General features: G+C 40.5%; 6 protein-coding genes across 12 annotated transcripts; 3 read left to right on the top strand and 3 right to left on the bottom strand.

Moving 5' to 3' along the window:
* The first annotated feature begins 9,598 nt into the window (after window positions 1-9,598).
* LOC116256545 (transcription factor BHLH089) lies at window positions 9,599-13,294 on the top strand. Of its 2 annotated transcripts, XM_031632938.2 has the most exons (7): window positions 9,599-9,994; window positions 10,253-10,737; window positions 11,216-11,428; window positions 11,869-11,934; window positions 12,067-12,135; window positions 12,253-12,324; window positions 12,878-13,294. In XM_031632938.2, the coding sequence occupies exons 2-7, from the start codon at window positions 10,342-10,344 to the stop codon at window positions 12,986-12,988; spliced, it is 927 nt and encodes a 308-aa protein (XP_031488798.1). In that variant the 5' UTR covers window positions 9,599-9,994; window positions 10,253-10,341; the 3' UTR covers window positions 12,989-13,294. The 2 variants fall into 2 exon arrangements, with proteins under 2 accessions (XP_031488798.1, XP_031488799.1); XM_031632939.2 differs by having other exon boundaries at window positions 9,599-10,737.
* Window positions 13,295-22,073: 8,779 nt separating this feature from the next.
* On the top strand, window positions 22,074-32,453 carry LOC116255791 (DEAD-box ATP-dependent RNA helicase 11-like). The gene is made up of 7 exons (XM_031631803.2): window positions 22,074-22,212; window positions 22,332-23,346; window positions 23,514-23,597; window positions 26,198-26,440; window positions 26,585-26,752; window positions 27,034-27,147; window positions 31,796-32,453. The coding sequence occupies exons 2-7, from the start codon at window positions 22,549-22,551 to the stop codon at window positions 32,306-32,308; spliced, it is 1,920 nt and encodes a 639-aa protein (XP_031487663.1). The 5' UTR covers window positions 22,074-22,212; window positions 22,332-22,548; the 3' UTR covers window positions 32,309-32,453.
* A 6,985-nt stretch (window positions 32,454-39,438) lies between these two features.
* LOC116256275 (carbon catabolite repressor protein 4 homolog 1-like) lies at window positions 39,439-49,438 on the top strand. Of its 2 annotated transcripts, XR_004173089.2 has the most exons (13): window positions 39,439-40,290; window positions 45,056-45,827; window positions 46,531-46,617; window positions 46,697-46,780; window positions 46,854-46,940; window positions 47,021-47,107; window positions 47,489-47,542; window positions 47,644-47,735; window positions 47,895-48,009; window positions 48,075-48,225; window positions 48,332-48,497; window positions 48,817-48,909; window positions 49,096-49,438. XR_004173089.2 is itself a non-coding variant. In XM_031632594.2 (12 exons), exons 1-11 carry the CDS (start codon window positions 40,133-40,135, stop codon window positions 48,475-48,477), a joined length of 1,833 nt encoding a protein of 610 aa, XP_031488454.1. In that variant the 5' UTR covers window positions 39,439-40,132; the 3' UTR covers window positions 48,478-48,497; window positions 48,817-49,050. The 2 variants fall into 2 exon arrangements, 1 of the variants encoding a protein (XP_031488454.1); XM_031632594.2 differs by lacking the exon at window positions 49,096-49,438 and having other exon boundaries at window positions 48,817-49,050.
* A 4,180-nt stretch (window positions 49,439-53,618) lies between these two features.
* LOC116255966 (uncharacterized) lies at window positions 53,619-134,017 on the bottom strand. 3 transcript variants are annotated; one of them, XM_031632061.2, is made up of 8 exons: window positions 133,537-134,006; window positions 124,161-124,880; window positions 104,561-104,656; window positions 104,379-104,462; window positions 76,918-77,152; window positions 76,627-76,787; window positions 54,248-54,497; window positions 53,619-54,142 (listed from the first exon to the last, which is right to left on the bottom strand). In XM_031632061.2, the coding sequence occupies exons 1-8, from the start codon at window positions 133,879-133,881 to the stop codon at window positions 54,120-54,122; spliced, it is 1,914 nt and encodes a 637-aa protein (XP_031487921.1). In that variant the 5' UTR covers window positions 133,882-134,006; the 3' UTR covers window positions 53,619-54,119. The 3 variants fall into 3 exon arrangements, 2 of the variants coding, with proteins under 2 accessions (XP_031487921.1, XP_031487920.1); XM_031632060.2 differs by having other exon boundaries at window positions 54,216-54,497; window positions 133,537-134,001; XR_007573511.1 differs by lacking the exon at window positions 53,619-54,142 and adding an exon at window positions 55,473-55,726 and having other exon boundaries at window positions 54,356-54,497; window positions 133,537-134,017.
* Window positions 134,018-154,499: 20,482 nt separating this feature from the next.
* On the bottom strand, window positions 154,500-250,465 carry LOC116255467 (uncharacterized). Of its 3 annotated transcripts, none has more exons than XM_031631296.2 (42): window positions 250,130-250,465; window positions 249,702-249,777; window positions 249,145-249,225; window positions 248,962-249,042; window positions 243,075-243,148; window positions 242,908-242,962; window positions 242,761-242,809; window positions 242,445-242,582; window positions 241,664-241,745; window positions 240,255-240,333; window positions 240,043-240,089; window positions 239,719-239,907; window positions 236,588-236,663; window positions 235,554-235,634; window positions 235,376-235,456; window positions 229,945-230,021; window positions 229,753-229,807; window positions 229,572-229,620; window positions 229,357-229,494; window positions 228,303-228,384; window positions 228,142-228,220; window positions 215,436-215,482; window positions 213,834-214,048; window positions 213,642-213,729; window positions 213,356-213,475; window positions 213,110-213,228; window positions 212,962-213,034; window positions 212,683-212,802; window positions 191,611-191,679; window positions 191,308-191,475; window positions 191,188-191,235; window positions 190,955-191,096; window positions 188,272-188,369; window positions 186,470-186,614; window positions 185,340-185,425; window positions 185,159-185,269; window positions 177,640-177,714; window positions 170,224-170,289; window positions 169,886-170,074; window positions 169,698-169,808; window positions 155,358-155,438; window positions 154,500-155,087 (listed from the first exon to the last, which is right to left on the bottom strand). In XM_031631296.2, exons 1-42 carry the CDS (start codon window positions 250,226-250,228, stop codon window positions 154,902-154,904), a joined length of 4,125 nt encoding a protein of 1,374 aa, XP_031487156.1. In that variant the 5' UTR covers window positions 250,229-250,465; the 3' UTR covers window positions 154,500-154,901. The 3 variants fall into 3 exon arrangements, with proteins under 3 accessions (XP_031487156.1, XP_049934362.1, XP_031487157.1); XM_050078405.1 differs by having other exon boundaries at window positions 250,138-250,465; XM_031631297.2 differs by lacking the exons at window positions 248,962-249,042; window positions 249,145-249,225; window positions 249,702-249,777; window positions 250,130-250,465 and having other exon boundaries at window positions 242,761-242,820; window positions 243,075-243,102.
* A 3,077-nt stretch (window positions 250,466-253,542) lies between these two features.
* Window positions 253,543-258,979, bottom strand: LOC116256016 (ras-related protein RABA4d). Its single transcript, XM_031632135.2, has 2 exons — window positions 258,358-258,979; window positions 253,543-254,193 (listed from the first exon to the last, which is right to left on the bottom strand). Exons 1-2 carry the CDS (start codon window positions 258,582-258,584, stop codon window positions 253,743-253,745), a joined length of 678 nt encoding a protein of 225 aa, XP_031487995.1. The 5' UTR covers window positions 258,585-258,979; the 3' UTR covers window positions 253,543-253,742.
* Between the last annotated feature and the right edge of the window lie 6,464 nt (window positions 258,980-265,443).

The raw sequence follows: 265,443 nt of genomic DNA, 5'->3' as shown, positions 1-265,443 counted from the left end.
TTCACAAAAACATTGACCAAATTTAAAATATTTAATAATATGTTTAAATAAACTTTAAACAAAGAAAAATTGAAATCATCAACACCACAGCCTACCTGTTCCTGTCCATGGTCAGGTTTACATAGGAAAGTTTAAGCTTAACAAGGGTTTCACATGGCCCACTTTCTTAAGTTTCATGAGGAGCATTGCTCCTCATGCTTTTGCTGAGAAATTTCATTTTGTATTCTCTCAAACCTTGCACCCGGACAAAGTGTTTCAACTTAATAGATATTTGTCAAGAACTAAACAAGAAGTCAAGATTTTGAAGCGGCATGTTGGACAGTTGGAGACCAACTTTGAGCCCAATTGAGTTCCTGCAGAATAATTTAGGTGACTTTTTCCAAGTTCTTTTGTCTGTTAAGAGCTCCAAGCACTTGGGCTGGCCTAGCTTAAAGACTTTCAAGTTGGAAGAAGTCAAAGGATTGTGTAAGAAAAAAATATTATGTTAATCAAAAGCATATGTTCTTAAGTCGTATCAAAAGCTCAAATGGTTTTCTTTTTAGTTGGTGAATCCTGCATTGAAACCATACATAAAAGTACACTGCCAATCTTAAATAGATGTGATTCGGGGGTCATATAAAAGGTTGAAAAACGAGTGGTGACTTGGTCTCCTCCATTCTCTTCTAGACGAAGGAAAGGGGAGAATCTGGTAAAGCTCTACTGTTGTTCTGCAATTTCAAGAGGTACGTTCAGATTTGAAGTTGCACAAAAAGAGGAAAACTAAAAGGGTGTTTGATAAGAAGAACATTGAGTTTTCTAGAATATATCTTATTGGAAGTATATATTCTTAAAATACATTGAGCAATTATGACTTTTTCCTTTTTCCAATTTAGCAGTTGAAAACTGAATATAATTCCTCCGTGTTTTATGGAGTAAGAACATATCGTTTTCTGGACGTGGCTCAGGAACATGTATTCTAAGAACATATTGTTCTTCTTATCAAATACCCTATAAACTTGACTAACCATTGGACATCACAAAGCCATTTGGGTCTAAGACTCCAATCCTTTTAAAGCAACAAACTAGAGGTTGTTCATAGATTTATGAGTCTTGGAATGTCGAGAGCCTCTTTAACTTTGTGAGTCCAATTTTCAAAGGGTCCATTTGAATACCTGGAACTTTACTGTCGAGGGGAAATAAAAGTTCAAATTGAGTGGAAAGTTCAACCACGAAACAAACATGCAACCAAACACACAGAACTTTTCCTGCAGATATGGAACTTTACTCTATCTAAATAGGTGGAACTTTATTCTTGTGGTTTTTTCCTTTTACCATTGAAGTGCATGCAACTTTTTTAATTTACGAAATAACCATTGTTAGAAACAAATGGTATTTAAGTTCCATGCATAAACAAACAAGATACTATAATATCCGAAACAGAAATTCTAAGAAATCAAACAAATGAGGGTATACGGAAAGTGAAATGAAATTCCACATTACCTTGCATTCTGATGCCCGGGCATTTAGGTCAAAGTATTCAATTATTATTTAGGAGACTATTTGGCATTAAGAATATAGTGTAAGTGTTACATAAACCTGCCCCAAAATTTGGGCAAATTGATGTAACACTTGAACAAGTACACTCACGTGATGTTCCCAATGCCAAACGGCCCCTAAAGGATAGAGCAGACAACAAGTTCTCATGAGCGCAAGACTAACTGCTTCACGCTTTTCTGAGATTTAGCTCCACATTTGGAGCCAAAGAGAAACTTTATTTTGATGGGTTCCTCAATTGTTCTTTTGAAAAAAAAAAAAAAAAAAAAAAAAAAAAAAAAAAAAAAACAATGCCACTGACCAACGTGCTAAGACAAGAAAAGAATAATACAGACAGGTGAAATTTTTGTGACTTCATCAAAGTTCCTTTCGCTCCTAAAAGCACTGTATTCTGGATGCATTTATTCTCTTTTTATTCTCAGTAGGTACAAAGCATATCTTCCACTAATCCTTTTCCTTCTCAAGAAAAAGGAGAGATGGTCAATGAGAGTTGTGAAAGTGTTGAGGTCAAGTCAAGATTATAAATCAAGTCCCTTCTTATCATCCGGTACAGTTCTTCCTCGTGGTACTGTTCAGGAAAGCATGGCGGTCAGTGATCATTAAGAATTTACTTCTCGTGGGCAGACTCATAAAATAATCAACAAGAGTTTATATTATATATATATATATATATATGAGAGAGAGAGAAAGAGAGAGAACAGAAAATCAGTTAAGTAATAGGGAAGCAATCTTTGCTTCCACGACGGGCTAGCAATTTATGAAGTTTCAAAAGGGATCAAGCTTGAGTAAGCAGTAAACAATTTGGTTCTCCTAGGGTTTCTTTCTCTATGCTTTCCTTGAAAACAACACAGGGTTAATGGTAGACATGCCATGAGTGAAAGTGCCTGCCATCCTGACGTGTGATAATATTGTTCATATTTTCATTTTTGTCTACATTCATTACTTTTTAGGAAAATGAGAGAAAGATCATATATATATATATATCCAATCAATTAGTCTATTTCAATCTCATACTTATTTATTTTTGTAAAAAGATTAAGAGGGGCATATAGATGACATCTTCATCTAACCAAATTTTCATCTTTTATGAAAAACCAAGTTCTTTAATGAGCCCTCCAAACTTCATTTATTTGTTTGGGTAACACAACCAAAACGTTGTTTTCTATAGATAGCTTGAGGGGATCAAGTTTTTCATTCTCTTTTACAAAATTCGAAGTTTTGTCAAAGTATGAGTAATGCCAATTTCTATAAAGGTATGCTTCACGTTTAGAACAACATAATAACTAATATTAACATCTGATAGGATAATATCAGCTTAAAAATTTCTAACTTTTGAGTACTAAAATTTTATAAAACATTACTTCCACTAATGAAAAGTTAATTTTTCATAATGTTTGCAATTTTTAGCTATTAAGATCACATCTATCCAAACGAGTTTACAGAAAAAAAAAACTAAAAAATCAGTTCATCCGGTTAAAATTAATGTTCATTGAGCCTACTCATTTCTATATATGCATGACAAACAAGTGGTTCGTTTGGACTGGACATTGAAAGCCAAAGGAAGCGAGTTTGCTTATTCAAAGTATGAGTAATGCCAATTTCAATATGAAATCTTCAAATAAGCTAATCTAATTCAGACAAGATTCATTGGAAGCACTTTTGATGATTTTCTCAATCAATGACCTTCAGTATCTACTGAAGAACCATTAAAAAAACAATGACAATTGCAAATTGATGAGTTCCTTCATTCAATCAATTCCAATTTCTTCGTTTCCATCAGAGCTTAGCTTGACGAGTTCCCTTTAAGAAAGCACTCGCAAAGCAAACAAAGCCATGAGCAAAGCGTAGGATTGTTTAGAATCACTCTGATGTACTATCACAAGAAGGAAACTCATATTGATGGACAATTTTCATTGATCAAACTAGAAGACACAGCTGCAATTCCACACATTATAAACCTAGCTACTGCTATTGGAGTGTACGCATTGGCAAATACGTATTGCCTTAGCCCTTCGTTGATATGAATATAGGCTTGATATAGGGTAGTTTTTCTTTTCTTTTTTTTTTACTTTTAAAATCAATTTAAGAAAATTTAAATTATTTTTATAATTTTTAAATTTTTAAAAATGGAATGTTATAAGCCCATACATAATTAATATGTATCAACCAATACACCCTACCAGTAAGCAAACCAATAATTTCTACATTGCCTATATATCATATAAGACCTTAGTAACAACTAAAATGAATTCGATTCAACGAGCTTGAGTAATCAATCTCTTTCTTTATCTTATACACACAAGAGTCGGATGAAACCACACGCCCCCTCTTTCCACTTTTTTCTTTGTATTTCTTATATATATATGTGTGTGTGTAAGGGATGAAAATCAGATCTCTTAAATTCAAGTTGAAAAGTGTTTGAAATGATAGATTCTAATGTGTTTATAAACACTAATTTAACATAAATCATGCTTAGTTCAAGTCATTTTTGTAAAAAAAAAAAAAAAGATTTTTATACTATCAAAATTTTGATGTTACAAGTGCCTTTCATGTTTTTTATTATTAAAAAATGTATTATTTAAGTAAGAAAACAATTGATTTAATATATATATTTTCCATCAAATCAGTCTTAAGATGATATCTATAAGGTTAGATTTCAATAAAAATATTTGAATAGTTAATTTTAATAGGCCTGGTTTTTACCAACTTTTTTATATATATGTATATGTTTAGAGTTACCAAGCTCACTAGGTCGTCGATCTTTTATGATGGATGGGTTGATAGAAAAACAAGAAGAAAAAGATGTAAACTAGTACTAGATGAAAGAGATGATAAAATACTATCACTTTTTTTTTATTATTTTTTTTTTGTCTACTGTCCATGACAATAGAGTATATGCTTTTATGGGTGCATTGGGCATTGGTTGACTTTATATATATATATATATATATGTGTGTGTGTGTGTGAAGTTAAAAACTGAAAATATGTTGTTAAGACAAGGTCGCCAAATCGCATTAGGGACAAATTTGTGGTGCTGCGCAGTAGTTGATGATACTTTTATTAGCAAAGTTTTTTTTTTTTTTTCTTTGGACATTAGTTTTCATTAAATTTTCAACTGTAAGCATTTAATAAAACTGAAATAGACAGAGAGAGAGGTGAGGCATATGGGCAGCCATGATTTGACTCCTATCATCATTATTCTTTAGTGAAGACAAGCCACGGCCTGCAACCAAGCAGAAGAAGAGATAGTTGAAACAAGCAATTAATTGACCAAAGAGGCTTCATATCCGAATGAAGGAAGCTATATGTCAATCAAAACGCACCAACATGGGTTGTCAAGATTTAAGGCATGATCGGGAAGGTAGAAGGGAAAGAGATGTTGGATCAGAGCAAAGATTGGGCAACTGAAATGCAGCAATCATGTCAATCAGGCAAAAAGGAAAAGAAGTTGGTTAAGAAATTGCCCATTTGGTGATGGGCAGCCATGAAAGGGAAAGAGGAAGATGATGATGACATTATCTGCAGGCTTGTGGACCATTGCTTTGCCTCTGGATTACCAGAGCAAGGCAGACAGAGAGCTTTGCCATGACAAGAAGTGTCTGCTCAAAATCGGTGCATTTCTCGACCTCATCTTCCCCAATAAACTCGGGGCCGATCTGAAGAATCTTGTGGTTCTGAAACACTGTTGGGCCGGGAGCTCCTGAACCACTAATGGTGTCAAGGCTTGGAAGGTAGTCCACGGAACCAGGCACCTCCCTCCCCCACCACAAGAAGTTTCAACCACACAGACAGTGACTCTTTTTGGGGTGAAATAGTCGAACTGGTTGTAATGTGAACTCATGTTGGCATATAAATCTCCTCCGCTGATACAATTTTCAAAGGAACGCCCGTAATGTCTCGAAACCTCACCAACAACAAAATATTATGTATTTCAGTGCTGACCGTTTGCCGGGAAGATCTTAACAAACATATTTTTATGACCATAGTAGATTAAACTATTTTGTAAATAGGACAGTTCAAATCTGAATGCTGGATTTTGCCGGATACCAGAGACGTGGCCTGTTTTTAAATCGTTAAATGGGTCTGGTAGGGGCTTCATGGCAAGTATGAGGGCCTGCGGGTTGCTGGAGAAGGGGCAGCATTGGCAATGTGAGGCAGGGTTGGAGCCAGGAGGAGGTGCGGTGGTGACTGCGACAACGAGTGCGGGCGGGGGCGGAGCCAAGGGAAGGCCACATCCACATGGGCCCTAACCTCACCCCAATTTTTAAAAAAAAAAAACATTAGTTATCCTACATGAAAATTTTGAAAGACAATATTTTCGCCTAAGTAGAAACTTTAATTCGACTCCCCTCATGAAAAATTTGTTGTCCACCCTGGGCACCGGAGCTGAGTGAAGTCGAGAGTTGTGATGGTGCAACCTACAGGCTGCTGTAGTAGGGCAGGAGTCTAGAGTAGGGAGGTGTGGTGGCGATAGAGAGGTGCGACAACAAGGGCACACGCTGGAGCTGGGAGGTGCAACGCCAAGGGCCTACGGCTGCCAGTCTGAGAGCTACGGGAGCAGGGCAGACAAGAGCTGGGACATCACGACGGCGAGGGCCGATGGGATCACCGGACTAGGGTGGTGACAGCAACAACATATTATTAACCGTAAAAGAATATTATAATTATATACAAAAATCAATAAAATATATATTAAAAATATTATCGGGCTGACTGGGCTGGCTAGGTGCCTTTTTTTTTTTTCGGGCCCGAATGGAGCTGGGTACCCGGCCCAACACCCAGCCTTATACTTGACCCATTTGAACCCGGCTAAAAGCCCAGCCTTATACCTAACCTATTGGTTACCAGGCCGAGTTGAACCTGATCATCCAAGCCTGGTTGGCACGATGCCTGCCTGGTTGGCACGATGGAGTACCCGGGCTCAATCCGGTGCCGTGTTCTAGTGTTTTGAGCAATAGACTTTAGTTTTAACATCTATCATTCAATAGCCTTGAAAAGTATATATATATATATATAAAAGAATTGAAATTAGTCGCAGCCCGATGTTACCATATGACCAAATATTTAAAACTGTGCCTACAAACACCATATAATACAATGAAAGTATTAGTAATGAATTACGGTATAGCAACAATTTATCTACATTTCTAAAAAAATAATTTTGCACATGAAACTTTTTTTGAAACATAAATTAAAGTTATTAGACTACTCATAGTCAGTATGAATACGTTACATCTTTACTTATTTCATATCCACGCACCCATGTGTGCAAGCACACGCTCGCCCACACACAGGAAAAGAGAGAGAGAGGTTTGTCGGTGCAGGAAAACGCATGAATAAGAAATGAATGCTCAAGTTGCAAAATTTTCATTTGACTCCTTATTAATTTGTTTGATATGGCTGTGGTTATTTTGTTCGATGGTACAAACCATTAAACGTGACTTAAAACTTTTAAGAATGTTTGCTAGTTGTTAAAATATGATTTACATATTGCTTATAGTTTTATCAGCTCATAATTTCTGATGTTTGCGACCAACGTGATACAATATCGTATTACAGTCTTGGTCAAATTAAATCGATTTTATTCTTAAAATGACATGTCTATGACTCTATATATTTGTAAGAGGATTTCAGAGCTGCCCTTATATTTACTTAAAAGCAAACTTGTAAATAACTTCTTAACTTAAAGATTAATGAAGCAACCTATCTCCTTCTTGGTAAAGATGCGAGATTAGTTAAACAAAAATGAATGTAAAATTGTTTGAGGAGAAAAAAAATACATGGTCCAAGAACGATTAACAAAACAAAAGTGACCTTTACTAAAGTCCCCTATGTTGACAAGCCAAATTAATTTACTAGTTCATAAAACATTATCTATGAGTCTGTCATTCAAGTAAAATTACATAAAGACAATATATATAAAAGCTTGATAACAAGTGTATATACGAAAATAAAGACTTGTATAGACCAATCCAAGGAGAGCAGAGGAGTATTTCATCTCGAATGAAAACCGAACCCTTTTTTTTTTTTTTTTTCTTTATCTCCAGAGTCCAAGGCTGCACCAGTGCAGTGCTTGGTATACATCAATTAATATAAAGGCTTCAACCACATAATAATAATAGAGGCACAACACGTATGGAAATCAAACTGATTGTGCCAACTTTCATTGGTACGTGTATATTATACATACACCTCCTATAAACTGCAATCATTTTAAAAATGAGTAGTAGGAAAATTAAATTTTGACAATTTTATAGTATTCAATTTAAGAAAAAAATAAATGTTCAAAATCTGCAGTGTTTTATTATGTATTCAACTCATAAAAAGAAGCTGACACTTGAAATAGTTGGAATGTATTGTAAGGGGGGAGAGTGAGAGAGAGAGAGAGCAGTGGGAACCGTGCCTTGAGAAGGGTTAAAACAGTGGCAACTTGCTAAAAGGGAGCGCAACCCTTTTGAATTGCTTGGCCTTTGCCCAAAACAAAAGGGAATCCTTTCCTTACTCTTCACTCAAGTGTCCACAAAATCGTACTAATATGTAATGTTAACAAAGTAAGTAATGTCAGGTGCGAGAATCCATGCACAAACACAAAGCATGAAGCCAAACGCCACTGCTTAAAAAAAGTGTCGTTTCTATAAAAATAGCAAGGGGGAGTAACTGACAAGAAAGTAACTTACACAAAAATAAATTCAATTCTTATATAGGTGTATGTGTTAAATCACTGAGTAGCAAGAAAGTTGTGGTTCAATGTTTAAGATGCTTTTATAAAATGACAAAAAAAAATTAATAATATATTCACATTTTGATTAATTTGAAATTTCGTCTTTTCTTGTCTAATAACTGGGAATTGATTGACATAATTGTCTGAATCAAAAGTTTATATTTGTGTGTTAGGTGTACTGTGTACATGTGCGCTCATAAAGGTTTTCAAATTATGTTATTGTTAGTAATGTTAACTCTTTCAAGTGATCTTGGATGAAAATATTAAGTTGATATGTGTTCAAGAGAGAAAGAATCTATTTCCTTTCCCCATAATATGTTTCTACTTTCATAAACACTTAATTTGTTAATTTTTTGTTGAGAACATTTTATATACAAACCTCTCATTGTCCTTACGACTCGCGGTTTAAGGCTGGTTAAGAAAGTTACACAGTATAAAATAATATATATATATATATATATATATATATATCCAATCCCGGCCATGACTTTGATTTTAAGAAACATCTTGAAACATAAAATGAGAGCCATTCATCTTTATGATTCACTTGATTATCTGATTTTTTTTTCTTTGGACTATAGAAACCTGACCACCCGGATGCTGTGGTTCATTAGTAATCCACTTTAAACCATCCGTTTACTGCACGCGATTAGATAGTCTTAGGGAAAAACCATAGATTCATGGAATCGACAAGATCTAGGGATCACGTCAGCCACATGGACCTGATCTGATTTGTTTAACATGCGTTTGAAGATTAAAAGGAAAAAAAGAAATCATCAATTCTCAAACAGCATGGATGGTAAGATGAACCAGCGACTTCCACAGAGAGATGGAAATACACTGCTCCATATATCTGTATTCATTTAATGCATTAAAAGAAAAAAAATAAGCTCACAGATACAATTTAAATGACATTAATGTCGCACATCAAATGGACATCTTCCTCATTCTTTTAGTTTTTTAATTTTAACCGCCTTTACGCTTGCGAATTGCGAGCCTTTAACTTTTTCCTATATTAAATCTTAGATTCTATGATCATTTAATACAACTAAATCTATCATTTAATAAACCTAAATGTACTAACGAGAAAATAAAATTTTTGACATATTTGTACGATTTCTTCATAATATTGGCGGCCTGAATTCATGGTGATAACTGATAAGAGAGTGAACTATGGTAGTTTTCTTTCACCATTATATCTTGCAATGGTTCTGATTAAATTTGCAAAAACACCAATTACGACTACAACTAGAACAGTCTAATTCTTCTAACATGTTGACATCTTCGATATTTCACATAAATCCTGACTTATAATAAGACGACGCAGAACTTTCTGTTCTCGAAAGCAAGTTGCAGGTGGTAGACGGGAAAAGAAGAGTCGGTTTCTCCGTTTCGGAAGCGGAGAAGCGTAGGTTCTCAGTACAGCTTTAGGAGGATTGAAGTACACGCATTGGAAGCGAGAAACGAGCTTCCCTGCCTGGGGGAAACTTCTAGTAACTCTGAACTTTGTGTCTTATCTGGACCCTTGTGCTTGTCTCACTCGCCTGTGTTCCTCTAACTGGAGGGGAGGACTGTGGGGAGAGAGTGTGTGCTTGATCTTGCCACATTCGCCAGAACTGAGAGTCATTTGCCTAGAAATCCCCACCAACTACTCTCTTTTGGATGACTCTGCTGCCCCTCACTCGTGGCCGCCGCGGTTGAGACGAAGAAGAAAGATCCACATCGCCCGGTCCCAGAGAGGTACGGGCCTCTGCCACAGACCGCCCCACCCAAGATTTCCCCCCTTCTAACGCCGACTCTCGTCCCATTCCCCCCCTCTTCACGCCACCTCTTTCTCCAGCTGCTTCTGAACACCACCACAAATCCGGCGACCCCAGATTCATATTTCTGTTCTTTGCTTCTGATGTAGAGTTGATCTAACGAAGCGATCCACAATGCGTTCTTAAGTTTTTGTGTTTTGTTCTCTCTTTTTGGTCCCCATCACATTTTAATTGGTAGGTGAAACGAACGCGCGTTGAGTTCAGAGAATGAAGAACGGATTCTGGGATTTTGGGTGTTTCTGAGCTTTTGGAGATTTGGGCAAGCGGATGGATCCTTCCTCCTTGCTTGCTCAAGCTCAGGCTTCGTTTGCGTCCAATGCGGCCGCCAATTCGTCGTCCCCATTTGGAAATCTGCAGGCAATGTGGTCGATTCCACACCTCAATGGCAGGGGAGGAATAGATATGAACAGCAACGGTCTGGCGTTTCTGCGGGGCGTAGAGGGCGATCAGCGGACGAGTAGTCAATTTGCGCAGGGTTTGAGTGTTCGGTTTGCAGAGCTGACGAGCAACCGTGACCCGTCTGTCGATGACTCGTCAGTGACGACAGAGCAGAGCGGCGGCGACGGTTCGCTTTGCAGGAGCAATGGCGAGAAAAAGAGAAGGGATGGAAATGAAGATGAATCGTCGAAGCTCGTTTCCAGCAGCTGCCCTGATCAAAAGATGGTTTGTCACCCTAAGTTCTCATTTTCTTCATTTTACTTGGTTTACGTGTTGTTATTGGGAATTGATTGGTTGTCAATCTAGTTGCACTAGTTAATTTGGTTTTATCTCTTTTTTACTATTGTGCTGTATGATCCGAATGCTACCATCTGCCTGAAAAAAAAAACTAGGAAAATTTTGGTGGTACTATTTTTCGGACCTGTATTGCTCTTTCTCAAATGGCGTTTGGATCGCCAGTTTATTCTGAAACCTTTTGGTCTACTGAACTTTGCTTTCTTAATTCTAAATGCAACTCCCCAGGGTTCAAACATGTTTTGTATCTCTCTCTATGTAGAAATCCGAGTCAATTGTTTGCATTCCACTTCATACTGCTCATTAGATCGTCTAGATCGAATTATATAATTATGGAACATGGTTTTGTATCTTTCAGCTAATATCTTTTCCTCATCCTTTTTGTCGTCTAATTTTATATCTGCTGCAGATTGAGTACAGCGGAAAGCGCTCAAAAGGGGCACGACAGGGAGATGAAAATGGTGATTTGAGAATTGAAGCTGAAACAGGACCTGCAGTAAATGGCAAGGAGACTGAACAAAGTGGTCAACCGGTTCAGCCAGCTGAGCCGCCAAAGCAGGATTATATCCATGTGAGAGCAAGAAGAGGACAAGCTACTGATAGCCATAGTTTGGCAGAAAGAGTAAGCATTTTTTTCCTTCATACTTCATTCCTGGAACCAAAAACTTAAGATCCCCTTCCTATGCTTGTGGATGCAAAGTTCTTGTCTCTATTAAACAGAAAATGGAACGGAAAAAACTGTGTGATGCCTAATTAATTGTTTAGTTAAGGTGCTGCATTTGCAAGTGCAGAACCATGGTTAAATACAATTTGCTTCTGTGCTGATTCTCCCAGCCAACATGTGCATTGACAGGGTCGTTTTGTGCAGAATCATGAATTTAATGGATTCTCTACAAGCTAGATCCCAAGCATGTAGAATTTACTGTTACTTGGTGCTTGATTCGGTTCTCATGGGATGTTGCGTTTACCACTGGCAGTAGATTGACATTGTATAACTGGCCTGTTTTATGTCAACTGAAAAGTTCTTTGAATGTGCTGAATAGAGTCTTCTCCTGTTTGTAGGCTAGGAGAGAAAAAATAAGTGAACGTATGAAGATTCTGCAGGATTTAGTCCCAGGATGTAATAAGGTGACAACCTATCTCAGTTTTTCTTTGTTCTATTGCTCATGTAGTTTTTCCTTGTTTCTATTTTATAATGCTTTATCTTCTAGGTTTTCAGCGAAGGGTTGGCAGTTTGGTAAATCATGGTTGCTTTTGTAGGTGATAGGCAAAGCTATGGTCCTTGATGAAATTATTAATTACATACAGTCATTGCAGCGCCAAGTTGAGGTATTGTGCCTTTGTAGTTTGTTCATCCATCCAACAGAAGCTTGGATATTACCTCTTTAATTTAGACTGAACTGCATCAAATGACCTTCCTTTTCCTTTTTTTTTTCTCATTTGCAGTTTTTGTCAATGAAGCTGGAAGCAGTCAATTCAAGGATGAACTCAAGCATTGAGGCATTTCCAGTAAAAGAAGTGAGCTGAAAGAATCTAAAATAGAGATTTACATATCACCTAGTGTTGTTATTTGCATTGAAGCAATTGTCGAATGAGCTGATCATTTGTTCTCTCCCTAGAACGTTTCTTTCCTGCATATTTCATTTGCCTGCCCTGGTCTTGCTTCTATTATGTTATCAAGACCTACTGCACCCTTGCTTTTTGTTCTGCCTCACTATAACAGGTTTTATAAACAGAAATGGTACTGCTACTAGGGTATCTGTTGGCTGCCATAAGACATATTTGAAGAAAATTCTGTTGTTCAATTATGATATAGGAATTCTAGTTTCTAGGGTCAGACCATACTGTAAAGCTAAATCAAATTTACCAATTGCAAGCCACACAATCAATGATCCCAGGGTTCTTGCATAGGATGTCTTTACAAGGAATTAACTTCATCATGCTTATCCTCTGTATCATCTTAAGAAAGAAATTATTTAGTGTTTGGATCTTAAGAAAACCCTCTGCATGATATGAAGTGTAAATAACGCAGGCATTTGATGAGCCACATACCTTTCATCTTGGTGTTCAGGCATTTGAGCCAGCTGGTGTTGCATTCAGCTTACAGCCAGATCGAGACTATAGCCCAGGATCTCCCCAAGAATGGCTCCACAAGCAGGTTGGTGGTGGATTTGAAAGATGATTGTGGTTATCCGGAACTGGGGAAAGGATGTCTCATGTCAATGTGAGCAAATTTTAGTTCCGATATTGTTTAGGCAATGTAGTTCAATCGTGATGCAGTATTCATAGTCTGTTGTGCTTCAGGTAGAAAAAGCTGTCTTTATGCGCACACTTAGCCTCAATCCTTCAGCCTGGAAGTTTTCTCTCTTTGTGTGTTAGAACTACTTAGAAATCCATTTTTATCCCCTGATATGATGTCAGTGTGGTGTTGCTTATTGTAATAAAAAGTTGAGTAGATAATGAACCAGTTAGAAAACTTGCAGGGTCACTGGATTTACTTTGACATTTTTAAAGAAAAGGATTGGAGGTATCTTGTTCCGTTGTGCACATGATGTGTTTCTTCTCTTGTTCAATCTTTTCTCTGGTAAGCTACGGGATTTTGAAGAAACTGCTCTCTCTGCGTTCTTAGTTTAAGAACTGTGTAACCATTGCTTACAGGGGATAATTTTATTTCAGATACTGGTCTAAGGAATATCTCATTTGTTATTGGCTTAAATATTAAACACATATGAAGGATAAAAGTTCAATGCACTTATCTTTTAGGCCATTATTATGATTACCGATGATGCACCAGCTTTATAAAGGGTTGAGGGTTATGACACACTACAGAATCTTATTGTTGTTGGAACTTGCTTGGGGCCGATGAATAAGATCTAGCTTGTAATTTCGACTGAGGTCACTGGTAGCAATGTAGCAAGCCTTTCCAAGCTGCCATTTTTTTGGGAACTCTGTACGTATGCTTTTTCTGTTGTTTTCCTTGTTTTTTGTGGTGGATGTTTCATAACCAACATATTGAAGATAAGAACTTGAGCCATATGCTTGTAGCATATTGAGTTTTCTTTGCATCATTCTGGTTGGGCCTGCCTGCGCTCTCTATTGGTGAGCATCTTGAATGGAATTTGGGCGTCCATACCTTCATTTGAGTCAATTATGCTCAGACCTGGTAATGCATCCTAGAAAGCGGGTGTGTGAATGTTTTGGATCCAGAAAATTGTAATTAGAGTATCATTTTCATGCTTATACCATAAGAACGGGGCAGCTGAAACACCAAGGTTCCATCCAGCTTCGTCTTCAGGTTCAGGTGGTTAACTTTTGAGCAGTACAATAGGCTTTATCTATTTCCCTCGTTAAGTTGGCCATACTGATTTGTAGTCAGCTATTTAACCTTGATGGATGTGTATTTTTCGCTTGATTATGTTATGAATATGCATGATCAGGGTGCAATAAGACAAGATTATCTTAATCATTGTAAAGTTTAAAAGTGGTGTAAAACTGCACTGCTTTCCACCATGTGCTCGTTCCCATATTAATTGATGCCATGAACTCCTGTTTCTCTTTATTTTTCTCGTGATACTTTCTTCTACTTATGTGTTTTCATGATTAAAACAAGAAAGTGGTGTTGTGAAAATCAGTCTGAACCGGCTGATCTATCAAACCAGTGGCAAACTGTTTCGATTCGTCTGCCAATATTCGGGTACCACGTGTCAATGCATTGTTTGTTCTTTGATTATTTTTTAAATATTTCAAAGTTTCCTCTTAGTAATTTTCTAACATATTTTTATCACCTTTTTTAACAAAATGTATACGGTATTACCTTTTTGCTGGTTCACACCAAATTCAACTAAATTGCTGAATCAATCAGCCGTTATCTTGGCTTATTAGGTTGAATTTCCAATTTTGGCCACATGCGGAGTAAGTATATACAGAGAAGTGAATGTGTGGGGGGCTATTTGGGACATTATGTAGTCTCAAGGGTTATAGCATAATAACTGGTAGGTTAGGGGCTTCGGAAAAGGCAAATTTTTAGTTAGATTTTCATAGGTTTCTGTGTCTTAAATGATGGAGTGTGATACCTAAATTATTAGGGACGGTGATGCACCTTAGGTAGGTAGGGGAATGAAGGAAAGGGGCTTTGGACTTTTTCCTTTTTCTGAGGCAGTAGGCTTGTTCGCCCATTCATGAGCGTTATCTACTCATGTCTCTCGGCATTCCCATCCATGTTGGAGTTGGAGATTTAAGAATGAACCAGACAACTTGGATTCCAGAGTTTGCTTTTCTGGAGAATGGTTCAAGGATCACTAAACGTGTTCCTTCTATTTCAACCACAGAAGGCATTTCGTAACTTCAGGCCCTAACATGCTTCCCTGCTGCAAGTACTTGAAAAGAAAAACAAAAGTTAACAGTACTTGAAAAGAAAAACAAAAAAAACAAAAGTTAACCGGATTGTGTTTCGATGTTCTAGATTCATTTTAGAACCTGAAAAAAGACATTGCGGTTGACAAAACATGAGAATTTGAACATCAGATCCCATCCATTTATGCGTGGGACATTTGATCGTGCTTCATTCAGAATCTGAACCAGTTTTCATCTACCATTTGATGAGAAAGGCTCAATACCAATTATCCAAGTGAGTGATGAGGTAGGGTTGAACACATTTTCTTTCCCACATATCAATAAGTGTCAAAGCTTATTCTGTTTCTGCATTGAGGACAAAGATTAGGTTTTTATGTTTATCTTATGTTGGAATACCGCCATGAATTGAATTGAGAGACTTAGTCGCTTGCCCAACATCATGAACTCCGTTGGTCTAATGCGTATGGTTTAGGCTTTGCAAAGGGGATGCAAGTACCCCCTTAAAGTTTAGAAGTTGAACAATTAGTGCCCCTTAACCATAATTTTCTTGCTCCGCCATTGTCGCCACTCCTTCATACATACCTTTTCACAAAAGACCATCGTAAACGGGAAACTCAAAGCCATCCTACTGCCACAAGCCACTGTTCTTTCTTTCTTAATACAGCAGTCTTTGGAAGCACATTTGTTTCCTGAAATAAAAATATCGAAACTAAATGGTGGATTAAGACCCAAAGAAAGTGTAGGGGGATGTGAAATGAAATCCACAATTTAAACAAGCGACAGTGTAGATCTCATGCCTGTTCAAAACAGATCCCACATCCACCCATGGATCTCAGTTCTGCGGTAAACAAGCATATAGCACACATTGGCTGGCAGATTAGGACTTGATTTATAAGGGACATCCTTCATATGATTCGTTTGACGAGAATAGAGAAATCTGATTGTATTTTCATTATTCAATATTTTTTTTTAAATTTTCAGAAAAAAAAATTGCATGCATGCATCAGAGTTGGGCAATCAAACTTTGATTGTGACACAATAAAGCTCACATCCTTACAACCATTATTGCTAAAAAATAAATAAATAAATAAATATGTCTTCATTATTCATACGCTAATAGTCATAATCCAGTTATTTCACATGTAAAACAAATAAAATTTTCTGGCTGACCAGCATGATTGTTATGCCTGTGGCGCCACTTCCTCTGAACGTGTAGAGCCGGTGAAGTGCTACTAAAGCAACGGCGTCAAATTCATTTGTGCCAATATTGAAGAAACTGGTCATATGGACGCCTTGTGTATGAAAAATTGTATATAAGGCTGTGCAACGACTAAAATAGCTCAGTTTAAATAAAAAAGAAACTTGTTAGAAGGATAAAAATTGGATGTATAAAAATTTTTTTGTTTAAAAAAAAAGTCTAAAATGTCCATTACCTTTATAAAAAAAAAAAAAAAAAATCAAAAATACCCAACCCACCTTTGCTGCATACTTCTTCTCTAATATCTGAATTTATTCTTAGTTTCAAAGCTGCTAGCTAGCAGGTGTTGTTATAGTGAAAAATGAGAAAGGAAAAGAAAACCGACCAAGTAACTAAAAGCATGCGAGCAGCATAGAATAGAATTGTATTGGTGTCAGATGAAATTTCCAGTTCGATTTATGTTTCTCGCTTGCTAAGAAAACCATCCTCCTGTCATTGAAAGAAAGATGAGGGCTGGCAAAACCAAATTTGGGCACTTTTGATTCCCCTCTAAAATGCCGATAAGATAAAATGGGAATGTATATCAAAATTGGGAGACAAGACGTCCCCCCCCCTCCACAATGTGGGGACTCCAAATTCTTTCGTCCACGAAAAGTTAAAAAGTCTTCCAGACAGATGCCTTCATTCTACGGCTGCCCGTGACTTTAAGTAAAAAAAGGCTGTGGATTAATCTCTCTTCTCTTCTTTATATGAACGTGTGAATGAATATATATTACACAATTGTATTGTGGGTGCACCTATACCCACTTAATAAAGTTTTTGGCTTTCTTCCAAAATATAATAGGTTTTCCTGTTGACCGAACTTTTACAATACATGATCCAAGTATTCGGATTGGCAGTGGAAAACAAGCATTAGATCATGACAATTTGAAACATTAATTTTTTGAAACTCCAAAAGTTCTTGGTCTGCATCGAACTAACTACGATTGTGCCGATGAAGGAGATCACGATTAACTTTACTTTTTCTTGCAAAAGTGAAATTAATTTTAACTTTTTCATCATCATGCCTTTCTTCTAGATTAAAAAACTCTCAAATGTAATTAGCTTAATGCTTTCATGCTCATGTTAAGTTCATGGATTCAGAAAAAATGAAAGTTCCTACAGATAGACCCATCTTCGGTCATGAATATGATATAGACTTGCGCTTGTCAACTCTCCATAATGAAGGAATCTGAAAGAATATTCATATGGGAATAAAGAGGCCTTAACTCCCATGGGTTTAAGAATATCCATGAGTATAAAAGAATGTCCATGCCTTCCCATGCTCTGGGGATCATGTGTTTTCAACTCTTGGAATCCTTGCAAAGCGCAGAGCGCCAGCAACAACTCTGTCCATAGATTCGGACATTTGACTCAAATTTAAAATTAGTTATTCAAAAAATTATAATACGCAGCCAAAAACAAATGAGTTGATAACAGAGGACCGCATGTCCACAAACAGGCGACCAACATTTAAAAAAAAATTAAAAAGAAAAAAAATCTATATATATATATATATATATGTGTGTGTGTGTGTGTGAGAGAGAGAGAGAGAGAGAGAGAGATTGAGAGATTTAACACCGTGGACGAATACATTTATGGTCCCTTTTTATGACCAATGGAATCTTAAAAGAAGGGAGATTATGAAGAAATAACTCACCTCCATGCCCATTACACATAAATTGACAGGGTTAGGAGTACTTGATTTTAAGATCTTCAACGTTTTTCCTCTTGGGCTTTAATTATATTTTAATGGGTTTCCCATTTTTCTTTTATGAAAAAACGTATATATGCGTCATGGTTGGGTAATTAAACTTTGATTATGAAAAACATAAATCAACGAAGATCACAACTATGCAACTATTTTTACTAAAAGATACATAAATATGTGTCAATTATTCATATGTAAATATGAGAGAAAAAAACATAAGTTAATATTTTCTAGTCAGCATGAATGTTATATGACCTCAGGAGTAGATAGTTTCTAAAAGATGAAAAAGGATAGCTTAGCATGTCAGTGTAAAGGAGGACAGTGTTTTATGAATCTTTAACCAGCTTTAGGATATATTTATGAAATAATAACAAATGGTCAATGTTGTCAAACAAATCAAGTCACTAAACCCAGGAGGGAGCTACAAAAGTTTCTAAATTTTGACATATGCTGAAATATCATTTTTCAAAATTTTTTTATATAGGATGAGTGAATTTTTCAAAAATTTACATTTAAATTTAAAAAAAAAAAATTGAGGTGAGGCAATGGCCCATGCGACCCCCCGAGCTCCTCCTCCGACTAAACCATTACCAACTTATTATGAAGACATAGTGACGGGATAAAATGTCTGACACCGATTCAAATGTCTTCGCTAGTTCCATTTCTGTAGGACTTATACTTCTATGCTAGATGGGTTTATACTTAGTTGACGTATGTATGACTCTCACAGAAACAGGAAAAAGTTTCTCCTCTGGAATTCAGTATACATGATAGTGTCAATGTAGCGGCTTGACTGACAAAAGCAAAGCACCATCAACAGGCGTCGGAGGGAGAAAAGGAGGTGACTTTTATAAATTCAACTAAATCGGGGACTTGAGATTTCTTTTCCTTCCCAGAAAGTTGTCTCAGTGACACTTGGCCCCATTCGATAAATGAAGGCTACGGCTGACCCCAAGAGTCAGGCAGATGGAAAGTGGGGAATTAAAGGATCAATTAGCCCACGTTTGCTTCACTATCCTGCATCATAGATCATCTCTGCCTTTATGTGACTCTTTTTTTTTTTTTTTTGGTTGGTGTTTAGAAAAAGGGTCCAAGAATGGGGCCGGTTCCACCTACAACAATGTCATGTGTGTTTATATGTATATATGCGCATGCATGCGCGTATATGTATATATGGGCGGAGGAAAGAATTTTTCATTATAGAGGTCGAACTATAATTTCAAATTTTTAATAGGATTTGAAACATAATGTTTCAACATGAGAGAAGCCAAGTCAAATTTGATTAGTTTCTGTCATGGATCCATTTTCTCACGTTTGCAACGATGTGAGAAAGTGGGGTGTATAGGAATCATTCTTCTTGGAGACTCATTCTCGAGGCCGTGGTGCCCATGCCAACAATCCCCTTTTCTATATGAAGACACATAAAAGATGACAAGATTAAAAAAAAAACTTTTATTATATTTAAGAGCTTGCTGGTCAGTTTAGCAAGCCGATGAAAGTCTAGTGATCAGTTCAATTCTATGTCAACTCGGTCTAGTGAAGTATTGATCTCCACTCCAGTACTTGGAGAATAGACCTGGCGGAGGTTACGGCGCCATCATTTTGTTCAGAATTCAAAGACATCATACGAAGAACGAAACAACTGTAGGGCCACCTAGCGCAAAAATTCAATTCATCAACTACATCTAATGCCGAATGCTCGTGAGTCCATGTGTAAAACCAAATCCATGAACAGTTGCTGCTTGCATGCAGGACTCAACGCCGGTCCTAAGCAAAGACACATGTGTGTGTGCTATGTCTCGACATACCTACAGTTGTTTGAAGGGTGCACCATTGCCATTAACCTACCTCCTCAAGGAATAGTGGAGTGTTGGGCCCTTCTCTTTTCCTTTCCACGCAATGGGTTGTTAACCTCTCTCTCTTTCTCTCTCTCTCTCTCCCTCTCTCACTAGAAAAAAAAAAAAAGAGAGAGAGAGAGTTTTGCATGTCTTGCTCTTGCTTGGGCCATGAGATGTCCTTCCAGCTCGTCGCCATCAATGAAATAAATTGTGTTATAACTATTTGAATGATAGCAATCATCTCTTTATTTGCTGATTTATGAAGACTGTTTGATTTAGACATAGTCGATTAAAAACTCATGCGTTGGTATTTTAATAGCGTCTGCCTTGCCTTTATGTTCATAATACAAATCAGAAAGAAAAGAAAGCCGTAAAAGTCTCTATCCGTGTTTTTGCTCATGGCGTGAAGATGGGGATCGGACAAGCTGGAGACATAATAATGTCAAGTAGCAGAACCATCCATCAGATGGAACAATTGAATTAGATTGGTTGGTATACCTTCTAGGCTAGCCAGTTCTTGATCATCTGAACTCTCTCATCAAATATCATATATGATGACATGAAAAGAAGTTATTTTTGTTAGCCCAATAGAAGCTCGCTCCATAAATACTGGTATGAGAGCATTTAGGCTCAGATGAAAACCAAATACAAGGATGACTTTACATGTACGTACGTACTTAGTGGATCTAAATCCAATTTCACCTGCATCCAGGAATACAAAACGGTAGCTAAATATCTTGGGTTGGGGGTTGCTTTTGATAACTTGTAACACGTTACAAATCCATGCTACACGTTAAAAACCACATACTCAAAGCTGACACGACCTGCTCCAATAACTCTCATTTGATTAATGAAAAGTTTCATATAGTCGGAAAAAAGTTCACCATTTTTTCTCCGCAACATAATAAATGCTAGCAAAGATGATGGGTGGAACAAACGGGCCTTAGTAAAACTTATCTCACCTTCTTAATTAAGAAAGCTGAAATCATCTATCTGACTTAATGGTCCGAATCGGGTCGCACCCGTTTCTTACTTGGCAAGACTTGTTTCCTTTGGTTGGTTGAATAACAACTCTTCAAATTTCTTACCGAAACAAGGGCAAGGGCAAGGGCAAGGGCAAGGGCGTTCATGGAAATCTAAGAGCACCTCCCCTTCTTACTTAGAATGTTCGAATAAAAACCTAAGGCCGAAACTTACTTGCTCAGCAAGTATTAAAAAACCAAATTTCACCTTTTGTCCCTTAAATAAAACAAATTAATGAATGCTATGCTTGACATTTCTTCTTTTTGCTTTATAATGTCTCTTGACCTTTCACCTTGCAAAAATGAAAATAAGTAGTTGCTTTTAGTAATACATTTTACTCCTCACGAACATATTATATTCCTCTACGCCGTTGCCACCAATGACAGTCGGATTTCATATTCAAATTTGTTGTTACTGTTCACGAAAAACAACAGAACCTGAGCGTCCCGTTCTTAATTAGAATATTCGATAAAAGTGAAAGTGAATGTAAAATCAAACAAAACGTTTGAGGGGAGCAACTGAACTGAGAAAAGAAAAAAAAGGGTTGCTGTGGTGAGAAGCCGGAACTTACTTGCCCAGCAAGTATTCAAAATTTCATATTTTGTCTCTTAAATTCTTAGGAATTGACCAAGTGCCACCTTTTTTGGCATTTGTATTTTTTGGACGAAAAGGTCTTTTGGACCTTACCCGCAAAATTCAAAAATGTCGATGATTTCAGGAATACATTTTACTCCTCAACAATATATATATATATATATATATATATTGCCCACTCTCCGATTTAGGGTTGCGTTATTATTGAATGGTATCGCATTCCCCCAAAGAACAAAACTAAGAGGGCGAGATTATAAAATTAAATGACAATTCTGAAATAATTGACAAGAGTCAAACTGTACTTTTCGAAAAATTCATAAAACTTTAGAATTTGATTGGCATGGTCTCCCCCCCCCCCGGCTACGTTATGCCCCTTCACTGCCTAACGTTTGGTGACTAATTTGAGAGTACGTGAGAAATGAACAAAAGGGAGGAATTTGTGAATACCAGCAAATACAGGCACGGGTTTGTCAATAGCTCAAAGTTTGAAAACGATAAAGAACGACCCAAGAAAAGCTGTACATTTGGTGGGGAAATTATAAAAGGAAAAGGAAGAAAAAAATTGTTCCTAACGCTTGGGTTCCTTCTAGGGTTCCTTCCGTCTTCTCGCGCTGAAGATGTCGGTCGGTCTTGAATGAACTGGGAAGCAGGTGTTGATTAGGGTTCTCATATTGCTTTGTTCTCCTTTTCTCTCTTTTTTCTGTTGCTGTTTGTTGATTGATTTGGGGTTTCCTCAACGGTGTGGGCATCGACGCTTTGTGTTCTGCAGAAGCTTGAGAAATTCCTGGCGCTCTGGGGTTGCTTTCTTTGTTCTTCCATCTCCGTTGGATTGCTTGACGTACTTGTGATTTTCTCGGAGCAAAGTTGGTTTTTATCGTGGACGCGGTTGGGGAATTCAGGGTTAGGGTTTTGTTGGAGCTGTTGAAGAAGAAAAGGTTGTTCGGGGGTTGGAGAAGGGGGAAAGGCGAGGAGTTGGTATTCCAATTATGCGAACATCTTGGGCGGATTCTGTGGCGAATTCGGCTGCTGAGAATGTAGCCGCCCCGCCTCCTGCCGCTGGTGCTGGTGCTTCTCGTGCTCCGACGCGCTCGTCGTACGTTCCTCCCCATCTGCGCGGCCGACAAGCTGCGGCTGATCCCGTTCCGGCGTCGAGTGACGCGTCTTCTGGGTATAGATCTGGTGGTGCTGTTGGTCCCGGTGGTGGTGGGGCTGGTGCTGGCGGGGGTTACGGTGGCACCTCTGGCAGCCGGTGGGGTGGACGCGATGCTGGGAGGCCGGGTTATGGTGGGTACGGCACCGGCGGTGGTGGCCGTGGTGGAGGTGGATGGAGCAGCAGGGGTGGTGGATGGGATAAGGGGAGAGAGCGAGAGGTGAATCCCTTCGAGAACGATGATGCCACCGAGCGCGCGTTCGCTGAGCAGGAGAACACCGGGATCAACTTTGATGCTTACGAGGATATACCGGTCGAAACGAGCGGCAAGGATGCTCCTCCTCCGGTGAATACTTTTGCAGATATTGACCTCGGAGATGCCCTCAATGAGAATATAAGGAGGTGCAGGTACGTGAGGCCGACGCCGGTGCAACGACATGCCATCCCAATTTTGCTCGGGGGACGAGACCTTATGGCATGTGCTCAAACGGGATCGGGGAAGACAGCTGCTTTCTGTTTCCCTATTATCAGCGGGATTATCAAGGGCCAACCCCCCCAGAGACCACCACGAGGTGCAAGGACGGTTTATCCCCTTGCGCTGATTCTATCTCCTACGAGAGAGCTATCCTGCCAGGTCTCTCTCTCTCTCTCTCTCTCTCTCTCTCTCGCGCGCGCGCGCCCGCACACACTCACGCACACAGACACAAAAAAGTATTCTGCCATCTTATACCTTCCACCTTTTACATCGATGCATATAATCATGTGCCTGAGAGATGGTTTTTTGTTGATCATGAAATGCAGATACACGAGGAAGCAAGAAAGTTCTCCTATCAGACAGGTGTCAGGGTTGTTGTTGCATATGGTGGAGCACCAATAAATCTCCAGGTATTCAGCTTTCCTTCTGTCTCTGTGTTCCTTTGCAAATCATCATGATAATGGATTGGCAGTTTAGGTGTTCCACAGCAACAATTTATTTGTGGTTTGTTTTTCTTTTCTGTCGCAAGTTCAGTTGAAAATAGTTCCGATCTTTATGCATATATCCTGTGTTCCTTAGTTAACTGGTGTTGTGTTGGAGATGCTGATCTTCTATCACATGATGCTTTTGCTTAAACTCGTTGTTGGTTGGATATTTTTGCTTTGGTGAAATAGGACGAACCATGGTGCTATAAGTAAGCATATCATAATATGTACTATTTCGTAGTAAGATTGGAAAAGGAAAAAATTAGGAAACAAGAGGAAAATAATTAATCTGCCTACTGTATGTAAGCATATTTATTTGGTGGCAAGGTAGACAAAAAGAAAAAAGATAATTTGGGATGATGTAAATGTATTGCATGTAAAAATTTCTCATTTGACTATTTCACTAAAGGGGCGTTAAGGTAACATAATCAGCGAAAACTACACACACATTATTTCGTTTACAGTTAAGTTTAAGCAGGAAGCGGAAATCTGGTTGTGAATAACTAATTGCATAACACATTTTGTTATAAGTACAGAAAGCAGCTGTAGTTATAGAAAGTGTTATAGCGTTTGCATCTAGCTGATATCAACTCTTTACTAACCTGGGTCAAAAGGTACTTACTGAAACATCTCTTTGCATGCTAATTACACATACTTACATACATATATACACACAGATGCAGTTAAACCAGTCTCAATTTGTGGCTGAGTTTCAACTCTTCTCCCCTACACTTAGGATCCATCAATCCTAGGGCAGGGAGGATGTGAAGGGGAAGAAAAGGAGAGGGGTTTTGAGGGTGGTGGGGGTGGGGAATGGGCAAGAGAGAAAAAGTGGGTTGAGAAAATGAGCAGTCATTTTATACATATCTTGCGGGCAGGGACTAGTTATCTCAAGACTAGGATACTAGTTGGACTGACTAGTCTCTACCGTCTAGTTTGACAACTATGAGTGGTACGAGTACACACTTGTGTCATTATATCCTATATATCCTGAGGGCTAAGACCTCTTTTTATCTGGAAAGATCAGCTTGTCCGCGCACTCATAACTTTATGTCCTAAAGGCTAAAATTGTGATGTTTACCATCCGTGCATATGAATCTGCTGAAAATTGCTGCTGCTTTTATTGAAAGAATATAGTGTATAATCCAAATGATTCATTCTGAAATGTTTTTTGACTAGTCAACTGATATTTACTAGATGTTGTGGCTTGGCTATTAAAAACCCATTGCCGTTATTCACAGAAGCTCCTTGCTTTATTTGGTTGTGCTTCATAATCTTGTCTCTTCATTTAAATTAGCACCAGGAAAGAAATTTTGCTCTTGGTTTCTGCATAGAAATCATGTTTCAGTTGGATCTTTATTTTGATTGGTGGACACCAGTGAAATGCTTTGAATGGCAATCCTTGTTGTGGGAGAACCTTTCAGTTGTTTATATCTTGTTTTTATTTTACTACTTATTAAAGGGGCGTCATTGTATTAGCATGAGTAAATTTATAACCTTTTTTAGAATGTCGACTTTTGTTAAACTTTGATGCTTTTTCAATAATTTGTTAGACATCAGCCGCGTTATATGTTATGTCATGTACAAGAAATTCTCAAAAGGATATCGGCATTTTAATGAAATTTGTTAACTAAATTAAACAACTTTGGAAATGAATTCTAATCTTTCTACATCTCTCCATCTCTTTTGATGTTGTGTTAGAGAACTAGTATACTAGCTATGATTAGGTGAACACATTATCTAAATATTAAGTGTTTATTATGGGAAAATTTTGGTAAAGTCTGATGCCAAGGCAGTTGCAGTTGGATTGTCTCCTTTATGTAGATAAATGTGACTTTTCATGTAAGTTGCATTTCATGTCCCAGACTCCCAGTTTGCTCTAAAAATTGTTAGAGATACTATTCCACTTAATTGTACTCTTTAAAAATTTAACAGTAAAAGTTTAAATTTAAGCTAAGTTATCAAAACAGGAAGGCAGACATGGGTTACTTGAGATTCTAAAAGGACTAATCAGGCCTAGTGAGTCTGGGTCAGTCCAAGCAAAAGCATATGCGTCCATCAAAAGAATGCACAAGTCAGGTATTAGTCAATAATTAAGCTAACTAACTGATAATCTGACTCTTGCTGCCTTGCTGGATTGGAACACAGGCAGCTGACTAGTTTGACTAACTAGTCAGGCTAATCGGCCAACAAATTGGGATTTTGGGATCTAAGAGTTCAAGCAGCTTTCCTTAAATCTTTATAACCTAAGTAGCATATTACTCTTCTTATATATGCTAGTGTGAAGATGTACTAGAACTATGTCATTCATTCAGTGAGATGCAAACTTATAAAAATAATTCTATTAATTCAGTTAAATTTTCAAAAATTTTGTTTCCTGAAAACCTTATGTTTTCTATTTGTCATTTTGTACTTTTTACCTTTAATCTTGTGCAGTCTAGTAGGTTATGGTTTGCCTTTTGGCTCGCTTTATTGAACTCAAAATGGCTGTTAGTATTTACCCATTTTCTCTGTCCCATTTTCAGCTGAGGGATCTGGAAAGGGGTGTTGATATTCTTGTTGCAACCCCAGGACGCTTGGTGGACTTGCTTGAGAGAGCAAGAGTTTCCTTACAAATGGTAAGGTACTTGGCACTTGATGAGGCTGATAGGATGCTGGATATGGGTTTTGAGCCTCAGATTAGGAAAATAGTTGAACAAATGGATATGCCACAGCGTGGTATAAGACAGACTATGTTATTTAGTGCCACATTCCCGAAGGAGATACAGGTACTGTAATGATTGCTTTCCATTTTTATCATCCCTGTTTTCTTTTGTTGTACTCATCCTATGTTTATGTATTTGTCACTCCTCTTTGAGTCCTATGTTTTAATTGGAAGATTTTACATGTTTTCGATATGGCTATGCATGCAGAGACTGGCTTCTGATTTCCTTTCAAACTATATTTTCCTGGCTGTGGGAAGGGTTGGTTCAAGCACTGATTTGATTGTTCAAAGGGTGGAATATGTTCTTGAGTCAGATAAAAGGAGCCACCTGATGGACCTCCTTCATGCCCAGAGAGATAATGGAACACATGGCAAGGTAATGTACTAATGTTGCTATCTTTGTAAATTGTATATGAGGGATATGTTTGGGAATGCTGGTCTCTTTGGTAGCCGGAATAGGTTTAATTTATAATAAGAATGTTCCCTGGAGGCGAGGTACTAACCTTAAGGTTTTATGCTGCCCAGTGAACAACAGTCTCTTGACTGGGGTGTGCTTTCTTGTTAACAATCCTATGCTGTAGCCAAGTTGGTTATACCTTTGAAGTCTTGTGCTTTGTCATTTAGTTAATAATTCTGGGTTTTTTACATGGACTGCAGCAAGCTCTTACGTTAGTTTTTGTGGAGACCAAGAAGGGTGCAGATTCATTGGAGCACTGGCTATGTATGAATGGATTTCCAGCCACAACGATTCATGGTGATAGAACACAGCAGGTATGTCGTAAAGTCTACCAGGTGTTCCAAAGATATGCTTGCAACGCAATTTCTGATCTTGGTTTCTTTGTAGGGCCGTTATTCTCATTTGCTTGTCAATTGTGCTAGGTTTATGGACTTTTTGCAAACTAGGTTATTTATGTTACAGTTTTTCTTTCTTCTTCTGGGTTCTGGCTGAGAAGTGAGAACTAGCAGATCATCCAAGTGAATGGAACTTCTGAAGATATGGCATAGTCACAAGATATCTCCAATATTTTGAAATGGTTGTTGTATATCACATTTTGAAGCCAGACAGTAATGTTTCTATCTCACAGTATTTTCAAAGTAGTTTAATATCTGGAGAGATTCCTGAGATTTCAGAAAATTTCCCTTTATGTCTTTTAGCATATGATTTGATCCTTTTTCATTTCTTTATTTGTTTTTAGTGTTGCAATAAAATACTACAAAATCTGTCACAGTTTGAAAATTTTTAAAATTTTCCCATTGTCTTCCTAAGAAAAGCCAATCTGAGAAAAGCTTACTAGAAGAAAGTTGTAGAGAAGTTGGTGAGATTGCTATTGTAACTATCCATTGTGTTCAGTCTTTTGGGTGGTTTGCAAACTGCAATATGGTGCATGTATTTGTCATTGTTCTACTTCACATTTATGGGTGTGTCGTAATTTCTAAATGCAACCTTTTATCAGTTTGCAATATTTAAGTTAATTTGGTCAGTATTAGCTTTAAAGCTGTTGAATTATTGTAGGTTGTACCATTTGTGCAAAGCTGCCATTAATAATGTTTAAGTACAATAAATTTCATCCCAAAAAGGGTGTGATTTTCCTGATACAGGACTCATGTTTTCTAGAAACTGCTGAATGAAGGCTTGGCGTCTGTGTGTGACAAGAGAGACAGAATTAAAGCAGCCATGGCTTTTTTGTGTTTAATTTAAGAATCTCCTGAAGTGCACAGTTTCCCTTTGCCCAATAGCATCTTAGACATTTGTGAGAGTGAAGACAGATTATAATGCAAGTGCAGGTTTTTGGGTGACATGGAGAACAAAAAACTAATATTGGCTTGTGAGGTTACGTCAGGCTCTTATGTGGAAGTTTCAAAAAATGTGAGGCCTGTATTAGAAAAAATGTAGTCCCTTTATGTAATTATGGGCAAAGAATAGGCCTGAAAAAGGAAATTTCCTTATAACCACCTAACGTCATGGCTGGTGGTCATAACATAACCGGAAGGTTTTGGTCCTCTGGGTGAGCAGGAGGACTGGAGGAGTATTTCATTCTACTGCCCGACTGAGAGCGGAAGTCCTCACCTTTACCCCCTTCACCCCAGGGCACCAGGCCTGCAGTGGCTTTACAAGTGCTTGCTCATTTCTCAGTGAGCTGTTTACATAACTGCATCATATTAGCCAAACAAGACTTAAGCCCTTTTGTTGAGAAAAGATAAGGAGCAACTCTCTGTGACCACAGTACCTATAGATAAGTTCATAACTTCATTGATGGAGAGCAAGTGTGGCTTGCAAAACTCGTCACGCTAATTATGCAATATGGCTATCCTAAATTATTGAATTTGGGCTATAGCTCTATCCCACAAACCCTCTTGTTCACCATGAAATATCCAAAAACTCAACCTGTCCGATAGATGGACCTTCTTTAAGAGCATGTTGTTCTAATGTTTTGAGGATGAGAAGGCTAGATCATAAAGTATTGTCGAGGAGAGGTTGATTATTGCATGCCAAGTTAATGAAAGTTAAATATCCTTTCTGTTAGTTTGAGATCTGAGCTATTTTTCTTGTTTAGACTCTTAGAATTTCCTTCAAAATCTCGTGCTTACAATTTTGGTTTTTATCACATCAACGTGCTGTTCTTAAATTGGTGTATGAAAATCATTATATTTTCTCTTTTTATTCTGTTTCTCTTTTTTTTTGGGCTGGGGTGGGTAGGCGGAGTTGGTAGGGGAGAATAGGGATGGCACCATTAGCAGGAATGTTTTCTTATATGCTTTGGACAATGAGTTTTTTTACGCATCTGCATTTAATTTTGTCATTTATGCACATGACATCACTGCGGAGCTTAATATCAAGATATGAAACGGCTATCTTATTGCTACATAGCGGAAAGGTTCATCTTTCTCTGGCCTTCTATGAGATGTAAGCGTTCTAGATTGATAGCTACTCCAGATACAACTTTCACATGTTTGAACTTGTCTGACCTTATTTTCATTCTCTTGGAAGGCACTTTGTTTTGTTTTGTTTTGGCTTTTTTTTTTTTGACTCGTTTTCTTTGCTGATCTTTCTTTTAACAAGAAAGTTTGTGTGGATTACATCGTTTTGATCATCCTCCAGGTCCTGGTTGATTTTTGTAACTTCTTTTTGTTGGTTTCCTCCTGGCCTGAAGGGTTCATGGGATCATTTTTGCTCTTGATAAACTTCGAACTGGATTCTCAAAATTTGTGAATTCTTGTAAATTATGGATTCAATCGAGCTGTGTTGTGTGGACTTTCTCTGGAAATTTGTGTATATTGGAAATGAGAAGTAGACATTTAAACACTACAAATGTACAGAGAGGGGTGCATATAAAGACCACTTAGATCAGGGACAAAAACCAGACCTCTTGAAATATATGATTGAAGTACCTTTTGAGCACTCTAACCATACATACATTCTTAAGAGTGATTTGGTGGGAAATATACATTAAGTCAATTGTTTTTGGCTTTAAATGTTCTTTTTTTATACAAATTTAATGGCTCTTATAACATCAAAATTTTTGATGATATCAATATTTTCATGAAGGCGACTTTAAACATGTTTTGTGCTAAAATTGTTTTTCGTAAATGTGATAGCATGTTCATATTTTGTTATAAACTTTAAACTATTCCTTTTAGCAAGAAATGAAGTTGTCTAGCTTTTGTCCTCTAACCTAAGCCCTCTAGATGCACCCCTTCTTCATATATATATATATATATATATATATATATATACATGTGTGTGTGTGTGTGTGTAGGTAGATAGGTACTTTAGTTGCTCTTGTTGAAGGCCTTAAATATAAGAAGTACGTAGTATAGAATAATAGAAGATATATTTACATATGTGTCAGGAGACTATTAATAGGTAGTGGAATATCCATTCTTCTTTCATTTTATTATCCAACCAAAAGGGGGTAGAGGTCTAGCACATCAATGTTCAGCAGCCTCTACTTTTTCTGGTTTCGTGGGGAGAAGGAAGCTTCCTTTTCTGTTAAATGAATTAAAAGAGGGAAAAAGAAAAGGAAAGAAGAAGTATGAAAGAAGGTTTATGTCAGTATCAGGGTCTAGAAGTGTTGGGTGTGAGCATGAACACATTGAGGTTGTTTGATAGAAAACACAGAAAACCGTGTTTAATGGGATGTGTTTTGTCAGGCTAATTTCTGTGGCCCCTTGTAAATCCATTTTTGGCATTTTAGCATGTTGCCTGAGCACCATGAAAGTAACTTCTCATGTTTTGCATGGAGTGTCGCTCAGGAACAGGAGAACTAGATGTTCCTATTCGATGCATTCTAGGATTGAGAATCATACAAGCTCTTTCTTGCTTTTAGAAGCATCCAGATGACATATAAAGTAAGTTTTGTATCTTTTCGTTATGAAAGCATAGTTGGTTCATGAAGTACTTCTTTGATATTTAGGCATGTTTTTCTTTGGTTCTAAGGAAATGTCCTTGTTCAATTTTACTGTCTCCAATTATAAAAATGAAAGTGCTTTCTTGAATTTTAATCCATAATTTGAGGACACGTTATCACATGTCTATCTCTACCCCTTTTTTTCCCTTTTCTTTTATTATCCATTTTGCCAATTGATTATGAGCTATATCACATTACATAACCAAAGGTCTGCGTAACTTGGCCAAGACAGGCAGCAACCTTTTTTGGCTGGGCTGTGCCAGCTAGGCACTCAAGTTAAAAAAATGTAATTTTTTTTCTGTTTTCCTTTTATCTTTCTTTTTATTCTTTTCGTTAATTTTTTTTCCCTTGTTAGTTCTTTTCCCTTTTTTTTTCCGCTCTTCTTGCTTTCCTTTCATTTACTGGTTTTGGCTTGTCTAGGTGTGCCACTTTCACGTGGTCCTTTATGAAGGTCCACTGCCTAAGCCCTTCTTATTGGTTTTGACTTCTGAATGCAATCAAACCTCCCTCTCTCTTCTCTCTCTTTTCCTACTAGTTTGGAGTATATAACATAATATTGCCTACTTTGAGTTTGGGCTCAGTATCCACTATCTTAGGCTATGCCATGCTTAGACACAAAAGTTCTGGTTTTGGAGTAGGAGGTCGTTATTAGAGGTGTCAAATGATAAGTGTCCTGGTATTTTTGATAATTTTTACATTATTTTGAATGCTAGAGGCAAAAAACATTTTCCCAAAAAAATTGTATGGTTATAAACTGATAATGTATAAGAGGTAAAGGATGGTGTTTGTGTGAAGAATTCATTGTAAAAAGTGCAGGAATTAACAAACCTTTTTTGTTTCCTCTGCTTGTCAAGATTATATTACTCTGTTATATCGGATTATTGAATATTTCTGTAAATTTTAACATATTATCAACTATTGCCCACTGATATATTGCTATTGAACTTTCTAAAGGATAAATCACTATATTGCCTTTGGGAATTGAGTTGTGGGTGCTTGTGGCATTGCAGGAAAGAGAATATGCGTTGAGATCCTTTAAGAGCGGTACCACTCCAATTTTGGTCGCCACAGATGTTGCTGCACGTGGGCTTGACATACCTCATGTGGCTCATGTGGTTAACTTTGATCTCCCAAATGATATTGATGACTATGTCCATCGCATTGGCCGTACTGGACGAGCAGGCAAAAGTGGCTTGGCAACTGCATTCTTCAATGATAACAATTCATCATTAGCAAGGTCGTTGGCTGAGCTGATGCAAGAAGCAAACCAGGAAGTTCCTGCTTGGCTTTTGCGATATGCATCTAGATCATCCTATGGTGGTGGTGGAAGGAACCGTCGTTCAGGAGGGGGTAGGTTTGGCGGTCGTGACTTCCGTCGGGATGGTGGCTCCTTTGCTAGAGGGGGAGGTGGTGGTTCTTCTGATTATTATGGTGGTGGTGGAAATGCTGGTGGTGCTTATGGGTCTTCTCATGCTTATGCTGGTGGATATGGTGGGCCTGGTGTTACCAGTGCATGGGATTAACTTGCTCCATGAGGGGCGGGTAAAATGGGTTTTGGCCGTGTTATTTAGCATCTGGGACTGATATGCCCCTCTAGGAGTCCTCTGTCTTCCTCTTTCCTTACGCACTTGATATTTATAATTTTGATAGGAATTCTCTTAGGATGAACGCTGCTCCTGCTTTTATTTTGTTCCCTTCTTCTTAACCCCTTCTTTCCTGTTCTCCCACCGTTGACATGATTGGGTTATTTGTTTTGGGGGGGGGGGGGGGGGGGGGGGGGGGGCGCCTACTGCTTTGTCATGGTGTGGGAGGCATGGAGCTGATGATCTGACAATTTTTCTTTTGTCTTCGCTTTGTGTAATTTTGGTTATTTGGGGTTGAGATGTAGAATATGCGGTGAGGTGGTGGCAATGATGATGTCACTGGGAACATGTTCGCATCTGCCTCTGTTTGAATGTTGGGGTATATATTATAGCATAAGGGATTGTTGAGGCATTCCATTCTGTGAGCTGTGGCTGCATTTCTTATGGAGAAATGGGTCCAAGTCCACTATTTATTCCCTCCCCCCCCTTTTTAGGGTCCATTACCTTCTCCATTCGTATCTTCGGTCTGCTTTTTTCTTCGCTGTTTATGGAGGTGAATCAAGGTACATCCAATTAGAAAAACCTGCGAACCGAAGTTGTTTGCTGGTTTAGTTTGATGCGTGTATGTTGACAATTGGCAGTTGCCCAAGAACACCATCCTGGAAATTTTCTTGCGCCTCATGGGGCTTGTTGTGTGAAAGCGTTTACCGTGTTTTCCTTTTTCAACATGTCCGTGAGCTCATGCGGTTTGGAACTGTAAAATGCTTCTCATACTTCTTAAATATCTTCGATGGCGTGCACCATTAACGTAGGCCTCGGTGTCCTTGTGCTGAACTTGTCATGTTGGGATTATTCATCTTCCGTGTTGATGATCCGTGGTTATTTGAGTCTAATTTATGAAAGACAACCTTTTGTTTGTCCATGTGTAAACGACGTTCCGTGAGATGCGTGATGGTTGCAGCACTTAGAAAAAAAGTGGAGGATCATGCTTCAGTTTGTGACTTGTGAGTTGAGTGGCAGGCGATGTCTTGGGAATGTGTTTAAGGTGTTGTCGATAATCAAACTCTCTTTGTTATGGCATTTTCTTTAGAATTTGAGTACGAGATTGACTTCTCCCGATCCTACAACTTCGCTCTCAGTTGGCTCTCAAATGACGTTGGCGTGGGTAAACTGGAGATCAACTTTTTTGATGGATTGACTTACTAATATTGTTTACCAAACCAAGCCAATGTGATCCTCAGGTTTCAAAGCAGCTCTGAATTCTTGTGGGGCTCTGAATCCGTGAGAGGGTATATCTCCCTGCCCAAGTCAGTCTGATTTTTTGTAACTGAGTTCATTGGTGATTTTTGTAACTGGGTTCAATGGTATGGTAATTTTTGTTGTTTAATGATATTTGTGCCCTTTATTGGTCTTCTGTGCAGTCGTCACTCGTCAATATTCAACCTTTTTCAAGCAGCATTGCAGACATTTTTAGAAAGAGTTTATCAGTGGTAGGCTGGGTGGCGGCTGATTTTGCCAAGTAAAACTTTTCCTATTTTTCCCCATGTTTGAATGAGGATTTTCTTCCCTGTATTCCCAGATTACGTTTTAGTTCTTTGGATCGCTCCTGCGCATCAGTTTTGAAGCCATCAACACAATCTTGATCCAAACCCGACTTATAGAACCTAATTCAACCCAAAGCATTTGGGTCGCCAATCTGGTCCATTTGCAGATTTGGTTTATCTCACAATGAGAACTTACTAAATGCAAATAAGTGTTTGTCTAATGGAACTTTGACGTTGACCCAACTATTATAATAACCTGATCCACTCCCAGGCTCGGACTCCTAGTTCGGCGGATCCTAACTCGCCCCCTAGCAGTTTCGGTTCCAACCCTGAAAATGCTAAGAATCAAGACAATAAGATGACCTCCCTTTATAAGTCGTTGAAGATCCCTCACAATTTTCAATACGAGACTAAACTTTTTAGGACGTTACAACTATCGAATATGATAGCATGTTCACATTGTCTTCAAATTTGTTGAAATTTACATAAACCCGCAAAAGCATAGGAGCACTTGTTCACATCCATTAAAATTTTCTTTGCATACATATCGATATTGACATGTTTACATGAAAATAGATTGTTAGAAACGCCCATCCTTGTCCTAAAACATGTCCAAGTAGAAAATACAATGATTTCATCAGCAAAGAAGTGAAAATACATTCAACATAACACTTTGATTTCTGCTCTTATATAATTATGTATATGTTGCTGACATAAACCAATCGTACCATACTCTCATTCATATTTGCCTAAACTATTTGTATAAGACACCTGTGCAGATCAATATGAATGTTTCTTTCACTTCTTTGATTGTGATGAAAGACCATTCTTATATGTCATGATAAAACAACTAGGGATTCAACTTCCTAGTCGGTGCCCATTATGTCAGAGTCACAGGGACTTGAAACATCTTTTGTTTGATTGTTCACTCTAGGTAATACCTGGGTCTTTATTTTCAGGAAATTTCATAAAAAAACCACTCATCACGCAATGTTGTTCAAGGGATCAAGAAATGGTGATTGACATCCTTCAAAAGGAGCTGGCTAAACAAATGTTGGAGCATTTTTTACCCCACAGTTATTTGGAAAGGTTGGATTCTAAAGAATGAAGCTCTTCACCGCAGGATGCTCTTACTATTGCAAAATTTAAACGGGTGGTGTGGAAAGCATGCGTAGAGTCACCCTAACGATTGACTTGAAGGACAATAAGAAGGAGATTCAGCTGTGGACTAACCATGACCTACTTGCTGAGCCTTGGCCCTGTTTTCAGCATGTCAACATTTGCATTCATCTCATATCTCTCAGCCATGGGAACAACATGAGAATTGGTTATGCTATAAGCCAAAACGAAGACATTTTGCCGGAATGAAATGTCTGTGGTGGATGTCATGACTACCTGTTTCTAGAACTCAAAGTGCTCAACCATGTTTTGATAAAAGTGGCGCTAACTGGTGTACCCTTGGGCATCACTACTAACTCTAAGACAATCAAAGGCAGGAATGGTCATTTGAGACAGTCCCTCACTTGGTGGATTCCTCCACAATTATCCATATATCTCAAAATGAGGTTCCGCTACGGGTTATTGAGTGGCTTTCGCTTTCGAGGCAGAGAGCTGTAGATTCTATTTCTTTTCTTGACTGACTAGCTTGTGGCTTGATTTTGTTTTTTGGCATGGCCTCAGACGTTGCTAATGATGCTTGTTTGTGGGTGGTTTCAGTAGAGAGTCAGCTCTTTATTTTGTTTACCTTTGTTTTGTACAACTCATTTTTTGTTAATAAAGGTTTGGGAGACCTCTCTTCCCGCAGGTTTGCATCAGAAGAGAAATACCACTTGAAAGTTCAATATAGGAAACAGACTTTCCAACAATCCGTTTTTCTTTTGGTTGTTCTTAGTGAAAAATGTCGGTTTGTGAATCAACAACTACTTATGTTGATCAGCAGTAAGCAACTCAGTTAATCCAGGCAGCATGTTATAGGGCCGGCAATCTTCAATTTCAAAGATCAATATTCTTTGATTTCTTGTTTAGTGGATTCCAAAAAAGTTCAACTTTAACTAGTTTTTGGCATATTAAAATGTTTATTAATTAATTTTTTAAATGGAAAATTTCCTTGGCCAATGCTCTACCGAAATACCATATTGTTTGAGAATCCGATATTGATAGTAATATCAACAATATTGTTGGACATGTACAGGCATTTGAAGACTGATTTAGCTCGATACTGATATTGACAAAATTGGTTGAAATGTATGGACATTTGAAAACAAGTACCAGTGAAGAATTTCATGCATTTGAGAAAAACAGGTAAATAATGAGAGAGAAAACTGGAATAAAGAAGAAAAAATAAAGGTAAGATTCCAGTATTCTTTTACTAATGCGTCTAGGACCTTCCGAGTAGAAAAAATGTGGATCTGGATCTATCTAAATCCAAAAAAAAAAAATCTGGATCCCTCTCTTTGGACCCTTGCGTTTTGAATATGAACTGAGGCTTAAACAAAAGAGAACCATAAAATACAAATATTCAAAACTTCAGTCTAAGCTCTAAATCAACTGAAAGGTTGCCCTTGAGATGAGATCCAACATCCATATTCCATTGGGATTGAATCATTTCTGCATTCTCTCTGCATTTGGATTTTGTTTTTCTCTCCACAAATTTTAGGCTTAGGCTTTCCTTCTACCTTGATCAAAACTAGAAAAAAAATCAATAATACGAGGCTTGTTACGGTACTGAAGAAAAATATGAGATCTAGTTCACATTCCTTGTATGCGCAGATAACTGATTGGATATTGCAGATTTGAATACGTATGTAACTATTCAAATGTAACTTAATTTGACTTGGAATCAAATTTGGATTCAAATATATACAGAACCACATCTGAATCTTTTACTAGTAAATGAATCCAAATGTCGATGAGAATCGGATAGTTATAGGGTCCAGTAAGAAGAACCCAATGTCTAATTACTAAGATTAAAAAAAAAAAAAAAAAACTGAATCTAACTGCTCGAGTTCATATTCTGATCCAATATTGAATTACATTTTGAAACACTGATATTTCTAGGGGCAGGCTCAGCAACAGGAGGCTCAATTGCCCCTGGATTTTTTGTTTTTCCTCTTTTCATTCAAGAACATATAAATATCCTTGAAAAACAATTGCTTTCCCTCATTGACCTTTTCAAAAAGATGGGTAAATGTTTAGCATAATCTTTTGCTGTTTTATCCATATTGCTTCCTATTTCAAATTAGAGTCTCCGCTCTTTCGAAGAGTTTCAAATCTTTAACTCAAGACGAGGATCCATTTTAAAGGCTGACATGAACTTTATCATGTTTTATTTGTTGAACAATTTTAGGATGTCTTTCGTATTTATTTACTGAAAAGGTCTTCGGTAGCTGACATTATCAATGGCGTCATCTCAGAGTAGAATTTGGTGGGATAAGCAATTGGCTTGATTGGGGCTGCAAGTGAAGTCAAGCCAACTCGACCTCGATTCAAACTCGTTTGGTTAAGCTCAGCTTGAGCTTGACTCATTTGTTAAATAAGTCGAACTCGAGCTTATAAATGAGTAGAGTTCGAGTGATATGAACTCGACTCAATTAAACTTGAGTAAGCAAGCTCGTTTAATCTTGGTTTTTTTTTTTTTTTTCATGAAATTTCTGAACTTAAAAAATGAAGGAAAGAAATAAGGTCAAATGGGGTGCTCTTAACTGGCCTTGCTCGTGATCTGATGATGCCCGTTACGTTTGAATTAGGGTTAGGACTTTTCCTTTAATGGATTAGGCCCTGCCTAAACTGAATCCATGATCTACAATAAAAGCCAACTTTCCTTGGAGGCTGTTTCATGTGATGAAACAGTGAAAAAGGCCTCCCTCCCTCCCTTTGAGTTGAGTTGAGTTGGGTACCCACTGATTCTTCTTATCCAGTGCTCATTTCAAATATCTTCGATTACAATGCGGGATCCGAGTCCAAATCTTCAAATAATCTTCATATGTATTGAAAACATCTAATAAATAAAGGGTAGGCAAATGGGCGGGGGCAGTCAGTCAAAAGAGCAAGTCATTGGGCCCAGTCGGTTCGGACCAGCCCATCATGTGTTGTTCTTGGTATACACCCACACACGTGTTAGCCACCAAGGAGACCCGATGCCCTCTTTGCTGGCAGCTGGGTCGGGCCCAGAAGGGCTTGAGTCCTCTTTCACATGACTCGGTTAGGCCCAGCCTGATATGTTCTTTGCATGTCATGCATTCTTTGTGACGTGAGACATGCTGGCGGAAAATCATGTTCATCTTTAGAACTATTTTAAGTTACGTAAGCTATGTTTTGTTGTATATCACATATGCACGTTCTAAATTATAGGCTAAGCTCTCTCCCTCTTAGATTGCATTGAACACCATGTAAGTGGATCCTTGTTTCTTGGACAAATCCAAATGTCAATTTTAATGACGAGATGTGAATTTAGTTTTCCATTCAAGATATTAGGCCTAACTACAATCAAATTCTAATATCATAAAATTGAAATGACTCAAATTAAGTATCGGTTTTTATTTATGTAAGTTTTCCTCATCATAGCATTCTTTGCATATGGAAATTCAAAAAAGAAAAAGAAAGAAACTATGCCCACATCTTTTCACAATCTAAAGAACTTCGCTACATGTTTCAAATGTTGTCGGAGGTTAGGTTAAACCACTTTTCATGAGTATATTAATTTCCACGGATAAACCATTTATACAACAACTAAACGAAAAATTGCATATAAAATAAATAAGTCGATCAATTATTATCAAACCGGTTTGCTCTGATTCGACCGATTCATGACGTTGTTGATCGTTATAATAAGCTTGAACTTGAATTGTTTTAAAGTTTTGCTTCGGTTTTTATTCATCATAGTATTTCATTCCTTTCATGTCTTGGAACGAAACGAAGCTTCTGTTATACTTTACCTTATGGTGCAAATCCCTTCCGTTGGGAGATGGAACTCCCTTCCGTCTTATTGTTTTATACCTCAAAGAATTCACTTGATCTTTACGGAATAAATATCAAAGAAGCGCAATCTTTTTATTTTTGCAAAATTGGAAACCTTCCTAAAGCAAAAAAAGAAGGTGCAATTTTGATTGAATGATCAAATGAATCAAAACGCCCAAACCGGTTCACGAATTTTGTGTTTGTTTCCAATTATTTGGACCATAACGCTTCACCGGTCCCTTTGACAGAAAGGGAAAAACTTGCAAGATAATCAAATCACAAGATCTTCTACATTAACCGTCAACATATCAGAATCTACCATTAATAACCCACCCCAATAATCGTACGTTATATGAGTAAAAATAACATAAACTATGTTCCAAAAAATTATTTTTATTGTTATTTTCTTTTATATACCTTCTCTCTCTCTCTCTCTTGTTCTCTCCCACTCTTTCTCTAACACACAATCTATCAAGAATTTATTTATTAAATATGGCAAGTGAGAGGGAAAGAGAAATGTAAATGAAAACATAGTCCTCGTTTGAGAAAGAACACGAGAGAAGGCTAAAAAAAAATTCAATCAGTAAGGAAAAGAAAAAGAAAGGAAAGAGGAGAAAGTTGAAAGGGCGAGGGTTTAACATCTCCGTGCGATCTGCCCTCGTCTCCTTCATAATTTGTTTGTCTGCCCTACCCTTCTCTTCTCTGTTCTCTCTTCCCTTCCTTCCCCTCCTCTGTCTCTGCTATTGGCCCGTTTCGATTATTCCCATCTTCCCGGCCATCGGCCACCGGACAATTTCTCATCCACCCACCGCTTGTTCTCCCTCAGGAAGAACAGAAACGCCCACGAGTCAAGAAAAGCTCTTTTAAGTCATTTGCTCTCTTCGTGGCTCAATCATCTCCATTACCGTAATCACCATCCCCTTCTTTACTCGTTCTGGCAAGAAACTGCCCTGCCCATTTAGGTATTAGGGCTGCCTGACCCTTTTCCGCTTTTGTCCCGTCGCCCTTTTTTCTTCTCAATCTTCTTGTTACTCCTCATCGTCCTCGTTAGCCGCGACTACGGATCAATCAAGGCTGGCGGATTCAGCCTCCGGCTGATGGCGGATCCGCCTGGTTTCCGCCCGGACTCCGCTTTCGCGTCCACCAGAGGAAGAATAAGCATTCGGAACAGAAGGGAGTGGCGCCTGCTTTCCGAAGGGAGAGGTAGAGGAGGAAGGCGACAAGTGGAAGAACAGGTATTTGGATCGTGGCTTGAGAAGGAACTATGCTGAGCGTGCTGCGTCTGCACCTTCCGTCCGACATCCCCATCGTTGGGTGCGAGCTCACCCCTTACGTCCTCTTGCGGCGCCCAGATAACTCGGTCACTAACGATGATGTCTCCGAATCCAATCCCCTTGATGGGTGCTTCGTCAGATATAAGTGGTTAGTTTGTCGTTCCAAGAACACTGCACCTTTCTCGGTTTGTGATAATCTCTTGCATCGATTTGACTTGTTTATAGTGGGCTTCCGAACTCTTTCTTGGAGAACGTAGCCGGTGGTTGAATCTGTTCGTTATTTCTGTTTTCTCTTTTTTCATTTGTTTGTCTTCTATATCATTTATTTAAAGTATTGGGCATTTCTTTTTGTAAAAGAATGATGGTAGAGGCAACCAAATGTTCCGTGGACTTGGTTATAAGCTCCGATTAAGATCTTCAAGCTGAAATGGGCTAAGGGTTCGAATGACTGGAGCGTGACTGTTGGCATCTGGTAGGCGTCCGCCTGCATTCGATTTGATAATCCAATAATAAAAAGGATAGGGACGGCAGAGATTGACGTTGCTTTTCGATTTATATGGTTGTGAGTCTCGAGTAATTGGAACCAAAGGTAGAATAATCTATATAATAAATTTCAACTCACCATATTTTGCAACTGTTGAGAGGTATACAATGGACTGACACATGGTTGATCTGTCAAATGTGGGGAGGAATCTCCACCCCCCCGTGTAGCTGCTTAGATGATTACGTTTTTCTCTTTCGACACTGTTGGGATTATATTCTACTCAGTGGAACGTGCTGTCAGATTCAGGGCTTATTGCTTAGATGATAATGGCTTTTGGTTGCTACTACTGGATTGGGATCTATATTCTTACGCAGTGCAACATAGTCTCAGAATAATGATGTCTTTGTGGGCATCACCTGTCTGATACTTGTTTTCTAAATTATCTGTACAATTGGTGTTAGTAAAGGAGGAGACAGGAAGTACAAGGGCTTCTCATATCGTGTTAACTATGTGATTGTAACAGGATTTTTAGGAAATTGTGAGCACAATTTTTTTTATCAGTACTTTCGCATCTCATGTGAGACACTTGTGAAGGCGTGAGAATCTCTCCCTGGTGGAATAATCAAATGTGTATTAGTGTTATATAGCTCTTAAGTTCTTAACTACTAGTTTGCTGAACATGGTAGATTAAATAGTGGAGATTCTTCTTCTTGCTTCACGTTTCTTCATCTGTGTGGTGATTGTCCAATGAAAGATTTGTTCCATACACGTTCCATGCTCTATGTTCCACAAACTTGTCATGTTGGATATATGTAGTTGCATCATAGTTTATAGTTTACACTTTATATGTATAAAATCTCCATTATTGTATGGAGTGGTGCATTATCTTATTATCAGCTCTTTCTTACTTTGAATATTTGTACACAGCATGATTTTATATCATTTTTTTTCTTCATTCAATTTAAAATGACAATGAAATGTTATGTTATTTTAGTGATTCCTATATTTGTCTGTTTTATTTATTGATTCTTATGAATGTCATAGTATGTGTATGTACTACCGATAGCACATTATGAATGTAGTTTTGCTTGTATTAGTTGCCAGATGAGATTGGTTAAAGAATCTAAAATTAACTATTATTCTGCAGATATGCCTATCACCTTAGCTTCTGTGTAAAAGTGTTCACTGGCCAGCATTCTGAAAAATTCATGTAAAAATTAGAAATTGCTGCTGTTCCTTTTGTAAAGTTAGTAGGTTGTCCAGGATAGCAAGTGAATTGTTGTTTGAGGATGTAAATGTCAAAATGAAGTCCTATCACTTATGCTTTGCTTTATTAGCTGGAATTTCTTGGGGGCAATGCGTGTTTTTTTTTCTTGTTTTGAAGCAAAATAGGGAGTTGGCAGTGAGTATTTGTCAGTGTTGAGTTAATGTGGTCTTTGTGCATGCCGTTAAATACCTCTCCCATATCCCCTCCATTCTTGTCATAGGATTCTCACTGTTCTTTTCACCACTGTTTTCCTTAATTTTTATGCTTTCTTTCTTGATCCATCATGCTGCTGTCCTCCATACATCACTATCCTGTTGCATACATTTTATTCTCATACCTTTCATTCTTCTTGGAACACCCACCTGAAGTAATATTTCCAAACTTCAGTACCCTTTAGATGAATAAATATAGATGAACTATTCCTAGTACATGGTATATGGTTCAGCAAGAAGGACATCCTTTTATATCCCAATGTTGGAAATTAGTCCATTAATTTAGAGAGAGATTTTTCTTGTTGGTGAAAGCAGGATATATGGTTCAGCAACTCACCCAATATAATTACTTGGTATATTTCACTAGAATGAAATAGGGATAGTTTCCCTACCTGTGGGTTGCTGTCTCTAGGGAGTAGCCATAGCTTGAAGTGGGTTATGGTTGATCAACTTGTGGGGAAATGTTAACTTTAAGCACTAAATCTTGTGTCAGAGATATGGGGATATTAAAAAAAAGATATACTATCACCTTAGCTTCTGTGTAAAAGTGTTCACTGGCCAGCATTCTGAAAAATTCATGTAAAAATTAGAAATTGCTGCTGTTCCTTTCGTAAAGTTAGTAGGTTGTCCAGGATAGCAAGTGAATTGTTGTTTGAGGATGTAAATGTCAAAATGAAGTCCTATCACTTATGCTTTGCTTTATTAGCTGGAATTTCTTGGGGGCAATGCGTGTTTTTTTTTCTTGTTTTGAAGCAAAATAGGGAGTTGGCAGTGAGTATTTGTCAGTGTTGAGTTAATGTGGTCTTTGTGCATGCCGTTAAATACCTCTCCCATATCCCCTCCATTCTTGTCATAGGATTCTCACTGTTCTTTTCACCACTGTTTTCCTTAATTTTTATGCTTTCTTTCTTGATCCATCATGCTGCTGTCCTCCATACATCACTATCCTGTTGCATACATTTTATTCTCATACCTTTCATTCTTCTTGGAATACCCACCTGAAGTAATATTTCCAAACTTCAGTACCCTTTAGATGAATAAATATAGATGAACTATTCCTAGTACATGGTATATGGTTCAGCAAGAAGGACATCCTTTTATATCCCAATGTTGGAAATTAGTCCATTAATTTAGAGAGAGATTTTTCTTGTTGGTGAAAGCAGGCTATATGGTTCAGCAACTCACCCAATATAATTACTTGGTATATTTCACTAGAATGAAATAGGGATAGTTTCCCTACCTGTGGGTTGCTGTCTCTAGGGAGTAGCCATAGCTTGAAGTGGGTTATGGTTGATCAACTTGTGGGGAAATGTTAACTTTAAGCACTAAATCTTGTGTCAGAGATATGGGGATATTAAAAAAAAGATATAAAAGAAAATTTCAAAAAAATTGCAACTCTTGAAAAAATATGGGAAATATCACATTTTCCGTTTTTCTTGTTTTCCTCTTTATTAACATTAATATCCTGAGGAAAACAACTTTGTCAAAAAGTAAAAGAAAAGAACCTCAGCTTGAATACTCGAGAATTATATTTGTGTCAATGCTAAAGTCCTTTTTCCTTTTCCCTAGTGAATCTGTTGAATGCTTTTGCATTGTAGCTTGAGGCATTTTGGGCATAAAAAATTTCTGTTGCTCATGATAATTTGCTTATATATATGTATCTATATGTGTGTGTGTCATAGGTCCTACGTGATTAGTACTGAACTGAACTGAACTGTAGCAAGAACGCTTAAATGGAATGCTAAACTGAACTGTCTAACATACATAAAAGATGATGTTGTCTTAGATAATAAAAATAAAAATAATGTTGGAAATTAAATAGAAACTTATGTACAGGTGGCCAATCAGAAAGTTTTTAAAAGGCACTTATGTTATCCATTATTTTGATAAAAGTGATGGCTTTAATGCCGTTTTGTAGTTGTTCCCCTGACTGCAGTCAACTTCAAGGTTTTGTGCCCATGAGATTTTACATGGCAGGGTGTATTAAGTTTGATGGAAATGTATAGTAGCACTTTCTTCATCCCAGTTAGGATGTATATTAACTATGCTTGATTTATCCCATAGCCACAAATATCGTTGTTGGGAAAATATCATCTAGGTTTTTCTTGGGTATTTTTTTGGTGAAGCTATTTTTCTCGAAAAAAACTCAAGAAAATCTCTGCAATTTTTTTTTTAAAAATAAAAAAATCACATGCCACACCTTGATGCATGCTGCTCTTCGATTAAATAATTAAATGATAGGACCACTTGGGAGTGAAGGGAAATCTACAAAGAAGATTAAAAGAAAAACCTAGAAAAAAATCAAACCTATTGCAGGTGGTTTCTATTTTAATTCCGATGCATACATAAAGTTTATATTTTGTGCATATTTTGGTACAATGGTGATTTATTTTTTTGTCAATTTATGAATTAAGATTTATAATTCATGAATGCATTGTTTATTTGTTTAAAATATTATCTTTTACACGTACAATGTGCACACGTTGCTTGGTCATGACACCAAGTTTTCTGGAATATGCTTCACATCCATGTTAAACAGATATACACAACAGAAATGTGTAAGGAATACATATGATACATATAGGTTAGGGATTTATTGGCTGACCAAGGCCTATGCCAACTAGTTGCTATTTTGATGATTCAAGTCCTTGACAGATGATTCAAATGTCGAGGTGAATAAGCTGGGGCTTTGAGTCTTGAGTAAAAAGTTTTGGAAACTTCTGTCTTGTCCATCCATTTTTCAATGTCTCTTTTTTCCCTTTTGTTTGGTTAAGCTTTAGATTGCCCGGAGTGTGGTTGGCAGTTTCATATGAATAGGTATTGTGACCCTACTGCTTTGCACAAACAAGCAACAAATGGTTTCATACTTTCATGTTTTCTGGTTTTCTTGCAAATTATGTTTATTATTTGCCAAGTGATGACACTTCCTCTTTTGTGGTTGATCCTGTAGGTATCGTATACATAGTGATAAAAGAGTTGCTATGTGTAGCGTACATCCTTCTGAACAAGCCACTTTGCAATGCATAGGATGTGTGAAGGCAAAAATACCAGTTGCAAGAAGTTATCATTGCACTGCAAAATGCTTTTCAGATGCATGGCAGCACCATCGTGCATTACACGAGCGTGCTGCAAGTGCTGTAAATGAAAATGGAGCTGAAGAGGATGATATGTTTGGGAGAATGGGTGGCAGTGGATCAGGAGTTGTTAATGCAGCTGGAGGATTGAATAGTTCAGGATCAATTACCAGCCAAAGCCCAAACCTGAATAATGGTTCTGCTCCTTCTTATCCTAACCCTGTTTCAGAAAGGAGTGGAGGTGAAACATGGTTTGAAGTTGGGCGATCTAGAACATACACACCAACTGCTGATGATATTGGCCATGTATTGAAGTTTGAGTGTGTGGTAGTTGATTTAGATACCAGAATACCTGTGGGGCCAGTCAGTACCCTTCTAACCTCACGTGTTATTCCAGCACCATGCCCTACTCCTCGCCGTTTGATTCCGGTAAATGGAGTTGATATTGTAGGGAACTTGGATGCTGATGGCCGAAGTGGATCTGCAGGTGCTTTCACTGTTCTGTCGTACAATATTCTATCAGATGCATATGCCACAAGTGAAACATACAGCTATTGTCCATCTTGGGCTCTTTCATGGCCATACAGGAAGCAGAATTTGCTACGGGAAATAATTGGGTATCATGCAGATATTCTTTGTCTTCAAGAGGTATTCTTGTGCTTTCAGTTCCTGAATTGTCTTATTTCTTGCACTCTAGTTGAAGCACTTTGTTGAACAGTATCTGTTGAGACTAGTCTTATGCAGCTATGCCTAAGTTGGTTCTTTTTTTCTTCTGTGGTTGTCTGTAACTGAGAATAATTTGCAGAACTTGGTTTGGCTCTGATACTGGATATGCTAGTCTACATTTGTCAATCTACTCTTTTGCACCATGCCGCACAGGTTCAGGGTGCAGGTGTGGTGAGTCCACACAAAAGACAAACATAACAATTATATATATGTGTAGGAAAGTTGGTAACCAGACCAGTATATGTGTGCCAGATTATATGGTTTAATAAAACGAGTTATACAATAAAACACTATAAAACAGTGCCAAAATTCTATGAAGTGTTGTGTAAATCAGTGTATAAAGGCTAAAATAGGTTCGCTGGCTAAGTAAATCTAAAATGAAGTAGATTAGATAGGTCAGAGTAGGGTACATGTTATTAATAAATTGCATTATGTAAGACAGATATTGTGTACACTACAACAGGCATTTTAAAGGCAGTTTCTAAAGCTACTGTGAGCTTGGGAGAGAGAGGTTGATCCTTAGGTTGCTGTAGATCTTTGTTTATTTTCTAATGGGTAGTTGTACCTTTTCTAATTGGTGTGGTTTTCAGCTGTCACATTTTGGACTTGCAATGTGCTTTTACAGGTTCAGAGTGATCACTTTGAGGATTTTTTCGCACCTGAACTTGAAAAACATGGCTATATAGCTGTCTATAAGAGAAAGACATCCGAGGTTGGATTTTACTCCATCGAACTCCGTGAAATCTTGTAGCAAGGATGAATTGTTTAATATGGTGTTCTATCAATCACAGGTTTTCAATGGTAATGGTCGAGTGATTGATGGTTGTGCAACCTTTTTTCGGAGGGATCGGTTTTCACTAGTCAAAAAATATGAGGTATGGATTTTGTTTATGTAATTTTTCAGTCTACCCTGCAAACTGCAGTTTGCATGAACCTGTATCTATGCAGGTTGAGTTCAACAAGGCTGCACAGTCTCTAACAGATGCTTTAGTTCCAAATGCCCAAAAGAAAACTGCTCTCAATCGGTTGCTTAAGGTGCTTTGTTGTCTGTTGCACTTGTTCATACTCATGCCTCTCTGATGATATCTTTCTGAAAACTTTTATGCATTTTCCAGGACAATGTTGCTTTAATTGTAGTTTTGGAGGCCAAGTTTAGTAGCCATGTAGTGGATACACCTGGAAAACGACAACTTCTGTGTGTGGTAAGAACTAAATGTGGAAACTCCATTTCTTTTATCTGGTTTTATTCTCTTGCTTTCCAGAAGATTGATGTTTATATTTCGGTGTTATACAGATGTTGTGACCTTACCTGGTCATTTTTCCCTCTTTTTGGATTGAGGCTGCCATTTGTTTTTCTCTGCTACTGAATTATCACATGTTTTTTGATAATCAATAGTTTACTGGGAGAGAGTCAGAGAGATTCCTGGCAGCCCTCCTCCTAAAATATCCACATTGTAGCACTTATTTTTCAACTGTTCAGTACTGAATTTCATTCTTGAATTTCTTGTTCGTTTTCCTAAAATATCCACATTGTAGCCCTCCTAAAGTTTTGGCTTTTCTTGTTAACTTAATCTGATCTGCAGGCAAACACACATGTCAATGTCCATCAAGATTTGAAGGATGTAAAGCTATGGCAGGTTGCTTATTTTTTTTTTTTAAAAAAAATTGTTGTTGGCATTCTGCTGTGTTTGAAAGCTGGTTACCATCACTATGAACTCTTTTCCTTACATACTTGCAGGTGCACACACTTCTAAAGGGACTGGAAAAAATTGCAGTTAGTGCAGATATTCCAATGCTAGTTTGTGGGGATTTCAATTCAACCCCTGGAAGGTTGTTTATATGCTCTTTGCGTTGTTACATTCTGATTTCTGCATATTTTTTGTATTGATTCTGTGTTGTTACATTCTGATTTCTGCATATTTTTTGTATTGATTCTATTATATTCCCTTATGCTTTATTCCTTTCCTTTGTTTTTGCTACTTGTAATAGTGCTCCACATGCACTTTTGGCGATGGGGAAGGTTGATCCCCTCCATCCAGATTTAGCTGTTGATCCTTTAGGAATCTTGCGCCCTCCCAGCAAGCTTACTCATCAGCTTCCGCTGGTAAGAAATCTTCCTGAAGGACCTGTTTGAATCTTGTACCATTTACAAGTGACAATGCATTACAGGTAAGTGCATACTCATCATTTGCAAGAATGATGGGTGTTGGTGGAAACTTGGAGAGCCAGAGAAGAAAAATGGACTCAGCAACAAATGAACCATTGTTCACAAATTGCACAAGAGATTTCCTTGGCACCCTTGACTATATTTTCTACACAGGTATTTTTTTCATACATGTACATTGATGTGCCTTGTTTCAGATATGCGTTCATTGCAAAAGTGTGCTATCCTTTGATGAATTCTAAGTTTATGCTTCGCATCACAGCGGACTCATTGACAGTGGAGTCATTATTGGAACTACTTGATGAGGAAAGCTTACGAAAAGACACTGCTTTGCCATCTCCAGAGTGGTCATCTGATCACATAGCCTTGCTGGCTGGTTTCCGCTGCATGCCTAGAATACGACGGTAGAGTATGGTATATGTTTCTAGGTAAGAGTGCATCTCCATTCCATTTATTGTGGAGTATAGAATTTATGTTTATTCCTCGTGTAAAACGCAAGCTGGCGGTCATGTTTTAAACACTGTTTTTCCTTGTAGAAGTGTGCAAGGGTTCTAAACTTTTGTTTAGAAAAGAGAGACTGATTTCTCACAAAGTTTGACCTTGTTTATAGATATGGTTGCCTGGAAGTCCCACGGTTCTGATTTGGATTTAGTTTAGCACATGTGCTTGAGCACCAATTCTTTAAAAAATTTTCCTTATTGATATGCAAATGTAAATTTATTTGTGGAAATCACTTTCTTATGTTAGGTCTTTATGGAGCAACCAGCAAACGTGTGAAGTACTTGCTTAAAAGAGAGGTACCTGATGAAGAGAACGTCCTGGGGATTGTACTGGGGGAAGGTAGCCCACGCCCTCATGTTTTACTTCACTATTCTTTATGCGAGGGTGTGCCTGTTCTTGCTGTATTATGCTACTTTTGTTTCATAGAAAATGTTAAATGCTTTATTTAGATTCAAGCAGTGTCATCTTGAGCAACTATAATTTGAGCTCCTTAATCATTGCCGTAAATTTTATTTTGTGGTGCAGTTTTTTGTACAAGGCGCAACACATATGATGAGCTTAATTTGAATAATTCTCATGGTTCAAATAGGCTTTTAAAAACATTTTGACTCGAATTTCCCCTATTTGCAATTTCCCTGGTGAGGAAGTCTGGATTTTGGGTTGGTATATGCATCGGGCCTCCTGGTTATATTCCAATGTGCCTGATTGCTTCACTTATACTTGTATAGCCAACTTTCTGAATTGAAAATAAAAAACTTGACACGTTCACGTGCCCCTCCTATCATAGGTTCTTCGGTTGTTGTTTTGACATTTTTCTTCCACTACTTGTAATTAACCATTTTCATGAAATTTTTTTACAGTATATTTATCTCGGACTGCACTGCCGTCTACAAGATCCCCTTCCTCATGGGAAGTCCCGATTGTTCTATTTTTATGTGTTTAAATAACGCAAGAAAAGTGGGATGATTCTGTTTCTTGCTCGGTCTAGAAGATCCTAAGAGATCACCAGTCCCGAATTGCAGGGCTCTTGCCAGGTTTAACTCAGTCCAATTTGGTCATCCTTTTAAAACGCCAACACAATGTGAAGGCTTCTACCGTGCCAATCATTTCCTTCTCAAAACACTAGAAGTGCGGCTAAATCGAGTTTTTTATAGAGCCACGTCCATAGGAAAAGGGTGATGGTTCTTGTCGAGCCCCTTGAATCATGAATGAACACATAAATAGATAACAAGTTCATGACGATCTGTTGGTAAGGTCTTCTTTTATAGCCATTAATGTTACTAACATTACGGGATCGGGATCCAAGAAGAACCTACTGTCAAAAAGACAGTTCATGACTTTCCTGCCATGATTGTCCATATCTCATGTTGGTTTACAATTCCTTCATCAACCTTATGGCATGAAGTAGTCCGACCTGTACCACATTATGTCAGTACATTGGTTTTTTTGACTTTCTTCGCCTAAGAATATTGGAAGTCAGAAAAGAGACGTGTGACATTGACGACCTAAGTTGTACTTTCGACATGTTAAATGATAAAAAAGATGGTAATAATGCAATCTAAGTGTATCATTTTTGTATCTCTTGACATGCATCTCAAATTAGATCTGCACTTGCCACGAGGTTTTTTTTTTTTTTTAATTAGAAACTACAGCTCACACCGATAGGAGTGTCAAATACTTTCTTCTGCCCCACATTATTTTCCAATTTTAGAAAAAGCCATTCTTTATAATGTTAGGACGAACTTGAGGTCCATACAGCAATTACCACTTTAGTAGTTCTGATATATTCTCCAATTATGCGTCACAACGGGGAAGAAAAAGAGGGCTGACTTCTGCTCAGCCTGCTGCTCAACAGCACAATGCCAAATGCGACTACCCCGGTGGTCTGAGTTCCATGTTTGATGGTGCGTGGTACTTTTTTTGGTACGATGGCACTAAAATTCCGCTGTGGAATAATACCATGCATTCAGATGCCCCCTAAGGTCTTCAATCATTTGCCTTTTTGTTTTTCTTTCCCTTCGTTTAACAAATTTTCAATTAGGGAAGGATACTAGAAATGAACTGTTTTAATGGCTGGTAAAGCAAAAAATCAAATATATGAAACATGAGTTTAAGAGGAGATTCTGACTTTAACGCTAAACAATATCATAAGCTTGAGGGCAATGAAATGAGAATAAATTGCTGAGAGTATCTCCTGCAGCACTAAAGCAGTCTGAGTGAAGAAATAAGCTATTGGTGTCCTATGTGATAGAACAGTATCTTTGCCGTCGAAGACAAAATTCTGCAGCTCCTTCGCCCTCTTTTCTTTAACTTGAGAAACGGCTCCTTCGCCCTCTATTCTGGGGCTCACACAAGGGCACATATCCTAGCAACTATGGGCCATATGTCCAGAATAACTTGGACATATCTATGTTTCCCCCACCCCTTGGGATGAATAGTAGGAGAATCTTAAACGTCCGAATGAACACTGACATATCTATGTTTCCCCCACCCCTAAGGCCCCATTTGGCAATAGTAGCACATTGTTGTTGTCCCATGAATTAGCTTCAAAAGGTGGGGTATATTCATGAAAGTGTCTTGTGAATTTGTGTCAATTTTTGGGGCAGTTTAATGAGGGGCAGTTTAATGAGACAGTAACAAAGCATTACCATTGCCAAACAGTCCCTAAGGTACAGGGCTGCCTTGGTACCTACATGTGGCGCTCTCATGCATATCAACTAACACGATACCACCCCATTTGCAACGAAAGGGGATTGACACCCATACCGCTTAAACTAGTGACTGGCTGACTACCAGCCGCTTGACCAAGCCAGTGCACACAGTCTCCTTGGGGTAAAAGTTGGATCTCTTCATGTTAAACTATTTGCCATTTCTTTCTAAGACAACAAGCTCTCTTCAGGAAGAAGCTATATAGCATAATTTCATCGATGTTTGTAGGAGAATTTAATTGACTCCAAGGATATCTCAAGAACTACACATGTTCTTGACAGCGTGTTTGCATGAGGGAAAAAAATTTCGGTTCAAGTTGAAGGTCCACACGAAGTACCAAAAAAATCAAACACGCAAAATGGTCCCAAAGACAATTTCATTTGCTGTTCTCAGTTTGTTCTCTTATATGTTCTCTTATACTGAGTGAGAGAAAACGCCGGACCCCAACGTTGTAGCTGATCTATTGCCAGCCCTATCCTCAATATACTTAGATTTTATATACACACAGTAAGAGAAATCAATATTTTAAACAGCCAACCAGATGCAGAGGCAAGTGTGGGCTACGTGTGGGCAATTGGCAACATGGACCCCAAAAAATTCTTATTTTTATATTGATATTTCTAAGCAAATTTCTCATTTACTTATTGGTTCCTCTTAAGAATTTAAAATTTTATACCTAGTGTCCCTTAGCCAAAATTTTCTGTCTCCACCCTCGCAGCCAATGTGATGTAGATGACTTGTAAACTTTAAATGTATTTTTAATTTTATTCCAACGCACTTTACATTTGGTGGCTCAGACTTCAAATTTATTTTCTTGTTATTCTACAATCTGGAATGAATGATCGAATTCGACACATTGTTAATATGCTCTAAAGAACAAAATTATAGTGTGCGAAATGTAATATACAAAAAACGTGAACATGTTCAGATAGGATTTGCTTTTTTAATATTATGGAGAAGAACAAATGGACAAATATAATGTAGAATATGCAAGTTGCAACCAATTGGTAGGCCGAATCAGTGAAAGGACAGATTAAAGAATATATGTGGAAGAATGATCTGATTCAAATTTGCCATAAAGTTTATCATTAGAAATTGAATAACAGATAAAGGAAATTGTTCTGAATGCTGTCCGGCAGCAACGGTTGATCGTTGCATGGTGAAAAGAAATTATTGATGCAGAAAATTGTATTAGGAAAATTTCATTTGAAGACCGTGCTTTTGTTCAAACCTCCAACAAGGACCTGCCCTTTTCTAAATTCGCTGGTATAAGTTTTTCAATTTTTCTTTGACAATGGGAAACCACCTCTAAGGATCAATCTACCTAATGAACCCGTTCAAGGTCAGCCACAGCTGTTCCATACTTTATAAGAACAACACCTTTAAAATGTTAATCTACGTTTATCTGAACAAATGTTTCAATGACAATTGGAGTTCAAAAATGGAAAGAAAGGCACCCAATAACCCTAGAACTCCATGTTCACTCATACACATTTACATTCATCATTCAAAATTAACCCAACTTAGAATGTGCGATACAGCACGTGCCACCACAATCCGAGCGCATTTATATGAACTTCAAAGATGAAAAAACTCATAAGACATATTAACCAAGACGCATGTTTCATGAGATTAAACATAATCACATGCACATTTCAAGGAATATCCACCAAGGCTCTCCTTCATATGGACTGCATGATCACACACCCACCCTTTACTCATTCATACCATAACATTTGGCACCACATTACGTGGCATATACATAAGAGCCCGTTGGTATCAACAAAACCAGTAACAGTTTGAAAATTGAACAAGGTTGAACATAGAAGCGCTGAATCAAGACCATAGTCATATCCACATGCCGTCTATTTCAGCTAACATACCAGGTTAGTTCATGAGTTCAATTCCATGAATTCACAGCTATTAGGATCTGCAATTAGCTCCTAAAACCTGCCACCAAAGAGCTTAAGAAATTAACAAATGTTTAATTTTAAAACAAGTTCGCTCAAGTTTAAAATATTGATAAGAATCAATATCCAAAAAATCCAACATTTGAACACAATAAGATAATTTATCAGAAACTACGACCTTAATCAACTTGATGTGGCTACAATATTGTGACCTATTGGCAACTTCATAAGCAAGCATTTGGAGGGTGGTCAAGTCAAGCACTGAGCCAGAGAGACTGCCTTGCCATGATGGCAGCTAGCTCAACTATTACGAGCCACCGACCAAGCAGAGAGAACTTTCATCTTCGCACAGCCACCACATCTCTGTATGAAGTTTCTCAGTAAAAGGACAGCAGGAACGTTAATGCAAACCCGTGTTTAACAAGTAGATGTAGAACCTTCTGGACATAAGATACCAAAGTAGTTCGTTTAAGTACAACTATTTCCTTGTCACAGGTGAATCTGTATCGTGGGGCTTGATTCCCACTATGTACAGGACGAATATTAATTTTCAAGTAGCATAATGACAATACCAACCCGTTATCCTCTATGGAGTTGGCGTACTCAAGGTTTGGGAAGATGCCGACTGAAAGAAAAGTAATTGATACAAAACGATGGTCAAACTCTGAACCACCAAATGGCAAGAGCAAAACTATTTTTGTGCCTTTTAGCCGGCAAGCTGTAAAAGTGCCAACCATGCTCACAAAAGGTGTCACGCAACACCATTGAAGCTTCCCGTTCTCGTTTGTGAAGAACATACAAGTTCATCTCCAGTTCTTCTTTCGCTACTTTGATCACTTGTACTAGCATGAGAGATTTGCGTGCAGTGAAGTTCAACTTGGAGTCAGCAAGTCTCCAAGAAATATTCAGGTTGAAATAGTCATCCATTGTTCAATAGCCATTCTCACCCGGAACTGCATGCAAACATAATTCAGCGTTCAGTATGAGAGCAACAACAGGGTTACTTCAATGTGCAAGTCATACAACCTTCACATCCAGGCAGGGGTCATTGTCCATACTCTTAACTTGACAGATCACACCAGCACTCCGTAGCTTTCCAATCCGATTAGTCACTCCAAGGCACCAAGGGTGAGTGAGGTTCACAATACACCAAATAGTTGCCACACGAAGCTCATCATTGTTGTCCTGCAAGAACCTAATCAAAACAGAAGGATTGCATCCCTCTGCTGCAGATGGAAGAAGGCGACGCATCACTTCGTCCTTGTGGAACTCACTGCCAGTGGCGACATTGCTTAGCACATACATTCCCTGATGGAAGACGAATATGATTAGTTTGAAAATGCTCCAGATCAAACTGCAAAAAAGCACAAAACAAAAACATACTTGCATCTCGTAGAATTTGATGCCACCGCAAGTGTAAAGATATCGTCATTAGAAAAATAAATAGAAGCATCCAGGAATAAAAAAGAAAATGAGGCATTCACTCTTCAATTTTTATAATGTCTTATTTATGACAAGTTCTCATGGAAACATCTAAAAAAAATGGGATTGAAGCTCAGGCAACCTTCAACTCCCGCACATTTATACAACATTTTAGGTACCTCTATAGTCTGAACCACGTTGGCTCTTGACATGGAAAAGTGCACATGCATCATTGCCACATCAGTTCAAATGTCGACTTGGCTTGAAATTAATGCACATTCAGATTTTCTTGTGGAGAAACATATGCATATGATCAAAGAAACATATGTTTAAAATAAAAAACCAAAATATAGTGCAATATATTGCACGATACATAAATGCATATTTCATGAGGCAATGTGCTTCAAAAGCATGGCATAAACAGATTTATATGTCAGATATAAGGTGAGGTATTCAATAGCCAATAACTAAGTACATAACATCACCAACTAAAAACAACTAATGAGAGAGAAAGCGAGAGAGGGAAAAAGAGGGGGGGGGGGGGAGGAGAGAGAAACTTTGCCATAAAATTCATTGGCAACAAAAGTTTTAAAAGAAAACTGTGACTTGCCTACTAGCCAGTAGTCCGATTATCACGACCTTTAGGGCCACCCTGATTAATGTATTGGCACTAGTTTGTATCTTGTTGGATTGGATCCGAACTTTAGATCTGACCTAGATAAAACAATGTACTATGCCACAGTGATATGGGGCATGTTTATATGGGTATCGATATGTTATTGATTTAGGTTGCAAATTATAAATGTCCATTAAATATTTCATAAGTCTGACAATAATGAAAGGTATTAGATCATGACTCACATTGGGAATTGTGACAGGTTGTGCTCCTGTTTCTGCATCTCGTTTTTCCTTGCTGACTAAATCTGGTGCCCTTTAATTAGACATGGTACCAAGGCAAGGTGAAAACTACATCTCGCTATTAACTCCGAAAAGTATCTCCATAGAGTTTTATCTTCTTCGAGCAAATAGATCCTTGCTTCTTCAAGCTTTCTCCCCAAAAGGTAATTTGTCCATATGTCCATGTGCAAAAGAGACTCTAGCAGCCAATTCTTCAACTGGATGCAGAGAATGCTTTCTTACATGGAGATTTGAAAAAATAAATTTACATAAAGCAATACAACATGAGTATGCAATCTGAAAAGAGTTGTTTATGATTTGAAATAAACCTCATGAACAACTTGCCGATGGATGATTCAATTGTCTCATTCTGTTAGACATTAAAAGTGGTCTTCGCAAGCAATATAAGGACCATTTGAAACCAGGGTTTGCCTCATTCAGCCATATACTTCCGCTCTATATCTGAAGGACTTTTTTTTTTGGCAGATTAGATCATGGATATCTCCTTTTTCAAAGATTTCATGTGCTTCCTTTCAGCAGTCTGATTTTATTGAAGGGTATACATGGGCAAGATACTTTACATTTTAAAAAATCATTTAACTCCTTGGAGATATTCACCACCCCCATCACATTGGTGATGCAAATAGAGAAGTGACGTTGAACAGAGGCATGAAACTTATGAAATAATTAGAAATTTCAGACTAATATTTCATGAACAAGATCCAAGTGCAACAAAAGTGACTATCAACAACGGACTGCCAAAAGTAGAACAAATAAGAGCAAGTCTCTGACATCAGAACTAATAAAGGTCTTGAAGTTCTTTATTGATAGAATTAAAAAAAAAAACTTGCATATTTTGACAATTTAAGCACTTTCAGCAATTGCCTCAACAGTCAAATTAGCCTTCGGAATTAATTCATCCAACACAAGTTTTACTACAACGACTAAGATGACCATGCCACAGGGTAGAACTATTACACTAAGAAAAATGGAAAACAGGTTCCAGTGTAGCTGGTAAGGGATGAAGAGATTTAGGACTCCCATGGAGCCTTGAAATATAACTCCAATAAGCTCTTTAAGACAGAACTCATGTGCACAAGTGGATCTTTCTTGAAGAAGTACTGTTTTCCTATTATTCCCCTTCAGGAAGCATTTACCTATTCGAAAATCTTTGACATGTCAACAAAAGAAAGAGTGAATTTGACATAGAAAAGTGTAATCATCAACAATCCTAGATAAAACTTTTTCCATTTTCTTTTTTGTACCAAGAGAATGAATGACATTTGTAAAATTGATAAAAGACTTCGTCATGGGAATACATGCACTTCCAATATGAGAGACAGTGGTGAGATCCATTTCATGTTGCTATAAAGTTCTTACTGAATCACTCGATTTGAGAGCTTACTAACATTACTTGAAAATCAGTAAGTTTACCATTCCAACAAATAAAATGAAATGAATTTAAATCTTTACAGTTTCAAAAATTTCATGTTTTTGGTACAAGATTTTTACTGATCAATGGCTTGCTGGATGCAGGCTTGCCAGTCAGAGAAGCTGACTAGGAAAGGCCATATAAGAGAGGATTTTTGCTGCACAAACCATTTAAAATTTCAACTCAAGGTTCTCGTAATCTTGTCAAAGATGTTAGACATAAACCTTTGGCACAACATAAATCTTGTCAAAACATAAATCTCGTAATCTAAATTTTTTATATACCCTATCCCAGAAAAACTTTGTAAAGAAAAAAATTGTATTCTTGGAGAATGGAAACACAACCTTTTGGAACAAGATCTTTTCCATTGCAAGCACCTTTTCATTTAGTACACTCAAAGACTGGTCCTAGTCATATCAAAGGGGGATTTCACTTATTATAACGTATTTATTGTTGATAGATTGTATGTTTCGGGTCCGGATCCATACCCGACCCGTCTTGTAGCCCGTGTTGGGCACTACTTAAGTCATGTAACCCTAATCCTTATGTGTTAATGATAATCTAAGGAGAGAGAGAGTCTGGCGGCTAGTGGGCACCAACTCCTCCTCATTCGTGGTTTTTTCTCCCTCGTGTTGAGGGTTTTCCACGTTACATCGTGATTGGTATTCCTCTTCCTCTCCTTGTTCGTATTTCTACATGGTATCAGAGCCGTGAAGTTCCGGCATTAACGTGTTGGAGGAGGCACCCCGCACTGTTTATCGTCCGACGGAGTCACTGCTCATCGCCGCCGTCCGACGCCAAGACGTCCGCCGTCTGCCGCCGTCCGCCCTCCCGTCGCCCGTCCGACTGCCGCCGTCCGCCCTTCCGCCGCTCGTCCTCCTGCGCTCGGCGAGCGCCTCCAAGCGCCGCCCACTGCTCTTGCACCGCCAAGGGCTTCTGCGTTGCTCTGCTCCCGCTGCCGCCAAGCGCCTCACGCTCCGCCCTTCTGCTGACGCCGCTGTCTTCCACGCTGCAGTTGCTCCCTGCCCTTGTTGCTCTCGTCGTTGTGTGGGTCTGTCATTATGGCAGCCTCTTCTTCCTTGTCGATGGTCAGTCAAACTGAAATCGAAACTGTGAGACATGGCCTATATCGACGGGAGCAACCCTGAACCAGCAAGAACAAGTGATGTGTGGCACACTTGGTTCCTTGAGGACAATCAAGTAAAAACGTGGATTGTCAACTCTGTCTCCGCTGAGATTCAACCTCTTATCCTTCGAAAGAAGACTGCACGGGACATGTGGGTGGTCCTTGAGCAAATGTATGGCCAGAAGAAGACGGCCATTCGCACTTATCAAGTAATGAAGACTGTTTATAACCTCCGCCAAGGGAACTCTTCTGTTGCAGAATACTATGGGGCCTTGAAAGCCAAGTGGGAAGAACTTGACTATCAATCTAATATTCCGTGGCACTGTCCCCAAGATCAGGCCCTTTACATTGCCCAGAAATGGGAAAACAGAGTGTTCCTCTTTTTAGCTGGCTTAAATGATGAGTTTGAAGGTGTTCGGAGCCAGATTTTGAATTCTGGAGAGGTGTCCAGTATTGAAGATGTATACTCGGTTGTTGAAGCAGAAGAACAGAGAAGGCTGGTCACCAATGAAAGCAAGAGGGATCTTGGTCTCTCTCATGAGAGATCAGCCCTTGTGAGCCGTGGACCTGGAGGCTTGGCTAGACCCCCTCGCCGATGCACACACTGCAAGAAGACGGGTCACACCATCGGTTATTGTTGGGATCTCTATCCAGACAAGAAAGGAAATAGAGGGAGGTCTTCTAGTGGGAAAACACCTGAGCCTGAGGCGCCCAAATCCAGTGGGGAAAAACTTTCTATTTCGGCTGATCAGCTTCGTGAACTGTTAGAATATGTTGTTGTGGGAACCGGGTCCATATCTGGACCCGGTTCTATGGGGCGCGGGTACCGAGGCGGGCTCGGTACCCTAGGCGGCTTCTCCTCTCTCCCTCTATATATTGTCCTTATGTGTAAGTGTTGAATTGTGTGGAATAACATTTTCTCTCTCCTAGGGTTGCGGTTGTGCACCTAGGTTAGAGCTTCTCCGTGGTTTTTCACCTCTCTTTGAGGTTTTCCACGTATATTGTGTGTTCCGTCTCTTTCTCTCCATCTTGGTGTGTGTTTCTACATGGTATCAGAGCCAACGCGTGAGAGATCGTTGGTGTGATCGTCGTGTTTCCGCCGGTTTTTTTTCCGCTGCTACTTCCTCCGTTTTTTTCTCTGCCGCTGCTGCGCCGCCGCCGTCCAGCGCTGCCAGCTGTGCCGCCACCGTCCAGCGTTGCCAGCGGCGCCACCATCGTCCGACGCGGTTGTTCTCTGCTGCGTTGCCGTTGTCCATCACTGACGTTGCCCACTTCAGCGCCGCCGCCGTCCCGCGCCACCGCTGCCCATCGCCGTCGCCGTCCATCGTTCCCAGCGTCGCCCAGGAACGTCGCTGCCTGCCTTCCGTTGCCGCTGCCTCATTCCCGTCGCCTCTGCCTAGTTCTCGCCGCTGTGCCTCTCGTTGCTGTGTGCGTGTTTGTGATGGCAGACGCGATGGGGACTCAAAAAGATGCTGTTCTTGACGTGGGCAGCGCCTCCAAGACTGAGAACGTGCCGATCCAGGTCACCTCCATCCGTCTGACCAAGGACAATTACCTATCTTGGTCTGCCGCTCTCGAGATTGGGATTACTAGCCGTGGGTGTCTCTCTTACATCACTGGCGACAAACCTGCGCCCATCAAATCTGATCCTCATTGGGCAACGTGGGCGTTGGAGGATAGCCAAGTGAAGGTATGGATTATCAGCTCAGTGTCCTCCGATATCCAGCCCCTCATTCTGCGGAAGCCGACCTATTTTGATATGTGGACTGTGCTTGCGAAGATGTATGGTCGCAAGAAGAGACATCTGCGTACCTATCAGATTAAACGCAGTATTTACTCCCTGACACAGGGTGATTTGTCTGTTGCTGCCTTCTATGCTGCCCTGAAGACCAAATGGGAGGAGCTAGATTATCATGTGACTGATGAGTGGAAGTGCGGTTCAGATCATTCCCTCTACTGGGAAAAGGAATGGATGGACCGTACGTTTTTGTTTCTGGGAGGCCTGCGGGATGAATTTGAGTCTATTCGTAGCCAAATTCTTAATGGTGATGAAATTCCGGGGATAGAGGAAGTATATGCCCGCGTTGAGTCTGAAGAACAACGTCGCCAGGTGATGCATCTTGACACCGGTCATGGCCCTTCTGCCTTTGTCAGCCGTGCCTCTGGGACTGGGCAGCGTCCTGCCCGGCATTGCACTCATTGCAACAAGTTGGGGCATTCGGTGGATTTCTGTTGGGATCTTCATCCCGAGAAGAGACTGGTCAGAGGTCGTCCTCCCTCTGGCAAGCGTAGCCCTTCTGTGTCTGATTCCAGTCAGAGCAATTCTTCTAGTGGTGCAAAGTCCAAGCTGTCCCCTGCTCAACTCAAGGAGCTACAGGCGTACATCAGCCGCCTATCTACTACCCCTGAGGAGTCCTCCACGTCTGAAGGGGCTCAGCTAGCCCAAGCCCTCGTTGCCTCGACTGATCAAGGTAACCCTTCTCTTGGTGATTGGATTGTTGATAGTGGAGCCACTCACCACATGACAGGGGACTCTAAACTCTTTCAAGAATATCAACTTTCCTCTGGCAAGCAACGCGTGTCTATGGCAGATGGGTCTTCTATCTCTGTGGCTGGGAAAGGGAGCTTGTCCCTGTTGAACAAATACCGTCTCCACAATGCCTTGCATGTTCCAAATATTCCTGTGAACCTACTCTCTGTCAGCAGTATTACTAAAGAATTAAACTGTAATCTAATTTTCTCTGCTGATCATTGTTCCCTGCAGGACTTGGTGACGGGTGTTGAAGTATGTTAGATGGGTCTCGGGACCGGGTCCGGATCCGTATCCGATCCAACTTGTAGCCCTTGTTGGGCATTATTTAAGTTGTGTAACCTTAATCCTTATTGTGTGAATGAAAGACAAAGGAGAGAGAGAGTCTGGCGGCTAGTGGGCACCGGCTCCTCCTCATTCGTGGTTTTTTTCCTCTTGTTGAGGGTTTTTCCACGTTACATCGTGATCGTTGTTTCTCTTCCTCTTCTTGTTCGTGTTTCTACATGGTATCAGAGCCGACGAGTTTGGGAAATTTTTAGGGTTTGTGAAGTTCCAACCCTAATATCTCTCACCGCTACCATCGCCACCACTGCAGTCACCGCCGCCGCTGCCGCTGCCACTACCGCCGCCTCCGCCGCCGCTGCTGCCACTGCCGCCACTGCCGCCGCCGCCACCGCCGCTGCCGCCGCCGCCGTTGCTGCAGCAGCCACCGCCGTTGCTGCAGCAGCCACCGCCGTTGCTGCAGCAGCCACCGCCGCTGCCGCCACCGTTGCTGCAGCAGCCACCGCCGCCGGTGTACCCAATACCACTGTCGCTGTTTCCGCCGCCGCCGGTGTCACTCTTTGCGCCATCGCCATCGCAGCCACTCTTGCGGCGTCGCTCTTGTGTTGTTGACCGTCGCCGTCACCGTTGTCCCTTGCGCCACTGCCTTTTGCGCCGTAGTCTTGCTTCCCGAAGAAGAAAGAAGATATGCGTGCTTAGGCGCTTCCTAAGCTTGCCTCCCCCTATTCATGTCACTTCCTAGGGGTCTTTTGCAAATCCGGTGAAGTGCATCCGCCTCTTACCTGCAATATATTGCTTGGTTGATCTTTGATTCCATCTTCTTGTTTCTGTTTGGCGCCCACCGTGCAAGAAGAGGTGGCTGGTCCGTGACTTGGTAGAGGACGTAAAGGAGGAGAGGAGCGTAACTTGAGGATTGCCTCAACGTTTGCCGGCGCTCCGACGATCGTTTCCCCCAATCGACATTCTGTTCACTCTTGGGGCTGATTGGGAATCCGGATATTACTACCCGTTGGTGCTCTCTGTTGTCATCGGTGCCTCTCTTGTTGCCTCCTGTTGGACTATCTGTGATTATGGCAGCTTCTTCATCTATAGACGTTATGGCGGATTGCCGTATGGGAGAGTGGATCATTGATAGTGGCGCTACTCACCACATGACCGGCGATCCTAAGGTCTTTCATGGGTATAAGCTTTCATCAGGAAAGGATCGTGTTTCCCTTGCCGATGGTTCATCTATCTCTGTGGCTGGAAAAGGGAGTCTCCCACTTTTGAACAAGTTCTTAGTCCACAATGCTCTACATGTTCCTCATATTCCCTTGAATCTCTTGTCGGTTAGCAAGATCACGAAGGAGTTAAATTGCGAACTTATATTTTCCGCTGATCGCTGTGTTATGCAGGACTTGGTGACAGGGAAGAGGATTGGGATTGGCCTAGCTTCTGACGGGCTCTATCGTTTACCTATGTGTGCTGCTCAGGCTCTCATGACGGCAGTCAGCCAAGCCACGAAGAATAGAGAGGACTCCCTTCAGTTGCTTCTACGGTGGCATGAGCGCCTTGGACACTTGCCTTTTGGCCTTCTTAGACAGTTGTTTCCTGATATATGTTCCAGGTTAGATATGACTATGGTGTCTTGTGATGTCTGTCACCTGGCCAAACATGTTAGGGCTTCGTACCCATTGTCTAGCCATCGGTCTAATGAGGTATTTGCCATGATTCATTCTGATGTGTGGGGGCCTGCAGGGATTCCTTCTTGTCATGGTTTTCAATATTTTATCACCTTTATAGATGATTATTCTCGTAACACTATTGTCTACTTGCTAAAAGACCGTAGTGAAGTTCCTACTGTCATAGAGACTTTCATTGCCTATGTGGAAACTCAATATGGAGCATCTGTTAAGACATTTCGATCTGACAATGCTCGAGAGTATATGTGCCAGTCTGTTGATAGCTTCTTTCGAAAAAAGGGAATTGTTCATGAGACTTCCTGTAGTTATACCCCTTCTCAAAATGGAGTTGCTGAACGAAAAAATCGTCAGTTATTGAATATGACTCGGGCTCTTCTTTTTCAACGTCATGTTCCAAAAAAGTATTGGGGGGATGCTGTGTTGACCAGTGCGTATCTTATAAACCGGTTGCCTAGTCGCGTGTTGAATGGGAAGACGCCTCACTCTCTGTTACCGGGGACTCGTGAACCTTTCTCTCTTCCACTCAGAGTTTTTGGTTGTGTTTGCTTTATTCACAACCATAGTCCTCACATTAAAAAGCTTGATCCAAGATCTATTAAGGGCATTTTTTTAGGGTATTCTCCCACTCAAAAAGGGTACAAGTGTCGAGACCCTTCCACTGGTCGGGCCTATGTTACCAAAGATGTCATTTTCCTTGAACATGTTTCCTATTTTGGTGAGAATCCTCTTCAGGGGGAGTACTCTATGTCACGGGAAGAGTATTCTCCGAGTCAGGAAATTCAGTTTACAGATTTTTTGGACTACAGGCGTGACTCCGTTGGTCCATCTAGTGAGGTGCATGAACAAGAGAAAAATGGTCCATCTAGTGAGGTGCATGAACAGGAGAAAAATGGAGAGTGTTCCACTGAGGCAGAAGAGAAGTGCAATCGTTTATTTGGGCAAGTTTACTCTAGGCGAAGAGTTTGTACAGATGAGATGACAGGTGGTGAGAATTCTACTCCCAATCCAATTAGTCCTTCCCTGGATGACCCAAGTCGTGCGCAGAAGCAACCTGTTGAAGAAGAGATTCAGACTGTTGCTGCTAGTGAAGAGCTTCCCATCGCCCTGCGAAAGGGTGTCAGGTCATGTACTCAACATCCTATTGGTAACTTTGTTTCATATTCTAGACTGAGCAAGGACTACAAATGCTTTGTATCTTCTCTTTCTTTGACTATGATTCCCAGGAATGTTGCTGAGGCTCAGAGTGATCCTAAGTGGACCTATGCTATGCAAGAAGAGATGGAAGCCTTGCGAAGAAACATGACATGGGAAGTTGTAAAGATTCCTGAGGCGGCTCACTTGGTTGGATCTAAGTGGGTCTACACCATCAAGTACAAACCAGATGGGAGTGTTGAAAAATACAAAGCTCGTCTTGTGGCCAAGGGGTTTAGTCAGAAATATGGGATTGATTATTTGGAGACCTTTGCTCCTGTTGCGAAGATGAAGACGGTCAGAGTCATTATCTCTTTAGCTGTGATGAAGGAGTGGAAGATGTACCAACTTGATGTCAAGAACGCATTTCTCAATGGAGACCTTGAAGAGGAAGTATATATGTGTATGCCTCCAGGATATGAGGAACCTGGAAAATGTTGCAAGCTAAGGAAGGCTTTATATGGGCTCAAGCAATCTCCTCGAGCATGGTTTGAATGACTCAGACTTGTCATGAGACAATGTGGATACCATCAAGGGAATGGAGATCATACACTTTTTGTGAAGAGAAATAAGCAAAACGTTACTACTCTGTTGGTATATGTTGATGATATGATTGTCACAGGTGATGATGAAGATGAAATAATGAAGTTAAAGAAACTGTTGGCGATCGAGTTTGATCTTAAGGACCTTGGTAAGTTGAAATACTTCCTTGGCATAGAAATTGCTAGGTCTGGGACTAGCCTTGTGCTAAATCAACGGAAGTACACTCTAGATTTGTTAAAGGAGACTGAGAAACTAGGGTGTAGACCAGCTTCTACTCCTCTAGATGCTGGCCATAAGCTAAGTCTGAGAGACGGGGAGCCACTCTGTGAAGAGGCAAAAAGAAGATATCAATGTCTTGTAGGAAAGTTAATTTACCTTACTCTCACTAGACCTGATATTACCTTTGCTGTGAATGTGATGAGCCAGTTCATGCATGCTCCCACGGATGCCCACTTGAAGGCTGTTAACAGGATCTTGTGCTACTTGAAGAGGAATCCTGGCAAAGGTCTCTTATATGTCAAGCAAGACACTCTTGGGATTGAAGGTTATTCAGATGCAGACTGGGCAGGTTGTATTGACACTAGGAGGTCCACCTCTGGCTATTGTATTTATTTGGGAGGGAATCTCATAGTGTGGAGAAGTAAAAGGCAAGATGTTTGTTCGCGTTCCAGTGCTGAAGCAGAATACAGAGCTGTTGCTATGGGAGTTTCTGAGCTTTTGTGGCTGAAAGTATTGTTGACTGATATTGGTATAAAAGTTGAAGAACCAATGAAGATGTATTGCGATAACAAGTCTGCAATTAACTTGGCCAACAACCCTGTGCTTCATGACAGAACAAAGCATGTTGAGATTGACCGACATTTCATTCGAGAGAGAATTGATGCTAAAGAACTTATACTTCCTTACATGAGATCTGAAGACCAAACGGCTGATGTTCTGACGAAGGCTTTATCTTCGACCTCATTTGAGAGAAATGTATCCAAGTTGGGCATGTTTGATATGTATGCCCAACTTGAGGGGGAGTGTTGAAGTATGTTAGATGGGTCTCGGGACCGGGTCCGGATCCGTATCCGATCCAACTTGTAGCCCTTGTTGGGCATTATTTAAGTTGTGTAACCCTAATCCTTATTGTGTGAATGAAAGACAAAGGAGAGAGAGAGTCTGGCGGCTAGTGGGCACCGGCTCCTCCTCATTCGTGGTTTTTTTCCTCTTGTTGAGGGTTTTTCCACGTTACATCGTGATCGTTGTTTCTCTTCCTCTTCTTGTTCGTGTTTCTACAGGGAAGAAGATTGGGATTGGTTCGGTTACTGACGGGCTCTACAGATTGCCGGTACAAGTTGCTTCAGCATTGATTTCTGCCACGAGTGGTCACTTGTCTGGTGTGAATGATAGATCTACTGTTCTGCGATGGCACGAGCGTCTTGGACATCTCCCATTTCAGTTAATAAAGAAGTTGTTTCCTCATTTGTTTGCTTCTGTTTCCATTGACTCCTTCGCTTGTGAAGTGTGTCAATTGGCTAAACATGTCAGGGCTTCGTACCCTATCTCATTGAATAAAACCACTCATCCGTTTGCCTTAGTTCATTCCGATGTTTGGGGTCCTTCTGGAGTACCCACGTGTGGTGGTTGTCACTATTTTTTGACGCTTATTGATGATTACTCTAGATGTACGTTCGTGTACTTATTGCGAGACCGTAGTCAGGTTCCAGCAGTTGTGAAAAACTTTGTTGCCTTTGTTGAGACTCAATTCCATACAACTGTTCAAGCTTTCCGTACGGATAATGCTAGGGAATATGTCTCTCAATCCCTTGATGATTTCTTGAAAGGCAAGGGTATTGTTCATGAAACCTCTTGTAGTTATACCCCTCCTCAGAATGGTATAGCTGAACGTAAAAATCGTCACCTTTTGAATGTTACCCGGGCCATTATGTTCCAACGCCATGTCCCGAAGCGGTATTGGGGTGATGCACTTCTCACTAGTGCACACCTCATTAACCGTATGCCTACTAGGGTGTTGGATGGTCAGTCTCCTTATTCTACCCTGTGGCCCACTCAGAATCTGTGGCCTCTTACTCCTCGTGTCTTTGGGTGCAGTTGTTTTGTGCATAATCATAGCCCTACTCTCAAAAAACTTGATCCCCGGTCTATTAAAGGAGTTTTCTTGGGGTACTCTTCCACTCAGAAGGGGTACAAATGTGTGGATCCCACTACTTCCAAAGTGTATGTTTCGAGGGATGTCACATTTCATGAACATGAGTCGTATTTTCCGGTGAATCCTCTTCAGGGGGAGTGTATTGGGCACAAAGGGGAAGAGTATTCCTCTAATCAGCTGATTCAGTTTATGGAGTTTTTGGACTACAAGGTTAGTCCCAGTGTGATTGACACGGTCATGGTCAGTAATGAGAAGGGCAGTTATATGGAAGGGGTCACGGTGGATGCTCAGCCCACTGTTGCCAGGGATCACTTGTTTGGCCAGGTTTATGTCAGAAAGGAGAAAGCTACAGTGGAAGATGTTGGTGATGAGGATAGAACCAATCCCAATCCCGTGATCTCCCTGGATGACCCAAGTCCATCGAATGGAGAGCTCCCCATTGCTTTGCGCAAAGGCACCAGGTCATGTACCTCTCACCCTATTCAGAGATTTGTTTCTTATGCTAAGCTCAGTACAAATTACAAATGTTTTATCACAACCTTATCCAAAGTTGTTATTCCCAGGTCGGTGGATGATGCTAAGGATGATCCCAAGTGGTTACATGCTATGACGGAGGAGATGGGTGCGTTAGCTAAGAACAAAACATGGGAAGTGGTTGATATCCCTAAAGGGACACACTTAGTTGGCTCTAAGTGGGTGTACAACGTGAATTATAAACCTGATGGCACTGTAGATCGATATAAAGCTCGTCTGGTTGCAAAGGGGTTCAGCCAGAAGTATGGGATTGACTATCTTGAGACCTTTGCCCCTGTTGCAAAGTTGAAGACCGTGAGGGTTATTCTTGCTCTTGCTGTGCACAGGAAGTGGCGCATGGACCAGCTTGATGTTAAAAATGCATTCTTGAACGGCCATCTGGAGGAAGAAGTCTATATGAGCATGCCTCCCGGGTATGTTCAAGAGGGAAAATGTTGTCACCTCAAGAAAGCTTTGTATGGCTTGAAGCAGTCGCCGAGAGCTTGGTTTGAGAGACTAAGGATCGTTATGAAGTCTACTGGGTACAAGCAAGGAAATGGAGATCATACCCTATTCATAAAGCAGAGAGATGGTCTGGTGAGTCTTCTCCTTGTCTACGTTGATGATATGATTGTCACTGGCAGTGATGAGGAAGAAAACAGGAAGATGAAGGAGAGATTAGCTAAAGAATTCGACCTCAAGGATCTGGGTAAACTGAGATACTTTCTGGGGATAGAGATTGCTCGATCAGAGACAGGGCTGGTTATGAATCAAATGAAGTATACTCTTGACTTACTAAAGGAGACAGGTAAACTTGGTTGTCGGCCCTATCTTACTCCTATGGAATCGGGGACTAAGATAAGTATCAAGACAAGCACTATTCTGGATGAGGAAGGAAAAGGGCGATATCAGAGGCTAGTAGGTAAGCTTATCTATCTTACTCTTACTCGCCCTGATATCACGTATGCGGTAAATGTGCTAAGTCAATTTATGCATGCTCCCACGGAGTGTCACTGGAAGAGTGCAGAAAGAGTGTTGGGATATCTAAAGAATGACCTAGGAAAAGGACTGCTGTATACTCGACAAGACAAACTTACTATTGAGGGCTACTCAGATGCAGATTGGGCAGGTTGCACTGACACAAGGAGGTCCACTACAGGGTATTGTATCTTTCTTGGAGGTAACCTAGTAGTCTGGAGAAGCAAGAGGCAAGAAGTGTGTTCGAGGTCTAGTGCTGAGGCTGAGTACAAGGCTGTTGCAATGGGAGTTACAGAGATGCTGTGGCTGAAGATCCTTTTGACTGATATTGGTGTGGAACTGGAAGATAAAATGAAGATGTACTGTGACAACAAGTCTGCGATTAATCTTGCCAATAATCCAGTTCTACATGACAGGACCAAACATGTGGAGATTGACCGTCACTTTATCCGGGAACGCATTGACTCAAAGGAGCTGATTCTGCCATATATGAAGTCTGAAGATCAAGTTGCAGACGTCCTAACTAAAGGGCTTTGTACTTCTTCATTCGAAAAAAATGTTAGCAAGCTTGGCATGTTTGACATGTATGCCAAGCTTGAGGGGGAGTGTTAGAATATGTTGTTGTGGGAACCGGGTCCATATCTGGACCCGGTTCTATGGGGCGCGGGTACCGAGGCGGGCTCGGTACCCTAGGCGGCTTCTCCTCTCTCCCTCTATATATTGTCCTTATGTGTAAGTGTTGAATTGTGTGGAATAACATTTTCTCTCTCCTAGGGTTGCGGTTGTGCACCTAGGTTAGAGCTTCTCCGTGGTTTTTCACCTCTCTTTGAGGTTTTCCACGTATATTGTGTGTTCCGTCTCTTTCTCTCCATCTTGGTGTGTGTTTCTACATGAACTAAGGGCTTATTTGGGCAGGATCGATGTCAACAAGATTGAGACCTCAGAGGAAACTACATCTAATCATGCTCTTGCAGTTATTGGCAATAAAGGTAACTCTTCTGGGGGAATGGATTGTCGATAGTGGTGCTACTCATCACATGACAGGTAATCCAAAATTGTTTCATGAGTATAAGTTGTCCTCGGGAAGGGAACGTGTTTCTCTTGCAGATGGTTCCTCTACCTGTGTGGCAGGCGAAGGCACTCTGTCCTTGTTGGACAAATTTCATGTGCAGGGCGCATTACATGTCCCCCAGTTTCCTTTAAATCTCTTGTTAGTCAGTAGACTTACAAAAGAATTGAATTGTGAACTTATTTTCTCTGCCGATCGCTGTGTTTTGCAGGACTTGGTGACAGGGAAGAAGATTGGGATTGGTTTAGCTTCTGATGGATTATATCGTCTTCCCATACATGTGGCTACTGCTCTGTTGATAGCGATCCGCAAGACAGATAAGAGAAGATTGTCTTCAGTCCTTTATGTACTGGCATGAACGTTTTGGGCATTTACCTTTTGGGATTTTGAAATATTTGTTTCCAGACTTGTGTTCCTCCTTTGATTTGTCTTCCATTTCTTGTAATGTTTGTCAGTTTGCCAAACATGTGAGGGCTTCGTACCCTCTTTCTACTAGTTGTGTTAATGAAGCTTTTTTCCTGATTCACTCTGATGTATGGGGACCTTCGGGAATTCATACCCGTCAAGGTTTTCAATATTTTATCACTTTCATTGATGATTTCTCTCGTGCTACATTTGTGTACTTGTTAAAAGACCGCAGTGAGGTTCCTCGTATCATCGAGACATTCATTCTTCTTGTGCATACCCAATATGGTGCGAATGTTAAAACTTTCCGGTCTGATAATGCCCGTGAATACATGTGTCAGTCTGTTGAGGAGTTTCTTAGACAAAGGGGGATTGTTCATGAGACATCTTGTAGTTACACCCCCCCTCAAAATGGGGTAGCTGAAAGGAAAAATCGTCAACTTCTTAATGTCACCAGGGCTCTTTTGTTTTAGAGAAACCTTCCTAAACACTATTGGGGTGATGCAGTTCTTACTAGTGCCTATCTTATTAACCGCATGCCCAGTCGTGTTTTGAATGGTAGGACTCCCCACTCGTTACTTCCTGGCAGTCGCCCACTGTTCCTACTTCCTCCTCGTGTTTTTGGTTGTGTATGTTTTATCCATGATCAAAGTCCAAATGTCAAGAAACTTGATCCTAGGTCTATCAAAGGTGTCTTTGTTGGATACTCTCCTACGCAAAAAGGATACAAATGTATTGATCCTATTACTGGTCGAGTTTATGTTACGAGGGATGTTACCTTCTTGGAACATACCTCTTACTTTGGTGAGAATCCTCTTCAGGGGGAGCAGTCTGTGGGCATGGAAGAGTATTCTCAGAGACAGGAACTTCTGTTTACAGATTTTTTGGACTACAAGAAAGCAGAATCGCTTACTACTGTTGATGTGCCTGAGAAGGAGGAAAGGTGTGACACTAGCATTGAGAAGGAAGGCCCTCGGTTGTTTGGACAGTTCTACTCTAGACGAGGTACTCGGACAGAGATGATGACTTGTGATGCTAGATCTACTTCCAATCCCAATGCCACTCCTTCCCTGGATGAACCAAGTCCTACCGTGGAGACTGTGGAGACTCATGATGAGGTTGAAAAGAAGAATGAAGATCTTCCCATTGCCCTGAGAAAGGGTGTCAGGTCATGTACTCAACACCCCATTGGTAATTTTGTATCTTATTCCAGACTTGGAAAAGATTACAAATGTTTTGTTTCTACTCTTTCTTTGGCTGTGATCCCCAGGACTGTTGCTGAAGCTCAAAGTGACTCCAAGTGGGCTGATGCAATGAAAGAAAAAATAGATGCCCTGAGAAGAAATATGACATGGGAAGTGAAGATTCCTGAAGCCGCTCACTTAGTTGAATCCAAATGGGTGTATACCATCAAGTACAAACCAGATGGGAGTGTTGAAAGATATAAAACTCGACTTGTGGCCAAGGGATTTAGCCAGAAATATGGAATTGATTACTTGGAAACCTTTGCTCCTGTTGCGAAAATGAAGACAGTGAGAGTGGTTATATCCCTAGTTGTGATGAAGGAGCGGAAGATGTATCAACTAGATGTTAAGAATGCATTCCTCAATGGTGACCTCGAAGAAGAAGTATATATGCATATGCCTCCAGGATATGAAGAACCAGAAAAATGTTGTAAGCTGAAAAAGGCTTTATATGGCCTTAAGCAATCGCCCAGAGCGTGGTTCGAACGACTGAGAAGAGTGATGATACGTCATGGATACAAACAAGGAAATGGAGATCACACTCTGTTTGTGAAGAAGAAGGAGAGCAGGGTTACTCTCCTGCTGGTCTACGTAGATGACATGATTGTCACATGAGATGATGAGGAGGAGATTATCAAGCTAAAAGGGTTACTGGCTACAGAATTCGATCTCAAAGATCTTGGCAAGCTAAGGTATTTTCTTGGTATGGAGGTTGCTAGGTCTAGTACTGGTCTTGTGCTAAACCAAAGGAAATACACATTAGATCTGCTGGAAGAAATTGGTAAATTGGGATGTAGACCTACTCCTACCCCATTTGACACTGGGCACAAGTTGAGTCTTAGAGATGGAGAGCCTCTCTGTGAAGAAGACAAGGGAAGATATCAACGTTTGGTTGGGAAGTTGATTTATCTTACCCTCACGAGACCTGATATCACCTTTGCGGTGAATGTTTTGAGCCAATTCATGCATGCACCAACCGATGCACATCTGAAGGCTGTGGACAAAGTACTATGCTACCTGAAGAAAAATCCTGGCAAGGGACTCCTGTATGTGAAACAAGAGACTGTGGAAATCGAGGGCTATTCTGATGCGGATTGGGTAGGTTGTGGTGATACCAGACGATCTACTACAGGGTACTGTCTACTTGGGAGGAAACCTTGTTGTATGGAGAAGCAAGAGACAGGATGTTTGCTCTAGATCTAGTGCAGAGGCAGAATATAGGGCAGTTGCTATGGGAGTGTCAGAATTACTATGGTTGAAGATATTGCTGACTGACATTGAAATAGAGATTGAAGGACCTATGAAGATGTATTGTGATAACAAGTCTGCAATCAACTTAGCCAACAATCCTGTTCTTCACGACAGAACAAAGCATGTTGAAATTGATCGTCACTTCATTCGGGAAAGAATTGATGCGAAAGAGTTGATCTTACCTTACATGAAGTCTGAAGACCAAACTGCTGATGTTCTGACGAAAGCTCTTCCTTTAGCTTCATTTGAGAGGAATGTATCCAAGTTGGGCATGTTTGATATGTATGCCCAACTTGAAGGGAAGTGTTGATAGATCGTATGTTTCGGGTCCGGATCCATACCCGACCCGTCTTGTAGCCCGTGTTGGGCACTACTTAAGTCATGTAACCCTAATCTTTATGTGTTAATGATAATCTAAGGACAGAGAGAGTCTGGCGGCTAGTGGGCACCGACTCCTCCTCATTCGTGGTTTTTTCTCCCTCGTGTTGAGGGTTTTCCACGTTACATCGTGATCGGTATTCCTCTTCCTCTCCTTGTTCGTATTTCTACATTTATTAATGACATTTCTAGGTGTACTGAGCAATGTTATAAAAGGCGTAGCGTATCGCGTATCGGTCGGGCCGACCTATACGCCGTATCGTAACGTATCGCAAACGTAGCGTAGCGTATCGTAAAATTGATTTTTTAATTTTAAAAAATATTTCAAATTCAAAAAAATAGAGAAAAATCATTAAAAATCTGAAAAAATGAACAAAAAATCAGAAATCAAGAAAAATGTATTCAAATATAAAAAAGATCATCATACATAAGAAACATTCATGTGTATCAACAACACATTCAAAAGTAATAAATTAGATATTCAAAATAACATAATAAGCATCCATCACAATTTTAAACTTGAAAATTTTATAGAATTTTAAGACTTAGAGTCTTAGGACTTAGATTACATCACAATTTTATAAGTTCAAAACATATAGTTATCATCTTTCATGATTTAACGATAATATCTCCCAAATCGATTAATCCTTGGTTATTTTAGATGAAAATCTGTAAAATCTATCCCTCATATGTCTCTTAGAGTCTTTAAATACAAGAAGAGAGAGAGGGAGGAGTGTTTAAACTTTAAAAAATTAAAAATTTTGTGTTTTAACCTGTATTGTACGATACGGGGGTGTATCGCACGTATTGTACGATACGGCGCCCGTATCGTACAATACGTGCGATACGCGTACGATACGCACGCGTATCGTGTATCGAAGATGTATCGTATAGGTTTCTTTGACCTACACGATACATATCGTACGATACAAATAACATTGGTACTGAGACATACTTACTCAAATCCAAAGTATCTACTAAGGCCGCAGATTGCGTCAGGGTCGGGCCTAGGTGGCAAAATTGACCACCAAGGCTGGCTCGAGAAAATTTGGGGCAGGTTGAACCACATACTAGCAGCCCAACTTGGCCCAATAACCTATATGATTTTATCTTATTACATTTAGATATATATTTTTAAATTTTATTACAGACAGGTATATATATATATATATATATATATATATATATATATATATATATATATATATATATATATATTCTTTTAATTTTGTTACAGTTGGGGCCTGGGCCTGGGACCGGGCCGTGGGCTGGCCTAAGACCGACTTTTATTGGTCTGGCTCAATGCTCAGCCCCAGTATCTACATGTTTTAAGGAATTTGATGAGTGAACTAAGAATCAATTCAAAACAAATATAATTTTTTTTTCCAATGAGAATCACTTGGAAAGTCCTCCAAACTGAAATGTTCCGAAGACTTTTAAGCTGAAAACAGCTCTCTAATTAATAGAATGTCGTCTTCAACTGTAAGAGGATTACCTCCAATTAAAAAACTTTAACGTAAATCCATATTTAAATTGACTTAGAATTTTCTTGTGCAAATGCGTTGTTTTATTTGAAAGAAAAGACAAACTATCTGCAAATCTGTTGAATATATATTTTTTGGATATGCTGAAAATTAAAAGGGCATAGATGTTCTGAAGATTTGCAAGAACCGGATTTGTTTGGCCACCACAACTCAATATCAATTATCAACAGAGAATAAAGGAAAGGAGAGAAAGCAATGCAGAAACAGAGAGGCACTCCCACAGCCCTCACAACCCTAATTCATTAGGGTGAACAGAATAAATTTTTACATGGACAAGAATGCCCCTGAAATATAACAAGAATTGCAAGTACATAATTCAGCATATGCTAATAAATAACTTTAAAGTATTAGACATGTTTGAATCTGGATCAAGTGATGCCCAGATCCAAACACAGACATATTATCAGTTTTGGATCTAAAAATAATAAAACTTGATGTTTGTGGAAATGTTAAATTCCTTGACAATGAATGTGCTTTTGAGTCCAAGTGTTGATGGAACCAAGTATCTCTACATGATTTAGTTAAGAAAAGAAGTAACAATAACTTCACTCAAGATGAAAATATGGACGTACCTTGTGAAAAAATTAATGAATATCAATAAGTTCAAGGATATACCCATGGAAGAGAATGACAACCTACTAGTGCCTTGACATTGAAAATAATGATGAACCAATGGAAGAGAATGACACCCTACTAATGCCTTGACATTGAAAAGAATGATGAACCAATAGAACCTAGACTTGGGAGATCTGATAGCGTCTCAGGACCTCCCAGCTGATTTGTATCCTATGACTCTTTTTCACGCACAGACAGGGCTTGCTTAAGTTCCATTTGTTCATTCATTCATGTTCTATGAACCTTCCACTTACTGAAAATCCTGAATAGGAAGAAGGTATTAAAAAAAGAAATAACTGCTCTTCTAAAGGCAAGTACTCCGGATATTCAATATGTTTCTTGTATTGAATAGTATACATCTTTTAGCTTTCTAAAGACGTATTACATGCCCCATTTGAACCTTAAACGAGGGAAATATGCCCTCTGCAAGTTTGGGTTGCAATTTTGTCCATGGGACAGAACGCCAACTGAACTTGCCAAGGTCCCAAATTTTCATTAGGATTAATTACAAGTGTATTGCCCATAAAAATATCATATCTGTACCTAGAAAAGCAATACTAAGGTTTGCTTAAAAGCTAAAACATATCCTACAGAAAATAACATCAGATCATAACAGCAATTTCATAATAACAATAGCCTTCCTCAATTCTCCCACACCTCCATTTGTCTTCAAGGTCATCATCTTAGGTCACGATTAAGCAATTAAGGCCTTCAACTTTTTTAACAAGGAATAATAGCGCTAAAAATACATCAAAATAGAAACCACAAACTCCATACCTTTGAATTCAAAATTCCTCTTCTAAAGATTGGCTTCTAAGATTCTCTTCCTTCCTTTCAAATCTAGCTAAGCTCCATCTTCATCAATCACAACGCCAGATTTAGTTTAAGTTCCATATTCCAATCTTACTAAAATTACAAAATATAAAAGAGAACTCAAACTTCTGTTCATCAGAGTCCTCTTCTTTTTTTCCCCTTCACCTTCTCCTCTTTTTTTCTTATTCTTCTTTTTCTTCTTCCTCTCCCTCTTTCCAAAATGATAGCACCTTCCCAAGTGGGAGCTGCAGACCCCTTCCCCTCTATTTATAGATAAAGGAAAGGGAAGCCAAGTTGACACACAACGAAGTGAATCCCACAGCTACTTGGCAAATTTTGAGGACAAAACCACCTCTTATTTTAATCCACCCAAAACCCATTTTCTCTATGGCTAGTGCCTTCCATATTCTTTCTTCCTCATGCTTGCTCTTCTCTTTATTGCTATTTACCATATGCCACTAGTCAATGGACCATCATGGCCTTTGACTTCTCCTTTTAGTTGGGACAGGATTCCCTTATTTTCTAGTCCAAGATACAAACCTTCTTATTTAATTATTTTTAAACTTTATTGACCATATTTTTCATCCACATTTATCCTTTGATTTTTCATTTTGTATTATTTATCCACTTCCATGCTTAGTTGAAATATGAAAAAATTTTGTATATCTATCTAGCTCCCATAAGTCATATTTTATTCATCTCTTCATTCAAAATTACAATATTATTAATTTATTAACGACTTCTTTATTTAATCTAATTTTCACTAAATCCACTTAAATCCTTGTCATCCTTCAAAAATCCTCTTAATTCTTCATAAGTGGGAATTTAATAGATATTTTACCATGATGGGCAAGACTCATGCTTTCATTGATAATCATACCAATGCAAATATTCACATGAATTCCCAAGATTTTCTTGATAAAAATAAACTTTCCAATTAATCCTGGAGAGAAACCACATCTGAGAATGATATTTGTGGCAATCATGTAAATGTTAAACTTCAATTGGTTATCATGCTACTGCTTATAACCATTAGGATTTAGCATACTGTAGCACTTAAGAAGGTACTTTTAACAAGTTTGAATGTGTCAAACTGTACATATGGGTCAAAATTGACAGGTGTTCAGCCTAGACAGTAGACCAGAGCAAAGTACCTTTATTGAGCACTAAATTACATCATTGTACAACACATCAGCACAATAACATTTATTGAGTTGCAGATAATATCTCATAGTTATTGGTTCTTGTAAGCTACGATCTATCATGACTTCCATTTTAATTAACCCGGTCCAACGACAAGGTTCATTAGTGGCCCATGAGGCATGAACTTCATCATACAAAACATCAGAATCCATCTTACATCCACAAACCTGAGTACAAACTTCTGATCTCGAAGAATTCCACAATTGCCTAGTCACTGCATTCATGATAACACTGTCTTCTGCGAACACAAGATCAATAGATTCCACACATCCATCCATAAGATTTCGAACAAAGGCCATGGCTTGCACTTGAACAAAAGACTCAGGATCTGTATACGTTCACAGGATAAACCATGTCAGACAATGAACATACATGAATACTTCCACTAAGCAAATTGGTAGTCAGCAAAGATCCCCAAAGTGAAAGCATGTTAATTAATAAAGAAGAAAGCTTAATACCACAAATTAGGCTTGTCAATGTAGATACAGTGAGCTCCAAAAGAACATTTTGTTTGCTCATCCCATCTGCCAGGAAGACCATGTTTCTCAAAGCTAAGACAGCCTTAAGCCTGAGAACAGGATCCATGGACTTGGAAAGATGTACAAGTTGTTTAACACCTCCACACTTGAAGAAAATTGACCTCTGGCTCTTAAAATCAACCGCAATGTTACTAATGGCGCCAAGAGCAGCCACCTGGAAAACGACAAGCACTTTAGGCAGATTATTTGGACAACTGCAATTACTACATTCATGTATTAACTATTAACATTAAATGCCAGATGATGTCCAAAGTGCAAATGATAATACATAGATCTAGCAACACATAGGTTGCTCTACTTGAACAGGCTTGAAGATCAAAATTGAGATACACCAAAATGAAAATATTGCTTTTTTTTTGCAATTTGTCACAGCAAAGATCTTTTTAATATACTTTAAAATTTTTAATGTTTCTTTTAATATTTTAATAATTATTAGGGATATTGAACAATGTTTCTGCAAGAAAATTAGACGACAATCCAATTTTTCATAATTCTTTCTATTAAACTTTTATTTTTGTATTTTATTATTCCCCGAGTTTTTCCAGAGAAAAACAAAATTTTTTATTAATACCAGAAAAGACTTTCACTAATAACAAACTGAAAAAAACATCACTTTTTTCACGTTTTTCCCATTGCATTAAAAACAACATTGTTAATACATGTTTAATTTTTTTTTGAGGTTTTTGTTAGCATATTATTAAATGTTTTGCATTTTCATCGAATTTTATTAGAAAATTAATTGAGAAAATTTCTGTATTCTTTAGTTTTCTATATTTTTGAATCCACAAAAAAAAATTAAGCATTTGATTGATGCTTGCTAGCCAATAAAAACTTGAAAACAACATTTATGATAATGATATATATATATATATATATATATATATATATATATATATATATATATATATATATATATATATATGTATGAATTCTACAGCTGTTTGGATGATCCTGTTAAGTTATGGTTTGGGTCGTGAATCCACAAAAAAAAAAATTAAGCATTTGATTGATGCTTGCTAGCCAATAAAAACTTTAAAACAACATTTATGATAATGATATATATATATATATATATATATATATATATATATATGTATGAATTCTACAGCTGTTTGGATGATCCTGTTAAGTTATGGTTTGGGTCGAATCTGACCTAGACGCGATCCATTTACCACACCTCTAAAGCACATGGGCGGTGGCAAACCTGTAATATGTATTATTCGTTTGTGTATTTTATTGTAACTATGAAGTGTGATTAAGCTTTAAGTAATGAAAGGGGCAGGTGCTAACCCTAAGGCCCTTCTTTCTTCACTCTCTCTTCTCATGCAGACTTGTTCTTTCCTCTTCTTCTCATGTCTTCTTTAAGACTCCATCCAGTGGTGATCTGATATAAATCTTACATGGTATCAGAGCCAGGTTTTGCCAATGAGAATGTTCGGTAAGAGTTCCTGATTTCTGCCCTAATCTCAAAGCTGTTGATTTCTGCCTTAATTCTAAGGCTGTCGGTTTCTGCCCCAATTTTTACATCTGTCGTCTTCAGCCCTAATTCCTAAAACTCTTCGTCTTATGCCCTAATTCTCAAAACTGCCTGCCCTGATTCCTAAAACTGTTGTGTGCCTTAATTCCTAAAACTGCCGTGAGAGTTTCTAACTTATGCCCATCCTTACATGTATAGCCTCAAAACCTAAGTATGGATCAAAACCGCAACTCAACTACCTTGTCATCTAGCTTCCTTTCTCAACTCATCTCACAAACCATACCAACTATTTGATGTGGAAGCGTCAAATCCCTTTATCAAGAGCCATTGTCTCTGTTAACATATCATGTGTAGGGAACCGGGTCTGGATCCAGACCCGGTCCCATGGGCACGGGTACCGAGAGTGGCTCAGTACCCTAGGCGTTTTTCCCTCTTATTTAATCCCACTTATGGTGTAATTGTTGATTAAGTGGAATAACATTTTCTCTCTCCTGGGGTTGCGGTTGTGCACCTAGGTTAGAGCTTCTCCGTGGTTTTTCACCTCTCTTTGAGGTTTTCCACGTATATTGTGTGTTCCTTCTCTTTCTCTCCATCTTGGTGTGTGTTTCTACATGGTATCAGAGCCAACGCGTGAAAGATCGTTGGTGTGATAGTCGTGTTTCCGCCATTTTTTGCCGCTGCTGTTTCCACCGGTTTTTTTCTGCCGCTGCTGCGCCGTCGCTCTCTGCTGCGCCGCCGCCGTCCAGCGCTGCCAGCTGCGCCGCCACCGTCCAGCGCTGCCAGCTGCACCGCCATCGTCCAGCGCGGTTGTTCTCTGCTGCGTTGCCGCTGTCCAGCGCCGCCGTCGCCCACTTCAGCGCCGCTGCCGTCCCGCGCCACCGCTGCCCACCGCCGTCGCTCTCTTCCGCACTGCCGCCGTCCAGCGCCGCTGCCTCTTGTTTGTCGTCTCTGGTGCTGGGTATTCTTTTTCCTTGGTGATTGTGATGGCCGAGGAGATGTCCCTCAAGATCGATGATGCCCTAGACTCGGGCAGCAATACCAAGAGCGAGATCTTGCCTGTTCAAGTCACCTCCATCCGGCTGAACAAGGATAACTATCTCTCTTGGTCGGCTGCCCTAGAAATTGGGATAACCAGTCGTGGTCGCCTGCCCTACATTACTGGGGAGAAGCCTGCACCTTCAAAAACCGATCCGCGATGGGCTACTTGGACGTTGGAAGATAGTCAGGTTAAAGTATGGATTATTAGTTCTATTTCTGCAGATATTCAGCCTTTGATCTTGCGTAAATCGACTGCCTACGACATGTGGACTGTGCTTGCATGGATGTATGGCCGTAAGAAGAGAGTATTGCGTACGTACCAAATCAAACGTAGCATATACTCTCTTAAACAGGGTGACTTGTCTGTAGCCGCTTTCTTTGCAGCCCTAAAGACTAAGTGGGAGGAACTTGACTACCATGTGAATGATGACTGGCATTGTGGGTCTGATCATGCCTTGTACTGGGACAAAGAATGGATGGATCGGACGTTTCTTTTCCTCGGAGGCTTACGCGATGAATTTGAATCCATTAGAAGCCAAATTCTCAATTGTGACGAGATCCCCAGAATTGAGGAGGTGTATGCCCGCGTGGAATCTGAGGAACAACGTCGACAGGTGATGCATATTGACACCAGTCAGGGGAGTTCTCCTTCAGCCTTTGTTAGTCGTGCTTCTGGGATTGGACAGCGTCCTGTTCGGCGGTGTAGCCATTGCAACAAATCAGGACATTCTGTTGATTTTTGTTGGGATCTTCATCCTGAGAGGCGGCTTGTCCGGGGTCGTCCTCCTTCTAGCCGCCGGAGTCCTTCTGTGCCTGAGCCTAGTCAGAGTAGTCCTTCAAATGTTGCCAAATCTAAGCTTTCCTCCGATCAAATCAAAGAACTGCAAGCGTATATCAGCCAGCTGTCTACTACTCAGGAGGATACTTCCACGTCTGAGGGGGCTAAGTTAGCCCAAGCTCTCGTGGCCACTAGTGACCAAGGTAATTCCTCACATGGTGATTGGATTGTTGACAGTGGTGTTACGCATCATATGACAGGGGACCCTAAGATGTTCCAAGAATACAAATTGTCTTCGGGGCAGCAACGTGTATCTATGGCTGATGGTTCTTCTATCTCTGTGGCTGGAAAAGGGAGTTTGTCCTTGTTAAATAAATATTGTCTTCATAATGCTCTTCATGTTCCTAATATTCCTGTGAATTTGTTATCTGTCAGCAGTATTACTAAAGAACTCAACTGTAATCTGATCTTTTCTGCTGATCGGTGTTTTCTGCAGGACTTGGTGACGGGGCAGAAGATTGGGATTGGTTCGGCTATTGATGGACTCTACAGACTGCCTGTGCAGGTTGCGTCCGCTCTTATTTCAGCCACTAGTGGACAGTTGTCAGGCATGGAAGACAGATCTACTATTATGCGATGGCACGAGCGGCTTGGTCATCTTCCGTTTCCATTGATTAAGAAGTTGTTTCCTAGTTTGTTTCATTCTGTTTCCATGGACTCCTTCACCTGTGAAGTGTGTCAGTTGGCTAAACATGTTAGGGCCTCGTACCCTATTTCATTCAATAAAACCACTCGTCCATTTGCTTTGGTTCATTCTGATGTTTGGGGTCCTTCGAGAGTACCCACTTGTCGTGGTTTTCATTACTTTATGACCCTTATTGATGATTACTCCCGTTGTACGTTCGTGTATCTGTTGAAAGAACGTAGTGAAGTTCCCGTTATTGTCAAAAATTTTGTGGCCTTTGTTGAGACTCAGTTTCAGACGTCTGTCCAAGCTTTTCGCACCGATAATGCTAGAGAGTATGTCTCTCAATCCCTAGATGATTTCTTGAAGAGCAAGGGTATTGTTCATGAAACGTCATGTAGTTACACAGCTCCCCAAAATGGCGTAGCTGAACGGAAGAATCGCCATTTGCTTGATGTTACCCGGGCTCTTCTGTTCCATCGACAGGTTCCCAAGCGCTACTGGGGTGATGCGCTTCTCACTAGTGCCCACCTTATCAACCGTATGCCTACTCGTGTGTTGCAGGGTCATTCCCCGTACTCTATGCTTTGGCCTACTCAGAATCCCTGGCCTCTTACTCCTCGGGTGTTCGGGTGTGTCTGTTTTGTTCATGACCATAGTCCCACCCTCAAGAAACTTGATCCTCGGTCTGTCAAGGCTGTCTTCCTGGGGTATTCCTCCACTCAAAAGGGATACAAATGTGTTGATCCTACCACCTCTAAAGTCTATGTTTCCCGGGACGTCACCTTCCATGAACATGAGGCATACTTTCATGTGAATCCTCTTCAGGGGAATATCTAGGACACAGTAGTGAAGAGTATTCCTCAAATCAGTTGATTCAGTTTACAGATTTCTTGGATTACAAGGCCAGTGACAGTGTGGCAGACACAGTCAGAGATGATAGAGACCGTCACATGGACGAGGGTCTTGTTGATAATCAGCCTACAGCCCGTGATCATTTGTTTGGCCAGGTGTACAGAAGGAAGAAGACAGATGTGATTGAAAATGTTGATGTAACCAATCCCAATCCTGTGAGCTCCCCGGATGACCCAAGTCTAATCAATGAAGAGCTTCCTATAACCCTGCGCAAGGGCACCAGGTCTTGCACTTCTCATCCTATTCAAAGATTTGTCTCTTATGCGAAATTGAGTAAGAATTACAAATGCTTTATAACATCCTTGTCTAAGTCTGTTATTCCCAGGTGTGTGGAAGATGCTAGAGAGGATCCTAAATGGCTACAGGCCATGACAGAGGAGATGAATGCCTTGGCAAAGAATGACACTTGGGAAGTTGTGGATATTCCCAAAGGGACTCATTTAGTTGGTTCAAAGTGGGTGTTCAATGTGAAGTACAAACCAGATGGTACTGTGGAAAGGTATAAGGCTCGGCTTGTTGCAAAGGGGTTCAGCCAGAAATATGGTATTGATTATCTTGAAACCTTTGCTCCTGTTGCCAAACTGAAAACTGTGAGGGTCATATTAGCACTTGCCGTGAAAAAGGGGTGGAGCATGGATCAACTTGATGTTAAGAACGCATTCTTGAATGACAATCTAGAAGAAGAGGTCTATATGAGTATGCCTCCTGGATATGTTCAAAGTGGAAAATGCTGTCATCTTAAGAAAGTCTTGTATGGATTAAAGCAGTCTCCTAGAGCATGGTTTGAAAGACTGAGGATAGTGATGAAGACAAATGGATACAAACAGGGAAATGGTGATCACACCCTATTCATTAAGCAGAGAGATGGCCTGGTGAGTCTTCTTCTTGTGTATGTTGATGATATGATAGTCACAGGTGACGATGAAGAAGAGAAAAAGAAGATGAAGGAGAGGTTAGCTGCTGAATTTGATCTTAAAGATTTGGGTAAACTAAGGTACTTTCTGGGGATAGAGATTGCTCGGTCAGAGACAGGGCTGGTTATGAGCCAAAGGAAATACACTCTGGATCTTCTAAAGGAGACAGGCAAACTTGGATGCAGACCCTTTCAAACTCCAATGGAGTCTGGTACAAAGATAAGCATCAAAACTGGCAACATCCTAGATGAGGAAGGAAAAGGGCGGTATCAGAGGCTGGTTGGTAAGCTCATCTATCTTACTCTTACTCGCCCTGATTTTACTTATGTTGTGAATGTGTTGAGTCAGTTTATGCATGCTCCTACTGATTGTCACTGGAAGAGTGCAGAAAGAGTGTTGGGGTACCTAAAGAATGACCCAGGAAAAGGATTACTCTATACTCAGCAAGACCAACTTAATATTGAAGGATACTCTGACGCAGATTGGGCCGGATGTACTGATACTAGGAGGTCTACCACAGGGTATTGCATCTTTCTGGGGGGTAACCTGGTTGTATGGAGAAGTAAGAGGCAGGAAGTTTGCTCTAGATCCAGTGCTGAGGCTGAATACAGGGCTGTGGCTATGGGAGTTACAGAAATGTTATGGTTAAAGATTCTCCTAGCAGATATTGGTGTTGAAACAGAAGAGAAGATGAGGATGTACTGCGACAACAAGTCTGCAATTAATCTTGCGAATAATCCCGTTTTGCATGACAGAACTAAACATGTGGAGATTGATCGCCACTTCATACGGGAACGCATAGATTCAAAGGAGTTGATCCTACCTTATATGAAGTCTGAAGATCAAATTGCAGATGTTCTAACCAAAGCCTTATGTACATCTCAATTCGAGAAAAATGTAAGCAAGCTAGGCATGTTTGACATGTATGCCAAGCTTGAGGGGGAGTGTTAACATATCATGTGTAGGGAACCGGGTCTGGATCCAGACCCGGTCCCATGGGCACAGGTACCGAGAGTGGCTCGATACCCTAGGCGTTTTTCCCTCTTATTTAATCCCACTTATGGTGTAATTGTTGATTAAGTGGAATAACATTTTCTCTCTCCTGGGGTTGCGGTTGTGCACCTAGGTTAGAGCTTCCGTGGTTTTTCACCTCTCTTTGAGGTTTTCCACGTATATTGTGTGTTCCTTCTCTTTCTCTCCATCTTGGTGTGTGTTTCTACAGTCTCTATAAACATCTCAACGTCACCACACCTGCACCACCGGAGTGGGTCATGCAAAACATGAAGAACGTTGCAGGGCAAATTCAGGAAACCGTATTTTGAATATGAGACGTGGATGGCTCACGATCAATCTCTTGTTGCATACATTACCTCCACGCTATTAGAGGAAGTTCTAGCAGGTGTTGATGACGACCTTTCAACATTTGAGTTATGGAATGTACTACTACATATTCTCAAGTATTAGAAGCGAGATTTCTGCAACTCAAGAGACAGTTTCAAGATATCAAGCGAAGAACACGGTCAGTTCTGAAATACATGCATGAAATAAAAAAATGTCAGCGATCAACTTGCCATCATAGGACATCCAGTTAGTGATAAGGACAAGGTACAACAAACCCTGAGTGGATTGGGGTGAGACTTTGATATTTTCTGCACTACTTTATAAGTGTTGACTGTTCTTCCTTCTTTGGAAGACTTGAAAGCAAAATTGATTTAGCATGAAGCAAGACGTATACAGAGACAAGACTTGCCTCCTTCTGGCAACCACAATGTATTGGTCACTAACACCCATGCCTTGCAAGGAAGTCGTCCTAGAGTTTGGAACTCACAAGTAGGGATGGGGAGGGGTATTCTTCCTACACTGAACATAAATGCACAGATGAATGCACTAAGGAGAATACCCACTTGTTTTTATTACAATAAGAGAGGTCATGTAAAGTCAAAATGTTGGCATAACCTCAAAAAAAAGGAAAGCAGGTTAGGCGCGAAAGTAAGGCAACAGGGCTACCTGTGTCAAATACAATAGCAGCACAAAACATTCATCTTGATGTGCGGCAAATCTTAATGCTAGCTATGTCCAAAGTCAATCTTAAGTAAAATGAGGAAGGATAATGGTATGTAGATTCTGGTGCCACAGCCCACGTGACTGATGATGCAAATAAGCTTTCTGGCATTGTCTCTTATTTAGCTAAAGGCTCAGTTGTCACAGGAGATGGTTCTCATCATAAAATATTTCATATAAAAAATGCACATGTATCCATGACTCATTCCTTCCTACCTTTAAAGAATGTTCTTGTTGTTCCGGATGTTAAGAAAAAATATTATTTCTGTGTCAAAGCTTATTGATGATACACATTTTTCTGTTGAGTTTACTTCATCTTCTGTTTATGTCAGGGATGCTCGAACCAAGAAGACATTTGCTGAGGGTGTTCACAAAGGAGATATGTACATCACTGAAGAAACTCCAAAAGTGTCCAAGTCATGTGTTTCAGATTCATCTTTTCCCAGTCAGAGTGAAGTCAATTGAACGCAGTATGATAAGTGTAACACTCGACATTTTCCAGGTGGGCCGGATCGGGTCCAAACCCGGACCCGAACCCACTTGTGTGAGGAGCCCGACGGGGGGGGCTTTTCTCCCTCGTCTTCCTCTTCGTCTTTTCCTTTGGCTCGACCGTGTGAGAAATAGGAGGTGGACGAGGGTGCAACGGCGACGCTTCAGCCAGCGGAGGAAGGGTGACGGCGGCGGCAGCACTCTGGTAAGCCCTCTCGACCTCTCTCTGCCTCTTCCTCTCCTTTCTTTCTTCTTCTTCTTCTCCTCCCTCTCTCGTTGCTCTGTCGCCTCTCCCTCTGTCACGATTCTCCCTATCGAGTCCCCCTCTTCCTCCCATGCTCCTCACACGCTCTCTCTGCCCGCACTCTCCCTCTGCCCACGCTCTCTCTGCTCGAGCTCTCTCCCTGTCCTTCCTGTAGCCTTCACACTCTCTCCCAATTTTCTATTTGTTTTTCCCCTTTTCCCCAACCGAGCTCTCTCTCTCTCTCTCTCTCACTGCACTCCTTCTCCTTACCACCAGCCTCCTCCCACTCATGTCTCTCGTGCTCTCTCTCGTTTTCAACTTCCCTCTCCCTCGTTGTCCCCTGCCTCCCCAACCGAACCAATCCCTCTCAGCCGAACTCCTCCTCTTGAGCTCATTTTCACTTTTTCTCACTAGTTAGTGACTGTTGGATTGGAATTGCAGCTTGGGGACGCATCTTTCTCTTCTTAACAACGAATAGACGACGTTGGTGGCAGCAACATTGTATGATTTTTGCCACTAGGGGATCAATCGAACATTTGAGGTGGCTGCCGGGAACATTGCAGCAGTTTGGACACTAAAATTGGGGTGAGCGAGGCCTAATCGAGCCTAAATTGTTTAATATTTTATGTTAGCGCATGTATAATTAATGATTGAACATTCTAGACTTAAGATTTAATGATTTAAAATGCATGCTAGCGATGTTGCTATTTTTGGGAAAAGTTTAGGACTATCTAGAGAAGGACGAGGGTGCTGTTTGGAAATGTAGTAGAGATTTGACGTGGTTGAGAAGATTTAAAATCGTTTTAGTAAACATGTGGCACATGCTATTGTGAATGTGTGTATCGTGGCGTTAGTTGGGAAAATAATATGTAAGTTGGGTGTCACTATTGGGTTGGCGCTTCAACTCGTAAAACAAGTGAGAAACGTACAGGTGATGAGTCGAATCTCAGTTTTGAGTTTTAGTCATTTGGTCATAGGAAGAGACCTATTGGAGGGCATTGGGTCGATACTACCCATCGACACCCTCTTGAGGCAATGACCTATGCCTCAATGATTGTATGTTATACTTGTATAAATTGTAAAATTGAACGAGTAGAGAACTTATCACTTGTTTATGTTTGCAGGTACACCATGCATGTCAAGTAGATCTTGAGCAACGCAATCCCAAACTCGAGGCATTTTGGGTAATTTTGGCGACGTGCGACAGGTATGGCGGCATTCCAGGCAAATCCCTGCATGGGGCCAACTTTTGGGATGTGTGCTTTTAGGATCGTTGGATCCTATGATTGTGATGTGATTGAATGGTTGTGATTGAGTGAATGTATGCATGTAATTGATTTGTTGTGAGATAAGTTTTGTTGAAAATTTATATAAGTGTTGTTTTAAAAATTACTACGCAATTGCATGTGCATGCTAGAAATGATAACTGTTTAAGACAGATGAGATGGGGTATCGAGTCGAGTATCTCATCGACCTCGATTGTACATTAGAAAGCATCCTATAATGATAATTGCATCAGGCATGTACGAGCCAATCACGGATCGAGACTACTCTCTGTGGCTTGGCTAAGTTTTGAAAGATGTGATTGATGTGTTTGATTAATGTGAATGTTGTGATATGTTGCATATGCCTTGTCGTGGGCATGAATGCAAATGAGTGAAATTGAAGGGTAGTTGTACCTGTAATGCTATGACGGCTAGCTAAGAATGTTAACTATATGTGTAGCTCGCGTGTGGAGGCAATTGGAGGCATGGGTGCACTCGTGAAGTGAACCAACCTCATGAGCTAACCGGTCATTTTGTGAATGTGTTTTCATAATGATAAGTAAGAAAGAATAATAGATGAAAGGCCAGTGGGTTGTGGCAATGTGTTTGAGAGATATCCCGCCTTCGCCACTAATCTCGCCTGCTCGGAGCGTAGGCAGTGCAAGGCTCCAGGGTATCGTCGCCTGATGTACTTGGAGCGTTGGGCTCCCGTCTTCCTAAACTGGGTGTCCTAGGGAAGGTTGAGCAACTCTCCTTGGAATTCACACAACCATGAATGATTTCTCTTCCACTGCAGCGTGAACGGATCCATATCGTTTCGGGCCACCACGAGGGTTGTCTCCTGACTGTAGGTCATTCGTGGTGTCCACGTGCTTGTGTTTGCACCCACAGGAACTGTCAATTCATTAAAGCTAATGTAAATGAAAAAAAGGTAAATGTAAATGATATGTATGTGAATGAAGTGAATATGCATGAAGTGAATGTCGTTGTCGTGTGACTGCATGCCCTATCACGACATGATAGTGATTTGCTTTCATATTTATTATATCTCATATTTGAACCCTTACCTTAGAGGGTTAGAGATTTATCTGGCTTGTTGCCATACTGCAAACGCTAAGCCTTTTGTTTTTATTTTTTTCAGGTTTTTGCGGACTCGAGGCAACAGGTTGATCAGATGCCACTACTCACATCCTACTGGGGAGGTTTTGGGTCAACTGTAGTGTCGGCGAGTCTTGTTTTGGTCTTATTGATGCATTGTTTTTGTTAGGCATCAATATCATGGTTTTCAGACATTTTTGTTATGTGTTACTGAGAAATGTGAAGTAATTTTGTATGAACGAAATTGATTATATAATGGAAAGTTTGCCCCATTGTTTTGAATTGCATGGTTCATTTCATTTTGAATTGTTGTGTCGTCACACCTCAACGTTTATGTCTTAACAAAAAAAAAATTATTTGAGGGCCAAAGGGTTGGGATGTGACAATAAGTCATCCATTTGGCATGATTGTTTAGCACATTGTAGCCGGCTATGTCACATAGGTACGGGTACGGGTGCCGATGCTGGTACGAACCATTTTTAAAAAACTTGGGTACGGGGGTACGGCCATACACACACATGCACATATTCATATATATGTAAAAAAAATTCAAACAAAATAACATATTTGCACATACATATATCAAAAATTACAAACAGAATAACATATTCATAAATCATAATCCAAAATTTATCAGTCTTGATTCTCATTCTCCTCAGTCCCATAATTAACATTCAAAATACATCAACTTTGTTGATTTTCATTTTCCTCACTCCTCAGTTGCATCATCAAGATTAGAAGGAACAATCAAGATTAGAAGGAACAACAGGTTCTGTAAGATCCATATTAAGAGCATGCAAATCATGTTCTCCTTCAAGTTCTACGTCAATGTCTTCTGGATTAACATCCCAATACTTGGATGATCCTGAACTACAAGTTGCAACAAAATCAAAATATAACTTAAGTTAATATTAACTTTAAACAACCAACATAATATACATATGTAATATGTATATATATCAAAGATACAAAAAGAAAGAAATACCTGTAATCATTTGAAGTACATGAAAGTAAGCGTAGGTTGGAGTGGACATAAGCAAAATCTTCTGCTCGCTTAATAGTTAGCTTATTTCTCTTGATGTTGTGAATTTGAGAATAAGTGCTCCATTGAGATAATAACTTCAATGCAAGTTGTTGGAGATTTGGTGTCGATGTTCCAAAACATAACCACCAATTAACAGGATCTTCTTCATCTCTTGCCATTGCAGCTTGTATTGAATCATTTCTTCCACCAGAGAAGGTCGGGAACTCATTATTTATTATCTTTAACCGATGAGAATCAGAATATAGTCTTCCCAAACATATCTCCCTATTTTTTGATATTTCTGGATCTCGATTAGGAGGAACACGACCAGTACCTCCTGCCAACCATGTTTGTCCATAATATTTGGGATTTAAGGAGTGTGCCATACAATGCAAAGGGTTATTGCTTTTGTTCCATCTTCTTACTAAAATTCTATGCACATGATCGAAAAACTCAGAATCATCAAGTGCAACATTCTTCTTCTCATGTCTAAAAATGACGCTTTGAATTTTTTCAATCATGTTATCCCATATATCATAAACTTTATGAAGCATGGGTCCTTCTTTATCTACTTCTCTAAACTGCAAAAAATATGTCACTTTATCCCACCATTCATCATCTAAAATGCATTTTTTAATTTCTTGAGCCTTCACAATGTCATCATTCCGATAAAACTCTCAATCATTGTCAGTCACCATAAGTGTTAATGCATGTTTCACCTGTTTTATTCTTTTTATCATTACAATAAAATTCATTGGCAACAAAAGTTTTATGGAACAAGCCAGCCAATCTCCCTATGAATCCACGTATTCATCTTCATGATAATCAATCAGAACTAGTAGATTCACGATCTTACAGGTCTCTCATTGGAAAACTTCTTTATGTTACTATAACAAGACCAAACAATAGCTTTGTTGTTGGGAAATTAAGTCAGTTTATGGAAAAGCCTAGAAAAGTCCACTGGGATGCTGCGTTGATGGTGTTGAAATACCTAAAGTTATCCCCAGGTAGAGGCCTCTTCTTTAAGAAAGGTGAATCTCTAGAAGTGGTTGCTTACAGTGACGCTGACTATGCAGGATCTGTTGATGATAGAAAATCCACAACTGGCTTCTGTATCTTTGTTGGGGGCAATCTCATATCATGGAGAAGCAAGAAACAAAATGTAGTCTCTAGATCAAGTGCAGAATTTGAATATAGAGCAATTGCTCAAACAACGACTGGGATGACGTGGGTTAAATCTATGCTAACAAATATGAGTATTCATGTTCATCTTCCTATGAAAATGTACTGTGATAACAAGGCTACCACTTATATTGCAAACAATCCAGTATTTCATGAAAGAACTAAGCACATTGAGGTGGATTGTCATTATGTTCGGGATCTTATAAAAGAAGGTGTGGTGTCTACGGTTCATGTAGCTTCTGAAGATCAGGCAGCAGATATGTTTACTAAGGTTCTTCCAATTGGTGTTTTCTCTAGATGTTGTGATATCTATGCTCCAGCTTGAGGGGGAGTGTTGAAATTAGAAAGTTTATTTTTAAGTATGGTAGTTTTATGATTATTTAAAAATTAGAGTCCCCTTTTGTCATTTTACAATTTTAGATGTTTTACTTATGTAACAGCCACAGCCGTGCCCTAATCTCTCTTTAAGTAGAGATTAGGGCACGATATGAAGTAGAATCTCTTTTTCCCGTCTCTCTCTCTCTCTCTCTCTCTCTTTCCTTCCTTCCTCCATCGTGTAACAAAACTCATTGACAAAAGAAGGAGGACAACATCAGACGATTTCAAACATGTTCAAAAAACAAGAAAAGGACAATATTGATAGGCTCCTCTTTAAAGCTATGGCTATGAACAATCTGCCATTTAACTTACTTCGATCGAATGATTTCAAGAATTTTGTTGTTGTTGTTTCATATCATGGCCCAGGATACTTCTCACCAAGTAGTGAAGCAACGAGAAAAACTACTAGATGATGCAAAGAAAGAGGTTGAAGCATATATTGAAGAAACGAAATCTAAATGGGCACACCATGGATGTACTATTATGTCAGATATTTGGAAAGATACAATTAGAAGCAGATCATACATAAATTTGTTGGTAAGTTGTCCAACAAGTACGATATTTTTGAAAGCAACACATGTAGAAAAGGTTCCTAAAAATGTAGACCTCATAACTGAATTTTTATCTTCAGCTATTGAAGAAATATGACCAAAAAATGTTATACAGATTGTGACAGACAATGGAAGCAATTACAAAAAGGCAAAACTTATCCTTGAAGAAATGTATCCAAATATTTTTACTAATCATGTGCTGCTCATTGCATTGATTTAATGCTTGAAGATATTGATACTTTGGAAAATGTAGCATCTATCATGACAAAAGCTAGACAAATTGTCAAATTCATATACAATAAGCAGTAAGTTTTAGATATAATGAGAACTTACACAAAGGTAAATGAGTTGAAAAGGCCGGGTGCAACAAGATTTGCTTCTCATTTCATTTGTTTACATTATATTTTAAAACAAGAAGAAAATTTGAGGTTCATGGTTGCCTCCAATGATTGGAGACTTGTAGAAGAAGTGGAAAAAGATCATGCAAGAGATATTACATATCTTATTCAAAATGAAGATTTTTGGAATATGGAAAAAGAAATAATCATGTTTTTTGAACCATTAGTGAAAGTATTGAAAATGGTAGATGGAGAAGGAGCCACTATGCGATATTTGTATGAGGCACTTGATAGAGCTAAAGAAGCTATAAAGACTGCAAGTAAGGACAACAAGGAAACATATATGCCATATTGGAAAATCATTGATAGGAGATGGACTCGTAACTTGCACAATCCAATACATGCTGCAGCTGCTTTTTAAAATCCTTTTATTTTGGAATAAAATGGTCAAAATGGATGAAGAAGTTCGCGAGGGTTTGGACATAGTGACAAAAAAACTTGTTCCTCTTGAAAACTATTCTGAAATAGCTAATGAGTTGGTCAAATATCATAATAAAGATCCTACATTGTTTTGCAAGGGATTAGCCATGAGAGTTATTCATACTGCACATCCACGTAAGTGTCTCATTTTACTAGTTTTTCTATTATGCAATCAACATTCATTATTGGTTATGCACTTCTTCTTTTAAATTTTGTTTTATTTTCTAATTATATTAGGGATTTGGTGGGAGATGTTCGGTTCTTCTGTTCTTGTGCTTCAAAGTGTACCAATCAAAATTTTAAGTCAACCATGCAGCGCATCAGCCTGTGAAAGAAATTGGAGTGCATTTGATGCAGCTTACACAAGAAAATAAACAAACTTGCACCATCAAGATTAACAAATTTGGTCTTCGTTAGAATGAATATGCGTTTGCAAAGCATGGCTCCAGAATTGAAGAAGACCAATGCGAATCCTATTTACATTGAACATGTGAACCCATTTGTTGAAAAAGAAAATTAAATACTGAGACAGCGATCTTGTCCTCAGATTCAGAAGAGGAAAATATTGCTGAAAGTGAAAGACAAGAACTTCAAGTTGAAGGCGTACAAGAAATGAAGAAGATGACTCCACTTCTTGGGAAGATGACTAGGACATGTTTTTTTTCACTTTCCAAGTGAAAATGACTTCATTTGTGTTGTAAAGCCATGAAGGCAATAAACTTTTGTTAGTTATGTATTTGTCAGACTATTAGTTTTCATTATCTAATTTTAATTTGTTGTTTATCTAGGCATTTTTCAATGTTTTTTTAATTTCTCATTTACTTTCTTTTTATATAATTATCAGGATTATTTATTGTCACAAAAAACGTGTACGGGTATTATACCCATCTTTTTCCTCGCCGTATAATACCCGTACACGTTTTTTGTGACAATGCTATATATATATATATATATATATATATATATATATATATATATATATAGAGAGAGAGAGAGAGAGAGGGAGAGAGAGAGACTAGTAACCTTGCTTCACACCTGCAACAACGACCACATCGGCACACATCCACGTAGGTAAAGGTTTTATCTTTTAAATAGATGTTCCCGTACATCATTTAATCTTCATAACAAGATCATCTTGTATATCACATTCTTCAATTCAAATAGCAACATTTACAATGTTAAATAAACATGAATGCCATTTATAGCATTTGAAAATGTAAGCATACAACTCAGATTCAAAACAAGGTCAGACTTTTTGAATCAATATATCAGCCACCACGGCCAGTTAATACTAAGTTACTGTTATCCTAAAAATTTGCCAGAATTGCATCTACCTCTGCATTCTTCACATTCATATCCAACAAAACCTGCTCGTATTTCCTTGCGTTTTTCAATCAAATTGCTTTAATATACCAAAAGGTTAGGTTAGTTTTTCATGGCTCTGTTGGTCAACCCTGTGAGGACAGAAGTTGCAACAAAAGATCCTCACCATAATGAGTGTGTCCTTGCATGATTATACAGTAGCGCAACCCATAATAGATTCAGTCCGCAGCTTTTAATGAACGTAACTGGTTTGCAATACCATTGTCATTCCACAAGAATCAAATTGGTAATCAATATCACGAAAAAGCATAAGGGATACTTGCATATATCTTCCAGAACAGAGTCCTAAACCCACCAAAAGGGTCAACGTGGTGTCCATTAATGTAAAAAATTACATTTTGAGAATCTGAATTCATTTGCATCCACATGGAATCATGGGAATTTCCAAGTCCAAGGATATATTCTCCCATATTCTTTAGAGAATTGGCAGGGGCTGGAAAAGACCAGCGGGCTTAGTAGTTTCGTATTTGTTTCGTTGGCAAGCATCACAGTTCTTGACGAATTCCCTGATTGCCCGTTTCATTCCAGGCCCGTAAAAACTAGCTCGCATTTGCTTATAGGTCCCTTCAGCGCAGTTGTGCCATACCAAATTGGATCTATGGTAATGTGTCATCAGCTGAGTCAGTTAGATCACTCTCCGGCAGAATGTATAAGCCCCCATGGTAATAGAGATATGGGTCCTTCCATTGGTAGCTGTAAGTCCTGTTTCCATTCTGCTGTAAGCGATCTCTAATCAGCTGAACCGATGCTGTCGACTGGTGGGCCAACCTGATTTGCTCCCATAAAGCGACTTGTACGCTGGACAATGCAAAGAGGCTGATCTGATCTTTCTCTCCCAACCTAGAAAGTGCATCTGCCGCTGCATTTTCCTTCCCCTTACGAAACTACACTTCGAATTCAAAGCCTAAAAGTTTTACAATCCATTTCTGCAAGGTTGGTGTGAGATTTTCCTGTTTTAGGCAGAACTTTAAGCTGTCATGGTCTGTGAGTACAATGAATCGGCACCCAAGTAGATAGTGTTTCTACCTTGTAACAGCAAGAACTAAGCGATTAATTCATGCTCGTATGTGGATTTTGCGCTGAAGGAGACACCCATTGCCTCGCTGTAATAGGCAATCAGGTGGTATTCTTGACTGAGTACGGCGCCCACCCCTGTGTTTGAAGCATCGGACCCCAAGACAAAGGAGAGCCGAAGAACAGGAGCTGTCATGACTGCCTCTTTCAAGGCTGTAAAGGGCTGCTCTGCTGCTGCGCTCCAACAGAAGTGCCCTTTTTTGGTTAGGAAAGTTAACGGTGCAGCTAGAAGTCCATAATCCTCAACGAATTTGAGGTAGTAATCCACCAGTCCAAGAAATGCCCTGAGTTCCCTCACCGAGCTTGCCGTTCCCCATTCTTTTACTGCCAAAACCTTGTCATTTTCCATTCTGACCTGTCCTCCTCCGATTACATGACCTAAATAGGCTATGTTTGTTGTCCCAAACTGACATTTCAACAGTTTAGCCCTGAACTGATGCTGCTGCAATAGTTCCAGCACCTTCCGCAGATGTTTCAAGTGTTCCTCTTCCCTGTGGCTGTATACTAATATGTCATCAAAGAAAACTAGGACGGAGCGGCGCAGTAATGGTCTGAACAAATCATTCAGTATGGACTGAAAGGTTGCAGGGGCATTGGTGAGGCCAAATGGCATCACTATGAATTCGTAGTGACCGTCATAGGTCTGAAATGCCATCTTCAGGAAGGAGGCATCATGCAGTTCATCCAATAAATCGTCAGTTAAAGGTATTGGATATCAATCCTTTACCGTTAGGGCATTGAGGGCATGATAATCCACGCAAAACCCTCTCTCTCTCGTGCGGCTTGGTAAACCCTCTCTCTCTCGTGCGATTTTCCCTTCTCTGCCACTCATGCCCTTTTGTTTCTTTTTTCTCTGCCGCACGTCCCCTCTTCTTCTCTCTCGCCACTTTCTTTCCCCTCTTTCCGCTGGTTCTCTACCGCTCGACCCTCTTCTCACTCACCCGCACTCCCCCACCTGCTCTTTCTCTCTTTTCTCACCCCACTGCCGTTTTCCCCCTTGACCGAACCCCTCCTCTCTCTGTCTCTCCTCTCTGTCAGCGTCCCTTTTCTCTTGTTCGTTTCAGCTTTTCCCACTACTACCGTGGGTCTCTCCTAGCAACAAATTTTGTGTTGAACTTTATTGGACGTGTGTTGACTCTTTCCATGGCATTTTGGGGTTGGATTGCGGTTTAGGGACGTTTTTCCCCTCTCACCAGCTAGTAGGGCGTGTAGTGAGCAGCGGCAGCAAGCAATCTCGAGCACTGGCACTTGATCGGACGTGTTAAGTGGTTGCTAGAAGGGTTGTAGCAGTTTGGACGCTTGTTTTGGGGTGAGCGATACCTAATCACGCTCAAAGTAATGAATATTATCTTCTAAAGCATGTATAATTATTGTTCGAGCATGCTAGAGCTTAGAATTGATGATTTTGGGACGCATGTTAGTGATTTTGTTTTTGGGAGAAACTTAGGATTTGCATTGGAAAGTAATGATTCATGTATTTAATGATCGTTTAAGCATGATGGATTAATTTTCGAAGCTTTAGGGAAGCATGATAGAGATTGTGAGGTTGTGGGGAAGATTTAGAACCGTCTTAGGGAGTGTAGCGCAGACTTCCTTGAACGGGTGTATCATGAAGTTAATTAGGGAAAATATACGTATTTGGATGTGACTTTGGGGTTGATGTCTTAATTAAAGAACGTTATTGAGGAAGGAATTAGTGATGGATTGATTGATGGTTGAGGGTTTTGATATTTCGAGGCAACGTCAAGGCGCAAAGGAGGAGGCCTATTGGAGAGCTTGTTGGTCGACACATCCCGTCGACACCCTCTTGAGGCGACGACACGTGCCTCAATGATTTTATTTTTGTATCTGTTTGAATGGTGTAGGTATCTAGTAGAAACCTTATTCTTGTTTATGTTTGCAGGTGCACCGGGCACATCCCGTCGACCTTGAGTTCGAAGCTTGAGGCATTTTGAAGAATTTGGTGAGCGCGCCACAGGTATGGCGACATTCCAAGCAAATCCCTGCCTGGGGCAAATGTGTGATTGTGTGCTCCTAGGATCAAGGGATCCTAGGATTGTGATGTTAAATTGATTGACTGCTTTGTGAATGAGTATATGTATGTTGCTTATACGATATGAATGGGTTAGAAAGATTATTAGTCTTTTGTTTTGAAAATGTTACGCATTGGCATGTGCATGCTAGAATTGATATCTGTTTAGGACAGATAAGGCGGGGTATCGAGTCGAGTGTCTCCTCGACCCCAATTGTGCATTAGAAAGCATCATAGAATGATAACTGCATAGGACAGCTATGAGCCAACCGCAGATCGAGACTACTCTCTGTGAATTGGCTATGTTTTTCAAAGAGGGATTGACGTGATTGATGTGAGGATTGATATGAATGTGTATGTTGTTGCATATGCATTGCCATGGGCAACGATGCAAATGGATGAAATAGAGGGTAATTGTACCTATATTGTTTGACGACTAGCTATGACTGTTAGTGTTATGTGTAGACCTCGTGTGGAGGCAACTGGAGGTGTGAATGCACTCGTGGAGTGTACCAACCTCATGAGCTAGCCAGTCAGTTTGTGAATGCATTATTCTAATGATAATAATGAATGATTAAGAGATGAGAGGCCAGTGGGATGTAGCTGTGTGTTTGGGAGACGTCCCGTTCTCGCCACTGGTCTCGCCTGTCAGAGCGCAGGCAGTGCAAGGCCCCAGGGTTCTGTTGTGTGTTGTGCTTGGAGCGTTGGGATCCTGCCTTTCCAACCTGGGTGTCGTAGGGAAGGCTGAGTATCTCACCTTGGACTTCACACATCCAGGGATGAGTGCTCTACCGCTGCAGCGGGTGAAATGGATCCATACTGTTATGGGCCACCACGGGGATTGTCTCTCGGCTGTAGGCCGCCCGCGGTGTGCACGTGCCTGTGTTGCACCCACAGGAACTGTTAATGCACTAAAATTAATGAAAATGTAATGTGTTTGATAGAATGCATGTGACTGACGTATATGTGATTGATATGAATGCAAGTGTTATGTTTAAGCATGCTTCGCATGTGACTGATGTTGTGTTAGTGTGGCCATGTCGTACTCTAACACGACATGACGATAGATGGGTTGATATTTGTTCTTTTATTTGAGCCTTACTTGAGAGGGTTTGGCATTTTCCTGGCTTGTTGCCATACTGCGAAGGCTGACCCTTCAGTTGTTTTCTTTTTCAGGTTTTGGCGGACCCGGGGCAACAGGTTGAGCAGATGGCTTCACTCACGTCCTACTGGGGAGGTTTTGGGATTGTCGTTTGTAGTGCCGGCGCGTCATGTTTTGGTTTTATCGATGTCCTCCTTTTGTTAGGCATCAACGTTATAATTTTGGGGCATTTTAGTCATGCACATAGATGTGACTTTGTATGAAACAAAATGGTTATATAAATGAAGGTTCGCCCCATTGTTTTGAATTGCTTGGCTCATCGTCTTTTTGAATTGTTGGGTAGTCACACCTCGATGCTTTATGTTTAGAAAAAAAAAAGGGTTTGTGGGTTAAAAGGTCGGGTGTGACAGGCCCTCCCTACAGAAATGCATCTTCATTCCCACAAAATCCCAAACCACCTCCCCTAAACTGCACAACCAATGAATCCCCAAGACTAGGTCAGCGCCTGCCATAGCCAATGTATAGAGCTCTATAGGGAACTTACGCCCCTGTATTTCCAGTGTTTCCTCCTTACACCTTCCGCAACTTTTTAAAGTGCTTCCATCCCCAACGACAATGTCAAAAACAAGTTGAGACTCCACCTCACAGCTCAACAACCGTACGGTTTTCAATGAAATGAAGTTGTGTGTGGAACCTATATCTACTAATATGCTCACAAGTCTCCCTCGATTCTCCCTCGCAGCTTCCCTTGGACACACATCAGCTGCGGCACCTCATTCCCTGAAAGTGCATGTAAGGATATCTCCAGAGTTCTGTGTTCCTCCCCTCCCTTGTTTCCTGCGCATCGTTTCCTGATTCAAAATGCATTTCACAGTCGTCTTCCTTGTCAGCCTCCTCTTTGATAAGATACATATAAAATCTGCAGCAAGCATGACCAGGCATCCAAGGTGTGTTGCTGTGGAAACAAATCCCTTTGCAGCTCTTTTTCTTTAATTTGGTTAGGCATCAACTGCCTAACAAACTGTCGTGGAGTCGTTGGTGTCGCGCCTGCTCCTAAAGACTTGGCGTTAATCCTTGTAGGGGGTTGACGCTTCTGCCTTGATTACGCCCTTCCAGATGCCATGGCTCTCACTCCATCCTCGTCTAGTAAAACTCAGCCAATTGTGCTTCTCCTCCACGGTGCCTGATATGTCAAAGCATTCAGCCTGAACCTCTATGTGAATTTCATCTCGCAGACCTCCAACAAATGCTCCAACCAGCGGTTCAAAAGGCCAGCCTCTCACCATGTTGTTGAGGCTTTCAAAATTCTCCTGGTAATCCACCAGTTTGCCTGATTTTAGACAGCTCCATATTGTAATCAAGGTAGGATGAGGGGCCAAAGCAAGCTGTAATGGCCTCCACCACCACCAACCCCTGCTGTGCTACCGGCCATCGGTACCAGAGAATGGCTGGACCCTCGAAATGCATAGCCGCATGATTGACCCTCTGATCGCCAGCGATCGCTTGACAATCAAAGTATTGTTCAGAGCGAAAGACCCAACTCACTGGATCTTCCCCTGCGAAGTGGGGAAACTCCATCTTCACCGGTTTCCAGGGGGAAGCTCCTGGGAACCGCATCTAGCCGCCGGTATACATGCCTCCTCTGTCGTCTGCCTCGGTGCACTCAGAATGACGAGTGGGACTCCCTGATTGTAGTAATTCCCTCAGCATGGTGTTAGTGTTTTGCTGCTCAACGAACACGGCGTTCAATCCCCCCTCCAATCCGTCCAACCGAAAGTCGACGCCCTGGAAGCAATGGTCGACACCCCTGAACGCTTCCTTCATTCTCTCACGCTGTGTGTACACTGCTGCCATGGCATCTTTAGCCGTGATTTTCTTAGCCATCGTTGAAGCTCCGATACCTTGTTAGCACCCTGCTAACAGAATACTCACGCACTCTAAACTCACAAGCCCAGCCTATGTGTAAAATCAGGGAAGTGTATTAATCATGTTTAGGGCTAATGCCCTCAAAGCATTTATACTAACATCCTAACGGTTGGGTTATTATTATCCTAACCTACTGATCCAACCCAAACAAGACCCGAATGCTATCGTCGGGTCTAACAATTACTAGGTCTCTTTGTTATCAAAGATTCAAAATAAGGAATAGTCAGATAATTAGTTGGCCTAGTTGCTGCTTCATTGGTCACCCTTACCAGTGTAAGGTCACTAATCAAGTTTGCCCCCAGAAGGCTGAGTAGCCAGCAGCTACTCAGCCTAGTCGGTGGCTGTCAATGACAAACAAATCAAATGTCATTTTCTTCTTTTAATGTAGCTTTGTCAGGGAAGGACCTAGGTTTAGAAGAGACCCTTCTCTGACTTTCAGTTGCCCCCTTAACGTGATCCTCTCTCTCCCTCACAGTTGTGGATGCCCCTCCTCCCTCCCTCTCTCAGTTGTGGATGCCCTCCTCCCACAGATGTCCGATGATTACAAGAGAAACTAGTATAAGGTATATTATCTTCTTCCCTTTCTCCCTTTCATCCCGAGCCTTTCACTTTGTAATTTTTTTAATTTCAATCACTGTCCAACCTGTATTTTTTTTATTTCAAGTGTTTTATTTTACTTTTACATTTTGTTTCTTATTTTTTCCCCTGGTGAGCCAAGATTTTGATTTTATGGGCTTTCTTTAATGCTCAACAGTAAAGTTTCTGTGATTTGAGGGACATCACCATGCAGGATATAGCCTTGTCAGCATTATTTTCTATAATATTTATTGTTTTCATTTAGTGCAGTTTTCATTTTTTTTTAATGGTTAGCTTCCATTCCTGATCACCGTTCAGCCTGACCATGCACATGTGTATTATTTGTATAATTCCTGATATTCTTTCTTTCCAGTACGACATTCTTTTCTGGTTCACTACCCAGCCTGACTACATTCACATGTATATGTGTGCTTATGTAATTCATATGTATGTATATGCATTGCACACACACACACATTTATGTATGTATGTATCCTACGACTCTGTTTATGTCTTCTGTCCATAATGTTTCTTCACGTCCCATCTCCAAAGCAAGTTTCTCTGTTCAGCACTTCCATTGTTCATGCATTAATTTTCCCTGTTCACTGTCTGCACTATTTCTTTGAATATCCCCATGCAGGATCTATGTTGGTTACTTGTTTGATAATTTTCCTGATCATGTAAAATGTAAATGCTGAATATTTTTATTTCCTGTTTTTCTATTAGACTAGTGACTTTAGTTCTACTAAATAATTTTAATTTTGTAGAATACGATGATGTGTTTTACTTGAATCACAGTGATGGTTAGAGAGCTATTATCAATTTTTGGCAACTTAATTGTTGTATTTTAATCTTTTTATTTATTTCCTAGTTGGAGAATGGAGATCAACTTGTTCCAACTAGTATTTTTAGGAGGCCTATCTACTTGCAACTTTTATTACATAAATTGATCATATGATTTACTCAGCTATTAATAGACAACTCCACACCAATTCATTATCAAAAGAGATTCTAGCATAGCCTTGTAAGCCTTTCAAACATCAAGAACAATGTTCAAGTAAATATATTTGTTATTCCAACAAATCTGGCAAATAAATTCTGCAATGCAACGCTCGTTGGTTCGGCGGGTCGGGTCGAGTTAGGGTCCAGACCCGGACCCGACCCCCACTCGCGTAAGGGCCCGACGCGAGGCCCTTCTCCCTCGCCTTTCCCTTCCTTCTTCGTCGTCTCCTGGTGGTCTCCCGTGACAGCGCAGAGGGAGGAGAGTGGCGGTCGGGTGGTGGTGGCTGGAACGGCGACGGCGACGGAGGTGGCAGCGGCGGCGGCGGCGACTTGGTAAACTCTCTCTCTCTCTCTCTCGTGCGATTTTTCCTTCTCTGCCGCACGTCCCTTCTTCTTCTCTCTCGCCACTCTCTTTCCCCTTTTTCCGCTGGTTTCCTACCGCTCGACCCTCTTCTCACTCACTCGCACTCCCCCACCTGCTTTTTCCTCTCTTTCTCACCCCCACGGCCGTTTTCCCCCTTGACCGAACCCCTCCTCTCTCTGTCTCTCCTCTCTGTCAGCGTCCCTTTTCTCTGGTTCGTTTCAGTTTTTTTTCTCCCACTACTACTGTGGGTTAGCAACAGATTTTGTGTTGAACCTTTTGGACGTGTGTTGACTCTTTCCATGGCGTTTTGGGGTTGGATTGTGGTTTAGGGACGTTTTTCCCCTCTCACCAGCTAGTAGGGCGTGTAGTGAGCAGCGTCAGCAAGCAATCTCGAGCATTGGCACTTGATCGGACGTGTGAAGTGGTTGCTAGAAGGGTTGTAGCAGTTGGACGCTTGTTTTGGGGTGAGCAATACCTAATCAAGCTCAAAATGATGATTATTTACCTTCTATAGCATGTATAATTATGGTTCGAGCATGCTAGAGCCTAGAATTGATGATTTTTGGGACGCATGTTAGTAATTTTGTTTTTGGGGGAAACTTAGGATTTGCGTTGGAAAGTGATGATTCATGTATTTAATGATCGTTTAAGCATGATGGATTAATTTTCGAAGCTTTAGGGAAGCATGGTAGAGATTGTGAGGTTGTGGGGAAGATTTTAGAACCGTCTTAGGGAGTGTAGCGCAGACTTCGGTGAACGGGTGTATCATGAAGTTAATTAGGGATATATGCGTATTGGGATGTGACTTGAGGTTGATGTCTTACTTAAAGAACGTTATTGAGGAAGGAATTAGTGATGGTTTGATTGATGGTTGAAGGCTTTGATAATTCGAGGCAACGTCAAGACGTAAAGGAGGAGGCCCATTGGAGAGCTTGTTGGTCGACACTACCTGTCGATACCCTCTTGAGGCGATGACACGTGCCTCAAGGATTTTATTTTTGTATCTGTTCGTTTCTGTTTGATTGGTGTAGGTATCTAGTAGAAACCTTATTCTTGTTTATGTTTGCAGGTGCACCGGGCTCATCCCGTCGACCTTGAGTTCGAAGCTTGAGGCATTTTGAAGAATTTGGTGAGCGCGCCACAGGTATGGCAACTTTCCAGGCAAATTCCTGCCTGGGTCAATTGTGTGATTGGGTGCTCCTAGGATCAAGGGATCCTAGGATTGTGATGTTAATTGATTGACTGTTTTGTGATTGAGTATGCGTATGTTGCTTACATGATATGAATGGGTTAGAAAGATTATTAGTCATTCGTTTTAAAAATGTTACGCATTGGCATGTGCATGCTAGAATTGATATCTGTTTAGGACAGATGAGGCGGGGTATCGAGTCGAGTGTCTCCTCGACCCCAATTATGCATTAGAAAGCATCATAGAATGATAACTGCATAGGACAGCTACGAGCCAACCGCAGATCGAGACTACTCTCTATGGATTGGCTATGTTTTTCAAAGAGGTGATTGACATGATTGATGTGAGGATTGATGTGATGATTGATATGAATGTGTATGTTGTTGCATATGCATTGCCATGGGCAATGATGCAAATGGATGTTTTGGAGGGTAGTTGTACCTGTATGGTATGACGGCTAGCAATGACTGTTACTGTATGTATAGACCTCATGTGGAGGTAATCGGAGGTGTGGGTGCACTCGGGAAGTGTACTAACCTCGTGTGCTAGCCAGTCATCTTGTGAATGTGTAACTGTAATGATAAGAATGAATAACTAAGAGATGAGAGGCCAGTGGGATGTGGCTATGTGTTTGGGAGACGTCCCCCTTGATTGCCACTGCTCTCGCCTGTCAAAGCGCAGGCGGTGCAAGGCCCCAGGGTTCTGTTGTGTGTTGTGCTTGGAGCGTTGGGCTCCTGCCTTCCCAACCTGGGTGTCCTAGGGAAGGCTGAGTATCTCACCTTGGACTTCACACATCCAGGGATGAGTGCTCTACCGCTGCAGCGGGTGAAATGGATCCATACTGTTATGGGCCACCACGGGGGTTGTCTCTCGGCTGTAGGCCGCCCGTGGTGTGCACGTGCCTGTGTTGCACCCACAGGAACTGTTAATGCACTAAAGTTAATGAAAATGCAATGTGTTTGACAGAATGCATGTGACTGACGTATATGTGATTGATATGAATGCAAGTGTTATGTTTAAGCATGCTTCGCATGTGACTGATGTTGTGTTAGTGTGGCCATCAAGTGGCTTTTACGTGTCGCACTCAGACGCGACATGACGATAGATGGGTTGATATTTGTCCCTTTATTTGAGCCTTACTTGAGAGAGTTTGGCATTTTCCTGGCTTGTTGCCATACTGCGAAGGCTGAGCCTTCAGTTGTTTTCTTTTTCAGGTTTTGGCAGACTCGGGGCAACAGGTTGAGCGGATGGCTTCACTCACGTCCTACTGGGGTGGTTTTGGGATTGTCGTTTGTAGTGCCGACGCGTCATGTTTTGGGTTTATTGATGTCTTTTTTTTTTGTTAGGCATCAATGTTATTGATTTTGGGGCTTTTTGGTCATGCACATAGATGTGAATTTGTAGGAAACAAAATGGTTATATCAATGAAAGTTCGCCCCATTGTTTTGTATTGGTTGGCTCATCGTCAATTTGAATTGTCGGGTAGTCACACCTCGATGCTTTATGTTTAGAAAAAAAAAAAAAAATAGTTTGAGGGTTAAAAGGTCGGGGTGTGACATGCAATGTAACTATGAGGAAGAAGAAGCCTAATTACTTAGCCTTATCTTTTCATTGCTTACACAAGTCTTAGTAAAGCAGGCAATTCTTGCTACTAAATCAGCAATGCAAAAAGCTACTAGCTTAAAAAAGGCACAAGACGACGAATAGCTACTGGAAAGGGAAAATTCAGGAAGCTATCAAAAGAAATAGTTAGATGTGTCAAAAAACTATACCCAGAAAAAGTAGGAGAACAAAATGGTAGAGCAATTAACAAACCTGTACTGCTGTACTTGTGTCATTCAATAGTTGGATCAGGTTTGTAATGGTTGTTTCATTGGTAAAACAGCCTGCACTCAAATGCTACACAAATTTTTGCAACGCCATCAGAAAATTGCAATAAATATCTTGCACACAAACACACACACACACTCTGCCATTTAATGCTTTGAGGATCAAACCTTAACAGAGCGCGAAACACTTCTAATACAATTAGAAGCGGCAGTACGGACCCCAGAACAGTCGTGTTTTAATGCTTCAATCACCAAATGAAATACCTGATCCAAGTAAACCAAACAGAAATTGGATCAGACCACCAGGCAGGACCAAAAGCACCTACATACGATTGTTATTCAAGTTCTTTTTTCTCAAGTGTTACTGAAAGTATGAGACTTCATTTTGTGCTACTTTCCCTTTCATTATCAACCAACACTTTTAAACTAAAGATCCACTTTTTTACAGCTGTTAATGTCAAACTAAATAAATCAATCTGACACAACTCATGAAGAAAAAAGGTCGATGCACTATTCAAGAAAAAGAGACAACAATCCTATGCACAGATGGAAAAATATGGAAAACAGTATGGTTTTACAAGTTGGTACCTGCGCAAAAATGAGATTATCAAAAATGTATGTATGAACCATTTTTTTCAATCTCATTAAAGAAAAAAAAATAGCATGTGTATCATATTCATTTTATTGTGAAAAGGGGAAACCATCAGTGGTTATGACGGTTACTTCTTTCATAATCATCACCCCAATACAGCAAACCTCTCTTTAAGGTTGGCAAGAGCTTTAGGCAAATGTAACAGGACTCAACTGTGAACAAGAGCCAGCAAGATCTGGCCTTCATCATTTACATATCTCAATTTGCAATTAGAAGGAAAGATTGACCTCACCACAAACCCTTCCATCTATTGATGAAAAGCTGCAATAAAAGGACAACCTACTAATGCCATCCTTGGCCTAACCTGACCAGAATAAGGCAAAAAAGGACGGACACCCCGAAAGGCTCAAACAAAATGTTGCTTGTCAGTCATGCCCTCAACAAGATAGCGTGCCACCATTATGCAGACAGTATATTTTTTTGCACATTTATTTTTGTATGGTGTTAATTAGACCAAATTCATTAGGTAAATCATGTTAGTAGGCATGTTCATCTATATGTTCACCAATTTTACTAGAACCACTGTCACAAATATCACTACTGGGTTTTTAGCAGCAAGGTTTTTCTGGGTATCTATAGAAACGAAACGGAGAGAAGAACACGATGTAACGTGGAAAACCCCTCAACGAGAGGGAAAAAACCACGGGTGAGGAGGACTGGTGCCCACTAGCAACCAGACACTCTCTCTCTTCAGATTTTCATTCCTAGAAAATTAGGGTTACACTGGTTAAGTAGGGCATAACCACACACTGGATTGGGTCCAGATCCAGAACCAGATACACGACCCAAATACCGCATAAGTCAACACTCCCCCTCAAGTTGGGCATACATGTCAAACATGCCCAACTTGGATACATTTCTTTCAAATGGAGTCACAGGTAAGGCTTTAGTCAGAACATCAGCAGTTTGGTCTTCTGACTTCATATATGGTAGAATCAACTCTCTGGCATCAATCCTTTCCTGGATGAAATGACGGTCAATCTCGACATGCTTTGTTCTGTCATGTAACACAGGGTTGTTAGCTAGACTGATCGCAGACTTGTTATCGCAGTACATCTTCATAGGTCTCTCAATATCTATCCCAATATCAGTCAGCAATACCTTCAGCCATAGTAATTCTGGCACTCCAGTAGCAACCGCCCTATATTCAGCCTCTGCACTTGAGCGGGAACACACATCTTGTTTCTTGGTTCTCCAAACAACCAGATTTCCCCCCAAGTAGACACAGTACCCTCACGTAGATCTTCTGGTATCAACACAGCCTGCCCAGCCTAAATATCCTTCAATCTCAATAGGCCCTTGTTTCACATATAGAAGTCCCTTGCCAGGATTCCTCTTCAAGTAGCATATGATCTTGTCGACAGCCTTCAAGTGAGTATCTGTAGGCGCGTGCATGAACTGACTCATCACATTAACGGCGAAGATGATATCAGGTCTAGTCAAAGTGAGGTAGATCAATCTCCCAACTAGACGTTGATATCTCCCCTTAGCTTCTTCACAAAGAGGTTCTCCATCTTTAATACTGAGTTTGTGTCCAGCATCCAGAGGAGTAGAAGTCGGTCTACACCCTAATTTTCCTGTCTCCTTTAGTAAATCCAGAGTATACTTCTTTTGATTTAGCACAAGGGTCGTGCCTGATCTAGCAATTTCAATACCAAGAAAATATCTTAGTTTGCCAAGGTCTTTGAGATCAAATTCAGCAGCTAGTAAACTCTTTAGTCTCGTTATCTCATCTTAATCATCACCTGTAACAATCATATCATCAACATAGACTAACAAAAGAGTAACCTTACTTTCCATCCTTTTCACAAACAGAGTATAATCTCTGTTTCCTTGTTTGTATTCATGTTTTCTCATTACCAGTCTAAGACGTTCAAACCATGCTCGGGGAGACTGTTTGAGCCCATACAAAGCCTTCTTCAATTTACAGCATTTTCCCGGTTTCTCATAACCTGGGGGCATACTCATATACACTTTCTCTTCAAGATCTTCGTTGAGAAAGACATTCTTAACGTCAAGTTGGCACATCTTCCACTCCTTCAACACTGCTAGAAAAATAATAACTCTAACAGTGTAACGCGAGGCGTTTGGGCAGAGCAGGTCGGGTCAAGGTCCAGACCCGGACCCTAGCCCCACGCGAGGGAGCCCGACGCCGTCTCTCCTCCCTCGCTTTCTCTTCTCCTTCGTTTTCCTCTTACCGTCTCCTCCTTACCCACGACCGGAACTCAGGGAAGAAGACGACGGCGACGACGGTGGCACTTGAGGTGAACCCTGTCGTCCCCTGCTTCTTCCTTTCTTCTCTCTTCTTCTTCCCGTTTTCTTTTCCCTCCTCCCTCTCCCACTGTCTCTCGTCTCCCCTCTTCACCCAACGCCTCTCTCTGGCCGTCTCCCTCTTTTCTCTCGTGCCTTCTTCTCCACACAATCCCTCTCCTCACTCTCCACCGTCTCTCTCTTCTCTCCCGTCCTCTCCCCTCACTGCCTTCTTTTCCCCTTTTGACCGAACCCTCTCCCCTATCAGTCCCCCTCCGTTTTTCTCTCTTTCTCCCTCTATTCGACCTCCCTCTCTGTCCACGCTTCACGCTCTCTCCCCATTTTCTGTTTGTTTTCTATTTTCTCCAATCAAGCACTCTCTCTCACTGATTTTCACTATTCTATCACTGTTGGATCTGATTTCAGCTTGGGGATTTGTCCTCCCCCTCGTAATAGCAATTAGAGAAGGCCTTGGTAGTGGCGGCATTGGAGGATTTTAGCCGTTTGGGGACCACTTGGACGCGTGAGGTGGCTGCCGGGAGGATTACAGCAGTTTAGACCTTCAATCGGGGTGAGCAAGGCGAAATTGAACCTATTTTATGATATATTTTTCTTGGGAACGCGTATAATTATTGTTTGAGCATGCTAGAGCTTAGAATTGATTATTTGGAGCACATGTTAGTGATTTCGTTTTTGGGGGAAAGCTTGCAATTATGTTGGAAAGCGAAGATTCATATATTTGATGATTATTTAAGCTTGATGGATTAATTTTCGAAGCATTAGGGGAAACATGGTAGAATTTGTGAGGTTGTGGGGAAGATTTAGGACCGTTTTAGTGAGCTTGTAGCACGCGTTTTTGTGAACGGGTGCATCTTGGAGTTAAATAGGGATAACGTACATAAGTTGGATGTATCTTTGGGGTAGACGCCTTGATTTAAGAAAAAGAGAGTTTTGAGAAAGGCGTTAGTGATAGACGGATTGAGGGCTTTGAGTTTTGGCATCTATTGGCACGGCTAGAAGTTGGGAAGTGACCTATTGGAGAACTTGTGGGTCAACACTACCCGTCAACACCCTCTTGAGGCGATGACACGTGCCTCAATGATTTTGTTTTGTTTTTGTTTGAATTGTTGAGGTATGTAGTAGGAATATTATCTTATGTTTGTGTTTGCAGGTACACCGGGTACGTCCCGTCGACCTTGAGCTACCGGATTCGAAGCTCGAGGCATTTTGAAGATTCTTGTGAATGCGCCACAGGTATGGCGACATTCTAGGCAAATCCCTGCCTGGGCAAGTGAATGAATGTGTGTTCCTAGGATCATGGGATCCTAGGATTTGTGATGTGAATTGATTGAGTGTTCCGTGAATGAATGTGTGTATGCATGTACATAAATTGATATATGATATGAATTGTTTTTGTAGAGATACGAACAAGAAGAAGAGGAAGAGAAGCAATGATCACGATGTAACGTGGAAAACCCTCAACACGAGGGAGAAAAAACCACGAATGAGGAGGAGTTGGTGCCCACTAGCAGCCAGACTCTCTCTCTCTTAAGATTATCATTAACACTTAAGGATTAGGGTTACATGACTTAAGTAGAGCCCAAAACGGGCTACAAGGCGGGTCGGGTATGGATCCGGACCCGAAACCCACAATCTATCAACACTCCCCCTCAAGTTGGGCGTACATATCAAACATGCCCAACTTGGATACATTCCTCTCAAATGAAGCTGAAGGAAGAGCTTTCGTCAGAACATCAGCAGTTTGGTCTTCAGACTTCATGTAAGGTAAGATCAACTCTTTCGCATCAATCCTTTCCCGAATGAAGTGACGATCAATTTCAACATGTTTTGTTCTGTCGTGAAGTACAGGATTGTTGGCTAAGTTGATTGCAGACTTGTTATCACAATACATCTTCATAGGTCCTTCAATCTCTATTCCAATGTCAGTCAACAATATCTTCAACCATAATAACTCTGACACTCCCATAGCAACTGCCCTATATTCTGCCTCTGCACTGGATCTAGAGCAAACATCCTGTCTCTTGCTCCTCCATACAACAAGGTTTCCTCCCAAGTAGACACAGTACCCTGTAGTGGATCGTCTGGTATCACCACAACCTGCCCAATCCGCATCAGAATAGCCCTCGATTTCCACAGTCTCTTGTTTCACATACAGGAGTCCCTTACCAGGATTTTTCTTTAGGTAGCATAGCACTCTGTCCACAGCCTTCAGATGTGCATCAGTTGGCATATGCATGAATTGGCTCAAAACATTCACCGCAAAGGTGATATCAGGTCTCGTGAGGGTAAGATAAATTAGCTTCCCAACCAAACGTTGATATCTTCCCTTGTCTTCTTCACAGAGAGGCTCTCCATCTCTGAGACTCAACTTGTGCCCAGTGTCAAAAGGGGTAGGAGTAGGTCTACATCCCAATTTACCAGTTTCTTCCAGCAGGTCTAATGTATATTTCCTTTGGTTTAGTACAAGACCAGTACTAGACCTAGCAACCTCCATACCAAGAAAATACCTTAGTTTTCCAAGATCTTTGAGGTCGAATTCTGTAGCCAGTAACCCTTTTAGCTTGATAATCTCCTCCTCATCATCTCCAGTAACAATCATGTCATCTACGTAGACGAGCAGGAGAGTAACCTTGCTCTCCTTCTTCTTCACAAACAGAGTGTGATCTCCATTTCCTTGTTTGTATCCATGACGTATCATCACTCTTCTCAGTCGTTCAAACCACGCTCTGGGCGATTGCTTAAGGCCATACAATGCCTTTTTCAGCTTACAACACATTTCTGGTTCTTCATATCCTGGAGGCATATGCATATATACTTCTTCTTCGAGGTCACCATTGAGGAATGCATTCTTAACATCCAGTTGATACATCTTCCACTCCTTCATCACAGCTAGGGATATAACCACCCTCACAGTCTTCATTTTCGCAACAGGAGCAAAGGTTTCCAAGTAATCAATTCCATATTTCTGGCTAAACCCCTTGGCCACAAGTCGAGCTTTATATCTTTCAACACTCCCATCTGGTTTGTACTTGATGGTATACACTCATTTGGATCCAACTAGGTGAGCGGCTTCAGGAATCTTCACCACTTCCCATGTCAAGTTTTTTCTTAGGGCATCTATTTCTTCTTTCATTGCATCGGCCCACTTGGAGTCACTTTGAGCTTCAGCGACAGTCCTGGGAATCACAGCCAAAGAAAGAGTAGAAACAAAACACTTGTAATCTTTCCCAAGTCTGGAATAAGAAACAAAATTACCAATGGGGTGTTGAGTACATGACCTGACACCCTTTCTCAGGGCAATGGGAAGATCGTCATTCTTCTTTTCAACCTCATCATGGGTCTCCACGGTCTCCTCGGTAGGACTTGGTTCATCCAGGGAAGGAGTGGCATTGGGATTGGAAGTAGATCTAGCATCACAAGTCATCACCTCTGTCCGAGTACCTCGTCTAGAGTAGAACTGTCCAAACAACTGAGGGCCTTCCTTCTCAATGCTATTGTCACCCCTTTCCTCCTTCTCAGGCACATCAACAGTATTAAGTGATTCTGTTTTCTTGTAGTCCAAAAAATCTATAAACTGAAGTTCCTGTCTCTGAGAATACTCTTCCCTGCCCACAGACTGCTCCCCTTGAAGAGGATTCGCACCAAAGTAAGAGGCATGTTCCAAGAAGGTAACATCCCTCGTAACATAAGCTCGACCAGTAATAGGATCAATACATTTGTATCCTTTTTGCGTAGGGGAGTATCCAACAAAGACACCTTTGATAGACCTAGGATCAAGTTTCTTGACATTTGGACTGTGATCATGGATAAAACATACACAACCAAAAACACGAGGAGGAAGAGGAAATGGTGGACGACTGCCAGGAAGCAACGAGTGGGGAGTCCTACCATTCAAAACACGACTGGGCATGCGGTTAATAAGATAGGCACTAGTAAGAACTGCATCACCCCAATAGTGTTTAGGAAGATTTCTCTGAAACAAAAGAGCCCTTGTGACATTAAGAAGTTGACGATTTTTCCTTTCAGCTACCCCATTTTGAGGGGGGGTGTAACTACAGGATGTCTCGTGAACAATCCCCCGTTGTCTAAGAAACTCCTCAACAGGCCGACACATGTACTCACGGGCATTATCGGACCTGAAAGTTTTAACATTCGCACCATACTGGGTATGCACAAGAAGAATAAATGTCTCGATGATTCGAGGAACCTCGCTGCGGTCTTTTAACAAGTATATAAATGTAGCACGAGAGAAATCATCAATGAAAGTGATAAAATACTGGAAACCTTGACGGGTATGAATGCCCGAAGGTCCCCATACATCAGAGTGAATCAGAGAAAAAGCTTCATTAGCACAACTAGAAGAAAGAGGGTACGAAGCCCTCACATGTTTGGCAAACTGACAAACATCACAAGAAATGGAAGACACATCAAAGGAGGAACACAAGTCTGGAAACAAATGTTTCAAAATCCCAAAAGGTAAATGCCCAAAACGTTCATGCCAGTACATAAAAGACTGAAGACAATCTTCTCTTCTCTTATCTGTCTTGCGGATCGCTGTCAACAGAGCAGTAGCCACACGTATGGGAAGACGATATAATCCATCAGAAGCTAAACCAATCCCAATCCTCTTCCCTGTCACCAAGTCCTGCAAAACACAACGATCGGCAGAGAATATAAGTTCACAATTCAATTCTTTAGTAAGTCTACTGACTGATAAGAGATTTAAAGGAAACTGGGGAACATGTAAAGCGCCCTGCACATGAAATTTGTCCAACAAGGACAGAGTGCCTTCGCCTGCCACACAGGTAGAGGAACCATCTGCAAGAGAAACACGTTCCCTTCCCGAGGACAACTTATACTCATGAAACAATTTTGGATTACCTGTCATGTGATGAGTAGCACCACTATCGACAATCCATTCCCCCACAGAAGAGTTACCTTGATTGCCAATAGCTGCAAGAGCATGATTAGCTGTAGTTCCCTCTGAGGTCTCAGTCTTGTTGACATCGAGCCTGCCCAAATAAGCCCTTAGTTCACGAAGCTGGTCAGCAGAAATGGAGACTTTTTCTCCACTAGAGGCTTGCACCTCAGACACGGGCGTTCTCCCAGTCAAAGATCTCCCTCTGTTCCCCTTCTTTTCTGGATGAAGATCCCAGCAATAATCCACAGTGTGACCTGTCTTCTTGCAGTGAGTGCACCGGCGAAGAGACCTAGATGGGCCGCCAGGACCACGACTCACGAGAGCAGATCTCTCGTTATAGGGCACAAGTTCCCTCTTCCCTTCTTTTGTAACAAGCCTTCGCTGTTCTTCCGCTTCAACACAGGAGTATACATCTTCAATACTGGACACCTCCCCTGAATTCAAAATCTGACTTCGAACACCTTCAAACTCATCATTTAAACCTGCTAAAAATAGGAACACCCTGTTTTCCCATTCATGAGCAACATAGAGCGCCTGATCATGGGGACAATGCCAAGGAATATCAGAATGATAGTCAAGCTCTTCCCACTTGGCTTTCAAAGCCCCATAGTACTCTGCAACAGACGAGGTCCCTTGTCGAATGCCATAGACTGTCTTCATTACTTGGTAAGTACGAATTGCGGTCTTCTTTTGGCCATACATTTGCTCGAGGACCACCCACATGTCTCTAGCAGTCTTCTTCCGAAGGATAAGGGGCTGAATATCGGCGGAAACGGAATTGACAATCCAAGTTTTCACTTGATTATCCTCAAGAAACCAAGTATGCCACACATCACTTGTTCTTGCTGGTTCGGGGTTGCTCCCATCAATATAGGCCATGCGACCACGGCCAGCAATCCCCATGGTCATAGCAGGCGACCACGAGAAATAATTATCCTTGGTGAGGCGAAGAGTGATGACCTGCATGGGAACATTCTCCGTTCTAAAAGCCCCTATTTCAGTGGGATTGGTGTTGACGGTTGACGAGGAAGAGGCTGCCATAATCACAGACCAGTAGGCAGCAAGGGCAGCAAGAAGCAATCACACGATACAACACCAAAAAACGGACAGAGAGCAGGAAACGGAACCAGGCAAAGCGGCGCGGCGCTGGGCGGGAACAGACCAGGCAGTCGGCGCGGCGCTGGGCGGAAACAGACCAGGCAGAGCGGCACGGCGCCGGAAAAGGACACGGCGTTGGGCGGAAAAAGACCGCCGCTGGACAGGTCGTCGTTTGGGCAGGCCGACGCTGGGCGGAAGCGGCAGAACGGGAACGCCGCTGGGCAGGCCGACGCTGGGCGGAAGCGGCTGCGCTAATCAGGGCGTCGCTGGGCGGAGACGGCGGAATCCTGATCGGCGTTGATCAGGGCGGCGCTGGGCGGAGACGGCGGCGGGACGACAGACGACGCTCGGGCACGAGCGTCGGGCACGGGCGAGACGATGAACAGTGCCGGGCGATTCTCCTCTAACACGGGCAAAAGACAACCAGAAACGCCGGAACTTCACGGCTCTGATACCATGTAGAGATACGAACAAGAAGAAGAGGAAGAGAAGCAATGATCACGATGTAACGTGGAAAACCCTCAACACGAGGGAGAAAAAACCACGAATGAGGAGGAGTTGGTGCCCACTAGCAGCCAGACTCTCTCTCTCTTAAGATTATCATTAACACTTAAGGATTAGGGTTACATGACTTAAGTAGAGCCCAAAACGGGCTACAAGGCGGGTCGGGTATGGATCCGGACCCGAAACCCACAATCTATCAACAGTTTTGAAAGGCTTATAGTAATTGTTTTGATAATGTTACGCATTTGCATGTGCATGCTAGAATTGATAACTATTTAGGACAGATGAGGCGAGGTATCGAGTCGAGTGTCTCCTCGACCCTAATTGTGCATTAGAAAGCATCCTAGAATGATAACTGCATAGGACAGCTACGAGCCCACCACAGATTGAGACTACTCTCTGTGGTTTGGCTAAGTTTTCAAAGATGTGATTGTTATGATGATGAATGTGAATGTTATGTTTATTGAATACCCATTGCCGCGGGCAATGATGCAAATGTTTGCACAGTGGGTAGTTGTACCCATATTGTTATGACGGCTAGCCAAAACTGTTGTGGTTATGTGTAACCCTCGTGTGGAGGCAATTGGAGGTGTGGGTTCACTCGTGAAGTGAACCAACCTCATGAGCTAGCCAGTTAATTGTGTTTGTGCAAGTATAAGTATAAGAATGAAAGAATAAGAGATGAGAGGCCAGTGGGATGTGACTATGTGTATGGGAGTTGTCCCGCTTTCGCCACTGGTCTCGCCTGTTCGGAGTGCAGGCGGTGCAAGGCCCCAGGGTACTGTTGTGTGATGTGCTTAGAGCGTAGGCTCCCGCCTTCCCAACCTGGGTGTCCTAGGGAAGGCTGAGTATCTCTCCTTGGAATTCACACATCCATGGATGAATGCTCTACCGCTGCAGCAGATAGATGGATCCATACTGTTCTGGGCCACCACGGGGGTTGTCTCTCGGTTGTGGGCCGCCCGCGGTATGCACGTGCCTGTGTTTGCACCCACAGGAACTGTAAATTCACTGATAGTAATGAAACTGAAATTTATGTGATTGAAATGTATAGGATTGTTGTGCATGTGACTGTTGTGCTTATGAATGCAAGTGACATGTTGAGGATGCCTTGCATGTGATTGAAATTATGTTATTGTAGCCATTGAGTGGTCTCTGCATGTCGTGTCTTGACACGACATAATGATAGATTGTTCTGATGTTTGCTTGTGTGCTGACCCCGACCTAAGAGGGTTTGGACTTTTCCTGGCTTGTTGCCATACTGCGAAGGCTAAGCCTTCAGTTGTTTCTTTTTTTCAGGTTTTGGTGGACCCGGGCAGCAAGCTGAGCAGATGGCTACACTCACGTCCTACTGGGGAGGTTTTGGGTTTTGTTTTTTTTTTGTAGTGTCGGCGCGTCGGGTTTTGGTTTTACTGATGCCTTGTTTTTTATTAGGCGTCGATGTTGTGATTTTGGGGCATTTTTGTCAAATGTACAGTTGAATTGAAATGCTATATAATGGAAGGCTTGCCCCATTGTTTTGAATTGCTTGGCCCATTCCTTTCTGAACTATTGTGTAGTCACACCTCGATGTTGGATGTTAGAAAAAAAAATGTTTGAGTGTCGGGGTGTGACAAACAGTCTTCATCTTCGCGACAGGAGCAAACGTTTCCAAGTAGTCGATCTCATATTGATGACTAAACCCCTTGGCCACCAGGCGAGCTTTGCACTTCTCAACATTCCCATCTGGTTTGTACTTGATGGTGTAGACCCACTTAGATCCAACCAGATGGGCCGCTTCAGGGATCTCTACCACTTCCCATGTCTGATTCCTACTCAAAGCTTCCATCTCTTCTTGCATAGCATGAGTCCATTTAGAATCACTCTGAGCTTCTGTAACAGTCCTGGGAATCACAGCCAAAGACAGAGATGATATAAAACATTTGTAATCTATGCTCAGTCTAGAATATGACACAAAGTTACCAATAGGGTGTTGAGTACATGACCTGACACCCTTTCTCAGGGTAATGGGGAGTTCCTCCTTTTCAGTATCTGTCTGAATGTCTTGCTCAATAGGTTTCTTCTGAGCACGACTTGGGTCATCTAGGGACAAAGTAGGATTGGGATTAGGGATCAAATTCTCATCATCAGTCACCTGATCTGTACGAGCTCTTCTCCTAGAGTACACCTGCCCAAACAAACGACTGTCTTCCTCTTTCGTTCCAGTGGGACGCTTTTCAATTCTCTCCTGTTCAAGCATTTCAACAGATGGACTCTCTTCTCGCCTGTATTCCAAGAACTCTGTAAATTGAATTTCCTGGCTCGGAGAATACTCTTCCTGTGACATACACTTCTCCCCCTGAAGAGGATTCTCACAAAAATAAGAGACATGTTCCAAGAAGGAAACATCCTTGGTAACATAGACTCGCCCAGTGGTAGGATCAAGATACATACCCCTTTTGAGTAGGAGAATACCCAACAAAAACACTCTTAATAGACCTCGGATCAAGTTTCTTAACATGAGGACTGTGATCATGAATAAAGCAAACACATCCAAAGACACGATGTGGAAGGAGAAAAGGTTGACGACTTTCTGGAAGCATATAGTGAGGAGTATGCCCATTGAGGACACGACTAGGCATATGATTGATCAGATATGCACTAGAAATGTAACGCTCGTTGTTTGGCAGGACGGGTCGGGTCAGGGTCCAGACCCGGACCCGAGCCCCTCACGCGTGAGCGAGCCCGACTCCGCCTCCCCTCCCTCGTCTTTCCTTCTTCTCCCTCGTTTCCCCTCTTCGTCTCCCCTTACCCACGACCGGAACTCAGCGAAGCAGAAGAAGGCGGCGGTGACGGCGGCAGCTCGCGGGTAAGCTCCCTCTCTCGCCCTCTCTGCCTGTTTTTCCCCTCCTTTCCTGCGCATCCCTCCCTCTCTACAACACCCTCTCTCCTCCCACACGCTGTCCCTCTCCTCCTTGCCCGAGCTCTCTTCCCTTCTTCTCTCGCCTCCTCCCTTCTCCCTCGCCTGCTCCTCCTTCCTCTTCTTTCTTCTCCTCCTCCTTCCCACGCAGACCCTTCCCTCACCGTCCGAACCCTACCCCTTTGTCTGTCTCCCATCTCTGTCGACGTTTCCTCCCTGCTCATTCTCGTGCTCTTTCTCAGTTCTCAGCCTCCCCCAATCGAACCAATATTTTAGCCGAACTCCTCCTCTTGAGCACGTTCTTGCTTGTTCTCTTTAGTTGTGGCTGTTGGATTGGAATTTCAGTTTGAGGGTGCATCATTCTCTTTGTAACAGTGAATAGAAGGCGTTGGTGGTGGCGGCTTGGCACGATTTCTGCCATTTGGGGACCGACTGTATGCTTGAGGTGGCTGTTTGAGGCATCACAGCAGTTTGGACGCTTAGATTGGGGTGAGCAAAGCCTATTTGAGCTTAGATTATTGGATATTATATAGTAGAACATGTATAATTATTGCTTGAGCATGTTAGAGTTTAGAATTGATGTTTTGGGATGCATGTTAGCGATTTTGCTTTTGGGGATAATGGGGGGGTTATGATGGAGAAGCGATGATTCATGTGTGGGATGATCGTTTAAGCATGATGGATTAATTTTAGGACAGATGAGGCGGGGTATCGAGTCGAGTGTCTCCTCGACCCCAATTGTGCATTAGAAAGCATCATAGAATGATAATTGCATAGGACAGCTACGAGCCAACCGTAGATTGAGACTACTCTCTGTGGATTGGCTAAGTTTTTCAAAGAGGTAATTGACGTGCTTGATGTGAGGATTGATGTGATGATTGATATGAATGTGTATGTTGTTGCATATCCATTGCCATGGGCAATGATGTGAATGGATGTTTTGGAGGGTAGTTGTACCCGTATGGTATGACGGCTAGCAATGACTGTTACTGTATGTATAAACCTCATGTGGAGGTAATCGGAGGTGTGGGTGCACTCGTGAAGTGTACTAGCCTCATGTGCTAGCCAGTCATCTTGTGAATGTGTAACTATAATGATAAGAATGAATAACTAAGAGATGTGAGGCCAGTGGGATGTGGCTATGTGGTTGGGAGACGTCCCCCTTGTTTGCCACTGGTCTCGCCTGTCAGAGCGCAGGCGGTGCAAGGCCGCAGGGTTCTGTTGTGTGTTGTGCTTGGAGTGTTGGGCTCCCGCCTTCCCAACCTGGGTGTCTTAGGGAAGGCTGAGTATCTCACCTTGGACTTCACACATCCAGGGATGAGTGCTCTACCGCTGCAGCGGGTGAAATGGATCCATACTGTTATGGGCCACCACGGGGATTGTCTCTCGGCTGTAGGCCGCCCGCGGTGTGCACGTGCCTGTGTTGCACCCACAGGAACTGTTAATGCACTAAAATTAATGAAAATGTAATGTGTTTGATAGAATGCATGTGACTGACGTATATGTGATTGATATGAATGCAAGTGTTATGTTTAAGCATGCTTCGCATGTGACTGATGTTGTGTTAGTGTGGCCATGTCGTACTCTAACTCGACATGACGATAGATGGGTTGATATTTGTTCTTTTATTTGAGCCTTACTTGAGAGGGTTTGGCATTTTCCTGGCTTGTTGCCATACTGCGAAGGCTGAGCCTTCAGTTGTTTTCTTTTTCAGGTTTTGGCGGACCCGGGGCAACAGGTTGAGCAGATGGCTTCACTCACGTCCTATTGGGGAGGTTTTGGGATTGTCGTTTGTAGTGCCGGCGCGTCATGTTTTGGTTTTATTGATGTCTTCTTCTTGTTAGGCATCAATGTTATGATTTTGGGGCATTTTGGTCATGCACATAGATGTGAATTTGTATGAAACAAAATGGTTATATAAATGAAAGTTCGCCCCATTGTTTTGAATTGCTTGGCTCATCGTCTTTTTGAATTGTTGGGTAGTCACTCCTCGATGCTTTATGTTTAGAAAAAAAAAAAGGGGGTTTGTGGGTTAAAAGGTCGGGGTGTGACAAGAAAGAACCGCATCACCCCAATATTGTTTCGGAAGATTCCTTTGAAACAAGAGAACCCTTGTGACATTGAGTAACTGGTGATTTTTCCTTTCAGCTACTCCATTTTGTGGAGGGGTATAGCTGCAGGACGTCTCATGATCAATCTCCCTTTTTCGAAAGAAATATTCAACAGCTTGGCATACATACTCACGAACATTATCAGACCGAAAGGTCTTAACAGAACTACCATATTGGTTCTCCACAAGAATGATGGTCTCTATGACATAAGGTACTTCACTACGATTTTTTAGCAGGTAAACAAAGGTACTCATTGAGTAATCATCTATAAAGGTTATAAAGTACTGACAACCACAACGAGTATTGATTCGCGAAGGCCCCCACACATCAGAATGAATCAGGATAAGAAGCTCTAACATGTTTAGCAAACTGACAAACATCACAAGATAACATAGATATGTCCAACCCAAAACATAAATCAGGAAATAACTATTTCAAAATCCCAAAAAAGGGACATCTCCAAGGCGTTCATGCCAATACAAAAATGACTGAAGACAATCTTCTTTCTTCTTCTCTGTCCTACTAACAGCTATCATGAGAGCATTGGCCACACGGATGGGAAGTCGATATAAGCCATCAAACACCAAACCAATCCCAATCTTTGTCTCTGTCACCAAGTCCTGCAAAACAATGTTATAAAAGCCGTAGCGTAACGCGTATCGGTCGGGCCGACCTATACGCCGTATCATAACGTATCGTAAACGTAGCGTAACGTATCGTAAACGTAGCATAACATATCGTAAAATTAATTTTTTAATTTTTAAAAATATTTAAAAATCAGAAAAAAATAGACAAAATCCTTAAAAATCTGAAAAAAATGAACAAAAAATCAGAAATCAAAAAAATAAAAAATGTATTCAAATATAAAAAAGATCATCATACATAAGGAACATTCATGTGTATACTATCAACAACACATTCAAAAATAAGAAATCAAATATTCAAATTAACATAATAAGCATTCATCACAATTTTAAACTTGAAAATTTTATAAAATTTTAGGACTTAGAGTCTTAAGACTTGGAGTTTTAGGACTTAGTTTACATCACAATTTTATAAGTTCAAACATACAGTTATCATCTTTCATGATTCAACGATGATATCTCCCAAATTGATGAATCCTCGGTTAATTTTTATGAAAACAGGCAAAATCACTCCCTCCTATGTCTATTGGAGTCTTTAAATACAACAAGAGAGAGAGGGAGGAGTGTTTAAACTTTTAAAAAATAAGGAATTTTATGTTTTCTCCTGTATCGTACGATACGGGGGTGTATCGCCCGTATCGTACGATACGGGCGATACGGGTATGATACGCACGCGTATCGTGCATCGAACACGTATCGTATAAGTTTCTTCGACCTATACGATACAGATAACATTGCTGCAAAACACAACGATTTGCAGAGAATATGAGTTCACAATTTAACTCCTTTGTAATCTTGCTAACAGATAAAAGATTCAAGAGAAGATGAGGAACATGTAAGGTGCCATGTACTAAGAATTTGTTTAACAGAGAAAGACTACATTTTCCTACCACAGAGGTAAAGGAACCATCAGCAAGAGAAACACGTTCCTTTCCTGATGAAAGCTTATATTCATGGAAGAGTTTTGGATTGTCGGTCATTTGGTGGGTAGCACCACTGTCAACAATCCATTCTCCCATACAAGAATTACCTTTTTCTCCAGATATGGCAAGAGCATAGTTAATCTTCGCATCATCTGAGGCTTCGGCCTGACCAACATCAATTTGACTCAAATACGCACAAAGCTCACGAATTTGTTCAGCAGAGATAGAGGCTTTGCCTCCACTAAGGTTCGTCGCATCAGAAACAGGCCTCTTCCCACTAGAAGACCTCCCTCTACTATTCTTCTTTTCAGGATGCAGATCCCAGCAAAACTCTACGGTGTGACCTAGTTTCTTGTAGTGTACATTTTCGAGGAGGTCGGGCAGCCCCCACAGAGGCACGACTAACCAAAGCTGACCTTTCATTATATGACATATGATCCCCCTTTCTTCCACTTATGACTAGACGCCTTTGCTCTTCTGCTTCAACAAGGGAGTAGACATCTTCAATACTAAATGATTCTTCTGAATTAAGAATTTGACTCCTTATATTCTCAAAGTCATCCTTCAATGCAGCTAAGAATAGGAATATTCTATTCTCCCATTCTTTGGCAACATGATATACCTGGTCTTGGGGACAATTCCAAGTATAATCCGAATAGTAGTCAAGATCCTCCCATTTGGATTTTAAAACTGCATAAAAGTCTGCAACAAATAGATCCCTTTGCCGAAGAGCATACACATCCTTCATCAGTTGATACACACAAACCTTCCTCTTCTTCTGGCCATACATTTGTTCTAAAATAATCCACATATCCCTCGCAGTATTCTTACGAAGAATGAGAGGTTGAATGTCAGAGGCTATAGAATTGACAATCTAAGTTTTCACTTGGTTGTCTTGAAGAAACCAAGTATCCCAAGCAAGTCGCAATAGGTTCAACTTTCCTCCCATTCACATAGGCAATCTGGCCTCAACCAGCAATCCCCATAGTGATGGCAGTGGACCATTGAAGGTAATTTTCTTTGGTGAGGTGAATGGTAATAACTTGAACAGGGATATTTTCAATTCTCGAGGCCCCAACATCAGCCTGATCAGTATTAATAATAGAGGAAGAGGATTCTGCCATGATTACAAACTAACACCGACGGCAACTCTGGACAACACCACCTCTGGCGGCGTTAAACAGAACACTAGCAACAGCAGAACTAGTGGTTGCAAAGAGCAGCGCAGCGATCCAGCAACAGAAGGACGCTGAAACTCACGGCGGCAGGGTCGGGCGGCCTGGGCAAAGCAGACGGAGAAGGGAAGCAAGCAGGCGACGACTCTAGGCGGCAGAGTAGAAGACGCCGGCAGGAGAGGGCGGTGCTGCCTAGCGGACAGTACCTGGCTGATGATCAAGGAGCAGACGACAGGCAATGATGGGAGACCAGTAGGCGACCGCAAGAGAGGCAGAGAGACGCTGGAGATGGCGCCGTGCGAGCCAGCGTCGAGGCGTCTGTGTAGCGGGCGATGTCGTTAGATCGAGACAGGAGGCGACGCACGGGACGTTGGAGCGACACGGGAGGCGATGCACGGGAGGCGACGTCGTTGGAGTGAAGGTAGGCGACGCACGGGAACAATCGGGCCAAAAACGAGAACTCCACCACAACAGTCAGCAGGAACGGGGCTGAACAGAACCAACTCGTCGGGCGATGGAGTAACGTCAGAACTTCACAGCGGTACAATCCTTTACCCAAACAATGTCACGGTCTAAAATGAACAGTAATCTCAAAACAACCTGACTCTGATACCATGTAGAAACGAAACAGAGAGAACACGATGTAACGTGGAAAACCCCTCAACGAGAGGGAAAAAAACCATGGGTGAGGAGGACTCGTGCCCCCTTGCAACCAGACACTCTTTCTCTTCAGATTTTCATTCCTAGAAAATTAGGGTTACACTGGTTAAGTAGGGCATAACCACACACTGGATTGGGTCCAGATCCAGACCAAGATACAAGACCCAAATACCGCATAAGTCAACAGTATCAATTGGGCAGTTCGTTTTTCTCGAGAAAATCTGGCAAAATAAAAAAAAGATGAAAATTTGCATTTTCTAATTTCTACTAATTTTATTACAAAAACATTAATAAAGATAAAAGTAATTATTCAAACATTAAAAGAAACATAAAAAAACACAAAAAAGTGATATTTTCTAACATATCTTTTTACCATTCTTCATTTTCTTTATTTTCCCGTTTTGTCATATTTGCATGAAAGAAGGTGATATGTGTAATAGTGAGTGGGACTAATCCTCCTAAGACTACCGTTATTCAGTGGTAATAAAATAAGTTGGTTACATCCTCGGACCAATACAAACACACATGTATACATAAAATAAATGGTGTTCACCAAGCTTTGGTGTGCACTTCTACATCCCAAACTAGTTTTATGGTATGGAGAGATTTACCAAATCCTACTTAAAAATCATATTTTGGATAATATCTTAATAAATTAAAATTTGATTTTCTAACCCATCAAAACTTGATACATTGGATGTTGCTTCCTTCTTCCACATTGAAGTGACGTGATTCCAAAGTAGATCATGTCCATTAAATTGCTTTGATGGTTTTACATATAATTCTGGTGGACGCATAAGCTATGTCCACAAGGGGTGGGTTGGCATCCGCTGGACCAGGGACCCAAGCTCGGGAGTGGGTCGGGTCAATACAGTGGTATCATATCAACACTCGGACCTGGGTCCCACATGCGCAGACACATGGGCCTTAAGAGGGGTGGATTGTCCCACCTTAAAAGTTTAATCTCGCATTGAAAATTGTGAGAGATCTTCAAAGGCTTATAAAGAGAGCTGTTAAAGTGGTTATTGTCCTGGTTTCTAGCCTTTCTCAGGCTGAAACCGAAACTGCTAGGGGCTGGGTTGGTAGCCGTTGGACCATAGGCCTAAACCCGAGAGTGGGTCTGGTCGTTACAGTTCTGGCAAACCTTACATACCCTTTAAAACACGACCTGTAATGCCAGAGATTCATGCTCTCTCTCCTCCATCATAAAGGGGTTTGCAGGGTTTCAGCATGCAGGATAAATATTTCCTATATATGTGTACTTTATGAGGAAAACTGCTGGTTAATCAATTGGAGAAAAAATAAACAAAAACACATGAACCAAATTAAACAACCTGAACAAATCTGAACAAGTGGCAAACTCAAAGAAAGAAAAGGGAAAAGAAAAAAAAATAACCACATGAACTAGGTGGAGTTGCCAATGGAATTAAAGAAACAAATTTCCAGAATTTGCAAATCTAGGTACCAAATAATGCAATATAGTCACCTCCCCAGTATAATTGCCAAAACAATTGTAAGTAGGATATTCTATAAACAGCACGAGACATGGACACCATCCTTGATGACTGATGGTCAAGGATAGTCATCTTACTATTTTAAAGGATTATTTGACATGTATCTGCACAATGATCTTTCATAGACAATTTTCAGTGGATGCCAGCATTTGTAGAGTTCCAGCACTGGAAAAGGTAATCAGTAAAACAAGCACTTCAAAAACCACATACATGTGTTTTCAAGTTATGCCTGCAGACTGGCAGTACAAACCATTCCCAGCATCGGCAAAAAATCTATATTGTCAATCATAATATTTAAGGCCTTTCAGTGTGGCTTTCCTTTCTACAATGTCACGCTGCAGATGCACATATAACATGTATCTTGGCAGTGTACCAAAGTTTAATTAGAAAACAAACCTTTGAGTCCAGTAACTGGCTCCTCCTTTCCTCTACTTTTGAACATATCTCTGCCAGTACTAGCAAAACTCCCTCAAAACGTCTGTTCTGCAACGATGCTCTTGGCAGAAAGTCGCAAATTTTCTCAACAGCAGTGACAGAAACTGATGCATTCTGCAGCTCCATACTACTGCTCATAAGTTCTTTTAATGCAAAGGGAGATTCGTCACCAGGCCGTCCAGGCTCCTCAATAAGCTGAGTTAGTATCAGTACCATCTTAATTTTCAGTTGTAGGTCATGCATATAACAAGGACATGCATGTCCAATAGCTATCAAACACACACAGGCAAGAAGCCTTGTACGAGGTGCTCTGTCCTTAATAAAGTCAACAACAGCATTCAAAGCTCTCCCATCTTCAAGGGAAATGAATCTAGAAACAGTCTCATAGTTGTTCTTTATGATAGCAGCTAAAGAATCCAAACTAGCATCCCTCTGGCTTGTAGAACCACTTAGTAAACTGACAATCCTCTGTAAAACACCTGCATTACATAATGCTTGTTGTTCGAAACTTGTCTCGCAAGATCTTGTAATGATACTACCTGCAAGTTCTGTCACATTTTCATTCTCACTATTCAAAAGAGAGAGCAGAAAACCCATATTTTCATCTTGAAACAAGTCATATTTCGGGGCCAATTTTGACTGAAAAATCATCCGTAAAGAGCGAGCAGCAGCATCAACAACCTAAAATCAAAGAACAAGATCAAATTGAAAACAATAAAAAGTAACTACTTTCATCTGCAAAACTTTATGATGAAGGCTAGAATTTTTATCTTCATGATAGAAGAACAGAAAATAGTTAATCCAAATTAAGCAACGGATAAGCAGCAAGTTCTTAAATGCATGCAACATAATCCTGCTTACTGGAAATCAAATTGCATTCCATCTTGGACCACATAAGTGTAGAGTTCTAGGACTGACGATGCATTAGCACAAACAAGAACCACCTCCATCAATTTGTTTCAAACAAGACAAGCATGTGATAGGATCTAGTGAATGGATTCCCGTGCAAGTTATTCATACTCAACTTGAGGCCTCTTTGTTAAAAGGACACAAGTGCACCATATATCATAAAAGACACACTTGTATATGTATCATGTAGCAGATAGTCATATATATTTGATATCAGCAAAAGCTACCAATGAAATAAACGACGGTTTTCATAAATCAGAATAAAGAGGAGCAAGTGTGCATACACACACACACACACACACACATATATATATATATATGTAATGCCCCAAGTATATCTGTGACCCTATATATATATATATATTTGGAGCATTAAACATGATTTTTTTTTTCTCAGGAAAATCTCAATAACCGAAAAAGGTTACAAACATAAAACACAAAATTATGAAATTTTGAGCCTTCTACTAATTTTATTACAGAAACATTGATCAAATCCAGAAAAGCTGTTAAATAAACATTATATATATATATATATATATATATATATATATATATATATTTTCTATAGCATGAAAAAAAAAGTGATATTTTCATTTTGGAGAATATTTCTAACTATCACTGTTTGTCCCCCTTTCTATTGTACTTTATTTTCTTGTTTTCATGTTTCTTTGAAAAAATCAATTATACTTGTGACTATAAGTTGTCAAAATTGAAAATAGGAAGAGGATCCTCAAACCCTTAAAGGGACTAATTAGAACTACCCATGACTAATTGGTCTGACTTTGTCTAAGTCAATTGATTATATGTGGAAAATTGGAAATAAATATAAAAAACATATACGTGTTGCAAAAAATGTACACATGTATTTATTTATAACTCAGGAATTAGCTGGCTCACCAACAACTAAGTTGATCAATTGGCTAGTCTGACCAACTAGTTACTGGTTTAAAAATCAGGTTATATATATATATGTTTCATTAAATATTTAATTAATAAAATTAGCACAATTAGTAACTTGAATTGAAATAAGAAACTCTCATTGTTTATACTTGACCAACCACAAACAGATTTATAGCAATAAAATGAAATAACAAACAAGCTTTGTAACAAAAAAAAATATTTATATTACTAAATTTTCAATAAATTAACGAACATAAAGAAAACATATAAAAGTAAAAAAAGCAGAAAAAGATGAAACCATCTCTCTCTCTCTCTTCCCCAATCCCTCCCCTCCCCACCAGGCAGCCGACAGCTGCCCTTGCTAATGTCTTCTTTCCAGTCACCAGGCCAGGGGCTTTTACTTCTTCTTCTTGTTGACTTTGCACCAGACAATATGGGTGCAGCATCCATGTGATACAGTGTCAAACTTAGCAAAGCCAATCTTCAATAGGTTTTGTGCTTCAATCTGATGGACCAAGAAAAGCCTAAGTTTGGAACTCTGCCAAACTCAAGGAAACCAACGGTAGGCCCCACTCTATTCATGTGCAGTTCTAGTTATATGAAGGTACAATTAATTAGAAGTATACCCAATTGCATCCTTCCAACATTTGTCAAGTGATGGTTGAGAGTGGGATCTTTCCTAAGCAAGCCTCTTGTAACTCTGGCCCATGTTTAGAGTGAAAATTTTTTTGGTAGTTGGTCTCTATACACAAAACCTTCCAGTCCAATCTGAAGAAGAAGGGAATTCAAAAGGTCATCATGGTTATCTATACCATTATGGTTAAGAGACATCTTGTACATACTCTGTTATTGCACATTGTGAGGAGATCATTACTTCAGCTTGGCTTGGTTTTGATTTGGACCTCCAATCCAGAAAATTGTACTTAAGTTAGTCTTGCTTGGCCCTTCAGAGTTGTCTAAAAAACACGGGAGACATGCTACAGTATTCATTGTGAGTATTGTTTAGTCAGAGCATTTGCCAAAAACACTAGTAGACACTGAAGTAGTGAAGGACTTCCCAGATGTCTTTTCAGAGGGAACACCAAAGAAGTTGCCCTTCAATACATAGGTACGTGTGAAAGAACTAAGCACTGTAATAAGCAACAATAACTCACAACATGCTCCATGCATCATCAGCTATGTCACACGGGTACTCCTCCTTAGGAGGAGTACCCGCACGATACCGGTACGGGTACCGGTACGACTATCGGTGCACCACTAATTCGGTCAACGCGGTACCGGGTACGGTCAACGTACCCGGGTTCAAATTGGTCCATTTTCGGACTCGGTCAACCTTGACCGAGTCCAAAGATGTCCAATTTTGAAATTAACGATTTTAAGTTTTTAACTTTTAAAACTAATATAACGTTAAATTGATCGAATGAAGCCCTAAACTCTCGACATCTTCTTCCTCCTACCCATTTCAGGAACGCTGCATTTGGGGCGACCGGCGACTTGGGTGGACGAACCGTGGTGACCGGCGACGGCGTTCGGTGACCGGCGACTTGGGTGGACGAACGGCGGCGACCAGCGACGACTGGTGGATGAACGGCAGCGACTGTGGACGGTATTAGCTTCGGTTTTGCCGATTTCTTCTATTTCCTGTCATTCTCCCTACCTCCTCTTCGTTCCTTCCCTCTCGATGGTTATGACTCTGTCTCCTCTTCATCGTTGATTATATGTTGTGCACCTCTTCATTTCTTAGATCTCGTAGTTACGTTTTTCATAATTTTTTCATCGTTGATCATGTGTTGTGCGCCTCATCAGTTTTTCATCATTTGTTCTCATATGCATCAGTTTTTCACATCATTTGTTCTTCTGTGCATGTTATTTACAGCATGTTCAATAGAAATTTTGTTTTTTTTTTTGTGCGTTATTTACAGCGTGTTCGATTTTGGGGAAGTCTTTGCCAAAGTTATTCTGTAAAAATCGTGACAGTTTGGGGAAGTTTAGTGACTGATTCTGTAAAAATCTTGACAGTTTAGGGAAGTTTAGTGACTGATGGTCATCGTATTTTTTTTGCGTGCGTCTTTGCAGCTCTTGTTAGGTGCTTTTCATATAAGTTGTAATGGCTGATAATGGAAAAGAAACAATGCCTACGAGTGGAAGTGGAAATATGGCAAGCAGCAATAGTAGTGTTAATACCACCACATTAGAATTGGATAATCCATCTCAGCCTCTTTGGTGGTATGTGAAAAAACTTGGAAAAGCACCAGGTGGCGGTGGGAATATAATATTTTCTTGCAATTTTTGTAATAAGACGTTCACTGTCTCTTATACACGTTGCAAGGCACATTTATTGCATATCCCATGTTTTGGAATTCGACCATGTGAAAAGTTAGCAAAGAATCGATGAAGCAGACCAAAAAAGAACACGATGCAGCTGAGACGAACAAATCTTCAGCCAAGTCAAGTGAACTATATGTTCCTCTTTATGCTATTGAAGAAGGTGAAGATGCTTCAAAGAAAAGAAAAATGAACATGGCAAGCAGGGATACCAAAAAATTAGAACAAGTATTCAAAACTATGGGAAAGGCATAGATGGATAGAAGAATCGAAAGGTTTTTTTTTTTTGCAAGTTCACTTCCTTTTAATATAGCCAGAAGTCCTTATTGGAAAGATGTTGTTACAGGTTTGGCTAATTGCAGTTTGAATGGTTATGTACCCCCGAGTTCAGAAAAGTTGAGAACAGTAATTCTTGTAGAAGAGAAGGCATCGAAAAATTATTAGAGAAGAAGAAATTTTCATGGAGACAATATGGAGTATCCATTGTTTCTGACGGGTGTACTGATATACAAAGATGACCACTAATCAATTTTATTGCTTATTCGCTTGATGGACCAATCTTCTTGAAATGTGTTGATGCATCTGGGGAGTATAAAGATGTTGAGTATTTAAAAAGTTATTTATAGAAGTCATCAAAGAAGTGGGTGAAGATAATGTTGTGCAAATTATTACTGATAATGCTCCAGTTTGCCAACGAGCAGGGATGAATTTGGCAAGTGATCCCAAGTATAGTCACATATTTTGGACTCCTTGTGTGGCACACAGTATAAATCTAGCACTTAAAAGTATTTGCAACCCATCAAAAGATGATACAAATGCTGGTATATTATGTTCTTGGATTGAGGAGCTTGAGCATGATGTCAGAAACATCAGAAATTTTGTTGTAAACCACAACAATGCTCTTGCTATATTAATAGGCATTCTGATTTGAAATTGTTGAAGGTAGCAGTGACTCGTTTTGCATCCATTATTGTAATGATAAAAAGAATAAAACAGGTGAAACATGCATTAACACTTATGGTGACTCACAATGATTGGGAGTTTTATCAGAGTGATGACATTGTGAAGGCTCAAAAAATTAAAAAATGTATTTTAGAAGATGAATAGTGGGATAAGATTTCATATTTTCTGCAGTTTACAAAGCCTATTTGGCAAATGTTGAGAGAAGTTGACAAAGAAGGGCCCATGCTTCATAGAGTTTATGATATGTGGGATAACATGATTGAAAAAATTCAAAACATCATTTTTAGACAGGAGAAGAAGAATGTTGCACTTGATGATTCTGAGTTTTTCGATCATGTGCATAAAATTTTAGTAAGAAGATGGAATAGAAGCAATAACCCTTTGCATTGTATGACACACTCTTTAAATCCCAAATATTATGGACAAACATGGTTGGCAGGAGGCACTGGTCGTGTTCCTCCTAATCGAGATCCAGAAATATCAAAAAATAGGGAGATATGTTTGGGAAGACTATATTATGATTCTCATCGGTTGAAGATAATAAATAGTGAGTTTGCGAGCTTCTCTGGTGGAAGAAGTGATTCAGTACAAGTTGCAATGGCAAGAGATGAAGAAGATCCTGTTAATTGGTGGTTATGTTTTGGAGCAGCGACATCAAATCTCCAGCAACTTGCATTGAAGTTATTATCTCAACCTGCAACCTCTTCATGTTGTGAAAGAAATTGGAGCACTTATTCTCAAATTCACAATATCAAGAGAAATAAGCTAACCAGTAAGCGAGCAGAAGATTTAGTTTATGTCCACTCCAACCTACGCTTACTTTCACGTACTTCAGATGCTTACAGGTATTTCTTTCTTTTTGTATCTTTGGTATATATACATAATTACATTTGTATATTATGTTGGTTGTTTAAAGTTAATATTAACTTAAAAGTTAAATCATATTTTGATTTTGTTGCAACTTGCAGTTCAGGATCATCCAAGTATTGGGATGTTAATCCAGAGGACATTGACGTGGACCTTGAAGGGTAACATGATTTGCATGCTCTTAATATGGACCTTACAGAACCTGTTGCTCCTTCTAATCTTGATGATGTGACTGAGGAGAATGAGATTCAAGAAAGCTGATGTATTTTCTATGTTAATTATGCGACTGAAGAGAATGAGAATCAAGAAAGTTGATGTATTTGAGAATCAAGACTGATAAATTTTGGATCATGATTTATAAATATGTTATTCTGTTTGTAATTTTTTTATATATATATGTGGGAATGTGTTATTCTGTTTGAAATTTTTTGACATATATATATATATATATATATATATATATATATATATATATATATATATGTGTGTGTGTGTGTGTGTGTGTGTGTGTGTGTGTGTGTGTGTGTGTGTGTACGGCCGTAACCCCGCACCCAAGTTTTTTGAAAATGGTCTGTACCCATACCCGCACCTGTACCCGTACCTATGTGACATAGATCGTCAGTAGAAAATAGACAGGTAATATAAAAAGATAAATAACAACATATTTGAGTTCATAAGGACGTATATGCATGGGAACAGACAAAATGGGCTGGCTACAATATCATGGAATGGTTCGATTAGAACAAGAATACTAGAATAGGATTTTTCATGGCTATGACAACATGGATGGGTTCCACTAGATCAACCATAGAATATTTTGCAAATTTATCCCATTTTTTCCCTTTCATTTTGCCTTCCAAGGATTAATAACTTTTTTTTCACTGATCTTACAAAAACTAATATAGCTTCATAAGAACGCATCCATAGCAAGTCTCTGCACTATCTATGCGTCTGTCCATGAATTTGCTCATATCCATGTAATTTCCACGCGTCAAGATTCACATGCAAGTGCTTAGAAACAGCTTGACAATATAAGATAGTTAATATTCTACCCAATTAAACAGGTACCTTAAATATACCTGCAATTTGCATAGACAATAAATATACCAAACCATGAATCAAAATAGAATGTGTTCAAACGTGAGGCCGTCAGTGGACTAAGCAAATGAGTTTTCTCCCTTCACCCCTTTTAGTAGTTTTATTACAAAAACATTGATCAAAAGCCAAAATAATTATAATTTACAATATTAAAAAAAACATCAAAAAATTGAACTATATACATTTGGAAAAACAAAGGGAAAAGATATTTCCGTTTTGCATTTTTTTAAAATATGGAAAAATTTTCTTGTTTTCATGTATTTTTGTGTCCTGAAAAAATGGCCAATATTTATCACAATTGTTGAAGCATGTAAAGATGGGTCTTGGGACTGGGTCTGGGTCCAGACCCGATCCAGCTTGTAACCCTTGTTGGGCCTTACTTAAAGACTTGTAACCCTAATTTCTGGAGCTAATGAAGTTTTAAGAGAGAGAGTGTCTGGCGTATTGGGCACCAGACCTCCTCACCCGTGGTTTTTTCTCCCTCTCGTTGAGTGTTTTCCACGTTACATCCTTGTTCGATCTTTATTTCTCGTGTTTCTACTATTTCAACAACAATGAATATATATAGATGTACATACAGTTATATGGCTAGTATGGCTACTAGAACATAAAAGTCATGCGATATAAAAACCCTGCAAGTAACTTTGCCAAAGCCCAACTACTCTGATAACACACACACACTCACTCTCTTGCATGCTATGTTGTTAAGGCCTCGCCTAGGCGTGGACTAAGTGTGAGTCCACAACCGGTCACCTAAGACCATCACTAGTGCCTAAACTGGCCTAGGCTCCAACACACCTAATCCATGAAAGAGTGAAAAGTCACATTCCCTTTCAATTAAAGTTTATTAATTGAGTATATATTGTTATGTACTTTATGTCGTATTGATTATGTATTTTTATGCATTGTTATGTTGATTATGATGTTATATGTATATTGTTATATTATATATGTATATAGTATATATTGTTAGTCACTTACTCTATTATATAGTATTGGGATACCTCATACCTGTTATATGTATACATTAGTATGGCTATGCCTTTCTTTAAGTGCAAATGGATTACAGCCTTCTTATGGATTTACATTCCTTCTTCTAGAGATTAGATCTAGTTTTTTTTTTCTTTTTCTTTTTTTTCTTTGTTTTTTTCTTGTATTAGAACACATTTAATGAGTAATGTTAAACTTCTTCTATTGATTTTGCATATTCAATGAAGTAAACAATTAAATTTTTTATTGTTTAAACTTTAAGTTGATTATGATTGTTATATTACTACTCTTCATCTTTCAAATATAAGTAATAGTTAATTAAAATAACTTGACAAACATAACTAAAAAAAATTAAAAAAAAAGGTCGCCTTTTTTGTTGAGGCCCGCCTAGGCACCTTGACAACATAGCTTGCATGATCTGTATAAATGTATCATCATGGCCCACTTAAGACTAGACGCTTAAATGATGTTTTTTGATGGAAATTATTATTCTTTTTATACTGAAATTCCCAGCCATTAGTTTCAATCCTGGTAAGAATCATTTTGTGATTATAGTCAATCAGTCTAGGTGCTCATTGTTATGAAGTCAACCATGTCAATCACATTAATATATATGATTACTTTCACTAAAAATGGATAGGAATACCTTTTTTCTAAAATAACAACTCTCTAAGAACCAGGCCACTTAATGCAGCCGCTCCTTACATAGACCCTGATGATCCCCAGCCAGCACGGCGAGGAGGACTGCATCATAGGAATGTTAAGGCTGCAGAAAAGGAAAAACTTAGACTTGAAAGCTCTTGACATAGATACTCCTAAAGTAGGATCACCATGTATTAAAGTCTTTGCAGTCCCTATACCTATATATATGGGTGTGCGTGTGTGTGTATCTGGGCCCTTCAGTGTGTGTGTGTGTGTATCTCTGTTGTGCGTGTCTTTGTTTTGATTGGACACGCACATATAAAATACGTAGAGACTCAGCGTAAGGGCGCATACATGAAAGCATGACAAAAAAGATGATTCATGAGCTAATCATAATATATTTTTGCAGATATTAATCACATGCAGTAGTACATGAAAACGCACGCAGATAAGCACACGAATTAGTTATTAATAGAAAAGTTATACACATTCCACACATGTACGCTTACATAAAACATTAATACGGATAAGCAAATTAGGGAACTTTCGGCATTCCCTTGCCAAAATAGACTATTGGGAGCGTAATTAGGGCAAATGGAGTAAAAGGAGATACGGTACGTCGGAGGGAGAAGGAGACAAAGACCTTCTGGTCGGGGTTGGACAGAGTGCGGATGAGGAGAGGGACGGCACCGCTGTCAAGGACTGCGGTAACACCGGAGTCGACGCCGCAGGTGAAGCTGCCGATGGTGGCAGCTGACTGCACGAGAAGCGGGGCGTCAAGGGAGTCGCTGGCGAGGATCTCCGCCACGCGGGGAACGGCGCCAAGCTTGATGTAGGAGAGCTTCTTGGTCCTGTTGCCGATGATCTGGTTCTTCAGCTCCCGAAGAGCCTTCAGGCGAGAATTCCGATCTCCGGAGCTTAGCCGCGCTATCAGCTCCTCCGGCTGGCTCCCACCGTACGACGGCGACGGCGCGGCCGACGCCGGCATCCTCCCTGTTGAATTCTGGCGGTGTTTCCAGGAGCAGCCGGTTTGGGGAAGAGAACAGACTGGGAGAGAGTCTATATATATATATATATTCCTGTTTCTGTCTTATATCTGTCTTCCGTGGGCTTGCACGGGGTTGACTGCAGAATAGTCCCTATATAGCGGCAGCATAGCCAGCCGCGTTTATTTCTTCGATGGGCTGTTCAATCTTTCGTCCGTTTAGAATGGGTAGAGTTGTGGAAGGCATTCGCAGAAGCCCCGCATTTTTTCCATGACCAAAACTGAACCACTAGGACATGGGATAGACTTTTGGTAGATGAGAATTTCATTGCCGATGTAAAAATTTAAAATGTTACTTAATTTTTTCTTGGGTCCCATCCCATCAGGGGCGGAGCCAATCGGGCCGGCATACCCGTGGCCTCCTCTATTCTTTTTAAATTTAATTTGCATATATAGTTTTAAAAATTTTATGTACTTGAAAAAAATTGAAAAAAAAATAATAATTTCATGGTTAAAATTTTGAAACTATAATTTGAACCCTTTATGCAAAATTTTTAGTTGTGCCCTGCATCTCATAGAGGTTGACACCCATGCTTTTCAATGCAATAACCGATCATCGCCTTCCAGGCTTGAGCGTGTGTGCCAAAACCCTTAAAGGCTACCCAGTAGATTCTCTAATCTCCATGAACCTCGCCACCCACCCTAGTGTGTTGAAAGAAACCCATGATTGACAGGGACCAATTTCATTACTTGGCGGAGGGGTGAGATTAGATTTTTTTTTATTCTAATATTTAATTTTCATTTGATTCTATGATTCAAAATATTTGAGGTTCTGAAGTAAAAGGGAAACTAGACACTAGCTGAATCTTTTAACAAAAGCTTCATGTAATCTTCATGGCAAGCTCGACACAGGCTTTAAGGCTCAAAAGTCAAAACCAAACACAACGCTTCCACAGGTGGCCAGGTTTGATTAGTTCATGACGTTAGTCCTGCATCTTATAATTTTCGTGATCGAGTATATGGTTCCACCTTTTAGAAATCGCCATTAAAGATGTTAACATGTTGAGTTTCACAAGGAACTGACTTGTAGCCTGGGGAAAGGGATGATTCAATGATCAAGACAGGAACTTCTGTAAAATTGTATTTGTTGGTTTACATATTTTTCTTTTGTGGATAAGTTTTTCTCTAAAAAAAAACTTGTCCATGGTGTGATTATCCAAAAAAGACTTTTACCATCGTGAAGCTATTTTGTATTTGTAAGTGATTACTTATTTGTTAAATGAATAAGAAACAATTTCAGCCTTTAATCTTTTTCATATCAGCACTTGAAATAAAAACAAGAAGAAAAACATATTTCTCCTTGTTTTTCTATCAACTGCTGATATGAAAAAGTTCAAAGGCTGATACGTTCCTCATCAGTCTCTTTTTCCTCTTTATGATCTGCCAATTTTAGGATGAAGATGATGGTCATGACCAATATATTAATTAATAAGGTGAAAGGAGTAAGTGAGAGAGTAAGAAAAACCAATCGTTCTCTCTCTCTCTCTCCCTATATATATATATATATATATATAACCTGACTCAATCGTGGTTAGTCCATGTGAACCACTAGCAGACCCACCGCAATGTTCCTGAGGCCGCCCACATGCTGTGTCTTCGATCCTAAGCCGCCAAAAGTATGGAAGTCAGCGCCCTTTGTAGGAGAAGGGTTGAAACGAAGTTGGGGAAAGTATTGGTCTAACATGTAAACCATTTCTACGAAGAGCAGATATATATCGATATATTTAAAAAAAGCTTCATGTAATCTTCAAGACCAGCAATTGATTCAAGATTTAAGGCTCAAAGAAGATATATGTCGATAGTTCGAGACTATATGTAAGCTGATTATCAAGCAATACAATAGAAGCTGAAGTTGTTCATGATCTAATTATTAAAAAGAAATGGGGAGTTGAAAAGTGAAAACTGGTGAAAGGGTATGTCCAGGCCATGTTGTCCTCCCCACGCAAGTCGGTTTGATTGTTTAGCATGTGACAATATGTGGACGACTTTGTAAATGCGAAAAAAGAAGGGGTGTCAGCTTGACAAATTAACAGGTTGCTCAATGTTGTAAAGTGGAGGAAGCCATTAATCTATGGTTCGATTTTGGTACAGTACGTGGGAGTACTGATAACAACATGAGATTGGAAGTTGCTTTCATATTTCTGCTAGTCACTAGAACAAAAGGGAGGAAGAGATGGGGGATATACACCCAAGAAGCTGAAGCCCCTCCCTGTTTCTCCCCACCCCCAGGATCCAGGGCTTGCTTCAGGACTTGGATAAGGAGCAAGACACCCGTTATGTAACATACTACTTCTTGGCATAAAAAACGGATTATGAATTACAGTTTTAGTCTTAGAAGTTCCTAAATCCTACTAAGTTTCTGTGTCAGTATTGCTAAGACATTACATCAGAATTTGGAACTAATAATACATGTAAAAAATATACGACGTAGTCTTGAAGCGCACCGAAAGAAAAATGGATGTCCGATGGTTAAGGAATTCGCAGTCAATAGCCCAAGAACCAGTGAGACCGGGGTATTATGGTGATTGGTTAATGGCAAGCTTGTAATTTTCAGCCATGACCATGGATAGATTAATAATTAGCTAATTGAGATTAAATACGTTAATCATGTTCAAGTTTATCTAATGACGGTTTAATAAACAAAGATTAGTTACTGAGTTAAACCAAAATTGAAACTAATCATTTAAATCTAATTAATTGAACAAACCTCCTCAAAATATATTATCATTTTCTCAAAACCTCCTGAATATATGATATAATATAATAAGTAGTAAAAAGGTAAAAACTTTTGGCTACAAATAGGGGTTGCCACCCCCTTTCCCTTTGGGATGCAACGTGAGGTAGAAGAGGAAGAGAGAGAAGAGAAAGAAAAGAGAGGAGAAAAAAAGAGAAGAAAAGAAAAAGAGAGACGAGGAGAAAAGAGAGAACAGGGAGAATAGGAGAAAGAAAGAGAAAGGAGAGAGAGAGGAGAGAGAAAATGTTCGGCAGTGAAGAAAATTGTGTTGATGATATAAACTAGTAATTGAGTTCCAAGAGTAAGTTGTTTAATGATAAAATTGTGCCATAGTTTTGGGAGGAATATGATTGATAATAATAGTCAGGTAGTGATGATAGATGTGAAAGTATGCTCTTGCATTGAATTGATTGAACATGATGATTATTTATTTACTTTACTCAATGTTTGCTCATAACCTGAGTTATCATTTTGATGTGGGTAACGACCTAGGGTCGGTTTTATATTTTCATGTTGATGGTATAAGAGGAAAGTCCGAGAGCGGCATAGTATACAGGAAATGAAAAGTCTGAGATCGAAGGTGGGTGGGTGGCACAGGGATCCGAAGACCCGTGGGCCGACCCTTTCCTAAATGCAGGAATTGATAAAGTACTCCTTCCTCAGGCTACTTTGAGGAAATGAGAGTGGGATGCAGTTATTGCAATAATATAGTTAAGCTCAATGAAATGAGTCATGGCAGTGCTTACCCCAAATTATAACTATATTCTCGATGACTCAGTGTTTGAGGCCGTAAGTTGCACAATGGTTCACCCTAAATATGTCGATGAAATGGGTGGCATCACATGATCGTACTCATGGGTGTGTGTGTGTGTGTATGCATCATAAAACTTAGTGAACCTTTTGAACTACAGTTTACTAGTGCTGGAATGACCTTGCTTCGAGTAATGGTATTCACTCATTATTCTTTTAATAATCAATACAATACATAAACTTTATACTTAGATGATATATCATAGATTTCATTATGATTTTCATTGTACTTAGTGGTTGTGCTTATGCTACGACTATCTGCCTGCATTGGCTCCTTACTATGTAATAGATGATGCTCGTTGATCAGGTGGCTAAAAGGATGGGGGATTGCTGAGAAGTAATGCGACAATGTCATATACATTTCCCATAGTTGTACAACTTTATGGTTTTTGAGACTAACACTTGAGAGCCTTGACTCTCCAACATATGTATAAAATAATGTTTTTATTCATTGGTATTTTTCATTAGCAACATTAACTACTAGGACTGATCATGCCTTGCGTCTAATTATGCAGGCAGGTTATCTATGTGCATTAGATAGATCAGGCCTACACCAACTATGTAGGGGTGTGATGTTATGCTTCTGCTCTCTCTCTCTCTCTCTCTCTCTCTCTCTCTCTCTCTCTCTCTCTCTCTCTCTCTCTCTCTCTCTCTCTCTCTCTCTCTCTCTATATATATATATATATATATATATATATATATATATATATATATATCAAAGTTAACCCATTCTTTTTTTAGATCAGCCTTCGACCACAACATCATTTGGCAGGTGAATACCACATAAAAGTTATTGTTATGATACTGAGAAATTAATTAGGATTTTCTTTAAATAAAATAAGTTGAATGGTTATTTAATTAAGAAATAAAAATTTGTGCATTATAGAAAGTAAAACCTTAATTTACGGAAGAATGTCTCAGTATACTAGGCAAAGGTCTCGACAAGATGTTGCAGGAATTGGTAATGGTTTGGAAAGAGACATGTGCCATCTGCCAGGAGACAAGGTTGATCTCATGGAAATTCTATGGACAATTTTTAGGTCTATGCAAACCTTGCTCCAAGCAAACATTCAGTCAGCAGATTTGGCTTCACCATCAAAGCTGACTATGGTACAACAAATAGTTAATAGCAACCAACACAAAACAAGCAATTTATGAATTTGAATGCGCCGAAATTTATAGGAGGTACAGACACAATGGATGCCAAAGAGTGGCTACGTGAAATCGAAGAAGCATTCGAGCTGGCGGATGTACCAACTATCCTCAAACCCAAGTTTAGCGCCTGCATACTTGGCGGAGATGCCCAAAGCTTGTCGAAAACTATTAAACATATAAAGTTTGACAGTCAGGCAGTAACTTGGGAACAATTTGGGCAGAATTTCACATAAAAATATATTCTTGATCAAGTCATGGAGAGGCAGACAAAGAATTCTTGACCTAGATCAACGTGGAAGAACTCTTGAAGAGTATATTTGCGAGTTCTATCATATGTAAAAGTACTGTTTGAATACATACATTAATGACAAGGCTAGAGTAAATAAATTTATCAGAGCACTAAATGATAGTTTGAGGTTGAGAATGGTGGGAACAAGTTCTGTAGACCTAACACAGGCAATTGAGACAGTGACTCAGATACAAGAGACTCTGAGTCAAATTCAAGGTTAAGAAAAAAGGAAGTTTTATGGGTCTGAATCATCACCTCAAGCCCCAACTAAGAAACATTTTGTGCCTAAGTACAACCATTTTCATCGCCCTCATTGTGTAAACTCTTCTGCCAAAACAAGCCTAATCATCAAGAATGTCAATTTGGCCACCGACTACCTTTTGAGAGACATGACCCTACACTCATAGGGGCATGTTTGAATTGTGGTGAACAACGACATTTTGCTAGAAAATGTCCTAAGAGACAAGGATTTCCACCACGAGGACCACCTCAAATCAGACCTACTCATTCAGCAAACTTTCAAACTAAACTCCAAACAAGAAGGTACCAGGATAGGTGTATACTACAACAATTGAGAATCTTCGAAATCCAAATCTTGTCGAAGGTGTCCTACTTATACACTCATTTTTGGCATGTGTTTTTTTATTTATTTTGAAGCTTCCCTTTCTTTCATATCTAGATCGTTGTCACTGTGCTTAAATATCCCAACAGTACGTGCTCCATATGAACTTAGAGTGTCCAGTGCTATTGGACCTCATGATTGTTGTACACAGTATTTGCCTGATATTGGGATAGAAATTTTAGGAAATATACTTCCTGCAAACTGATAATCATTGATCTTGAAGGATTTTACATAATCTTAGGCATGGACTGGATGAGTGAGCTTGATGCGTTCATTGACTGTCATAGAAAAAAGATTAATATACAGGCCAATAGCTTTTACCCTATAGTATTCGAAGCATAAACTCATGAATGCACATCAAAAATAACAATAACCAACTTGTGGATGCAAGAAAAAAAAAGGTTACGACATACCCTATCTTATCCGTGTGACTGCAGAGAAAACTGAAACACCAAAGATAGACCACATTCCAATGGTTTGGGAGTTTGGAGATGTATTTCTAAAAGATCTCTCAGAATTACTATCAATGCGAGAGATTGAGTTAAATATTGATTTGGTACTCGGTACTGCTTTGATTTCAAAAGCACCCTATAGAATGGCATCGACTGAACTAGAATAATTAAAGAAACAGTTGCAAGAGTTCATCAATAGAAGAATTATTCAGCTGAGTGTATCATCTTGGGTTGCACTGTACTATTTGTTAAAAAATAGGATGAGTCAATTTAGTTATATATTAATTATCAAATGCTAAATCAAGTGACCATTAAGAACAAGTCACCCCTTCCCAGAATTGAAGATTTGTTGGATGACTGAAGAATGCCCATGTGTTATCCACCTTAGATCAGGGTATCACCAATTAAGAATTAAGGAAGATGATATCCATAAGACTGCTTTTAGAACATGGCACAAACATTATGAGTTTCATCTTCTACTTTTTGGTTTGACTAATGCACCAGCTGTCTTCATGGATTTAATGAATAGAGTGTTTAAGAAATTTCTTGATCAGTTTGTTATTGTGTTTATCGATGATGTTTAATTCATTCATCCACCCAAGAAGAACACAAGAAACACTTGAGAAAAGTGTTGAGTATTCTTCGACAACATAAGTTATATGCAAAATTCTCAAAGTGTGACTTTTGGTTATCCAAGATAAGCTTCTTAGGGCACATCATTTCTGGTGAAGGTATTGTTGTGGATCCAACTAAAATTGAGGCAGTTCATAATTGGAAGACTCCTACTAATGTTCCTGAAGTGAGAGCCTTCTTTGGATTGGATTGGCTGGTTACTACAAGAGATTTATACACGATTTTCCCAAAATCACCTATAGTTTTTGAACAAATGCACAATGGCATGGAGAGATGTTCACAACTTTACAGTCTCATGACCTCGTAATGATTCTTGTAGTTTTGTTTCTCTATTTATTTCTTCCACAACATAATTTTGTGTACTACTATTCATTTTTTCACGACTTCTTGTCGTTTGTGCCTAACGAAGAGAAGGACGATGAGTTGTCTTGATGATTTCTTGAAAGTATGTCAACTCTCTACCTATGCAGTCGATTGGCTTCTCCACCAAAGTGGAAATGATTGATGACAAATATACTTGATGTCAACAATCTATGAGGTAGAAAATGGATGTGTTGATTTGATGACCCATTCTTTGCAATGCAAGAAGACCATGTAATGAAGGATGACATGCTATTTGAAACCCAGCCCTTGCAATGGAAGAAGACATGCAAGCTTGCTCTAGAATCTTTCAAAAGGTATTGCAGTGTGTCCATTCCTTTGCTCATGGGTAATGTGGGAATACATCACTTAGGTAGTGTCTGATAGCCTTGGATCTTAGATCCAAGATTGCACTAAAGGGTGCGGTTTGTAAAACCCTGAGTTTAAACTACTGATGATCTTAGTAGCATGAATCCCAAACCTACTTTACATGTAAAAAAAACCATGGATTTAGGATTGGAAGGGGTAGGGGTCAGACCTTAAATCCAGGGATTTGAGATCTTGGTGATCACAAATTATCGAGAATCTCAGATTCATGGTGAAACAAACACACCCTTAGAGTTAGAGACATGTCATGGACCCAACAGTCCACCCCATCCCCACACTAAAACATGAGTTTGTGTTAAGGGGACAAACAATAATCCAGTGTGTTTGTTGGAGGTTAGTCATGAAGGCCTTTTCTGCTTCTCTATTTGTATGGTTAGGAATTATTCAAATTATTTTTCTCTTTTTAATATTCTTTTTAATTTTTTAGATGTCTGATATTTTATTAGTTAGCATAGGTGGTATATGGGGATCAATCTTTTTGTAGAAATATTGACTAACTTTGAGGTTTTCAACCTTAGGTATTTATTTTTATTTATTTAGAAAGTTCCAATTGAGACCAATAAATACGAGAGCTTAATAAAACCATTTATTATTTTTTATAAGGACTTGGCTATGGCACAAGTTTGAGTTGCATGCGCAGTTCGGTGCACACAACAAACATACGCTGCTCGGTGCACGCAACAAGAATATGCCAAAAGAAAAAAGGAGACATTTTAGAAATTATTGAACAAAAGTCCTTTTGAGTCTTCATTGTTTTCGATTTCATTTTTTTGTCTTCGCAAAAAATTCCTTTTTTCCGTCAAACAGAGGCATTTTCATCATTACCGATATTGACACGAAATTTTCATGCACCAATACGGCATACATAACCAAGTACTCTCATTGTCCAAGTGGAGGAATACCATGATCACCTAACAGCTGAGCTCTCTAGAGCGAACAAGTCCGCATGGATGCGATGTTGGGAAATCAAAATCGCTCTCCCCATTGTTGACCCAATCTTTGTTTAGACTGTCATCCAAGGCATACTAACCATGCAACAGAACACACAAAGCAGCACTAAAGCAGCGAGTTTACATTCCATTGAAGAAATATAGTTGCTGTGACAGGGAAAATAGAGAAGAACATAATATCAAATTCCCCTAATTATCGACCTATCACATCTGGTTGACTTGCCTCTGGGATCGTCTTACTCTGATAATTTTACACCTTGTCCATCCTCCATTCTGAGGCCTATAGAGCCTGGTTACTGAGAAATAGAACTGAAACCCAATTTCTTTTTATTTGGTTCTTTGTGTTGGAAGACCATTTCCTAACTAACTTGCATGAACACTCATTCTCCAAAAGTGAGACTGTTGAAATATATATATATATATATATATATATATATATATATATATATATATATATATTCAATTTCTTTGTTGCTGCCTTTTTAAAGTTAACCTGTCCATTTACCTATTCAGTTTGTCTAGCATTGCTTTTTACAAGTTAACCTATCTAATCTGCCTATCACGGGCCGACTCCTTCGGACCGTGCGACGCGGCAAACTCTCACCAGTAAGCCGCAAGCCTTCGCCTCATTCAAGTGGGCGCAAATCATTTGAACGTCTTTTCAAAAACAAAGACACAAAATACACAAAGAGTGTGGAAAGAAAACCCGCAATATATTCACTTAAATAGTTGAGTACATCACGAGGAAAAGCAAGTAAACTTTTACACTTTACTTACAAAGGATGGCCGAAGCCTTTCACAGAATTCCCATGCCGACCATCCAAAACAAAGAATCTCAATCTTACACTTGGGGCCGTTTTGAGAGGGTGCTTCGACACAGGTGAACATTCGAGCTTACACCAAGACTCAACATAAATAAAGCAAATATAGCAAAAACAAAGGATGACTATACAGACACGACACAAAGGAACAAGCTTCCCCCTTCAAATCAAGCGCCGTCCTCGGTGCTAGCGGCTTCATGGTAGACCCTGACTTCTTCTAGATGACTTTACTTCAAACGGAAGGCATACTCCCATGTTGGCAGGTCTTCGTCTACCCACCTGACCAAGTATCACTTTGGTTCATCAAGGTAGTTAATTTTGTGTCGAAGGATCTGGTCTAACTGTCGATCAGTGGCCTTCTGGGTCGAAGGAGCTCGTTGCAAGATCGGTTCTCACCGCGACTGGCTTCTCTCCAGGTTTTCAGCATCTGCATAGAAGGGCTTGAGGTTGCAGACGTGAAACACTGAATGCACCTTGAAGTCTAGTGGCAGATCTAACTTGTATGCCAGCTTCTCAATCCTCTTGACCACAGTAAATGGCCCTTCATACTTTCGGATCAGTGATCGGTGTCATCCACGGAAGATACCCGAACGGTATGCATAAAGCTTGACGAGAACTTGGTCTCCCACTCGAAACTCGGCAGATCTCCGATTCTTGTCAGCCCATTTATTCATCTTCTTGGTGGCCTTGTGCAAGAATGTCTTCGCTATCTCCATCTGTTCTTGCCAGTCTCTGACGAACTGGTAGGCGAAGTTGGGTCTTCCCTTCTCCTGAGCAGCAACAGTGTGAGACATCAACGATTGTTCTTCCATGGCTACTTTGAAGGGGTTGTGGCCTGAAGACTCGCTCTTCTACAGGTTGTAACAGAATTGGGCCACATCGAGCAACTTTGCCCACTTTTTCTGGTTGACGTTGACAAAGTGACGCAGGTACTGTTCCAACAAGGCATTGATGTGTTCGGTCTGGCCATCAGTCTGCGGGTGGAAGCTTGTGGAAAACAACAAGTCTGAGCCAAGCAACCGAAACACTTCACGCCAAAACTTGCTCATGAAGCGAGCATCGCGATCACTCACAATACTCTTCGGGACGCTTCAGTACTTCACAATGTTCTTCACAAACATCTCCGCCGTTTTCTCTGTTGGGCTCTCCATCATAGTTGGGATGAACGTGGCATACTAAGAAAACTTGTCCACAACAACAAAGATAGAGCTGTAGCTATCAACTCTGGGTAGACTCACAATGAAGTCCATGGAGATGCTCTCCCATGGATGCTCCGAAATAGGAAGAGGCTCAAGCAGGCCGGCATGCTTCTGATTACTCCCTTTGTCCTGCTGGCAGATGAGACAAGTCTTTACATATGTCTCCACGTCGTCGCGCATGTGGGGCCAATAATACCCACGTTCGAGAAGGGCCAGAATAAGCCTGGGCATCGGGCCGGGCCGACTCCCGCCCTCCGCTCTCCGTCTCCCTCTTCGCTCCACTTCCCTTCTTCCTCTCCCTCTCCCCCTCTCCCTCTCCCTCTCCGCTTCCCCTCTCCCTCTCCCTCTCTGCTCCCGCTCCCCCTCTCCCTCTCTCTCCTCCTCCATCTCCCTCTCCCTCGCCCTCTGTCTCCCTCGCCGCTCCCCCTCCTCCTCCGTCTCCCTCCCCCTCCTCTTCAGTCTCCTCTCCCCCTCCCTCCTCTGTCTTCCTCCCCCTCCCCCTCCTCCTCCATCGGAGGGCGGGCCGAGCCAGGTCTCGGGCTATCGGGTTGGGCCCGGGCTGGGCTGGCCCGGCCCGATGCCCAGGCCTAGGCCAGAGTCCGCTCTTGGCCTGGATGGCCAACCCAAAGCGTATCATGGCACTCCCTTGTTAGCTCCCGCCAGAGATTGCCCCACTTCGGCACGAAAACACGTCCGCCCTTGGTGAGGAGCAACCCGTCTCGTAGTCAGAACCTTCGAGTCTTTTCCATTTCAGCCAAGGCAACCAAGTGTTGGGCCGCTGAGTCTTGCCGCATCCCTTCACGAACTCGCTTGATGAGCGCACCCTCCAATTGGGCTTTGGAGGTCCCCGCTCGAGAGGCTACAAGTTCTGCCTTCCGACTCAACGTATTCACTACCACGTTAGTCTTACCAACCTTGTACTCCAAAGTGAAATCTAACTCCTCCAAGAATTCATGCCAAGGAGCCTGCTTCATAGTTAACTTCTTATGGGTCTTGAAGTAGCTGGTGGCGACATTATCTGTCTTGACAACAAACTCTGCCCCCAGTAGATAGTGCCTCCATATGCGCAAGTAATGCATAATGGCAATCATCTCCCGTTCATGCACTTTGTAGCGCTTCTCAGGGTCCTTCAACTTCTGACTCTCATAGGCAATCAGATGACCGTCCTGCATTAGTACTGCACCAATGGCAAAATCTGAGGCGTCTGTGTGTACTTCGAAGGGCTTCGAATGATCTGGCAATCTGAGAACGGGCTCTTGTACAAGGGCACGCTTCAGACATTCAAAGGCATCTTAGGCAGACTGAGTCCAAATCCATAATCTGTTCTTTTTGAGCCAGTCAGTGAGAGGCACCAAAATCAAGGAATACCCCGTGATGAACTGCCGATAGTAATTAGCTAATCCAAGGAAGGACCACAATTCAGACACATTTGAGGGTGGCTTCCAATCTTGAACAGCCTTCACTTTTTCCAGATCCATTCGCAGCTGGCCATCCCCTACAATATGGCCGAGGAAACTGATATCTCGTTGGCCAAAGAGACACTTCTCCTTCTTCACATAAAGATCGTTTTCTTTGAGTACCTAGAACACCGTCCTCAAGTGACTGACGTGCTCCTCGATATCACTACTAAAGATCACAATGTCATCAAGGTAGACTACCATAAACTTGTCAAGGTAGGGGTAGAATATCTTGTTCATGAGAGTCGAGAAAGTTGCAGGGGCGTTCGTCAACCTGAATGGCATGACTAGGAACTCATACGCTCCATAGCAGGTGACGCAAGTGGTCTTTGGTTCATCACCTTCTATAATCCTGACCTGCCAATAGCCGGAACGAAGGTCCAACTTCAAAAACATCCTTGCCTTGTCCAACTGGTCGAACAAGTCCGCAATCAAAGGCATTGGATACTTGTTCTTCACCGTCACCTTGTTCAAAGTGCGGTAATCCACACAGAGTCTCTTGGAGCCATCGTGTTTCGTCTGGAACAATACATGAGCTCCAAATGGTGCCTTAGAGGGACGGATGATCCCTGACTCAAGCATGTTGTCAAGCTGCTTCTGCAGCTCCTTCAGTTCGGCCGGTCCCATTCTGTAGGGGACCATCGCTGGTGGCTTGGCTCTGGGAACCAAGTCAATCTCGTGATCAACTTCACGCCTAGGAGGTAGGTGTTTGGGCAGCTCAGGGGGGGGCATTACTCCCTCAAACTACTTCAGGATAGGGGCTAGTCCTGGGGGAATGACTCTCGGCTGAGGGTCATCTTCTTGTAGACGTACAACCACGAGGAATGTTTGTTTCCCATGACGCACACCCTTCTTCAGTTGCATTGCCGACAACGTCGGCTGGGACTTGCTTTTGGCGGAGTGGCGGTGTGCTGTATGAGATTGGTCTGCACCCATCAACGTCAATGTGTTGAACTTCGACAACATCATTGCATTCTGGCCTCTAAGGAACTCCATCCCAAAAATCACCTTGAAATCGTCCAAGGGTACCACAGAGAAGTTGGTGACTCCCGTCCAACCTTCAATCTGAACTGTTACACCCTTCGCTTCTCCTTGGATGGGCCTGGCTTCAGAGTTCACCGTTTTAAGGGTCCTTTGCTGTGACACAGGCTTAAATCCCAATCGCTCCGCCTCCTCTCTTGAGACGAAGTTATGCGTTGCCCCAAAGTCTACCATTGCAACAGTAGACATTCCATTCAGAGTGACGTCTAGGTACATTAGCTCCTTGTTTACCATACTACAAGACACTGGCAACTTTGGACAAAATTGATCATCTGGGCAGCACCCATCCGTGTTTGCCCTTCTTCAGTCTCGCCTTCGGTGGCCCTCGCGGCATTGGCCTGCCTGATAGGTCTCACACGTTTCAGGCAAACAAGCACCTGATGCTTTCCTCCGCAGACCCAACAAGTCACTTCTCTTGGTGGCCCAGTGTAGTCCTTGCGAAAGAAGGGTTTTCTCTCGGCTGGCTTCTGGACGCCGATTCATTTCTGGTGTCTCGCCGTTCCTCCCTCTTACCTCCGTGGTCGGACTTCTTCGTAGACATGAAGGTATCAGTGTAGCTTTTGCGTTGGGTATCAGCCAAGCGCTCAGCTACCACATATGTTTGCTCTAAAGTCTCTGGACTCGATCTCTCCACGTTGGCTTGGGCCTAGGATTGGAGCCCTATGATGAATCAGTGAAGTTTATCCTTTTCTAGCGTCATAGGCACGTCCAGCATGACCTTTTGGTATGCTCTGATGTAATCTCTCAAGGCACCCGTTTGCTTAAGGTTTGCAACCAACCGATAAGCATGTCTTTAAGCATCCACGGGCATGAAGTATCCCTTCAACTGCTTGTTAAAGTCGTCGAAGGTACGAATCATGCAATCCTCATTCTCAATATCCAACATTTTCCGCCTCCACCAAGCCACAACATTTCCCTCCAACAACATTGTTACGGTCTTGATCTTCAAGTTCTCTTCTACTACATTATGCAAGTCCAGGTAGTAGTCAACTTGGAACTCAAAGTTGTCGATCACCCTCACATCCCGGCTACCACTGTACTTCAACGGACATTGAACGTCGACTCTACTGGTCCTCTTTTGGCTACTGCTGGCTGAATTGGTACATACCAGTCTCTGGTTTGAAGCTTGAAGTCCAGCGACTTCGTCCTGTAGGGTCTTCACCAAGTCAGAGAGTGATCGGTTCATATGACCACTGACTCAGCCATCTGTTCCCGCATCAACTTCATCTCCTCCTTAAATCCCTCAAAGGTCTCAGCAGCAAAGCTGAGGGCTTCCTCATGGGTGGCCACATCCGCGACCAACCGGTTCACAATCTCTTCCAGGTCTCCCTGGTCATGGGCCGGGCTCGCCTCCTCTGGGCAGGCCGGCTCCTTGCCTTTGGCACCTCGCAGATTGTATTGTGATGCTATGATGTCCTCCTCAACAGCAGCAAGTCGGCGTGACGCTCTACACCGACTCTCCGATCGCTTCCCCATATTGAGCAGAATCTGGGCTTTGATACCAGCTGTCACGGGCCGACTCCTTCGGACCGTGCGGTGCGGCAAACTATCGCCAGTAAGCCGCAAGCCTTTGCCTCGTTCAAGTGGGCGCAGATCACTTGAACACCTTTTCAAAAAATAAAGTACACAAAGAGTGTGGAAAGAAAACCCGCAATATACTCACTTAAACAATTGAGTATATCACGAGGGAAAGCAAGTAAGCTTTTACACTTTACTTACAAAGGATGGCCGAAGCTACTTACAGAATTCTCATGTCGACCATCCAAAACAAGGAATCTCAATCTTACACTTGGGGCAGTTTTGGGAGGGTGCTCCGACACAGGTGAACATTCGAGCTTACACCAAGACTCAACATAAACAAAGCAAATATAACAAAAGTAAAGGACGACTATACAGACACGACACAAGGGAACACCGCCCTAGTCCTTGTTTTTGGTAGGCCGGATATACTATAACGTTTGGCATGTGGGGCAGGTTGGGCTTGACTAGGGTCCAAACCCGGACCTGAATTCCACCTGAGTGAAGTGGAGGCACGACGCCGGGGCTCTCCCTCTTTGTCTCTCTCGCTAGTTCGTATGTGACGCAGAGAAACATGAGGCAGAAGAAGGTGCAGTGGCGGAGGAGGTGAAGGGCAGTGTCAATGGCAGAGCCAGAAATTTTTGGCTATGGGGCACTAAGTACATTTTTGGCTATAGGTCGTAACTTCTATCTTATTAGGTTCAGCTACTATAGCCGTTCCGAATCCACAAACCATCTCGACCACAACTTCTGTGGCATCTGCTACCGGCTTCAGAAACAGGAAGTGGTGAAGCCAATTCCTCTGATAATGTACAATTTTTTGGCAGAGAAACAGGGAGGCCAACTCCCTAAATCCTCATTGACTCTGAATTTTGAGCTTAAAGTGCAAAAAACCGGTTTCCCTAATACATAATTTGAGCATGCACACGAACCCCAGAAACACATTTTTGAGCCCACACTGAAATTTATATAATCTCAATTGCGAATGGTGTAGGAATTTTGACCACGAGAAAATTGGGTTGGTGGGGAATTCATAAATTCTACTTTAAAGGAAATGGGAATCCCATGTCTAAAATTCAAATATGAAATTCAGAGCGACAATCATGTACATAAACAAGAAAATTGAGAAAATTGAGAGAAAAGAAAAAAAAATTGGAAAAGGAAGCAACAACAAGATAGTGAGCAACAGTGGAGACAACCAATGTAAATTATAGAGAGAACCAATAAAAAAATGAATGGAGAGCGTAAACTGAAAAAAAGTGAAAGAAAGCCAGCAAAAGCCTCAGCAGTAGAACCGCCATTGACATATTCATGAACAAGAGCAGTAGAAGAGAAAAAGAAAGAAGAAGAAGAAGATACAGACCGAGGATTCCACCGAGGTCGGGGCAGAGGCACGAACGAGTACATCGAGCGGACGGTGAGGCGTCACGGCCTTGGAGAGCCATGCGCGTGCTTTGAACTTTCTCTCTGAGAAAGGAAGCAAGGAAAACAATCGGCACGAGTCGGGGTCCCCCTGTCGGCTGCTGCCTTGCCCTTCGCCCCTTCGCGCTTCGGCTTTCCCCTTTTCGGTGAATTTGGGTGGGCCGACTGTTTTATGTTTTCTGGAGCTGGATCGCTGTGGACTGCAGGGACCCGATCCATTTTTGGTGTGGGCAACATAGCATCAACACGGGCGTGAGGCAGACTGAGGCTCCATTTCACTGTGGAGCTTTCTTGGGCTAGCGTGGGCAGGCGCCCATGCCTGCCACACGACGGCTCCGCAACTGAGTGTCACTGAGGTAAGCCCTCTCACTCTCTCTCTCGGTCTATTCTATCTTCTCCTTCTTTCTCACCCTCTATCGCAGCTCTGTTCCTCTCCCTCTCGTCGTTCTTTGTTCCTCTCCCCCTTTGTCCTGAGTTCTCTTTGTTCAATCTCTCTCTCTCCCTTCAGCTCTCACCCTCTTGTGTGTTCGTCTCTAGCCCCTTTTGCGTGTTGCCTCTCTCGCTCACACCCTCTCATGTTCTCTCTCGTCTTCAGTCTCCCTCTCTCTTGCTTTGCCCTGTTTCCCTGAGTCGTGCCGCCCCCTACTAAACTTTCTTCCTCTGTGTCTCGAGTCTTCTCACCCTCACCGTCTCTTAGTCTTGCATATCTCTTTACACACTCTCTCAACCTAGCACTCTCTCTGCACTCTCCCTCTTGCCCAAACTCTCACCCTTTGTTTCTCTCTTTGTCTCTCCATTGTTGTCTCTCTCTCCCGTGCATGTGTCTACCTCAGCCGAACCATCTCCCCTCTCAACTGAATTCCCTTTTCTAACGTCAGACCTCTATCTTGATCTCTCCTTTTTGCTCATTTTCACGCCCATTATTGCTGTTTTGGATTTGGTAGTTGGAGGAGTATGACTTCCCCCTCATACAAGCGAATAAAACGTGTTGGAGGCACCAACAGCATATAACCTTAGCCGCCTTGGAGATCGATCAAGCACTTGAGGTGGCTGCCGGGGACACTACAGTAGCTAAGACGCCAAAAGAGCCGGCAGCCACTACAGTAGCTAAGACACTAAAAGAGCAGTGAGTAAGACTAAACAAGTCTAATTTTATTGGGTTTTTGCCTTAAGAATGTATATAATTATCTTTTTAGCATAATAGGTTAATATTTGAAGTGGTTAGAAAGCATGGTAGAGATTTTGATGTTGACAAGGATTAGAACCGTTTTAATGGACTCATGACATATGTTATTGTTGATGTGCATATTACCTCGCTGGTTGAAAAAGAATATTTATGTTGTGAAGCATAACTTTTGGGAATGACGCCTCAACTTTAAAAACAAGTGAGAAAGTACTAGTGATAGGTTGAATCGAAGTCTTGAAGTTTAAAACGTTTAGTCACAACCTCAAAAAATTGGAAAAAAACCTATTGAAGGGCTTTATGAGCCGATAATACCTATTGGCACCCTCTTGAGACGATGACCTATGCCATATTGATCCTATTTATTACTTGAATAGATTTTAAAGCGACATGAGTAGAAAACTTATCACTTTGAATATTTTTGCAGGTACATTGGGCACGTTAGGTAGACTTTGAGCGAGAAGATTCAAAGCTCGAGGCAATTTTTGAGATTTGTGGCGATGTGCGACAGGTATGGTGGCTTTATAGGTAAAGCCCTGCCTGGGGCCAAATTTAGAATGCGAGTTTTTTAGGATTGTTGGATCCTATCTTATATTTGGTTGATTGATGTGTGCTATAATGTGCTTATTGCCATATGAATGTATGTGTTTAATGGACTGATTATGAGATTGATTGGTTGTCTTTAAATTACTATACGATGGCATATGCATCATAGCATGACATTTGCATAGGACAACTACGAGCCAATCACAGATAGGGAGTACTCTTCGTGGTTTCTTATGTTTGATTGATGTGAATGTTATAAGATTTTCGTATGCATAGTCACGCTCAATAATGCAATTGAATGAATTTGGACAGTATAAGTACTTTTAAAGTATGATGGCTAGTTAAGAATATTGAGTAAATGTGTAATCCTCATATGGAGGCGTTTTGAAGTATGTGTGACTCATGAAGTGAACCAACCTCGTGTGGTAGCCGGTCATTTTGTGAATGTGTTCTCATAATGATAAGTTAAGAAAAAATATTAATAGAAGGCCAGTGGGTTATGACAATATGTTTGGGATATGTCCCACTCTCACCATTGGTCTCGCCTGCTCGAAACACAAGCTGTGGAAGACTCAAATATTGTTGTGTGATATGCTTGGAGTGTTGGGCTTCCGCTTCCCACCCTGGGTATCCTAGGGAAGGCTGAACAACTCTAATTCGAATTCACATACCCATGGATGATTGCTCTATCACTACAATGTGAACGGATCTATATCATTTCACGCCACCACAGGGGTTGTCTCCCGACTGTAGGTCGGTCGTGGTGTGTATGTGCCTATGTTTGTACCTACAGGAGCTATCAATTCACTGAATCGAATGTAAATGAAACAAATGTTAATGAAATGAATGTGACCATTAAGTGTGTTAATTGTGATCATTGAGTGGTCTCTACATATTATATGTGAATGGCTACAAAGACACGTTATGTGACTGTATGATCCTATTATGATATGATAGTGTTTGTGTCTTCGTATATGTTACATCCTAGATTTGAGTCCTTAACTTAGAGGGTTAGAGATTTATCTGGTTTATTGTCATACTACGAAGGCTAAGCCTTCTATTTTTTTTTTCCAGGTTTTGCAAACCCGAAACAAACAGCAAGTTGATCAGATGGCTCTGCTCACATCCTATTGTGAAGATTTTGAGTCTATTGTCATGTCGGCGAGTAATATTTTGGGTCTCATTCATATCTTATTTTTGTTAGACAACAATGTTGTGGTTTTTGGGCATTTTGTCATGTGTGTTATTGAGAAATATGAATGTTTTTGTATGAACTGAATTTACTACACAATGGAATCTTTGCCTCATTATCATCTCATTTTAATCGTCGTGTCGTCACACCTCGATGTTTTATGTTCTAACGAAAAAATAAAAATTATTTGGGATTAAAATGGTTGGGGTGTGACATATACAGTATGGGCTATACCTAGGCCAATAACCATTAGGTTAAATCAAGTTAATTATTGTTCTTGCATATATCTGAAAAGTTTCTCAAGCCAAATTTCTAGAGGAAATACCAATAAAATATCTACTATTTAATATCATTCTTGAATTTTTGATCTTGTTGTTCTTACAACGATGTTTATAAAAAAAATTGAAAAATACAATGGTCTTTCTCTTTTATGTCCATGACATGATTGTCACAATAAAATAACATGACGGATATTGCAATTGCCTCATAGAGATGAAAGTGTCATGTTCACATTAAATATATTTATTCTAAATTATGCATACCTCAAACATTTTTATTAGATTTAATTATTTATACAAATGCTGGCTAAGGTGGGGATATAAATGATCGTTACTCATGGGTTGTGCCTCGTTGGCTTCTCAAAAGCGTAGAAAACAAAAAAGGAGTGCCTATCAGTTACATAAGCAAAAGACGAGGTTAGGACGAATTGTCAACCACATCTAACATTATCTGCTTGAAAACATGAGTATTCGTGTTTCTGAGCCAAACATATTGTATTGCCAATAGGCTCACTTCCCATGAAAGGAGGTAACAGATCAATCTGCATTATGGAAAATGGTTGAAAAATATTAATTATTCCATGTCATATGTTTTACTATAAATAACAGAAATTTCTTCAGTAGATCTTTATAAGACCCAAGTGCCTGTTTCTAGTTATTAAACTATGGATGGTTGGAATATAAACATAGGAGAGGTGCTAAAAATATATAGAGATTATGCCCTCTATACAAGACCCAAGTGTCTGTTCCTAGATCTTAAACTATGGATGGCTGGACTATAAGCATAAGAGAGGTGCTAAAATATATAGAGATTATCCCTCTATACTTCTCAGATACTAACATATGGGTGTATATGTGTGTACTTTTAAGATGCAAAGTAATATATGAACTTTCTTTTTGGATTTTGTTATTTTTGGAATTCCTTTATAACTTTATTGTGCTCTAAGGACGTTTTATAAGTACTTAGCCGTTGGAGGTGTCTAAGGGCTAGTCTACCGAGCACTTAGGTACTCTTGTTAGCGTAACGAATGGGGCAAGGCCTGTAGGCGACCAGTCTCTGTTTCGAATTTCGAAAGGATTAATTTCCTATACTGCAAAAGAAAGAAGTGCTGATATGCAAGTTGAAACATAACAAAGACATCACTCCAAGACACCGAAAGCATGCCTAACACTCTATGAAGATTGGGAGAAGGGTGAAGGCTTCGGTCATGTTGTTGAACAGGATCGGTCATGTTGTTGAACAGGATAATGAAACACTCCTGCTGCTAACCCTACATTAGGCACTCAAGAATGATGGCTTCCCATCTATAGTTAAGAGAGGCTTCTCTTTTAAGCTTTTAGGAATATAATAAGAACCTCATTTTACCATCTAAGTGCATGAATTTATAACTTCTAAGTATGATTGCAGTGCATTTACTATTAATGTGATACATAAGTGATTAGCAATCTCAATAGGCATATTTTGGAAGCCTTTTTATGATATATCTGATGGCTTCAATTTTTACAACAATATCAAATATAAGTAACTCTCATTTATGATGAGTCTAGACACTGCTCACAACTGATTTTTCAACGGATGTGAAAGGTCCTTTTCCAAGTGAGTTAACCACAGTATAGGTTTTTCCTTCTTAATAAAAATGGTCAGGGGAGAGAGAAGGTCTCTCAACAAATGATAAAACACTTGTATGTAGCATCACCGTTCAAGAGAGTGAAGATATCCAACAAAAAGTTAACTGGCAGAAGTACATGTTATTGTTCTGAGACGACGAAGGATTCTCAAAGGACGAAGCCTTCTCATAAGCAAAACTGTCTCCGTGGCAGCTTATGATATATATTTTTTTCCCCTCAATGAGAATAATGGTAAAATATGGGTCCCTATCCTTACTGTGAATCTTAATTTGATGTTGTTGCGCCTTACCAAGGGGCCTTCCCAGAAGAGCCAAATATGCGCATCTTCTCCATGACAACAGCCTTCATGGCTTCTTTCGCAGCAGTCATCTGATGTATCAAGTCCTTCTTGGGACTCTTCAAAGAGTCAAGATATGCATTCCGGACCTCTGTATTGACATTGAACTTCCGAACACCAAGCTTAATGCATTCCTGCAATATAAACTACTGTTTAGAATCTTTAGATACACCCCAAGTCACATGCTGATCTACTTTCATTCGCTCAATAGTTGAAAAAAGACAATGAAGACCAGAGTGGAATCCTCGGCAAGTTGTAAGTTCTGATCCTTCATGTAAGTAAACCAGAAAAAATCTGCCTCCCCAATAAGCTTATAACTAGCAAATTGCCATTACGTTTCTGAGTTAACTTAACCAAATAATTGTCTATCAGTTGAAGAAAAAAGAAAGATCACTCGGCCATACCTTTATAAGCTCTTCCGGCAAGCCTGACGCACCATGTAGAACCAGAAAAACTCCTTTTTCCATTGCAATTGACTGCAGGTCCTGAAAAATAACATGATAAAACCATGAAGTCGAATAGCAGATTATGGTGGCAGCTACTAAGTGAATTGCAAGATTATAATCTACAATGAAACAAGCAGATTATAACAGCCATTGCTAAGTGAATTGTAAGACTATAACCTGCCACAAATTTGTGCCACACAGAGACATTATCTTGATGTATGGCCATATTTCTCAAAACAAATTGGTAACAGAGAGCATTGACAAGGATAGTACAACCTTTATATAAAAGTGCCACAGTAAAAGGAAGTAACATGCCCATGGACATACATTTGATTTAGGTTGATAATCGCCTTTGTTTTATTATTTTTTCCGTTATTACAATCGTCAATTATTTACCAATGCACTAGACCATTTATATACAAAATCTTTGGCAGACTTGGGGCAGCAGGTTGATCAGATGACTCTTCTAACATCCTATTGAAGAGATTTTGGGTCTATTGTTGTGCCGATGCGTCATGTTTTGGGTCTTATTGATGTCTTGTTTTTGTTGGAAATCAATGTTGTGGTTTTGAAGCATTTTTTTGTCATGTGTGTCATTGAGAAATATGAAGTGATTTTGTATGAACTGAATTTGCTACATAATGGAATGTTTGCCCCATTGTCATTTTGATGTGCAGAACTCTTTTTAATTGATGTGTCGTTGCAACTTGACTTTTTACGTTTTTAACGATTATTTGGGGGTGAAAGTGTTGGGGTGTGACATGTTGTCAATGGAACATCAAACAGCTAAAGTCACATCAGTCCAGGATGGATGCAGTTGCAGATGTGGAAGGTATGACATGGCAATTTCACAAAACATGGCTATGGGGTGGGTTATGGTTGGGTACAGATTTTGTGTGTGCATATATATATATATAATGAAATTGAACATATAATATACGAAATTATGAGTCTCACACACACACACACACACACATATATATATATATATATATATAGCATGATTATACATATAAATTCAGATTTTGAAGACAAAAAGATTATTTTTCAAATTTTGGTTTTTGTTAAAATTATAGGATCTGAATTAGGTCTGATGCAAAATGTATTTGTTGACGTGTTATACATGATTGGGTCAGGGCCTGAACCCGATCCGGCCCATTCTAAAGGGGCAGTCCATGTTGGGTCCTATTTAAGCAACTTGTGTAACCCTAATTTGATGATGAATGAAGTTTTAAGAGAGAGAAAGGGTGTGGTGGCAGCTAGTGAGTACCGTCCACTACCTTCTCATCCCACGTGGTTTTTTACCCTCATTCTTGAGGGGTTTTTCCATGTTACATCGTATGTTCGTGTGTAGTGCTTGTTTGTACATGGTATCAGAGCTCGGTTTCTGTGTTCGTTTTTTTCCGACAAGAATCCGATCGTCACCGACGTTGTACGTTGACATCAACGGTAGCATGTTGCTCGCGTCACCTTGTCGTCGCTTTCCTTTGCCATCACCGGCATTGCCGCTCGCGTTGCCGTCGCCACTTTCCTCCTGAGATCGTCAGCCTCCCTGCTGTGTGCCGCTACCTGCCATCTGCCGCTGCCTTCCCTGGGGTCGTCACCTTTTTCTACTATCGCAGCCTTCCTCCTGAGAGCATCGCCTGCTGGGCTTGCACTTCTTCCTAGCACCCACCTCTTCTGCAGCCCTCTCCTTTGTCGGCGCCCAAATCCTTCTGCTACTCCAGTTCGGCGCCATCCTCCCTTCTACCGCCAGTGCTGTGGAGGTCAGGCAAATCTCTCTGCAGTGGAGCTCAAGCAGATTTCTCAGCTGATTCCACCGTTGCCCTTGGACACTATCGCTAGCGTCTACTGTCTAAGCTGCTGTCATGGCCTGCGTCTGCTGCACGTCTCTCTGCTATCTTATTTCTGGTTTTTTGTAGCAGGATGGAAGATTCGAGGAAAACCCATGTTTATACGGATCAATTAGATGTCGGGAACCCTAGGACTGAGAACATTACTATTCAAGTTACTACTATTTGCCTCACCAAGGATAATTATCTGTGTTGGTCTGCTGCCACCACTATGAGAATTGCTGGTCGGGGGCGAATTACTTATGTCAATGAGAAGAAAACTGAACCACCTAAGGCTAGCCCAACATGGGACATGTGGTTTCTTGAGGATAACCAAGGTAAAACATGGATTGTCAACTTTGTGTCATCTGATATTCAACTTTTCATTCTTCATAAGAGGACCGCCCGAGATATGTGGGTTATCTTCAGAAGAAAAAGGATGTCCATGTATATCGGCTGATGACTGTGGTTGACTTTTATGCGGCACTAAAATCCAAACGAGAGGAACTTAACTACTACTCTAATGATACTTGGAATTGTCCCCAAGACCAGATGCAATACTAAGCCAAGGAATGGAAGAACATAGTGTGTATGTTCTTGGCTGGGCTGAATGACGATTTTGAAGGCATTAGAAGCATTGTCACATATATTGTGTACGGGTATTATACGACGACGAATTTCTCGGGTATAATATAGCAAAGTTGCATATCTCGAAAAAATCTTGACAAATTTTTTAAAAATTTAAAACATTTAATAAGTCCTGAAAATTCTAAAAAATAAAAATTAATAAAAATACAAAAAAACGCAAAAAAATGCGTATAATATGAGTTTTTTTCACATTTTTTATTTTCTGATGGCTTTTTTAAAAAGGCGTGTCTAATTGCCGTTTTATACCGCTGACTTATTTCTTGGGTATTATACGCGTTTTTTTCGAATAATACGCATTTTATATGACAATGATTATAAGTCAAATTCTTAATTCAGAAGATATGGTCAGCATTGAGGATGTTGATTCTCACATTGAGGTTGAAGAACAGCGACGTCTTGTTATGACAAGGAAAGAGGGGGCTCGTTCCCCATGCAGTGAGCTCGCCATTGTTAGTCGAGCTCCTATGGAGAATCTCCGACGCTCTCGGAAGTGTACTCACTGCAAGAAATCTGGTCACACCATTGAGTTTTGTTGGGATCTTCATCCTCATAAGAAAAATAGTTGTGGAAGAGCTTCTAGTGGGAAAAAGTCTATCTTTCAAATTGCAAATCCAAATGGGGGAAAACCAATAATCTCTGTCGATCAGATTCGTGAGCTTCGTGCATACCTGACTCACATTGATACTAGTCAGACTGAGTCATCAGATGATGTGAAAGTCAATTGAACCCTTGCAATCTCTGGCGAAAAAAGTAATTCTTGTGTGGGAGAGTGGATTGTTGATAGTGGTGCTACGCACCACATGACTGGAAATCCTAAGGTTTTTCATAAATATAAGCTCTCTTCTAGGAAGGAACAGGTTTCTCTTACCGATGGTTCATCTATCTCCATGCCTAGAAAAGAGAGTCATTGTTAAACAAGTTCTTGGTTCACCATGCCTTACATGTTCCTCACCTTCCCTTAAACCTCTTGTCTATTAGCAACATGCACCATGAACGTTCACTAAAGGCAGTTGACAGGATTTTATGTTATTTAAAGAAGAGTCCTGGCAATGGTCTCTTGTATGTCAAGCAAGACTCCCATGAAATTGAAGGTTATTCAAATGCTGACTGTGTAGGATGTGTGGATACCAAGAGATCCACCTCAGGTTACTGCATTTACTTGGGAGGAAATCTCGTGGTGTGGATAAGTAAGAGATAAGACGTTTGCTCCTGCTCCAGTGATGAGGTTGAACATAAGGCTGTAGCCATGAGAATCTCTGAGCTGTTGTGGCTGAAAGTGCTATTGGCTGACATCAGAATCAAAATTGAGGGTCCAATGAAGATGTATTGTTATAACAAGTCAGCAATCAACTTGGCCAACAATCTGGTGTTACATGATAAAACGAAACATGTGGAGATTGATCATCATTTCATTCGAGAGAGAATTAATGCTAAAAAGCTTGTCCTGCCCTACATGAAGTCCGAAGATCAAACAGCTGACACACTGACCAAGGCCTTGCCATCTACTTCATTTGAGAGAAATGCATTTAAGCTGGGCATGTTCGACCTATATGCCCAACTTGAGGGGGAGTATTGACGTGTTATGTATGACTGGGTCCAGATCTAGACCCAATCCGACCCATTCTAAAGGGGCAGTCCATGTTGAGTCCTATTTAAGTAACCTGTGTAACCCTAATTTGATAATGAATGAAGTTTAAGAGAGAGAAAGGGTGTGGCGGCAGCTAGTGAGCACCGTCCACTACCTTTATTACGTTTTATGTCGTGCAGGTCGGGCTGGATAGGTCCAAACCCGGACCCGAGCTTGATGCGTGAAGAGGAAGCTCGATGCGGGTTCTTCTTCCTCGTCTTCCTCAGCGTCTCCCTCTTTGTCGCTCTCTCATCTTGCAAGTGTGCAGCCGACGTAGAGACGAAGGAGGTGGAAGGAGCAGTGGCGGAGGTGCAGCAACATTGAGGTAAGCTCACCCAATTTCTCTTTCTTCTCCTTCTCCCTCTCGTGTTTTCTGTCTGTCTCCCCCTCTGTCTTGAACGTTCTTTCTGCCCACGCTTCCTCTGCTCGAACTCTCCCCCCCTCTCTTCTGTCTCCCCCTCTCCCCATTTTCTGTTCGTTTTCCCCTCTCACCCTAGTCTTCTCCTCTCTCCCGCCAGCCCTCACCCCCTTGTTTGTTTCTCCCGCATCGATTGCTACTCTCCCGTCTCACTGCTCACACTCTCTCCTTACTGCCAGCCTCCTCCCACTCACATCTCTCGTGTTCTCTCTCCCTCGTTTTCAGCCTCCCTCGACCGAAGCACCTTCCTCACAGCTACTGTAGGTAAGCCAAGGCACCGGGCCGGGTCGCCGTTGGGTACCCGGCCCGGCACAGGCCCTGGCCTTGAAAAATTTATTAACGGGCCCGATTTTATCGGGCCTGACCTGGCCCGATACTTAATGGGTCGGGCCCGGGCTTGATCCAGTGATCGCCGACGGCCCGATAGCCCGGTAACTTAAAACAATTCGTTTCAATGTTTCATAGTTCATTCTTTCATTCATTCTCCCCGTGGGCTCTGCGAACGATTCATCGTCCCCGTCGTTCGGCTCTGCGAGAGTCGGTGAAAGCTTCATCATCCCCGTCGGCGAATGCCTCCTCCGGTCCTCCCCTTCGCCTGGGGGTCTTTCACGGTGTCGAAGAGACAGATGATGTTCTGAAGATTGGGCGGCAGCTGTTCCACCGATTGGATGCAGACGGGAGTCAAAGGGGAGATGGGTTTTGGGGACTTCTTCGATGATGATGATGATGATGGGAAGTAGTATGAAGTAGTATGAAGTTATGGAGATGCATCTGGCGGTGAATCTGATGGGTTTTTTGAGGTAGAGTTTACGGGTGATGCTTGGGTGGAATGATCGGAAAGAAGAGCAAATCGACATGCTTTCTCTTCTTCTTCCTCGCGGCGTTTTCTCTTGTGTAGATTGATTCAGGAGTGAGGTAATGGGTATTTTAAATATATAGATAGATGGTTTCGAGAAGGGGCTTGAGGGAGAGGATTTGGATGAAGAAGAAAGTGGCAGAGAGGGAAGTCTCCTTCAAAACATCCGTGAGCATCCATTGATGTTTTCCCTCATCCATGATTCGGAGGAAACATATAGCAGAGAACGACGCCCTCAGTGAGAGGGAAGTCTGCTTCAAATCTCTTGCACAACAACCTCGCGCTGCAACCAAGCAACCAGTCATTAGATTGACAAGGGAACGTATGGCCAACGAGAACCAGTGGAGTGTTCGCATGGGAGGAAAGAACGGCGGAAAAAAGGGGGAAAAGGTTGAGAGAGACCCTTCACCACCTTCACGGCAGCAGGAGGAGGCCAAGCCCGTGAGCGGCCTGGCCGGGCCGGGAGTCGGGCTTAAGATTATGCCTGAGGCCCGGTACTTCATCGGCCCGGCCCAACCCGGTTAGAAGCGGGATGGGTTTCGGACTGGCCTGATAGCATTAACGGGCTTTAACGACAGACCCTCCTCTTGAACTCTCTTTTGCTCATTCTCACTCTAATGGTCACTGTTGGTTGGAATTGCAGCTTGAGGAACACGTCTTTCTCCTCATAACAGCGTATAGGAGGCGTTGGAGGCGACAACAACATATAATTTTAGTTGTTTGGGGATCAATCGAGCACTTGAGGCGGCTACTTGGGGCACTGCAACAGTTTGGACTCTAAGAGTGGGGTGAGGGAGGCCTAATCGTGCCTAAACTGTCTAATGTTTTTTGTTAGCGCATGTATAATTATTATTTGAACATGCTAGACTCAAGATTGGATGATTTAGAATGCACGTTAGCGACTTTGCTATTTTGGGGAATGTAGGACTGTTATGAATGGACAATGATCTATGCATATGATTACCTTTTTAGCACGGTGAGACTAATAATTGAAGTGGTTAGGAAACATGGTAGAAATTTTGATATTGTGGAGAAGGTGTAAAGTCAATCATAGATCCAGACTACTCTCTGTGGTTCGGTTAAGTTTTGTAGATGTAATTGATATGTTTGAGTCTATGTTACCAGAGTGCGGGGTGCGGGTGCGGGTGCCGGCGCGACACATCTCAAAATTTATTGGTGCGGCGGTGCGGGAAGACTATTTATTATTATTATTATTAATTTCATAAAAACTTCAAAATTTTGACACTTGGGTGGAAGAGTTCGTTTTTTAGTCCTGTATCTATAAAAGCTTAAACAATAAAGTAACATATAATAAATGTTTTGCTTACCATTTATGTAACTCGACGGTGGCAGACTTTGACGGGTGAGAAAAGTTTAACTTTTTACAGATGGACTTGGTTTGGATCTGGTTTCGACCCGGAATCAGATCCAATACCACGTACACGCCTTAAACTTGGTTTGGATCTGGTTTCAACCCGGAACCAGATCCAAAGGTACCACGTACACGCCTTTAGATGAACTTGGTTTGGATCTGGTTTCGATCAGAAACCAGATCCAAACGTACCACGTACACGCTCATGTAGGTGCGGTTTGGGTGCGAATCTAGGTCGCACCCGCACCCGAATCCGCACCCGCATCGCGTCGACGCGGGTCCAATTCTGCCGCACCCCGGTAACATAGGTTTGAGTGATGTGGATGTTGCAATATATTTCGTATGCATTAGCGTGGGCATGATGCAATTGAATGAGTTTGAAGGGTAAATGTACCCGTAAAGTTATGACAACTAGCTAAGATTATTGACTATGTGTATAACCCTCGTAGGGAGGTCTCTTGAGGTATGGTTGCACTCGTGAAATGAACCAACCTCGTGTGCTAGCTGGTCATTTTGTGAAAGTGTTTTCATGATGATAAGTTAACAAATAATAATAGATAAGAGGCCAGTGGGTTATGGCAATGTGTTTGAGAGATGTCCCGCTGTAACACCCCAAAAATTTAGTCCCGTATTGAAGATTGTGAGAGATCTTCAAGGGCTTATGAAGAGGGGTTATTGAATAGATGGTTGTCCTGGTTCCTACCCTTTTTGAGGCTAGAGCCAAAACTGCTAGGGGGCGAGTTGGGATCCGCCGAACCAAGGACCCGAGCCCAGGAGTGGGTCGGGCTGTTACAGTGGTATCAGAGTCAGTTCAACACTCGGACCTGAGGTTCCACACGCGCGGACGTGTGTGCCTTAAAGGGGGTGGATTATACCACCCTAAAAATTTAGTCCCGTATTGAAGATTGTGAGAGATCTTCAAAGGCTTAGATAAAAGGGGCCATTGAATAGATGGTTGTCCTGGTTTGTAGCCTTTTTGAGGCTGGAACAAAAACTGCTAGAGGGCAGGTTGGGATCCGCCGAACCAGGAGTCCAAGCCCAGGAGTGGGTCAGGTTGTTACACCCGCCCTCGTCACTAGTCTCGCTTGTTAGGAAATAAGATATCTTGTTGATATCATAGCTAGGTTAGGTTTTACATTTTTTATATTTTATTTTTATTTTTATGTATTTTATTATTTCTTTTATTTTTCTTTTTCTTTTTCTTTTTTTTTCTTTTTCCTTTTCATTTTCTTTTTCTATTTGTTTCCCCTTTGTTCTAGACGTTGGGAGTTCCAACGACTCCTTTATGAGCCGTTGGAACCTCCAACGGCTAGAACAGCCCTCTCTTCCTTCTCTCCTTCACTCTCATTACTTGTATATATTCTTGGGCTGCCTCTTGTACAATGTATGCTGTTTTACATAGCCATTTGACATTCATTCAATAAGATTGATATATTTCCAAGTGGTCTTAGTGCCTTTTTCTATCATATTCTTCTTTAGTGACTATTATAGTCACATTTATATGGTATCAGAGCCATTGGGCTGCATGTTGGAAAGCTTTTAGAAGCTGTTTTTTTTTTGCTGTTTATGCTACTGGACTGTTGAAGAAAATTTTCAGACGAGGCCATTGTTGCTGATCAACATTTCTTGAAGACCTTATTATTGCTGCTCACCAACTGTTTGGTGAAATTTCTAGAAGGACTTCCTCTTTGTTTCTCTTGGAGATTATTACTTAAAATCTTGCTCTTATGGAGGACTCCAAAGTCTTGATCGAAGGAGGAAGTTATCATGCTCCGTACAAGCTTGATGACCAACTACACTCTATGGGCAAAATGCTTGGAGATGCATATCAAAGGAAAATATTTATGGGGTTTCATAAGAGGTACGTCTACCCCTCCTTCTCTCAAGTTGACCAAAATTGAAAATGGAGTTGAGAAAGACTTGAATGTAGAAGAGAGAAAAAATGCTATGGATGAATACTATAAAAAATTAGATGATTGGGAGGCCACGAACTCTAGAATTAAAGAATGAATTTACGGAAGTATAGAACCTAGAATTGCCCAAAATCTCATGTATTATGAAAGAGCAAGTGAAGTTTGGGAATATCTCAAGGGAATGTTTACCCAAAAAGATATGGCCCGTAAATATCTCTTGATTCAAAAAGCCCAAAGTATCAAGCAAGGTGAGAATAATGTTAGAGATTATTTTATGGAAATCTCTAGTGTATGGAATGAGTTAGATCAACTTACTCCCAAACTAGGATTGGATTGTAAGTGTCATGAGATTAGAAGAGAAGAAGTCGATGAATTTAGGTTTTTTCAATTTCTTCAAGGTCTACGACCCGAATTTGAACAAATTAGGTCAGCCCTTCTTTCTTTAGCCTTTCCTCCACCCATTCATGAACTTCTTACGAAGTTAAGCGGTGAAGAAACTAGAATGAAATTATCCAAAGAATTAGATAGTGTTCTTACTTCCAAACAAGAAGAAGAAAAAATTTTAGCCGCCTCTAGACCCGGGAACAACATCAAATCTTTTAGACCTCCTCACTTTAAAAACCAAAATAGAGGGGAATTTAAGGTTGTTTGCCACTTTTGTCATGAACCGGGTCACATTAGACCTAGTTGTCCAAAGTTGAATAACAATGAAGGACAACCACGAAACGATGGAGGAAATCTTTTCAAAGGAGGAGTTTCATATCCTCAAGGAGGGCAACACAACCCTGGAAGTGGAACTTCATATTCACAAGGTGGACAATACAACAATAGACAATTTGACCAAAGGAAGGTTGCAAATGTTGCAAATGAAGGATGTGATCTCTCTTAAATCTCCACAACGTTGAATCAAATCATGTCAGTGCTTCAACCTATGATCAAAGAGTCGAATCCTGGAGCACTAGCAACAACGGCATCTACCTCCAACACTCCCGGTATGTTTTCTTGGCTTTTAGATTCCGGTGCATCTTTTCATATGACACCAAATATATCATCTTTGACCAATTTTGAACAAGCAAGAAAAGAATCTAATGTAGTTACTGCCGATGGAACATCTTTGAATGTTAAAGGGATCGGGGATTTTGAAAAAGAATTTGGAAAACAAAAGTTCTTTGTTCCAAAAGTTAGTTATGTCCCTAGGCTTAATCTTAACTTACTTTCTGTATCTCAAATTTCAGATCTTGGTTTTGACATCGTTTTCTCATCAAATAAATGTTTGGTGCAGGATCACCAAACCGGGAGATTGATTGGGGAAAGTTTTAGAAAAGGGGACCTTTACTACATGGACAATTTATGCATCCCCAAGGAAAAGTTTTGTCACTATGTGAAAAATGTACACATTAATGTTTGGCATCAAAGATTAGGTCATCCAAACATTAGAAAATTGTCCATGATGAGTCCTACCAAGGACGTTTGTATTGAGAATTTCAAATGTAATGATTGTATACATGGAAAAATGAAATCCTTATCTTTGGACAAAGAAGCTTTTTTTCCTCTTTTCCCTTTGAACTTGTTCATTCCGATGTGTGGGGGCCCTCTCCTCTCATGTCAAAAGGAGGGTTATCGTATTATGTGATATTTGTTGATGATTTCACTAGATATTGTTGGATATATTTCTTAAGATACAAATCTGAGGTTTTTGACATGTTCAAAAATTTTCACAACTTAGTACAAACACAGTTTAATGCTAAATTAAAAATCCTAAGGACTGATTCTGGAGGCGAATACATTTCAAATGAGTTCAAAAGATATTTAGAAAACTATGGAATAATCCATCAAAAATCTTGTCCAAGAACACCTCAACAAAATGGACTTTCTGAAAGAAAACATAAGCACATAATTGAAACAACTAGAACTCTTCTTATTGCCAAAAATGTGCCTAAAAGCTTTTGGGCCGAAACAGCCCTAGCCTCTGTATATCTCATAAATAGAATGCCTTCAAAAGCTTTAAATAATACAACCCCTTTTGAAAAATTATTCAAATATGAACCTGATTTGAAAAGGCTTCGTGTTTTTGGTTGCAAATGTTTTGTTCTTAATGACAAGGCTGATAAACTAAGTTCAAAGGTTATTGAGTGTGTTTTCATTGGTTATTCTGAAACACAAAAAGGCTACAAATGTTATGATCCAGTCAAAGACAAGATCATAGTTTCAAGAAATGTAAAGTTTTGTGAAGACGAAAATGGATTCAAAATTTGTGGAGAATCACAACACAACAATGATTATTCCTTTTTATTTAAGTATCTCTCTCAATGTGATGATGAAATGCATGATGTTGATGATAGTAACACTGATGATAATGATGACGGAGTAGCCAAGGATATAATCACATATCATAGAAGAAACCGACAACAAGATGTTGATGAAGTAGAACATCATGAGACTATTGATCTCCAACCAACTCCACAAAGTGAAGGAAACCTTGGAAGATCTACTAGAAATGTAAGACAACCCAATAGGTTTGTGTCATATGAAACTTTCACCCCAACTCATAGAGCTAGAATTAATGCCATTCACTCTCACTTTGAACCTTCTACTTTTAATGAAGCCTCTAAATATATTGAATGGAAGAATGCCATGATAGAAGAATTAGATGCCTTGAGAAAAGCCCAAACTTGGGAAATACAAGACTTACCTATAGGAAAAAAGACTATTGGATGCAAGTGAGTTTACAAGGTGAAGACTAGAAGTGATGGATCTTTAGAAAGATATAAAGCTAGGCTTGTTGCCAAAGGTTACGCTCAAGAATATGGTATTGACTATGAGGAAACCTTTGCTCCTGTAGTTAGAATGACTACTGTTAGGACCCTTATTGCTTTAGCATCTATTAAAAACTGGAATATCTACCAAATGGACGTTAAAAATGTCTTTTTAAATGAAGATCTTATGGAAGAAGTTTACATGGAAGTACCACCAGTTCCTCAAGGAAAGGTTCTTAGACTTAATAAGGCTCTTTATGGCCTCAAACAAGCTCCTAAAGCTTGGTTTGACCGTTTTTACTCTGTTATTTCTGATTATGGATTTCATTCATGTTTAACTGACACTGCCTTGTTTGTTAATAATACTAATGCAGGTATCATAATCCTCCTACTGTATGTTGATGACATGATCATTACAGGTAGTGATAAAGAAGGTATTAGAGAATGTAAAAAATTGTTACAAAGAACTTTTGAAATGAAAGATTTAGGTTTTCTAACGTATTTCTTGGGTATTGAGGTTGCATATTCTACTAGAGGATATTTTTTGTCACAAACTAAGTTTGCTGCAGAGATCATTGCTAAATCAGACATAACAGATGATAAGGTCACACCTGAAGCAGTAGGAAACAAAATGAAGATTGATGATGGAGTTCCACTTACCAATCCCACTCCTAACCGACAGCTTGTGGGTTCCTTAATGTATCTTAGCATCACTCGGCCTGACATTACTCATGCAGTTCATACTGTGAGTCAATTTCAACATGCTCCATCAACCATTCATATGGGAGCTGTTCTTCGTATCATTAGATATATTAAGGGAACAATAAATAAGGGAGTATTTATGTCTTCCTCTTCCCCTTTAAACTTGATTGCTTATACTGATGCTGATTGGGGAGGAGATCCAAATGATGGACACTCAACTACTGGTTTTTGTGTTTTTTTAGGGGAATCACTCATCTCATGGAAGTGCAAGAAACAACAGAAAGTCTCTCTATCCTCTACTGAAGCTGAATATCCAGCCATGGCTTCTACAACTATGGAAATTGTGTGGCTTCGTCAAATACTTCTTGATATGGGAACAAGAATAGAAGAACCTACTGATTTGTGCTGCGATAACAAGAGTTCTATCTACATTGCCAAGAATCAAACATTTCATGAACGAACAAAGCATATAGAGATGGATTGTCACTATGTTCGTGAAGAATTTTTGAACAAGACCATCAAGCTTCCATATGTCTCCTCCGAGTTCCAGCTGGCTGATTTCTTCACGAAGCCTCTATGTTCTCCCAGATTCAACTTTCTTTTAGATAAACTTTTGGTGTTAGCACCGTAAGTTTAAGGGGGGGTGTTAGGAAATAAGATATCTTGTTGATATCATAGGTTAGGTTTTACATTTTTTATATTTTATTTTTATTTTTATGTATTTTATTATTTCTTTTATTTTTCTTTTTCTTTTCTTTTATTTTCCTTTTCTTTTTCTTTTCTTTTCTTTTTCTTTTCTTTTCCCCTTTGTCCTAGCCGTTGGGAGTTCCAACGGCTCCTTTATGAGCCGTTGGAACCTCCAACGGCTAGAACAGCCCTCTCTTCCTTCTCTCCTTCACTCTCATTACTTGTATATATTCTTGGGCTGCCTCTTGTACAATGTATGTTGTTTTACACAGCCATTTGACATTCATTCAATAAGATTGATATATTTCCAAGTGGCCTTAGTGCCTTTTTCTATCATATTCTTCTTTAGTGGCTCGGAACACAGGTGATGCAAGGCCCCAGGATATCATTGTGTAATGTGCTTGGAGCGTTGAGTTACCGTCTTCCCAACCTGGGTGTCCTAGGAAAGGCTTAGCAACTCTCCTTAGAATTCACACATCCATGAATGATTGTTTTACCGTTGCAGCGTGAACGGATCCGTATCGTTTCGAGCCACCACGAGGTTGTCTCCCCATTGGAGGCGCATGTGGTGTGCACGTGCTTGTATTTGCACCCATAGGAACTGTCAATTCACTAAAGTTAATGTAAATGAAAAGAATGTGAATGAAGTGCATGTGACAATCGAGTGTGTTACTTGTAGTTATTGAGTGGTCTCTACATGTCGTGGTATATGCGAGGGGCTTTTATGACAAGTCAAGTGACTACATGCTCCTATCATGACATCATACTGTTTTGTTTTCGTATTTGTTATATCCCAGATTTGAGCCTTTACCTTGAGAGGGTTAAGAATTTATTTGGTTTGTTCCCATATTGCGAAGGCTAAGTCTTTTGTTTACTTTTTCAGGTTTTCACGGACTCGGGGCAGCAGGTTGATCAGATGGCTCAACTCACATCCTACTGAGGAGATTTTAGGTCTATTGTAGTGCCGGAGCGTCATGTTTTGGTCTCATTGATGTCTTGTTTTTGTTAGGCGTCAATGTTGTGGTTTTGGAGCATTTTTGTCATATGTATTATTCAGAAATATAAAATAAATTTTGTATGAACTAAATTTACTATATAATGAAATGTTTGCCCCATTGTCTTTTGATGTACATAGCTCCTTTTGAATCGTTGTGTTGTCGCACCTCGACGTTTTATGTTTTAACAAAAAAAAAATTATTTGGAGGTCAAAGTGTTGGGGTGTGACAACCTTCTCGTCTCACGAGGTTTTTTACCCTCATTCTTGAGAGGTTTTTCCACGTTACATCATGTGTTCATGTGTGGTGCTTGTTTCTACAGTATCCATACATGTCCAAATACTTGTGCCCCATCCCTGCCGTACAGACGTGGGTACATGGACCTAAGTTGCTTATCCATGTTATTTAGGAAACAGCTGATACAGTGCCACATACATGCACACACGCTATTGACTGCATGCACAACTCAATATTCCAAACTTCAGAACCAACCTTTAGTAGATCAAGCCTAAGATTAGGGCCACTTGCTGGATATTTTCCATGGACATTTCCGATACAGACTGCTAAAGCACCAATGCTGGTCTCATCAATGAATTTTTGTGCCTGAAACATCTACAGCTGATTAGTCTCTAAATCAACTAAAGCTTTTCACAAACTGGAAAATGGTACATATTATGTACCTGAGTTGGATCAGTAAGCATTGATTTATATTCCTCAACTGTTATATCATCCTCAGTTCCTGACAAGCGACCCAGCTCAGCTTCAACTAATACCTGTTTTGAGTGGCCTAAGGATGATATGTACTTTGTAAATGATACATTGTCTTCAAATGGAAGGTGTGAACCATCAACCATGACTGAGTTGAATCCCTGGTAAATATGGCAAAGAAAAATATTAAAGTCGCAATATTCAACAGCCTGAAAAATTCTTCTGCTATTTGTGACCTCAAAAGAAAGCTCAAGTTTTCATGCTACACTTCTTTACCACATAAAGAATATATAGAGTTGACAAGAAGTACCATTTCCAAAGCCCCTAAGAGTTCTTCCTTGAGACATCCATGGTCAAAGTGAACTGTGATTGGTACCTGTTGTGCCATCAAAAAGCACATGTTGAAAAGAAAATTCAATTTACACCAACTAGCACTGCAGCAACTAGCAAAAACAGAAGAATTCAAAGAAATGAAAAACCTAAGGGGACATGAAGAGCAAAGCAACATGCAGTAAGGGTAGCTCATGTACTGCATTAACATCTTCTTGCAGTTACTCAAAGCAGTATAATATTCACATCACCATAAAAAGTATTAATTACTCTATTTGGTTTAGAAGAAAATTTTATCCTTAACAACCATGTGGTATAAATTAATGTATTTGTCAGGACGTGATGTTACGTGCTCGTGCCGTTGTTTTTGTTTGAATCTGGCTCTGATATGGGTCTATATAATATGCAGTTAGTTTCTGGGGGTTTTGCTATGGAGCCTAATTTGTTTTGTAATACATAAAAGGAGTTTCAGCCAAACGTCAGAGGTTGCTGCAGCTATTTCATGTGGAAAGGGTTGCATTTGCTGCAGTGCACATGAGGAATGTTTCCCTTCCCCTTCATTCAACACAGTTTTGGTCAACCAAAAAGTCTGGATTTTCTGACATGTACCAGAGCAGACCATCATTAGTTACTTGCAAATGTGATTAACGCTTGATTTCTTCTCCTCCCACTGTTTTGCATCGCATTTAAATGTCTTGGCAACAAGTTTCATTTTCCATCCTTTATCTGGTGTCTAATTGAATCCTTTTTTATCAATCAAACTGTGATGTTTCAATTTTCTATGATGTGATAAATCAAATGTGTAACAGACTATTTTTTTTTTTTGCTAACCTTTTCCTCTGTTGGAGTCATCACCTTCTATTTTGTTAGAATGAAAATTTCTCCTCAGAGTATCGACATTCTTAGGTCTCCTATTCAGTGGTACACTGGTAGACTGCTGTGCTCGCCAGCTCTAAGCTCGTAGTACCTGTATGCCATCAGTCATTGAGGAATACTTAGGCTTAGAGATGGTTCCCCTTTCTCAAGTAAAAGCAATCAGGATTCATACGTGTGGTGTTTCACTGGCCATATTGAACCATGAGAGTGAACCTACACAGCTATCACTTTCTTCCGCCGAATATTCCATTGTTCCTTGTTTTCAAATCCTGTCTATTTTAGGTTTGACATGTGACTTTTTATGTTTATCCTACTGTCTTGTTTTTAGTCTTTTTTTCTTCTAAGAGTTCTTGTTTCTTTCTTTTTGCCTCAAATCTCAATTTCTTTTTGCTCTTCATATTATCCTTTACCTAGGTGTCATTGTTTCTTAATTTTCTTGTCCCGGATCCAACGAGACCATCCTTTTTCCATGAATGTCAGTTCTTCATTGACTAGTAGACATTCGATTTTCTTCCTCAAATGGTCTGCACCTGATTCGGTTTGAGCAAGTCGGGTGCCGTGTCGGGCCGCACCTGCACCCGCACCCGCACTGACAGGGTGCGCCACCATATTTGGCGCACCCTGTGACTTAGATCCACACCCTAACGCCCTGTTTGGTAGGAGGGATTGAGCAATCCCTCCTTTGTTTGGTTGGCTAATTAGAAAAGAGGGAAACGGAGGGAAAGGGGCAAAACGTGTTTGGCAGGGAGGAGAGCGAAAGGAAAGGAAAGGAAAGGGAGGGATTGTGTAGTGTAAATCCCTTCCCTCCCAAATCGGACGGATTGGGAAGGAAATGAAAGGAATGAAAATGAGAAGTTGTAGTCTGCCCATAATACCCTTCAAAAGGACCCATGTCTCTGAAGAAACCGAAGAAGAAACAGGGCGTTGAAGAAGAAACGCCCTTTCCCTCCAACCAAACCGTTGAAGAAGAAGAAACGCCCTTTTGTGAAGAAACCGAAGAAGAGGCAAGAAAGGAACAGGGCGGAAGAGCAAACAGCAAAGGAGAAAAAAAAAACAAAAACAGAGAAGAAGAAGAAGAAGAGAAGAAGAAGAAGGCCTCTGCTGCAAGGTGCGTTTTCGTTTTTCTCTCTCTCTTCTTCTTCTTCTTCTTCACAGTTTCGTCTTCTTCTTCTTCTTCGTTTAAGTGAAGCATTTATTTGATGATAGCCTGTAAAACTAGGCCGGGTCACCGAAGCAACGGCTCCGTCAATTTGTTTTCTGAAACAACATTGTTTAAGCAAAAGATTCCTTTATCGGACGCCAACTGAGCAAGGAACGAGCGCACCAGTCCAAACAAACATGATCTTTAGTCCTTCTATTCCTTTCCTTTCCTTTTTATCCAAACATGTTTTTTAATCAATCCTTTCCTTTCCTTTCCATTCCATTCCTTTCCCTCCCCTTTCTCTTCATTTCCCTTTCCTTTCCCTCCCTTCCTTTCCCTCCTACCAAACAAAGCATAAGGCACACGCGTCTGTGTGTGTAGCGCCCCAGGTCTAAGTGTTGAACCAAACCCAATTCCATTGTAACAACCGGACCCACTTCCATTGAGCTCGGCCCCTGGTTTGGCAAATCCTAATCCACCATATAGCAGCTTCAATTCCAACCTGAAAGGGTTAAGCAGTAGGAGAACCTAACTCTTAGTTGACTCCCATATAACCCATCTAAGATTCTCCATAAATTGTTAAGGTGAGACTAATTTCATCACCAAACCCCCCTCCCATCAAGGCACACGTGCCCACGCATGTAGAACCCCAGGCCCAAGGATTGAACTAGCTCTTATACCAATTGTAATACTCCCAGATCAGGCTCGAGCTCCCGATTTGGCGGATCCCAACCCACTCCCTTAGCAGTTTTGATTCATCCCTTCAAAAGATTAAAAACTAGGGCAACCAATTATTTAACCAGTTTCCTTATGTCCTCGAAGGTTTCCCATAATCTTCAATATGGGACTAAATTTCTCATAGTAAGATATTACAATAGTACTCAGAAAACCATTGTCAACATGGCTCATATGATACAATGTGATACACCTTAACCTTATATCTTATGGTATGAAAATGGCAGAAAAGAAAGGGAACCTAGTTCTATTTTCTTTTCATTTTGGATTACAAAACCCCCCTCACACTTGACCCTTAGATATTTTTAAGAGATGTGAGACAAAAATTGTCATTTTGAATAAGAAAACATTGACTTAAGGCTAGATTTATGTGTGGGAGACTGATTTGCAGTTGAAGGAAAAGGGGGTTCCTTGTTTTCATGCATAACAACTTATTTCGCTATTTCTACTATGAAAGGTATAAATTTTAGGTCTTTTATTGTCGATTTCTATAGTTTTTTCAAGATGTGGCTTCAAATGACCTTACAAGGACAATAGTGTTATCAGCTGAACAATGACAATTAGCTGAAATTAGTTTATTTAGTCGGTGCACATGAAAATGTAGCCTCAAGCACTACTAGATATCTGTCAAGAACTATGCAATGGAAGTTTCCGGCAAACTATTGACGCTCTAAAAGATAGAAAAATTAGAAAAGGAGATGAAATATGTCGAGATAGGTTAGATTGTGCATTGGGAAGTGGCAGATGAAGATGATATTAGGATTCCTACTTTTGATCTTGCTTATGCTAGCATAGAATTAGACATCCATAATTTGAAGGCAAAAAGAAAGTGAATGATGCATGCAGGACATAGCTCTAACAAAAAAGAGAAGGGGAGGAATCTGTGGTAGGTTTTGTAGCAAGGCACCTAGTAGCTGGTCGAGTGCTTCTGTCTTAGTTGTAGGTTTTTCTCCTTCCCAGTTACTAAAGGTTCTCAACATATAATTGAGACAACAATGACTTGCAATCACATGGTAAAATAGGCAAATAATGCAGTTGAGAATGGCTCAATGGTACATGAATCCCATTTTACATGGCAAATTCGTTATATTTTTAAGCTATGGCAGATACAACTTCTTCTATAAAGCATAGCCGCAAACATCCTTTTATTGTTTTGTGTAGAAGAAAAAGTTCTTGATTCAAGTGTTAAAGAAGAACATTTTGTAGTAAACTGAGGTTGAGTTGGAGAGAAACAATGTTCAGTGTGATGAAAAATAGATGGATGAATATGAGGAAAACATTGATAAATTTTCTTGGTACATTGTCCTAAAGGAATCATGTTTTTAAAATTTATTGATTTGTCAAATACTCCAAACTACAGATTTTTTTTTTCATGTTTTGGATGATATTTTGAAAGAAATAGGATATAAAATGTTATCTAGTTCATTGTAGATGGTACAAAAAATTAGAAAGGTCTAAGAGTAGGTCACTAGACTCTAAATGCAACTCAATAAATCAATCTTCTTCTTCAAAATTGTTGTTGGATGGATAATCAACTATCAAACAATGTCAAGAAATTATAAAACACATTGATAGTCATACTTATCCATTGAGTTTAGAGAATATATACATAGAGGTTCTAGCCTGCACAAACTAGATTTGTTCCAAATGTTTTGCTAGTACATAGTATAGTGAAGCAGAGAAATACTTCAGATGTTCAGCCACATGCTCATAAGAGCAAGTCAACAAAAGTTCTGGATATTATATTCAACGGTCAATTTTGAAAAACACGTGTGGAATTGTTAAAAAATCAGCACACCATTGGTTGAAGTTTTAAGGTTGATTGACACTAAGGATAGGTCTGTCTTGCAGTAACTTTATGAATCCATGGACAAAGTAAAAAGGGGGTATCAATGAACACCACAAGGGAAAGAAGAAGTCATATATATCTATGTGGATGTTTACAGATGGGAGGTGGATTGATCAACTTCAACATGCCCTTAGTGCGAAGACATGGTACTTAAACCTCACCTTGAGATATTTTGTAACAATTAAACTGGATAGAGAAGTGAATAAAGGTTTATTCCATTGGATTGTGACATTAGCCATTGACCTTGGCATACAAGATTTAATTCATCCTGAGATAGAAATATAAGCTCATTGTAAGGGTGAGATGAGAAGAGGTCCAACCACTCAGAACATTATGGCAATGCATTCAGGTATTGCACACAAAAGTTCAATTTTTCTTTTACAACCGTAACTAATTTTATTTGTTGTTTCTCATAATATTTAGTTTGTGTTTAGATATAAGGTGGAATAAGATTAAGAATGACTACCTAAACCTAAAGGGCCTAGCAATCAAAATCCTCAGTCAAACATGCAATGCAAGTTGAGGTTAAAGAAATTGGAGAAGTCCAAACCTAAAATAGGTAAATAGACGAGAATGTAGAAGGATGAATAACCTTGATGTTAACAATTTTCCATTTATTTACTTATGAAATGAGAAATCACTTCAAGCAAAACAGGATACACAGTAAGTTAACCCTATCAGCTTGGAGCACTTTGATGTATAGGATCATGGGTTAAAGAAGAACTTGTCACCATATTCTAGGAGAAAGATCTTCAGTTTAATGCCAAAGGAGTAGAGGAAGATGATGATGAGGAGTCTATATACATTGGAAATATGTTAAATTTGAAGGAGATGATGAAAATGAAGATGATGAATGATCATATTTTTATTTGTCATTTGTATTGAACAAGTTTATTTTGTGATATATAAGACTGTAAAATTTATTTCTTGAGGTGCTATGGCTTTATGTGACTTATGCATGTTAAAGTTAAACTAATTAATATCACTATATTCATGAATGACAAGTATTTTAGAGAGAACATATTTTTGTTGATTTTTCCTATTTCGTTTTAAATCATTCCTTTTTAAATCTTCTAAAATTTTGTGACATTGAAAAAGAAATTTATGTTTTTTCATTATGTTACACATCGATATTAACCAGGGAGAGGTCACATACTGCACAATGTTTGAATGTATAGCCATGGGAGCATGGAGCAACTTGGGCATCAGTTATTCTCAAATTACCTAATCATGTATGATATGTAGTCACAAAATCTTCAAAAAAGCACATTGACCATTATGAAGCATCTAAACAAGGTGACTACTCTTGATCACTTATCAATTGGCATTAACCTGAAAAACTGTTCCCAATTGGGATAAAGCATCTTATTGGTTTGAGAACAGAGTATTATCATGTTAATTCACCCTTCTAGTGTCTTCCTATTCCCTTTGACATTCTCAAGCCTTGGCTGATTTAGTATGAGATGAATTTTAAGACCTGTCAAATGGGGATTGTTCACCATCAGAAGACTTCCAAGATGTGATATTTACAGGGATGAGTAGAGGAAGAAGAAAGGAGGATATTGAGGAGGATATGCCGACATGGTCATGCGAGAGATATCATTTAGTGAAATTAGCGTATTCTGCCTTCACCTAACATAGCAAATTCAAATAATACAAACACTAGCGGTAAAACATTTGTAGTTTGTTTTATTTGCAACTATAAATGTCAAGGATGATTGAACATGAATATTTGGGAAATGCACCCATCCATCTTTCTGATTTCAAATCAACTAAACTTCTTAGTTGTTTTCGCTCTCAAGTTTCAACTTCAAAAAGGAAAAACGTTATTATCTTTAAACTTGTCGGCAAATAGGAAAGGGACACATCCCAACACATCACCAATATTTTTAAAACATTATAAATAAAAAGAAAAAGAAAGACCGCTGACACCCTGCATTTGTGAAAAAAAGAAAGCAAATGAGAGAGAGAGAGAGAGATTTTGGGGAAACAGTTTGGGTTGAAGGCCTTGCTCCCCTTTTCTATACTTTTCCTTATAAAATTTATTTAACCCCCTTCTAAGGGGACTTATAATTACAAAAATGAGAAAAAATCGCAATTTTTTTTTGAAAAACTGTTACAAAAATAAGTTCAACATATATGTATATACTTTGTCGCATCCTTGTACCCACATTTTCTAAAGCTGTCGCATCCGTACCTGCATTGCCATACCCGTATTCTTGTGACTTGGGTTAGAATAAAACTCATTGATGTTGACCAACATTTTTATTAGACAAAAGATTGAAGATCAAGAGTTAGAGGCAAGGTAAAGAACAAAAAGTCAAGTTGCAGATGTGTTTACTAAATGAATGACAACAGGGAGATTTTGGTTACATAGAAGCAAGGAGCATGGTTCAAAGGGATGTGGAAGCTGATAGGATGTGATCTGGTGTGCTCATGATTTGGTTCTTTGTTTGGATATGGCATGTTCTATATTACATCAAGTTAGTCTAAGGGCTATTTGGTAAATGTGTGATGATCTGATCTATTCAGTAAGATATAAAGTAGTCTCAGCCAAACATGAAAGGCTGTTGCTGTTACTGCATATAAGAAGGGTTGCACTTGCCGCTGCCACATGCAAGGGAAGGCTGCCCTTAATTCAATGCCAGTACTGTTCAAACACATGTCAGCGCCAATTTCTTACAATATATATATGACGAGCAAATACAGCCCAGGGACTAAAACATGCAGTCCAATTGTACTAATACTTAAAGAAGCCAACAATGAAAATAAAGTTCAAATCTTAGTTCACTTACCTGTGCTTGGTTTGCAGCACATATCGAACATGTGACCAAGGGTAAGCCTCCATACTGCAGCGCACTCGGATGAATCTGAAAAACAGTCACAATGAGGTAGCAGAAGATAAAAGAAAGACCAAAATTTCAAATGTGCAACTAACAGAAAGAAACCTGGCTAAATCTTTCAAGCTGCAAAAAAGTGAACACAAACCCAACATACATTGATGAACTTGAGATTGTTTAACCATAAACCTTTTTGTAAATGCTTACATATTTAATTACTCATTACAAGGGCAAGAACAGACTTAGCCACAAAAGACTAAGGATACCTTCCTCGCATCACTCAAGATAAAATAAAACTTGTATTATATGACAAAACAGCATGAAGAACATGCACACTATTTTTCATAACAATGAAATAGATATATACACAAGGAAGAAGAAAGAGGAGTCAATAAGAAGGAAAAGTGTTAAGACGGTAGAGACATGGACGGCCAGTTCAGATGTTAAGGATTCCAACAGCTGGCTTAGTAGCCAACATAAACATAGAAAAAGAAACAAAATAGGAAATACAACAAAAATAAAAGGAAAAACCAAATATATATACTATATGTATATGCTCATAAAATGACGTGCGTACATACATATAACATATATGGTACATTATTTAACTGGTCCATAGTATTTTTCAATCTAAAAACCTTCTTGTTAATTGCAGATTCAAATTGTTCTGGAGCATTGGGCCAGTTCCCACGGGGGGTGGGAGGACACTCGTGGGAAGGGATGTTAAAATGTGTGTGCATCTGCTACATGCATGAGTGTCTAAATATTCATTTAATGTATTTTATTATTATTGAGAGTACCTGTGTGAGCAATTGCTTGATGCTGGTGTTATAGCAGCTCTCTCATTTACATTGTGCAAGAGAAGCTTTTATTCTTACCCGGTATCATAGCTGCAGCTGCTTCGAGGAAGACCTTGGTGCTGCACTGGTTGAAAGTTGAAACTGATTTCTTACCTCTTTTGGTCCATTTGCATCTTCTGGTTCCATCATGGGAAACAAAGATAATGCTATTATTCCCTAAAAACCTAACTCATGAAATTATGTTATGTGAGCTTCAACCATGTACCACATGCATCCAAAGTGAAGCCCATTCTTCAGCTTACTAACAAGGTGGATCAAGATATCAAGGAGCTCAATCGAGATGAAAGAATAAATGGCATGGAAGATTAAGAGAGAAAGTTTGATGAAAGAAAAGTAAAGCATGCCAAGGTAACGTCATGGATGCTAAATAGTGTGGAATTGAATATTTGTGACAATCCGGGTCAAACTTTTTCCATATATATATATATATATATATATATATATATATATATATATATATATATATATATATTCATCCAACTAGCCATTAAGAAATGCAATGAACACATTCACTTGATAGAGCAACCAGTTTCTCTTGGCAGCAATTGATAGAAGACACCTAGCCATAACAAGCTTGCAATGAGAACATGTGTCATGGTAATCCAATTCTTCCACCTATGAGTACCCCTTCACAACTAGCTCACTTTATATCTCTCGATTTCACCATTCGCCTTATATTTTATTCTATATACCCATTTGCATCCAATGGGTTTGATTAGCAACTGGATTTGTCACAAAGATCCAAGTGTCGTTCACCTCCAACACCTTGATTTCATCTTGCATTGTCTTTCTCCAACTCACATCTTGTTCAGCTTATTCAAAGAAGAAGGTTCAGAGTTCAAGGAAATATTTAACAAGAAGTTTTTGTGTGCATTGGAAAAGTCTAGACTTACAAAGAAATTTTTTTTATTTAAAATTGTTGCTGAAAGCAAGACGAGAGAGAGAGGAGAAGAGGTGGAGAGCGAGAGAGAGAGAGAGAGAGAGAGAAAGAAAGTTCTATTCGTTATTCAATAGACTGCCCTATTTTCACGTTAAATGAGAATTAGGGTAAGACAACAAAATTACAAGATCAGTCCACTACTGTGTGGATTATTTGTAAAGAGTTGTTCCTGAAACTCTTAGATATTCAAAAAACCACCTAACACAAATATTATTCAACACTCCCCCTCAAGCTGGAGCATAGATGTTAATCATGCTCAGCTTGTCACAACATCTATAAAACTCTGCAACAGACAAGACTTTAGTGAAAATATCAGTGGCTTGATCTTCAGAGGCTACATGTACAGTGGAGATGATTCCCTCTTGAACCATATCATGAATGTAATGGCAATCTACTTCAATGTGCTTTGTCCTCTCATGAAATACAGGATTATTGGCAATGTAGGTGGCAGCCATGTTATCACAAAACATCTTCATAGGTATAGGAGTAGAAATACCAAGACTCTCAAGTAAGGATCTAGACCAAGTCATTTCAGTTGCGGTTTGAGCCATAGCTCGGTATTCAGACTCCGCACTGGACCTAGAAACAACATTCTGCTTCTTGCTTCTCCAAGATATGAGATTTCCTCCCACAAACACACAAAACCCTGTGGTAGACTTCCTGTCGTCAACTGAGCCTGCATAATCTGCATCACTATAAGCTTCAACATTAAGAGATGTACCTTTTTTGAAAAAAAGGCCTTTGCCAGGTGAGGACTTCAAATACTTGACAATTAGCATAGCTGCATCCCAATGTGACCTTTTTGGTTTTTCCATGAATTGGCTTAATTTACCCACAGCGAAGCTAATATCTGGTCGAGTTACTGTCACATAAAGAAGCTTACCAATCAACGGTCTGTAGGCTTGTGAAGCTATCTCTTCTGAGTCATCATCATATAGATGTACCCTAGGGTTCATAGGAAGAGTTGCAGGTTTAGCTCCTAGCATCCCTGTGTCCTGTAAAAGATCAAGAACATACTTCCGTTCTGATAACACCAAACCTTCCTTACTACGAGCAACTTCAATGCCAAGAAAGAACCATAGCTGGCCAAGATTTTTGGTAACAAAGTGTTTTTGTAGAAATTTCTTTGTTTGAGCTACCTCTTGTTCACATTCACCTGTCAAAACAATATCATCAACATACACCACTAGCACAACTATACCTCTCGATCCTTTCTTGATAAAGGACGAATGGTCCAACGGAGACCTCTTAAAGCCACATTCTAACACAACTTCTGAGAATTTGTGAAACCAAACACGAGGACTTTGTTTCAAACAATATATAGCTTTCTTCAACCTGCACTGTGACGCTCGTTTTATTTCTCAGGACGGGTCGGATCGGGTCCAGATCCAGATCCAGACCCGAGCTCCACTCGTGGAAAGAAGCCCGACGCGAGGCCCCTTCTCCCTCGCCTTTCCCTTTTCCTCCTTTGTCGTTATCCTGGTGGTCTCCCGTGCCAGCGCAGAGAAGAAGAAGTGGCGGTCGGTGTGGTGGTGGCTGGAGCGGCGACGGCGACGGAGGTGGCAGCGGCGACTGCGGCGGCGGCGCTTTGGTAAACCCTCTCCCTCTCTTTTGTGCGATTTACCCTTTTCTGCATCTCTCTTGCTCCTGCCCTCTCTGCCGCACGTCCTCTCTTCCTCTCCCTCGCCACTCTCTTTCCCCTTTCTGCTAGCTCTCTCCCACACGATCCCTCTCTTCACTCGCCCTCACTCCCCCACCTGCTCTCTCCCTCTTCTCTCACGCATTTACCCTCATCGCCGTCTTCTCTTTTTCTGCCGAACCCTCTTTCCTTCACCCTCTTTTCTGTCCGTCTCCCTTGGTCAGCGCCGTTCCCCTGTCCTCACGTTCCCTACGTGAGCCCTTTTCTCCCCATTTTGCTAATTGTTTTCCCCTTTTCCCCAACTTAGCTCTCGTCTGAATTGATTTTGTCTCTGTTGATTGGATTCCAGTTTGGGGGACATGTTCTTCCCCGCATAACAGTGATTAGAAGGCCTTGGGGTGACGGCATTGAAGGATTTTAGTTGCTTGGGGACCATTTGAACTTGGGAGGGTGGCTGCTGGAAGGATTGCTGCAGCCTAGACTCTTGAGTTGGGGTGAGCAAGGCGTATTTGAACTCATTTTATTGAATATTACCTATTAGAGCATGTATAATTATTGTTTAAGCATGCTACAATTTCGAATTGATGAATTAGGACGCATGTTAGCGATTTTGTTTTTGGGGGAAAGTTTAGGATTAAGCGTTGATTAATGCCTATAATGATCATTTAAGCATGATGAGTTGATTTTCGATGCAACAGGGAAGCATGGTAGAGTTAGAGACGTTGTGGATAAGCGTAGGACCGCCTTTCGGGAATGCTTGGAGTACCCTTGATGTCGTGGGTGGTATGTGTAGTACGAAGAGGGCGTGCATGTTGGGAAGACGCCTCAACTAAAGGAAAATTTATGAGAAATGCGTTAAGGATGGATTGATCGAAGCATTGGGGTTTTGACGTTGGATGGAAACGGCAAGAAGTTGCGTAGTGGCCTATTAGAGGGCTTGTAGGTCGACACTACCCGTCGACACCCTCTTGAGGCGATGACATATGCCTCAATGATTTTGTTTTGTATTTATTTGGAATGTTAAGGTAACTAGTAGAAGTCTTACCTTTTGTTTATGTCTGCAGGTGCACCGGGCACGTCTCGTCGACCTTGAGTTCGAAGCTCGAGGAATTTTGAAGAGTTTTGTGAGCACGCCACAGGTATGGCGGCATTCCAGGCAAATCCCTGCCTGGGGCAAATGTGTGATTGTGTGCTCCTAGGATCACGGGATCCTAGGATTGTGATGTGAATTGATTGATTGTTTCGTGAATGAGTATATGTATGCTTGGGTATATAACATGAACTGTTATGAAAGGCTATTAGTAGTTTGTTTTGAATATGACCCATTTGCATGTGCATGCTAGAATTGATAACTGTTTAGAACAGATGAAGCGGGGTATCGAGTCGACTGTCTCCTCGACTGTCTCCTCGACCCCAATTGTGGATTAAATAGTATCATAGAATGATAACTGCATAGAACAGCTACGAGCCAATCGCAGATCGAGACTACTCTCTGTGGTTTGGCTAAGTTTTCAAAGATGTGATTGATGCGATAATTGACATGAATGTATATTTTGTTGCATATACATTGTCGTGGGCAATAATGCAAATGAATGGATTGGAGGGTAATTGTACCCATAGTGTATGACGGCTAGTTATGACTGTTAGTGTTATGAGTAGACCTCGTGTGGAGGCATTTGGAGGTGTGGGTGCACTCGTGAAGTGCACCAACCTCATGAGCTAGCCAGTCAACCTGTGAATACATTCTTCTAATGATAATAATGAATGATTAAGAGATGAGAGGCCAGTGGGATGTGGCTGTGTGTTTGGGAGACGGTCCCGTTCTCGCCACTGGTCTCGCCTGTCGGAGCGCAGGCGGTGCAAGGCCCCAGGGTACTGTTGTGTGTTGTGCTTGGAGCGTTGGGCTCCCGCCTTCCCAACCTGGGTGTCCTAGGGAAGGCTAAGTATCTCTCCTTGGACTTCACACATCCATGGATGAGTGCTCTACCGCTGCAGCGGATGAAATGGATCCATACTGTTATAGGCCACCACGGGGGTTGTCTCTCAGCTGTAGGCCGCCCATGGTGTGCACGTGCCTGTGTTGCACCCACAGGAACTGTTAATTCACTAAAGTTAATGAAAATGTAATGTACATGATAGTGATTTGCTTTAGTAATTGTTATATCTCAGATTTGAGCTCTTACCTAAGAGGGTTAGAGATTTATCTAGTTTGTTGTCATACTGCGAAAGTTAAGCCTTCAGTTGTTTTTCTTTTTCAGGTTTTGGCAGACCCAGGGCAGCAAGTTGATCAGATAGCTCTACTCACATCCTACTGGAGAGGTTTTGGGTCTATTGTAGTGTCAGTGCGTCTTGTTTTTGTTAGGCATCAATGTTGTGATTTGGAGCATTTTTGTCATATGTATTATTGAAAAATATGATGTGATTTTTAGATGAACCGAAATGATTATATAATGGAAAGTTTGTGCCATTGTTTTGACTTGCATAGCTCCTTTCCTTTTAAATCGTTGTGTCGTCACATTTCAATGTTTTATGTTTTAACAGTCACATTTCAATGTTTTATGTTTTAACAGGAAAAAAAAAGTTATTTGAGGGTCAAAGTGTTGGGGTGTGACAAAAAGAGAATACCTCTCAAATGCAACAGATGTTGAGTAACGAAATAGGAAGAGAAGTCAATAGCAAAGACGAGATTTCGATGTCAAGAGGCTCCCAAGACTTCACTGCTTTGATACCATGTTGTTTGGTGAGTTAGGAAGGAAGGAGGAGGGGAGATCTAGAGGAAGAGAGAGAGTAAAAATTCTATTCACGATAACCTAATCTCTTGTTAGAAGAGATTACGGTAGAGAAAACAAAATTACAAAAAACAGTCCAATACAAAAATAGAGATTATTAAAGAAGGCCTGGACTAACTATAATAAAAGAATAAGGACATTAATAACTTTTAGAAATTGCTAACCACCTAAACTTATCTTCCACCAGAATCAAAGCATCATCTCCAACATTTCCAGCTCACCCTCTAAAATTCCTCACCTAGACTTCAACATAGCCACCATAACCTAGAACACCCTTGCCATTATAGGCTGGCATTCTTATTCTTCCATGAGACTTCACGCCATACCTAAATCTCGGTTTCGCAAATCTGGTTTTCTATGACGTCCCTAAATTTCAAATCTTACTATTTTGAGACAACCATATTTATGTAAATTTCTACAGGCATAATTTTTCTCCTCCTACTTATCAAATACTTAAAAAGGAACATTAGCAAAAGGGTTACTTCATCTTCATTATCCTTCACCCAAGTACTAGTTAAAGTGATTCCATGATTACCATAATGTAAGGAGCAGCAACAAGTATCATTCTCCTGTATAAAGGATAATACAGAGCTACAGGAACCACTATATCAGAAATGATCTACTTGAGGACTCGACTTGCAGTCATAAACATTCAAAATTCTGCCCCTTAGATTGTATTTGAACAAAATAAGTGCTATATACATCATAAAGCATAGAAGGAAGGAAAGCCAAAAACTGTCTATAAATTATCTATTAAAAAGAAGAGGGAAGTTAATGAAGTTTCACAATTGTTGGAAGGTCAGCCTTTTTAAGAACCCAGTTGAGGACTAGTTGTAGACTAGCCCTCAAAGTGGCTAGAAGCTAGGAAGTAGCTGGCTGACACCTAGCACAAATAGGTGACTAGTCAGACCAACTAGTCCTTATTTTTATAAATCAGGGGCCAATCATATTTCAGAAATATGGATAAGCTTTTAACAGGTAAAACATGAGCAGTTCATCTTGGTAGTCAGCCGTGCTGAGATAATTTTACTTTCTGAATTCCTTAAGACTTGTTCTAGAGCATAGAATGTAAACCATGTTTAATTTGTTCATTGCCAAAAAAATGTTTAATGATCCATGACAAGCAATAGCAGAAGAGGAGAATTTAAAACAAGATCAATAACAATAGCAAGTATCCTAGAAGCTGGAAGGCTATGGCTAAAAGAAATTGCAGATGCCTAAGCTGGTTGATGTGAAAAAATCCTACCTGCAATATAGCAGGACTTTTTGCTTCCTCTGCGGCGGCAACAACCGCTTCAATCCCTTCAAGATTATACACGTTGAATGCTCCAATAGCATAATTACCCTTTTCAGCACACTTAACACAGGAATATTGTCAATAAAAAGAGAATGAAAAAAAAAGAAATTTCGAGCTGTTTGACTCTTACAAGAAGAATGTCTTTAGTAGAAAATGATCTCACTGAAGCCCAGCTTTTGACTAGATCTGCAAGCGCGTTATGATCTCCAACATTTCCTGGAAACAAAAGACACTTGGGTGCGTTATCGGAAAAGTGATTTACATTTTCCATTACATCTCTAGGCATGCATTATGAGATTGATGTGGAAGCCACCATAAGCATTGTTAACATGTTCATGTGAGAAATTTAGCAGATCATTTTTCCTTGGTCAGATAGGTTTCTCACTGCTCTTGTTGAGGGTTGAGAAAATTCTTCTAAATCCGATAAAATAGACTAGCCAAACAACTTTACATAAGGAATAAAAACAAAAAGAACCGCAAAGAGTTAGGACATCCCAAACAGTTAATTTAGGTTTCTCATGCTGGAGAATGGCACCACCAAGTTGAAAATAAACCACTTAAGGACGGCTTTATGTTGGAATTTTTTATTATCCAGTACATCTGGACCAGGCTTAAATCAAGCCTCCTTAACAAGGTTGGACTGGACCACCTTGTAAGTTGTAAATTGTAATTAAAGTGGTCCAAATCACATGTTTTATATTTCTAATTTTCAGAAAGCTCCCTTACTTGTTTGATATTTTCCATGTTTCCTATCTGTTTGGCAACAAGCATAGGGCCAGCACAAGCAGCAGCACTGAGGTAGTGATGGTACTTCCAAGCACTGAATATAGGCTCTTGGGATTCCTCTACCAAATTGATCAGAACTGCCTATTGTAGCAGATCCATCAACTCAAACAGGTCCGAGAACAAATATTTTAATCAATGCAGACCCATCTATGGTCATGATCTCTAGTTTCTAGAAACGATTAACTTTGGCATATGTTGGTTTGAACAATTCCAGGAGGAAGAGGTCCAACAACGGGCTATGACCATCATCATTCAAAACAAGAGGAATTTTTTCTTTTTTTTGGATATTCCCATAATACAACAGACGATAGCTGGCAGGAGAACATGAACTGGTAAGAACTGGGACCCAACATAAGAGGTGCACCAACGAGCTGGGTAACCATCTTAATGGACCCAGCCAATCGAGCACACTGCAGCTAACAGTCTAAATTTTAAGCACATTATGATGAGCACATCAAAATACAACTGAATTACCTGGGAAAACGATGTATGGCACATCAGGATGTCTACTTTCAGAACCTAACTGCCACACAGGAACACCAGCTAATGCTTGCCCAACAACTTTTGCATGACGGGCTCCTAAGGCCTTTGAAGCAATATCAGATGAAGTAATTCCACCCTATTACAAGGAAAAATTGGGGTAATGTTTATTAAATGACTTGCTGAAGTTGTAATACTGCAGGCTGCATAAAAACACAAAATTCAGATTCTACAACCACAGTCATCGGTTAGATAGACACATAAAAATAATCACCAGTTAAAACATGAAAGAGATCCTAATCACATAATTAAGTAGGCAGCACAAGCTAGTTACTGTTTCATCAATAGGACAGCTCTCTAAATGGTATTGTGAAAAGTAAGTTACAACAGCAGCAGAAATTCCTAAACACATGCTTGTTTATAAAGAATCTACCCTAAGGTTTTCAGGCAGAGGCTGTAGCCCATAGTTTATCTTCTTATCATATCACCTATAAAGGCAAGTCGGGCACAAGTCACTTGCAATTTTCCATGCATTGTTTGTGCTTTAATTGTGCTTTAAACTTGGCTGTATCCTCAACAATATTGAACATTAGCTGTATGTTTATTATCGCCAAATTTTTAGCTGTGGTTTTGAAGATTTCCCAAATAAACTTGTTTTCTAAGACAGAGTGAAGCAGGCCATTTGTGTGCATATTGTAAAATATAACCTATGGTAACAAACTCAAACTATGATGTTAATATTCAATTTGTTCTGTGTGCTGTCCCATCAAACATTCCACAGGCAACTGCAGGTCAACCTTGTTAATCTACAGCTGATGACAGTCGACCCTCATCCAACTCTCATGAAGTACAACGTTCCAAGATAACTAAAACATTCTAAATGCTCATGCAGAACCATTGTTCAAGGACCTTAAATAAACAATTGTTAGAACAGCTAGAGTATCAAATGCATTGTGCATACAGAAAACCCAAGAAATTGTACCAAAGGATGGTTAATTGTGCCCAAAAGAATATTTTATCAAGTTCAAACCTAAGTCTTGAATCATCTGAGTACTTTGGAATGTGTCCCTAAAAAAAGATATTACTTTTGAGACAAATTCATGAAGAATTTTCTCTCAATATTTTGGTAACAATGTAGTAGCATAGAAATTTTATAAATATTAAAACAAAGGGCAAGTTGAAGGCTTCAGATGCAAAATAGTGAGCCACAATATAGATTTCTGAAATTTCCACATGACCCTGTTGTTAATGTTTTTATTTCTTCAAATTTCTATCCAATTTAATAGAATAAAATGGGTTTACAAACCTAAAATGATGTATAAATATTCAATCCATAATAGTATAAGAACTGTAACTGTGACTATCCCTATAAATGTGCATGCACACCCACACATGTGAGCATACTTTCGTGAAAAATTGCATGCAGCACAAGGAGTGGAAAAAACTGCACAAAGCAGAAGAAAAAAAGACTTGCATCAAAATGAAGAAGACAAGAACAAGTAGTGAAAAGGAATGAGAATTTAGGTTGCTAGAGAAAAAAAAAAGCCTAGGCTAAGCACGCCCAGGGGAGCCTAGGCATCCTAAGAGATGTTCTAGGCATTTCCAAGTCCATCTAGTAATAGCTAGCCTAGGCAACCAGGTAAGCCTGGGCGTAGGCGAGCCTTTGAAAATACAGATAGACGCTTAGAAAAGTAACCAATATGGTCTATGCAATGATATTCTATATTCATCAACATCATGATGGGGAAATTATAAGAAATAAATATCCCTGAAAATTGAGAAGATGATTTCCATACCTTTGCAAGAATATAACGTGGACGGGTATTAATTTTCTGAACAATTTCAACTAATGCCAAACTGACCTTGAAATTAATCTCTAAGCACTCATCAGGAGCTGCAGGAAAAAAATCAAAATTGAACAACTGTCACAAACAGATAAACAATATAAAGCATAACAACAAAGAAATCCTATGTCACACGGACACGGCAAAATGGGCCACGTACCGGTGTCGACACTCCGACACCTGGATACCGACACTTGGACACGACAGGATACGTTTTGGATCGGGTCTGGGTCAGACCTGATCCGAACCACTTTACTAACCCGACATTCTTTGTTTTGTTTGAGACTTTCTTTCTTATAGTCTATGAGATTGGTGATGAACAATGTTTTGTTTGAGAATATGAGACTTTCTTTCTTATAACGTATGAGATTGTAAGAGTGAATTATTAATTTAATGTTTTTATTTTATTTTATTATCCTTTTTAATTTTTTAGAATATAAAATTCACCGTGTCCGCGTATCCTAAAATTTTGAAAATTGCCGTGTCTGCATACCCGTACCCGTACCCTTATCGTACCAGTACCCGTGTGACAGAAGAAATCATATATTGGAGCATGTATTGTCAAAACCAAACTTAGCCAATAAAGTTGCTCGTCACTCATCAGTTGACTGGCCCTAGGCCACTATTAGTGTAATGTTTTCGTCGTGTAGGTCGGGCTGGATCAGGTCCAGACCCGGACCCGAGCTCCATGCGTGAACAGGAGCCCGGCGCCGGCTCTCTCCCCCCTTCATTCCCTCGCTGGTTCGCACGACGCAGAGAAACAAGAGGTGGAAGGTGTGGCAGTGGCGATGGAGGTGAAGGGCGGTGCCAGCAGCGGCACTCAAGTGAGCCCTCTTGACCTCTCTTTGTCTGTTCCTTCTTCTTTCTTCTCCTCCTCCCTCTCTCGCTGTTTTTTGTCGCCCTCCCTCTGTCGAGTCCCTCTCTTCCTCCCACCCCGCCCTCTCGTCTCCTTCCTCGTACGCCTTCTCTCCTGCATTGTCTCCCCTCGCCACTCTCTCATCTCCCTGCTCGCATCTCTCTCTGCAGTCTCTCTTGCTCTCTCTGTCCGTCTTCCTCCCCCCCCCCTGTCTGCACTCTCTCTACCCACGGCCCGCTCTGCTCGAGCTTTCTCCCCGTCTCTCCTGTCTCCTCCACTCACTCTCCCCATTTCTTTCGTTCGTTTTCCCCCCTGACCCGAGTCTTCTCCCTCTCTCCCACACGGCCTCCCTCCTGCGCAACCCTCTCCCATCCCTCTGTTCGCTTCCTCTCTCCACCGCCAGTCTCACACACACTGTTTTTTTTCTCTCCCTCAACCGAGCACTCTCCCTCTCTGCACACTCTCTCTCCCGCCAGTTTTTCTTCGCTTTGAGTGTTTCCCACCTTCAGCCGCATCAGCTCCTCATTGCCGGATGCTTTCTTTTCGTGACAGACCCCTCTCTTGAACTCTTTTTCGCTCGTTCTCACTCTATTTGGTGATGTTTAATCGGATTACAGCTTGGAGACGCATCCTTCCCTTCATAACAGTGAATTGAAGGCATTGGTGGCGACAGACGTTGTATGATTTTAGCCGCTAGGGGATCAATCGAACATTTGGGGTGGCTGCCGGGGGCACTACAGCAGTTTGGACTTTAAGAGTGGGGTAAGCGAGGCCTAACCGAGCCTAAATTGTCTAATCTTTTCTGTTGGGGTATGTATAATTATTAATAGAGCATGCTAGACTTAAGATTTGATGATTTAAAATGCATGCTAGCAACTTTGCTTTTTGGAGAAGGTTTAAGACTATTTTGGAGGGACGAGGATCCACGTGTATGTCTATTTTTTTAGCATGATGGGTTGATTTTCGAAGCGATTAGGAAGCATGGTAGAGTTTTTGATATGGTAGAGAAGGTGTAGAACCGTTGTTGCGAACAAGTGGCGCATGCTATTGTCGATGTGCGTATTACGTTGTTGGTTGGGAAAGAGTATGTAAGTTGGGAAGCTTAATTGCGGGGTTGACGCTTCAACTAAGAAAGCAAGTGAAAAATGTATTAGTGACTGTTGAATCGAGAGCTCAAAGCTTAAATCGCTTGGTTACACAACCTCAAAGTACCTATTGGAGGCTTTATGGGCCAATACTACCCATGGGCACCCTCTTGAGGCGATGGTCTATGCCTCAGTGATTATATTTCACACTTGTATAGATTATAAAGCGGAGCAAGTAGAGAACTTATCACTTGCTTATGTTTGCTTGTTGGCGCATGACTGTTGGGATGCGACTTAACTTGCATCAGTAAGTATAATTAAGGTTTATATATAATAAAATTAAAAAACAGACCCTTAATGCATGCAACATATAGAACTCATACTCGCCAGCTTCATTCAAGATGAAAAAAGGAAAGCATTATGTCAAGCATTAGCACTTTTGCTCATCCACTAGTATTACTCGCATTGTTGGTTTCATTCATGATAAAATGAAAACATTTCTGACCACCTTCATTGTGGATTTAATCATTTGTTCTAGCAAATTCTACAATCTTATTATTTCCATGTGACCTTACTACTATTCTTCCATGGTTCGGTCAAATTTAAAAAGATTTGTGTTTCATATGCCCAATAAGAAAAAAATTGAGATAACTGTAATATAAAAATCAGCTGGATGATAGAGACTGGAACTAACAATTTCCTGTGACTAGTTGGCGACTGGTCATCAACAAAGTGTCCTTCTGGGTTTTGAGAAAAGCGTCCACCATTTCTGATGCCCGAGAAATCTCTTCATCTCTCTCTTTTGAAGACTTCGTGGCAATTTTATCAACAGATACCTATCATGAAATGAAAGGAAGAAAAACTCAGAGAAAAGCAACAAGCAAAATAACAACAGAAGTGGAGTCATATGTTCATAAATTAAACCACCTCTATGATATTCAGGAAATGTCCACATTGTAATTGAAGTGCTTCAACCTGTAAAAGAAATTTGCATTATAAAAAAACTTTCCCAACACATATTCAGAAATAAAGGTGAAACATGCTAACCTGCTTAGTGGTTTTTGGAACATATGATCCTATAACTATGAGTGCACCATTTCTACTACTGATGCCAAGAGCTTTTGGATTTATTAAAGCTTTTGGTTTCATTCCAATTCTGGCAGATACAAAGCTTGCAGCAGTTCGGCATAAGAAACGCTTTCCCTTCATTCCTGCCTGTTGTTTATTAAGCAGCAGAAGAATCATGAAGCAATCTACTGAAGAAAAAGTAATTTTCTTTGTCGTAAGGATTGCTGCCTTAAAATATAAGTGAAAGTCAAATAAAATGTCTTACTATCGCATTGTAATCACCTGGATCATCCCTGCAGCAAACACAGCTATATCTCTTTCACTAACTGCATTAACAATGCATGTTGATCCCTGCTAACAGCAGGATAAAAAATAAAAGTTAAAGAAGTTCCACAAAGTGATCTCATTAACAATTATAATGCATGCATTGAAAACAAAAAGAAGTAGCCACTGATATTGGAATATATGCTGCCATTTATGTCATATGCATGTGGGTGGAGGTTAGGTTTGCAAATAGAGCACATTTGGACTGGATTGTGTACCCAAATCCTTTTCCCCCCAACAAGAATCCAAATCCAATCCTTACTCCAATATCATCTGAGAGATCAACCCTGAGAAGAAGACGAAATGGGCATCAACTAGCACAACTCCACTTGTCCCAGATTGTGCCATAATAACCTGCATTTATAATTCTTGTTAGAATATATTGTATTGGGGAACCGGGTCCATATCTGGACCCGGTCCTATGGGGCACGGATACCGAGGCGGGCTCGGTACCCTAGGCGGCACTCTTTCTCTCCCTCCTATATATTCTTCACTTACATGTAATTGTAGTGTTAAGTGAATATTATTTTCTCTCTCCTAGGGTTGCGGTTTGCCCCTAGGTCAGAGCTTCCCCGTGGTTTTTCACCTCTTTATGAGGTTTTCCACGTATATTGTGTGTTCTTTCTCTGCTCTCTCCTTGTGGTTCGTGTTTCTACATGGTATCAGAGCCACCGCGTGTGAGATCGTTGGTGTGCAAGTAGTGTTTTTTCCGCCGTTCACGTGCCGCCTCCGTTGCCGTTTCCAGCACCGCCGCCGACACTGTTCCCAGCGCCGAACGCCGCCGCCGTCCGTCGTTCCCAGCGCCGTCGCCGGTGTTGTCCCCGTCTTTGCTGCCGTCGTTCACTGCGCCGTCCCCGCCGCCACTCCCAGCGCCGCCGTCGTTTTTCCGCCGTCCAGGTACGCCGCCGCCGTCGTTCCCAGCGCTGCCCTGCCGCCGTCGCCTGGGTTATCTCCGCTGCCCTCTTTGTCTGCGCCGCCGCCGGCTGTCTTGTTTCCGCCGCCGTGGGTTGTGCCCTCTCTGCTGCCGGTTGTGACCTTCGTTGGGGATTGCGATGGCTGACGCAGCAATGCCCAAGCTTGATGATGCCCTCGACACGGGCAGCAATACCAAGGGTGAGAACTTGCCTGTTCATGTCACCTCCATTCGGCTGAACAAGGATAACTATCTTTCGTGGTCTGCTGCCCTAGAAATCGGGATTACTAGTCGTGGTCGCCTGCACTATATCACTGGGGAGAAGCCTGCACCTTCTAAAACTGATTCGCAATGGCCGACCTGGGCGTTGGAAGATAGTCAGGTTAAAGTATGGATTATTAGTTCGGTTTCCGCAGATATTCAGCCTTTGATCTTGCGTAAATCGACGGCGTATGATATGTGGACTGTTCTTGCACGTATGTATGGTCGTAAGAAGCGTGTTTTACGTGCCTATGCCGCCCTGAAGACCAAATGGGAGGAACTTGATTATCATGTGAATGATGACTGAAAATGTGGTGTAGATCATGCCCTGTATTGGGAAAAAGAATGGATGGACCGCACCTTTATCTTCCTTGGAGGCCTGCGTGATGAGTTTGAAACCATTCGAAGCCAGATTCTTAACTGTGATGAGATTCCTGGAATCGAAGAGGTGTATGCCCGTATTGAGTCTGAGGAGCAACGGCGCCAGATTATGCATATTGACTCCCATCAGGGGAGTTCTCCAGCAGCCTTTGTGAGCCATACTTCAGGGACGGGGCAGCGTCCTACTCGACGATGCAGCCATTGCAACAAAGTGGGTCATTCTGTTGATTTTTGTTGGGATCTTCATCCTGAGAAGCGTCTTGTCCGAGGTCGTCCTCCTTCTCATCGCCGTGCTTCTTCTGTGCCAGAGCCTAGTCCGGGGTCGTCCAATGTTGGCAAATCCAAGCTCTCCTCATATCAACTCAGAGAGTTGCAAGCCTACATTAGTCGGTTGTCTACCCAGGATGATGCTTCTACTTCTGAGGGGGCTAAGTTAGCCCAGGCCCTGGTTGCTACTAGTGATCAAGGTAATTCTCCTCTCGGTGATTGGATTGTTGACAGTGGGGCTACTCATCATATGACAGGGGACCCTACGATGTTTCAAGAGTACAAGTTGACCTCTGGGCAACAGCGTGTGTCTATGGCTGATGGTTCTTCTATCTCTGTGGCTGGAAAAGGGAGTTTATCATTACTGAACAAATATTGTCTTCATAATGCCCTGCATGTTCCCAATATTCCCGTAAATTTGTTATCTGTCAGCAGTATTACCAAAGAGCTAAACTGTAATCTAATTTTCTCTGCTGATCGTTGTTTCCTGCAGGACTTGGGGACGGGGCAGAAGATTGGGATTGGTTCGGCTATTGATGGGCTCTACAGACTGCCCGTTCGAGTTGCTTCTGCTTTGATTTCAGCCACCAGTGGACAGTTGCCTGGCGTGGAGGCCAGATCCGTCATTATGCGTTGGCACGAAAGACTTGGTCATATTCCATTCAAGTTGCTTAGAAAGTTGTTTCCTAGGATGTTTCATTCCGTTTCTTTGGACACCTTCGCCTGTGAAGTGTGTTAGTTGTCTAAGCATGTTAGGGCCTCGTACCCTATTTCGTTCAATAAAGCCAACCGTCCTTTTGCTTTGGTTCACTCTGATGTTTGGGGTCCTTCGGGAGTACCCACTTGTCGTGGCTTTCACTATTTTATGACTCTTATTGATGACTACTCCCGGTGTACGTTCGTGTATCTGTTGAAAGAACGTAGTGAAGTTCCCGACATTGTCAAAAACTTTGTGGCATTTGTCGAAACTCAATTCCAGACCACTGTTCAGGCCTTCCGTACTGACAATGCCCGAGAGTATCTCCCTCAATCCCTTGATGACTTCTTGCGAAGCAAGGGTATTATTCATGAAACATCCTGCAGCTACACCCCTCCTCAGAATGGCGTGGCTGAAAGAAAAAACTGTCATTTGTTAAATGTTACCCGGGCAATTATGTTTCAACGTCATGTCCCTAAGAGGTACTGGGGGGACGCACTTCTCACTAGTGCTCACCTTATCAACCGTATGCCTACTCATGTGTTGGATGGTCATTCCCCTTATTCTGTGTTGTGGCCCACTCAGAATCCCTGGCCTTTAACCCCTCGAGTGTTTGGGTGTGTTTGTTTTGTCCATGATCATAGTCTCACTCTCAAGAAACTTGATCATCGGTCCATCAAAGTAGTCTTCTTGGGATATTCCTCCACCCAGAAGGGATACAGGTGTGTTGACCCTAGCACTTCCAGAGTATATGTCTCCAGGGATGTGACCTTTCATGAACATGAGGCATACTTTCCTGCGAATCCTCTTCAGGGGGAGTGTCTAGGTGACAGAAGGGAAGAGTATTCTTCGCATCAATTGATTCAGTTCATGGATTTCTTGGATTATACGGTGAGTTCTCCAAGTGTGGAAGACGTTGTCAGTGAGGACAGAGACAGTCAGATGGAGGGGGGCCCTGTGGAAGAACAGTCTCGAGATCACCTATTTGGTCAGGTTTACAGCAGGAAGAAGAAGGATGTGATGGAAGATGTTGATGTTACCAATCCCAATCTTCCCAATCTTGTGACCTCCCCGGATGATCCAAGTCCAATGAATGAAGAACTTCCCATAGCTCTGCGCAAGGGCACCAGGTCATGTACTTCTCATCCTATTCAGAGATTTGTTTCATATGCAAAACTCAGTAAAGACTACAAGTGCTTTGTTACCTCTCTATCTATGGCTGTTATTCCCAGGTCAGTGGAAGATGCAAGGAAGGATCCTAAATGGCTACAGGCCATGACAAAAGAGATGGACGCCCTGGAAAAGAACAATACATGGGAGGTTGTTGATATCCCCAAGGGAACTCACTTAGTTGGCTCCAAGTGGGTGTTTAATGTGAAGTACAAACCTGATGGCACTGTAGAACGCTATAAAGCTCGTCTTGTTGCTAAAGGGTTTAGCCAGAAATATGGGATTGACTATCTTGAGACGTTTGCTCCCGTGGCGAAACTGAAGACCGTAAGGGTCATCTTAGCTCTTGCAGTGCAAAAGAAGTGGAGCATGGACCAACTTGATGTTAAGAACGCCTTCTTGAATGGTCACCTTGAGGAAGAAGTCTATATGAGCATGCCGCCTGGGTATGCTCGGAACGGGAAGTGTTGCTATCTCAAGAAAGCTTTGTATGGTCTCAAGCAATCCCCTAGAGCTTGGTTTGAAAGACTAAGGGTTGTAATGAAGACTAATGGGTATAAACAGGGAAATGGTGATCACACCCTCTTCATCAAGCAGAGAAATGGTCTGGTGAGCCTTTTACTTGTATATGTTGATGATATGATTGTCACAGGTGACGACGAGGGGGAAAAAAGGAAGATGAAAGAAACGTTAGCTGCAGAATTCGATCTCAAAGATCTGGGTAAACTAAGGTATTTCTTGGGGATTGAGATCGCGCGGTCTGAGACTGGGCTTGTTATGAGCCAAAGAAAATACACTTTGGATCTTCTAAAAGAGACAGGTAAACTGGGATGCAGGCCCTTTCTTACCCCAATGGAGTCTGGCACAAGGATAAGTATCAAATCTGGGACTATCTTGGATGAGGAAGGAAAATGGAGGTATCAGCGTCTGGTTGGTAAACTTATTTATCTCACTCTTACTCGCCCAGATATTACGTATGCTGTGGGTGTGTTAAGTCAGTTTATGCATGCCCCTACTGATTGTCATTGGAAAAGTGCTGAAAGAGTATTGGGATACTTAAAGAATGACCCAGGGAAAGGACTACTCTACACTCGACAAGATCAACTAAGCATTGAAGGATACTCTGACGCCGACTGGGCAGGATGCACAGATACTAGGAGGTCTACCACAGGATACTGCATATTTCTTGGAGGTAACCTTGTGGTATGGAGAAGTAAACGTCAAGAAGTTTGTTCCAGGTCCAGTGCTGAGGCTGAATACAGGGCAGTTGCTATGGGGGTTACAGAGATGTTATGGCTCAAAATTCTTTTAGCAGATATTGGGGTTAAAATGGAAGAGAAGATGAGGATGTATTGTGACAACAAGTCTGCGATTAACTTGGCAAACAATCCGGTCATGCATGACAGGACCAAACATGTGGAGATCGATCGTCACTTCATACGGGAACGCATAGATTCAAAGGAGTTGATTCTGCCCTATATGAAGTCTGAAGATCAAGTTGCGGATGTCTTAACTAAGTCTTTATGTACATCTCAATTTGAGAAAAATGTTAGCAAGCTTGGCATGTTTGACATGTATGCCAAGCTTGAGGGGGAGTGTTAGAATATATTGTATTGGGGAACCGGGTCCATATCTGGACCCGGTCCTATGGAGCACGGATACCGAGGCGGGTATTATTTTCTCTCTCCTAGGGTTGCGGTTTGCCCCTAGGTCAGAGCTTCCCCGTGGTTTTTCACCTCTTTATGAGGTTTTCCACGTATATTGTGTGTTCTTTCTCTGCTCTCTCCTTGTGGTTCGTGTTTCTACAATTCTAATTTGATACAGTTTGGATATTGGTGTAATTGGGAATAGACCCAAATCCAATCTAGTTACAGATTACAACATGATGCCAGTGTAAAGAAGTCAGCAATCATAAGCTCCAAAAATTTGTAGATCAACAACAACAATGAGCTAAGGTTCAAACCAAACATCTTCAAAGGTTCAAAAGTGTTACTTCATATGTAAGTACACATATATACGTATGTATATCTGTTTCAGCATACATCATTGTATTTAAGTGCTTGTATGTATGTATATATTATGTACATAGGACTGTATTTTATTTTTTTATACTTCTTTTATTTTTCCACTTTTTATTATTTTTTTCTGTGTTTCCAGCTGTTGGAGAGTTCCAGCAGCTAGTTTTCTAGTTGTTGGAACTCAGTCCAACAGCTAGCTTAAACTAGTCGCTGGAAGCTGGAACTCAGTCCAACACTATGTTGTTAACGGCTCGCCTAGGTGTGGACTAAGCCTGATTCCACACCCATTGCCTAAGTCCACCACTTAGGCTACGAGGATATGCGTTGGCGCTTTGGCTGGCCTAGGCGCCAATACACCTAGTCCATGGAAAGTGAAAAGTCTGCTTCCCTTTAATTAAAGTTTCTTAATTGAGTATATATTATTATGTACTTTATTTTGTATTAATACGTAATGTATTGTTATATTGATTATGCTCATCTCGGCCTCCCTAGGTGCCAGGCGCTGCCTAGATGCTAGGCAGTGTCTGGTCGCCTTGACAACATAGGTACAACAGCTAGCTTTTGTGCCCCTTTTGTTTCTTCATCTCTGTAAATATTGTATCAGCCTAACGTTAAGGCCATGGCTTTTGAAGCCAGTTTTGTTTGACCACCTTATAGGAATAATATTCAGTTTTCACTTTTCATTGTGAATTGTTGTGCTCGATACACTTGAGCGTGAGAAAACCTTTTTGGTAACTGGGGTATAGTTAGTTTATAAAAAGAACCTAAACACCCTCAATGTGCACCAAGGCAGAAATCAAAGATGAAAAATGAATATGTATTATTCAGTAAGAAAACAAGGAAGAACAGTGTGCATGCAAGGGGGTTAATCCCCTTGTTCATACATCAAGGAAGGCTAGCCATTGGGCAAGCCCCAATTCTAGCCGTTTGGAGCAGCCACTGGCTAGCTTGGTCAAAGTCAAGTCTAACCTTGACTAAAATTAAGAATTCAATAACAAATACAGAAAATAAATTGAAATAAAAATGCATAATTCGCCCTATCTACATTGCATATACCTCTATGTATATATCCTCAATGTCATACATATTTGTATATGAGATATCAGATATAATGGTCACAAATAACGTTTCGAAGTTTTAAACGGCGAAGTTTTTCTCGGGTATAATATGGTGAGCTTGAAAAAAATGGAAAAAATACGGTAAATTTTTAAAAATTTTAAAAAACTAAAAATGGAGAAAAATAAAATAAGTGAGAAACTAATAACACAAACATCAAACAATAAGTAGATTTGCAACATATAAAAAATAGAAAAATGAAAAAAAAAACTGTTTGGCATTAAAAAAATGAAGAAAATGAAAAAAAATAAAAAAGTGAAAAAATGCGAAAAAACGCATCAAAAAAAGATTTTTTTTCGTTTTTAACGTTTAAAAAAATGCATTTTTTTAGTTTTAAATGGCAATTTAATTTATCATGTTTTTTTCTAAAAAGACGTGTTTTTTGTGACTATGATATACATAGGTAAATATATACATGCACTTAATAGTGCTATTTCTAGTTTGATAAGAAGAAGATAGATTGTGGAGAACGCAATGCTTAGGTAAAGAACATGCAGTTTGAAACTATTTGAATTAATATATATCCATCCAGCAAATTCTATATATATTAATGTCACAAATATCATGATATTCTTGAAAATATTGCAATATCAACAAATAAAAACGAAAATGAAAAAACAAGAAAAATCACGTTAGTTTGGAAAAAACTGTGAAAAACAAAAATTTTGGCTCTTTTTGGGCTATTGTTCCCCCTTTTCTCATTTTTCTCTTTTTCCATGTTGATATAATAGTATCACTACCGATTCAAGTTTAAAATTAAACTAAATCATTTATCATCATAAGACATTTTTTCACTTCATACTTCATCCAGTTTTGCAACTCCATCTCCACCATCTGATTCTCATCTAGTCTAGTGTGTAACCGTTTTATCATATATATATATATATATATATATATATATATATATATACAGAGAGAGAGAGAGAGAAAGAGAGAGAAACTGAACCGTGGCTTTGTTAAATATTTGTCAAATGGAAAGTTGATAAGAGTTGTTGATTGCACCCAATTGTATGGTCTTGGTGATGTTCTTTTTTAATTTTTAATTTTTTTTTTACTTGTTTCTCTCTCCTCGACCCCTCTCTCCCTTCCTCGACTGTCTCCCTCCCTCCCACCACCATACCCACTATGAATGGTGCCGGTGGCTGCCCCTGGTGGGTATACTCATTGGAGGGAGGAAGGCAGTCGTTTAGAGAGAGATGGGTGGAAATAAGCCTGGGCACCGGGCTGGGCCGCTGCCGGGTACCCGGTACCCAGCCCGACTCGGGCAGGGGCCCGGGCAGAAAAAAACGAGACCCGGGCCAGCCCAACTTGTTATCGGGCTGCCCCGGGTGGGCCTGATAAGCACAGATCGGGCCCGATAATGATTTTTTTAATTTTTATGATATTTTATTATAATTAATTATTTTTATGTACTATTTTATGTTGTTTAGAGAGGTAGAGAAGAAGGAGAAGAAGAAAACGTGAGGAGGAAAGAGAGTAAGGAGCAATCCACTTGTTACGGCTGCTCCCTTTCCTTTAAATAATAATGATTAGGGTTATGTTTAACCCTTTACATAAAGAGTCCAACAAAACTTTAAAATTCAGAAAACTACCTAATACTAAAATTGCAAAATACAGAAAACCTCAAATGCAAAACAGTAAGTTTTTTCAACACTCCCCCTCAAGCTGGAGCATAGATGTCTATCATGCTCAGCTTGTTACAACATTTCATGAAATCAGATATAGGAAGAGCTTTGGTAAATATATCTGCAGTTTGATCTTTTGAAGCAATATATTCAGTAGAAATAATTCCTACTTGAACCAAGTCTCTAATGTAATGACAATCAACTTCGATATGCTTGGTCCGTTCGTGGAAAACCGGATTATTTTCTATATAAGTGGCCGCTTTATTATCACATTGCATTTTTATAGGCAATTCTGTCTGTATCCCAAGACCTTCTAACATGGCTCTCACCCAAGTGATTTCAGTGGCAGTTTGGGCCATGGCTCGGTATTCTGACTCTGCACTTGACCGAGCAACAACAGCTTGCTTTTTACTTCTCCAAGAAACTAAGTTACAGTGGACTTTCTGTCATCAATAGAACCTGTTACCACCAACAAAGATACAAAATTCCGCAGTGGACTTTCTCTCATCAATAGAACCTGCATAATCTGCATCAGAATAAGCTTCTATCTGAAGTGAAGAACTTCTTTTAAATAATAGACCCTTTCCAAGAGAACCTTTTAGAAATTTCAATAATAGCATAGCTGCATCCCAATGAGCTTTTCTTGGCTTATCCATAAACTGGCTTAGTTTTCCCACAGCAAAGGATATATCGGGTCTAGTAATGGTTACATATATTAGCTTTCCAATCAGAGACCGATATGATTTGCTATCAACAGGTTCAGATTTATCATCATATAAGTGAATACGAGAATTCATAGGAATAGATGCCGGTTTAATTCCAGTCATACCTGTCTCTTGTAGCAAATCAAGAACATATTTTCTTTGGGAAAGGACTAGACCTTCTTTACTTCTTGCTACTTCTATCCCCAAGAAGTAACGTAGAGAGCCAAGATCTTTAGTAACAAAGTATTGTTGGAGATACTTTTTTGTGTCTTGTATTTCTTGTTCACTGTCACCAGTTAAAATAATGTCATCCACATATATCACCATAACAACCATACCTCTTGAGGTCCTTTTTATGAACAATGAATGATCTAAAGGAGATCTATGAAACTCAAACTTGGACACAACATCACACAACTTCTGAAACCATGCTCTGGGACTCTGTTTCAAACCATATATAGCCTTCTTTAACAAACATACCTTGGTACACTCCCCCTGTTTCTCAAAACCGGGTGGTTGCTGCATATAAACTACTTCAGATAGATCCTCATACAAAAAGGCATTTTTAACATCAAGCTAGTACATATTCCATCCATAATGAACTGCAACAGATATAATAAGGCGCATAGTACCTAGACGTGCCACAGGAGAGAAAGTTTCAAAGAAGTCAATACCATATGTCTGTGTGTACCCTTTTGCTACCAATCGTGCCTTGTATCGCTCAACGGTGCCATCTGAGTTATACTTGATAGTAAATATCAATTTCGAGCCAACAATATCTGCCCCAGAAGGAGGTTCAACAAGATCCCAAGTGTGGCGAGATATTAAAGAATCCATCTCCTCCTTCATTGCTTGGTACCACTTAGAGTCCAACATAGCTTGTTCATGTGAAATAGGAATGGAAATAGCTGACAAAGCATCAATAAATTTGCACATATGATCTCCCAAATGAGTTGTACTAACAAATTTAGAAAGAGGATGAATTGTGCATTGTCTGATCCCTTTATGTAGTGCAATTGGTAGTTCATTAGGATGAGATGCATCAAGGGAACACTCAGGTATGTCATGTAATTCAGAACTACTTACCTCCCGAGAGCAAGATGGTGCAGGCTCATTAGATGATGGATTCCTTCTTGAATATGTGAGAGGAGGATCTTTAAACCGTGGAATGGAGAGATTGGGACAAGTGGGAGATGATAAAAAAGGAAGGGACTCAAGTGGAATAGGAGGGATTGGAAGTGGAACAGAAGGAGGCATCTCAGACTGTTGATATGAGGGGTTTGCATGAAAGAATGGAGAAGACTCGTGAAAGGTTACATCAGCACTGACAAACTCTTGATTAGTTATAGGATCAAGGCATCGATATCCTTTTTGATTTCTAGAATATCCCACAAATACACATTTACTTGCTTGCGCAACTAGTTTATCTCGATTAGGTCCAAGTTTATGTACAAAGCATGAGCATCCAAATATACGTGGGGTCAAAGAGAACAAGGCCCTGTTTGGGTAGAGAATTTGAATTGGGATCTTGTTGTCTATGGAAGAGGATGGCATTCTATTTATTAGGTAACATGCGGTCATGATTGCATCTCCCCAAAATTTGGAAGGCATATGAGAATGAATCATGATCGTGTGGGCAACATCCAACAAATGGCGATGTTTTCTTTCAACTACACCATTTTGTTGAGATGTGTGAGGGCACGTAAAATGTGGCACAATACCATGGGATTTATAGAATTCAAGTAGAAACGTAGATTTGAACTCGAGAGCATTGTCAGTGCGAACAACCTTGACACAAGAATTAAATTGAGTTTTTATTTCCAATATGAAAGATTTCAAGATACAAGGAGCTTCAGTTCTGTCTTTCATCAAAAAAACCCAAGTGACACGAGAGAAATCATCAACAATGGACAGATAATACCGAAACGACAACCGACTTGGGACCCGACTAGGCCCCCAAACATCAACATGAACTAAATCAAATAGATTTTGGCTAGACTGACTTTGAATCGATGGAAATGAAGTACCACTATGCTTGCCTAGTTGACAAGCTTCACACTCGATAGAAGTTGTGGAAGAAATCTGAGGACATAGCAGCCGTAGTTTAGGGAAGGATGGATGACCCAATCTGAGATGCCATGGGAACGCACTTGAAGATGAATCGACTAAGAATGACGCCTCCTTAACAGATGCATCCAAGAAGTAGATTCCATCTCTCTCATGGCCTCCACCAATCTTCCTCCCAGTCGATAGGTCCTGAAATACACAAGTACCCGGGTCAAAAATAACTCGACAATTCATCTCTTTAGTTAGTTTGCTTATAGATAACAAATTCTTTGGGAATTCAGGAGTATATAGCACATCATGAACATGCAAAGATGGAGAGAGTTGAACATCTCCATGCCCTTCTACCGGAGATAGCCTTCCATCCGCCAATCGAACATACTGTAAGGGATTAAATTTTTGCAGGTTTGAAATACTAGTATCTCCACAGAAGTGTTTAGATGCTCCAGAATCAATTATCCAACAACCATTAGAAGAAGTTCTACCTGCAGAATATGTTGAATTTGTGATAGCTATGGATGCCGATGTGGTAGAAGGCATAGTATTTGATCGATGCTCCATAATTAAATCAATTTCGGCCGGACTTAGATTAAGAGATGCAGCATCTATAGAAGCAGTTGTGGGTTTCGCCTTAGGAGCTATACTGATAGACTGCGTGTTTGGAGCAGAAGTGGATGAGGGTGTCACAGTAGAGGTTGTGGATGAGTTAGGCTTACCCACTTTGTTCCAGCACCTATCCTCTAAGTGACCAAGACGACCACAATATGTGCATTGAAGTCTTCCACGTCCTCCTGGACCTCGACCTCTTCCTCTACCACGGGAAGAGTATAGTCCACTTCGTCCTCCTCCAAATGAGGCAAGAGCAGATGGTTGTGAGTTGTTTGAGGGTAGAGGAAGAGTAACAGCCAATCTGCTTAGCCTGCTAAAGGCCTCATCAAGATCAGGAAAATCTGAACCTGTAGCATTTGAGCTTGGCTGCAGAATAATCTGATGATAGTCCAGCAAGAAATTTAACAACAATCATTTGCTCCATGTGAGATTTGAGACAATGCTTACAAGGCGGTTTTAAGGAATTCATCTTTTCATAAGTGAACTTCAGCTTTGTAAAGCATTCAATTAAATCCAAGTCACCTTGTTGCATTTGTAACAATTCTTGCTAAACCTGTAAAATTTTGTTGATGTTCTTGTCTTGAGAGTACGTCTGCCGTAGAGAATTCCACATATCTTTAGCTGTATTATAATAACAAAGTCCTGCAGCAATGTGGGGCTGGGTGCTATTCATAAGTCAAGCACTGATTATACTATTTTCTTCCTCCCACCGTGCGTATTTACCAATCTTTTCAACTGGTTCATCTTCCTCCAATATATATTTCTTCCCATGTCCAACGGCTGACAACATGAAGGTTCTAGCCCATACATCGTAGTTGACTCCATCAAAATCCAAAAGAAAATGGATTTGAGAAGGCTTTGTACTCAACACCAGCCTCTATTTGCTGATTTCCAGATTCAGTTCTATCATGTTGTAAAGATTTATTGGCAGCCATGATAAAACCTCGAAAATAGAAGAATATGAAAGTCCACGGCAGTCTGAATATTGACTAATAAGATATCAAATTAATCTCCAACAAGGAAGAATATCCCTGCAGTCGTTGTTTAGCAGCCCCTACGACAAACCCACTGCTATAGTAATACTTCTGCTTTATCGCAAATAAAGTCCTCTTTTAGCAAGCAGCCACCATAGATTGACAAGAAAAGATGATGGACGTCAAATACTAGGAAACCAACTAACTGAAAACTGATATACAGTTTTGCAATGTTGCAACAGGCTTGAGTAATCAGCACCAACTATCATGCAGATATAAGAAAATTTGGTCCAGCAGCAGGGTACTTAAAAAAAAAATTTACCAGATCTAGCCGACAGCATCAACAAAAAAAAGGCATACCAGACCAATATATCTTTGCTGATCTGGCAGACTTGTAAACTTCAACCTCAACAGAAACATAAACCATACTGCTTGAGTGATGTATTTAGACGTCCATCCATCTTGAAGACCAGTTAACTATACTGCAGCCACATCAACTTCAACAAGGCATCGATCTAGGGTTTTGAAATTTTTTGAGAAAACCCTAGATCGAGCCCAACAAACACGACCCAACTGTTGTGCTCAAAACAGTAAGTAGAGTAGAGGAATGGGAAGATGATGGGTATGAGAAAGGAGTGGAGATGGAGATGAAGGAAGGCAGATCAGTCCCAAGAAGGAATGTGCTCTGATACCATGTTGTTTAGAGAGGTAGAGAAGAAGGAGAAGAAGAAAACGTGAGGAGGAAAGAGAGTAAGGAGCAATCCACTTGTTACGGCTGCTCCCTTTCCTTTAAATAATAATGATTAGGGTTATGTTTAACCCTTTACATAAAGAGTCCAACAAAACTTTAAAATTCAGAAAACTACCTAATACTAAAATTGCAAAATGCAAAAAACCTCAAATGCAAAACAGTAAGTTTTCTCAACATTTAATATTAAAAATATTTTTTTAATGTAATCAGGCCGGGCTCGGGTTTTTCGAGTCGGTCCAGGCCCAGGCCCAAGTTTTAGATGTCAAGCCGGCCCGAGCCCGACTCGTTATCAGGTCGGCCCGATGCCCAAGCTTAGGTGGAATAATCGACCCATCTTCACTGCCACCGACTCATGCCTCGCCGGCAAGCCCACTAGCAAGGCGCCAACCGGCAGTGCCGACTCTCCTTGATTCCCTCCCACTACTATACCCACTAGGTGCGGTTGGGAGGGAGGGTTTGGCTTCTATACCAAGGGCATACGCACCCTAGGTTATGTCAATGCCAACCCTAGATCCGACCAGCAGCTACAGTTCCCATTTGTGCCCTCCCTTGCAAAATGAAGTGCGTTGAAGAAAACACCCTTCACTCAGTCTCTCTAGCACTCCCCAATTCTCTTTCTGAGGGCCCAAGGTCATGTTGTGCTTCAACCAACCAATACTCTAGAGTCACATACTCTTGATGTGTTCCACCTAGTTTCATCCCTTGCTTTCATTTTTACTATTGCTGTTTCTAAGGTAAGCCCCTTCATCTTCTCAACCTGGTATTCTATCATTCTTGTTTTGTTTCCAAGGTGTTGATAGATTGTGGGTTTCGGGTCCGGATCCATACCCGACCCGCCTTGTAGCCCGTTTTGGGCTCTACTTAAGTCATGTAACCCTAATCCTTAAGTGTTAATGATAATCTTAAGAGAGAGAGAGTCTGGCTGCTAGTGGGCACCAACTCCTCCTCATTCGTGGTTTTTTCTCCCTCGTGTTGAGGGTTTTCCACGTTACATCGTGATCATTGCTTCTCTTCCTCTTCTTCTTGTTCGTATCTCTACATGGTATCAGAGCCGTGAAGTTCCGGCGTTTCTGGTTGTCTTTTGCCCGTGTTAGAGGAGAAGCGCCCGGCACTGTTCATCGTCTCGCCCGTGCCCGACGCTCGTGCCCGAGCGTCGTCTGTCGTCCCGCCGCCGTCTCCGCCCAGCGCCGCCCTGATCAACGCCGATCAGGATTCCGCCGTCTCCGCCTAGCGACAACCGGACCCTGGTATTCCGCCGTCTCCGCCCAGCGACGCCCTGATTAGCGCAGCCGCTTCCGCCCAGCGTCGGCCTGCCCAGCGGCGTTCCCGTTCTGCCGCTTCCGCCCCAGCGCCGCGCCGACTGCCTGGTCTGTTCCCGCCCAGCGCCGCGCCGCTTTTCCTGGTTCCGTTTCCTGCTCTCTGTCCGTTTTTTGGTGTTGTATCGTGTGATTGCTTCTTGCTGCCCTTGCTGCCTACTGGTCTGTGATTATGGCAGCCTCTTCCTCGTCAACCGTCAACACCAATCCCACTGAAATAGGGGCTTTTAGAACGGAGAATGTTCCCATGCAGGTCATCACTCTTCGCCTCACCAAGGATAATTATTTCTCGTGGTCGCCTGCTATGACCATGGGGATTGCTGGCCGTGGTCGCATGGCCTATATTGATGGGAGCAACCCCGAACCAGCAAGAACAAGTGATGTGTGGCATACTTGGTTTCTTGAGGATAATCAAGTGAAAACTTGGATTGTCAATTCCGTTTCCGCCGATATTCAGCCCCTTATCCTTCGGAAGAAGACTGCTAGAGACATGTGGGTGGTCCTCGAGCAAATGTATGGCCAAAAGAAGACCGCAATTCGTACTTACCAAGTAATGAAGACAGTCTATGGCATTCGACAAGGGACCTCGTCTGTTGCAGAGTACTATGGGGCTTTGAAAGCCAAGTGGGAAGAGTTTGACTATCATTCTGATATTCCTTGGCATTGTCCCCATGATCAGGCGCTCTATGTTGCTCATGAATGGGAAAACAGGGTGTTCCTATTTTTAGCAGGTTTAAATGATGAGTTTGAAGGTGTTCGAAGTCAGATTTTGAATTCAGGGGAGGTGTCCAGTATTGAAGATGTGTACTCCTGTGTTGAAGCGGAAGAACAGCGAAGGCTTGTTACAAAAGAAGGGAAGAGGGAACTTGTGCCCTATAACGAGAGATCTGCTCTCGTGAGTCGTGGTCCTGGCGGCCCATCTAGGTCTCTTCGCCGGTGCACTCACTGCAAGAAGACAGGTCACACTGTGGATTATTGCTGGGATCTTCATCCAGAAAAGAAGGGGAACAGAGGGAGATCTTTGACTGGGAGAACGCCCGTGTCTGAGGTGCAAGCCTCTAGTGGAGAAAAAGTCTCCATTTCTGCTGACCAGCTTCGTGAACTAAGGGCTTATTTGGGCAGGCTCGATGTCAACAAGACTGAGACCTCAGAGGGAACTACAGCTAATCATGCTCTTGCAGCTATTGGCAATCAAGGTAACTCTTCTGTGGGGGAATGGATTGTCGATAGTGGTGCTACTCATCACATGACAGGTAATCCAAAATTGTTTCATGAGTATAAGTTGTCCTCGGGAAGGGAACGTGTTTCTCTTGCAGATGGTTCCTCTACCTGTGTGGCAGGCGAAGGCACTCTGTCCTTGTTGGACAAATTTCATGTGCAGGGCGCTTTACATGTTCCCCAGTTTCCTTTAAATCTCTTATCAGTCAGTAGACTTACTAAAGAATTGAATTGTGAACTTATATTCTCTGCCGATCGTTGTGTTTTGCAGGACTTGGTGACAGGGAAGAGGATTGGGATTGGTTTAGCTTCTGATGGATTATATCGTCTTCCCATACGTGTGGCTACTGCTCTGTTGACAGCGATCCGCAAGACAGATAAGAGAAGAGAAGATTGTCTTCAGTCTTTTATGTACTGGCATGAACGTTTTGGGCATTTACCTTTTGGGATTTTGAAACATTTGTTTCCAGACTTGTGTTCCTCCTTTGATGTGTCTTCCATTTCTTGTGATGTTTGTCAGTTTGCCAAACATGTGAGGGCTTCGTACCCTCTTTCTTCTAGTTGTGCTAATGAAGCTTTTTCTCTGATTCACTCTGATGTATGGGGACCTTCGGGCATTCATACCCGTCAAGGTTTCCAGTATTTTATCACTTTCATTGATGATTTCTCTCGTGCTACATTTATATACTTGTTAAAAGACCGCAGCGAGGTTCCTCGAATCATCGAGACATTTATTGTTCTTGTGCATACCCAGTATGGTGCGAATGTTAAAACTTTCAGGTCCGATAATGCCCGTGAGTACATGTGTCGGCCTGTTGAGGAGTTTCTTAGACAACGGGGGATTGTTCACGAGACATCCTGTAGTTACACCCCCCCTCAAAATGGGGTAGCTGAAAGGAAAAATCGTCAACTTCTTAATGTCACCAGGGCTCTTTTGTTTCAGAGAAATCTTCCTAAACACTATTGGGGTGATGCAGTTCTTACTAGTGCCTATCTTATTAACCGCATGCCCAGTCGTGTTTTGAATGGTAGGACTCCCCACTCGTTGCTTCCTGGCAGTCGTCCACCATTTCCTCTTCCTCCTCGTGTTTTTGGTTGTGTATGTTTTATCCATGATCACAGTCCAAATGTCAAGAAACTTGATCCTAGGTCTATCAAAGGTGTCTTTGTTGGATACTCTCCTACGCAAAAAGGATACAAATGTATTGATCCTATTACTGGTCGAGCTTATGTTACGAGGGATGTTACCTTCTTGGAACATGCCTCTTACTTTGGTGCGAATCCTCTTCAGGGGGAGCAGTCTGTGGGCAGGGAAGAGTATTCTCAGAGACAGGAACTTCAGTTTATAGATTTTTTGGACTACAAGAAAACAGAATCACTTAATACTGTTGATGTGCCTGAGAAGGAGGAAAGGGGTGACAATAGCATTGAGAAGGAAGGCCCTCAGTTGTTTGGACAGTTCTACTCTAGACGAGGTACTCGGACAGAGGTGATGACTTGTGATGCTAGATCTACTTCCAATCCCAATGCCACTCCTTCCCTGGATGAACCAAGTCCTAGAACCAAGTCCTACCGAGGAGACCGTGGAGACCCATGATGAGGTTGAAAAGAAGAATGACGATCTTCCCATTGCCCTGAGAAAGGGTGTCAGGTCATGTACTCAACACCCCATTGGTAATTTTGTTTCTTATTCCAGACTTGGGAAAGATTACAAGTGTTTTGTTTCTACTCTTTCTTTGGCTGTGATTCCCAGGACTGTCGCTGAAGCTCAAAGTGACTCCAAGTGGGCCGATGCAATGAAAGAAGAAATAGATGCCCTAAGAAGAAACTTGACATGGGAAGTGGTGAAGATTCCTGAAGCCGCTCACCTAGTTGGATCCAAATGGGTGTATACCATCAAGTACAAACCAGATGGGAGTGTTGAAAGATATAAAGCTCGACTTGTGGCCAAGGGGTTTAGCCAGAAATATGGAATTGATTACTTGGAAACCTTTGCTCCTGTTGCGAAAATGAAGACTGTGAGGGTGGTTATATCCCTAGCTGTGATGAAGGAGTGGAAGATGTATCAACTGGATGTTAAGAATGCATTCCTCAATGGTGACCTCGAAGAAGAAGTATATATGCATATGCCTCCAGGATATGAAGAACCAGAAATGTGTTGTAAGCTGAAAAAGGCATTGTATGGCCTTAAGCAATCGCCCAGAGCGTGGTTTGAACGACTGAGAAGAGTGATGATACGTCATGGATACAAACAAGGAAATGGAGATCACACTCTGTTTGTGAAGAAGAAGGAGAGCAAGGTTACTCTCCTGCTCGTCTACGTAGATGACATGATTGTTACTGGAGATGATGAGGAGGAGATTATCAAGCTAAAAGGGTTACTGGCTACAGAATTCGACCTCAAAGATCTTGGAAAACTAAGGTATTTTCTTGGTATGGAGGTTGCTAGGTCTAGTACTGGTCTTGTACTAAACCAAAGGAAATATACATTAGACCTGCTGGAAGAAACTGGTAAATTGGGATGTAGACCTACTCCTACCCCTTTTGACACTGGGCACAAGTTGAGTCTCAGAGATGGAGAGCCTCTCTGTGAAGAAGACAAGGGAAGATATCAACGTTTGGTTGGGAAGCTAATTTATCTTACCCTCACGAGACCTGATATCACCTTTGCGGTGAATGTTTTGAGCCAATTCATGCATGCGCCAACCGATGCACATCTGAAGGCTGTGGACAGAGTGCTATGCTACCTGAAGAAAAATCCTGGTAAGGAACTCCTGTATGTGAAACAAGAGACTGTGGAAATCGAGGGCTATTCTGATGCGGATTGGGCAGGTTGTGGTGATACCAGACGATCCACTACAGGGTACTGTGTCTACTTGGGAGGAAACCTTGTTGTATGGAGGAGCAAGAGACAGGATGTTTGCTCTAGATCCAGTGCAGAGGCAGAATATAGGGCAGTTGCTATGGGAGTGTCAGAGTTATTATGGTTGAAGATATTGTTGACTGACATTGGAATAGAGATTGAAGGACCTATGAAGATGTATTGTGATAACAAGTCTGCAATCAACTTAGCCAACAATCCTGTACTTCACGACAGAACAAAACATGTTGAAATTGATCGTCACTTCATTCGGGAAAGGATTGATGCGAAAGAGTTGATCTTACCTTACATGAAGTCTGAAGACCAAACTGCTGATGTTCTGACGAAAGCTCTTCCTTCAGCTTCATTTGAGAGGAATGTATCCAAGTTGGGCATGTTTGATATGTACGCCCAACTTGAGGGGGAGTGTTGATAGATTGTGGGTTTCGGGTCCGGATCCATACCCGACCCGCCTTGTAGCCCGTTTTGGGCTCTACTTAAGTCATGTAACCCTAATCCTTAAGTGTTAATGATAATCTTAAGAGAGAGAGAGTCTGGCTGCTAGTGGGCACCAACTCCTCCTCATTCGTGGTTTTTTCTCCCTCGTGTTGAGGGTTTTCCACGTTACATCGTGATCATTGCTTCTCTTCCTCTTCTTCTTGTTCGTATCTCTACACAAGGCAATTGCTTCGTTTTCCATTTCATGGTTCATGTTGATTGGTGAGCAATTAAGAGGACTGGTAGTTTCCTGTCAAGATGGTCAAGAAATTGGAGAAGGGTGGAACATTCAGTCAGGTAGTTTTTAGCATTCACTGGTTGAAGCATGTGAAGGAAAGAACATTACGGAGAGGTCTCGTTCTATACCCGCCTTCTTCCACAATTCCAGTCTATCCTTTTCCTTAGTGCTTGCTTTCCGCTTGATCAATCAGCAATCACGCCAACTGGTTAAAATAGCCACTGGAGTTAGACACAAGAGATGGCTGAAAGAGGAGGCTGGCTCAGATAGGTTGGGTGCAGTGACTATGGTTAACATTGATGTGGAGGTGGCAAGCATGGGGAAGCAGGTGGCAGGCATGAGGCGGCCGCTGTAATGAGAGGACAATTGGGTGCTCAGTAGCCCATGGATCATCTAGTTCAATCCTGAACTGAGAATCCTTGATGACTATCTCAGTAGGATTTTACCTGACATAGGGGAATTTGGTGTTTTGAGCAACAAGGTGAGCTGGAGGAAGCTCCTCAACCGTGCTGCTGAAGGCCGAAGCAATGTCCTTAGATACTTCCCAAAGCTATCCTCTATCATTCACAACATTACTGTCTTGGATGAAGACCCACCCCAATTTGTTGTCGAAAAAATTATGTTCCGATGCAGGGAGTTGTAACTTAGCTCAGATCTTTTTGTTTATAATGGCTTGCCATTGGGTTCTTTTTTACTAGCACCCACTGTTTTTTGTAGTGCTGGTGCACAGCTGAGCATTTTTTGTGTATTTTGTATATTTATGTACAGATCCTTAACAATAAAGGTTGGAAGACCTAACCTTCCTGCAGGTTCTCCTCAAATCACCCAGTGCATCTAATCAAAATCAGGCTGATTTGATTCAAACTGGCTGATTCAGTCCAATTTTAACAACGCAGCTCCTCTCTTAACATTAGACAGTCAGAACTTTACAAATCATGCTTTTACAGAATCTACTATAACAGAAAAATAGCTATTTTTGAAAAATACAAAGAATAAGCTCTACATTAATAACAACTAGTTTTCTAACATGAACAACTATTTTATAAAGTAATCTCCAATTTGCACAGGGATAAAAGGAATATCTTAAGTTTGGATACAGTTTCCACAAGTTAAAGTTGCCATTACAATCTACAGTTTAATCTAAATATAGAATCATATTGAAGCCTGATTAATTTACCAATTCATTGATTTGGGGTTCTGGGAAACAGAAATGTCAGAATGAAGCAAACAAGGACATACTTCTTGACATTCATAAGAATATCTCTCTGCAGAATTGAAAAAATGTAACCGAACATGTTTAACACTAACAGATTGTTCAGAACATCAAGGTGGTTCAGAGTAGGTCCTCACCTTGTTCAAACTACAAAGACGATCACAAACAGCTTGAGGTCCACCCTTCCTTAGAAGCTCAATTGATATTGATGCAACATTACTAGCAGGAATGCGACCTTTAGTTTTTTCCTCCACCCACTGTCCAATTAAACGTGATTCATCAGACACTTAGCCAGAACACCCTCCCATCCTCCACATCTCCCAAGCAAAAACCGGGGAGAAAAGGAAATTGTCCTTTAACTTTGTGGAGGATTATGAAAAACAGAAAATACCAGGATATAGCTTGAATGCAAAGACCTGGCACATGTTAGAAGAACGATAGCCAAAAGAAGCATCTTTAGAGAATTCAGTCTGCCCAGCTGGAACAAGCCTATGAGTTTACAAGAAGCCACCATTACATGAGGTTAAGCTCAAACTTCTCTATAAGACCAAGGCAAAAATCCACCTGTCACCATCTGCAACATAATGCACATCTTCAATAGTGTATCGGCCTCCTTGAAGGAAAAAAGGACAAATAATCCATGCATCCATCTCACCCAGCACGGACACAGCAGCATCTACCTCCTGCATTGGCATTGCATAAACCAATCCAAATCATGACCCTGATGCTCCACGTGTCATTGCACGTATGGGGATTCTATTTATTGCATAAAGTTAAAACATCAAAATATTCTGCAAGAGAGAAGCTTGCCTCTGGAAAATGACCACGAAGTGTTGAATCACCTCTCAGCACTACAGTGTATTCAATGTTTCCAACAGTTTTAGCTGCCCTATCTATATTGGTACAGATATCTTTAATCAATAAAGTGGCCTGAAGAAAGATTGATTGCTGGAGTGAGATGCCAATTTCCTTAAATATAACAGACTTTCATTCATCTATCTGCTTGAATAAACATGAAAAAGCTTGCACATGCCCAACAATGGTCATTATGAATCCGAAGATTGGAGCATGTAAAGGATTCATAAAACAGCTGTACCTTTTCAGAGTTCAGGGACCGAGAATTGGTTAAAATGAAAAAACAACTAGGCTTCTTATTGAACTGCAATGAAAGTGATTCAACACTCCTATACAATGTTAAAACAAGGAATAAATAAGAAAATTTCAAGAATAAATTAGCCCCAGTGTGGTTCATCTCACAGGTTAAACGTTACTAAAAAAAGGATTTTACCACTCTATCAGGACATCAACGTCATGAACAGTTTGGGTGCCAGTAGGATCATCATCAAGTACGACCAATACTTGTGCGACCTTTTTGCATTCCAAAAGCTCAATTTCTTCAATTGGATCTCTTGGCCACTCAGAGGGCAGAGAATTTAGTGCTTCTTCTTTATTGAGAATCGGTAGCTTCCCATCAACACTCACACCTGTTAGATTTTCATATACCTGAACAGATTAAAACAAAGAAAATGCATAGTCAATAAAAAATCAACAAATACCAGGTTATAGTTTCTGATGAGAAAAAATGCTCGAGCTGATACACATATGCACCACAAAACTACCAATCAGTGTAGAACGACATCATGCACCGTGACCAAAACTGCAACACTGATAAAGTTCACATTACATGCTATAAAAAATAAGTCATTTATCCAGCAACAATGAATCATGAAGGGAGAGCTTGCTTGCTTCAAAGTGCTCACTCTTGTACCTGCGGAAAGCTACCATAGTCGTGCATTATTTGTATCAAATGGGTAATACTCATTGTTGTTACAGTCAATGACTATTCTTATGTGCCAAGTCCAAACTTCACCAGTTGTCCCAATGGAGGAACCAGGAGGTTTGGACTTTTCTGAATCCACAGACTTCTTTTTTTAGAATATTTATTTGTAATCGCCCACACAACTGCTTTGGCTGCATAATCTGGGTAGTACATGATTTCATCAGTCAATGTGACAAAAAGCATGCAAGCAATGTCAATGTTTCAAATTGTGGCAATAGTTTCATCTTCATATTTATAATTTTATCTGATTGAAAACCTCTTTTACCTTGTTATGTATGACAAAAATATGGACACAGAATTGGGATATGGCGCAGGTGAAGGTTTTATGACTGATCCAGAAAAGAAAAAAATTGTGGGCAAACAAAGTGTATATAAGGTGTGTGCACATTATATATAAGTTAAACAAGCTGATAAAATTAACAAGACAGTAAAAAGAATTTTGACTTGGGGAACAAGGCATGACAAAGTATCGTTCCACATTTCTGCATTTTCATGTTTTTTACTGCGTAACTATAGGCTTTGGTAAGGCTCATCAGTCATTACACTAGTGCACGAAGGTCAGGCACATTATGCCTTAGTTACATCCGATTGGATAGAACGAAAGGGAAAACAAGAACAGAGCTTAAATTGGCTCTGCAGTGCCCTTTCAACAAACCTCATGACTGTGATGAAAACAGGCATGAGCATGACATTTCAGTGGAATCTAGTGCAAGAGCCCCACCAATTAATGTTATAAAGCCCCATTTCAACTTAGGACTTATGAAACAAGATTCTACATGTTCCTAGAGTGGCTACTGAGCACACTACAGTAATATCTGCATCAATGATACTTGATCATATGATGCAGAAATAATGCATGTTTGCAGGTGTTCATGCATATACAACAGAAAAAAAATTAAAAAAGGGGACATCCTCATATTTGGCAGGACAAATAAAAAAGATCAGCATACTCTTTTAGTATCTTAAAGTGGTAGTAATTTTAAATGATGGCCTAACTTGATAACTGTTTGAGGTGTTCAGGTGAAAACGCAGTCATGGTTTGGTCCATACCTTCACAACCGAAGCATCATCCCTTTTGCCCCAACCGGAAGCAGATGCTGAAACATATATCATCCAATGATCAAGATTACTGATTGCAGTATGGAAAATGAATTTCAACATTAGCAAATGAAAATCCTTTCAAATAATAGAACCTACAGAGAAATAACACTGAAATAAATTTCAGATAGAACGCAAAAGAAAAGAAAAACCAAAAGACCTAAGAAAATTAGGTAGCATTCACCAGCTTGCAGTTTAGTCGAAAATAGGAAATTGACAAGATTCTGATCAAACCTTGGCAGAAATGAGTGTCTGAGGATAGATTAAGTAATTGAATAACTGGAAAGGTAGTTGCTGTTAAACAATAACATTTCATTATGGACCTCTTCTGATCCAGATATCGATCATAGTCACAAACAACGTCATGGAGTTTTAAACGGTGAGCTTAAAAAAAGGGAGAAAAAAAAGGGGAAAATAGTAAATTTTGAAAAATTTTAAAAAACTAAAAATGGGAGAAAATAAAATAAGTGAGAAACTAATAACACGAACATAAAAAAAAAAACTGAAAAAAGTGAAAAAAGAAACGAAAAAAACACAATTTTTTCCAAAAAAACATGTTTTTTTAAAGTTTTAAACAACCATTTAATTTATCGTATTTTTTTCGCATTTTTTTGAAAAAAAAACGTGTTTTTTGTCACTATGCATCAACAAGACAATAGATGTCAACATGTAGCTTAGGTTGCCTTTCTGTTTGGCCATCAAGCCCTCAAGTACATTGGAAGTTGTTGTTGTAAATCAGCTAAAGTGAACCCCTGCAGCACTAGTAGGTCTACGCAGTGTTGTACATATCATACGATACTAGGTCGTATCGTACGATACATATCGTATCGTTTACAAAATACGATACGATACACCCCTTGTATCGTAAATAGGGGTATATTGTGCCTGTATCGTATGATACGTACGATACCAGCCCCCGTATCGTACGATACGGTGCGATACGGCCCGTATCGTACGATATAGGCTGATTTCAAAAAAGGGGGTCTGAACACCCCTTTTTCAGGTTTTTTTTTTATAAAAACCTGCCCCTTCTTCATTTCTAACCTAGAGATTGTGCCGCCTTCGAGGGAATTCAACGACTTTCACCGTAAAATCATCTATTAAACCATGGATTTGTGCATCGGTGGCTGATTCCCATTGGGAGGAAAGGGGTATTTTTAAATCATGAAAATGAATATGAAGAAGATGGAGATGACAATGAGAATGAATATGATGAAGATTATGAATGAGAGTCGAGAGTGCTTTCATTTTGTATGTATTGACATTGAACATTTTCACAATTTCATTATCATCTTGTAGTGTAATACATAACATTTAAAACTTGTTTTTTGATGTGGTATCACATAGACTTATGGACCTTATGACTTATGAATCTATGGTTCCTGTAGAAACATGCAACACACGAAGGAAGAAGAGAGGAACACACGATATACGTGGAAAAACCTCAGAAAGAGGAAAAAAACCACGGGAAGCTCTGACCTAGGTGCACACCGCAACCCTAGGAGAGAGAAAATCTTTTCACTTAATTCAACAATTACACTTAAGTGAGGATTATATAGGAGGGAGAGAAAGAGTACCGCCTAGGGTACCGAGCCAGTCTCGGTACCCGTGCCCCAAGGGACCGGGTCCAGAATTGGACCCGGTTCTCATTACAATCTATTTCAACACTCCCCCTGAAGCTTGGCATACATGTCAAACATGCCAAGCTTGCTAACATTTTTCTCAAATTGAGATGTACATAAAGACTTGGTTAAGACATCAGCAACTTGATCTTCAGACTTCATATAGGGCAAGATCAACTCCTTAGAATCTATGTGTTCCCGTATGAAGTGACGATCGATCTCCACATGTTTGGTTCTGTCGTGTAGGACTGGATTGTTTGCCAAGTTAATAGCCGACTTGTTGTCACAATACATCCTCATCTTCTCTTCCATTTTCACCCCAATATCTGCTAATAGAATTTTGAGCCATAACATTTCTGTAACCCTCATAGCAACCGCCCTGTATTCAGCCTCAGCACTGGACCTGGAACAAACTTCTTGTCTTTTACTTCTCCATACCACCAGGTTACCTCCAAGAAAGATGCAGTATCCTGTGGTAGACCTTCTAGTATCTGTGCAACCTGCCCAGTCGGCATCAGAGTATCCTTCAATGCTGAGTTGACCTTGTCGAGTATAGAGCAGTCCTTTCCCTGGGACATTCTTTAAGTATCCCAATACTCTTTCAGCACTTTTCCAATGACAATCAGTAGGGGCATGCATAAACTGACTTAACACACCCACAGCATACGTAATATCCGGGCGAGTAAGAGTGAGATAAATTAGTTTACCAACCAGCCGCTGATACCTCCCTTTTCCTTCCTCATCCAAGATTGTCCCAGCTTTGATACTTATCCTTGTGCCAGACTCCATTGGAGTAAGAAAGGGTCTGCATCCCAGTTTACCTGTCTCTTTTAGAAGATCCAAAGTGTATTTCCTTTGGCTCATAACAAGACCAGTCTCAGATCTAGCGATCTCAATTCCCAAAAAATACCTCAATTTTCCCAGATCTTTGAGATCAAATTCAGCAGCTAACATTTCTTTCATCTTCCTTTTTTCTTCTTCGTCATCACCTGTGACAATCATATCATCAACATATACTAGTAGAAGGCTCACCAAACCATTTCTCTGCTTGATGAAGAGGGTGTGATCACCATTTCCCTGTTTATATCCATTAGTCTTCATCACAACCCTTAGTCTTTCAAACCACGCTCTAGGGGACTGCTTGAGGCCATACAATGCTTTCTTGAGATAACAACACTTTCCTTTCTGCGCATATCCAGGCGGCATGCTCATATAGACTTCTTCCTCAAGGTGACCATTCAAGAAGGCGTTCTTGACATCCAGTTGGTCCATGCTCCACTTCTTTTGTACTGCCAGAGCTAAGATGACCCTTACTGTCTTCAGTTTAGCAACGAGAGCGAACGTCTCAAGATAGTCAATCCCATATTTCTGGCTAAACCCCTTTGCAACGAGACGAGCTTTATAGCGTTCTACAGTGCCATCAGGTTTGTACTTCACAGTAAACACCCACTTGGAACCAACTAAGTGAGTTCCACTAGGAATATCAACAACCTCTCACGTATTGTTCTTTGCCAGGGCGTCCATCTCCTCTGTCATGGCCTGTAGCCATTTGGGATCCTCCCTGGCATCCTCCACTGACCTGGGAATAACAGCCATAGATAAAGAGGTAATAAAGCACTTATAGTCTTTACTGAGTTTAGCATACGAAACAAATCTCTGAATAGGAAGAGAAGTACATGACCTGGTGCCTTTGCGTAGGGCAAGGGGAAGATCTTCATTCATTGGACTTGGATCATCCGGGAAGCTCACAAGATCGGGATTGGTAACATCAACAACCTCCATCACATCCTTCTTCTTCCTGTTGTATGACCAAACAAATGATCACGGGACTGTTCTTCCACAGGGCCCCCCTCCATCTGACTGTCTCTGTCCTCACTGACTGTGTCTACTACACTCACACTCGAAGAACTGGCCGTGTAATCCAAGAAATCTGTGAACTGGATCAACTGATGCGAAGAATACTCGTCCGCTCTCTCACCTAGACACTCCCCCTGAAGAGGATTCGCAGGGAAGTATGACTCATGTTCATGAAAGGTAACATCCCTGGAGACATATACTCTGGAAGTGCTAGGGTCAACACACTTGTATCCTTTCTGGGTGGAGGAATACCCCAAAAAGACCGCTTTGATGGACCGAGGATCAAGTTTCTTGAGAGTGGGACTATGATCATGGACAAAGCAAACACACCCAAACACCCGAGGGGTCAAAGGCCAGGGATTCTGAGTAGGCCACAAAACAGAATAAGGGGAATGACCATTCAACACACGAGTAGGCATGCGGTTAATGAGATGAGCACTAGTTAGGAGTGCATCACCCCAGTACCGCTTAGGGACATGACGTTGAAACATGATGGCCCGGGTGACATTTAACAAATGACGGTTCTTCCTTTCAGCCACGCCATTCTGAGGAGGTGTGTAGCTACAGGATGTTTCATGTATAATCCCCTTGCTTCGCAAGAAGTCATCAAGGGATTGGGAGACATACTCTCGAGCATTGTCAGTACGAAGGGTCTGAACAGGGGTCTGGAATTGAGTTTCAACAAATGCAACGAAGTTTTTGACAATGCCGAGAACTTCACTACGTTCTTTCAACAAATACACGAACGTACACCGAGAGTAATCATCGATAAGAGTCATGAAATAATGAAAACCACGACAAGTGGGTACTCCCGAAGGACCCCAAACATCATAGTGAACCAAAGCAAATGGACGGCTGGTTTTATTGAACGAAATAGGGTACGAGGCCCTAACATGCTTAGACAATTGACACACTTCACAGGCGAAGGTGTCCAAAGAAACAGACTAAAACATCTTAGGAAACAACTGTTTAATCAACTGAAAAGGAATATGACCAAGTCTCTCGTGCCAGCGCATAATAACGGATCTGTCCTCCACGCCAGACAACTGTCCACTGGTGGCCGGCAGTCTGTAGAGCCCATCAATAGCCGAACCAATCCCAATCTTCTGCCCCGTCCCCAAGTCCTGCAGGAAACAACGATCAGCAGAGAATATTAGATTACAGTTTAGCTCTTTGGTAATACTGTTGACAGATAACAAATTTACGGGAATATTAGGAACATGCAGGGCATTATGAAGACAATATTTGTTCAGTAATGATAAACTCCCTTTTCCAGCCACAGAAATAGAAGACCCATCAGCCATAGAAACACGCTGCTGCCCAGAAGTCAACTTGTATTCTTGAAACATCTTAGGGTCCCCGGTCATATGATGAGTAGCCCCACTGTCAACAATCCAATCACCGGGAGGGGAATTACCTTGATCACTAGTAGCCACAAGAGCCTGAGCTAACTTAGCTCCATCAGACGTAGATGCGTCCTCTGACGTAGTAGAAAGACGACTGATGTAAGCTTGTAGTTCCTTAATTTGATCCGGGGAAAGTCTCGACTTTTCACTACTAGAAGAACCACTCTGATTTGAGTCCTGCACAAGAGAACCTCGCCGACTAGACGGAGGGCGACCACGAACAAGTCCCTTCTCAGGGTGTAGATCCCAACAAAAATCAACAGAATGTCCTGACTTGTGACAATGTGTACATCGCCTAACAGGGCGCTGGCCAGACACAGAGGAACGGCTAACAAAGGCCGAGGGACCATTCCCATGACTGAGGTCAATCTGCATCACTTGGCGTCTTTGTTCCTCGGATTCCACTCTGGCATAAACATCTTCTATTCCAGGAATCTCATCACAGTTGAGAATTTGACTCCGAATGGATTCAAACTCATCACGCAAGCCTCCAAGGAAAAGGAACGTCTGGTCCATCCATTCCTTTTCCCAGTACCGGGCATGATCAGAACCACAGTCCGAGTCATCATTCACATGATAATCAAGTTCCTCCCACTTAGTTTTCAGGGTTGCATACAAGGAGGCAACAGACAGGTCACCCTGTTTCAGAGAATAAATACTGTGTTTAATCTGGTACGTACGCAGAACCCTTTTCTTGCGCCCATACATCCTCGCAAGCACAGTCCACATATCAAACGAAGTCGGCTTCCGCAGAATAAGAGGCTGAATATCAGCGGACACAGAGCTGATGATCCATACCTTAACCTGACTGTCTTCCAACACCCACGTCGCCCATTGAGGATCAGTTTTGCTGGGCACCGGTTTGTCGCCTGTGATATAGGAAAGACGACCACAGCTCGTTATCCCAATTTCTAGAGCAGCAGACCAGGAGAGATAGTTGTCTTTAGTCAGACGAATGGGCGTGACCTGAACCGGCAAGATCTCGCTCTTGGGAGCGCTGCCCGCGTCAAAGGCCACATCACTTTTAGGTGCAATCTCTTCCGCCATCACAAGCAGTCAAGTCAGAACGGCAGCAACAAGACAGCACGGCGGCGGCTGAAACACCAGCACCACACGGAACCTTAGGGGTCGGCGACGGCGCTGGATCGCCCGACGGCGGCGACGCAGAGGCGTGACGGCGCTGGATCGTCCGTCGGCGGAAAAGGAGACACCCACGGCAGCGGAAGCTACAAACGGCAACAGGCGGCGGCGCTGGATCGTCTGACGGCGACGGCGGCGGCGCTGGATCGTCCGACAACGGCGGCGCAGAAGATCCCAACGGCGGCGGCGCGGAAAACCCTAACGGCGCAGGCGGCAGCGGTGCAGGGGCGACGGCGGAAACACGAGACGAAGCCGAACGATCTCACGGCTCTGATACCATGTAGAAACATGCAACACACGAAGGAAGAAGAGAGGAACACACGATATACGTGGAAAAACCTCAGAAAGAGGAAAAAAACCACGGGAAGCTCTGACCTAGGTGCACACCGCAACCCTAGGAGAGAGAAAATCTTTTCACTTAATTCAACAATTACACTTAAGTGAGGATTATATAGGAGGGAGAGAAAGAGTACTGCCTAGGGTACCGAGCCAGTCTCGGTACCCGTGCCCCATGGGACCGGGTCCAGAATTGGACCCGGTTCCCATTACAATCTATTTCAACAGTTCCGAAAGTATGATATACGTTATGTAATTGTTGACTTGTGCTTTCTAGATTGATATTGTTATGAATTTTGATGTTTACGAAAATTGTAAGTAGATTATCTTTGTTGAACGTGCTCAATGGATGCCAAAGTTTCCTTTCTTCCATTTCCTAAACTTTCATCAACAAACTACATTTAATGGGCTAGAATTATGGAGCATTTCATTCGTAGTGAAATCCTTTGGGGACTAGTTGATAGGACAAAAATTGAACCTTAATTAGTTTTGACAAAAGTTGTTGATGGAAGGGCTGTGGAATTAGATGGAAAGGAAAAAGAAAAGGTTGTGGCTTAGTACAATAAGAAGTGGGAAGAATGGAATGTAGGTCATCACAAGATTATTAAATGGATATTAACCTATGTCACATAGGTACGGGTACGGGTGCTGGTACGGGTCCTGGTTCGGGCTATTTTCAAAAAACTTGGGTACGGGGGTACGTCTATATATATATATATATATATATATATATATATATATATATAACATAAAAGAAGTATTGAAACAAAATAGCGCATTCATGATTCAAAATTTATAGTTTTTAAAGAAGAAACTATTGAAAAAAATATGAAAACACAACTTTGTATGTGTTTCCTGAGTGTAAATGGTGTAAAGAACAAAACTGAAATCATAAATTAAGAAAGGACTTGGTCAACTTTGATCGAGTTTTAAATTGGACGGATACAGTCCTGGGTACGTTGACCGTACCCGATACTGTTTGACCAGTACCCAAGAGGTACCCAGGACAGTACCAGCACCAGCGCCAGTGTCGTACCTGGCCGGTACGGGTACGCTGCCTTTACAGCAGTACCCATGTGACAAAGATATTAACTTGTGTTGACAGATTTCAAAATTAAATTCTGCCCAAGAGACATGGGAATACCTAAAGAAAACTCACACAATGAGAGATGTTGCTTATATGCACAATATTCAACTCAAGATTCACAACCTCCAACAAGGACATAAATCCATTAAAGACTATGTGGCTCAAAAGTTTATTGAAAATATAGGAATTCATCTCGCAGTTCTTGTCAACCTTTGTTGTGACAAGAAGAGTGCACTTTATATTGCTAGCAATCACACATTTCATGAAAGAACAAAACATATAGAGATGGACTGTCATTATGTTCATGAAGAACAGAAAAACATTGATCTCTCCTATGTTCCATCCGAATATCAACTAGGATATTTCTTCACCAAAGCTCTTGTTGCTACTAGGTTTCAATTTTTTCTTGGCAAACTTTTGGTCGTCACACCGTAAGTTTGAGGGGGGGTGTTAAAATGTATACATCCCGATCTATATATACATTATATATATACATATATATATATATATATATATATTAGTCAACTAATATATGTCTTATTTATATATATGTTAGGGTACTTAGGTTGTTTGTGTAATTTTTCTTTTCTTTATGTATTTTTCTTATTCTGTATTTTTTTATTTTCACTTTTACCCTCATATTTTTATCTTTTTGACTAGAAGCGGAGTAGTCCCAACGGCTAGATTTCTAGCTGTTGGAACTAGTCCAACGTCTAGATCCCTCTTCTCCTTGTGTATTCTCCTTTATAAATAGTATAGCTGGTCTCTTGTTTAGGGTGGGCTTTTAGGCCTGATATTGTGTATCCATTTGAGATTAATATATGTTTATTTCTCCTCTAGTTTGAGGTTTGGTTTGTGCAACTTATTGGAACAGCTAGAATATTAAAGTGTGTATCTCTTGAAGTATTTTTATCTCCAAGTTTGAGCCTGGTTTTCATTTTCAAATAAGTGAATTCATTTGGGACCCTGTAGATCAATTCTGACTCCAACATGCACCCAAGCTTCACCTGGTTTTTCCCTTTTTTTCTATTTTTTTCCCTCCCTTTCTCCTTTTTTCCTCTCCTTTTTGTTTCCCGCCTATTTTTTCCCTCCTTTTTCTCTCATTTTCAAACTTTTAGCTTTTTCGATCACTTTCTTTCTCTTTGCCCAGATGGGATCATTCCAGATTTTGCTTGCTTGTTGATGTCTTCAGCATATGAATCTGTCCCTAACCCTATATTCAACCATATAAATACAGGTACAGCATGCTTCAAGAGGAAGCCATGTGACACTAAGACAATCTATAGTAATTTGAACAAACATAAAATAATTGTTTACTTCATTAAGAAAGCAAACAAGTTACTTCATTGGAAGATGCCTTGCTGACAGATGTAATGGTTCCAAAAAGAGGAAAATGGTGAATGAGAGTGTGAATCATGCATTAATTGATCTTCCTCAGGACGAGGGTAATGGAGGGAATTATAATGCCATGGTCCTCGGGACTCGTAGCATTGTTGGTGGAGAGGTACTGAATCTTCCTAATCATGAAAATCTTTAGTTGAAATATCATAGGTCTTGCTAAGAGGCCTGCTCAACAAGAATTGAGTCTTATTTTCAAGAAGTTTAATCCCCCAATTAGGTTTGTTCTCGACTCGATGATTACCACTAAGAAGATGAAGGCAATCATGGAGAGATACAATGGTGTAGTTAAGAGTCTTATGCTTGTCGAAAGAGGAGATGGAAGCTTCATATGTAGTTGCTGATCAGAACTGGGTTGGTGCCAACTTTCGTAGATTAGTGGACAAAAAATTTTTTGTTGCGTTTGGTGTTTACTTGCCACAAAGGTTTGGGCAAAGGTTGCAAAATTTTTACCAGTTAGAGGCTCTCATGTCTAGAGTTGAAGGGTCGGTGCTGATTATTGGCGATTTTAATGTCATGTTGAGCATTAGTAATAAATCATGATCAACACCTTCAACTGGTTCTTGTATTTCCTTTAGTCGTTTCATTTTTGCTTGCAGGTTGAAGACAGAAATAAGAGGTTCACGTGGTCGAATCATAGACAAGGACAAGATTCAGTGCAATGCAAGCGCGATTGGTGCCTTGTGAACGAACGATGAGTGGCAGACCAGTTATGGAAGTGAGGGCAGCCTAAAGGTTTTGACGCCTGCTAGTTCGGACTACTGTGTGCTAGTCTACCGGACCATGGAGATTAGAGATGATTCCAGAGGTAAGATGGCCAAAGAAGGTAAAGCAGTGATTTTGGAAGCTTGGAGATGTGAGGTCAGACGGTGTTCAATGATGTGTCTCCTAATTAAGCTTAACAGACTGAGAATGGCCCTTTTAGTTTGGAACAAGAATTCCTTTGGCAACCTTAATGATAACATTGCTAATATGATAACATTGCTAACCTGCGAAGTAGATCGGAGGTTTGCAGGGATCGTGTGGAACAAGGAATTGAAAGTGTGTTAGACGGGGAACATTGGGTGAAGAAGCAGCTATCTCAGGCCCTCCTCATGGAAGAAGTAATGTCGAAGCAAAGGTCTTCAATTCAATGGCTTGAGGAGGGTGATAAAACACCTTCTTCTTTCATGCGATGGCTAAATCTAAGCAGGCTAAACAAAAGATTAGAAGTCTAGAATGCGATGGCATAGAATATGTACATAGCGGGCAGATACTTGAAATGTGCACTGGTTACTTTAAAAAATTCCGAGCTAAGGATGAAGCACAAGGATGTTTGTTTGAAGGTATTGATAACATAGTGAGGGTCACAAAATCTGAAAATGAGCAGCTTCTTCAACCTGTCTAGGAGGAAGAGATGACTACAACATTGTGGAGTTTAGATAAGGACAGTGCAGCCAGTCTAAATGGCTTTCCAAATTATTTCTATCAAGAGTGTTGGGCAATGGTGAAGGCTAATGTGGTGAATGTTGTGCAAGACTTTTTTTCGTCTAAGAAAATGGTGAAGAGTATCAATGAAACTATGACATGTATCGTCCCTAAGAAAGAAAATTCCAAGAAAGTTAAAGATTTCATACACATTCTCCTTATGCAACGCTATATGTAAGATTATTGCGAAGGTTGTTGTCAATAGATTGAGAGGCATCTTAAGTCGCATTATTAACGTTAACCAAGCAGCTTTTCCGAAAGGGAGGCATATCCATGACAACATCATGTGGGTTAATGAGACCATCTAAGGAGTTGTGGGACAAAGGAGGTTGTTGTCTTAAGCTTGATTTTGAAAGCTTATGATAGGGTTTCCTGGGCCGTCTTAGCCAATAGTATGCAGTTTTTCGGGTTTCATTCCAGATGGATTGCTACAATCATGAACCGTGTAACCCCTGTGTCTTACGGAATTCTTGTCATCTTGTGAATGGTAGGATGGGAGAGAAGTTTGATGGGAGACACGGGCTGACACAAGGCGATCCCTTGTCCCCCTATCTTTTTCTCATTGTTATGAAAATGTTCATTAGACGACTCATCAAGGAAACGATTAACAAAAACATCCTTGTCCCTAAAATTCATCGAGTGAGGCCTAATGGTTGTGCTATGTTGTTTGCTGACCATGTGATTATAGTAGTTAAGGCCTCCAAGAGAACTATTAGCACTATAGCAGTAATTTTGCAGGATTTTGAATGCTTTGCAGGTATAAAGGTGAACAAACACAAGTATGAGATTTTTTCCAGAACCATGGTCGACTGCCACATGTGCGAAATTCAGAGTATTTTACAATGGTCTATTGGGGACCTATCATGGGTTACCTCTGTTCTAGGGAAATCTTACAAAAGATCCGTGTTTGCCACTCCTCACTAAGGTGGAAAAAAGGTTGGCTGGATGGAAGGCTTGAACCTTGCCCTACGCGGGCCGGCTATGCCTCATCCTATATGTGTTGATGACCTTGCCTTATTATTGGATGATGGCCATTAGATTGCCTAAGGTCGTATTAAGGAGAATCGAACAAACTTGTATTAAGTTCTTGTGGAATGAGGAAGGTGGATCAAGACACATGCATCTAGTTAAATGGGAGAGAATCTGTCTTCCTCAAGAGGAAGGAGGAGTTGGGATAAGAAGGTTGGAGGAAGTGAACAGAGTGACGCTAGCCAACAGGTGTTGTCGACTTTTGACCAGTGGAGATCTTTGGGCTAACATGTTTAAGGAAAAATATCTTATCTCTCATAGTCTTTGAACACTCAAAAGATCCACTAATCAAAGCTGGGGTTGGAAATGCAGTGGGGATGCAGCTGGATCCAAAACAAAGTTGAGTGGAAAGTTGGAAATGGAGAACGGATCAGGTTTTGGGTTGATGGATGGCTAGGGCAAGTCCTCATCAATAGAGTTGATGGGAATGGATACGTGAGGATTTATAGTGATGTTAAAATCAGTATCCAAGACCAAATTTGTGTTATCCAGGAAAGTCCATGAGGATGTCCTTCTTAATTGTTTGCTGGAATATGTGGTGCCTTAGGAACAGATGTTTCCATGAAAGTCTTGAACCCCAGGTAAGTAGGTTCAAAAGAGAGGTTTGGAGGAGCTGCATGGATAGCTTTTCCTCAGTCAAGTGGCCTCCTAAGACAAAAATCAAACTAAGAATTTGGATGGAAACTGGGCTATACTGTGAAGACACCATCAGTTCAGATAGAAATGGATGGTTAATTAACATTGTTAGAGCTCATACCAGGCATGGACCAAAAATAGCAGGCTTGAGCTAATGTGGGTAATGGGCATCTGGGTTGTGTGGTGATTTGTCAAGGATAGTGGAAGGATTCACAAAGGAGAAATGTAAGTCTAGAGCGCATTCTCAAATTCCATAAGGAATATGGTGGTGACTATGCCATCATTTCCCCTCTCAAAGATTGGGTGACGAAAATTAGACAGAGACTGGAAGGGCGACGGCCAAATGCAGGCTGGAGCAGGTGTTTTGATCAATTTCAGGTGAGAATTTCTGTAGAGCAGGGTGCTGCTACAGTTGACATCGGACGACTAATCATGGACCATGCCAATGACCTTCATGACTATTTTGCTGACTTAAATATGTAAATACATAGCTTGTAGGCTATGTTCTGTAACAATTTTTTTGGTGAAGGGTTGGGCCAATCCTTTGTGTGTATTGTTAGGGTCTGTTTTGATCTTCCCTTGTATATAACCATTTTGTTGGAATAAAGGTAGGGGGCCTAACCCCCAAGCAAGCTCTTTACTTCAAGTTAATGAATCAACCAAGTAATACCGAGCTAAACCTGACAGGAACTGCTGGAGTGCAACAGCTGAAACATGAAGTGGAATGTTAAATCTTCTACTCTCATGCAACACAATTCCCTACAAAGCACAGAGAAAAAGGTCTAGATATGAAATCAGCCATTGTTAATATCATAAAAAAGATATAAGTATCTCTGCATACCAGATCCTTCACAAAGATATCAACAGCAGAGTAGGGTGTGTAATCATCATCCAACATGTGAGGTACACGATTCTCAAACATCCTGAAACATGACATTCAGATTTTGATGGTCAAAGTGATTGGACATTTACAGGTTACTGAGAATCGCCTATCAATCTACAACAACCTAGTAAGAAACATGAAAAAGGTTATTAATGAAAATTCAGAATTGCATGTTATCAGTAGGACGAAAACTATGATATAAGGAGGATGAAAGAAGATGTCACGTCAGCGTTTATTTTACAGTAGACCAGGCATACATGTAAAAAACCATATGACAAAATCTTGACCACGTGAATGCCATGTACAAGTTATGGAAGACAAAGAACCTCTACCAAAGGATGGGAACAATGTACACATGGAACATCAAGGGAGACTTATAAGGCTCCAAAGAAACACTGCTAAGAAGGCTAATTCACTGAAGAATTTCCAATTTATGTAAATTATGAATGTAGCATTTGTGTTACAACTAAATACTGCATGAGAAGTTGAGAACTTGTGTCGACGCACAGTCAAGGGGGGAAGAACATATAAACCAGCCCACAACGACCAAATGGAATCCAACAAAACCAGTCCTTTAGGCTGTGTTTCATAGAGCCCCATATCTAAGATCCAATTAGCCTTGTTGTTGTGAAATCCACTGTTTAAAGTTTAAACAAACAATGGAATTTTATTTTAAATCCACAAATGTGCAATCTGTGGTGAATGCAAAATCAAGATCTGAAGCAGTCAAATGCAGCCTTAGTAAATTAGGTTTAGGTGACAAATACATTGAAGGCAAAAAGTATCTGAGAAATTTATACTATGCCAATGTCCCTTTCCATGAAATGCAGCTTAGAGCTGCAAAGAGCTTTTACTAACAGATCCAAAGAGCATCACTTGACAGTCCCTCAAAGGCTCAGACGGTTTAACAACAATAGCTTGCTAACATGAAATAATAGTTTTGCCAAGATTTGTACATGGTGAATCATTAATACATAGTGGTTCCCACTTTTTGTATGATCCAAATGCATACCATGAGCTACTGCCACCATGCATGATGACATCAAACAATGTTCTTGTTCTTAAGCCCAACCCCGCTGCAAAAGCCATTGCTTCAGCTGCTGCTGCAATATGAACTCCAGCAAGCAGTTGATTCACCATCTTCACAGAGCTAAAGAAAAAGATAGCATATAATGAGTTCCTTGAACATAAGTACTAGTAAATGAAATCAACGAACTATTTGAGAACCTTGCTGCTCCAGCACCGCCCTCAATAACATAGAGCTTCTCAGACATTGCTGTTCATAAACATTCAGATACCTCACCACATGTCACACATCAGAAGTTAAATAATATGGAGTATAACCAACTTTTGGAAGCAAATGCATAAGCCCCACAATCATAATATGTTTTCCAAATATGGTTGCTACCTGAAAGAACTAAACTGGTAGACCTGAGTGCTTCTTCAGAACCAGCAGCCATAATCTAGTTTGGATGTGTTTCCAGTATTAGTAAGCAGGGCGTTTCTGATCTGGATGATACTTATTGCCAAAACATTCACAAAACAACCAAAAGATGGAAGTAGGAAAATAAAGTACAACAAATGTAAAATAGCAGCATACCGTAAGTGTTCCGGTTGCAGCTCTCAGGACACCCCCAGACACTGGTGCATCCACCAACTTCAAGTCTTTTTGTTCATCTGTTCCATCCATCAGAAGTTTTTTAAATCTTAGAGCTTCTTAATAAAAAAGACTGTCAATTATGGAATGGAATATATATTTAGTGATTAAAATATGCCAATTAAAATTCAAACTTATGGTATTCCTCTCTACTATTTATAAAAAAAAAAAAAGTTGCTGTGGAGACATCGTCTATACGTTTAATTCTAAGGCCAATGTTTAGACTGCATAGATTTGATTCACATATAAATTTGTATTTCACTGAAGCTGAATATGGAGCCATCACAATCACAACCAGGGAGATTGTTTGAACGAACAGCCTTCTGCAAGACATGACATGCACCTTAGAAGGCAACCAAGCTACATTGTGATTGAAAAATGCAATCTATACATCCAGCTAGCACACATTCCACAAGAGAACCAAGCACACTGAAATGGATTGTAACTATGTCTTTGAAGAATTTCTTAAGAACAGAATTGCTACATGCTTCCTCAGAAGTCCAAATAGCAAATTTCTTTAATAAGGATCTAACATCACCTGGATCCTTTGCTTCTTTCTGAGTTTCTAGTAAACTTTTAATTATCACACCAAAAGTTTCACACACATACGCACACACACAGACATATATATATATATATATTGCAAAGATATATATTGGTTTTTTACTATATTATGTATATTTTTTATTTTCTTATTCAGATTCTATTTTTTTTTATCTTTGTACATATATTCTTCTAGCCATTAGAGGATCCAACAGGGAGAAACTCCAACAGCTAGAGAAGTTGCAGCTTCTATATAAATTAGGAAACTCCGTCCCTCCCATGTATGTATATATGTTGACGTGTTATGTATGACTGGGTCCGGTCTGGACCCGATCCGACCTATTCTACAGGGGCAGTTCATGTTGGGTCCTATTTAAGTGACCTGTTCAACCCTAATTTGTGTGTTAAAGAGAATTAAGAGAGAGTGTGACCAGCAGCTAGTGAGCACTGGAATCATCTCCTAATCTCGTGGTTTTTTCCTCCTGTTGAGGGTTTTCTATGTTATATTTTGTGTTTTCTATGTCTTTTCTATTCAACATGGTATCAGAACTTGTGTGATGATTTTTCGGCAAAAAAAAAGAAAGGGAAAAGGAACGTGTAAGCTGCTGCCCTGCTGCAGCGCTCCGCCTGATCCAAGGAACACAGTCGCCACCACCGGCGACCATCGGCCACCAAAAACGCTCAGACAAACTCCTCAATCTTTGGCGATCATGGTGAAACCTGGTTCGACTGGAGGAAAGCGACCTACCGACCGGATTCTTTTTCTTCTCGGCCACCCCCTATGCCGTCGTCGCCTGAGCTGCTGGTTGCTATTGTCATCCCTTTTTTTGTCGTCATCGCCTAAGCTGTCATAGCCTGCATCTGGTCAGTTGTTGTCGTTGTCGCCTGAACTCCTACAGTCGTTGTCTAAGAACTCATGTTGTTGTTGCCTAAGAGCTCATGCCGTCGTTGTTGCTTGAGAGCTCCCACTGTTGTCGTCCTAGTTCCTCTGTCGTTGTCATATGTCGCTGCCTTCCCTGGGGTCGTCCCGCCTCTTCTATTGTTGCCTCCCCTGATACTGCATCGGCCACCTCTGCCGCTGCATCGCCTTCCCCTGTCATTGCTGCGTTCCCCTTTGTCAGCTCCCAAATCCTTTCGCTCTTCTAGTTTGGCGCCATCCTCTCAGTTGTCGCCACTACCATGGAGCTCGTGCAGATCTCTCTATCATGGAGCTCAGGAAGATTTCTCTGCCGGTTCCACCGTTGCCCTCTGCCACTACTGCTAGTGTCCATCGTCTAAGTCGTTGTCGTGCCCTGCATCGGCTACACGTCTCTCTATTGTTTTATTTCTGGTTTTTGTAGCATGATGGAAGACTCGAGGAAAACCCTTGTTTATACGGATCAGTTGGATGTTGAAAACCCTATAACAAATAACATTCTTGTTCAAGGTACTACTATTCGACTCACCAAGGGTAATTATTTGCGTTGGTCTACTGCCATCACTATGGGAATTGCTGGTCAGCGGTGAATTGCTTATGTTAATGAGAAGAAGACTGAACCACCTGAGGCTAGCCCGGCGTGGAACATGGTTTCTTGAGGACAACCAAGTTAAAACATGAATTGCAAACTCTGTGTCCTCTAATATTCAACCTCTCATTCTTCGTAAGAGGACTGCTCGGGATATGTGGGTCATCTTAGAACAGATGTATGGTCAGAAGAAAAAGGATGTCCATGTGTATCAACTAATGAAAGATGTTTATGCTCTACGGCAAGGAGAGCTTTATGTGACTGCTAAAATCTAAATGGAACTTGACTACTACTCTAATGATACTTGGAATTGTCCCCAAGACCAGATGCGGTATTGGGCCAAGGAATGGAAGAACAGGGTATTTATGTTCTTGGTTGGGTTAAATGACGATTTCGAAGGCATTAGAAGTGAAATCTTTAATTCATAAGATATGGCCACCATTGAGAATGTCTATTTTCGCATTGAGGCTGAAGAGCAACAACGTCTTGTTATGACAGGGAAAGAGGGGGCTCATTCCCTATGCAATAAGTAGTCTGCTCTTGTTAGCCGAGCACCTATGGCCTATGGGGGCTCCACGACCCTCTCGAAAGTGTACTCACTGCAAGAAATCTGGTCACACCATTGAGTTTTGCTGAGATCTTTATCCTGAGAAGAAAAATAGTCGTGGAAGAGCTTCTAGTGGGAAGAAGTCTTTCTCTAAAATTGCAAATCCATATGGGGGAAAACCAACAATCTCTGCCGATCAGATTTGTGAGTTTTGTGCATTCCTGAGCCGCATTGATACTAGTCAGGTTAAGTCATCAGATGATGTGAAAGTCAATCGTGCCCTTACAATCTCTGGTGAAAAAAGGTAATTCTTGTGTGGGAGAGTGGATTGTTGATAGTAGTGCTATGCACCAAATGACTAGAAATCCTAAGGTTTTGTATGAATATTAGCTCACTTCTGGGAAGAAACGGGTTTCTCTTGCCGATGGTTCATCTATCTCCATAGCCGGAAAATGGAGTCTCTCACCGTTAAACAAGTTCTTGGTTCATAATGCCTTACATGTTCCAAACCACTTGTCTGTTAGCAAGATTACAAAAGAATTGAATTGTAAACTTATTTTTTCTGCAAATCATTGTGTGTTGCAATACTTGGTGACGAAAGAGGATTGGGATTGGTTTGGCTTTTGAGGGTCTGTATCGATCATAGTCACAAATACCGTTTCGGAGTTTTAAACAACTTTTCAGGTATAACACAACAAGCTTGAGAAAAAAGGGAAAAATACAATAAATTTTAAAAATTAAAAAAAAACTAAAAATGAAGGAAAAATAAAATAAGTGAGAAACTAATGACACAAACATCAAAATATAAGTACATTTGCAATAAATAAAAAAATAGAAAATGAAAAAAAAAATTGGCATTAAAAAAATGAAACAAGTGAAAAAAACGTGTTTGTCGTTTTTAATTTTTTTTTTCAAAAAAATGTGTTTTTTTAAGTTTTAAGTAGCAATTTAATTTATCACATTTTTTTTGAAAAAAACATGTTTTTTGTGACAATTGTATCGACTACCCATGTGTGTTGCTACAACTCTCGTGACAACGGTTAACAAGATGAAGAAGAGTAAAGAGGACTTCCTTCAGCTTGTCTTGCGATGGCATGAGAGATTTGGGCATCTTCCATTCAGAGTGCTTAGACAGTTGTTTCTTGACTTATTTTCAAGTCTAGATATGACCATGTTATCTTGTGATGTTTGTCATCTGGGTAAACATGTTCAGGCTTCATACCCTGCTTCTATAAGTCGTTCTAATAAAGTATTTGCTTTCATCTATTCGGATATGTGGGGGCCTTTGGGAATTCCCACTTGTCATGGTTTTCAGTATTGTATTACATTTTATAGATGATTACTCTCGTAACACTTTTGTGTACTTGTTGAAGGACCATAGTGGAGTGCCCAATGTCATTGAGACCTTCATCATCCTTGAGGAAACTCAGTTTGCAGCTTTTGTTCAAACCTTTCGCTCTGACAATGCACGTGAGTATGCGTGTCACTCTATCGATAGTTTCTTTCGGCAAAGGGGGATTAAGAGAGAGAGTGACCGGCAGCTAGTGAGCGCGGAATCATCTCCTAATATCGTGGTTTTTTCCTCGTGTTGAGGGTTTTCCACGTTATATTTTGTGTTTTCTATGTTTTTTATGTTCAACAATATATATGCTTCTTTGAAGCAGTCTTGTTCTCTTTTACTAAAGGGTTCCCTTTTCCTTTTTGTGAGGACTTGGTGCATATAGAGTTCCTTGTATTTCTTGTGGATCTAGTGACTGTTTTCCTGTGTTAAAATTGACTAACCACCGAACAGCATAGGATACATCAAGTTTGATAATACTGAAACACAAGAGATCCAACAAGTTGTTTATATAGGGTCAGCTTCATCTTTAGATCCAGCAAATTGTTTATATAAGGTCAGCTTCATCTTCAGACTTCAGTTCTCATCTTGGTCCCAACAACTGCTGGAGTTTAGTGTATCTTGTTATACCGCATCTAACAACAACATCTGAGGCAAATTTGGACCAAATACAAAATATTCCCTTGTCCAAAATAGGTTAGCAACTCCATCATTTTGAATGTTTGTGTTAAAAGGGTTTTGACTTTTTTATTTATCACTTACCATTAAGAACATATCATCCATGTGGAACATCAGTGCATATAATAGTATGTCAAACAAATAATCCAGTATCAGTGAAAGAAAACTTAAATTCACATTTCAAAGTTTTATTGTAAGGTTTGTCAAACCAAGCATTCCATGCTTGTTTGAGGCCACATAATGCTTTCCTCATTTTAAACATTTTTCCCCTTCGGAACATCCATACCAGGTCGAATGTCCATAGATACTTTATTTCCAAGTTCTAAATTTAAGAATGCATTTCTTACACCAATTTGAAAAATATTCCTCTCTATTTAAGCAATAAGGGTTCTAACTGTGCCATTCTAACCATAGAGACAAAATTTTCCTCATGATGTATCTCATAGTCTTGACTCTTGAGTATACCTTTTATCTACTAATGTAGCATTGTATTGCTTTAAAAACCCATCACTCTTGGTTTTCACCTTATAAATCCATCTACAACCAGTTGTTTCTTCTCTGCAGGTAGGTCCTTCATTTACCATGTATTTTCTCCTTTAAGAGTGTTTAGCTTTAGATTTCAAAGTTTCACCCCATAATATGACCGTTTCCTTCATCATAACAAGTAGTTTGAAATAAGAATGTACAGGAAGTAGACAAGTTGCATGTCAAGGAGAAAGCATCTTAAGAACAAATGTTTCGTACAAGATAATGCAGACCTACCATACAGTCGACCTTCAAGCTTTTTCATGAATTCAGGTGAAACTGTGGAGGACAAGATTATCGATGCTCCGAATGGAAGGGCTGAATGAACAGAGCAAACAATTAAAGGAATCTGAAAACATGTACAAAACAAAGCTGTAAGGTACTATTTCAAGACAAAGAAGAAGATCAAATTTACCAGCCACAGATCCAGCTTCTCCAAAAAGGACAGACTCAGCTTGTTTCTCATTTGTAACCATCACAATTAATATATCAACATCTGAGACAAACAATTTTGGATACAAATGAGGTAACGATTATGTACAACATTGAGATGTCAAATGACCTCAACATTAGAAGGAGCTGTAAAGCTGCAATCGCACACTACATTTCGACCACATCAGTCATGTTTATTGGAGACACAGCTGCTTTTTCCTAACCTTCTTTAGGAATTAAGAATGTTTTCAAGTTCCAGTCCAGACTGTACTTGGGCAGGATGTAACCTGAGATAGTTGATTTTGGTTTTGTGTTTTCCATGTACCTCATCCATTCAGTTTTGGCAACAAAAGTTTGGTGGATCATCTCCTTACAGGCTAGCACCTAAGTCACATGGACCCCGCCTAAATAGACACCCATGCAGCACTGGATGGTGTCAACACATGTCCAGTGCATAAACCACACCACCTTTTGCATGTTACTTCTTTTTCCTCACTTGCCCCCCCCCCTTTTTTTTTCCTCCCCTTTTCTTGCCATTTTATGCACCTTTCTCTCTCTGGTCCATGACACAAAGGACCACAGTGCTGTCTGTCTCTCTTCCTTGACAGTCGACAGAGATGCCAGTGGTACAGTGTGCTCTCATCCTTTCTGCTGAGAGCAAAAGAGACAACTCTGTCGTAAAAGGGCGATAGTCACTTGTCCTTTAGAAAGAAAGGACAGGCTTTATTTTCTTAAAAAAAAATGTTTTTTGTTTTTATTTTTATTTTTTTTTAAAAAAAGATATGTTATATGCTTTCAAAAAAAGGTCATGCTATGTATTTTTTAAAAAAAAATATTCAAACTTTTTTACTAAAATGACCTTAAAGTAAGACTTTATTTACGACAATGACTAAAGAGTTAACGAAAATGGAAAAACAAAGGTATTGTGTATATATATACACACACACCGGCACCATGTACCCACACCTGTGTGACTTAGGTTAGCACTAAAGAGAGAGAGAGAGAGGGTTGAGTTACCATTAGCTGCTTCTGCAGGACTCCTGCTCACTAAGCCACCTGCAGCCTTATACCGAGCTAAGGTTGGCTCATACACCTACAGTAAGTGACTAAAAGGTTACATAGGATACATATAATCTTTCCTGACATGATTAAGGAAAAAAAAACTGCAATTATGCTTACAGCTTCATGTCAAGTTAAAAAAAAAATGAAAAAAAAAGCTCAGAAGCAATAAGAGAAACGCATGACTCAATCTAATCAATTTATAGAGGTAGTAATGATGTATATATTCTTTGCTTTTCTCAGGCAGCGGTTCAGAGTTCCCCTAATTGCCACCAATGCACAAGAATCGATAATCATGCCCATACCCATATGAATACGCATAACTAGTCCCCCACTCCAGAAACCACTGAACTGAATTACCAGTTACTGCATGTTTGCACAGCTAAAAGCCAGCCATACACATGCCAATATTTCAGAAATGGGTCTAGACCCAAGCTTGACCCTGTACATGGCTCAACATTATCAAAGCTGTATGTGGTGTAAATCCACTGTTCTTCCATCCAAGTTTGGACTTAGATAACTTTGACCAAGTCCAGTCTCTTTTCCAACATTCTAAAACCTGTTAATATTTCTTTCAATTTGGTCAATTGTATTTTTTTTTTCTCAGACTTTTTAGTTATGAATCCCTGCACAGGTACATTTTTTGTCAAATATAGATAAGGACCGAGCTTTTTAAACCGCTCTGCATCTGAACTCTGTGCATGCATCAACACTCATGTGACAGTTGCTGAGATGGTAAATGTTACCATGCACATGTTCTACATAGTTGCTTAGTAGAAACAAGTTTCCAATTATGTTACTTTGAGATAAGCAAAATTGAGATATAAAAAGTTAAAATGGATCAACCATAGCACAACCAAAATTATGTCAAAGATTAATTATTTTATTCTTGAAAAGTGAAACGAATAAATCACTTATAATGAACAAAGTGGGGTTGAGTCCATTTGCAATTGGCGTAACTTACCAGGAGAGTAGTTCTTTATCCCTCTGACATAAGGGCTCTCTCTCATCTATTTCTTAAAAAAATATAATTTCTTTAAAAGAGAGAAATGAAGACCTCCCAGCTTCTCATTCCATCTCATTTACAAAGAATAGAAAATGGGCTAGGATGATGCCGACCTGTCACCTATGTTAGGAAATATGCATTAGGATAGTAGTTTGTTATAAATAATTTAATTTGGATCATATGATATCCTTTATTGTATTTTTCTTAGTTTTTTATTTACTTTTTCCTTAAGTTTTTGTTGTATTTTACTTTTTTCATTTTGTCTATTCTGTTTTGCTGATTATAGCAGAGCATCACTTTGGTCGTTGGAACCACCAACGACTAGTTTTTCTAGCCATTGGAGATCCCAATGGCCTTAACTACTACTATCTATTGGACAAGCTGTAATTGAGGCTTTTCTAAGCCTTTGTATATTTTTCTGCAAGTAATCTGAAAGAATTAAGTGCATTATTGCACTTGTTTAGAACAGTTTTTGTGTGGCTATGTGTGTTGATCTGGTATAGATAAAGAGTGTCTATACATAGACTTCTTCAGCCTGATATTTCTGAGCTATTTATCAGCTTGATTGATTCCTTTCACCCTCCTCCCCCTCTCCTAAGGTGGGGCCATGTGTTGCCTCCAACCTATTTTATTTTCTCTGACATGTCAAAGAGATCACATAGGGAGAGGCTACGTTTAAGATGCAGTCAAACTGCACAATATCCAAAGCCACTCTCTAAAGAAGCCAAGAAGGCTATTTTCACACTATACTGTACCAAACACGGGTTTTAGCATATCCTTTACAGTACATTGATGCGCAAGCCACAGGAAACCCATTTCACAGGAATAATTGGGGAAAATTTCCAGGACGCAGTTACATGGATCCCCACCAATGATTGTGCATGGTAGCAAAGGTTCAAAAACAAGCACTAAAACATTTCACTGCCTATGCAGAAAAGCTTAAGACTTTTCTTTTCTCATAAATACAAAAAAAAAAAAAGATCTTGTACCAGAAACATAAGCATGTATGATCTTAAGGCAAAAAGACATTTCTAGTTTAAAAACTCATGTAACTTTGATATCAGAAGGGCATGCATAAAAGGATAATGAAAGTCGAAAAATCAGAACAAAATCAGAAGTCCTATGGGAGTTAGTCTATGAAATTATTTTTAACAATGTAACTGGGTAGTTTAAGTGAAAGCTAGCAACAAGCATATCAGGGGAAGGTGGAACAAAAAGGTGAACATCCATCTAGGCTTACCAATGGAAATTTTCAAAGAGAAAAGAATAGGAGGTAGAAGTGAAGACCAAACTATGCGGGCAAAACATACATGGGAGTTGTATGAGTAGACTGACAGGCATGTGATGAGAAATTTAAATGAGTACTTTGAGCAAGATTGTGAAGTATGTTTGACCAATTCTAAGAGCTCTGATTAGTCAGTTGGTGGCAGGAAAACACCAGTTGATATTGGCATGCCTAAATGATTTTATTGAACAACAAGAAGCAATTTATGTTCAATAATGCAGGGTGTGTGCAACTAACAAAATTATCAAACTAGTACAACAGAAAAGCTATCAACACTATCAAAGAGTTAGTAGAACAGAAATTTCCAAAAGTATGCCATCAAAGCTTCAAATATGAGATGAATTGACTAATATTGACAGGAACTGAGGTCCACCAAAAAACAGAGTCATAAGCATAAATTATGTAAGTAAGAAAAGGAATAAACATCAAATAATGAGTCACATCATAGATCTTCAGTGAAACAACTGCTCAGCTCCATGGATGTGCCAAGTATTAAGAACATAGAAATAAAAGAGAAACAGCTTTTCTACCATAAACTAGTGATGGTTTTGTGCATAACTACCCCAGCCTAAGTAAAATGTATGTGCTTTAATAAAATTAAAGGCAACGATTATGTAAGACTATATCAGTGATAACCAAGATACCAAAACAACAAACTAAAAAAAAAAAAAGGAAGAAGAAAAGACAAGTCAAACCAAACGTTAAATGAAACACATAGGATGAATTTTGTGGGAAAACTAACTGATGCAAAAAAGACAATCAAGTGAACAATGGTAACAGAAGGAGAAAACTTCACACATCATATCCATAAACGCAGAAGTTAGATTTCAGTAGATGAGTTGCCATCCCAAACCCCATAGCACCAAGCCCAATAAATCCAACTTTCTTAATAGCATCCAACGATGTAACTGTCTGACATCTCAGATCCTCGGAAGCATGGGCTTCTATAGAAGCAGCAACACTGATGCCAGTCGCGTTCTCCCATGCCTATGCTACAACAAGTTACACATGAATAATGAAGGACTTGTAAGTCCAAACAACAGATCCACCAAAAAATTGGAAGATTGTACCTAATGTACAACATAACTAAAGCAAAACCATTCTATTTAAAGATGTCACAACCTTAACCAAAGTAGCATCTGGCTGCTCTCCATATCCACATAACGATCCTAAAACAATAGAATTGTAGGAAAAAATTGAAGGTTTATCAGTAAAATGTATGTTGCTAATATCCACGCATTCCAAATCACAAGTTACTCTTTCTCAAAAATATGTACCATATGTCAGTTGTTCATGAGCAGCTGATAAAAGTCGAAAGGGAAAGAAGTATGTACCGTAGATCAGTTGTTCATGAGCAGCGGATAGAAGTGGAAGAGGAAAGATGAGTGACTTGGCCATATCACAAACAAATCCCTTAAAAAGGAGAAAAATGACATTTACTCATGTCAGAATATCTGACAGTGCATTACACTACAAAATTTCAGCCACACGATATTTGCCAAAAATTTTTATATGTAAAACTTAGCCCCTTGAAGAACTATGCTGCAAAAGATGGTCTGACATATCAAAGAAGGATGACTAATCAATGCAATTTTACATTAGCTTATGGCATCACAAGTCATTCTTTTAAGAATATCAGTAAAGGAAGAGCAACTTTATGTGTATCGCAGAATTGCGGAGAGAAGAAAATCATTCTATTGAATAATCCTAATATCTCTTCAAAAGAGATTAGGGGTGGCAACAAGAAGAATAACACTTAAGTCCAGAAAATAAATGAAAAAGAATGAAGAAAGCACTTCCTATTTTAAAATATTGCTAATCACCACCTACGATCTTCTATTTTTTTCTCATTAGCACGCACCCTTGGATTTGATGTAAGTCCACTCCTGTGTGTGTCTGTATGTGTGTTTGAATATACCAGCTACTCAAAGAAATCACACAAGGAGAAACCTCAAACTAAAGGTGAAAAACTCGTATTCAATCTCACATAATACACAAAATCAAGCCTTAAAGGTCATGCTTAGAAAGGACCCAAGTCCCTTATTTATAAAGAAAAAAAGGAAGAAGGAGGAAGAGGAGCTAGCCGTTGGGAAGCTCCAACTGCTAGATTTCTAGCAGTTGGGAGAGGCCAACAGCTAGTTCCCTTTGCTAACAAAAAGAAGTAAAAAAACTATGCAGAAAAATGCACGAAAAATAAAAGGAAAATAAATAAAAAAAGGGCCTATGCATACATACATATATTTATATATACAAATCATACATCAAACTATTAGGAGTTTAAGATATATGATAGTATGTATAAAAACATATATGCATATTTACATTAAAGCTAATCCTTAAATCTAACAAAAATAACATCCATAAAAGAGCATGATCATGTCAAAAAAAATGCTGTGAAGGACATGCTTACATAAAACTGTATAAATGCAGCAAGGTATGCATGACTTGCACATATATTAATGACAAATATGATAATTCTAGTATCCAGACCCACATGAAATAAATCTGTTGCAAAATTGAAAAATGCAACCCAGTGCCATGCAGCTAAAAGCAAAAAAAGAAAACAGTAGGAGAAAAAGAACTATAGGACCACCAGGTTACAAATGGACCTACAGAGTCAACATTCCCGACATTTCAAGCAGCAAGCGTTCTAGGATGCAGTCCTCCATGTGTAATATTAGCACCAATTAAATGGATGTGTTATGAGTGTAGAAATAGATAGGAATATTTGGGGATACAATACCAGGTCCTGAATCAATGAATTTAAAGAGCGATGCTCATCAAAGTGCCCCTTTATCATCTGAGGAACCCGATTCACAAAAATCCTGCACATCTCAACAATTTTGTAATAAGTCCTTAGTTAACAAGAAAATAATGAAAACATTTACCAGTCCATATATTGATACTGACTTGGATATTCTGAAAGCGATCCATACAAATCAGAGTCAAGCAGACAAAGATTGCATAAAAAGTAATGGGTCTGGACTTCAAGGATTTCTTAGTACTTGTGATTCAAGAGCTGGTTTACAGTTTTTTGAGTCAAAAACTCAATTTCCATTTATAGGATGAAAGTTCCCATCGGTTTTGAAAAAAAGGAAAAAGTTCCATAAAATTCTAAAAGATAATTAAGTTCAATTATTGCCATTAGTTGTTAAATCGTAGATAGTGGGTATATCACAAGCAATGCCAAAGTTAGAAGTGTACATGGTGCTAGTTGAGAGTTGAGACGACTTACTAAGACACCTTGTTGATGCAAAAAACTGGAACCAACATTCAAAATGGTCACAAGCCAATCTTGGTGAGTGTTAACTAAATCTAGAACTAGACAGAGCTGCATCAACACTGTTATCTAAACATATAGCACAGTCAAACTGCATCCACAAATATGCTTTTGGCATTTTAGATGTGCCTTTGAGAGAGCTTTGCCATTGTTCATAAGAAGTATAATCATGACAATTATTGAGAATAAATTCAAGTTAATAAATACCATGCATGAATACTACTCAAATAGGAAAGGTGATTACCTTGAGCTCCCTGCAGCATTTGACAGTATGTCATATAGAACCCACGAGTTAATTCCAGCTCGTGAACCAAGGAACAAAGCCTCTGCTGCAGCAACCAAATGGATGCCCTCAAGTAGAAGATTCACCATTTTGATTTTACTGAAAGGATTTGTTGGAAAAACTAATATGCATCACAGTTCAAATGAACATTATAAAACCAGATAAGGAAAACGGATCAGAGAGAGCATTTTTCTATAGATAAATGACTTTGATGAGAGAATATAGAATCAGCTGTTGATCTGGAGAAATCATCAAAGAAATGGAAGAATGAAATCACCTGACAGTGCCAACACCACCTTCAAAAATATAAACTTTAGCAGCCATACCTGCTCATTAGCTCAAGAGAAAAAAGAAAATGACAAATTCATTCACCTATTCAGATATGTTAGAACAGAATCTTAGCAATGTGTTAAAGAAAACTCACTATCAAGAATTGATCGTGCCATTTCAATAGCCTCAAACCTCCCAGATATGCATACCTAGACAATGTCAAAGGTTCCGTATACTTAAGCGTAATATGTAAAGACCTAGCATGCAAGAATAGCACCACTAAATAAATTACTGTATTTAATGAAGGTATGGAAAATTTACCAGAACTCTTCCCCAAAGCTCCTGAGAGATTCCCTTCAAAAGGAGTGCATTTACGAGAAAGTTAAATCCAGCTTCTGCATGAAGATGAAATTGAATAACGTATTACAGAAGGAAGTATAAACAGAAGACAGAACAACTCTACACCTCTCATCAAGTGTATCTCCCTGGAAGTCATTTTCTTTTGAAAAAGAGGCTCCCATTACTGATGAGTGTATCTCACCAGAAGGAGGACCATACTTTTATCTCATTGGAATGTCTATCTCTAAGATGCTGTTGTTTTATTTTTTGGCCTCGGATAAATCCAGGCTATCTAAACTCTGTAGTTCTCTTTTATTTAAAAAAAAGTTTTATGCATTGTTTCCCTTCAAAGTTCAAACTAATAATAAACTAACTTTATTGTTGTTAAGACGTGTTTATATTCAGTATTAGGCTTGAGAGGGCACTTGTGTAATAATGTTTCTTTTAATGACTTTCTTGTAACTTTTCCCTCTCCTCTAGTCTATATAAAGAGGAGTTAGGGTTTCTTTCGAGGTTAATTAAAGATTAGTTCTCTTGAAATTTATCATGGTATCAGAGCCCCAGCCGTCTCCTCCTCAGCGAGTTGTCGCCGACTGAGCGGCGCCAGCCACCGCCTGATCGGCGTCAGCTGCCGCCGCCCGACCCAGCCCTGCCCATTGCCGCCCGACCCATCCCTGCTGCCCCTCGTCGCCCTGCCCATCGCCGCCCTGCCCATTGCCGCCTGCCGCCGTCCTGCCCATCGCCGTCGTCCGATCGTTTGCTGCTGTCCGACCGTCGCCTCAGCCTGCCTGTCTGCTGTCCCTCAGCCCGCCAGCCGTCCCGCACCGTCGCCTCAGCCTGCGCTCGCCGCCGTCCCGCAAGCGTTGCCTCAACCTGCGCACTCTGCCTGCACCCGCCTGCGCCCGTCCGCCTGCGCCGCCGCCGCGTGTGCACTCTGCCGTTGCTCCGCTGTCTGTCGCTGCTCTCTTTTACACAGCCGCCTTCTCGTCCAGGTCAACATGTCTCGTCTGATTGAGTATTGGTTGCTATCATCTTTATGATCTTTTCGTAGTTATATACATGTGATTGTATATTTCTGCGCTTCTTATTTCGTGGCTCGGTTTCCTCCTTTTTTGAGTTAAAAGATGTCTGAAATTAGTAGTGGAGCTAATACCTCTTCCTTTGTATCGTCGGGAGAGATGAAGAGTTCCCCATTTTCCAGCATTATCACCAAAATGGATGGGGGTAATTACGAGATGTGGGCCATGCAAGTAAAAAGAACCTTGATCGCTCATGACAAGGAATATCTCATATTTTCCAGCATTATCGCTCATTACAGAAGGTTGGAAAATATACTACTTGGTTCAAAGATAATTCGTTGGTTATGGTATGGATTGTTGGTACTCTCTCTCAAGAAATTGCAAATGAAGTCTTGCACAAGGAAAGTGCAAAGGATATGTGGGATTCCCTTGCTGCCACGTATTCACAGGCAAGAAATGAAACGCGCATTATGCAGCTTCATCATGATATTCATCAGATGCGACAAGATGGCCGACCTCTTCACACTTATTATTCTAGTCTCAAGTACATGTTTGAGAGACTGAATAGCTACTTTCCCGCATGCAAGTGTGAACAACAAAAGGCATACAGAGATATGCTTATGGTAGGGGTATTTCTTTATGGTTTAGACTTTGTTTATGAATCAGCAAAGAACCAAATGCTTACTAGTCCCTCGATTCCTCCTATTGATGAGGCTTACAGTAGGCTAAGCAGAATTCCGATCTCTGCATCGACTGTTCCTGATACCACTTCTGCTATGCTTGCTACTCGTGGCAGAGGTGGACCCTTTTTTGCCAGAGGACAAGGGGGCCGTGGCCGTGGCAATACCCCTTCGCGCCCTGTATGTCAGTTTTGTCACCGCATTGGTCATACTGTGGATAAGTGTTGGCAGAAACATAGCCGTCCAGCTTTTGCAAATCAGACTGTATCTACTGATTCTCCCGAGCAGCCTAAGCCTCAGCACACTGCCTCCTCCAGTGAGCTGCATGTAGATGACATTCTCTCTCAGTTGAGGAACTTGATTGGCGACAGAGCCCATCAAGCCCCTGGTCCGACCACTTCTATTGTTCCTACCGCTGCGAGTGCTTCTTCATCTGGTATGTATTCTGCCTGTACAGTCTGCTCTGCTACTGACACTACAGATTGGCTTATTGATTCTGGTGCATCGACACATCTCTGTGGGGATAAGGCGCAATTCACCTCTTACGTCCCTACTCCACCGGGTCGTTCGGTTATTCTAGCAGATGGAAAATATTCACCAGTTGTTGGACATGGAGAGGTCCAACTTACTTCATCATTGCCGCTGCAGCACGTTCTTCATGCACCAGAATTCCCCCATAGCCTACTTTCTATCAGTCAGATTACCAGAGAATTAAATTGTCGTGCTATATTTGACTCTTCCTCTCTTGTGTTTCAGGATATACTGACGGGCAGGGTGATTGGCAGTGGCCGTGAACAGGGAGGTCTCTACAGGCTAGTGCATTCCTTTCCCTTTGCTGGATCTACCTCGTCGGGGTCGTCCTCATCCTCGGCTTATACTTGGCATTTACGTTTTGGACATCTCCCGTTTCAGAAACTGCTGCATGTTCTCCCTCAGTTGTCTCATAAGTCTTCTTTTCAATGTGAGTCTTGTCAGTTAGGCAAACACCATCGGTCATCCTTTCCTCCACGGTCCAGTAGAAGTAACCACTCTGTGTTTGAGTTACTTCATTTTGATGTTTGGGGCCCGAGTCGTACTCCTGACCTTCAGGGTCATCGGTATTATCTTGTTGTTGTTGATGATTACAGTCGTGTTAGTTGGGTTTTTCTTATGAAACACAAATCTGAAGCGGGTCATGTAATCAAAAATTTTATCAATGAAATTCTGACTCAGTTTGATACTTGTGTCAAGATTGTGCGCTCTGACAATGCTCTTGAATTCTGTGCTTCCTCTTTAGAACAATTTTTCAGGGATAAGGGTATCATTCACCAAACTTCTTGTGCCTATACCTCTCAACAAAATGGGGTTGCTGAAAGAAAACACCGACATATTCTTGATGTTGCCAGAACCATTATCATACACAGCCATGTTCCCCATTCTTACTGGGGAGATGCTGTTCTTACAGCATGCTATCTTATTAATCGCATGCCGTCATCTGTGTTGGGAGATCTTATTCCTTTCTCTGTCCTTTTTCCTGACAGAGAATTGTTTTCTGTTGCCCCTCGTATTTTTGGATGTGTTGCCTTTGTTCAGTTGCTTGGTCCTGGGAGAGATAAGTTATCCCCTCGGGCTATCAAAACGATCTTTGTTGGTTATTCCCGCACTCAAAAGGGATATCGCTATTATGATCCTTCTACTCGTCGATATTATGTGAGTGCTGATGTTACATTTTTTGAGTCAACCTCTTATTTCTCTCCAAATGGAACTCAATTAAGGGTGCCTGAATTTAGTGATGAAGTCCACCTTCCTTTACCTCTCATGAGTTGTCCACAACCAGTTGCTTCGCGTTTTGGGGCTATCTACCAACGTCGCACTAAACCTGTTGAACCTGCCCACTGTGCTCCTGTGCCTTCACCCAGCACGCCCAAGGTAGTTCCTGAACACACAAATTCTGCTGACAATTCTTTATGTGATGATGACACAGGGGACTCTCCAGAGCATGCTTCTGGTCCTCATATTAATGAACTTGATATGCCCATTGCTCAAAGGAAAGGCAAACGCAGTTGCACTTTGCATCCTCTCTCTGGTCATTTATCCATGGATAGACTCACTCCTACTTACCGACAGTTTGTCAAGGGACTGTCGGCTGTAGCTCTTCCATAGACTCCCATGGACGCTCTTTCTGATCCTAAATGGGCCGCAGCAATGCAAGAAGAGATGGATGCTCTTCAGTCTAGAGGCACCTGGACACTAGTTACTCCTTCATCTGATGCAGCTATTGTTGGTTGCAGATGGGTATTTACTGTTAAATACAGAGCAGATGGCAGCATTGAGAGATATAAGGCTCGCCTGGTTGCTAAAGGCTATATTCAGATTTATGGGGTTGATTATTATGATACCTTCTCTCCTGTGGCACGACATGCTTCTTTACGGGTTCTTCTCGCTGTTGCAGTCAGCAAGAATTGGTCTCTATCACAGCTTGATGTCAAAAATGTCTTTCTGTATGGTGACCTACATGAAGAAGTGTATACGCAGCAACCACCAGGGTTTGTTGCTGAGGGGGAGTGTCAGAAAGTGTGCAGATTGAGAAAGGCAATTTATGGTCTGAAACAAAGTCCTCGAGCTTGGTTCCAAAAATTATCAAAGAATATTGAGAATGAGAGCTTCCGACGTTCTTCGGCCGATCATTCCCTTTTTGTCAAGAAAACTTCTACAGGTACAGTGATAGTTCTTGTCTATGTTGATGATATCATTGTTACAGGGGATGATATTCAGGGGATACAGGGGATGATATTCAGGGGATTTCCAACATCAAGGATGTCTTTGGACGACACTTTGTCACCAAGGATCTTGGTGAGCTACGCTATTTCCTAGGTATTGAGTTTGCCAGAAATCAGAAGGGTCTTATCATGTGTCAAAGGAAATACGTTACTGATGTTTTGCAAGAGACAGGTATGCTAGGATGTCGACCTGCCTCTACACCCATGGACATCAATACTCGCTTGTATGATGATGATACTGAAGATGTTGATGCTAGACAATATAGAGGGATTGTTGGGAAGCTCCTATATATCACTGTTACTCGACCTGATATTGCCTATGCTGTCAGCAGAGTGAGTCAATTTATGGATAAGCCCAAGAAAGTCCATTGGGATGCTGCTATCATGATTCTCAGGTATCTAAAAAATTCACCAGGAACGGGACTCTTCTTTCAAAATGGTACATCTCTCACTATATCTGTGTATGTTGATGCTGATTATGCGGGATGTCACCTTGACAGAAAATCCACTACTGGATTTTGTGTGTTTATTGGATCCAACTTGGTCACATGGAAGAGTAAGAAGCAGACAGTGGTTGCCAGATCAAGTGCAGAATCTGAGTATAGAGCTATGGCTCAGGCTACTGCTGAAGTTATGTGGGTTAGATCTCTGATGTTGGATCTTACTGTGGAAGTGCCTCTTCCTATGCAATTGTTAGGTGATAACAAAGCTGCTCTGTTTATTGCTAATAATCCTGCTTTCCATGAGAGAACCAAGCATGTTGAAGTAGATTGTCACTATACCAGAGACATGATTCAAAAGGGGTTTGTAAGTACCTCCCATATTTCAACTACAGGGCAAACAGCTGATATTTTTACTAAAGCTCTTGCAAGAGGACCATTCCAAAGTTGTTGTTCCAAGTTGAGCTTGTTTGACATATACGCTCCAACTTGAGGGGGAGTGTTAAGACGTGTTTATATTCAGTATTAGGCTTGAGAGGGCACTTGTGTAATAATGTTTCTTTTAATGACTTTCTTGTAACTTTTCCCTCTCCTCTAGTCTATATAAAGAGGAGTTAGGGTTTCTTTCGAGGTTAATTAAAGATTAGTTCTCTTGAAATTTATCAATTGTCATCGAGTTGACTTGCCAAGACACAAGTTGAAGATGGATGGGTCATGGGCCAACTCCTCAGTTGTGGGGTTTTAAAACATTTAGTTACATATGCAGCAAGTTTAAGCTCAATAAAGCAATTAAGCATGCAAAAGGAGCTGGAAGAGGTCATGCGCAGATGTCAAATAAGACAAAACAGTAATCTTTACATACAGGAGACAAAATAAACAAAGAAAACATCCTGTTGCTGAAATGGCTATCCTAGGTTAAGCTAATTTATGGAATTCACCAAAGAGATAACTATATCAGAGAATCAACTTGCCTTTTAGATGCTTTTGTAACTTCTCAATATTTTCTGGTGCTATGTCTGAACGAAGGATGATAACAGCATCATTGGGCAACCCTGGAAGAACAATAATTCATGCTTCACAAAGCAGGATTTATGTGCTCACACATCATAATAAAGAAAAGAAATGTTTCATATTCCTAAAATTGTAATATTAACCTTCAGTGATTCCTCCAGCACCAAACAGTAGATCATATGCGTGTTTATAACCTGATACTGTTAGAATGATGGCTGCAGAACCTGCAGACGGAAAAAGAAAGAGCTCTTAACAAACAATGAACATGAACACTAGAAGCTGACCACTTGCCAGACTTGATTCTGCTGCCAACATTAACAGTTAAGCTTCCACAGAAAAGGTATAGAACTTAGAAGATGATGATTCTGATGATACAACTATGATTTTCCTAGTGGTTTATGCTCCACACAATTAACCATTTCATGTTCGCATGTATAGGCTGAGTTAGAGGGAAGTTCCTTTAGCAAGCAGTGGCTAGGTCTACAATTGCTTCCCCATCAACATCAGGCTTATGCTTGACATATGACTCCAGCGGATGATAAATAGAACTTGGTAGTCAAGTATTCATGCAACTTGAGAATTACAAGTTATAAATGAATTTCCTCAGAAAAGGTTAAGAAGATAACATCTTATACGGCTAACAAAATCTCCAACAGATGTTTTTTCTCTTAAAAGCAGATAGAATAAAGGTAACACTAACCTCTTCCCACTTCCACTGGAATGGAGCAGCCGGAACCACCCAACTTCACAAAATCATCCATGACAGAGTTGGATATCTATAAAAAAAGGAAGGTGACAAAAACCAGTGAAATATGGGGAAAATCATATAGAAGGTAATAAAACTTGATGAAAACATCATTAGATGATTTTACAGCAGATTATATTGATGTGTTTCATTTGCGATGAACATTTCTCCACACAAGAAAAAAAAAAGGACCCAGGAACTGCAGTTACCGTAAACAAGAAAACAACAAACAAAAAAGTACTCGAAATATCACGCATGCATGTCACAATAACGACACCTAGAGAAAGAGCAAAGCAAATTATGGATTTCGCTGACAAAGAAACTGAAGAAAATTGCCTAGAACCAAGGATCAACACCACAGAGAGTTAAAGATGGCGCCCTACGTCAAAACCTTGTACTCTGAATCCCAAACGAACGAGAGAAGAAGCCATATCTAAGCAGAGATCATCGACGCCTACGAATCCGACGGTCTGAGTCGTCATTTCCTTGCTACGAAACTCTGTCCTGGACCTTCCTAAACCGAGGCAGAGATTCCGTCCCTCTAGTTTTGCTACAGAGAGTGAAGGGCGTGAGAAAACGCCAGGACTTAATCGAACGATCCCGAAACAGACGGGAGCGTGCAGATAAATATTCAGTCGAACGTGCCGGCAGGTGACGTATGACGTGGCGCCCCGTATGATGCCAAGACGAACGAAACGCCCGCACGGATGAGAGCGTCGCGCTTCCGACTTTGGACCGTTCAATAGGCCGTGTGACTTGTGAATTAAGGCGGCGCCTCTTTTTAATAATCTCTCCCTAATGACCTTGCCTGCTCTTAGAAAACGCAATATATATATATATATATATATATATATATATATATATATATTGTTATTCTTGGTATAAGTTAGCTGCTCTTGTTACAATTCGAAAATTCGGCTTTTTTTCCAAAAAAATCACTGAAAAGTAAAACCATTTCATCTTTAATTGTTAATCGAAAAAATGTCACTAAGATAATTAGCCATTTAAACAATTTTTTATGATTGCAACTGAGACCATTTTGAAACTTGGGCTTCGCTACAAACCCATCAAAATGTCTTAATTATGGCATTAAACAATGTTTATAATGTGTTTGGCTGGCACTCTTAGATGCCATTTACCTCCAAAATAGCATTTAACGTATGTTTCAGTAGAAAACTTATTGTTCAAATGACCAAAACATCAAACATAGTTAGAGATGGAAAGTGTAATCCATCTAGCTTTGTTTTCCAACGATTCCATTTGGGCGAATGGACAATGGAGAGATTTGCCTTTTTAATACGGCACGAGTAAGTAGAACTTAGGTTGTCTTCAAGGAAGTTCGCACAATGGGCATAGTAAAATTAGTAAGCAGCTAATTTCTGTTTCGAATAGCTGAGGTATTAATTCTATGTGCTATAAAAGAGGAGTCATCAACACTCAAGTTTAAGCATGATAAGAACAATACATCAAAGCACCAAAAGCAAATTCTATACTATATGGAGTTGTTTAGCATCAATCATATAAATCTGTCTTAAAAAAAAAAAATCATGAAACATTTAAAGTGTATGATAAATCTAACAAATTTTTGAGTCAAGTCCATGAGTCCCAAATAATCCGGAAGCTGACTTTCAACGGAGCATTGGGTCTCCTCCGCTCACCAAAAGTATTGGATTGATCATATGCTGACAGCACTCCTCAATACTTTAAAGCTTAAAATTGCCCATTCATGTTAGTTCCATATCACAAAGCACAATGCCTTGTACTGCCAGAGGTATGTTTGGCGGGATGCTTTCATTTTGCGAGGTACGTTTACCAAGACCGCATGTGAGCAGCAGTTGAATATATATATATATATATTCAATAAAGCCAAACGTGTTTTGTTTTTTAAATTTTTTAAATACTTCAACTTTGACACCAATTTTATTTTTTTTGGATCACTCGTGGATACAACATGGTTATGCGGATACATCTTGTGTTTGTAATCATCAATTAACAATTCATATCTCTGGCAAGTGACAAATGGCAGAAACGATAGAGAGCACCGGAGGCACTTTGTGAGGTTATGATCCGAACCCACCATGCCGGTCACTGGGCTCGGCCCTATTGCCGAGGCAAGTGCAGTCCAAAACGGGTGAACCCCGCAGTCTGCATGGTCACCCGGTTCATATGCAGTTGCCTCGGCCGAGCCCTGCAGCCAGCACGGTGGGTTCATATAAGGTTGCCTTTTGTCTTCATAACGCGTTTAATTGAAGAGGGCTAACAATGCAGAATTCTAAAATTTTTCATTGAGGGACATTAATATTTTAATTTGTGAATTTTAAGAGGCACCTATATATAAATAAGTAAAAAACAATGAGGCATTAAGGTAATTTGTGTGACCTGGTATAGGAAATTACCCCGAACGGCCCACCCATGCCTCTGCCATTGGGAGCAAAGGTTGTCATGCTTTCCACAACTTAAGAGGATCCTTTGCTTTGAAGGATGTCAATGGATCGGTCGGATATCCAGTCAAACTGCTTTACAAAAGTCGGAAATAGAAAAAAAATATTTAATTAAAAATTTGGATTACAAGAAACGACATTCAATTGGTTTTGGGTTTGGCTTTAAATAAATATTAGACCATAATTAAATTCGGATAAAGATTTAGTTTTACATAAATATCTCATATTCAATTTCGTACATTTTAAGAGTAGATTTTTAGCATCTCATAATATGATATGGATTCGGTTATTCTTCCATTTTCAGCAATACATGACTAAAAAGCTGTAATTGATTAACGATCCCAGCCAACTCGCGTAAGTCCTGACTCGTGAGCCAATAGATATAATCCTAGCTTATTCGGGTGACTTAAGAGTCGGATCAGCGAGTTGTAAAGTACCTCCAAGGTTTTGTTTGATGGAATGTAAGATTGACTTCAACAAACAGAAATTACTCTTCATTGGGAACTCACACCTCAACATCCGACTAATGGAGGGATTTTTCTTTCTTGAGTGAAGAAAAAAATTATATTGCAGATATTCTTTTGCAAGCAAACCTTCTTTTTAAACCAAGATTTCTGTGAATGCACCTGGCTTTTAAGCTAAAGATGTAAAGCAAAAGCAAAATCAGCAAGCCTTACGGCATTTTACTATTAAGAACTTTTAAATGCGTGCTTAAGTCAATAGATATTAGGCGTGACTGACTTCTATTCCACTCTATAATTGAATACAATGTCATGCTTCATGAGCATCCTCAGACATACAATGTTTGGCTATTTCACCATATATTAGGGTCCAAGGTTGTCCAGTTCCTATGATACCGTTCTCTCGCTCCAATAACATAAAGGCATAGTGCTCACGGGGATACCGACGACAAGAAATATTACCCAGTGCCTGTCAACCAGCTAAAAGTGTAACACTATACCCCTCAAGGATTTTTCAGCCAACTCATAGCCCAACACGTCATACATAAAACTCCCTTATCTTTGCATGCGGTTTGCTTCGTATGCTTTGCTTCTCCCACCAACTTCATTATCTGACATGGCCTAACATATTATTCCACATACGCGCACACACACACTCTCTCTCTCTCCTCTCTCATTTGAGACGGAAAAAACCTATTATTTCTTTCATCCCTTTGTTACCATCTCCTGATGTTTGAGGGTCGACACATGCACACGCGAACAGCAAATGAACAAAAAGGATGAGCAAACCCGCTTTTGAATGTGAACAGCAATGAGACACATTACATTTGCCTGCCAGTATGTCGTTCCAGATTTTGAATTCTATTAGAGCTAATTCTTTAACATACTAATAAATAAAAAACAAAAACCTTCCGACCTGTCTATGTTCCCCCTCTATTGAGTGAGAAAATATACCAAAAGTAATTAGTTTTATGAACAGCAGCAAAGCTGGTAAACCAGCCATGCTGTAATGCTGTCAGGGAGAAGCGGCAAAAAATCAAAAGAACAAAAATACAAAAATGATCCCACCATCTCTGAGAATTCTTCCAGAAACTCTAAGTGGACATACAACACGCTTGCTTCTTCACATCAGATGCCGTTTCCTGACCAGGAACAATAATTTTGGTTCCTTTGAGCAAAGCAGCGTTACCAGTACCTTCACCATCTTCATTAGCTACAAGAGCTTTCTTGCTTATAATCCTGTAGATCTCTGTCAACACATTCAGGAAGGCCGTTTCGACATTGGTTGCTTCCAAGGCTGAAGTCTCCATGAAGAAGAGGTTCTCCCTCTGTGCAAACTCTTTGGCATCCTCAGTGGGGACTGCACGAAGGCTTCCCAGGTCGCACTTGTTTCCAATCAGCATGATGACAATGTTTTTGTCAGCATGGCCGCGAAGCTCTTCGAGCCACCTAGCTACATGGTCGAAAGATTGGCGCTTGGTCATGTCATAAACTAGCATGGCTCCGACTGCACCTCTGTAATAAGCACTTGTAACAGCTCTGTACCTGCACAATCCATAGCAGCAATAAATGAATCTTTGCTGCCCCAAGCATAAAAGTCCACAATCCACATGATGAATCTGATACATCTACATCTTCCTGATGGTATGCTAATTCTTTTTCTCCATCACCATTCTTTGAATCAGGGAACTTTTTATCGTTCTTTTTTTTTTTTAAGAAAACTGATTGAGTTTGAGATTCATCAGTCCATTTTGCCGGACCTCCAAGCACAACTAGCCACAAAATTGAGCTAATGAACATCTATAGGATGCCTGAGATTAATCATCTCAAGCTTGATCTCAGCTAACTGACTGGCAGTCTGGCACTAGCCATAAGCGTTTCAGGCTGGATACTGGATTAAGTTCTACCAGTTAGCCGACATGCCGACATGATATTGATGAGAACACCAATCACGGTTTCCAATGAACAAATGAAAGTCAAGATGCTCCTCATAAAACATAGCAAAGACAGGCGGCAAGCAAAAAATCAAATACATAAACTAAAAATCTTCAGCATTTACTTTCCATCAGTTTAATGAAAATCTAGATGCAATTCCTGCAATGAAGAAATTAAACAAAATACAGGAGGCAAATAGGAAAGCAAGTGAATAGACAAGTACCACAAACAATATAACCAACGTCCACTTCATAGGCTTCAAAAAGTTGTTCAATAAGCAAATGCTCCAGCATCAGATAGAATAATGCCTTTTCATATATCAAACAGGACCTTATCTTTTCTAAATTTTATCTTTACCAAGGAAATAGTATAAGATATGCTAAGCAAGTCCTTCAAGAAAATTAAGATTTTTTGTCTCCTAGTCAATTTAATTTTGCTAAGGGCACACACTCATTGTCATGAATTTGCTTCACAGGCGCAGTAGAAAGGTGTAGAAATCTTTCAAGACTGAAAAAGTGCAAGATGGTTCTCAAGCATGGAAAGGACTCAGTATTACTTTAGCTCTGGCTATATAACTTATATATTATAACATAATATACATATAATATGTATTATAGTGCATATTAATGTTATACAATGTACTATATATTCCGTATACGTATATAATATACGTATTACGTATTGTTATAATATATTGATGTGTAGTGGAGTAATGTACCTAAATGTACATATATATAATATATGTACTCTATTCGCTTCCAGAAAGTCGAAAATCAATCAGAAGCTCTGCCATGGTAAAAGCACAAGAAAGCAAGAAGGAACGTAGAGAACATAAGGCACAACACAATTTTGCTTGGAAATTTATCAGAATTTCCAGTCAGTACTGACGAATACAGTCATAGCAACTTTATTTGCAAAATAAGAGAAAGAAGACATCAATTACAAGTCGCCTGAAATTGTTATCTGAAATCCTCTGTGATCTGAGGTCCAACCCCAGGAAACATGGATCTGAAATCCAAGTTTTCTCTTACTGTGGAAATCGAATGTTTGTTTAAACAGTGGGTTCCACAAAATGGTATCTGAGATCACCAAATGCACCCTAACTGTGCAACCAAAAGGCACTGTCTTTTTGTTTGAGAAGGTAATGCAGCAAAGGTAGAATTAGAAGAGAAAAAAGGCCTTGACAAGCATGGGAATTTGCCAAATCTATGGCTACTTCAGCTTTCAAGAAGTCCATGCTCAATGCCTAACATGCAAAAAAATAAAATATGAATTATGAAAGAACCGCATCTCTTCTCATCTCCAATAACAACGTTTCCAACAAACTGAACAAAGTTTGTTGGCAGTCACAGATAGTTTCAGGTCACCTGTCATATGTGCTCCTTCAGATTGTTTATCTTCTTTATGCTGTAGTTTGCCCCGAGAAATTGTGATTTATAGTGGATCACATTTAACCTTAGTAAAGAGCTAAGGTTTACTACCTTCTGATCATTTTTACTGGGAGGCTAGGTGGCAATATTTTAATCTTTTAACTCAATTTACTGCCTAGGTGTCAATTGTAAATTATTGAAAATGTATAGTCAAATCAATTCACCCCATCAAAGAATTCAACCTCACAAGGACTTGGAATCTTGATTTTTTTGGCCGTATCGAGTTCAGCCAAATCTTATGTTCCATGTTCAGATTACCCGAAATCCAAACCACATATATATATATATGAATTGGTATAATTCAACCTCACAAGGACTTGGAATCTTGATTTTTTTGGCCGTATCGAGTTCAGCCAAATCTTATGTTCCATGTTCAGATTACCTGAAATCCAAACCATATATATATATATATATATATATATATATATATATGAATTGGTAGTCCTATAATTCCAATTCATATAGTTCGTCAGTTTCCTGACTTAAGTATTTCTGTTTGCATACAGTCTTCAATAAATGAATGTTAAATCTATTATACACTTCAGTGCAGTATGATCTAGCTAAAATATTTAAACCATGAGTATTTTTTTCCTACGGAACTAAATGCAGAGGTATGATCTCCACATTTCAAAGCAATGAAATGAAATGGAAAGTTATGTTTACATAGAAAGGATCTTATAAGCCAAACTCAAACAATTGATTTTTGAGTTCTTATAAAATAAGATTTAGACATCAGAAAAACATGGTTTGTTTTCAATTAGGTTTACATACATGGATATCACATCCTAAGGTTAATTTCCTGAAAAAACAGAACCACTATTAGATATTCCAGTAACTGAAGTGTCTTACAATCAAGTCTACAAAATATTTTCCCCACATTATATATCTGTATGTGGTGTGTATGTACAAAAATAATGAAATAAATTAACAGAAAGGAATAGCAAACAAGCAGTAAATGCATTCATTCTTTAGAAAAATAATACGGTCAACAGAAAAGTGGTTTGAGACATTATCACAAAATATCATTCTCAGGTTCATATAGGCAAGGTGTTGTCGAGTATTAATCAGAAAGTTTCTTTTCTCAAGAAAATCAATGCAAATATCCGAATTTAAAAAAATAAATTCATAAAACCAGTAATAGGAAAAGGAAATGACAATGCTATGAGCTTTTTTACTAAGTCTCTTACAAAACTTTGACAAAATTCAAAATAGTTTTTAAAATGTTAAAAGAAAAGCAAAAAAATGGAAAACAGGGGTTTAAAGTACATAAAAGTGCTTTTCAAAGAAGGGAAAAAGTATTTCTGTTTATCACAAAAAATATCACACGAATATTTTGTGGCAATATTTCAAAATATTGCAATATCTTGTCTTGTCCTGTCTTCCACGGTTTTCTGTTTTCCCGACATTACTGTGATATTTTTAAAATATCAGAGCATCTGTAACAGTGAAACTTCATGGACTTCTTTTCATGTTCTGGAGAAATTGGACTTGGTTATTTTCAATGTAAAGATTGGCACACTGACCGCAACCAATGCTTCTTTGATCCTCTCCAGAGCCAGTCTCATTTCTACCATTGTCCAACCGTATTAATACCGGACCACAGGTGCTTTACTCTACCACATGACAGAGAGATAACCGTAACTTATAGCTGTAGATCTCCGAATTATGCTCGTAAAACAGGAAATGTAGTTGCAATTATTCTATGCAAGCAATTTTATCGGAACCTTTTGACATGTAGCTAAGATGGTTCACATGTTTTGCTCAGCTCAAGGGTGCAGTGCCACACTTATGATCATCGTTTGCTGTTGCCTTGTCAAATCAGCCATCCAAACTGGGTCAAACACTTCGCTTGGACCTACTGTCACGCATTCTCAGTTTCCTTTCTCTCCTTTTGGAATGAATATGCATCGTAATAGCTTCCCCGACTTCATGAAATGAAATCCAAGGATCATGCGAATTGCTAACTATAACACCAATACCATGCTGTGAAACCGAGAAAGTCATTTCCCGTTCGTTGCTCGTTCTTATTGGATGAATCACAATACTCTATGAACCTCAAAATTGCGTAACGTCAGATGTTAAAACTATTCGTGTCTCTGCCTTTCTTTTCCTGCTCACTTCAACGCTGTATATAGGATTGGGAAGTGGTTCAGAAATATAAATAAACGATCCAGAAATATAAATGAACGATCCACACGTTGTTAAAGAAAAAGCATAACTAAGATCCTAATTCACGCTCTCCAACGAGAAAATAATAGAACTACTCGTAGAAAGAAGACGGAATTCGGATTCTAGGAGAGAGAGAGAGAGAGAGAGAGCGAGAGAGAGAGAGAGAGAGAGAGACCTCTCCTGGCCGGCGGTGTCCCAGATCTGGGCCTTGACGGTCTTGTGGTCGATCGTGAGGGTCCGCGTCTGGAACTCGACCCCGATCGTGGCCTTGGAGTCGAGGCTGAACTCGTTACGCGCGAACCTCGCGAGCAGCTGCGACTTCCCCACCGCCGAGTCCCCTATTAGCACAACCTTGAACACGTAGTCGATCTTCTGGTTGAACTCCCCGTACAGGTTCGACATCTCCCCGCCCGGAGAAAACCGATGAACCAAAACGTAAAAAGAAAAAAGGACAAAAAAAAAAAAAAAAAATCTATTGAATTCTTTTCCGCCTGCAACAAGCACCACAAAAATTCCTCGTCTTGTTCTCTTCCTTCTATCTGACCTACGTATCTATCTCGCCCGGAATTATTCAGATCGAGGAAGATGATCGTCCGATCTCTCCCTCATAGGGGCTGCCGCCGGTCAATTTTCCTTCTCCTTGTTTTCTCAAAGAATTCCTTTTTTTCCAGAAAGAGGAAGGAACCGGAAAATGAGAAGGGGAGAGGCGGAGGGGAAGGGGAGGGAAATGGCCGGGTGGCAGACGAGTCAAGGGAAATGTTTTGGAAGCACGATGTGGTGCCACGACAGCACGAAGACCAACGGCTCCTGCGGACGAACACTCGCACAACTCTCTCTCTCTCTTGCTCTTCACGCTTAAATGATCTGCATAGACATTAGTGCACGAGTAGACCTGTAGACCAATTTACAGGACGTTAACCATTCTTGTTTTGTAAACATTTATTTACACGTTTACAAGTAAGCATTATAAGTTATAAACACATGCAATAAATGCGATTTTACTTTCGTTCCGGATATACATTTAGCTAAGTTAGAAAAGCATGGCAGTTTACACAATTATTATTATGTTGATACAAATGCAACTATTAGGATAGTATGATTTATTGTTTTTTTGTACTCTTCTAAATGTTTGACGGACATTTTCATTATGTGGCAACAAAAACAAAGACTCAGAGTTCCTTGAAATTGTTGGCATACGTTTCAAGACTGCATGATTTTGAATGTCAAGTAAACTGTTATCCTGCAAATTTAGTAAATCGCTAAAGTAAAGTGATTTTTAATGCAATTTTAAATAATTAGAAGGCTGGTTCCAGAGGTAAATCATGTTCGTAAAAAAAATCCAATATTTTGATCAGTAGCAAAAATTACGTTCTATAACCTTTTATTTGGTCGCAATAACCGCTTGGTGGGGGGTTAGGCCCCCTTCCATTATTAGACAAAATGAACTATACAGCAGGGGAAAGGTTGCCCAAATACAAAAACAGAACAGACTAACCTTCACAAAATCAAAAGCCCAATAGCTGACTCAGCCTCACTCAGCTCATCAGGAACAAAGAATAACCAAACCAAAAGTAACAAAAGTTTGTGTCAATATCTCTATATTACTCTGCACAAAGTAGATAATCATAATTCTGTAAGTTTGCCAGCATTAACAGCCCAAGGTCGACCTAGGGATGTGCAAAAACCACATTTAGGATGCTCTCAGTGCCAAGAAGGACTGCCCCACCATTCTCCCATCTTTTACTCTCATGAATATGCTGTCTCAACTTTCCCACATGAGTCACCATTGGCCATACTCTTTATGGGATCTAAGGGTACACTCTAGAGCTACCATTTCCCCCTCAAGGATGTCACCTCTCTGAGCTAATAGCAGCTTCATTGCGGGGGAACCATGATCATAATAGGATTATGGAGCTACACAAATCTGCCCCGTCTGCTTGAAGTTTGTGATCATGACGGCCGGCGCAGCATCCTGACCTACAACTCAATCCTCACAAAAGAAGCCAGATCTCATCCAAATGCTGACTTGCAAGGCAACCTCACTAGACCATTTGATCCCCATGAAAACTTCTTTGCAAAACCTCCACATTTCTTCCTTCATGTCCATCTCCTCACTTTTAGAATCGAAGGTTTTATTTATGGATGACACTTTTATGTCTATGAAGCATATTTCGGTCTAAGACCAAAAATAAATTTATAAAATTTCTCCCTTTGAATTTCTTTTTTTCTTAGAACTATGCCTCTTGGATCAAACCATTCAGATTCAAATAAGGCTAGTTCATACCATAATTGTTTTATTTCCCCAACATACTCCTTAATAGATTTATTTATTTGTTGAAGACTGCAATCTTCATTTCTTGATGTATTCTCAAGCTTAATGAGCAAAATTATGTTTTGCTATTTGACTCATAGTTGTGGTATCAACACAACCAAAAATCATGTAATGATTTTGTGGTGTCCTATCTTCCATTCTCCCATTTTTTCTCATATTTATTCACAACGTTATCTTTTTCGATTTCATCTAGTTTATGGGTTTTTTCATCTATGGATTTTAGGTCCACCAACAAGTCCTCATAAGCCTTTACTTCTAATGAAATGTTTCATAGTTCTTGCTCATTGAACATACTTAAATGAGGTAAGTTTAGGGAGAGGAATAGAAGTAGATTTCTCATCCATGATGTGTACCTTGTATAGATGTAGTTGAGTTGTTGAGGTAGCACTCAATGAAAAACAATCACAAAAACAGCAACAAGGAAACTTTGGGTGGCTCCAAAATAGTCTATGAAATCAGCCACAAAGATAGTAAGATACAAGCTTGTGATAGTGCTACAACAGCAGCAAGGACGACGCCAAAACAGCCACCAAAGTCAGTGAAATATCCACGAAAAGAGCCACCAAAAATCAGCAAGAAGATAACTCCTATTGTGTAAAACCGCAGCAAGTAATTTCATCAAACAGTTAGTGTGCTTCACAACTATCAATAGGTAGCAAAAATTGTTTTTTCAATATCTTGAAAAACAGCAAACGAAGAGCCAAACCATGGTTTTGATAACATGTAAACCAGACCCAAACTTGATGCTAGAAACACTTCAAGAGTTACACTCTTGAAGATACCAACCGCTCCAAGGAGTCATACAAGAAGAACCCTCAAACTAGAGGTAAAAATAGCTTGTATTGAACCTCAAAAGATATACCAACTTGTATTGAACCTCAATAACAGGCCTAAAAGCCTTAACAAAACAAGGGACAATAGTTCCTTATTTATAGTACAAGGAAAAGAAGAGAGGAAGAGGGAGATGGTTGTTGGGCCAACTCCAATTGTCACACCCCGACCTTTTTGACACTCAAACATTTTTTTTTTTCTAACATCCAACATCGAGGTGTGACTATACAATAGTTTAAAAAGGAATGAGCCAAGCAATTCAAAACAATGGGGCAAACTTTCCATTATATAGCATTTCAATTCAATTGTACATTTGACAAAAATGCCCCAAAATCACAACATCGATGCCTCATCAAAACAAGGCATCAGTAAAACCAAAAACCCGACGCGCCGGCACTACAAGAACAAAACAAAACCCAAAACCTCCCCAGTAGGATGTGAGTGTAGCCATCTGCTCAGCCTGCTGCCCCGGGTACACCAAAACCTGAAAAAAGGAAACAACTGAAGGCTTAGCCTTCGCAGTATGGCAACAAGCCAGAAAAATGCCAAACCCTCTCAAGTAAGGCTCAAATAAAGGGACAAATATCAACCCATCTATCGTCATGTCGCGTCTGAGTGCGACACGTAAAAGCCACTTGATGGCCACACTAACACAACATCAGTCACATGCGAAGCATGCTTAAACATAACACTTGCATTCATATCAATCACATATACGTCAGTCACATGCATTCTGTCAAACACTTTGCATTTTCATTAACTTTAGTGCATTAACAGTTCCTGTGGGTGCAACACAGGCACGTGCACACCGCGGGCGGCCTACAGCCGAGAGACAACCCCCGTGGTGGCCCATAACAGTATGGATCCATTTCACCCGCTGCAGCGGTAGAGCACTCATCCCTGGATGTGTGACGTCCAAGGTGAGATACTCAGCCTTCCCTAGGACACCCAGGTTGGGAAGGCAGGAGCCCAACGCTCCAAGCACAACACACAACAGAACCCTGGGGCCTTGCACCGCCTGCGCTCTGACAGGCGAGACCAGTGGCAATCAAGGGGGACGTCTCCCAAACACATAGCCACATCCCACTGGCCTCTCATCTCTTAGTTATTCATTCTTATCATTACAGTTACACATTCACAAGAAGACTGGCTAACACACGAGGTTAGTACACTTCCCGAGTGCACCCACACCTCCGATTACCTCCACATGAGGTCTATACATACAGTAACAGTCATTGCTAGCCGTCATACCATACGGGTACAACTACCCTCCAAACATCCATTTGCATCATTGCCCATGGCAATGCATATGCAACAACATACACATTTATATCAATCATCACATCAGTCATGTCAATCACCTCTTTGAAAAACATAGCCAATCCACAGAGAGTAGTCTCGATCTGCGGTTGGCTCGTAGCTGTCCTATGCAGTTATCATTCTATGATGCTTTCTAATGCACAATTGGGGTCGAGAAGACACTCGACTCGATACCCCACCTCATCTGTCCTAAACAGATATCAATTCTAGCATGCACATGCCAATGCGTAACATTTTTAAATCGAATGACTAATAATCTTTCTAACCCATTCATATCATGTAAGCAACATACACATACTCAATCACAAAACCGTCAATCAATTAACATCACAATCCTAGGATCCCTTGATCCTAGGAGCACCCAATCACACAATTGCCCCAGGCAGGAATTTGCCTGGAAAGTTGCCATACCTGTGGCGCGCTCACCAAATTCTTCAAAATGCCTCAAGCTTCGAACTCAAGGTCGACGGGATGAGCCCGGTGCACCTGCAAACATAAACAAGAATAAGGTTTCTACTAGATTCCTACACCAATCAAACAGAAATGAACAGATACAAAAATAAAATCCTTGAGGCACGTGACAGCGCCTCAAAAGGGCATCGACAGGTAGTGTCGACCGACGGGCTCTCCACAAGGCCTCCTCCTTTACGTCTTGACGTTGCCTTGAATTATCAAGGCCTTCAACCATCAATCAAACTGTCACTAAATCCTTCCTCAATAACGTTCTTTAAGTAAGACATCAACCTCAAGTCACATCCCAAAACGCATATATCCCTAATTAACTTCATGATACACCCGTTCACCGAAGTCTGCGCTACACTCCCTAAGACGGTTCCAAAACTTCCCCACAACCTCACAATCTCTACCATGTTTCCTTAAAGCTTCGAAACTTAATCCATCATGCTAAAACGATCAATAAGTACATGAATCATCACTTTCCAACGCAAATCCTAAGTTTCCCCCAAAAACAAAATTACTAACATGCGTCCCAAAATCATCAATTCTAAGCTCTAGCATGCTCGAACCATAATTATACATGCTCTAAAAGATAAATACTCATCATTTTGAGCTTGATTAGGTATTGCTCACCCCAAACAAGCGTCCAAACTGCTACAACCCTTCTAGCAACCACTTCACACGTCCGATCAAGTGCCAATGCTCGAGATTGCTTGCTGTCGCTGCTCACTACACACCCTACTAGCAGGTAAGAGGGGAAAAACGTCCCCTAAACTGCAAACCAACCCCAAACGCCCAAAAAGTTTAACACAAACTCTGTTGCTAGGAAAGACCCACGGTAGTAGTTGGGGAAAAAAAACTGAAATAAACAAAGAAAAGGGACGCTGACAGAGAGGAGAGACAGAGAGAGGAAGGGTTCGGTCAAGGGGGAAAACAGCCGTGGGGTGAGAAGAGAGAGAAAGAGCAGGCGGGGGAGTGCGGGTGAGTGAGAAGAGGGTCGAGCGGTAGAGAACCAGCGGAAAGAGGGGAAAGAAAATGGCGAGAGAGAAGAAGAGGGGACGTGCGGCAGAGAGCAAAACAGACAAAAGGGCATGAGTGGCAGAGCAAGAAAAATCGCACGAGAGAGAGAGGGTTTACCCAGCAGCCGCCGCCGCCGTCGCCGCTGCCACCTCCGTCGCCGTCGCCGTCGCCGTTCCAGCCACCACCACCCGACCGTCACTCTCCTCCCTCTGCGCTGCCACATGAGACCACCGGAGACAACGAAGAAGGAAGGGAAAGGCGAGGGAGAAGGGCCTCGCGTCGGGCCCTTACGCGAGTGGGGGGGGGGGGGGGTCGGTTCCGGGTCTGGACCCTAGCTCGACCCGACCCGTCGAACCAACGAGCATTACATCCTACCCTTCTAAAAAGAAAATTTCATCCTCGAAATTTAGCTCATACCTCAATGCAAGAACAAGTGCGGATATCTCTTCCGCATGTCCTCCTCATGCTCCCATGTACTCTCCTTCAACCCATGGTACTGCCATTCCACTTTCACTAAAGGAATCCTCTTGGTGCGAAGCACTTGCTCTCGATGATCCACAATTCTAATGGGCTGTTCTTCCATTGTCAAATCATCTTGTACTAGAATACCTTGAAAATCAATCACATGTGTCGGGTCGGGTACGTATTTTCGAAGCATGGAAACATGGAAAACGTCATGAACATGACTCAAATCTGGTGGTAACGCCAATCTGTATGCCACCTCTCCAATCTTCTCTAATATCTCAAAAGGTCCTACAAACCTCGGGCTCAATTTTCCCTTCGCACCAAAGCGAAAAACACCCTTAGTAGGAGAAATCTTTAAAAACACATGATCACCCACCTCAAAAGCCAATTCTCTACGACGAATGTCAGCATAACTTTTCTGTCTACTCTGAGCAGTCAACAACTTCTTTCTTATCTATTCCACTTGGTCGGTGTAGTGTTGCAAAACTAAAGGGCTTTCGATCTTACCATCACCCAACTCGGCCCAACAAGTTGCGATCTGCACGGTCTTCCATACAAAGCCTCAAAAGGTGCCATCCCAATACTAGAGTGGTAACTGTTATTGTAAGCAAATTCTGCCAATTTCACATGTTTGTCCCATTCTCCTTTCCACTCTAAGACACATGCACGCAACATGTCTTCTAAGGTCTGAATAGTCCTCTCTGATTGCCCATCAGTTTGGGGATAAAATGCTGTGCTCATCTTAAGCTTGGTACCCAAAGCCCTCTGTAATTGCCCCAAAACCTAGAGGTAAAACGCGGATCTCGATCCGAAATGATAGACTTTGGCACTCCATGC

This window comes from Nymphaea colorata, chromosome 6 (assembly GCF_008831285.2).
Source record: "Nymphaea colorata isolate Beijing-Zhang1983 chromosome 6, ASM883128v2, whole genome shotgun sequence".
Lineage (NCBI taxonomy): Eukaryota > Viridiplantae > Streptophyta > Magnoliopsida > Nymphaeales > Nymphaeaceae > Nymphaea > Nymphaea colorata.
This window is presented reverse-complemented; position numbering and strand designations above follow the sequence as displayed.

What these genes read in the sequence shown, in the direction of transcription:
- LOC116256545 (XM_031632938.2), top strand. Translation starts at nt 10,342, where the DNA reads ATGGATCCTTCCTCCTTGCTTGCTCAAGCTCAGGCTTCGTTTGCGTCC. An exon ending in GCCATAGTTTGGCAGAAAGA is followed by an intron (nt 11,429 to 11,868) that starts GTAAGCATTTTT and finishes TCCTGTTTGTAG; the next exon opens with GCTAGGAGAGAAAAAATAAG. An exon ending in TAGTCCCAGGATGTAATAAG is followed by an intron (nt 11,935 to 12,066) that starts GTGACAACCTAT and finishes TTGCTTTTGTAG; the next exon opens with GTGATAGGCAAAGCTATGGT.
- LOC116256016 (XM_031632135.2), bottom strand. Translation starts at nt 258,584, where the DNA reads ATGTCGAACCTGTACGGGGAGTTCAACCAGAAGATCGACTACGTGTTC. An exon ending in GACACCGCCGGCCAGGAGAG is followed by an intron (nt 254,194 to 258,357) that starts GTCTCTCTCTCT and finishes TGGATTGTGCAG; the next exon opens with GTACAGAGCTGTTACAAGTG.
- LOC116256275 (XM_031632594.2), top strand. Translation starts at nt 40,133, where the DNA reads ATGCTGAGCGTGCTGCGTCTGCACCTTCCGTCCGACATCCCCATCGTT. An exon ending in TGCTTCGTCAGATATAAGTG is followed by an intron (nt 40,291 to 45,055) that starts GTTAGTTTGTCG and finishes TTGATCCTGTAG; the next exon opens with GTATCGTATACATAGTGATA. An exon ending in ATAAGAGAAAGACATCCGAG is followed by an intron (nt 46,618 to 46,696) that starts GTTGGATTTTAC and finishes TATCAATCACAG; the next exon opens with GTTTTCAATGGTAATGGTCG.
- LOC116255791 (XM_031631803.2), top strand. Translation starts at nt 22,549, where the DNA reads ATGCGAACATCTTGGGCGGATTCTGTGGCGAATTCGGCTGCTGAGAAT. An exon ending in GAGCACCAATAAATCTCCAG is followed by an intron (nt 23,598 to 26,197) that starts GTATTCAGCTTT and finishes TCCCATTTTCAG; the next exon opens with CTGAGGGATCTGGAAAGGGG. An exon ending in ATAATGGAACACATGGCAAG is followed by an intron (nt 26,753 to 27,033) that starts GTAATGTACTAA and finishes CATGGACTGCAG; the next exon opens with CAAGCTCTTACGTTAGTTTT.
- LOC116255966 (XM_031632060.2), bottom strand. Translation starts at nt 133,881, where the DNA reads ATGCCGGCGTCGGCCGCGCCGTCGCCGTCGTACGGTGGGAGCCAGCCG. An exon ending in ACACAAGTACAGCAGTACAG is followed by an intron (nt 77,153 to 104,378) that starts GTTTGTTAATTG and finishes GTCGTTTTCCAG; the next exon opens with GTGGCTGCTCTTGGCGCCAT. An exon ending in ATTGACAAGCCTAATTTGTG is followed by an intron (nt 76,788 to 76,917) that starts GTATTAAGCTTT and finishes GAACGTATACAG; the next exon opens with ATCCTGAGTCTTTTGTTCAA.
- LOC116255467 (XM_031631296.2), bottom strand. Translation starts at nt 250,228, where the DNA reads ATGACGACTCAGACCGTCGGATTCGTAGGCGTCGATGATCTCTGCTTA. An exon ending in TATGTTGCAGATGGTGACAG is followed by an intron (nt 213,035 to 213,109) that starts GTGGATTTTTGC and finishes GTAAACTCATAG; the next exon opens with GCTTGTTCCAGCTGGGCAGA. An exon ending in TGCTTACTGATCCAACTCAG is followed by an intron (nt 169,809 to 169,885) that starts GTACATAATATG and finishes TAGATGTTTCAG; the next exon opens with GCACAAAAATTCATTGATGA.